Source organism: Ambystoma mexicanum, chromosome 2q (genome assembly GCF_040938575.1).
Source record: "Ambystoma mexicanum isolate Mex_15411 chromosome 2q, UKY_AmexF1_1, whole genome shotgun sequence".
NCBI classification, from domain to species: domain Eukaryota; kingdom Metazoa; phylum Chordata; class Amphibia; order Caudata; family Ambystomatidae; genus Ambystoma; species Ambystoma mexicanum.
This window is the reverse complement of record NC_090924.1, coordinates 1,306,386,347-1,306,674,704: the sequence shown is the minus strand read 5'-3', so window position 1 is coordinate 1,306,674,704 and position 288,358 is coordinate 1,306,386,347. Positions and strand designations below refer to the sequence as shown.

Sequence of the window (288,358 nt, the reverse complement as noted above, 5' to 3'; positions counted from 1 at the left end):
GAACCACTAGTGGAATATCACACTAGGAGAATTTAGAAGGAGGGGCCTCGCCTTCTGAGAAGCCTCCAACCTCTCAAGGTTTTCTCTGGAGGGCCCTGTGGGCTTACTTTCCAGTAACCCACCTTCCCATTGTATCCTTGGAAACCCTCCCACTGCAAACAGGCCTTTCTCCTCAGGCCTAGGTATGATGGGTTCATTTGTAAGGAAGTCATGGTATCAGACACTGAAGACAGACACAAGTGATCACAGTCCAAGGGTGTTTATTGAACTTCAAATGGGTTGGTTGAATGCCTATCTAAACCTAAATCTAAGGATGGGAGCAAGCTATGACCATCAAATAATAATAAAGCAGTCCTAGTCTAGTCTGTTAAAATAAAAGGACCTATACTAATAAACCTATTGCCAATCCTCACTTCTAAATACACAAGGGTGTGGGACAATGGTGTATGTAAAATGAAAAGTGTTCAAGAAATAATATGTCAGGACGGTTGAGCAGTTGGCTCCCCTTCCCCATGTTTTCAGCACGTCGCAAGGCAGCACGTTCGAGCCTTGCACACACTCGGCCACGAGGATACAGTTCAAAGGACAGACATCAGGGCCTTCTGCCAAAGCATCTTTTCCAATAACAGTCTCTTACTGCAGAGGGTCTGTCGGAATTAGTGAAGTGACAGTGCCGTACTGGCAACCTATAATGTGCATATCGTGTGAACAAATGATGATGTTGTGAGGGAAAGTCCTGTTCATTTATGGACCATCACACCTTACATTAGGAGGTGGACACCGGATGTTGTCATACCGAGGTTCTTGACATGGAAGGTGTACGTCACGTGATTCGGCATCAGGAGCTGGACATGAAGAAAATACTCCGGCGGGATACAGAGATGTCTATTGTTTTATACATGGGGCAGAGTAGTTCAAGCCGAAGTTACCTGTTTTAGAGATGGTCTGACTGGGAGGATAATAAAGGTCAGGTGAGTTGTAGGCGGGCTGGGTTGGCTCCAGTGGTTGGACATCTTAGTCTGGTTTTATTTCACTTCGATAAAGGTATAACCAACAAAAAGGGTTTTTGGGCTGTCACATCAATTGCTGGGGCAAGGGCAGATGGAGTTCAACTATCAAGGGAAGAGAAACACAGTGGATTGGTCCAAAATGTCCTCATCCCTCGGCCAACATTGCCAATCTTTGCACCAGAATCCACATGGTGTATTGTTGTTTTGCCTAAGTAAATGACAAAGTGGTTATTTACTACACCGAAATTATATTGCAGAGCAAACAAAAATGGTATATTTCCTTTATGGGGTAAGGGGAATCGGGATGGATAATTAACAATAGAAGAGTGGGTGGGTAGGAAGAGTATGGCGGGGAAGGGGAATACCCCCTTTACACATTTTTCTTTAAAAACAGTGAGTTCATTTCATAGATGTTAATTACCACTTTGTAATTTACTTCAGCGGAATCACATAGAACCCTCCACAAACCTATTACCTACCCCCACAATGGACCTCATCATGCATTCGTCCCACTTCCACTGAAATGTCTGGACACAGGTATTTTCTGAGGCCACGGTCAATCTCCAACGAGTATATGACAGGTGATCCCACGAGTATTAAGCTGCTGCAAAAGCTAGTCCTTATTGATTAAAAATGTAAACTGTTGCCTTAAACCAAATGATTTTGACAAAGACAGGAATACAGCATCAAAGTAACATGACTGTCCGCTAGACACAATACAACTTCTGTTGACCAGTATATTGTTGTTCCAACCTGATAATATTTTGCTAAATGATAAGCGCTAAAGTTTAGATACGGTTTGGAGGTTTGCAGATGGTTAGGTTAAGTAACAATGTCATTACTCTGTTTATTATTGTTTTTGAAGCAACGCATGGATGGACTCGAACTTAGTGCACACTCTTGTGTAATTATTTATGTTTACAAATACAAGAAAGATTCTAGAACTGACAGCTGAATGAGATGACTGCCTCAGGGCTCTGCTCTTGCCCTGAGATCATGTCTTATTGTGAAGATGACTGACTCAATTTCCATTGAAATGCCCGCCCCCCCTCCACCAGAAGATTCAGGCAGGGGGGTGATTCCGATGAGCTTCATGAAAGTGACCTTCAACCTTCCAAAAGAGTCAAAGAAGATAGATTGATTGCTTGCAAGGCTGAAAGTCAATCTGATGAAAACTACCTGACTCAAATAATGGATAGCGTGGTCCTGTCTTTTGGAAAAATCAAGCAGACAGTTCTAGAAATGAAAAATGACCAGGCTTTGGTTATAAAGCAAACTGAGAACCTGGTGTCCAGAGTCTATGATTCTAAAGACCACCTGCATGCTTTGGAAAACATGATTTCACATCTATCTTCACAACTGAATGAAGCCCATAGAAAGATCTCTGAACAGGAAAATTATTTAAGGTGCTCCAATTTAAGAATAAGTGGTTTTCCAGAGGGAGTTGAGAATGGCTGCCCTAGTGAATTCCTACAAGAAAACTTTGCCAAAGCTATTCAAGCTCCCTCTGGAGACCTATTGGAGATTGAGAGAGCACGCCAATCTTAGACCCCTAAACCAACCCGTGGCCAACCTCCTAGAGACTTTCTGGTTAAACTGCTAAGCTTTCCAGTAAAAGAGATGCTCTTGAAGAAAGCTAGAGTGAGGGGATCTAACATGGAGTGAAAAGCACAGAATTATGCTTCTTAATGATTTGAATAAAGATGTAGCAGCCCAGAGGAAACTCTTTATGGAAGCAAAACAACTCATGCGAGAAAAACATCTTTCTTACTACATGGTTTATCCTGATATTCTCAAAATTAATGTGGATGGTGTTACCCATACCTTTCCACATCACAAGGCGTTTATTTTATAAATACCTTTCACCAAGGGTGAGAAGTGAGACTGACTCATAGAAAGCATAGACATTGATGCCTAATCTATCTTGTTTGATTTAGTCTAATTTCAATATGCTTTATTTAACTAGTTTGAAACACATTTTTCTTCTTTAATATTGTTTAAAATGCACTTTATTAGGTTTGGCATATTCGTTGGGAAATGACAGTTTCTTTTTTTTTTTAAAGTCCTATAGCGTGAGTTTTCAACTTCTTCAGGTACTTTGCTCTAATTGTTTGTTTCCGTCTGCTATACCCGGATATAATTTCATGTCCTTCATTGCTTCGCCTAAAAGCTTTGAAGACGTGCACGGCTCAGCTCTGGAACATGGCTCACTTTACAATCCTGTGATGTGCAATTGAGCCTGTCACAATCACTGAGGCGGGCTGTGGGCGGAACCCGATCGTACAGATGCATATGTGCTGGTGTGCATGGTGATGGGAGTGTTGACATGCGTATCTCTTCTGGAAGGTGAAAACTGTGCTGCAGATTTTGAAAGGGACATGTGGGAATCTATTGGTAAACCGTCTCTAAACTACTTAGCATAAGGTTTGAAAATATAATATGATTGACTCTCAATGGTGAATGTTGAGATCTTGACAATGGACTTTAAGAATTTAGTGTTGTCCTCTTTATGGACTACATGATTTAGTTAACCTGCTTGTTGCTGTGTAGATGACCGACTTGGTTTTATTAGATCGCAGGAGTTTTTTTAGACGATTTATTGATGTAAACTGTCCTATTCTATCCTGATATGTAAGTAGGGAAGAATGGAAATATGATGTTCCTAGGATATTGGAATTAGATAAGTAAACTTGGACTCTACATGGTTGTGCCACCTCAGTGTTATTTGAGTGGATTGCTATGCACTTTGAGTTTGTTGGCTATATGAACTGTCAATGCTAACATAACACAATGGGTGGTAGATGCATGTTTGAACGTGTTGGTAATCCACTTCACCTGGTATAATGCTAATTTGGGCAAGTATGACTATTAGAAATATATAGTGCCCAGTTGAAATGTTGATACTATATTGGATTACAATCAGGTTTATTTATTTATTTAGGTGAGTTACCAAGTAGATGGCTCAACCTTGATTTGTTTGCACATGGAGAGGTATATATTTAGGACAGGGGTATTTTTGTGAGCATTAGTTTGGAGATGAATTAATTTATGGTCTTTATTAACTGATACTAATTGCCTCTCATAGTTAATAAATATACATGAGTACTTTGGTATGTTTCTGTAGACTTAACATGTGCTAAAACACTGGAAGTTACTATGCACACCTGACTGCCAATGTCTTGTTAAAGATTTAATGAATGTAAGGGGTATAGCTTGGGTCAGATGATTATTAAGTCTAATTTATCAATGCAAGCTTTTTGTCTACACTATTTTGAGGTGGCTATGACAATAGATAATGATTTTTTTGACGAAATGTCTGAATTCTTTTATGTACCCATACATATTTAACTGCTGACGAGAAAATCTTACACTCCACATCAGCTGTTCTATTTTTACTTATACCTCCCTGATCTTCATTTGGAAATGTTGTTATATAGAATTGGGAAGCTGTTGCTTCTCTATTAGCTATTCTTTCATCATGTTCTGGTCTCAAATTGTTTTTCTTTTGGATATTTTTGCATTTAGTTCACTATTTACATATTTGTTTCTATTTTTTCTTCTTTTTTTGAACATTTGGATCTTTAGTTTCTCACTTAGTTCTGATATTTTAAAATCTCTGTATAATACAGAACCATCTGAGGCTATGTCTACGTATTTCTGTAATGTAACCAATTGCAAAGTGTAGGTTGTTGATATCCTAAATGGCTGAATCACTATTTGTATTAAGTTGGAATGTGAAGGGGGTGAACAACCTAATTAAGAGAAGGACGGTGCCAACATTTTTAGGCCATAAAGAAACAGACATTGTCATACTCCAGGAAACACATTTGGAACGTGAAAAAATAGAGTATATTTTAAATAATTTATATGTAGAAGAATATTCCATTTATTACACTAGTAATTCTAGATGGTTGGCTATTTATTTTTAAAAAATGTGATTCTCTGTAGAAAAAGTGATTATTGATACTGAAGGGAGATTTGTAGCAATAAGATTGCAAGTGGAGAATAAGCTTCTAATAATTTTGAATGTATATGAGGGGGGCGCTACAGAGCCTGACCAAGATGGCCGCAGACCTGTGAGCTCCTGAACACCCACATAGATCCAGAAGGAAATCCGGCAGATTCCCCCGATGGAATAACTTCATGTGGAGCGGAAACGGGAGAGGAGAAGGTGCCGCGTTGACAGGGAGCAATCCCGGCAAAAATCGGAGCTGCTAAACCCCGGAACTGTGCCTGCTTACAAGCCGGCATTGGACTGAGAAACAATGTGGGAGAAGGGAGGAGGAGCTCTTGCACACGACTGCAACCCCCACTTCTGAGCATGGAGACCAGCGGCCAGTGAATCAGTAACTGCCCCAGAATATCAGCCCCTGACGGAGGTTAGACTAAGCTGAGTGATAACCGACACCCAGCTTGGGCGGGAAACGTGGCAGAGGCTCGTGAGGTGACCACGTTAATGCTGACTGCAGAAGAGAGCCCAGTCAGAAGATTGAGATGGCAAGCAGTTCTATCCAACCTCCAAGTGGAGGAACTAAAACCCCTGGTGCCTGCTCACATCCCCGAAACCAACAGCGGTGGACACTGCAGACCAGAGACACAGCGTGCCCACGTGGGTGGGAACAGGACGTACTTCTAGAGAGCTGGTAGGAGAATCGGACCGCAGCTCTGCGAGAAGGATGGATGCGGTGCCGCGCACAGCTCGAGAGGGGAAACGTGAAGGACTGAGAGCCCCAGACCGGTGAAAGATGCTGGAGTAATACAACAGGAAACTGGCAGGCCTTCTAATTGGAGTGCGCCATAGAGCGACGTGGTCGCCTGGAACTAATAGGGGGCGAGGGAGACAGCGCGAGACCCTGGGCAGCAACGGCAATACCTGCCAAACCACAGACCTCATAAGACCTGGTCTGGTAGGTGAGACGCCCGTGGACCATGGCCCATTGACGGCACACCCCGGCAGACGCTGGCATCTGCCGAGTGTAATAAAGATTCTTGTCACTGTGGGGAGCAGACCGAGGGTGGTTTTGCTGATACCTCAGACTGGTGGTGTAGAGACTCGAAGAAGACTTGGTTGCCCATAGAAACAGGAGGTCAGTGTTGTATTGGCAAATGCACACTATAAGATCTGTGGGCCCACTTCCTGATACGAAACCCGGACGGGAAGCCTGCTCCGGCTGAGTGGAGCCGGATCAGTTGATATTCAGCCATGTGGTGGAACTATCTTAGGCCCCTCGCAGCACTGCATCAAGACACAGAGATTACACGCCGTGATCTGGGGACAGGGGGTTCAGCACTGCCCAAACACGAAGGGTGAAGGGTGAATAACCAACACAACACCAACATTCTACTGTGCCCATACCCACAACCATTGTGACTGGCCCGCTAGCCCCCCTTCTACCATGTTTATAACCATAGAGTTGTTGAAACCTGCCGCATCGGGCCCCTCGTTAGGGGCAAAGCTTGCCAGACCTTATTGCCTGCTCTGATGTAGGGAAAATACATAAGCCAATTGACAAGGTAACCAATAGCGCATTGACCTACACTCTCACTGACAGCACAGATCATCATTGACTTGGTCGCTCCTAACACGGCGCTGCCTACTATCTCAGCTGTGCAGACCCCAGATCGGAGTAGAGGGGTACTCACACGATAAGAACCGGACGCAAGCACAGTCCTTTACCCACTCAGCGAACCAGCGATGTCCGAGTCAGGGAAGGGAAACAAACACCAGGCAAAAATGCATTTTGTCTCGCCGGCGCTGGCTAAGGCCAACCAAACAATGGAGACCATATCGGGCACGCACCCCCAGACTTCATCTCAAGACCCACCAGGCGCATTCCAGGACATCAAAGAGATGTTTTCACAGCTGCAATCCAGTATTCAGTCCCTGGATGGATTTGCTCACATGCAATGTAGACCACATGCAGGTACGCCTAGACAAACATGGAGAGCGGTTGGATGAGGTGGAAAGGACAGTCTCTGAGTTGGAAGATGTGTCCAACACAACCACCAGGGACATGTCTGGAGTGCGAAGGGCCCTGAAAGAACTCCAGGGTAAGCAAGATGATTTGGAAATCACAATCAAGGAGGAAAAACCTCAGAATTATTGGGCTTCCGGAAGCCAACTATCGGAAGAATATGGAGACCCTCGTGGAAGAAATACTGCAGGAAGCTCTGGGTCCGGAAGGGTTCTCGGAGCTGTGCATAGTTGAAAGAGCACATTGAATACTGAGCGGGAGGGGGGCCATCCCAGGAGCACCACCTTGTCCAGTCATAGCCCCACTGCTGAACTATCGGGACCGGGACGTGACTCTCTGTAAGGCTTGAGAGAAGGGGATAGTCCATTATAAGGACAGCACGGTCAAGCTATTTCCTGACTTCTCAGATAAAGTGCAAGCATCGAGGAAGACGTTTCTGGAAGTAAAAAAACTGCACCGGGACCGAGGGATGAAATATGCGATGATGTTTCCGGCGAAACTGTGCATTGAACATGATGGATGGGTGCTTTTCTTCAACACCCCAGAGGAAGCCACAGCATTCCTGGAGGTGCAACAAAGGAACCTGCGAGCGAGGGGAACAATGACTGATGTAGCATTACAAGAGTATATCCTTTTGTTGTGACAAAGCGTTGGTGTTGGCGGCGATAAGCCTTTGAATGTTTGAGGGGGGATCACTATATCGATGTGGGTGTGTCAGGACATCAGGCTCGCAGCAGCCCCTAGGGTGGAAACTCTGGAGGGCGCATGTTTAGGAACAAGACCCAGTTGATCAGTTGGGGTATTTTACGGGAGGGGAAGGGGGGAGTTCAGGTTCTGGGGGTGGGAAGGTTGGAGGGGGAGTGGGCAGATGGGGGAGGGGGACCACATTTCACTGACGAGTTTGGATTGTCGGTGGGGAGGGAGGAACACATGGTACACCCGACACAAGGATCATGTTCCTCCAGGCAATTGACCGAATCGAGCCACAACAGTACACTATAAGTTATAACTCAGGTAAGTAATGGGCGGGCCATGGTGGGAATGAAAGATGGCAGTGGTGTCCAGGAGGGTGCCAAAGTCAGATGATGAAAGAGTGACCCCTTCTCCTAGTCAGATAACATGGCTATGCTTAATCTTTGTACCTGGAACATTAGGTGGTTGAAAGATCCCATCAAATGTCGAAAAATCCTGCTGTACATGCAGAGACATCGGGTAGGAATTGTATTTCTACAGGAAACACACTAAACTCCAGACACAGAATCCAAGTTTGGGAAAACCTGGGGATGTTACAGGTATTACTTGTCATACTGTACATACGCAAGGGGGGTGGGCACTTTAATACACAGCAATGTGGCATTCCATCAGACCAAAGGGGTGAGGGATGGGGAAGGCAGGCACCTCATTAGTCAAGGCACCATCCAGGGGGCACTCTACATGTTAGTCAACTACTATGGTCCGAATAAGGACAATGTAGGAACGCTGGAATGGGTGGATCGACAGCTTGGGATGTTGCCTCCCGGGGAGATCATCTGGGGCGGTGACTTCAATGCGGTGATGCAGCCAACATTGGAACGAATGGTGGGAGGTCAGAGCTCTGGGAATAGGGGAACCAACAGGTTGCAGGGCATGACTCTTACATGGGATATTGCAGATATATGGAGCATGAGCAACCAGAAGGTGAAGCAGTACACCCGTCACTCGAGTCCTCATAACTCAGCATCAAGATTATAGTTCTTTCTGATATCACACTCATTAATGGAACGGGTGGTGGATGTGGGGATACGTGCCTGGTACACTTTCTGATCATGCCCCTGTGATATTAGAACTGAGATTGACGGGAAAGGTGAAGGAGAGACCTCCCTGGCAGTTTAGGAGCGAAGAATTTACTGGCATAGTCTTTCGTGAGAGCATAACGTCAGCCAAAGACATCTTCTTCTAAGAGAATGTGGGATCGGTCCAGTCGGCCGGGACATTATGGGAAAGTTTTAAATGTGTACTGAGGGGTGAATGCATTTCCAAAGAAACAGGGATCCTTAGACAGATCAGGCGGGAATTAGGGTTTAAGGAAAATAGTATACAGGTGCTGCAAGAGGTATCCCTGAACCCCTTGAATCGTGAACAAGCCGAAATCCTGGCACAACTACAAGAATTTCGGGAATTAGCTCTCTGGGAGGCGATGTACATCAGTGGCCAGACTATCATGCGCCAATATGGGGAAGGGCATAAACCGGGCCGGACACTGGCCAGGGCAACGAAAATGGATGGGTTGGGAGGCAGGATTCAAGCTATTGCAGACGAGCAGGGGAAGGACTGATTTGAAGATGCAGAAATACTACAGCAATTCTTCAAGTTCTACAGTCATTTATATTCATCTCTGATACACGCCTCCCGGGCAGATATTGAAGAGTACCTAGCCTCCCTCTGATGCTGTCGGAAATACTGAACGCTATTATATCTGCTGAATGTGAAGTAACCGGGGCCCGATGGGTTCACAGCAGAGTTTTATAAATACTGTACAGAAAAATGGAGCGCCCAACTACTGGAAATGCACCAACAGATTTTGGAGAAGGGGCCCCTACCAGACACGTTGAGGGAAGCAGTGTGGTAGTGGTTCTGCTCAAACCAGACAAACCCAGCAATGATTGCTCATCGTACCGCCCAATATCATTGATTAACATAGATAATAAAATCTTAGCTAAAATCCTGGCATCACGACTATTGCCACTGATGCCGATGATGGCCCGGGCAGTTCAGTCGGGGTTCATCCCGGGGCGATCCACCTCGTATGGTCGCCGGAGGATGTTCGGAATGATTGCGGCTGTTTCACCCGATGACTCGATAGTGGCCGGCCTGTCGGGTGCCACTAAGGCATTTGATTCGGTCGAATGGCCATTTCTGATTGCTACATCACGACGGATGGGGCTGGGAGGACACTGCATTGCTATGGTCAAACTGTTATACACACAACCGGTAGCCAGAGTAAGGGCGAATGGCCTGACAACGCCATTGATTGCCTTGGAGAGAGGGACGTGTCAGGGGTGCCCACTCTCATCACTGCTTTTTGCCTTAGCGATTGAACCATTTGCAGAGCGGATCAGGGAACTGCATATACACCGGGGGGTAAGGTTACACACACACACAGAACAGTGATTTCATTATATGCGGACGATATGGTGCTGTTTGAGTGAATCTAGATCCAATAATGCAGGATGTTCAACGCTTTGAGACATATCGGGACTAAGGGGGAACGCCCCCAAGTCGGTACTCTTCCCACGGACGGAAAAGGAGAACAATACCATGACGGCTGGGGATTCTAGTGGCCCATGACTCAGACGCGCTACTTGGGGGCATGTGTGGACAAAGGTGAAAACCTGGTGTACCACAGCAATTACGTGAGAGTCCTAGACCAGGCTCAAGAGGCAATGCTGCGATGGAAGATTCTCCCTCTTAATTTATATGGCAGGGTGTCCCTTGTTAAAATTACACTGTTCCCTAGATTCCTCTATGTATTCCTGAATATCCCAATTAGTATACCGAGGGAGTACTTCCATAAGGTGAAGTCATCAATCTTGCAGTTGCTATGGGCGGGGAAACCTGCTAGAGTGTCGTGGGACAAGCTGGCCGCACCTATTAATGAGGGGGGACTTTCAGACATATTATAATGTGGCACAAGCTTGGGGCTATGGGGAATAGGAGGCATGTGGAAGTGGAGAGGACGGTGGCGGCACTGAATCTCCCAAGATCAGTTATTCACACTGCTCTTGGCAGAGTGCATTTATCACAGAACTTAGTAGAGGTGACCTGCAAAGCATCGACATGTATTGAGCGTAAAAAGAAAGGAGAGGTCCTATAATCGCCCATGCTTCCCGTTATGTATATACCAGGGATCCCAATCACTGCAGGATCAGGATTCGTAGCTCTGATGAAATGGCTAGGATTTTCCAACTGGGATATACTAAAGAGAACCCCAAATGCACCAGGAAACTGATTAGCCTACTGCTTATATTAGCCAAATGGTGGGTGGCAATGCAATGGGGGGGAAAGCAGAGCACTTTGCTCTCGCAATGGAAATCGGATGTAATGTATTGCATCGACAGGGAAAACGGTTGGGGGTCTCTGAACCGAGGTCGTGCCAATGTTAGCAATATTTGGGACGCTTACACAAACTTTTTGATCCAACAATTGGCTGATGCAGAGGAGCCATTAACAACACCGGAAGCTGAGAGCTAAATGAAGTCAGCAATGCTTAAAATAAGATAAAGAATGGACCTGGGAGAGGAGAGGGGAAACACTCTGCTATTGCCCTCTGGGAGTTCACGGCTGGCATGACCCATTGCACAAGGTATCTGTAAATCAAGACACATGTATAATGACATGGAACGAATAGTGTTGTGGTGTACTGAGATTGTGTGGAGGGCATAGGGGACTCTAAGTACGCAGTGTTGATTGTTTGTTTTTGTTGATAAATGCCAATAAAGAAAGTTTAAAAAAAGAAATTGAAATTTATATGCCCCCAATATTTTTATTTTCACTGTTTCAGTTGAACTTAATCAACCTTTCAACATTTATGTTTTACAGATATGAAACAGCAAAATCATACACGAATAAAAAATTCTTTCCATTAACTTAACTCCAAAACATTCATTAAAACACAACTAATTTTACAACATATTTTTTTTTACAATTCATTACACTTAATCCCAATACAATTGTTTTGCTAAAACTATAATATAAAAAGAAAAAACAAACAAAAATCCTTACAAGACATATTGCTCTTATAGCAAATTAGCATTGTAAATATCAACTTCTTCATTGCACAATACCCTTCTTGCACCTAACAGCAGTCCTTTAATAGCATAGGATATTCAAATGGCACTCAATGTCTAAAAGGCCATGGTGATAAATGTTAACTGCTAAGTTGCATGCAAGTATCATTTGGAGGTGCCTTTATTTGAAGGTTCTCTAAAAAATTGATGGTTGCAAGCTGAAGCACTAATTGCCCTAACTGATAGCCCAACAGGCACTATATTGCAAGTTACCCAAAAACCTGCAATGTTTGTCATAATGTATTTGTCTTAGATGACACAGTGCCAGACATTGAGTGATCAAATGTTCTAGAGTTTCTGGCATATTAACATCATTGCAAAACCAATACACATTTGCATGAGCTTCCAACATGTGACGTTTCACCAAAATCTCCTTTACAGGCCACAAATTAAAACATAGAAGTAAGATTGATTGTCTATAATGTGGTGATGGTACTCTGATTAGATAAGGTGGCAACGTACACATTCTTTTGGGTGAAACCTGCTAGCATCGCCATCCTTATAAGTTTCACAACCGACACATGTATGAATCCAGTCCATATTATATAGCTTTCTTTTTGCTTTCTCTGGATTCAAAACCAATAGCTCAATGCTAATATCATTATTTGTTAGGATTTTACACACATGATGCACCCATTTAACCATAAAAGAATGTTTTGTTGTAAACATATAGGTGGTCAACACTCTCAACACGATGTTCACATTGGTGGACATTAAGCATTTTCTGAACAATGAACAACATCTCCAATTGTATAAAGCACGCAAAGAGACCAACCCAAATTCATACCTTATCCATGTATGTGGAACACGGTTTATAGTGAAAAGACCGAAAAAAAAAATATCGAAAAAAAGGTCGAACCAAAAAATCTCGAAAAACAAAAAAAAATCTAATTTTTTTCAATACGTTTTTTTCAAAATGGGGGGTTCCCCCCCAAACCCCCTTTTTTCATTTTTTTATTTTACCCCTTTTTTTTACTTACCTGACCCCAAAAATACATATGAATAAATAAATAAAAAATGCAAATTTTTTTTTCGATATTTTTTTTCCGAGATTTTTGTCATTCGATATTTTTTTTCGCCCTTTTGACTGACCACCGTGGAACACAGTTCGGCAGATGTAAGATCCGAAAGTGACCTCCCATTTGTCAAGCTGAGAATCAGCTATAATTGAAAAGGCTTCTATACCATACAAAATGGCTGGTACTGCCTTCTGTTTCCAGTATGCCCATGCTGGTTTAAGAGAGAACTTCCCATATCTGTGCATTATAATATGTGATTGACATATGGCAGTGGTGATTATTTTCCTTTCAATACAATTGATATGACTCTTTGAGTTTGGTAGGCCATCAAAACATGTGCCCAAGTAAGTGCATGTAGTAACTATTTGTAATTGCACTTTATTTACCGACCATATGTAGTGCCTCCGAGCTACTTTTGATGGAGAATATAAAACCACCTGTGTTTTGTCATGATTTATTTTACGCTCATTTAATTGAATGTATTCTTGAAAAGCTATTAATAGTTTTTGGAGGCCCATTTGCATTTTTGAAATTAAAATGAGTACATCTGATTAAAGCAAGTGTTTTATAGATACATTGTCCATTTTGGGGTAGTCTGATTGAATCTCAGAAAAAACATTTTGAAGATCTTGAATGTAGTAATTAAACACAGAAGAAGCCAATGAGCAACCCTGTTTGAGTCCACGAGCTGTGTGGATCGGTGCAGACAGAATACCATGCAATGAGAGTCTAACACAGATAGATGTATTTGTGTGTAGCGCTCGAATAATCTCAAAGATGGTGTGTGGGCAGTTGTCTCTAACTAATTTCTCAAATAGCTTGACTCGTGATACGGAATCAAAGGCGGAGTGCAAATCCACGAAAGCAAAAAATATTGGTTGTTTTGTGGAATGACACTGAGCCTTGATTGCATTTATGCACATCAGATTGACATGCGTACCCATGCCTCGCACAAAACCAGTCTGGTTAGGATCACGTAAGTTGTTAGCAAGTGTCCAGTCATTAAAGTCTTTAAGTAGCAATTTAGTAAATATTTTCCCAGGCGCAGCTAACAGCGCAATTGGCCTGTAATTCTGTGGAGACATGCAATGTCGCTTTTTAAATACTGGTATAATCAGGGAGGTCTTCCAAGTCTTTGGCACTTGTGGTGTTTTGATTGTGGCTTGAAAGATGTATAGAATCAGCGCCCATTCAACTGGATTATCCTTGAACATAGAACCAGCAGCTCTGGATGAACTGGCATGTATAATTAATTCTTCAATGTCTGACACCAAAAAATTCAATTGCCATTCTGAATTATTAGGGGGAGGGGGGTGCATGATGATAAGCTAAAATTTGGATCGTTATAAAGAGAAGTATAGGGGGTAATTCATAGAATTTGGCGCACAAGTGGTGCACGCGGCTGGCGCACAGAGTGCATGTGCGGCAGTTTGCGCCAGCCGCGTGTGCCAAAACCCATTTAGGCGCACATTGTATTCATGGATTTATACATCAATAAGCAGCCATGGCGCAGAGTGGCGCAGCGACCCTGCATCAGCTCCAGTTACGCCCCTAACACCTCCCCGTGCGCCAAAAACATTGCCCAAATTCAGTACATGGCGCAAAGGCCAGTGGACCAGCATACAGCCCCCCAACCACGAAAATGTGTGTAAAACTCCCTGCGCACCCCCTGTAATACATGTACCCCACTCGCGCCAGGCCTATCGCGTGTAAAACTTCACACGCACCCCCGGAATACACATACCCCGTTAGCGCTAGCGAAAACACATGGAAAATGTCTCCCTTGTGGAGTGGGCTGCCTGCAGAGCATGCCCTGGATGGATGGGCTGCCTGCGGGCTATGGACTGGGGTGATGGGCTGCCTGCGCGTATTCCAGGGGTGCGTGTGAAGTTTTACACATGATAGGCCTGGCGCGAGCGTGGTACGTGTATTCCGGGGGTGCGTGTAAAGTTTTACATGCGATAGGCCTGGTGCAAGCCGGGTAAGTGTATTCCGGGGGGTGCGCGTAGGTTTCCATCGCTCTGTACGTGCTTTTCGTGGAAAGCGGTGCGTGTGTTTTCCAGACGTTGGGGTTCACACGCGATTACTTCACAGCAGCTACAGTGCGTACTTCTTCTTTTGGCGTGGGTGTTGGCTATGCATTCTTCTCTTACACACAAGGCAGAAGGTGAGTCGCACACGCTATTTTTCCTACTGCGGTGTCCCGGTTAGTCACATACCCCTTTCTTTCGGGCATACTAGCCTGCGTGTTGATCACGTATGCATTTTTTGTGTTCCTGGCTGCCACAGCGTACTGCGTGTGATTTCTTACACGCACGTGGGCTACAGGGGTTGTGTATCTCTTTTTCTTGCTTTTTTGGGATGCTTGAGCATTGGGTGACACGTCATTTCTCCTAGGGGGCCACAGAATGGGACATTCATCGTAGCTGTATATACGTGTTTGTTGTTTGCCCGCACTTTTGTAATGAGCAGGGACGCTACCGCCTGCCTTCGTGTGGTGGACGTGTTTAGGCCTGTGTGTGCCTTTGGTCGTGCAATGGTTTCCCCTATTCGATTCCATGAATACGTGTAGTTGGGCGTTCCGTGTATTTCCCAGCAGTACTTCCCCAGTTACGCCTTCTTTTTCATGCGTTGTTCCCCAGTCCACGTGTTACGCCCCCTTTTTGGTCTGTGCACTGACTTTGTGCGCTTTTGCTGTGTGTGTCATGCATGGCGTTCTGGATGTTGCAATGACGTGTGCGTCCGTGTGTGCCACGCAAGGAATGGCGCACATCCCGGGCTAAACACGCGCAGGGCCTTCCATGTATCGCATGTGCATTTTCACGCTTGCGCCACGATTTTCGACGCACATTTGTTCCATGAATCGGTCACATAATGTTCAATCCACTTAGCTTCATTGATCATATTCAGTTGTGCATCTACTTGCTTATCAGAGGTTTGACCATTTAGAAGCTTCCACATCTCGGCTGAGTTTTTATTTGCCATCGCCAGTTCCATGCGCTCCCCATCACGTTGTAGCATTAAATATTTGTGTGATTTAAGCCAGCTCTTGTATACACTCTCAGCATTCTTCAATGCATGTTGGCAAAACGGGAAGCCCATGACTATGAGGTGTCTTCTCTGTCTCCGGTATGCTGCTCGTCTAATTACAATCTCAGAGTCAAATGTGTGCTTGTGTTTTGGATGACCATTCTTCATTATAGTTAGGGTGTTGGAGTAGAAGGCTAACAACTCTACATAAGGAACAGGACCAGGTGAAGTTGTATTTCTTTCCAGATTTTGCATAAATGATGTGAGTTTGGGGGCAGTCCATCTTTACCTATTATTTGCCGTGTTCATTACTAAACCTGTGGTGGTTATACAATCCCTGGAAGGAAATCAATCACTTGTCATGGTCAAAGACAAAAGTTTATGATCACTATATGGTAAATTGATAACCTCCAGATGCTGCAGTTGTTGGAATAGTGATTGATCGACATAAATGTAGTCAATTGTACTTTCCAAGTTACTTACGAAACCACGTTGTTTTTGCAGGAATGTCACCCTAGATGGCCCAGTTTACCATAATATATTGTCCTTCTTCTATGAAGGAGGACCAGATCTGTACTTGGTGGTGGTGGCATTTGGTGTTCCAGCAATCAAGATATTGTCCCCTAAAATGATGCTATATGTAATATCGTTAGCGATGTATATAAGCTGTAACATGCGTCTTAGCCCTGCATAAAAGGCCTCATCATTTAAGGATGCTGGGTTCCGATACAAACTTATTAAGGCAAATTTTTGTTTGCCACTTGAAATTTTTACTAATAAGATGTGATCACTTTCAGCACCCCACACCTCAATGGATAACCCCGATTTTAAGTTTACCGCCACCAACAGTCCAGACGCAGGTCTTCCTCCAGTTGGCCGAGCAGGTAGTAGCACTACATCATATCTGTCCCATAAGGGTGGACGTGTTAACCATGTTTCCTATAGGGCAATAATTTGAAACACATGTGGAAAGGATAGGATGGCAGCTTTTAAATGAGAATTGCCCCTTGAATTCCAGCAAGCAATGAATAATTCTTTAGGTGGGGACATCAATAATGGTTACTTGTATGTAGCCATTTGAGCATTCATGTTTCTAATTTCACTTCCCTCTGTACGTTGGTAGATGTTTGTTTTAGGTGGGTTTGTAAGAGAGTTATCATTGGCCCTTGCTCGATATGCCCCCAATATAGCTCAACAGGAATGTTTTGAAAAACTGAATGAAGTCCTAAAAAAAATGGGTAGTGGGCCAATATTAATAGGAGAGGACTTCAAATCTATTTTAGTCAAAACATTAGACAAGTCAGAAATATCGCTAGAGAAGAGAGGGCCAGAAAGGGGCTGATGAAGTTAATGCAGTTGTGGGACCTTCATGATATCTGGCGTACACTAAATCCAGGGAAAAGGCAATATAGTTTCTGTTCAATACCACACAGAACATTTTCGAGGATCGATTTCTTTTTAGTAAGTAGGGACCTAGTAAGTGATGTGAATGCGTCAGAAATAGGCGGTATTGTGTTTTATGATCATGCATATGTGGACATGAAGTTAGACCACTCACAGGGATGTGGGAAGACTGATTGCCAATGGAGAGTTAATACCCGATTACTGTTGGATCAGGATTTTATTAAACAAATTGGAGCAGAAATGTCCTTATTCCTTGAAGAGAATACTGAGTCGGTTGACAGACTGTCCATTGTTTGAGATGCGTTGAAAGCGCCTTCGTACGTGGCAAAATAATCAGATATGCTTCATACAAAAAGAAAGTGAGTGAAGCCGAGTACAGACAGTTGTAATTTGATTATAAACAATGCACAGAGGAACACGCAGCCAACCCTTCTGTTAATTCCTTTTTGGCTATGATGAATGAGAAATGTTCATTAGATAAAATGATGCAATTTAAAGCAGAAAGAGATGTATTTTATACAATACAAGCTTTCTGGGAATGTGGCGAAAGGTCTGGGACATTACCAGCTGACAGACTGCAGGGAAGGGAAAGAGGGAAAAAAAAGTACTTTTTATTTCAGAGGACAATAGTACCCTTTGGAGAAAGTTTTATGCATCTTTATATTGTGAAGAAGGACCTGTAGATAATCTTGAAGTAGTTCATTTTCTAGAATGTATTGGTATTCCTGAATCAAATGATAGCGATAGACTTCGACTGGAGGAAGACATTTCAGTACAGGAAGATTCGATGGGGCTGATGTCCCCTGGCAAATCCCCTGGGCCGGATGATTACGGATTGAATTCTTGCATTTAGTGCTTACTTGGGCCATTTATGGTTGACCTATTTAGGGAGATTATTAATTTCTGAGCAGTTGGCAAATTCTATGAAAACTACAGTGATCACTGTGATCCCTAAACCTGGGAAAGATAATTTGTGTTGTGGAAATTATATATATGTTAAATCTGTAGATTCGCTGTTTTAACAGACTTAATCAATGAGAGGTTGTCCCTCCACAACCATATGCCTACAATTGGAACTATGTTTACCCTTGTAGGTGTATGCTGGGGCGAATCATTCACCCCTGGACTTAAAAGAGGCATCACCACACCCCACGAATTTGTGGCTTGACATAGATTGCAACTGGGCTAAGGAATGAGGTTTTCAGCAAAGGGTAAATTTGTGCACTATAAAACACAGACAGCACAATGAGAATGTTTTCTTTTTCGTCCCTCCTCTCTCCCCGTTTCCTCCCTTGCACAGGTACAGTGGCCATCTGTAGTCAAGCCTCTTCTCTCTTTCCTTTTTGCTCGGTGTCCAATAGATGGCACACTGTGATAAGCCACTGAAACCGTTAGGCCTGGTTGTTTCCTCACAAGTACCACCACCCACAGGACGATAAGTTGATTAGTTCCATTTGAATAAGAGATACCTCAGAATTGTTATATTTGAGCTGTTTTTCATACCTCAGATATGAAAAAGTTTGAAATAGTGTTTTTAAATCTAATGTGGGGTTGCTAACCAGGGAAAAATAAAACAGACATCATTCACCTGTATGGCCTCGTATGCTCACCCTTGGGGTCATTTCTCAATGCACATAGGAGTGCATATATTTTAGAATACTTGTTTTTTGATAAACCACCTAGTAGCCTGTATAGATTAGGTCAAGCCTCTTTCATCTGTCCCCTAACCCTAGATAAGAGGCATATCAGCGTGATCTAGGACGATACACAACAGGAGGGACTGGATAGAATAATTGGAGGACAAGTTGTTGGATTGCACAAAAGGCACCATTAAAATATGTGACTGAATATAACCACAGATCCTTTCGTTATTTGTGTGAAAAACGTTAGGGTATATTGCCAGGTCCTTTACTCACTAGTAGTCCCCAAGTGTGTTTATTATGAAAATTATAGACCCATATCTCTGCTAAGTGCTGATGTGAAACTTCTTGCAAAGATTTTTGCAGTGCGCAGTAACCCATTTTTGCCAAAAGTGATCCATCAAAATCAGACATGTTTTTATCTTTGGTAGAAATAGCTTTGATAATTTAAGAGAACTCTTGGATGTGGTACATTTGAAGCGTGGGTCTCTGGAACCTTACGCAGCTTTTAGAATTGATATGGAAAAGGCATTTGCTAGAGTAAGTTGGTCTTTTCTTCGACAAGTATTGATTAAAGCTAATTGTGGATCACGAGTATTAAAGCTTTTTAATGCATTATATAGGGCGGCTGAGGCAAAGGTTTTGGTGAATGGTTGCTTATCTGAGGGTTTTCCAATTTATCGTGGAACTCGGCAGGGTTGTCCCCTAAAGCCTCTTTTCTTTGCTCTTTTCATTGAACCTCTGGCCATCTCTATAAGAGGAAATTATGGTATTAAAGGTATCTCGTTGGGTGACTGCATCTCAAAGGCCTTACTGTATGCAGATAACCTTCGAGTCATGCTTCCTGTCCCTGATGCATGTAATATACAGTGGGTAGACTCTCTCTTTTTTGTTACTGGGGGGGCAGTGTGTGGAGGGAGCATAAGGAACACAAAAAAATGGGAAACACGTTTTGAGGTCCAGAAAAGATTAACTTATCCTGTTTGTTTAACCACTCTAGGAATTGTTTTAGATGGCCACAGCCGCCATTACATATCATGAACATGTCATCAATATAAGGGTACCAACATGTCATATGTATGTTGAATGGATTGTTGTTGTTAAAGACGGTTCTTTGCTCAAGGTGGTCCATGTAAAGATTGGCTAGATCTGGGGCAAAAGTGGCGCCCATACTTGTGCCATGGCATTGTTTATAATACCTGCCCTCGATCATGAAGACATTTTACATGGCCCATTTCCAGCAAAAAGAACACAAACATACCGACATAATGTGGTTTATCATCCAAACAGTCAAATGTCAAACACCTGGTGGGGACAGAGATCTATTACTTAGGTAGTTAGAACAAAAATGCATATTCAGATTCTGTTAATAAGGGCCTCAATATGGCAATTGAATGAAATTTGCTCATACACTAAAGAGAATACATGTACACTGCACCTCAATTTTTTTGAGAGAATTGAGAGAATGCACAACCGCCTGTACCATTGATGAAAGCAAGTATAGCTGGTTCTGCAGCTTACTTCTAAATTACCTCCACACTTTTTTGACATCCTTCTGTTACTCACTATCAATAATATGATAAATTCATGTATGATGGTTTGGAAATCAGTGCTTGCGATCATCCCAGTCATATTTCCTTAGGCTCGTTCAGCCCCTTAGACTAGACTCTGCCTTTTCCCCAGAAGCTCCCTTGCTTTTATATCTGATGTCTGTGTTACGCCTACACAGAAATAATATATGCCACCAGGAGTGAGATATGTATTACAGGGTAAATAGAGTTTATGCCCTTTGTATGCTAAACATGCAGATCTATAGTCAGGTATAGCCATGATGACTGTAGTATTCACAACCCCGATACAAGATGGTGGTGCGACAATGTGTCACACACACGCATGCGTCATCAGATATAGCAGGTCGGAATTGAGTTCCGGTTTTTAATCGTGAGTGATCGCGATTCTACAAGCGAGGAACACGCCTAAAAGGTAAGCGACCAGTTAGGACAACTTTGGCGCATTTCTCCTCCTCCTGTCACATAGTTTGTGCTCACAAGGATTACTTTTCTGCTTGGATGGCCCCAAGAATAGGTGAGCGAGCAAAAATAACACATATTGGGCCTCATTACAACCTTGGTGCTAAGTGCACCAACTTTACCACCATGGTGTAAACTCCGTTTACACCATGGTGGATGGCGGATTTACCGCCCCATTCCAAGGTGAGTGGGGCGGTAAATCCCCATTTCCCATTTTCCCTTCCCCATTCCCATTTTTGCCCCATAGGGCATAATGGGAGTGGGGAAGGCGCTAATTACGCCGCCGTAAATTACGGCGGCGTAATTAGCACCATGGCAAGTTAGCGCCATGGATTTTAACGCCTGCTAAAAGCAGGCGTTAAAATCAGAATCAGGCGTTAAGGGTTAACGGTGGCGTTAACCCTTAACGCCTGAGTTGTAATGAGGCCCATTGTATCTATCACTTATCCGTTGGGCGAGTAGCCATTACCCACTAGTAACGGCAAAGGCGGTTCTTCTCCACAAGAGTCTGGCACCAAGAAAAGATGCATTACTCTCTCGCCCAGGGAACCACTAGACTGCTAAAAGCAGGTGTTCCTGTGTTGCATATCAACATTATATATAGCAGCTACAATTATTGCCACTTTACCATATGAGTCAAATACTATAAAAATACTCTGCAGTTATGGAATTAGATTGTTCTATGGAATAAACATGTACATTCTGTAAACCATCAACTTCAAGGTGACAATCTTCTCTGTATATTCCCTAACAGGTTGGTTACTCCACCTACACTAGAGGAATCGGTTTCCTCCGGTCTATGGCGGCTGATAATGATGCTGCAACTTTAAGAACAAAGATCTGAAAAATGGAAGGGATCCCCTCCATTAACAAAGGTAATCATCAATAAATTGCAATGGTACATAATTTAATCACTAGCAGATGAGGACAACATTGTTGCCCGTTTTATGTTTCAGCAACCTTCCACACAACATTTAGAAGTGTACCGATGTGTTCACCAATAATCAGCCCTACACACGCAGAAAAGATGTTAGGTTGGTAACCATCTTTTGGTTTACAAGTTCAATAGATATGAGACACTTTAGTGGTCAGCTTTTTAAATCTTTTCTTATTCATATTTTGTCCGCAGTACTCGTCAGGAGATGATCCTCACAATGAGAAAATGTGTTTCAGTATACCAACTCATATCAGTGTGTCCTGCTGACGGCCTGGAGGGTCTAACCACCTAAAGAGCTGAGGCTAGACATAGTTCTCCCTGACTAGCAGGATGTGTTGACACCCAAAGTGAATTGCAATTCTATATTTATAATGAATCACCATTCACACTGTTACTAATACCACTATCGATGTGCCTTGCACCATTTGTTGCTGTATACGCATTTTAGCTTAGCTCTTTTGTTTGATTTATGGCCAACGCATATTTTGATATGTTCGAGGAGACTGTGGTATATTCTGATATTAATCCTTACAAGGATAAAATATCTAGATGGCTGAGATACATTGACGACATGTCTGTGGTGTGGCACGGAAGTATGGAAGAGGCGAATACCTTTTTGATTTGGCTGAATAGATAGCCAAAACAGGTATTTAAAATTCACTGCCTCTATGAGTACAATTGAGGTGAATTATCTAGATCTTACAATTTACCAAGAAAATCTTCACCTCTGGGTTAAACCTTATGTAAAGAGAACCGATAAAAATGCCCTGCTGCATTACAGGAGTCAGCATACAAGATAAACTGCCCTTCAGACAATTCTGCGTTTAAAACGTAACAGCAGTACCAGACAAGACTACGAGGAAGGAGCTAATGTCCTTATGAAGAAATTGACAAACAGGGGCTAACCCGCTAAAGTTGTGAGACAATCGGCCAAGCGGGCATTCAATAATAACAGAGAAGCGCTGTTTGAAAAGAAGCATAGTGGGAGCAATAATAACAATCATGACACTTCATTAGTGTTTGTGAACACCTTTAGTAACTTGTCTTACAAAGTGAAAAACATTGTTACAAAGAAAAGATCATAAGTACCCCTGCTCCTTTGGTAGCCTTTAAAAAGAGCACCAATATCCGCAACATTGTCATGAAGAATGACATTCAAAACATAAGCAAACAGAAAGCCCCCCCAGAGTACGCTGCCCCCAGAGTACGCTGCCCCCAGAGTACGCTGTGGGATTTGCCACAAGTAGTTGGACATTTCCTGTGCGGCACAATTGTGATGTGTCCCCAGACCAAGAAGATGACATCAGTTAATTTAGGATTACGTCAAGAGTGGAATTTGAGAGAACACACGAATTGCAACACGGACAATGTGATCTATATGATTAGGTGTCCTTGTTTGTGCCTCTATATTGGGAAGACCAACTGAAAGCGCAAGACTCAGATGATTGAACACAAGAGGTGTTTGAAAAATAAGATCGAAAAAGCACCTCTAGTAAAACATTTTGGTGAGTTGGGCCATTCGTACATGGATTTTGAGTGGCGCATGTTGAAAAAACAAAGGGGCAATTCTCAAGAGGATATAAATAGAAAACTCATTAATTTGGCACAGAAACTCATTTTTCTTACCAGAAGCCACCTAGTGGGGCTCAATGAAAATATCGAGTGGCACAATATTAAGTAATGCCCATTTTTCGATCATCCAGAGTACTGCATTTCCTTTTGAGACCATTTTTTCTAGTTAACATAGCATTGTGTAAAACATGTTGCATTTACGATCATTGTGTGACTGGATTAATGGGCAACATGTGGGTCCTTGGAGTTCATCCCCAGTGTGATACTGTACATTTCTAATAAATCCATAGGTGAGGATTTATATGTACGTCATGATGTTGGTTTTGAATGTAAAGGAAGAAATAATGTACCAGATGGTACTAATTGTACACAGGATGTGATATGATGTCTAATTGGCTATACTAATTGTACTGTGAATGTACCTAGCGATTTTGGGATATGGCAATAACAGGCGAGGCTATGTGTTTGCATCCGCATTATACTTAACAGGCTGTCTACAAAATGAACATGTGATGCTAAATAATCAATATGACATCCTGTTCTGAAATGTACTGAATTGTATATATGTATTGGTACTAATGTGTCACCTGGAGACTGGTATACCATTTTTACCATGATTGTTTCATGCGTTCTGACAAGGGTTGAAACAACTATATGTGGTTATTTTGTTAGCTTCATATACTATCCTGGTAGTGTTATCATGTACAAATAACACTTGTTCAATATAACAAAGAATTACATCAGATACATTTCCAGCTGGAGGGAAGGCTGCCTACACACATTGGATGCTAGCCTAGTTTGCAGGAAACAAATGGAGATGCAGTTCATTAGGTGGACTGTCAGGCTCTTTTTTGGCGTTATTACAGAGCGCCTGAATGTGACGTTACACGTCATCATGTTGCGTGATGGCATCATCTACGCTACGCTCTGACATCACCAACGCTACGACATCACCAACACGAAGCTGCGAGGGTATATATACTGGAATACCCGGCCCCACTAAGGTGAGATGGTGGTGGCGAGGAGTACCAGATTTCGAATTTGAGGTGAGACGCTAGTACTGATGGAGAGGGGACTCATATAGCCTCTTTCAGTTTTAAGTTAAGGGAATGTAGGCTGGACTCTCACCTATTGGGCCTCATCACGACTTGGGCGGTTAGCGCCGGCGCTATCTGCCCTACCGCCGAACTCCCCGGCGCTAATAGTGCCGGATCACGAGTTTGGCGGTAATGTTAATCCCCATTCCCCATTGAGCCCATTCGCGAATGCCCCATTCCCCATTGGGCTTAATGGGGAAATTTCGCGCTAATACCGCCGGCCGATTTCCCGCCGGCGGTATGAGCCCAAATTTTCGGTGGATTTTCCCACAGCTCAGAGCTGGGGCAAAATCTGCCAAAGTCCTGATTTGACGGACCCTTAAATCCGGTGGTAATAGCGCTACCGCCAGATTTAAGGGTTACCGCAAAAGTCGTTATGAGGCCCATTGTCTGGTGATTGCATTTTAGATCTGAATAAGATGTTGTGAAAATAGCTTCCACCCTCTGGTTAAGAAGACTAATGAATGAAGGAATTAATTTGTCCTGTTGAGGCTCGGGTGGTCTTAAGGATCTACTGTTTGAATAGAAGAAAGTGAATATCTATTTCCATAGAGAGTGAATAGGGAATGCCTCTTGTCTCTATGAAGGTACTGATTAGATCATTTGGTTTATCCTTAGGCCATTGGTGCAGGGGTGCAGTACCAGCAAGCCCCATAAGCTTTTCCTACATCCTTTGAGTTCTGTGAAAGGTAAGGAAATGGGTTTAATCCCACACTTTCAGGGGTAACCATTATAACATCAAGGAGGTGTATAACATCAATGTGTATACGTTGGGAGTTACCAATCGCAAGTGCGTGACTAAGCAACAATTGGAGTTGCTTCTATGGTCTGATGACATTATCCAGCAGACCTGTTCCGGTATATTATTAAATAACATACTTGTGGTGCAAAGGACTCAGGCTATGTCAGTAATTAGACCGCATGAGCCCAGAAATGTATATATGTTTTTAATTGTGTACCCATTTCTACAGGGATTCTGTGGAATAACATGAGAGATAACTAGGGGGAATTTTGCTTTGCCACCTTCAAGCAACACACTATCTACACATTTTCGCCCCTAAAAAATGTCCCATTAATTACAGCTATAAAGGACAGAAACTTATAAAAGTCAGGCTTATACAAACATAGTGCAACACTAGGGGGGTTCAAACCATCACTGTGTAGGATCAAGTAATGAATACTTGATTTGTTTTTCACCTTATGTTTGTAGATTGTTGTATTGAACTACAATCATTTGTGTTTCATGTTTTTAATGTTTTTGATATGAACCAGCAGATGGCTGTACATGCGTTTTGATGAAATAATTATAAAATTAATGTGTTTTAATAAGGAACATCTTTTTTTTTTACCATATTGTTATCTCCCTATATTTGTTCATGAGGGTGAGAACAAGAGTCCTTGTGTGTTAGTAAGGGTATACACGTTTTTATGTATTTACAGTGACCTTCGTTTTGTTTGATAATATGGTTTTTTTTTGTTTATAAAATGTTTTGGAGATGTTCTGACCAGTTATTTGACATACGTATTTGGTTTACCCACCTATGCGTGTAAGGGTGGGGTAGCCTGTGTTTAACCCCCTTTTTGTTTTGTTCATTTCTGTCCCTGTTTTGTTTTGTTTTTGTCCTTTAGGGAGAAAGTCCGAGAGGTGTTAGGATTTCTTTGTGAACAGTGCGTTTCTGTCCCTGAACCATTGTTTAAGGAGTTAGTATCAACTCTGCGGGTGGTCAGCCATGCGTCCAATTACAAAATTAATAATTCCAAGACGTTGATTTTTCCTATATCGCCTGAATGTCATAGATACCTCCTGGGTGTTAAATAGGATGCGTGGGCAGATAATGGATTTAAATACTTAAGTATACAAATCTCTAGAGAAGTAAATACACTGTTGACTTGTAATATCCGTGCTAAACTTGCAGAAATAACCATATTGTGTCGAAAATGGAGTAGACTGAACCTGACGTTGTGGGACAAAATCAATGTTATTAAGATGACTCTACTTCCAAAGCTACTTTATGTTTTCAGCATGTTCCCACTCCCGTTAACTAGAAGCTAAATAAACGACATTAACAACGTTTTTCAAGACTTCTACGGGAAGAGGGGGGGCAGATCTAGGATCCCTACAGATATACTAATGAAACCTGCATGCTTAGGAGGATTTGGTTTAACAAATATCCCTTTATATCAAAGAGCCTTTTCCCTATTCACATTGCATTTCTGGTTGAGGGGTGATGCGGCAACTTGTCCGACTTGGGTTGGATTAGAGACATCTTCTGTTAGTCCAGTTCCCCTAGATGGTCTCCTAAGTATGGATAAGAACCGAAATATTGATAACCCTGACCCCCTTTGGTTCGGCATGTCCTGAAAGATTGGAAGAAAAGCTGTGAGACCTTAAGGATAAAATACCTTCTGAGGTTGGAGTCATCTATCTGGGGGAACTCAGCAATTCAAATTAATAATCGCTCCTTATCGTTACCTTCTTGGCAGTCTTTGAGTATCTGTAAAATTGGGCACATTTTCGATGCGACATCCATGCTTAATTTTGAGTTCCTGAGATTTAAATATAAACTGAAATTGTCAGAAGTAAGCCGTTATCGTGTACTTTGTGGGATTTTTGAATTATTATTTGCACCATTGAATGCTACTGTACACAGTGCTCCCCCCCATATTGCACTTGTCTAAACTGGAACCTCTTTCAGCCTCCACCTTGTATAAGCTTCTTATACCAAAGGAAGTTAATGTGGCACCCGAACGTGGAAGGGGAGTATGGAGTTTGGACATAGGTTTTGATCTTTCGAATAGTGAATGGATCCAGATCTGTGCAGGACCATGTAGATATAAAATTGATTTAGACTTGAGATTTACTCAACAGAGGGTGATACATTGTATTTATTGGTCCACTTCAAAGATGAAACATTGCAAACTTACCCAAGACGATACTGTTGGAATTGTAAATTGGATGTTGGAACAGGTTCACACATGTTTTGGTCATGTTCAAAAGTTGCAGGTTTCTGGGAAGCAGTCATTCAGTGGATAGACCTAGTGCTGGATTTATCGCTCCCTCGTACTCCATTAATAGGTGTGCTTGATTGGTTTCCTTTAGCTCTCCGGGTGTCTGCCGTTTTTCTCCTCTGGACATATAGCGCATTGATGGTTGCTAAGAAGCATATTTTAAAATGTTGGAAGAATCATGCAGGACCATCTGTTGATGACTGGCTAGATGACCTTTCTATCCTTTCAAGCAAGGAGAAAGTAACGTATCAGAGATTGAGTAAAATCGAAAAATATGGTGCCATATGGGGTGTTTTCAATGATTTGTATTCGTAAAACACTTTTTTTTCTCTTTTTCTCTTTTTCTTTGTCTTATCTTTTCTTTTTTCCCTTTCATTTCTTCCTTCTCCCTCTTTTCCCTCCTACTGTTTCACTCTTATCATTGATTGTTTTGTTGCCTTCCTCTTCCATTCTAGTAGACTATAGTACACTTCCACAAGATAGGTTTTAAATGACGAGAGAGGGAGGAGGAAATGTATAAAAAGTTACAAATTGAATAATAAAAAGGGGTATACATTTGGGGGCTTTTACGGGGGGGAGAGAGGGAGAAAGACAAAACACATTTAAGAATGTATTTACTGATATTGTTTTAACGCCACTAATGTATTCTGTCTGTATTGTTAAATATTTACCCAAAAAATCAACACAAACAGAAGAAAATGTAAACAAATATGAAATAAGAAAGATAAATGGGTATTAAAATAAATTCTATAGTGTCAACTTATTTGTTGTACGTTACAGAAGCAAGCCCTGTCACCACAATGTGAGTGAGACCATTTATAAGTGCAGCACTGTGAACTGAATCGCCCTTTTGTCCTCATCATCACAGCCTAGGCGGGGCCACAAACAGGTGACCGTGCATCAGATGTTAAAGAGATGAGCCTTGAGGACAGATCTAATGTGACAATGGTCTTCCGAGCCTAATACAGGTGTGAAGTTTATTTAATTGCTTGGGGCCCCCAACAGGCAAGCAACTGGGACACTTATCTAGATGCATCATTAATGTCTACCAGAATGGCACTATCATGGCCCAGGGCTCTCAGTCAAACTTCCTTCTTTACGGGCGTCTTCCTGCTCTCATTAACTTCCTCCCTTCCCCTGCCACTCCTCTTTCTGCCACCTCCCAGGCTTCTTTGCCCCCATTGATGGTTGTACCTCATCCCTGTACCCCGTATTGGAAGACCTTCAAAGGTGGCAACCTGCTTCACCCATCCACCCTCAATTCTTGCTCTGCTGTCAAACACTCCTCTGACATCCGTCACCTCCTTGAAGACTTTGACCTGGGTGTCCTCGCTCACACAGGGCCATGGTTCAACGCCAGCTGTCACTGCTTTTGACATTCTCCTTCCTGAGGGCTACAAGATCCTATACAAGCCCAAGTCAAACCGGTCTGGAAGCGGGGTGGCTGTTGTCTTCCCTGAATGGGTCCCTACCACTCAATCCTACTCCTCCTTTGAATGTCTTGTTTGTAACCTTTGTGTCTCTCCTTCCCTCTCGGTACCATCTACAGGACCTCTGGACGAATTCCCTCTTCCTCTTAGAATGGGCTGACCTTGTCTTTTCTCTGACCTCTATCTCCAGGATTCTCCTCTTTGGAGACTTCAACATACACATAGATTCCTCAGATTCATCGACACTACACTTCTGCAACCTCAGCGACTTTCTCTCACCATTCTTCCCTCTGGTCCAACCAACTCAGCCGGGCACACCTTGGATGCGCTCATCACAGCGGATATCTCCTTCTTGAAACCTCTCACTACCCCTTTCTCCTGGTCTGACCATGCTATCCTCTCCTCCCATTTGGAGCCCTGGGCTCCCCGGCTAAGGTTCTGCCTTTCCTGCCAGTCTCCTCTGTCATTTGACTGATGAAGCAAGTGTCAGTAGAGGTTTTGCCGCCTCCTTCATTCCTCCCACTACTTCTGCTATTCACTCCCACATTGACTCTTCCCTTGCTAAAGTTCACCTCTCCATCTCCAAAACTCTTGATATCCTTGCCCCTGCCATGAGATTCCACATGAAGCCTGCCTCCAAGTGTAATAGCTGGAAGGACTCTGACCTCACTTCGCTTAAACACAAGTGCAAATTCACTGAATGCAAGTGGTTGCCTTCTAACACATCCTGTGACAAACTGGCCTGTGGCATGCTCCAAAGGCAATACAGAATCTACATCTGCTCCAAGAAACGAGCCCATATCCAAACCTGCATCTCTAGGGCCACAAGCACTGCTTAACTCTTCAAAATCTGCAAGGGACCTGCCAATTCTGCCTGTCTCCACTTCTCTGCTTCCTTCCCAGACCCTCTGTACGGCTTTGGCCACCCATTTCACTACCAAAACTCAGGACATCCTGTCCTTCCTCCTCCTCCCCTCTACCTCCTCCCCCTGTACCCATTCCTCTGATTGCCCCCCTCTCTGCTTCCCCCCTACTCTCGTCCTCATCCATAGCACTGGATGAGGTCACCAAGACAGTTTGCTCTAAGAAAGTCTCCCCCGAACAGGTGCTCCCTTGTTCCTCTAGAACTATCAAGGACAATAGTGCCTTGCTCCATCCTTGGCTGAGTTCTGCAATCATTCTTTTGCCAACGGCTCCTTCCCATTACCCCTCAAGCACTCTCTTGTGCACCCCCTCCTAAAAAAGCCACCAGCAGACATTTCCTGCCCGGCTAACTACCACCCTATCTCCACTAACCCCTTCTTGGGCAAACTCTTCGACAAGTTGGACATCTCCCAACTAATCCATCACACTGAATCTGTTGGTTATCTCCACGACCACCAATCTGGCTTCAGAGCAGCCAGAGACATGGAAACTGCTCTCCTGAACACCTGTGATGACTTGCTCTCAAACCTCGACTGTAGCTCTCCTTCCGTTCTCATCCTGTTCTATCTGTCCTCTGCCTTTGACACAATCACTTCACTCTCATAAATCGGCTTTGTGATACTCTGGGCAACACAGACCAGGCAATGCATTAGTTGACCTCTTTCCACTTGAACCGGCTCTCCCAAATACAACTCGGCCCGTTCCTCTCCTCTCTCTCATGCTCTACTTGCAGCGTCCCCTCAGGGCTCTTTCTTCTCACCGTGATGTTATGCTGACAACACACAGCTCTCCTTTAAGCTTTCCCACCTCTTCCTCCTCTCTCATTGCCAACTGTCTGACTGTTATTTAGGCTTGGTGTGCTGCTAATGATCTCTGCCTTAATGTGAGTAAGATTGAGATCCATCTCATTGGGACTCATTCCCCCTCCTTCCCTCTGGCCGCCCTGCTTGAACCCCCCTCTCCTCAACCATGTGTGAGGCAAAGAACCTATGTGTCATCTTCGACTCCTCTCTCCTTCTCACCTCATATCACTGACCTGACCTTGCCAAGATATCTCCTTTTCAGCTTAACCTCCTCAGAGACATTCTCCCTTTCCTCACCTTGCCCCAGAAACTCAATGCCTCCAGAGCGCTGGTTCTCTCCAGGTTGGACTACCAACAGCCTCTTCCTTAATCTTCCCCTCTCCTCACCCGCCCTCTTCAACTAATCCAGAATAGGACTGCAAGACTTATCCTTGGCCCAAGTCCAGGGACCTCATCTCTCCAGCCCTAAAATCTACCCACTGGCTGCCTGTGGTTGCAAGGATACAACTCAAGACCCTCTGCATCGTCCACAAGGCTTTCTGGGGCCTGGGATCTAAGTACATCCAACTCTCTCTCCCTAAACACCTCCCTGCTAGAGTCCTTCAGACTTCTAGTTCTAACTCTCTGCAGGTCAGATGTTTCTCCAAGCAGAGAGTGGGGGGTAGATCTCTTTCTTTGGAGGAGCCTCCCTCTGGAACGGCATCCCTGCCCCTCCCGGTCTTGAGCCAGATCCCCTTAAGTTCTGAAAGCTCAATACAGTCCTTTTCTCCTCCTCTTTCCTTCTCCCCCTCCCCTGCTAGTTTCCACCAGCCTCTATGTGTGGTTGCCTGTATCCCTTAAAAGACTACTGGGGCCAGGCTCTCTTCCGACCAGCCTTCCCATTCTTCTCCTACCAGCACTTGCCCTGGGGCACCCTTCCCTGACTACTCTAGTGAGTCTGTCCACCCCCCTCCTTTGCACTAGCTGACCCCGTTCTCTTCTTCCCCAAGCACTTGCCCTCCTGGGCCTCCCTTAACACTTTCCCAGCCACGCCACCCCCTCTCCCCTACACTTCTCCTTCTTCCTGCACTTCCTGATACTGCATTTGCACGATCTGAATGTCACAAGACTTAGTAGGACCGTTAATCTTATTTTCTCCTCTGCCCCCCCACCCCTCTTGTCTTGTGGCACCTGGAAACGCTTTCTGATGTATAGGCTACATACAAATGTTAGATGAATAAATAAATAAATGCCACCCCAAATAGACCATCTGGCAAGGGTGATGGCGAGATGGCCAATATCTGAGGGGACACTGCAGACAGTACCTGTGGATTATAGGCGCAAGCTTGGCAGGGGTGTCCCCCTCCCTATGCATTGGGGGATTAGACGCATAGGTTTAAAAAGAATCATGTGTCTAAACTCAAGCCGATGGAGAGGTCTGCGACCAGGTCATATATGGAGGAATTTGGAAAGCCCGAGTACTGATCGACCAGCCACGTGTTGTGTGACTTGGAACTACTGAATAGAGTTTAGGGGGAAGACGGCATAAGGGACGCTACCGTAATGGAGTTGTGAGTTGACAGTGGCCCGCACAACCATTGATCTCTCCTCCATGGAGATGAGAAGGAAGATACGTGTTGATGCACAACATATATGGTCCACATTTTGGCAACAGGAATATAGACTGGACTGCCCATTCCAAAAACATGTTTTATGCTATGCAATTTCTCCTTCAACAAAGATTTCATTTTTTTTTTTTTTTTACCAGTGCTGGTCGATAATGAAAGCTGTACAATTTCATAACAGGTTCCGGGTGAAAGCGAAAAGTCATTCATTCACATGAATACCGCAGATGAGTGATGTGGTTTCTCTCTGGTGTACTTGCCGTGTTTGATTTATGGTTTCCTTTGTTTGCACAGCATTAATGTAATTAATATTAATGTCACAGAGGTTTTGAACACATCAAATCCATTATTCTGGTCAAGTCACACATGGCAGTGTCGCGGAAATGAAATAAATGACCATATATTTTGGAATCTGAACACATTGTGCAAACCCCCAGGGAGTGGCCAGGAAAAGGAAAACATGTAGCCCATTGAAATGCCAAAGAAAAGGTCATTTTTGAAAAATAGGTTCTGCATAAATACATTTTAGTCATATTTAGGAGAAAGAAACCTGGGTATTTAGAAAATTAATCTTTACAAATCTTGAATATCACAAAAGGTATACCGTCTTGTACTAGGATTGCTACAGTGCATTACCACTGGATCTTTATCTCACTGTGCTATATAAAACAATACAATAAAAAAGTAAAATGACTAGTACCTCTGAGCAAAAATGAATATGAGTTCCTCTAAAGTAGCAAGGCTTAGAATCGTCTGCAACCTAGCACTCCCAGATGTTTAGGACTACAACTCCCATGATTCCTCACCATTGACTGTGCTGGCCAGAACTGATGAGAGCCAAACGTTGCAGGCCCACAGGGTCATGCATTGAGCCTTTTCCTTGTATCAGCTGTGGGGAAGAGTAGGATAATTGATTTCAGTGCTCGCAATGGACACTTGCACCAATGGATGGGACCATATATCCCTTTTTTATTAACAAGGGTTTGGCAATCCAGTTATCCAGTTGGGTTGGACTATGACTCCCATGATCTCTCATCATTGATTATGCTGGCTCAGACTGCTGGGGATTGTTGTCCAAATGAAAGTGACATTTGGAAAGTGTTCTTTTGCCATCACCTGCAATAGCAATTTCTAAGACATGCCAAGGCCCTGACATCTCATCAAACAGTCAGGCTGGAAAGAGCAGCTCAGTTCCATCGAGAACTTAGAAAGTGTGCAAGCAGTTGACAGCCTCTAACTACAGCAGAACACAAAGATAAAGATGCACCACTGAAAACCAGACTAGTCAGGGACAATCCCAGCCACCAAAATTGGTTTGACCAGGACCTGACCACATTAAAAAAGCAAAAACGAAAACGACAATATATATGGTTCACACATGAAACCAAGAGATATAAATAAGCCTGTAAACAGGTGGATAAAATTTACAAAAACAAAGTGATTGATTGCAAAAACAATTTTACGATCATGAAATATCCAAAGTGGCCAACAGCACTAGGAACGTCTTTGAAACATTCAGGCCTCTTGAGAAACCCAATGCCCTCCAAATACCATCCCTAGCTACCAACCTTGATACCATCACAGTACAGGCAGCCTTTGGGGATAAAATCATCAAATCAAGAGAGAAGATAGAGTTAAAGATGCAGGCCAGAGACATCACACCTCAATGGCCCCCACATATATATCTCAAGATGCCTAAACACTCTTTGTTTTCCTTCTCTAAATTAACATCGGCGAAATGGAAGACATCCTCTCTTCAATGAAGCCTACAGCAAGCTCAGAAAATACAATTGTGCCCAAAATCATCTTGGAACAGGGGGGTTTGCTCTTCGCCCCTTTACTCACGAGGTTTGTTAATGCCTCCTTCCGCGAAGGACTATAAAAACTGCCACCCCGCTACCCAATAACCTTAGACCCATCACCAATTGCAATTTTGTGCTCAAGGTCTCGGATAAGGCTGCCTATAAGCAGTTCCAAATCTTTGTTGAAGCCAATAGTATTCTACACCCCCAGACAATCTGGCTTTAGACCAAACGTTAGCACAGAGACTGCACTAGTGGATATTTAAGCACATATGCTTCAAATGTTAGAAGATGGCAGAATAGGCATCTTGGCCTTGCTGGACTTATCTGCGGCCTTCGATTTGGTGGACCATAGCACCCTGAAACAGACACTACGCCACCTAGGGCAATGCTTGGACTTTGCAGTTGACTAGTTTCTCTCTTTTATCAGACCGGGTCTCTCGCATTAAGTGGGGAAGGGCAAACTCACCCACCAATCTGTCTGGTGTGGAGTACCGCAGCGGGCTAGCCTTTCATCTATTTAGTTCAATCTGTACTTTCGGCCTCTTTGTACCCTTTTTAACAACCTGGGGGCATTTTTTTACTAACTACACAGACGATACTCAGCTGGTCCTAGAGGTTACGGGAGACTACCTGGCCAACTGGCTACAATCTATCACCAAATCGATGACTGGATGTCATCCAACTGGCTCTGCCTAAATTGTAACAAGACCAAATTACTGATCTTTTGTTCAAAGGCAGCACAGGCCAATTTAAGCTCAGCCTACTCCAGCTTTCAAATTGGTGCAAGTAGCATCCCTGTCCTTAGCAAGGTGAATAACTTGGGCATCTGTTTAGAGGCATCCCTAAATTCTGATGCTCATGTCAACCTTTTGACAAAAAAACTGTTACCACTCGCATACCTTCTAAAAAACATATGCCCATTTATCTCCACAAACAACTCTGCAACCATTGCCTGAGACACGATTCTCACAAGACTGGACTGCTGTAATGCCTTTCTGAAAGGCGCCTCATACAAAAATCTCAGGAAATGTCAAGTGCTGCAAAACAGCACCGTGTGCATGTTTAATTACCATACCAAGCGGAGCACATTTCAACTCACAGAAGGGAGCTACATTGGCTACCCATCCAGGACCGCATTAATTTTAAATTGGGTACCATTATTCACAAATATGTGTACCGAGAATCCCCCTCCTATCTGAAAATTCCGGTCCCACTGTAACTACCTGGCCAGAGTACTACGTTCCTCTAACAAAAATACAGTTTGCTTGTCCCAGGTTCATCGGGGAGATGGGCCTGAGCAGGTAATTCCACGTCAAAGCGGCTACATTTTGGAATTCACTCCCTGCAACCATGATCCTAGATCTCAATCCCCAGCCTTTCAGAAAATTCCTAAAAACCTTATTTAAGTAAGCCCCCTTCTACTGCCCAGTGATCCTGTCCTGTTTCTTTTCATTCATCCTTGTGTGTCTGTGTCGCGCCCCGATGCCTGCGAGCTTTCGGCGCGTAAGAAATACATAATTAAAATAACCAAGAAGCCTGGCTAGACATAGGGGAAATATGATTTTGAATGACAATCTAAAATCCAGAACACATTAACCAAATTTTCCAGACATTTGAATTTTAAGAAGACTTCAGAGAAGTCCCAAATTGAAATAAGAAGAGGGTGGACCGAGTATGTCAATAAGGACACTAAAAATGACAACTAGATCTTTAATATTAGAAGGGATGTCGGAGCGAACCATGGATAGGCAGAAATCAAGGCTCTGTTGCATGAGGAAAAGTTCAGAAGAGGGGTGGCCATGCTGCAGATCAATGGCGACAAAAAAATCTCATGCTCTGGAGGCCGGCTGGAAATAACATCCAAATCCCCAGGAAGAAAAAAAAGCTTGGGGGAACGATAGTGATGCTGCTTTCTAATGATTTTGCAGCCAAACGGGGGTGTAATGAGAGAAGGCAAAATTGCGTTCACACCAACCCAGAGAGGCAAGATGGCGATCACTGCAGAAAGCGGACCGGGCTATGAGCCGATTGCAACAGGGCTGAGGACGATGCTGCAGAACAGAACCAACAGACCAGAATTGGTCAAGTGCGTATATGTCAAGAAAGATGGAATATTTACCGTGAGTACCTGAAATCAATCTGTTTCCATTCCTACATCTCCCTCATGTAAAGCATCTTCCGTCAACTGCTCTAGAAACCATCTGCCTACTACCAACATTGAACCACATCAGCTCGGTTTATACTATTTTTATAGAATATTAGCGCACCTACTCAGTTTAATATTGTAGTACAAATCACCCAAATTATTTTCCCAAAATCAGTGATAATATTCAGAATTCCTTTCACTGAAAATGTGCAATATACAGGTAATACAATGTATGTCTCATATTTGTCACATCTGTTAACTCAACAGGCTGATGACCAGTGGTTGTGGAGCCCTAGGCCAGGGCATATTACATGTCACAAATCTAAGAGTGGGAAGGAAAGGGGACATGGGATGGGGAAAACTATTGAGTCTGCCAAAACGAATTGCCACCACAGTAGTAAGGGAAGGGTTAGCCATAATCACCTACGCAAGTTAACATTGGGTGTCTAGATTAGAGGGTAGGTAAATGCAAGACATCGAAAAAGAAAATCACAAACAGGTATGTCTTGCCACAGCTAGCAGTGAAACCATGGAGGCACCATATGGGTCTCATTAACTGGCAGTGTTGATGAGAGCAAGTTCTCATAGTATACCTACTACTGGTAGGGAGCCTATGTGAATAGAAGAACACAATCAAGCTACTTCCTTGGGAGAGGTCACTGATTTAACAATCCAAATTTGCATGACTGTGCATGGTAATGGGTTTAAGGTCATTAAGAGGAGAGCAGTCAATCACAAGGTAGCAAAACCTATGCAACAAATATGTATATTGCATAATAGCAGAAGGTACATTATGTATTCGCTAAACAAGCACTGTTTAGCAGTTCAAATCATTTATAGACATGAACTCGTATCACCCAACTAGAAGAACATGCAAGTTGAATGGCCCATTGTCATGCAAGAATTGTACATAATTGTAACATTTTACATTGACAACTGAGGTCCAGTGCTTGCAAGGTACACAACCTGCAGCAGAGATCAATAAAATGCTTTTGAGCTCTACCAACTGGCATGGTATGCCATCACTGATAATGTTAAATCACCTTCAAATCCAATTACACAGGGCTGTAAACAGTGTACAGGGAATTGGTGTAAGCCCAAACGACCCATTTAATACAGGAACAAAATGCACGACTGTACCCCTGAATGACGTACATACATACAAAACTTACAGTAATTGTATTTATTGCTGGTGGTTGTATCTGCTTAGATTCACATGCTGCGCATATAGTCCGACAGCTAGTGGTAATCGCAGCATATTGCATCTTTTTTTCAAAGATCGAAAAGGGACATCGACCTGGGCGTGTCTGTAACACTATCCCTACTGCGACGTTTAGTGTACCCATGATCCCTCATGCGATGAGGTTTCTCCCACCTCTCCCCAGGTTGTTTTTGTTTAGCCATGAAGGAGCCTGAAGAGAATGCATGAGTACAGAAGAAAAGAAGGTGTAAAATGTCTATGTTCCTTCAACTCCAAGACGGAGAAAAGGCTGGGCACATGTGAATCCAAGCAGATAATAGCATCAGAAATGCAATTATATTAAGTAATGCATGTCTTCTGATGCTAGTGAATCTACTTAGATTCTTACCCCTTCAATGAAAGCCTTGATTACCAAGACTTTCCACCAGGAAATCTTGCTTTGAGAGGTGGTGACAGACAGCTGAAAGTCTCTGCTGAGCACGTCAGCAAGAAGATTGTGCTCCCCTGGAAAATGTTGTGACAGGAAACAAGTTGTGTCAAGAGGCAGAGGAATGCGTCACTCATGGCGCCGGCCCCTCCGCCACCTCAATATCATAGGAACGAAACAAGTGCATCTTGGCATCTGTCCCCTCTCTGCCGCCATATCGCACGTTTGAGATACGCTATTCCCTAAGGCAACCCTACCGACCTTACCCTGGATCAATTGAAGAAGAGATGAATATGCAAGTTCAAGAAGAAATTACCAGGCTTCAACTAAAAATGACATGAGCAAGTGACGTCACGACCAAAATAGACATGTAGACGCACTAGACACAAAGCAGATATGCACTCACCATGAAGATACACATACATTAGGTCAAATTTGCATTTAGACATGAAGAGTGTACCTGCACCAATAAACACTAGAAAACATATAACCAATATAGACTCTGAAACGCAAGGCAAAAGAAACAGACACAAAGATTGCTTAACGTAGATGAAGGATAGCTCGGGGGCAAAGTGTTTGTCTTGGAAGCAATACATTTCCTAATCCTGCTTGTTGGTATTAAGCTTGTTATAAAAGAGCAATTATAAAAGAACACTTATAAATAAAATGCAACAGTAACAAGTGGCCATTTTGGATATAATGGACTGTGTAGCCATGTTAAAGTGAATGGGAAGCATCGAAGAAATCTTGCAGCGACAGGAAGACTGAATTAGCTGAAAATACAAATCCAAGTAGGCCTGACAATAGCTACGCAGCTCGTATCAAGGTTGCTGTGGAAAAGGGAGGTTCGGAACAGCACCAAGAACAGAAGATAATGGTGCCCAAGCACATCACACATTTCTTTTAGATTAAGTTAAGAAACAAACAGCCCTTGAGAGTCAGGTGCTCATTAATTAAGACTTAATATTGGAGAAAACAAAGCTCGAACAAGTCTCCAGTGGCCAGGAAGGGTAAAGACACCATTCTTAATATGGGCTAAAACATAGTAAAAGTTGAGCAGAATAATTCAAAACATGTTCTCCTCACACGTGACTCATTGTTGGAGAAGAATAGCTATTCATTAACTCAAGGTATGGATGGGCCTGTACCTTCACTCCCCTCAAGTTCTCAGAACAAAGACACCAGACAAAGCCGAGTTCAAAGCTAAAAGTCTTGACTTGCGGCCTAGGAAATCAGAGATTGTATCCCAATTGGTAAAAGCAGCACCTGGAGGCCGTTCCCACTACCATTATTGTTGCTCATATGCTGATTACCTGCCAAATAGTCAAGGTTGGTAAAGCCAATGCATGTCAACAAAGAGGTGTACCCCTGTAACCTCTGGGAGAGGGAACAATTAGTTTTGTAGATAGGTTCTATTGTTTAGACTATCCAAAGTATATGTTGTCGGGTCTCCACAGTTTGAGATCCACGAGTTTGGGTCTATGAATACCCACCCGCAGTTTCAGGGAGCATTCCAACAGTTTCATCAAAAAGATGTTGAGAATGAAAGATAAGTCAATATATTTGTTTTACTTCACAAAAAAAGACAATTATCAGCTTAAAGAATAACAGCATATGGGAAAAACATGAAAATACATATTAAAATTCATTACTTATCATACTGACACAAAAACAGCAATCATGAATGGTTGACAATTGGTTTATGTCAAAATATTAGGGTGTACAGTGTGAAGTGTAGACTGTGACAAATACATAAGCTTCATACTGTAGTTAATAAGCAATACAAATTGAAAATAAAGAGAAATTCATAGAGCACTTTTTTGAACCCAGAAGCGTATTGTTTACTTCTTGTGTGATTCTTCTTCCACAGACGTGTGCTAGTGGTCGATATGCCAATTATGGACCAAGCCTGTGTTGACACTGGGGAGATTGGGGTGAGAACTGGATTTGGTAAGGAGATTTTGTTTCAGGGTCTTATGATTAAATATACCTTAGCCTTGGCCTACGTGGAAAGAATTAATTTGGCAAAATTTCAAGTTGGGGGACCTATCCATATGAGGTTGTTCCCTGTGGTCTTCACGTTTCAGCGGACACAAGCTATTCAGATGCCACCTTCATGAGGGCTACATGTCGGGGACCCTGTGGGAAAAGAGCAAATGTAGGGTGTGAGTTTCAGGGCATGCTTGTAAATAGTATGCACAAAAACTAGTTTGGTGATTCTCGAGGCGCCGGTCGTAAACTTACTTACCAGGGCTTGAATCCAAATTCTCAAGTCTGAATATCCATGAGAAGCAACACAGTCAGCTGCAGTGGTAACAATGTAGAATTGTTTAAATAGAACTGCCTGTTAATAACAGAAGAGTGGCCTGGTGATGCAGTTTCTCTGGGCGTCTGGGAGGACAGGTGGTACCTGAGTGTTGTCCTGTGGGTAGGTGTGTAAGCGTAAGTAGAGGGGTCAAAGTGGAGTAAAGCAATTTGCAAGAACATATTTTAGCATGACATATTGGCATAACAGCAAAGTTCTGTATACACCATCAGAAGTGTGAATAATGTCTGGGTCCTAAATCCCCATTACCTGCAAGTCTTCACTATGGGCATAACGTTCCTCCAATGTGCCTTTCTAGGGGCAGTTCCTGATGTTGTGAATCCGCTCTTCCCTTTCTCCTGCAAGTAAAAGCGAAACGGAGGGCCATGGTTAATGGAGTGCAATGCCTGCTGTATTCCTTAGGGCATGGCACTACTGTACTGAAAGGGGCCAGGCCGTATCGAGATACAAATGTGTCCTGACTGTTTTCAAGTACCTATGGGCTGACTGATAATATCTTCTCAGGTAATGAACACAGACCTAGCCTGTGTTTATTCCGAAGTCGCCGACAACGTTGTGTCCTTGCACCCAGTGGATTCATGTCTCCTAGTCAAGATAGATAAGGGCTGGAAATGCGGCTCAGGCATTTTAACAGTATTTGTATTTATTTATTTATAGTGCGCACATAACCCGGGGGTAGCAAGGCGCAGAGACAACAAGAGGATTGCGAAGCTTGTTACATACAGAAGGATGAAGTCCAGCTAAAGTTACATACTCGAGCATCAAAGACAATGAAAGCTGGTGAGGCATAAGTTACAAAAAATATACGGATACAAGATGTAGGTTATATCATGAGTTGTACCTATACAGATCAGTGGAGCACCAATGTGTATAGGTTTACAGTCATAGTAGTGTGGCGCAGCAGGCAGGTGTTATAACTCATGGTCCGTGAGCCACTGAATGGTCTTCGATCTGAATTGGCGGTAAGGGAGGTCTTCCCTGCAAGTAGGTGGTAGGGAGTTCCAGGATTGCGCTGCAGAGGCGGGGGCGTTAGGGGTACCCTAAGTGTGTCTCAAGAGTCCTCCCAGAGTGGGGTGGCACTTACCTGGTTGAGCCTGTGTCGTGGTTGTCCACTTCAGCCGGCATTCCATCTGTGCTGGAAAGGAGACGCACACACTGGTGGTTTGTTTATATACGGTTGCCGTGGTAATCACGCATGCGGCATTGTGCTGCTGCTTGTACATGACACTGTGAAACATTAGATCAAGATGTTGTACTTGTATTGTTTGTATGGGTAAGCAGAGGTACACAGAGAGGAAGACAAGGTACACATACTTAGTGTCATCAGGCTGCAGGGGTAATTGTCTGGTGGGGCTGGCCTTTTTCGTGTTTTAAAGGACCCACTTGTGTTGGTAAGGTCACTGACATTGAGTTACATTCCCACATGTGGTCATAATGATGCCTGGTATGGGCTAAGAGCTGTGAATAGTGCTGCCTGGTATGGGTCTGGGTGTGCCTAAATACGGACAGTGGAATTGGTGTGCCAATGAATGGGCTCCTTGGTTATGTAACTATAGGTGCTGATAGTGTAGATGTTGACACTGTAAGATACTGAGTCCCAAAGTTGGAGGCGTACAGTGGACACGTTTGCAGATGTAGTCGGACCATAGATTTACAAGTGGCTATGATTGCTGGTTCACATTGTTGGGCCAAAGCACTTAGCTGTATATGTTGGTAAAGGTAGGTAGATATGCACAAAAGGTGTGTTCAGAATGTGACTGGTTGAAAATTGAGCCCGTGATAATATGTGTCTAAACGGTGTATCCACCTAGATTCCTTTTGTAGAAGGCTTTGTTGGATATCCAGTCCTCCTTTCATTTTTTCTACTACCCACCACAGAATGTCATTTGGTGTGTGGTGGGCTGCCAAGTAGTGGTTCACTTAGGGTGCTGTCAGGTTTTTGCACCTGATTTTGGACCGGTGGTCAGATATTCTTGTGTACACCGTCCATGTAGTCTGTCCAATATATCGTAAGCCAAATGGGCATTGTATGCAGTAGATGTTAATGTGAGGATAAATCTCTAATACGATTATTTGAATATTAACGTTTAGGAGCACGGACTAATAATAATCAAGCCCACACAGTTGCAACCTGGACACAAGCGAAATGAAAATCACTGACCTGTTCTTCAGAAGGTTATGAAGAGATGAAAGCTCACCTGAGTCCCTCTCAATATGCCTATAACAACATGCACAGAGAGAAAGCCCCAGGGAAACCCTTGTGGGGAAGAAAACCCTGTGTAGCTAGAGAGCGCTGTTACTGTTGTCCAGATGAAAGCTGGAGTGAAGATTTAGAGTGGCAGGATGGAGGGAGCGCTGACTCTGGAAATGGCAGGAGGCTGCAGAAGAGACAGGACAGTTAGAACAACAATTAAGCATATGAGAAGGAGCCCGTGAGATCCGAAGGCATACCTCTTAAAGGGTCTTGAATACTGAAGGGAGAAATAGAAGAACTGTTCCGTTTGCCAAGAGAAGGGTCTTCAATGAGAGAAAAAGAATGAACAGTAAGTATTAAGCAGAAGGCATGGAGAATGAACGGAAAAAAGGTGTTTTTCTAAAAACGTACAGTCTTTTCTGGGCAGCAATGGAAAGCGTTGGGTAGAACTTGCGATGCAAACTGGGAACTGTAGTTCCGTGATAGACAGATCGTTCTCAGCGGCTGTAAGAGCAAGAAGTTACTTTCTAATTCGAAAGGCGTTAGAAGAACAACAACAAGGAAAAAGGAGAAACCTACATGAGGGCAGAAATATCGAACTCCTGAACTGATTGGATTGAAGGATGGCTCCGCGGGGAATCCGAGAGCAAGCAAGAGAACAATAAGGCGGTAACAACGAAGGTAAGATGAAGGATGTTAGTAATTAGCAAAAATAGGAAATACTAAGTTCGAACTTACGGAGCGTGGCTGCTATAAACAGTAGCAACGCGCAGCGATGTTGTAGACAGGTCCTGAAGTACTTCTTCCTGGAAGGAAGGAGGGGTGTCTACTGCAGAATCATCCTGGATCACTAGAACGGTGCCCTGCACTCTAGGCGCCATCTTGAGTGAGGATAAGGAAATAGGAGAGCGCTGCCGCCATCGTTGCCATAGAGACCAGTGCCGCAGTCCATAGCCGCGACCGCTCGTAACAGTAGATGACACTATTGCTTTTGCAATTTGTGAGGTCTCTGAAATCCATTCTCTCCTCCCTATTTGGAAGGATTTCGATTTCGTTGTGAATTGACAAGTGACACACCTCCCGCAGAGGTAGTGTCCATGTAGAGGATGTAAATTCCATGTGCTGCTGCTGGATGTATCCGGTTGGTAAAGTGAATGTACTAGGTGTTCCCTTAAGTTTTTTACTCGTTTATATGCAAACCTTGGGATAGGTTCTGCAGAAAAATTCAGTTGTACAAGGTACCAGTATTTTCGTATAATTTTCTTTATTTGAGAGGTGTGGGTTCCATAGGTGACTACATATGTCATACGGTTTTCATTGGTCGCCGATTGTTCTGAGTTACGTTGGAGCAGAGTGTCCCTATTCGAATGTCTTGCTCGTTTTTTGGCATGGTCAAGTTGTTTCCTCGGGTACCCACGTGTTCTTAGTCGCACGGATAAGGCATCTGCATGTTTCCGGAATTCATCGATGGAGGTGCAATTTCTTTGTATGCAGAGAAACTGTCCATACGGAAGGTTATCCTTGGTGTGTGTGTGTGTGTGGGGTGGTTACTAACATAATCTAACAGAGAGTTTTGATTCAGGGTTTTGCGGTGGAGGTCTCATTCTAATTTTCTGTCTTTTTGTTGGATGATGAGATCCAGGAATTTTATTTCAGAGTTGCTATGTTCGATAGTGAATTGTATATCTTCATTGCAAAAGTTGAGCCAGATGCAAAATTAATCCAATTGTTCCATGGGGCCTGTCCATATGAAAATGACATTGTCAATGTATCTGTGCCAATGGCTCACTTGTTCGTTCCACCTGTTGAGGTGAGAAAACAAAACGTATTTTTCGTATTTAGCCATGTAGGGTCTGGAAAGGGTAGGGGCAAAGGCTGCACCCATAGCAGTGCTCTTCGTCTCTAAGTATGTTTGATTGTTGAATACAAAGAAGTTCTTAAATAGTGCAATGGTCATGAGTTGCACAATGACGTTTGTGGGGACCCGGTGTTGTGTTGGGCCGTTTGTCAGCCATTCCCGTACGCACTCAATGGCGGCTTCCTGAGGTATGCTAGTATATAAGGACTTAATGTCCATAGTCACCAATACCTGTTCTGCTGGATTGAATTCCAGCCCATCGAAGATCGTAATTGTGTGTGTCGTGTCCCGTAAATAGGTGGTGGTTTTAGTGCTGATACGTTGAAGAAAAATGTCCACAAATGTATAAAGTGGTTCATGGATGGCGCCGCAGCCCGCCATGATAGGTCTTCCTGGTGGATTGTGGGGTGCTTGTGGATCTTGGGTAGCGCGTAAAAGCACACAGTTCTTCCATTCTCGTTGTAGTGCATAGTTGACTGTCTCTGAGATTTCCTGGCAGAGGTCTTTAGTCGGGTCTTTGCGTAGGATAGTGTAACTTTTTCTGTCATCTAGCAGTGTTAGTGCAATATCTTTGCATTGTGAGGCTGACATAATCAGTAACCCAAGATGCAAGGATAACAAACTTTATAAAGTATGCAAGCAAAGAATTCTGCTGCCCGAGAGCGCAGTGCTAAAAATTACATGGGCAGCACATTAAGAAGGCACCAAGCGTCATAAGTGACATCATACATAGGTAACACATCAGCATAGTTGGTTGGCTGGAGACATACACTACACCCAGTTTGATATACGATGTCTGGGCTCAATTTGGTTGTTGCTCCCCAGTCAATCATGGTGCACATGGTCAGCTGGGCTCATCTCCAAGGTGAAGGTCAGGGAAAAGAGGCACTACAATGCTAACTATTTAAGCTAAACAGGAACCAACAAATCACGGATAATGGTGGACACCTAATCACTGCATGAATGGGAGTACTTAAGAAAGAGTGAATAATATACTGGCATGCCGACCTATACATTCAGGGCTCCTTGGGTAGTGCAGTTCCCGCTCCCAGGTGCCCACCCCAGGGGTTTGATCTACAGTCTGCCTTCCCTGGTGCCTGATACGAACAGACATGTGTTGCTTTTGGAGGAATATACTACAGCAGAGGATTTGATCTATGGTGGGTGTTCTGGAATGGTCAGTGCGAGGGGGTCAGATGTGTCCCTGGCCACCGCCTGGCCTGGCGGGGTGGGATGGGGGTTGCGAGGGCACGGGCAGTGTAGTGGAGATGAATGGGCACTTGGGCTGAGGTCTGTCTCGGTCTCACTCTCTCCGCAGAGCACATTCTTTTTGGCAAAGATACTAAAGATTTGCAACATAGAATGTCTGGACTTCCGTGAGAACAGGGCTCACACAGAGCTGGCAGGGGTAGCTGTGATTTGGGCTCTCTGTACGGGGTGCTGGGGATGAGAGGGCTACGAGTTTACAGAGGGATGATTTTTGGGCCTAGTAAAAAAATGGCATCTGGCATAATACAAAATGGTGTGCCGTTGTCGGAACATACACTATGTTATTCATGCAATTCATGTTATTCATGCAATTGTTTATGTTATCTTGTGCAGATGAGTGGTGTGGGGCTGGGGGCGTCTCCCTCCTTGGCCCACATGTAGTTTATCTACCCAGATTGTGACGAGCAGGGATTAGGACAAGCTCCTTACCAACATTCCCCCCTTTTGTTACGCCTACCCCAGTATGTCTGCATTCCTCAGCCCTTTTCACTGCTTCGTCCCATGCGGGGCTACCTTTTAAAAGGCATTCATGATTCACACACAGTCCTTAAACTCTCCCCACGCCATGTGTATTCTTCAGGGGTACAGGTCATGTATATACATGCCCCATCTCCTGCTAGATCCACCCATACCTCCTTATACATTTTCGAAATCCTGTGTTTGTGCAATTGTAGTGGGATAGTAGTTGTCTACCTTATCCCATGTGGTAAATTGCCACCATGCAGTATTTTAGCTCGTCACTCTCTTCTGTTTGTATCTACACTTCCTTAGTCTCATTATTTCTACTACCAACAGTCACCACCATCATTGCACTACTAGGAACCGCCTTTGCTTAGCATCAGAGCCCTAACTGTGTGGAATGTTTCAACCCACTAGTTCAGGCTCTGCAACATCCATGTGCATTGCTTGCATCAGGAACTTCAGAATGGCCGCTGGAAAGCATGCTGTTCGCTAAAAATCACCCAAAAGTGCGCAGTAAAAATCTGAAAAATAGGCCACCATCCACTTTTGCCTATCTCAGTGTTAACACGGGAGACCACTGCCAAAACCCATCATTTGGCTGCCCACAGAGCAAGGCTGTTTGCAAAAGAAACACAGAGCTGTGTGAAAATCTGTTATTTCTTTGGTTGTCAAATTTGTAAAAATCATGGCTAACAAAAAACCCAAAAGACCCAACCTCCTTGTTGGGTGTTAAACATCATTCTACTTCAAAAATACACATACATACAATGTCCACAGAAGTACACTTATCAGAAGAAAATACACATTGAAGATTGCTTGCTTGGAGAAATATGTCAAAAATGGGTGCAATACCGTTACACACCTCTGTCAGAAGCTGCCGATTTCTATAACCTGCCATGTGTAAAGTTGGACATTGGACTCAAAGTATGCCAAAGAAAGACTTGCTATCAGAAGCCTAAGAGGTGGAGACAATTCAAAACTATATTTTAAAAGGGCTTTAATTAAGAAATTGGTTGATGTATTTGTTAAAAAGGTGATTTATATTTTAGGACAAGACAATTTCAGACATTGGGCCTCATTACAGGGATGGTGGTAAGGGATTACCGGCACCGGTAAGGGCACTGCTGCCGGTAATCACTTACTGCCCTAGTACGAGGTCCCTCAGTGGGTCCCGTCCTTAACGTGTGGTCAGACCACACGTTAAGGACGGGACCCGCTGAGGGACTTCAGAGCAAATAACGGTACCGCTAATTGCGGGAGCTTCGGGGGCTCAAATGGGAATGGGGAAAGGCCATGGTGAATCGGGAATTACTGCCCCCGCCAACCTTGGAATGGGGCGGTAAATCCGCCATTCACCATGCCGAACTCCAGCGGCAACCGGTTACCGCCATCTGTGTAATGAGGACCATTGTGTTTAAAAGTTAAAGTTTCCCACACTGAGCTTCAAAGACATTCCACACCCTTTTACCCAACAAAGGAATCTTCCCCCTGCTCTCTGCTAAGAAACTGGCAGGCTGGTGTGAATGGAACTGGGAGGGGCACTCTGGCATGTTGCTCTGAGTGTAGACAAAGGACTCCTTTGAGCTGAATGAAAATGCTAATTCGGGTGTGACTGACATCAACTGCCCTGGCAGGAAGAAGACCATGTGACTCTCTGACTCAGCCAAGCTTGGAGGCAGGCTTGACTGGCAATGTGTATTGGAAACGAAAGTAACTGTATGTTTTGGGAAAAGACTTATAAAATATTATGCCGAACTGACAAAAATATGAAACTTAGAGATTATTAAAATGAAAAATTCACTCACAGTTTAAAACTAAATTGGAATATGTCCGACATTCAGAGACTGAATCACGAAATTTTTAATATTGTAGCTATTGCGATTATGCTAGGAACATGAAAAATTACAGGTATATGCCCAGAGGGTATGTGCATGTATGTATAAAAAATTGTACAGATCCGAAAATGTGTAACCAACCAAAAGTGCGAAAAATTGTCATTTATGAACCAAAACTTGTAGGAAGATAACATTTGGACAGAAACGTACCTTAGTCAATCTGTCATGTAATTATGTATTATTAACAAGTTGTGCAGATTGGAAATATGTTTTTTGGGAAAAATAGATTTTCTGGGTAAAAGGGAAGGTTCTTCCCTAGATTGTAAATGGCAGCATCACTCTGACAGACACCTCATGACACACTGTTCCTTTCTCAAATCAGGGGACAGGGAATTCTCTGACCTATCAGATCCTTAGAGGGTTGGGCATAGACAATCAGCCTCCCCACCCACTTTGGAAAATGGATAAATAGGGACTGCCGAGGACAGGCAAGACACACACATTCACTCATCAACTGATCCACTAGCGAAGCACCCTGCAAGAAGAACCCATCTCTAGAACCAGACTCCAGAATCCTGAAGCAGAGGTCTAACTCCAAAAAGCTGAACCCTTTTGAGCAGGCCTTTAAAATCTAGCAACCTGATTTTAACCCGTAAACGTCCAAGGGGCACCACAAAATCCAACAGCCTGGCTGAGCTGTTTTGCTGTTCTAGCTAAGAACCCTGTGTTAGAACCAAGATACAGACCCATAGAGCAGAGCTTAACCCAGAACCAACCTGTCAGATCCAGTCCAAGAGACTGTGCAGACCAGAGTTCCTTGCTGAGAGCAGAGCCCATGTGCCCTGATCCTGTCCAGTGGCGAGTGAAGTCCAAACCCTTGACCAGATCTTTGACGAGCCCATTCCATTCCCAAGCCATAGTTGTAAGTATTTAGCATAGAACTGTCCATAAGCATCTCTTAGTATCAAGTAATCCCATCCAACTCATTCCAATATATCCATAACTGCATTATAGAATCTTATGTCCATCCTGAATCCTTCTCATTATATAGTCTGTGATAATTGTAGTGATAATCATCTGTGCGCTGATATTTTTCTGAAGAAAGTCAAGTGTCCTGGCACACAAAAATCAGAGGGGAAGGTGCCCTGTTCTGGTGGTTGTCCCGTTGGGTATCTTGCACTTTCATAGCCCCTTAGTATAAGTCCATCTTGGTTCCTAATCTTTAAAGCGCATGTCAAATTTAAATGTCATTTTGAAGCTAACATCCTCAGCTTTCAAACGAACCCAAAATGACATTCCAATTCCTTATAGTTTTTCTGTGATTGCGTTTCTCACACGCAGAAAAGTTGCTGCGAATTTGCATTTGGCTCAATTTCACCACATGTAAAAACAACTATTTCTTGATTTCAACTTCTGAATTTCGTTTTCCATCTGCTAACCATTCTACAATCATTGCTAGTGTTGACCTGAACCAATCCAAAGCCACTCTCACTAATTCTGAATTCAATTTTGCAAATCAAAGTAATTTTGAGCATTTTTCCCATTCAATTCAAACCACATTTAAAAGCAATTGACCCGTTTTAAAATCATACCTGTTCTCTCTAATCTTCCTGGAGGAATCGGGATTGAAACTGCAATTGTTAATTGTTATTCCTGAAACCTGTGTGCCCTCATTCCATCTCTTCATCTTGCATATTGGGGGGAGTGAGTAGTAACAGGGGAAAGAGTGATCATATTGTCTTTTGATTGAAGTCATATCAAGTTTTATTTCTGTGTTGCATTCTTTCCTGTCGTTGCATTTCCTTGAACCCATACAAGTTATTCTCTGCTACATTATTCTTCCTATTCCTACTCCTAATAGATTAAAGAGATTGTTGATATTGTAATCTTACCCATTGCTGATCATTGTTCATATTCATAAGTGTGATATTCAGATATTATTCATATTTATAAAAGTGTGATATATATATTGTTCAATTCTTCACATAAATATTTTAATTTGCAAAACAAACCTACTTCTTGGCTCAGTGAGGCCAGGGGGATTCAAAGAAAGGGGCGTTATATAAGGGTACATCATCCAGAATTAAAAGAACTTTTGACATAAAAATATATAAATAAGGGTTTCCATTGGGGATCCCATGCTAGGTATTGACTTAGTTGGAGTGCTGGATTGAAATCACTTACAGATTGGGGGCTCGTCCGGGATTTCTGGATTATTGTATACCACTTATGCAGCTTAATACAGTGTGCTAACTGACAGGATACATAAATGCTGTTGAGCTACCGGACTGTGTTACACTGTAAAAGCACAGCTCAAAAGGGAACGCTCTAAGGAAACAGTCTGTTTTGCAAAGATAAAATAAACATCTGTAAGGCAGGAAGGAAATTAATATTTCCAAAATGGCGACATTGGTAGACATCAAGATGACTAGAGAACACCTTTTGCATAAGTTATCTGTGAGAGGTAAATGGACTGAGCAGGACCAGAATGTGTGGTTGCAGGCAATCACACAACAGATCACTGAAACAGGGTTAGATACCTGGAAAGACCAGGGTCCCTTACATGTGGCCCTGAGTGAGCTATATATTGCCTCTAAGGCCAAGGATGAGCAAAATAAGATTGCCAAGATAGCGGTGTATCTATATCTATCTATGGGAGCCATACAGGATAGATATGCTGAAGGCCAAGATCTGGCAAGTAGGCAGCGGATGGCATTAGTAAAGGCCCAATCTGATCTGGACTCTTCTGAGCAGAGGCTGCAGAGGAGCCAGGAGTCAGAAAATGAAAGCAGGCAGTATATAGTTAAAATAAAAGAGGACATGGGTATCCTACAGCAGGAAAAGGCAGCCCAGGAAACCAGAATTCTGGCCTTGCAGAAGGAGTACCAAGAAAGTTTGGACTCCCTACTAAAGCCAGAAAAAGCTGGAGCAACAGATAGATTTCAACAGGGAATGCCAGAAGCAGGTAGCCACCCTGCAAAGCCAATTAGATAGAGAAAAAGAGGAGAGCAATAAATTGATTTCGAAAGACCTGGATACCCAGGCAGAGTTTGATGAAGAGCGCCAGAAAGCTGGTGCCTTTCAAAGGCAGAGGGACGACCTGGCGGCGCAAAGGCAGGCTCTTGCTCAAGAAAGGGACACCTTAGGCCACGAAGTCTGTCACTTAAAAGAGAAACTGGAAGAAAATCACCTGGCCCTCCAGGGACTGGGTGACCTCCAAAAAGAGCATGATAGATTGTTAGAGCACACCAGGAGGGTGGAAGATGCTCTGGCAAGGAAGGAGCAGGCCAGTATGGACAGGACTCAGGAGGTAACCCTCCTGCAGCAAAGATTGGCCCAGTATTCAAAGACAAACCAGGAAGCACAGAGAGAAAATGAGGCTCTCTGTGAGAAAAATGTTAGGCTTCACAGGCAGGTAGCCATGCAGAGACTGATAGAGACTAGTAAGGCCTTGATTGAGGAACAGAAAGCTCAGGTTCTTGCATGGCAACAGGGAGCAGGGGCTGATAGAGATGAGGTTCGCTGGGAAAGGAAAACACCTGAGCATAACCCCAGGAACCCAAGGACCAGAGGCCTTCATGTACTCTGCCCCTCCATGTCCACTGGCGCACATGAGCCCAGGGACACGGGGATGGCAGATTACTATGCAGTCAGAAGTATGGGGCTCATAGACCAGCACCTCCCAGGAATGGATGGGCGGGCATCTGGGCATGGGTACACAAGCACTGTGAAGTTTAGGGGGGAACCCCATGAGAGTAGGCCCACTAAGGGCATCTTGAAAACCTCTGCCCAGCTAGGACAGTGGGGGGGTACCCATCAAATCCTGGGAGCAAGGAGGAATCAGAAGACTCCTCTGAGCGCCCCAGGACACAGGAGACTAGGTCCCCGCATTCTGCTAGCCATTCCCAGGCTCACAGAATCCGGGAAAACCTGGTAGACCAGATGGGCACCTCTGGGAGCAGTGCCTCCGAGTCAGAGGACGATTTGACCAGGCTTACCCGAACCAAGAAGGCAAAAAGGGCCTTGCTTAAGGATCCCTTAAAACAGATCAAGGCAATAAGGAGCGTCATCTCGTCTTATCATAGGAACGCTAAGTATTCTGTTTGGGAACACTTAGAGCTCTTTGAGCAGATGATGGAAACTTTCCATCTGAGAGACAGCAGTAGCTGCATTCAGTATGTGAAATGGACCTTTTCCCCAGAATACTCCAGTTTCTTTACGTGGCTGGAGGACCAAAATCATTCAAGATGGTCCACCTATAGGGCCTCATCACGAGTAGGGCTGTATTCCCGGCTGTAATACCGCCGACTGTAATAGCCCTAGCACCGACTGGTCTGGCGGTATTACCACCGGATCACGGGTTAGGCCTTAATGGTAAATCCCCATTCCTGAATGGGTCCATTGGATCCAATGAAAAATTTTCGGTGCTAATACTGTGGGCTAATACAGCCGGCTGTAATACAGCCAAAAACAGGGATTTTCACCTCCAGAAAAAAGCTGGAGGTAAAACAGCCAGTTTAGCGCCCAACTCGTGATTGGGCCAGTCCTTAAATGCAGCGGTAATACCGTTACCACCGCATTTAAGGGCTACAGCCCAACTCGTGATGAGGCCCATAGGGCAGCCATCTTGAAGCATTTTTCTGTTCACAGAAATCCCCAAGAGGGTCGCAAGGCAGCCTACAACTTGCAATGTGGGGAGGATCAGGCCCCACAAGAATTTGTGCAGGAGTCAAAGCGTGCCTTTGTGCAGACTACCAGAAGGGTGCGCACGGACAGCAAAGAATTTGTTCAAACTTATTTCCATGCTCTACCAAAATACATCATGACCCAGCTAGTGAGAGATTTTCATGAGAAAAGATCACTAGACTGGGTCATTGAACAGGCCCGGATCTATGAGGTGCAACAGCCCATAGAAAAGAAGAATGCTCAGAAAAGCCCCAAACCAACCAAGACGCCTGCTGCTGCTAAGGTGGCAGAGGTAAAGGTTGCCCCCATTTTGGATTTGGAGATGGGAGGGCCTAAAAACCCGCCTGCACAGCAGAATAATACCAAGCCCAGAAGGCCCTCGGGCCAGTCACAGACAGGGAGTCAAGGAGGTAGTCCCAAATGGGATCCCTCACTCCCCTGACTATATTAGTCCCCGCTACAAGGGGAACAGACCCATCCTGGGTTATGTGTGGACTCCTCCAGCCCAAGGGGGGGGGATCCAACCAAGCACCTAACCCAGGGAACTTCGCTCTTCACTTCCCCCAGGAGGGCAGAAATTCCCCAAATCCTGGGCAGAACTTTTTTTTCCCCAGGTATCCACAACATTTTTAACCCCAGGAAAATCCATCCTTCTTTCCCCACTTTTCCTGAGCCCCGACAACCTAATCAGGGAGAGGGGAGGCCAAGGGTGGAGGGGTACCCAAATCTTCCCAACCCGGGGTATTACCAGAGAAGGGATTGCTACCCTTCCCGGGATCAGCCCAGGGGAAAAATGAGAACCCTGTATCAGCCTGAGCGGGTGTCACAGTTAGAGCGCCAGGTCCAAAATATGGTACAGGATCTGGGTCGCATGCTGAGGGCTCAACAGAACCCTCAGATGGGCATGCCGGCACAGAATGCCTCCAACTCTGGACCTGGTGCTCCAGAACAATGAAATGACGGGAGCAGCACCCCGACAACCCACCGGTTCCCAGGGAGGAGGCACAAGGGGAAGGGGGTATAAAGCCTTGGAGGAAGGCTCCTTGCCCACTTGTAAAAAGTCCCTGGAAACCCAGGAACCGGAACCAAAATCTCCTGCCCCTGAAGGTCTGCCACCCAAGGAGCAGAGGGGGGGTAGGAGAAACAAATGACCCAAACAGACCCATTTTGAGGAGGAGGTACCGATCTTCCAATTTGAAGGAGAGGGGTCCTCAGAGGATCCTGGGAAAAGGATCTTCTCCTTCAGAAATGGGGGAACTCCTCCCAAAGAAAAATGGGTTCCAAAGGATTCAAATCCAGACTGGGTAGATGTGGGGACTGAGCTAGCGCTGCCCATCATCCAAACCCATAACCAACAGCATGAAAAACCCCTGGTTCAAACCCATCCTGGTGACTGCCTCCAAAAAAGGGGGGGGGCCCAGAACCGGAACCAGGGGAACCCAAAACTTCTCCCAACTCTAGTTGCCATCTTTTCTTTTCAGACTCCCCACAGAATTCTGCCCAAATCTCTTCTCTCTCAATGTCCAAAACTAGAAAATTAGCCCACCAGTTGTCCAAAAATGTGCATTATCTGTGCCCCCTTGCGGAGAAGGAGGGAAGCTACTATGCCCCGGTACAAATACAGGGGCAGGGCACAATTTTGGCACTGGTGGACACTGGATCCCAAGCTACCCTTCTGTCCAAAAAGGCCTTTGATAAACTAAATTCAGGAAGGGGGGAGAATTATCAAATTCCTCTCACCCTCCTTCCTGGACAACTTCAGAACTTTGACGGGAAGGAAATTCCTGTCGAGGGGACTGCAGATTTGGACATTAAAAGTGGGCGACACAAGGTGAAGCACCCGGTCATAGTTGTGAATCCAGAGGGCCCCCTTGTTTACTAGGGAATGACCTCCTGCGAAGGTTGTCACCCCTAATAGATTGCGTAAACAAGGTCCTCTGGACCAAGACTAGCCGACCCATAAAATTGAAACATGATGTCAACCATGTTAGTTTAAACGGCACCTGCCACATGGTTGAACAAAAATCTGACCAAGTAGAATTTCACTTCCAGAACAACCAAATTCCAGACGTGACAGTAATAGCAGTAGGACAACAGACTGGTGATGGGGAGGTTGGATCTATTTCTGAAAATCAACCTTCCTTCCAGTTTAAGGTGGCATTCCACACTGGAAGGAAACACTCTGGAGTTCTTTAACAATTCACAATCAGACATTCCCACTCCGATAGTCCAGAAAGATGAGAAATCAGCTCAGAGCCTGGCTGATATTCAGCAAATTGGAGAGCAGTTGTTCATCCCTGTTCAGTTAAATGATGGGAAGGACTCTGTTCTCGCCCGAGTGTGTGTGAACAAACGTAAGAGCTTCATCAGCGAAGCCATGTTCTGCCAACTCCCAAAAGATCCGGCCATGCCCACATTTAGACTCATAGACAAATGGGAAATGGATCTGGAAGCACCCCATTCCAAACATCTCCTGCCAAGCAGGTGTATGCTCAAAATCTCCATAGGTAACAAGAGCATAGTCCATAATTGTTGGGTCGTGCGAGACGTCACTGCCGCCTTTTACTTAGGCAGTGACATTCTCAATCACTTTGCCATTAGTTTGGACCTAATGAACTTAAAAGCTTGGTCCTGATTAGCGGATAATCCCATGGGCTTTGATGATCCTGAGAAAGCATTTAGGTCAGCTCAATTGCTGACTTATGCAGTTGAAATTCAGATCAAAGAGGAAGTCACCATCCCAGAAAGGACCCGACAATTCTCCCTGGAAGTGAAAGTTAAAGGATGACAGAAATTGAAAAACCCTGATGCCTATATTCATCTGAATGCTTCTCTCCAACAGCAAGGGTTGGGGGTAAACCCAGCACCACTAGTCAATATAGAACATGACACCATTCCAATAGAGGTGGATAACAGTGACTTAAAGAGTATCACTCTCGCCGCAGGCACCATTATTGGAATGGCAGTTGATGACCAACATTTTTCCATTGATTTAGGCAATTAACTGTTAGGACCAATCCCCAAGGACTGTTTTGACAGTGACAGTGATGACAACACAACACCAGACACGATCTTTACCCGGCATGGGGCGAACTTCCTGGTGTACACTTCCTGCCCCTGTGGCAAGGAAGAGGTGACCTGTGACTTCGGGACGGATGAGGTGATTTTCCAGGTCCGTCAGGACTGCCTTCCCCACCTGAAGCCACCAGTCCAAATCAGCACTCTGACCAGGGACTTCTCCACCCAGCTGGAGGAGGCCGCTGAGATAGCAAAACTAGCAGTCTTTCTAGGCTTCAGGCAGATCGTTGAAGAGAGAGTCAACCTAGCTGATGCCTGTGAGACTCTGGAGCAGAAGCAAAAGTTGAAACAAGTTTCCTTGGATTTTCAAGATCTCTTTGCGGTGGACTCATGACTGTGGTTGCACCGTCATCCACACAAAAATTCCCACGGACCCTGGCATGACTCCAGTGTTTGTGAAGCAATATCGCTTGCCTCTCGCATCAATGGAGTCCCTTACTGAAATAATTAAGAACCTTGAGTCCCGTGGGATAATCCGTCTAGTCCACAGCACCTTCAATAATCCGATGCTGGGGATATTGAAGCCAAACGGCCAGTGGAGACTCTGCGCCGACCTTAGGGAGCTCAACAAACGGGTCCATACTTCCCGATGGCCTCTTCCCTACATTGACCAAGAGCTGGCCCAGATCCAGGGGTCACAGGTATTCACTGCAATAGACCTGACCAATGGATACTGGACTGTACCTGTCAGTAGGGAGGATCAATACAAGCTTGTGTACCTTTACCTTTGGGGCAAAGCAGTACACATGGACCCGGACTTTCTTCGAATACCTCAACTCCGGCAATTAATTCAACATTTTTCTACATAAGGCCATGCCCGACCTGGGTGAAAGGGGTAACCTGGCCTATGTAGATGATGTACTCATTAAAAGCTCAACTGTCAGAAAACACATAGCAGAGATCCGTTATGTTCTGACGCAGTTGAGAGCTGCCGGAGCATAACCTTCTGTTCAAAAAGCACAGTGGTGTAGAACCCGTGTACATTTCTTGGGGAATGAGATTACTCCTCAGAGTCTCGGTCCCCAGGAAAAGAAAGTGGAAGCACTCCAGAAATTGACAGACCCCACAACTCTGCGGGAACTAAGGAGCCTCCTTGCACTGACTAACTACAGCAAAAGGTTCATTGAGGGCTACGCAGAGATCACCAGACCCCTGATTCATCTTTTGAAGGGGGGGGGTCAAGAGGGAATGGGGTCCAGAACAAACCGAGGCGGTAAGACAACTCAAAAGAAGCCTCTCACAAGCTCCTTGCCTAGCTTACACTGTCAGAAACAAGGAGTTCTTCTTGGAGACAGGGTTCTCTAATACATGCTTGACTGCAGTATTATACCAAAAGCATGACAAGGTCAATAAAGTAATCTCCTATGCGAGTAAAACTTTATCCTCTGTGGAGGGGAAAAATTCAACGATTGTGAGAAGGCACTCATGGCAACGGTGTGGGGATTGAAGAATTACTGCCCGTTTATCCAGGGGGAACATATCATAGTGGAGACTCCACACCAGCCTCTGCAATATCTCCAAAGTGACAGAATCTGGGCTGGAAATGTGAGTAATTCCCAAATTGCTTCCTGGATTCTGTCAATGCAAGGCTTTCCTGTGAAGGTCAGATATGGCCGAAACAAGAAGAGTCCCCCCGCGCAAGGTCTGGCTGACTTGCATGATTGTGCCAGAGAAAACTGTCTCGAGGACAAAAGTCTAAAAATCAAGGACAACAGGGAGGCATACCTCAATTCCCAGCATAAAGTCTTTGAAGAAGACAAGTGTGAGGGAATGCCCACTGTCTATGTGGATGGATGCTCTTACCATGTTGACAACAACGGGGAAAAAGAACTTGTGGCCGGCATAGGGAATGCATGGGTGAATGAGACCCCAGAACCCTCCGCTGGGTACAAGATTGGTCCCCGAAGTAGTCAAGTGGCAGAGTTGATGGCTGTGCATCAAGCCATCCTCACTGCTGTCCAACATCAACTCTACGAACTGGTCATAATCACTGATTCGGATTATAAACGGAACTGGTTCGTGGAGCACCTGGTTAACTGGAAAACCAGAGGCATGTTATGTGCTAATAACAAACCCTTGAAACATGGGAAGTTAATCTAAAATATTGATGATCTGGTCACCTCGAATGGGATGACCATCTACTGGAAAAAGATCAAGGGTCATTCCAAAGTAGAGGGACCAAACAAAACTGGAAATGACCTAGCTGATCAGCTGGCCAAAACCAGGGCCATCGAAGGGGACCTAATAGAGATCGAGTCCCTGTTGGGGGAAATCCAGGTCACTGCTATCACTATGTCCCAGACAAATGCTCACAATGATCTCTGAACTGCACAATGGAGTAAGGAGACCCCATATGCTGATTTGATTACGGCTCAGAAGGGGGATACAATAATTGGTAAGTTTTATCAACACATTGAGGACTCGGAGAACTTTTCCCTGACGAATACCGATTACCTTGGGAAAGAGGACCTCAGAGTGTTGATGAAATGTCCAAAAATGTTCCGAATCCAAGACGGTTTGTTGGTAAGGAGATCCCAAGCTGGCCATGATCAGTGGGTGGTTCCTACCTCATTCCGAAGCCTGATGTTAAGTCACGCCCATGATGCGGCCACAGCCAGTCATAGGGGGTTTCATACAACACTTGATATCTTAAGAGAGGTTGCATACTGGCCACACATGGGGCAGGACCTCGACCAATGCTTGAAGGGGTGTCTTGGGTGGGCACAATTTCAGCCAACATCCCTCACACACCGTGCGCCTCTCCAAAACAGGGGGATGACACTGCCATGGTCAGATTTGAAAGTCGATTTCATTGGGCCCGTGATTCGCTCCTCTATGGGGAACAAGTACATGTTGACTGTGACATGCTCGTTTACTAAATGGGTGGAATGCCTCCCGGCCCCAAATTGCAAGGCAGAAACAGCAGCTGCCCTGATGATCAACCACATATTTTCGCGTTTTGGACTACCCCAAAGGATCGAGTCAGACAGAGGTAGCCATTTCACCAGCGAAGTAATGACAAAGATGTGGGAGATACTTGGGGTTAAAAGGAAGCTACATATTGCTTACCGGCAGCCTCTAGTGGTGCAGTAGAGAGATATAATAGAACAATTGTGAGCATATTAAAAAGGTTTGTGGCAGATTCTGGGCCAAGTTAGGATAGTCGATTACCTCTTATCCTAATGGTCATCAGATCTACCCCTTCATCTGCAACTAAAATGTCACTGTTTGAGCTGATGACTGGACGTAGGATGGTACTGCCCCAGCATCTGCTCTACAGGACCCAAGAGCAGACATTGATCAATGCCTCCACAACTCATGTGTATGTTGAAAATCTAAGAAAACACCTTCAACATGCTTTTGCCTATGCTCAGCGAAATCTAGAAAGATCAGCCGACAGCATGAAGACCCACTATGACTTGAAGACAACCAGAAAAGAGTACAATGTAGGAGACCGGGTCTACTTATACAATTTCCAAAGGAACCAGGCCAAACAGCGCACATTTTTGTCTACCTGGAGGGGTCCTTTTGAAATTGCAGACAAAATCTCACCAGTCGCCTACAAAATCTGCATCCCCAAAGGCAGTTTGGCGGGGGGGGGGAGATAAGTGGGTCCATATTAATCAACTGAAGTGCTGCCATCCTAGGCACACTCTGAAGCAACTGGAGGAGTCTCCTGGAACCCCAGAGGGGGCCACTCCAGATCCATAAAATTCCAACTCTACAATATTCCATATATGGCATATAAAATAAAATAATAAAAATGTGTCCTGATTATCAAATGTATGTGTCCGCCCCACTACATTAATAGTGGTGGGGAAAGGTCTACGAATATGTTTTTGCTTTGTCATCCTAGGATTGATAAACCCAGGAGACGGAAACCAAGGAGGACTACCCGGAGTATCGCTCAATACGCACATCAGGACTGGCGAGGAGAACCGATTGATCCACCTTTGACGGAGGAAAAGACGATGAACTTTGCCATTTGTGGAATCAGAAGAGATGAAACTGACATCCCAGTCTTGCAAATTCCCATTGATGGACGATCAATGACAAATCGCAAGGGGGGGGGCTTGTGGGATGTTTCAACCCACTTGTCCAGGCCCTGCAACATTCCTGTGCATTGCTTGCATCAGGAACATCAGAATGGCCTCCGGAAAGCATGCTGCTTGCTAATAATCACCCAAAAGTGCGCAGTAAAAATCTGAAAAAAAGGCCACCATCCACTTTTGTCTATCTTAGTGTTAACACAGGAGACCACTGCCAAAACCCATCATTTGGCTCCCCACAGAGCAATGCTGATTGCAAAAGAAACACAGAGCTGTGTGAAAATTCGTTTTTATTTTGGTTGTCAAATTTGCAAATATCATGGCTAACAAACCACCCAAAAGACCCAACCTCCTTGTTGGGTATTAAAAATCATTCTACTTCAAGAATCCACATAAATACAATGTCCACAGAAGTACACTTATCAGAAGAAAATCCACATTGAAGATTGCTTGCTTGGAGAAATATGTCAAAAATGGGTGCAATACCGTTACTCACCTCTGTCAGAAGCTGGCGATTTCTAAAACCTGTCATGTGTAAAGTTGGACATTGAACACAAAGTATGCCAAAGAAAGACTTGCTATCAGAAGCCTAAGAGGTAGAGACAATTCAAAACTATATTTTAAAAGGGCTTGAATTAAGAAATTGGTTGATGTATTTGTTAAAAAGGTAATTTATATTTTAGGACCAGACAATTTCAGACATTGGGTCTCATTACACGGAATGCGGTAAGGGTATACCGTTACCGGTAAGGTTACCGGTAAACCCTTATCGCCTTACTACGAGGTCCCTTCGCGGGACCCGATCTCAACGGCTGGTTTTACCCGCTGTTAAGGAACGGGCCCGCAAAGGGACCTTGGAGGCAATTACGGTACTGCAATTTGTGGTACCGTAATTGCCGCCTTCCCCATTCCCATTGAGCCCTTTGGGGGCTCAAATGGGAATCGGGAAGTGCCATGGTGAATGGGGAATTACTGTCCCCACACACCTTGGAATAGGCCGGTAATTCCGCCATTCACCATGGCAGACCCGGTACGGTACCGGCGGCAACCATGGCGCTAATAGCGCCATGGTTACCACCTACCATGTAATGAGGCCCATTGTGTTTAAAAGTTAAAGTTTCCCACACTGAGCTTCAAAGACATTCCACACCCTTTTACCCAACAAAGGAATCTTCCCCCTGCTCTCTGCTAAGAAACTGGCAGGCTGGTGTGAAAGGAACTGGGAGGGGCACTCTGGCATGTTGCTCTGAGTGTAGACAAAGGACTCCTTTGAGCGGAATGAAAATGCTAATTCAGGTGTGACTGACATCAACTGCTCTGGCAGGAATAAGACCATGCGACTCTCTGACTCAGCCAAGCTTGGAGGCGGGCCAGACTGGAAATGTGGATTGGAAACTAAAACAACTGTATGTTTTGGGAAAAGACTTATAACATATTGTGCCGAACTGACAAAAATATGAAACTTAGAGATTATTAAAAAGAAAAATTCACTCACAGTTTAAAACTAAATTGGAATCTGTGCGACATTCAGAGACTGAATCAAGAAATGTTTAATATTGTAACTATTGTGATTATGCTAGGAACATGAAAAAATTGCAGTTATGTGCATGCATGTATAAAAAATTGTACAGATCCGAAAATGTGTAACCAACCAAAAGCGTGAAAAATTGTCATTTATGAATCAAAACTCGTAGGAAGATAAGATTTGGACAGAAGCGTACCCTAGTCAATCTGTCATGTAATTATGTATTATTAACAAGTTGTGCATATTGGAAATATGTTTTTTGGAAAAAAATAGATTTTCTGGGTAAAGCAAAGGGGAGGTTGTTCCCTAGATTGTAAATGGCACCATCACTCTGACACATCATGACACCTCATGACACACTGTTCCTTTCTGAAATCAGGGGACAGGGAATTCTCTGACCTATCAGATCCTTAGAGGGTTGGGCATAGACAATCAGCCTCTCCACCCACTTTGGAAAATGGATAAAAAGGGACTGCTGAGGACAGGCAGGACACACACATTCACTCATCAACTGATCCACTGGCGAAGCACCCTGCAGGAAGAACCCATCTCTAGAACCAGACTCCAGAATCCTGAAGTAGAGGCCTAACCCCAAAAAGCTGAACCCTTTTCAGCAGGCCTTTAAAATCTAGCAACCTGATTTTAATATTGTAACTGATATTGTAACTCCAAGGGGCACCACAAAATCCAACAGCCTGGCTGAGCTGTTTTAGTTAAGAACCCTGTGCTAGAACCAAGATCCAGACCCATAGAGCAGAGCTGTACCCAGAACCAACCTGTCAGATCCAGTCCAAGAGGCCATGCAGACCAGAGTGCCTTGCTGAGAGCAGAGTCCAGGTGCCCTGATCCTGTCCGGTGGCGAGTGAAGTCCAAACCCTTGACCAGATCTTTGACGGGCCCATTCCATTCCCAAGCTACAGTTGTAAGTATTCAGCATAGAACTGTCCATAGGCATCTCTTAGTATCAGGTAATCCCATCCAACTCGTTCCAATATATCCATAACTGCATTATAGAATCTTGTGTCCATCCTGGATCCTTCTCATTATATAGTCTGTGATAATTGTAGTGATAATCATCTGTGCGCTGATATTTTTCTGAAGAAAGTCAAGCGTCCAGGCACACAAAAATCCGAGCGTAAGGCGCCCTGTTCTGGTGGTTGTCCCGTTGGGTATCTTGCACTTTCAGAGCCCCTTAGTAAAAGCCCATCTTGATTCCTAATCTTTAAAGCGCATCTTTCATTTTGAAATTTTGACTCTTGAGAAAAATTGACCTTCACTAAAACCTCTAACTTTTGAACCGTACGTCCTAGAAACGAAATCGTAATCGCGTTTCTCACACGTGGAAATGTTGCTGCAAATTTGCATTTGGCTCAATTTCACCACATGTAAAAACTAAGCTATTTATTGATTTCAACTCCTGAATTTCGTTTTCCATCTGCTAACCATTCTACAATCATTGCTAGTGTTGACCTGAACCAATCCAAAGCCACTCTCACTAATTCTGAATTCAATTTAGCGAATTAAAGTAATTGTTTGCATTTTTCCCATTCAATTCAAACCACATTTAAAAGCAATTGACCTGTTTAAAATCATCCCTGTTCTCTCTAAACTTGCTGGGTGAATCGGGATTGAAACTGCAATTGTTTATTGTTATTTCTGAAACCTAGGTGCCCTCATTCCATCTCTTCATCTTGCATTTTGGGGGGGAGTGAGTAGGAACAGGGGAAAGAGTGATCATATTGTCTTTTGATTGAAGTCATATCAAGTTTTATTTCTGTGTTGCATTCTTTCCTGTCATTGCATTTCCTTGAACCCATACAAGTTTTCTCTCCTACATTATTCATCCTATTACTACTCCTAATAGATTAAAGAGATTGTTGATATTGTAATCTTACCCATTGCTGATCATTGTTGATATTCATAAGTGTGATATTCAGATATTAATATTTATGTATTGAATTAGATATATTTTTAGCTGAAAGGCTTTATATATCACAAAACATACAACATAAATAGGTAATCATACAAAAAACTAAAATTACATGGTTCTAAAATTCAGCAAGCAAATACACATTAAAATACATCATTCAATACATTTTAAAATCGCCACAATCTTTACATAAACTATAACAAAATAGTAAATTAAATTAATATCATTGCCATAATTCAGTAATATGCGTCATGTCAATAGCATTGATAAAAGATTTAAAAGATTTAGTTCTTATCACAATCAAGCTTTCACATTTCATAATTAGTTGGTAAAGTGACTCATAAACATCATTGCCACTTAAACGACATTTCCACATTTCGTGTGGGATACCGACAATATCTCCTTTGGTTGCCAATGCTTCCGTCATATTAAATTTCATTAGAAGATATGTACGAAAAGTGCTAGTGCTAGGGTATGCTACAATATATTTTGGGGGCGTTGTTCTAGATAAGTACTCTTCGAGATATGGAACGCTATTTGACTTTGAGGCAATATTGATTACGTTTTGCTCGTTCCAGCAATCGAACACTTTCTTTTTTATATCTCTTTTTTGTGTGATCGTCAACATACCTGGAGTACACCCAGGCAACCATTTTCTATAAGATCTTTGTAATATGCCAAGGGTACCAACGAGCATAATGCCTTCTAAACGGAGATACGCTTGCACATACGGTACAATAATTGTGTCATTTGCTAGAGTAACCACCTTTTCATAGCTCAATACACATTGGCATGTATTGGCACACCAGATACCTTTAATAGCAAACTCCAAATATAGGTATTCAACACTGAGATTGCATGGTAACTGAAATAACTTACTCAAAAGTTTTGACTCAAGTACTTAACAAAGGAGTGACCCTGTATCTCAGCAGCATACAGAATCATTGACCGTATTTTGGCCAAATATATATTAACAACAGAGATGGCACAGTAGCCCCCATTTCGACCAATAAATATACTTAGTGCATTCGTTGAGGCTATACACCGATTCTGCAGTGCGGACCAATGGGATTCCCATGTCAACTTCTCATCAACAATAATGCCAAGGTATTTGTATGATATTACTTGCTCCAGATTTTTTTGATCTAAGTGCCACAAATATCTCTTTGGTCTACGTTTTTTTGAGAAGACCATCATTTTGCTTTTATCTATATTAATGGTCAGACCATTGGTGGCAGAATAAGCCACCAAAGAATCAAGCATATGCTGAAGGCCAGCTGGAGTATAATCCGGTAACAACAGATCGTCCGCATAGGCAAGCCATCCAACAGTTACACCGTTTACTTTCAAGGGATTGGCATTAGTTAGATTAAAAGCATTCATCATATCGGACAAATAGAGATTGAAGAGGATTGCCGCTATCATGCACCCTTGCTTCAACCCACAATGAGTTGCCATATTTTGCGATAACCTTCCTGCAGCATTGAGCCTTATTCTTACCAAAGTGTCGGTATGAGGTAACATCCGCATCCGCAATAAACCTTGTGGAATTCCCCATGAGTTGAATTTGTGCCACAATTTATTGCATAGAATAGTATCGAATGCGACGGAGAAATCAATATAGGCACAATATACATCTAAGTGCCGTTTAGTCCAAGCATGCTCAATTGCGGATGTTAATATTAGTAAATATGGCTTGTTTGCCATGAGGTGGGAATCACACCTGACCTACCAACTTGTTTAAATAACAACAATAATACTGCACCCATAAAATAGGTTGTTTTTTATTACTATATTACAGACACCGTCAGGGCCTGCCGCCCGAGAGTTTTTCAATTTGTCTATAATCTGAATAATATCAAATACAGATACATTGCAATCCCAAGTGGCTTCCGGCAATGAAAGGATGTTATTGGATAGTTCAATTTTGCCCAGAGTGTCTTTAATATAAAGGGCCCATGTATCCTCTGAAACACAATTAATTGACAAATCTCGCTTTTTATGTTTTCGAAGGAGGTGCCAGATGTCTTGGTTATTTTTAGACATAGCCGATGTTGCGATTTTTTTCCATAAGTGTATTTCAGTTTCCCTTTTATGTATCCTGATCCACTTTTTATATTCTAGTTTGAGTGTTTTAATGTGAAATGCAACTGCTTGATAGATAGTGCTGGGGCACATGGCATCACTGTCATTCGATTTGCATTGCGAAGCTGCTTTTTAGCTGCAGTGATTATTTGATCATTGCCCGCCCTATGAGGTCTCATCAAATTTGTCCATTCACCGACAGATTTATAGTGCCTACGTTTACATATATGGTCACAAATATTCTGTATTAGCAGACTGAATTGGGACAGAATAGTTCTTGCAGACATAAGACCTGAGGCACCTTCCTCAATAAACGCATGTAATAGATCAGAAAAAACCTTAGTTACATTCTCTAGATTACAATTATTCCACACAATTCGGTTTTTTCCTTCATTCACATGAATCATCCCATTATCATCATAATCAATTCCACCATCACATTTGCCTGGGAATGAGAATAAGAGACATAGTGGGAAGTGATCACTTTCTTCACGTTCCAAAATACCCATATCTTTAATTGAATGGAAGCCCACATTGTTAGTAAAGATGTAATCTAGGATAGCAGCTGATCTTCCTTCAACCCTGGTATATTTCATCATGGCATCACCTGGAGTGAGACCATTTATTTTTACTAAACAATGACTATTTGTGAGAGTAGCCCATTTACGGCCTTGCCTATTGGATTCCTGGATGGTAGTTGATCTTATCAGCCCATCGTTGTTTTCAGGATTATTACTAAGGGTACCAATGTTTGCATTCAGGTCACCTAGTAGCCAGATTGATGTCACCTAGTAGCCAGATTGAATGGCGATGACTATTATTCTCAAGTGCAGCGTCTACAGTATGCACATTTTTTAGTAGTGTTTACCATATTGGGTGGATCATAGACATTAATAACTATGATGACTTCTAATAGCCAAGTTAGTTTAGCAACTAACACATGTTGGGTAGACAAGGGGAGCTTTACAATCTTCCATGGATATTGTACCGATATCAAAAGACCTCCTGTAGGGCGGCCATGAGGGCCTTTGGTGTCTACTTGATGAACAGTACTTCGGTCATCGAGTTGGATCTCACTTAGCAACCAAGTTTCTTGAAGTGTGACCACTTTAAAGATCGACAGATATTCAATAAGGCTGCCTGCCTCAAGTAAATGTAAATGGCGTCTCGTATTCCATGAGTACAACAAATGTAGAGAATGCAGTCAAATACGGGACTCTGCAAAATGAAATTTAAAAGACAGTGGTAACCATTGCCAATATCCTTCTGGGATGCTATTAGTGCCACCGTTAACCACTTTTTTTTACAGTGGAATTAATTATAGGTGGAACGGATGGACATGTCTGATCGGTTGCTAGTCCAGTTCCACATTGTACCATTGGCTCTTGTTCCTGATTTAAATGAAGAGGGGCGCATGGGGAAGTAGAAATAGGTTTTTGCTGTGCTAGATTAATTCGGGATTTCATAGCAGGTATCATTACTTTATTAACAGCATAACCCATACTAAGCAGATCAACCTCATAACATAATAGATAATTCAGAGTACCTTCTGCTTCAAAACATATGTTAGATATATATTTGTTAATTATCTCTAACTGATCAACGATACGAATATCATTGGAGGTAATTACCCGCAATGGCACAATGGATTTAAAAATACTCAAGATCGCTGAACGATTCAGCGGAAGTGGAGATTTGTCCATATGCACCTGGGTAATTTGTAGGGCGGGCAACATTCCAATAGTAGATTTTTCCTTCAAACAACTGCTGGATGTCGCATTGCCAGAATTTTTCAATACCCATGCATCTGGCAATGTCATTTGCAGGGATGCTGCGGCGACACCATTGTTTTGGGCATGCGCTGCCACACACAGCTGCTTCATTGCTGATGTATTATTCTTAGCTATGTGTGCCTCAGATTCATCAAGCACACATATTAAATCATTTGTAGTATCAGTATTAGTAGTATTACAAGGCCGTGCTTTTACCTTTATTTTGGCCCCCACTTGTTCTCGGATGTTTCCGTCATCATTAATTGTGGCTAATGGCGCCGTAATTGCACCAATATTACTGTTTCTAACAACGTTTAAATTAACATGTGGAGACTTTTTCTTTTTCACATTTCTCTTGCTATACATAATGGCTTGATGAACACTTGGGGGTTTTCTTTTAACAGAGATGTGCTTCTTCCCCAAGTTCATATCAAAACTTTTTTTCTCTTTGTTTGCTTTTACTGAGTTAGTTGCCTGTGACGGCGCACCACACTTGCTTACGCATTCTTTGCAACATGGCTCTTTTAATCTAGAATGGATTAACAAGGATTGCACATCAATTTTGGTTTCTAGATGAGAACACTTCTTTAGCAACATTGAGAGTAGGTTTTCAAGGGCATTAAACATTTCATCCGAATTCATACTGGTATCTGCATCAATTTCATTGGCACCCTCTCCATCAACAGTAATCACTTTTCTTGGTGGACATACCGTCTTTGCAGGCTTTCCATTAGAGGTAAAGCTAAATACTGGTGGTATACTGGAATTATACTCAGATGATTGCTTTAGAAGCGGTTCTTTACCATTAGACACAGGAACCAAAGCCATCTTAGAGGGAGGGGTAAAAAAACATAGGAGTAGCAACTGCTTCGACTAGGGACAATTCAGGGTCAATTCCCATATACTCGATGTCTATATCGTCAAGCTCGGAGTTCAATATATCAATAGCACTTCTTGTTTGACTATTAGGATCCCTATGCACAATAGCAGCAGTCCGTCTATTGTCACATAATTCACTTTTGCCATTTGGGGGACACAATTCAACATCAACAATCAGTGTTTGCATAGCAATGGGCAAAAAACATTCGCTTTAGGGTCAAGAGAACTCAAAATAGAGACAATATCAACATTAGATTCCTTTTGAATTGCATTAATATCATCCTGCAGTACTTCTGTGGGACCACATAGAAAATCACATAACAATTTTGTACTGACGCATCCCAACTCATTAGCCGTCTCAGAGGCCAAATCAGCAGATGCTAAGTTGAGGGAGACAATCTCAACATCAACTGCATCTGCATCAACTGCATCTACTTTGGCACATTGCATTTTTCCAAAATAATCATGGATTGAATTTCCTTGAATTATACCTTTTTTTGGGCACGTGATGATTTTGGCAACACAAATGCGACGATTGCGCAGATTTTTGTGCATCGCTAGTCCCTTTTCATAGTCATCCATGCTGACGACTCAGTCAAAATTAAGCGCTGATGGTCGCAGGAAAGAATACAGTGAAAGCACAAAGGAACGCGGCTTAGTGAGAGTAATTGGTAGTGAAGAAATCTAGATCACTACAAGAAGCACAAATATGAGTAAGTATGAGTCAGTTGATAAGAGGGGATACTAGACCCCAAACCCACAATCAATGCACAACGCACATAGCGCCTAAAAAACCTGAGCAAGATAAAATAGAAAAGTCAAGTGTACAGGGAGCAATAGTATAACTGTGCTCATAAAACTTGTAAGAACAATATCACAACAACAATGAGCTTACCTCGTTTCTGATACCATAGATTAAACCAGGAAGCACTTGCCGTATTACCTTTACTGTTCCACTGTGAGAGCAACAATAACACATCTACACATACTCACACACAGAGTGTAGATAAAAAGAGCCGCTCGTAGACCTGCATGCACTCTGCAACAAAGCTAGCAAAAGGCAGAGAGACGGGTGTATATGGAGCACTGAGGGGCGCTGATCATGAGTGGGCAAATAAAACAAACAGAAAAGCTCTTATACGCTGTACGCTTGCTCGCTTGCCGAGCAGCAGAACAGCAAAACAGCCACTTGCAGAGCCACTTCAGGAGCGCGCGCGCGCAAGAGTGCGCAGGTGGCTCAATATAATGACGATGTGGGCGTGGCCTGCAAAAATATATAAAAAAATGAATATTAGGACTTTATAATTATACTGGAGCACGTATAATTATATTAGGAAGTCAGTAGTAGTCCATAAGTAAATTGTGTCCATATATATTCCGTGAAGTACCGGCAAACTGTGTCCAAGGGACGTAAGAGAGGGAGTTCCCCAGCAAAACAGCCACTTGCAGAGCCACTTCATATTTATAAAAGTGTGATATATATATTGTTCAATTCTTCAAATAAATCTTTTAATTTGCAAAACAAACCTACTTCTTGGCTCAGTTAGGCCGGGGGGATTCAAAGAGAGGGGCATTATATAAGGGTACATCATCCAGAATGAAAAGAACTTTTGTACATAAAAATATATAAATAAGGGATTCCATTGGGCATCCCATACTAGGCATTGACTTAGTTGGAGTGCTGGATTGAAATCACTTACAACTGGCACACACAGAAGATGATCAAGATAAACACGATGACAGGTATCAGCATCTTCATGATTTTTTGAAGTCATGAGGGTACCCAGTTGAATGCCATACTGAACCAGACACTTTCTTGCACTCCTCCTTCTTTTCTCATTTTTACACCAAGTTCATGCACTGCTGCGATCTCGTGTGATAGTGTCTTGTTTTCAGCATCTGAGGGTACAAATGTGCAACAAGAACTTCCGATCTTTTTGCAAACACTGCCCTCCATAGCAGTGAGGAGGTCTAACACATCTATTCTGCATCTTCATCAGTCGAAGTGCTCGTAGTTCCACTTTGATGACATCAAAACCTTCCTCTGTCATTTGGGAGCTGGAGGAGCTCCCATCTGACGATTTGCAACCATTTGGCATCTGCTCTGGCTTGGATGCAGGGCACCAGTAATGCAAAATAATGTCTCTGCAGAGTTGAAAAGTTTGTATTCATCAGGAATCTGCGAGAGGAGGTCAGATGATTCTAGCGACAGGTAGTTCGAGGAGCGCCTTCGCCGGAAAAGGCGATTGTGTCACTCATTCTCTGATAGTATGCAGAAGTTGGGGGAGAGGCAGCGGGTGGCTGTTCTGTCGGTCGAGGTGCCACTTGTCCATCAGGAAGTACTTCTCCCCCCTTTAGGTACTCCTCAGGTACCACCAGCAGTGCAGAATGTAGTGTGGCAAGCGCACAGTGGCCCCTCCAGGATGATTGGAGGTGCAAGTATGCCTTTTTGCCACAAACCCAGTAGTAATCCATTAGCGCACAAGTGCCTTTTTTGAAGATCTGGGATGATGATGGTCCTGTTTATTAAAACCCATGCACACTTACCCCTCACCATAGAAACAAAGTAGTTAATTTTCTTCTTCTTGCACCTTAAATGGTTTTTCAAGCGCTGTGACCCACGTTAGCTTTGTGATTTTGTCTGTCCATATTTGTGCGCAGGTCTTTTCTACCAAGTTCAGCTTTTCATCTGATATGCCACGCAGCCCTTCAGCTTTGCACATACATGTTGAGCCCTGCCATTTCTTTTCAGCAAAGCTGGTACCTTCTATAGTCAGGAATGGTTATTTGAAACAATTAATGCCTTTGCATCCCTTTTTGCATTTCCTCTCGTCTGGCCGGAGGATCTTCATTCTCACTATGTGTGCCTGAAAGGTGCTCTTTATCCGACATAGTGTGAGGTGGTTGAGACATTGAGATTCCTCTAAGAGAACTTCTTGGGGTACTAAAACCTTGGGCGCCCCAGAGGCATGCAGTATTAAGGCACACACGTAGCAGCTCCCATTGGTCATTTCGCCTTCCTCTGGCACTCATATTCGAATACCTTGGACTGCCCAGCATGGCGAAGTTCCTCTACTTTATCTAGCCTCAAACCATGGTAAGCATCATACATGTATTGACATGTCTGCCATTTCTCTCTTCTATTACGCAGAAGGGATTGTCGTTTCCCGGTCGAATTTGTACACAATATGTAATTGCTACATAATGTTCTTTGTACATTTGTGGGTAATAGGTGAACCATTAGGCAACTGCACAACATGGACTGGGGACATGCAATCTCAGTGGTGGCCGGCGTCATGTTGCTTACTATACATTGGGGAAACATTAATATTTAAATTCACATAAGTGTTCACATTTGTCTGATGGTATACCATAGTGAGGGAGGCGGGACTTAGTATTATATTGGGTACTGGGGTGAGTAACACATAAAATAGTTCATCAAGTGGTGAGGTAGATACTATGTTAGGTTGTGAGGTAGTTTGTTGTAGTGTAAACATGGTGGTCACTTTTGTTACTTTCTTTTATAGGGTTGTCAAATTGAAGGATGTATTGCTGCTTCTCCTCCATCTTACCCCCTCGCCCCCTTCTTTTATATGGGCCTCCCAGATAAAAGATGCTCCCCAGTAAATCCCTAAAATAAGCATTGTTACTGTGAAAAATATAGAAGCAAAGTGCAGCCCACAGTCATAACTGTAGGCTCGAGTTGCACTTAACATATTCCTAATGCTATCTAACTGTACATCAACATTAAGTAGCGTCAACTCCAGCATCGTTGCACCTCTAGAAAAGGATAAAATGGGGCGGGCATTAATAAGGTTTTGGACGGGACGAGATAGAGAGAAAGAGAGAGAGCACTTTATCATTTGCAAATCACTTTACATTTTGCGCTGCAAATCACTCCTATTATCTACATGTTGTCCTGACATAACTTATTCCCAGTAACCCTTTTAAGGTACCGCAGCATTTGCTTGATTATTGTCCAGTTTTTCAGGTGCTACACTATTGTGTGCTTTTCAGACGTCTGAAAGATGGATCCAGTACCGCAGCCCCTTCACCTTTACAGGAAGGGGGCTGCAGTAGATCACATCATATGGCCCATGGAATCTCAGAGAGTTTGATTTTCTCACAAAACTGCACACATACACTAATTCTCCTGGCATTAAGGGTTGTGCTGGGTTGTCTGGCGCTGCAGTTGTTGTGTCCGTTTCACTGTCTATAGTGAATGGTGGTGCAATTTGTTTAGCAATGCATCTCACCGCTTGTGTGAGCTGCGTGATACTTGTTAAATTCTTCTCCTAGTACAGTTGCTCTTCTGTGTGCTTCAGACACCCTTCACATTGGTGACAATGGCGTTTGCATACATTGACCAGTTACTATTTCATGGGGGGACAGATAGTGGTCCTTGCTAGGCTGAGTGCGCAGCTGGAAGAGCGCTAAAGGCACACCGTACACCCAGTTCTTTTTTAGAGAGTAACACCATTTTGTTAACCTGCTCTTAAGGAGGCTGTTAATTTTCTCAACAATCCCATGTGCTTGTGTGTGGTAAATTGAACGCATTTTGTGTTTTATTCCCACTAGTGCATTCACTTTTTTTAATAGATAGTATAATGTCACAAATCCCCCATCGGGGGAATATTTCTCCGATGAGGAATTTGGCTACACACATTGTTTCTGGGTGGGCACAGGGCCCTGCTTCCACCTATCGCAAAAAGGGACACACCACCACAATCAAATATCTTGCCCTGTTGCAGCTCTCCCCCATGTCAGCATGATCAATGTGCAGCTCATTGAAGGGGTCTACAAGGTGGGGTAGAGTATCCCTCAATGTTCTCAAGGTCCTCCCCGAGTTAAACACTAGGCACTTGGTGCACTTGACCACCATTTTGTTGAGATATTGCTGGAGATTTGGGATACACCAATCTTCCTGCAGATCGGCTGCTATGTGCTTTTTTTGACGTATGGTGCTGGGAAATGCAATTGCTCAAATACCACATACAATAGCTCTATGGACATAACAACTTTCCCTGTTGTGTCCTGTCTCCATAGCAAATCTCTGGGTGACTGTGTGCACCCTTGTTTGGTCTATAACTCTTGCTCTTTTAGCGGGGCTTTCCTTTGTAACTCTATTATCTGTGCAATAGGTAATGCATAGTAACCCTCCGCTTTTGGCTCTTCTGTTTTGGGTACTGAGCTGCATACTGCACTCATTGGTTTTGGGAGATATGCTGCTTCTTTTGCTGCTGTCTGCGGCTGCATTTCCCAAAGATATTTTGGCCACATTCTGTGTGTGCTTGGCACTTCACTATGGCTACTACAGATGGTTCTGCAAGCACTTCTATTAATTTATTCAGTAACTCTGCATGTTGCACTGGGGATCCATCCACTTTCCTGAACCCCCTTCTTCTCCATCTGGACAGCCCAGCATGTACTGTGGTGGTTTCATATGCTGAGTCAGAATATATTGTCACAGCACATCCTTTTGCTGCATGGAAGGCCTCAATTAATGGTACCAACTCTGCTGCCTGGGCAGAGTAGTGCATGGGCAGGCATTTCTTAACCAGTATCTCATATTCCCCATACTCCATTCTCACTACTGCTGCCCCTTCATGTTTTTCACCTGTTTCTTGGCTAATGGATGCTGATCCATCAATGAAGAACACTTCTCCTTCCTGTAGTGCATTTTTCTTTGCTTTAGCAATGTCATCTCCTTCTCCTTCGTATGTGGCACAATCATGCTCTTGCATATATTGAACTGTGCAGGGGTCTGTAAGGAATTTGGCTGGGTTTACATTCTCACTCATAATCAGGTGCAGCTAGAACTGGGGCCATATAGATCAATTCTTTTGAGTTGTTGAATGCGGTTTGCATTTCTGCCGTCCAAATTATGTGTGTCCTGTCTTTGTGTGCTTCTTTTAGACCTTGCATCAGGGGCCTTGTGTAGGCTGCGTAATCTAATATCCATGATCTGTAAGGAACGTTGCTGGGTTTACCGATTTACAACTTACCACATGAATATTGGGTCTTGAAAGGATGATCTCGTAGGATGATGCCCTTTGTGTTTCTAGGATGGATTTTGATCTTTCAAGTATTGCAAACAGGGAGTGTTCCACATACAGGGTGACAGAGCAACCCATGACAATTGTTGAGCTTTGTTCGATGGCAAAGGTGGCAGCTGCAAGACCTTGTTCACAAGCGAAGTGACCCTGCATTACTGAATCAAGTATGCCACTGTAATATGCCAGAAGTTTGTGACCCATGCAGCTATTTTGTGTCAGTACCGCTATCATTAGGGTCCCATTGGAGTGCAAGAAAAGATAACATTCTCACTCGTAATCAGGTGTGGCTAGAACTGGGGCCATGCAGATCAATTCTTTCAAGTTGTTGAATGCGGTTTACATTTCTGCCGTCCAAATTATGTGTCCTGTCTTTCTGCTCTTCTTTTAGACCTTGCATCAGGGGCCTTCTGTAGGCTAGGCTGCGTAATCCAATATCCTTGTCCTACAGTAATTGCATATTCCGAGAACTGTTGCATGTCTTTTGCTGTATGTGCTATGGCTGAGGCACGCAATGTTGCCGCCCGATCAGGTATTATTCTCTTGCCGTCTTTTGAAATCAATTGGCCCCAGTACAGGACCTCAGTCAAACAGTATTGCAATTTTTTCTTGTCTACCTTGTACCCCTTTTGTATGAATAACTGGAGGAAGACAATAGAATCTCTCCGACAACTGTCTTCGCTGTCACTACAGACTAGGAGATAGTCTATGTATTGAATGATGGTGCTCGTGACTTGAATATTGCAGAGATCTTCATGCAATATCCTGTATGCTGGGCTCTCGCAGTACCCCAGGGGCAGTCAACAGTGTTAATACCTCTACCCACCGAATGTGAATGCTGAGAGATACTATGAGCCTGGTCATGGGGCACTGATAAGGTGGTGTTCTTCAAATCGACCACAGTAAAGTGAGTGGCCTGTTTTGGAATGCTACACAAAATGCAGGGTTCGGGACAGAGGGAACTCCTTTGGGACAATATCGTTCAGTGGGCGGAGGACCTGTATCATACGCCACAACCTCCCTGTCGCTTTCTTAATGGGGTGCACAGCCGTGTTGCATGGGGAACGTTAGGGGACAAGTATCCCGGGCTTTAAGGGTGCACTTAATGTCTCTTGGATCCCTTCCTCCGCTTCTCTGGACAGGGGGTATTGTTTCACTCTGGGTAATATCGCTCCTGGCATTAGAGTTATTTTTACAGAGGTCACTTCTCGCAATAAGCCCACATCATGGGGGGTTAGTGTCCCACAGATGGGGGTGCACTTGATGTATATCTGTGTCATAAAAAGAAAGTGGTCTGCTGACAACAGCAATGAGGGGGCTTGGCACTTCTCTGTACTGTACCATGACATCCCAGGGAATAATTATTTCTAAAACAATGTTCCCATCATTGTTGTCATCATTCAACAATTCTTCATCAGTTAGTTCTCGCAATGGTATATTTTGGTCAATGCACAGCACTGTGTGCAATTCACATCAATGCATGTCCATCCCCATTGCCACTATTCTCTTTGCAGACACTTGTACTCCCTCTAAATCTAAGGACAGAATTGTACCAGCAACCACCTCGGGGCAGCTACAGGGTGGAACACAAAATCAGAGGCCCTTCTCCACTCCTTCCTTGTGAGCTCGGGCACTGCTCTGGCCAATACTCTGATCCCGTACACAAACATGTTGGGATTTATTGGTACAGAGCTCTGATTCTCTCTAGGCTGGACTACTGCAACAGCCTCTTTCTAAATCAGCCTGCCTCTACGCCCTCTGCAACTCATCCAAAGCTTGTCCTTGGCCTAAGCCCATGGATCGCATCTCTCCAGGACTGAAATCTCTGCACTGGCTCCCAGTGGCAGCGAGGGCTAAGTTCAAAACCCTCTGCATTGTCCACAAGGCCTTCTGGACCCTCGGATCTCAATACCTTCAACTCACTCTTCCTACTCGAGCTCTTTGCTCATCCGCCTCAAACTCCCTCAGAGTCAGTCACTTCTCCAAGCAGCGAGTTGTGGTAGATCTCTTTCTTCTGCTGGGGCCTCCTTCTGGAACAGCCTCTCTGTAACTTAATTCAGTGGCCATGGTATGCATCAACAGCATTGCTCTGAGGGAGCACATGCCTGTGGTGGAGTAAATTGACTGGGGAGCTTTCATGCACTGTTCCCCCCCCCCCCATCTTTACATTTAAATCTTCTGCATAAGGCACTGTGACCACATACCCAGAGAACCCTTGCGTATGAAGAGTTTGGCCAGATAACGGAAAATCACCTTAACATATGTATGATTTCTCTGCCCCCCCCACACTCCCCGAGTCCACCATAAAGATTAACTGTTTGTTCCCTATCTCTGACCCCACCTGTGGTTCCTACTCTGGACGCAAGGTAGTGGATAGGACTGGACACGCAAGTGCTCTCTGTGGGCTGTCCTAATCGGGGTGAGTGTCTATCCTCAGGCAAGAGAAAATATGCCCACACGACCAGCATTGCCCTTGGTTCCCTTGTCTGAGCCCTTGTCCTCCATATCCCCCACCCCTCTGTCCACGGAACCCACCTCATCCTCTTGCAGGTCATCCTTGCCACTGGGGTCCCATGTATTGTTGCCTGTTGTCCGTCCATACTGCGGCCATCCTTGCATGTGTGGCTACCAAAACACTCCCCTCCTCTCCCAGCTGCTCTGAGGGCAGTGCTGCTGTTACTGCCGCGACCTTCACCAACTTTGTCTGTACTAGTTTCTCTTCTTCAGCTAATCTCTGAATTGTTTCTTTTTACCTTTCTTTGATCCTTCTACAGTGGTGCTCTGAACCTCGGGCCAACCCTTGGCTTCTATCCCGCTATCTTGTCAAGGGCCTTCTGCCCTTAATTTGGGAGGCCTTGCTTAATGATGAAATAAAATAGGGAGTTAGACTGGTCCTACGCGGTGCCCGTCTCCGCACGCATTATCTCTTGGACCGGGAGAATGAACTGCGCAGCATCTTCCTCATCCCCCACGGTGCATTGCATTATGGAATGTAAGTCGGGGGTATCAGCAGTGCATCCCACACTTGCGCACAGACATTATTAAATGACACCCCATCATGAGTATTGTTTCTTATAGTCACACCAGGAACCCTGCTTTCATCCACACCGAGTCTGATTGCTCTCCTACTGGAGACACCAAGAGGCTTTTAATGTCTCCTATAGCAAGGGGCACACCTGTAGTGTTTCTCTCAAAGGCATAGATCCATTTTCCTGTGCTCGCCGTAAGTGGGGGGGACTTGAGGAGGTTGTTTTTGTCCATTTGTGCCCAAGGGACAAAGTGGGGTCCTCCCGTTCCCTTACGGATGAGAGGCATCTGTAGTTTTGATTTCACTTTCCCACCCTTCTCTACTGTTCCTTTCTTTTTTGCTAGAGCCATTCGTCCCATTCTGTTCCGGCACCTCCCCTCCCATGTCTCTCCCACTATAGGGGTGGCCCACTGCACCTGCTGGATCCCTCCTGCGGCACCCTCTTGCGATTTGTCAAAGTCACTCCAATACTCCTTGTCCCTCACCGAGACCACAATGCTGTACCCCAGACTATCAGTTTCCCCTTCCCGTTCCACTCGTATCGGTGCACTGTCAATTGTAAAGAGAAAGTCTTCCGGTTTCCATTCATCTTCCGGTATGGGAGGGGTGCCCCGTGGAGGTTGGGGCCCTCCCGCTGAACCTCGGTACCCTAACATATAGCTTGTAGTGTAGCCAATTCTGTGCGGGTGGAGGTTAACGCTACCTCAAGACCTTCGGTACTTACTCCAGGGTGGGCAGGGGTGGTTGTCAATGGGTCGTATGGTGGGGCTGGGGATGTACTTGGTGTAGTTGGCGCGCTTCCCCCTCATGAACAAGTTACTTACCCACTGGTAACGTTCCTTCGATTGGATGTTTCTCCAATGTAGTCCACATCTTTGACATGCAATGTCCACAGCTGTGTAGTTCGAAAACATTTTCAGCAGAAGGCTTCCTGCGTCAATGGCGTCGGGTCGGTGTCCCTCGAAGGCATCCGACGAGGACGACGTCGCCGGATGTTATAAATAGGACACAAAGCACCCGCAGCCTCAGTTTAGGTTTGTTCCCTCATAACGTGTGGCACCAATCCAATGCCTGCTTGACTGCACATAGCCTTGCAGAAACGTAAGCTGCAATCGCATAGGAAATTCTCCAGAGGGGCAAGCTGTGAGGGCGATGTGGAATACGTTGGAGGAACATCCAATCGAAAGAACGTTACCAGTTGGTAAGTAACTTGTTCTTCGAATGGATTGTGCCCTCCAACGTATTCCACATCTTTGACAGACTCCCAAAGCAGTACCAGAAAATGGAGGAGGGAAAAGAATTTAGAGTATCAAATCAGATAGCTAAATAAAGAACCGCCTTACCAAAGGCCATATCTTGACCATGGCTCGTATCATGGGAATAACATTTAACAAAGGTTTGGATAGAAGCCCATGTGGCTGCATCACAAATATTCCTAAAAGGAACTCCCCATTGTAGGGCTATGGAAGTTGCCACGCCCCTAGTGGAATGAGCTTGCAGCCCTTCAGGAGGGTCCTTACCCGCCAATCGCTAACATTCAGTAATGGTGAAGATAATCCACCTGGACAAGGTATGTTTGGTAACAGCCTGGCCCAATCAGTGTCCAGCGTATCCCACAAAGAGTTGATCGTCCACTCTGACCCTGGACATCCTAGAAATATAAAAGCTTAGAGCTCTCCTAGGATCCAACCTATGGTGTTGCTCCTCTTCCTTACCAGAGGAGGATAGAAAGAAGGAAGAACCACTTTCTGGCTCAAATGAAATTCAGATATTACCTTAGGTAGAAAGGAAGGATGTACCCTTAGTACAACCCTGTCCTTGTGGAACACAAGAACGGGCAGCTTAGAGGTATGTGCCTGCAATTCACTCAGTCTGTGAGCGGAAGTAACCGCAACCAACAACACTGTCTTGAAGGACAATAATCTCAAAGGACAAGCGTGCAAAGGTTCAAACGAGCACCCATTAGAAATTTCAAAACCAAATTCAAATACCAAACCGGCATCTGGAAAGGGAACGGTGGGAACACATTAGTCAGTCCTTTAAGAAATTGAGAAATCAAAGGAATCGTAAAGTAAGAGCATTCTTCAGACGAGCGCTTAAATATAGACAGTGCCGCCAGGTAACCATTAATGGTACCTACTTGAAGGCCCCTCTGGCCCAAAGAAAGTAAGAAAGACAAAACCATAGGAATGGAACACAGACAAGGATCAACATTTTCTCCTCTGCACCAGTCTCAAGACGTACGCCAACAGCAACAGTACAGGAATTTTATTGCTGGCCTGCTGGCCGAAAGAAACACCTCCATCACATCATCCAGGAGGTCCCAATCCGTATATCTCAACCTTTCAGATACCAAGCGTGAAGGTTGAGAGTTCTGCCCTCTGGATGGAGAACCTGACCAGCCTCTTGCGAGAGCAGATCCTCTCGGTAGGGACGACGGCATGGAGGGCAGATGGACATTTCTAGAAGGTCCGGGTACAACGCTCTCCTGGCCCAATCCGGAGCAATGAGGATCATGTGGGAACTGAACCTCTGTAACACTTGAGGAATGACAGGGACTGGAGGAAACGCGTACAGCAGTGGGAATGACCAATCCACTACGAATGCGTCTCCTAAGGATCCTCTCGGAGGAAATTCCCTTGAGCAGAATCTCTCGCACTTCACGTTGGCACTGGTGGCGAAGAGATCCACTTGTGGGGTTCCCCAAAGGGCTAAGATCTCCAGAAGGACTTCCTGAGTCAACTCCCACTCGTGAGGGATCGTGCTCTGCCTGCTCACAGCGTCTGCCGCCACATTTTCATCTCTGGCCAGATGAACTGCCGAGATCGAAATTCCCTGCTGGATGGCCCAGAACCAGAGCTGCATTGCCTCTTTGCACAACGGGATTGACCCTACCCCTCCTTTTTTGCTGAGGTAATGCATGGCCACTGTGTTGTCCGTAATGATCAGGACACTCTTCCCCCACATAGGTGGCACAAAAGCCTTCAGGGCTAGCCTGATGGCCCTCAGCTCTAACAGCCTGATGTGGTGTTGGGACTCCGACAGAGACCAACGACCGCTGGCAGTGAAGTCGTTGGCATGAGCGCCCCATCCTGTGAGGGAAGCATTCGTCACTACAGTCACCTCCGGCCACGGTTGCCAAAATGGCTCCCCCTTCATCAGGTTCCCTTCGTTGGCCCACCACAGAAGATCCTGGGAGACCGAGATTGGAATCTGAATGGGATCCGATGTCTTGCCTGAGAACTGCAACCACTGCATCTTGAGGTCCCATTGCAGGGATCTCATCCTCAGCCTGGCCTCTGGCACCAGAAAAATGCAGGATGCCGAGCAGCCTTAAGAATTTGAAAGCCTGGAGACTCTGGGCATGTTGAAACTTGTCCACCATCTGCACAATGTGACTCACCTTGGGAGGCCAGTACTTCCCCCAAGGACGTGTCCAATATAGCCCTGATGTACTGGAGCTGTTGAGAAGGTGTCAGATGTCTTGAAATTGAGGGAGAATCCTAGTCTGTGGAAGGAGCGACAGGTGAGACCGAGGTGATCCAATGCTTGCTCGGGAGAATGCGCACGGATCAGCCAGTCGTCCAGGTAGGGGTAGACGTGAATCCCCCCTCGACTGAGACACGCTGCCACCACATTAGCTTGGCGAAGATTATCGGGCAGAGGTCAATCCGAAGGGCAGGACCCGAAACTGAAAGTGGGAGTCGCCAGCCACAAACCTCAGCTACTTTCTGTGCATGGGATGAATCAGCACATGAAAGTAAGCATCCTGTAGGTCCAGAGACACCAACCAATCCTGAAGTTGAAGGGCCTGGAGGACTTGAGAAAGAGTGACCATCTTGAACTTGTCCTTCCTGAGAAGTTTGTTCCACCAACACAAGTCCAGGATGGGTCTCAATCCCACGTCTTTCTTTGGGATAACAAAATAAGGGGAATACCATCCCTTGTTCCTCTCCGCTACAGGCACCAGTTCTATAGCACCTTTCTCTAGCAGGGTCAATATTTCCTGCACAAGGAGCGGATCCAGAAGCTTCAGAGAGATTCCCCGGTGGATTGTCATGAGGCCGCTTTAGGAAGACAGTAGCCATGGGCGATAGTATCCAAAACCCACGCATCCTAAGTAATGGCTCGCCACTCTTCGAGATGCTGAGACAGCCTGCCCCCAACCAGCGAACCATGGGACATGGCCTCATGACTGTTTGAGCACTGCGGCAGCGCCTGAAGGCAAAGAGGCAGCTGCCTGAGAAGCTTTGGCACCTCTATTTCCCAGACCACCATGGGTACTTTTTCACTGACTCCTTTGACTGATGGCTCCTATCGTTCTACCAAAGGAGGAGTAGTAACGAAAAGAACCTCCCCTCCACTGCTTTCCCCTAGGACAAAAAGGCACAGGTTGACGCACAGCTGCGGTTAAAGATTTTGCCGCCGCTTTTGAGGTCTGCAGCCTCTCAAGGCTCTCGTCAGCCTTGCTGCCAAACAAATGCGCGCCATCAAAGGGCATGTTCAAAAGACAGGCTTGCACATCTGGGGCAAAACCCGACTTCTGCAACCACGCAAATCTGCGTATAACAGTGCTCGCAGCCATGGACCGGCTAACACGGTCGGCCGTGTCCAAACCGCATCCTTGCCATCTTGCACGAGAGCAAGGAACCCATCCCTTTCTTCCCCTTCGGGAATATGCTCAGCCGCGAGGAAACAGTTCCACAGAGTGTGTGAAAACCTTGCTAAGGCACAAGTGGAGTTGGCTGATTTCAACGCCATACTCCACACAGAAAATACCTTACAAGCCCAACCGTTGAAGCGTTTGGATCCTTTGGATCCTCCCCTAAGGAGTTACTACTCCTATCAAACCTGTCCGAGAAAATCTTTTCCATACATTCCTCAAATCTTGTCATAGTCCAGGATCCTGTAGTTGAGGTTTCAGGGAGTGGGAAAACCAACTCTTCTTGAACAGGGCCTTTCTGACCCTGTGAGGAATGTGACAGTGGGAAGAGGCCTGGACACAACCCCGAGGTAAAACAGAAAGTGCATGGGGACCAGAAGCATGGGAATATGGCTGTGGAAGTGTCTTAGGCAAAGTTTCCCTTAATTTAGGGTGAGTTTTACCTAAGGACGTGTCTTTGACGTGTCCAAAACAGGTCTTGAATATTTAGGAGGTGCACCATGTATAGTCACAGGAGGTAGAGGCACAGAGGGCCGCAAATTGGACGGTTCAACAGGTTCCGACAAAGATCTCCACGGGCTTGCAGGTGCAGCCCACTTCTTCAACGGTACCATCAAGGCATGCCCGGGGGTTGTGTGCTTAGACTTGGTGGTGTCAGCGTGTTTGCCCCTGTCGCCATTCAAAGGTCTCCCCTTAGCAGTGTGTTATGCATGCCTAGTGTGGCTGGAGACGGCAGACTCTGCAAAAAATGTCTTCAGCCTCCGAACTGGAGCTGTGGCTGCTGGAGGGGTTCTCAACCGATGCAACAGGTGGGGAATGGGATTTGGCATGCATGGCGTAGGCCGCCCACCTTTTCATACGCCTTAAGTGTCTTAGGCTTTGCAACACCACTCATCAATGTCACGAGGTAAGCAGTTCTTACACTCTAGGATTTTCCCCTCAAAGGAAACATCCCATCACAGAAAGGGCAACATTCAAATGGAGTTCTCTCCGTTATTGAATACAATAATAGCAGCCAGACAAGAGAAAGAAGAGGGAAAAGCAGGAAAAGGCATTCTCTAAAGAAGTAATGTTGAGAAGAAAGGCACCCACTCTCCCTACTGTCAAAGGCCGAAGCCTGAGGGTGAAGGCTGCCGCCAGCTGTCAAGAATTCAGTTGCAGAAATCTTCAGATGGGAAACAGGGAACAGACGTCAAGTCAAATCGTCGAAAGGGTGCATCAAATACATGATGATATATTGCAATACATCTCATTATCACAGGTTCTGCATTAATACTACCAACCAGTATGGCAGAACAAAAAACAATCTGGGGGGAATGCGTGCGGTATCATGGGTACACTACACATCCCAGTAGGGATAGTGTTACAGAAACACACAGGTAGACGTCCCTTTTGGAGCTTGGAGAAAAAGAAAAAAAAAAAAGCAGATATAGATCATCTATTACACTATACGTAGGCGGGCAAGTACTCCAATTTGCTTCAAGACCCAGCTTACCAGCCATACCCACACAAACACACTAGTTATAATGGATGTAAGCATGATCCCATAGCATTGAAGCCATATGCCCATTTACTACATAGAAACATTTGAACAGAATGTATTTAATTCTAGGACAACTAAAGCAGTCGATTACCTCAGTTCGTAATGATCAGTTTCACTTTTATCCCATGCACACCTCAAAACCTTCAACCACAGTTGCAAAATGTATAATCGATATGCTTGCTTGGGGTGGGTGGAAGTGGTTGATTTAGCATAAAAGACAAAAATTATCTTGGGTTAGATCACACTATAGGTTTTAAGGGTACACAGTGATTATAACGAAATCAAAATAACAAATGAAATTATAACAATTATAATAAAAAAATACACGATTTAAAAAATAAAATATATGAGGATGGGAAACGGGATAATAGGTTTGGGGACGGGGTAGGGTTTAAAACAAAAAGGAATGGTAGCTTGGAGGGGACCACACAAACTTTTTAAAAAAAAGAAAAAAAAATATATAGTTTTCATATTTTTCTTGTTATAATTTCAGTTATTTATTCATTAGTTATATAGACATGGAACAACAGGATAATCGACTTGCAATATGAAGCTAAGGATCGCTTTAAAATTCTGAGAGAGTTAGAAATTCTACAAGCAGATACTCCTGTGAAAGATGCTATTTGGGGCACATCAATCCAGGATGCCATATTAGGTAAACTGGACCATATTAAGAAAGACATGAAAACCAAAAAGACTAATCTAAACACCGTAGGTGATTTGGAGTTACCTGAGACCATCTTATCACCAGTTTAACTTTTTTCCTGTGTCAGAAGTTGAACTAGCTACCATTATTTATCACCTCAAACCTATTAGATGCAAGGGTGATCCATGTTCAGCAATGATTATAAAATCCTGTGCATCCATTTTAGTTCGTGCCCTATGGAAATTTGCTAATACTTCTTTTATTGAAACTCATGTTCCGTTGGGGATTAACAATGCATGCATCACCCCCCTACCAAAGAAACCAGGATTGTGTCCCCAAAAAGCTAACAACTATTGGCCTATTACCAATACACCATTTCTTTAAAAAAAAAATTAGATTGCATGGCCTTTCTCCAGATATCCGCTCATCTGAACAAATATATAATTTTAAATAAGCAGCAATCCAGTTTTAGGCAAGGGCATGGGACCTTAACAGCGCTTTTGGATCTCAATTCTAGTTACTTGACTCTATGGACAAAGGCCAAACCTCTCTACTCATGGTGCTGGACTTATCTGTGGCTTTTCACCTGGTTGATCACTCTTTTCAGATAGTGTTGCACCGTGGATCACATCTTTTCTGAGCAATAGACAGTGTAGAGTGAGCACTCAATGTGTCATCCACTTACTGGAACACATTGAGGATGAGCACATTATAAATAAGGTATATGACCTGATACAGACCTCAATGCTGCTGAATGGACTAGCACTTAATAATGAAAAGACCAAAATTATGGTAGTAGGTACTCCGAACAAAATAAAGAAGTTAGGACCAGTTTATAAAGGCTTCTCTATCGCAGGTTGCAATTTTAGGACTAAAAAGAAAGTTCAAACATTAGGCATAGTACTTGACCAGAACACGAACACGAAGGCTCAGGTTAGTAGTCTGCTCTCATCAGCCTAGTACATAAAGCTGCTAGCCCACCTCCGGCCATTCTTTTCTGAGGACTCTCAGATAACTGTAAGGGCTAATGTGGGGTCTAAAATTGACTATTTTAGCAGTCTCCTGGTTGGCATTATGAAATCTGAATGTAACCGTCTGCAGGTGATTCAGAATAGCACAGTCAGAGTTAAGGGCCTTAAATGTAAAGACTGAAGCAAGACATGATCTACAATAGTTGCCTGCGGAGTCTAGGATACAGTACCGTTTGCTTTTAGTTACTCACAAATGTTGTGCTGGAGCTATGCCGTTCTACCCGAGTGAGCTGCCGTCTTGAGAAATCCAATGTTAGGTCTCTCAGATCTAATAATACCCATCAATTGAAGTTGCCGACTTGAAATTCCAGAAAAGACATGAAATGTGCATTTGCCAAGGCTGCACCCAGGGCCTGGACCGCCCTTCCACTTGACTTGAGAGAAATACAATTAACTACAGTTTTTAGAAAAAAGTTAAAAACATTGTTCTTCTCCTAAGGACGTACTGCTATTTACTGACTTTGTTGGTGATGGTACGGTGGTCTTCTGCGCTACATTACAATATAGTATTTTATAGGTTTGTCTCTTTTATGTGCGTCTCAAAAATGTCATTGTACCGAGCGTTCAGGCATGTGGCTTTAAGCAAACTGTGATCAATCATAAAAACATTTCCTATGCACCTTACCTTACCTTCGCACTTTTACACATGCAAAATCAACAAGCAGGCCACGGCCATCTTGTGCTAATGTTATCTGTGGGTTGATCGCCCTACGTTCAAGTGCCCCTGTGGCACTAAATCATATCACCTGCCTCTGAAGCGGACATCACTAGACACATACGTCCCATTTCACAACACGAATGCACGTCTCGTGTCAACGTACTCTGTGCACCAGCTAATGACGTGTCTCCATGGAAATGGCAGGACGCCTCTTTCCACAATAAGTAAATAAGTATAAACAAACCGTTTCTCACCAGACATCAGGGTTGCTTTTTCAATTGTTTCACTGTTTTTTTTTTGTATAGCATGTGACTCTGACTCATTTCTGCAGTGTTTTCAGCTATCTTCGTTGCACGGAGCGCCTGCAAAAAGATACTTATATCAGCATTACTATTGATTTCAATTTTGTTGCATAATGGCAACAATACAACACTACCAGTACGAGCCAGAGTATTCCGAGGAGGAATTACTTGGTAGAGAAAGATGCAGAAACAATGGGGCATCAGACGACAGTTGGGAAGAGGAATCAATGGATCCTGAGCCAGAGCCTAGACGCATGGAAGACGTTTCCACCTGGTGTACCTGCAATCAGTGCAAGGTCATGCCAACCAAGGAGGAAAACTGCTGCTGCCGAGAAAACTCTGGATGCTTGGCCTACATATCCACCGCTATGCATTACCGAGCTGCATGGCTTCAGGGCAGTCTGCCTCACAAGGTCTGTGTTGACGATTATGAAGGTGCTAATGTACAAACTTCGCCCAACAGTTCGCCCTCACAATCCAAGTAAGTGTACTCTAGATGTGATTTTGACCACTGATGCTTCTAACATTTCGTGTTTGTGTCTTATATTGTTGAAACTTTGATCTATCACTGCCAAATGAATGTAGCCTGCCAATAGAATACATTTCTCACGCTTTGGGGAAATCAGAGTGTTTATGTTATGTGTCTTTCACCTTCAACTAAGAATCAATATTTCTCTGTGCCCCAAACGTTATGGATTGCATGGGTGTTCACTTTTGTAATGTGCCTACACTACAAAGCCCAGGTTGATTGATCCATGAAGTAAATTGTACGGGCAACTATGCCTTAGGATACAGGGTGCATTTTCTATTACGATACAGGGTTCTATCAGGTTCATTTAGATACACTATGTGTGTTTCTCTTCCACAGGTGGTACAGGCTGGTTGCCTACTGTTCATTTACATGGTGGCTTTATGAGAGGCTTGGATTCCGCGTTCGACGAGTAATACCCGCCTGTGTTGTTGGAGACATTTGCGCCAAATTCTCCAGTGACAGCGGACAGTACAGGGGATTTTCCCACACTGTGCTGCAACCCGAAGTATACAATTCGTAGTATATTTGTGCCATCAACATCAGCAATAAAATACAAAAGAGCTTTTATGAATAGTGGTTTCAATTTTTCAGTGAATCAAGGACAGGCTCAATTGTCTAGGAGGGAAATTAAAGAATGGTTGGTGCCTTTTTACAATCACCTCCTCTGCAACAACCCATCCCACATCCATTATAAACGGCCAAGCTGCCAAACACCATGTACACTTCAAAGGTATCTTCCACACAGGGGCCATTGTTCACATGGCCTCCCCAGACCCAGTGTCTCCAGGCTCCCCTCTAATTGTTTGTTAGTCAAGGTAAGGGCAGGTCACCTATTAACTTCACTATATTCATCTCTTCCTGATCTCAAATTTTCTATCTATTTCAAGCGAATGTACCTAGTAGTGTAATGTTCATTCATCTCAATGACTTCACCATTGTCTAATGCTTCAAGTGTTCTGATCTAGACATATAGCACATTCCAACAGTGTCCATTGTAATAGAATCACATCTTTCTCGCACCATGTCTATAAGCATGTTTCCTTTTGATGCATGAAAGTACATTCAACGGACGAGTAACACATTATGGATTTGCATCATATCAATCAATTCTGTATGAAAGTTATCCCAGCATATATTCGACTACGCTACACAGGTTTTGCTTCTTTGACCAAAACAAACATTGCATAGAAAGCTGTGATATAATTCCATCAATCTCATTCATACAGTTCAATTTTTTTGTAATTATTTATATTTTTGGTATACAGATCTTATGGATTTTTCAAGAATGTCTGCTTGTATGGTTTTGGATTGACGTTCTAGGAGCCAAGTCAAAAGTCAGGGCACAATCCTACATTAATAAGAGGGGTTTCGATAATGTGGTTTTGTAGTGGACGAGACTGAAAGTAGAGCCCAGGCTGTCTTGGGAGACTTTGTGGGCCAATTGATTCTGCATCTGTAGCCTGCACTTTACCGCAGATGTGTACGACCAATCGGAGTAAACAAAAAAATGTCCACCCAGAATGTTTAGTAAATTGCTTCCAAATGCATTTCCAACTCTATTGATGCACACGCTGCCTCAGGTGAGTCCCAGATGATGAATTAGCTGTAGGCGGTGAGGAACTGAAAAGGTAACTTCGTGAACGGATTGGTGCTTTTGGTGTAAATGTGTCTTACTAAAGTTTGCATATTTACCAGATTGAATTACAATTACGAGAATGTATTATGCTTGGAATTTCAAATAATATGAAATCGTTTATGTATCCTGCCGGTTGTTTAAACTAGGTGTCATTTATGGGTTTCTCTGCATCCCATTGTCTCTGTTCCATCCGTACTAAAAAAAGTATTGTGTTACAGGGGGATGCTGGCACTGCGACTACAATTACATCGTCCTTTGGAGATGGTCCAGAGTATGAGGTATGCGTACTTACAGTTAGTTCCCTTGAATGAAAGAAAGTAAATCCTACATAGGATACTATTAGACAGTGACATTCATATAAACGTGCAGTGTTTCAAATTTTTATGATTTCAGTTCTAACATCACACTTCCTCCCGAATGCAGAATACACTGCAAAATGTTTGAGGGCATCATTACAATCAGTATGTTTTTCACAGCAATCTCTGATCAAGCACACGTGTCATCAATCAGGTGAAATTTGAAATGTATATTTTGACTAAATGACATACACTGTTTACGAGGGTATGTGTGTAAGCGCTGTGTACAATGAAAGATTTTAATTTCCAATACAATTGACTGTTTTTTTAATGAATATTCTATTCAAGGAATGTACACAAGGTGTGGAATTAGGGTATATATATTGATTCCCTCAAAAATAAAGGGTTGACTTGCAAAAGCATCGACCACAAACAGTCGAATGCCAAAGTATTGACAACCTATATTTTACATGTAAAAGTACAATTCCATCTAAACCAGTCCATTGATAATATTCATGGACTGGTTTCAATGGAAATGCACTTTTACATGTAAAAAGTAGCATTTCCATGCATTTTTCCTAACTTTAAAATGTTACATGGCGCTGTCCAGTGCTGAAATTTCAGCACTGGCTGGCCCCTTTTAACATTTTATTTATTTTTTTATATTGGGGGGGGGGGGGTTCAACCCCAGCCCCCACACCCTCCAACCCTAATTTAACTCTTAATCTAACCCAAGCCCCAACCCTAACCCTAATGTAACCCTTAAACTAACCCAAGCCGCATCCCTAACCCTAATGTAACCCTTAAACTAACACTAGCCCCACCCCTAACCCTAATGTAACCCTTAAACACTAGCCCCACCCCTAACCCTAATGTAACCCTTAAACTAACCCAAGCCCTAACCCTAATTTAACCCTTAAACTAATCCTAGCCCCAACCATAATACTTACCCATAAACATGTAGATGGAACCATCACATTTTTTTCAATGGAATAGTATTTCCATGAAAAAAAATTCAATATTTTGGGTTTAGATGGAATGACCGGATACCGGAATTAGAAGTGGAGGCAAATGGATCAGAGGTGGTGGATCAGCGTGCTGGTGCGGTCATTACAGAGAAGACCGCGGTTTCACAGAAAATCAAGAAATCAAGGGTATCTAACAAACAATTTCATTTGCTAGAAGTGTTTTTGGCTGGTAATTTCTTCATAACATGTTTTTGTATTTATAGGGCTATCTGCTGTATGTGTGCTATGCAATGAACATGATTTCGCAACACATCTCCTGGAGGCCCAGACGTATAAAGACACAGAAAACAAATGAAACCAAAGATGTTGCTTGCCAAACAGATTTCCCCATGGAGCAACTACTATTTGAGGCGCAGGGTGGTCCATTAAATAAGCAGACTCGTGATGCTTATGCCCAATGGCCTGAAACTGAATTGAATGTGACCAGCAAAGGCAGCAAAGTGTTCTTGGACCATTGCTACAATGCGAGAACTTTACAAGATGAACTGCATATAATGTAGATACATTGAATTCCTCGCAGACCACACGACACAATCTACACCCTCAAAAAAGGGTCCACCCAATAAACATTCTAATTTGACGGTTTCACCAATTTGTGTGCAAATAAGCCGAACTAACAGAGATTGAAGCGTCAACGCAATTGACCGATGAACTTGCCAAAGATCTCGACTTCAGTGTGACCACTTTGGGCGATTTGTCCACCATAGTTGAATCACAAACCACATTCATGCAGGACGATTGTCTAATAAAGGAGCTAAAATACATTGTATTCAACAGCTGCCTTGTAGACATACTGATGCTGAAATGTGTCCATACAGTGAAGGGTAAAATATGCAGGCAGCCATTGGTGCATGTGTCTCATGTAGAACAAGGCACTAACCTGAAAATCCAAGCCAGCCGTGTCAGCCTCCATCATATATTTTCATGCACCGCCGAACCTATGCTGGGCAAAGTGGCAGCTGAAAATCCACTATGTTCAGCTGCTTTACTTTTGAGTGGCTCGACTTTCAGTAAGATGTCCAGTTTCTGTCAATTAGCGGGAGTTCCATTCCTTGCTAACACCCAGTACTACAAATATCAAAGGGAATTCTTAGTCCCCAGTATTTGTCAAGCCTGGAAAATTGAACAGATGTCAATTGAAAGCACATTCTCTGGTAAACGGTTCTGGCTAGCTGGCGACAGACAGTGTGACAGCATCAGATTTTCAGCAAAGTACTGCACATACCACTTTCAAGACATGGAAACAAAAAAAAAAGTTTGAGTTTGGATATCGTGCGGATGTCCCAATGTAACTCCTCAGTGGCCATGGAGAAACATGGTTTCATAAAATCCCTCCAACATCTTCAATCGAAGGGAACGCAAATAGACCTCATAGCCACTGACAGACATCTTTCAATAGCCAAGGCAATGCGAAAGCAGTTTCCAAACATTTGTAATTAATTTGATGTATGGCATGTTGCCAAATCAGTGAATTAAAAAAAATAAAAACATCACAGCTGCTGATTAAAAAAATATTTTCCAGAGGTCTCAGTCTTTCAGCAACCATCTTTGGCTGAGCTCCAAAACTTGTGATGGTCTGTGGAAATTCTACTTGAAAAATGGCACTCATTGATGCACCACAGTTCCAACGTGGACTCATGGACAGAAAACCAACATTTTCATGAATGTGCACACAAACCGTTATCAGAGGAGCAGGAGCACAGGAAGAAGTGGTTGGTGCCATGTTCACCTACACACAAATCTCGAGACGATTGTGTATGAAAAAACTCTTTCAAGAGACCTAAAGGGATTCACATAATTCTGTCACACCAGCGATTTGGAGGTGTTCCACAATATGTGCCTAAAGTACAGGCCCAAAAGGTTGCATTTGGGCATAGACAGTATGCAAGCACGAACATTACTAGCTGTATTAGTGCACAATGAGAACCTAGGTAGAGAACAATCGAGAACTGCCAGAAACTTTGGGATGCTTCGTTACACCTTGGCCTTTGCAAAACGAAGCACAAAAAAGAAAAGGGGTGGCAAAGCCAATATACCAGGAAATGGAATTCGATTTTGTGAAAGTTCTCACTTTGACTGTGTTGGCCATAAATACTCATGGAATGGATCCCGATTTACTTCTTGGACACATACAATGCCACAAAACATTGCAGATGAGCCTTGTCCAGCTAAAGCTGAACCTGTTGCACTGTTGACTTCCAGGGATAAATGATCTGCAGTATTCTTAATGTGCTCACTATAACTTTTGGGATATGTTCCCCAATATTTCTACATTGTACACCAACAATGGAATGCTATTAAACTCGAATTCCAATGCTATAAAAAGTATTAAGAAGTGTTTACTTATGCAGATTTAATCCGGTTTATGATTCATTGCCATCTTTTGCCTTTCCCTAATTTAGATTACTGGTCCTTGAACGATAACATACATGCCTGTGGTTCCTAGGTGCCTGTTAATCCCTCTGCTAGACCCAAACCACATCCACACATGCAGTGCATGGCTCTGGCATTGATGACCTAAATTGTCTTTTCAAATGTGTCCTCTTTGTCAACTCCCCCCCCCCACTCTTTTCCCCTTTCCCCCCCTGAACTGGTCTTGCGCAATCATCTGCCCTGCTTGTATCCTCAGGATATAGGTAGACGTGTGTTGCTTTTTGGGAGAATATATATGGTGGAGTATAAAGGGTCTAAGATAGCTCAGCGGGTTGAGCGCCCACTGCTGCGATCTGTGTGTGGTTCGAATCCCAGCAAATCCAACTCACCATTCCATCCTCCCGAGATCGATACATGTATGTAAATATGTTCTATGCAAAGGGCTTTGGTGAAAGCTCTATATAAATAACATTATCATTACTGATGTTAGTCAATACTCATTCCCATCATACACATACAGAGCAGGAGTCCATGTAAAACCCAGTATTGAGCAGATAACCCTGTGCTCCTTTAGATACAGAGAGAGCTAGGTAGATACGGGTAGCAGAGGCACTGTTCCCACTGAGCCTCTCCACCACTGCAGAACATCCAGTTATATCATGCAGAACCTGTTTGATGTTCATTTTGCTTACAACATTGAGAAGCACATGACAGATGTCCCTTCAGGGATGAGTGAATCAGACAGCAAGTGTCTGTATACCGAAATCTAGCATACGCCGCTATTCGGTTTACACACTTACTGCAGTCACCTCGGAACGTGCAAGACGCCCTGAAAAATCTATTGCTTAAGTTCTCGTACTTCATGGCGCCAGAGTCACATGTGCTCTGTCAACAATCGTAGTATTACTCTGACTCCTCATCTACTGTATCAGCTGCCAGATTACTAATGTCAGCCCCCGCTAAGGAGCTGGACCCACTTGTTCATAATGTGTTCTCAATCATCACATGCCCACTGCTCTTTAGCCTGTTGACTGCGATATCACAAGCCTCCATTCCTGCATTAAGCAACATACGTTACACTCCTCGCCTCTCGTGCTAATACTATAACTCTAGTCTCCTACTAGAATGCATGTGCAATTCAGCATTTCCCACTGGCTCCAGGTGCTATAGCATGCTGTACCTAAAGACCAGAGAGGCTAAACCATATAGTACTGTATCACATTGTATTGCATCTGATTTATCTTGCTAGGCTGACCTATATAGCATTTTACCACATTACATTGCATCTGATTTATCTTGCTAGGCTGATTTATATAGCATAGTACCACATTGCATCTGATTTATCTTGCTAGGCTGACCTATATAGCATTTTACCACATTGCATTGCATCTGATTTATCTTGCTAGGCTGACCTATATAGCATTGTACCACATTGCGTTGCATCGGATTTATCTTGCTAGGCCGACCTATATAGCATTGTACCACATTGCGTTGCATCGGATTTACCTGGCTTGGCTGACCTATACAGCATTGTACCACATTGCACTGCATCTGATTTATTGCATTAGGCGGAACCATTTGGCACTGTGTTGTACTTTACCTGATACACTTTGCATGAGCAATACAAATAGCACTGTGCTAGAGCACGCTGTATTCATTGCATGTGATCATCAAGTGTCACTGAAACTCCTACATTACATGTGCCTGCCAGACGCCTTCCCAAGGTCTGCCCACCACCCGTCTACAAATGGGCCCTTGTTAGTTTAACACCCACTCATATGTGGCTCGACTAATAGACCTGCCTACCGTGCCATCTAATTTGGACCCTAGACCACAACACAATACCATCCACCAGACCCCCACCCCTGCGACCCCACAAGATGCACGCCTTAGGAGATATTCTAGCCCTCCTCATACTATCAATAGTCCTAGCTTGCAAACTCAGGATATTACCGGCCACTACCATTGCCAGTACTACATACCAACTCTTGGCCCACATCCCCACCATGACACAGATACAAACCCAATCGCTGACTAATCACAATGATCAGGTCGAACACCAGCAATCCCGCACATTTGATTTCCAAACTTGCAACACTACCTTTAGAAATGCAAGACTTCGAGCTAGACTAGCTAAATTATATGAACCGTTGCTAGAACTCTGACCATATCAAACCGCAGCAAGACCGAGTCTAGCAGCTATCTCAACAAGAGTGCAGAAAGACCCCACAGCCTACACCCCCCTCCCCCCGAGGGTACATAAGGCACTCGCACATACTAATGCCACGACCCAAGGAACTCTATGTAACACCTACATTCATTATCCCCCCCCCCCCCTGAATGGTGCTCTAATCAATGCTACATCCATGGTTGCACCCTCATCCAGACCGACAACCTTGATTTCCTGGCTATTACAGAATCCTGGATTCATGCTGCTGCAGGACCTGCCATCATTTTATCCATTCCCAATGGATATACCATCTTAAGATCCAATAGAAGTGAAGCCCGTGGAGGAGGCATAGCCCTGGTTGTTAAATCCAATTTATCAATCAGGTTGGCTCCAACCAATGATATTAAATCTTGTGAAAGCCTTACAGCCAAGTAACTTATAAATAATTCAGACCCCAACTATCCACCTGATTTACAGACCTCCAGGTCCTATTGGAACTTTTGAGGAAGATATATCCACTATTCTGTCTCACAACCTGAAAAACGTGTCGCAGGTCATCTTCTTAGGGGACCTCAGCCTGGGATTTAACGACCCTAATGAGCCACACGCAACCAGCGTGGTTAACCACCTTACTGAACTAGGCCTTTCCCAAAGAGTGCTCCACCCTACCCATAACAAAGGAAGAATACTCGACTGGGTGGCAGACCACAAGTGCAATGCCTCGATCCTATCGATCTCCCCTCAAATCTGGACAGACCACTACCTCATAACATTTGCACTAGAAACTAACAGACCCACTCCTACTATCACCCAGCTGGCACTACCCATTCCGACAAGGAACAAGAAAAACACCCCGAACAATCTACGTCCATTGATCCTCCCTACACTTAATTCACTGCCAGACAACTTGGACCCTGACGTTCTAGTTAATGAGTACAACAAAATTAGGTCCACCACACTTGACTCAATCGCACCACTTAAAATAAGACAAAGCAAACCCAAAGCCCCCATTAACTCCAGGTACACATCGCACCTGAAAACATTTTTTTTTTTTAGTACAAAGAGACTGAGGTCGCATGGAAACTACAACCCTCTGATAAAAATAAAAGCATTCTCAGGGATATATCTATCCTCTACAAAAAGGAAATACTCCTGGCAAAACAGGAAACTTACAACACTAGAATAGCCCAAGCCAATTCCAGTATGAAGGAACTCTTTATCATCTTAAAAGAAATAGAATCTCCCATGCCAGTGTTAGACAACTGTGTCAAAGATAAACTATGGTGCACCAACATTCAGCAAGCCCTGGCCAATAAAGTCACAACTCTCCAATCCAAAATTGCCAAGAAAAAAGCATCACTCAGTCTAGATACCACACCTACAAACACATACTACATCTCCAAAAAACACCATTGACACCTCTCGCTTTAAGTTCTCCAGTGTCCATTAATGAGAAAAAACATTTTTTACTGTCAATCAAACCATTAAACTGTCAAGGAGACCAATACCCAGCCCAACTGATAAAGGACACAGCCAGAGATCAGGCTCCCTTCTTTTTGAAACTTAACGCTTCATTCGCCACAGGATCTATACCATGTAATCTAAAAGAATCCTGGGTACTCCCCCTGCTCAAAAAAACAGACATTAGACCCAGCCATACCTACCAATTACCGCCCAATTACCACAGTGCCATTTCTCCTAAAAATCATAGATAAAATGGCGTATTCACAAATACAAAAACACCTAGAAACCAACCACCTGCTAGGAGCACGTCAGTCTGGTTTCCGACCCCAGCACAGGACCGAAACAGCCTTAATAGTTCTAAAGGCACAGATTGATGAGCTCAGGGATAAAGGGAAACCAGCCGTACTCCTCCTTTTGGACCCATCAGCTGCATTCGACCTTGTTGACCACAAGGTCCCATGTAGGCATCTGGACATGGCTGCGCACTTCTCTGAAGAAGCCACAGCATGGATGCAATCCTTTAACAGGACCATGAGAGTCTTTTCCACCAAAGCAGCGGCAGACTCTATCCCCATTGCATGCACGATGCCCCAGGGATCTTGTGTTGTGTTTCTCCCACCCTTTACAACATCTTCGCGATGATCTGGACCTTCTTGGTATCACCTACACTAATTATGCAGATGATACTCAGATTCTCCTACCACTTACTGGTGATTATGACAAGGATTTGGCCTTGGTGAACAGGGTGCATCTCATCATCCAGGCATGGATGGCCACACACGGACTATGCCTGAATGATAAGACTGGAATTATTATCCTGGGTACATCCCGACCCCTCAAAATATTGGGCCCCAATTATTCTTCCTTTAACATTGACAATAATTGAATCACAATCGCTCATGAGGTAAAAACTCTGGGCTTTTACCTGGATTCTACCCTCTCTTTTAACAAGCAGGTCAACGCGATGGCTTCCGCCACTGCGTATACCTGCAAATTGATAAGAGCAGGCAAACCCTTCCTATCGAACAACAGCTGCATTACACTTGCTAGAGCACTCGTTTTATCGAAGTTGGACTATTGCAACTCTCTCTACATTGGGGCAAATAAGGAAACTATCAAAAGAATCCAGATCCTGCAGCATAATGCTCTTAGAGCAGCAATAGGTATACCCAGGAGAGCCCACATTACTGAATTTAGAAAAGCCAATAACTGGCTCTCGACCCACAAGAAAATCCACCTAAAAGTGGCTTCACTCGTATATATAAATGTCTAAACAATGCTGCACCATGTTATCTATCCAAGAGATTCACTAGAATAAGTCCACCAAGATCCACCAGATCCTTCAATTCCAACGGCATTTCAATACCCAGATTTACTGTCCCGAGTCGGAGGTTGCTTACTTGGAATGAGATCTAAACAAGTCCATAATAGGAGGGATCAACGTCAAGTTATTTTTCAGTAACGCAGAAGAAAGACCACTTTCTGCATGATAGAGCGGAAGCTCATCACTCCGACATGGATGCACTATTAACTTATAGGGAGGCATCACATTTAGATAGCAGTTGTTCTTTGATGCTGGTATAGAAGAGAGACTACCCTATTTGATCTCTATGCACAGCAGAAGATAGTCTTTCTTGGACTGGACAAGCAGACTTAAATGCCATATCGCTCTGTAATGTTACTTTGTCAGTCAAGGTTTCATAGGTCTGGACAAATGTAACCTAAAGGCATGTGCGATTCTGTCAAACCCAAATGTCCCCAAATTTGAGAGGAAACTGTTGAAAAATAAAATTAAAAATATCTCCATCCTAGCTGTAATGGCTTAACAGAAAAACTGTAGTAATCTAGTAAAATGACATTTTATCAAGATGGATCTTTCATGAGTTAGAATATTCAGGGAGCATAACCGCATGCACCGGGGACCAGTTACATCTTTTTCCACTTTATCATGGAATATATATATATCAGGAAACAAATTGCCTGACAACGATGGGCATGCTTTTATCAACGGTGCACATTTTATATATCTTCAGAAAATGTGGCTAGCTGAACCAGTATTCAAACCAGGTCATCTGGCCCTTTTCCCAACCTGCTGCCAAAGTCACAAAGGGGCAGCCATCAGGAAGTCTACTAGTTGGTGTTGGAAATTCCATGGAGGTGAACTGTGAAGTTATGGAAGTAAAGTCGGAGTACTTCCTAGGGATAACTTAGGCAGTGAGAGGGGTGGGTGAGGCTTACGTTGTTCATACTCAATATTCACCTTAGGCAAATGAGTAAAGCATTTACGCTATTAGCAGAAGCAGTATGTTTTTAGCCTATTTGGAAAAGTGAAATCTGGTTTAATTTTGCTCATTGGCGATTTCAACTGTCAATTCCAGCCTAACCAACATATCTCAAGTGAATTTTCCTTTGAAGACGACGTATATGGAATTCCTGATTGAACTACCAAAGAGAGGGCTCTTTCATACCAGTTTGCTAGGCAATTGGAGAAAGCGGCATAAACTTGCGGCTTGCAATGGGCACATTTTAGAGGACTGCCGCTACGTCCTTAGTTTAGAACAAATACCAGGAAAAGCAATATTGATTATCTTTTTATCTATCTTGAATCCAGAAATTCTGTGCACGCTTTCAGAGTAGTCCAGCACATAGAGCGACAATGACTCCTTAATCAAAGTTCTTGATTTAGATAGCATCTTTATGGATATTAGTAAAATCTCTACCTGTACCACTGATCAACCGCATCCGTAATCATGGACATAGTGGTGAAATGGGCAGCATTTAGTAATTTCCTGCATCGCCAAGTTATTTTGCGACCCACTAGCTGATCATGCCGTCTAACCCCCCTCTTGTTCTAGGACAAATTAGTTACCATCACTCAACCCTTCTTATTTAGAACACCAGGAAGGAAGCCAAAAAGAAATGGCCCTTTTGGTACGACAAGGAATGTAGTATCGCATTTGGCTGAACTAAAATCAAGCAACCCAAGGGACGCTAATTCTGTTATAAAAAGGGGCAGGCACAAAGCACTATTGTGGATTTTAAAAACAGTGCAATATTCTCTCAATTGACTTGTTCCAAAATGACCCTAAATCTGGGCGCTTTTTGTAGTTCGATCAAAGCCATCAATATAGTCCCCAAAAACAGGCAAGGAGCTGTGATAGATTACAACTAAATCACAAATGCCTTTTTAACAAATTGGTAATATCACCCGATACCTTTTTTAGACTCTTTGGGCAAGCTGTACGCAATATTCGTTTTGGGAAGACTCTAAAATGGGTGGAGTAGCCAACTACTGTCTCATGCCCTGGTGGGTATTAGAAAAAATATTTACAATACATAAATCTGGGTCTGGCATTCATTGACCTTCAAACGGCCTTCGATTTGGTACTGCTTATTAGTTTACACATTCCAGCTGACTGTGACAATAACTATGCCCCTTTTGAGATTAATATTGGGGGTCAGGCAGGCATGCCTTCTAGAGCCCCTGCTTTTTCTACTATAGATTAATGAGCTTGTGAATTTGAAGCAGATACCCCGAAAGCAGGGGAATCACAATTCAGGGACACATTTGTCTGCAAACGATGCAGTATTGCCATCAAAAACACTGAGTGGTTAACAGTTGCAAGTAGATACTTTCTGCTAAATGTTGTGCCATGGGCTTAATGGTCAACAAAGGCAAAATATATACAAGTGGTATAAGCATTCATGATTTTTAAAGATTCAATTATCTATGCACTCAATTCTATTAACAATTGCCTTGGTCTCTGCAGATAGGTAACATCGATCGCTCGGGCCAGAAGAGAAGTATTGGTCAACTTTGCTGCTTATTTTGGTAGAAAGACCCCATCTCATGTGATTGAGGTCTATAAAGCACAGGCAGTCCCAGCAGTGATCTAAGAGGCAGAAATATGGGGTTACTGCAGCCCGGTTACATCTCTTGGTACTACCGCTTAGTGCAGTCTGATCCTGTGAGACTTGAATTTGGAATAACAGGCATTGCATCCAAAGTCAGGCTGAGAGTTTCTGTACTGGATACAGCTGTGGATTACAATCCAACTATCCACCTGCTTGTAGTACTAGGTGACATTTTGGAGGGCCTATGATGCCATGAAAAATCCATTGTTTGAACATGTTAAAGAATTATGCACATGCCTTGGTCACTTACGTTTATGGGATAACCCTTGTAAATATTAGGGAAAACACAAATCAGTTGTGACATCTGCATTGAATGACAGGGCAATCAAAGAATACATTGCTATTTTTTAGAACAAAATTTAGCAATGCAGCAGTTGCTGTTAAAATACGCTCCAGGGGCCCAAACAAATACTGATTTCCTTGAAGAAAATATAAAAATGTTACCAAACGGCATTCTCCCACTTTTTAAATTTACCAACCAGCAGAGCCAGAGAAGGCTCCCAACAAATGTTCATTATGCGCCCAGCGGGATATAGATATGTCACTTCTATTTTTCTACCCTTTATACAAGCAACTGGGAAGGCGGTGGTTAATAATGGAAAAGCAAATCAGAGAAATAGCAGAGGCAATACTTTTTCTAAAGCTCAGCGAGTCGCGAGACACCTACTATTCTATTGACTTTTCAAATGAAGGTGCGACTAGTAAGAAAGAAATGTGTCCACGGATATATAGTGTATAGAAAAGACAATTGTATTAATAGATTTTTGTATTGATTTTAATATATAGAGTATTGTTAAGTTTGCTTCCTCATCCTAACTGCAATTACTTCCCTTTAAATAGTTGGTAAATGCTAAGAATGTTGTTTAAGAGGGTTACCATTCTACCAGTTTACCGGATGGCTGTGAGAATTGTGATGGACTTTTATATTGTACGGTTTTATGGTGTTCTAGAAATAACAGTCGATTGATGGGTTCCTGTTATTTTACATACAAGGGCACAAGCTGAACAAGGAATGGGTGACCGTTTGCACTGCAGCAGGATTTAAAAAATGTGCCAGGTTTTTCACATTCTTACAAGGTTATGTACACTCACTCGGGCGCACTGAACTCAAGCGCGCTGCCAAAAACCTTACTAGGTAACATTTAGGTCAGAATATTAACGACCTCCTTCTGCTACACCTTCACTAGGAAATCTTCGTGTGGAGGTGGGAGGGTGAGGGGGGAGGAGGTCTTTCCTCCTGATGTTGTAGGTTTCTAACTAGCCCATGTCTATTTGATGCAAAAGTTCATATGCTACTATATCTCAAAAACACAAAGGGCCTGATTCATGGAACGTTTTCCTATGGGATTGCGCCATTATAAAACACTTCCATGAATAAGGCCAAAGTCTTGAAAAGGTTTCCTAAGCGTCTTTTGACAGCTTTTAACGGGACAACGTTTCCAAACCAAAGCTTAAAGGCCTCATCTGGCTAAGGGTCAATTTTGGTGTTTGCAATATTAAGGAAGTTCAGTTTGAAACCAATGTAAAGCTACGATCAAGGAATTAATATTACTGTTTCAAATAGCACTTTCTTTGCCAATAGTAGTTTGAAGGCCAACATCCCTTCAGGAACAAAATAATTATAAGCATGAATACCTTCATGCAAATGACCCCCCTGCCCCCAAAGGAAATACACTTATAAAAAGAATGTTTGTAAAGCATTTTGAAGACCATATTCCAATTTGGCTGAGCTATATACCATTTACTATTGTACCAAGTCAAGTTTCTCATTATGACATGAAGGGAACATTAAGCCTCAATTCTACTTCTTCATTTTAGTTCCAAACAAAAGGAACACATTTTCAGTAAGGTGTAATGTTTGGTGGGCCCTTAAATCGTTTAATGAATGAGCAATCCCAAACAAATGCCTAAAAGGGAGATTCAGTTGCATGGTCCCAAGGAGGACAAGGTGTACCGATTTTATGTGATAGCCCTGGGCACCGCTTCTGCAAAGACACAGTAGGGTATAATCTTTATTACGACTTAAACCTCTCTTAAATGGGCAAGTGCACCTATGTGGGACTAGCCATGCCCAAAAAGATCATACTACTATCAAACAGTAATCACCATGTTCAGCTTACTTCATCATTGTTCATAGCATGGCTGAACCACTGCACACTGGACTACATTCCCCTTTCATAGAAATCAGATTGTCAGTTAACATTAACAAGCACAACATAGTAAACCCATGTTAGAATTAAGACTGGCATCCAGTGGAAATATGAAATACATTAAACGTTCTCTCTATAACAAACAGAAAGGCTCCTGGTTTCAAAAGTTCATAGTATCCAAAAAAGCTGTCCCATTAATACAAAAGAAGCAGAAACCTCTGTTCAGCCAGCACTTCGAGCACAGAAGTACACATGGCAAAACCATGTGGCAATCAGAGTACAGTGACAAACACCGGCTATTTTACATTCCTGGTCAAGTAGGGATTTGATGGACCATAATCTTGGGATGTAGCGAGTGCCTTAAACTGGATATGAGGCCACACCCCATTCACTGACGCCTCAAACTGCCTTTGACCCATGGCAGACAGCTTGATCTAACCCCTCCCTACTTATTGACCCCGCCACCACATTCACACCGGATTCGAACTTTGCCGTTTGAAACTTTTATCTCAATTTCAGAGCCAGGAGCCCAGGCTTCTTTCTAGCTTAACTTCTCACCCTCCATCTAATACCAGTTAAGTTACTAACCCCACTACCTATTTGGCTTAATACATGTGCAATTTGGTGCTACACGAACATATGGAATAAAAAGGACTAAAGCTCTTTCTGTATAACATAGAATTTCTACCCACGTTCCGCTGAATAGAATTTGCTTCATGCACTATTGTGCATAGGCAAGTTACTAAGTGATGTTCTATGGCTGGAAATTCCATGTCCGCGTCCTACCTACAATGGGAACCCATTTAACACCTTAAATGATCCCACACATTCTTGTAAGTACTTCAAATAAAGTAACATTGATGGGATACAGCATTAGGAGACCAAACACTTTGTAATTAGATGTTGGAGGAAACAAAATACAGTAGAAGTATTGACATGTGAGTGAATGGAAACTATAGGATCATTTGGTCAGAAATGTAGATTAAAAAAAAAAAAACATTGAATTTAATGAACAGTATGGTTTACAATACAGGTCAGTGGAATCCATTAGGGCTTCCGTTCCTTTGAAAAGAGATTTGCAACTCACCAGAAGGTGTTTTATAGAGCCATAAGAATTGTGTCAAGGAGTTGCTGCACCCCGCCCACCCATCTCATTTGCTACACAACATAGACTTCATAGTCAAAGGAAGCGTCAAAAAAGTGTTAAACTCCATCAAAACAGTCATCTTCCCACATGTTGTATAACATTGTCTCACAATTCCTTTTTTAATCAAAGTGAAGCACAACAAAGTGAACATGAGAGCAATATTTCAAAGAACTCTACGAGTTATAAAAGAACACATCAGATTCATTTGTTGCATAAATGGCAAATGCTGCCCTTTTTCATTTCACAGCAACTTGGCACATTGTCATCACTATACAACTATCTGCACTTGGTGCAACTTTTTTAAAATCAAAAACATTTCTTCTGCATTATTTGGTATATGTACAACCTATTTAATGTACTGCAACCATCGTAACTCACAGTAGAAGAGCCTGCAACCAGTGTTTCCTTACGACAGGCTGCAATTTTCACATTTTGAAAACCCATTCAACTTCTCATTACATATCAATTGCTAATGTCCTACATTTCTGGCTTTTATAATCAAAAATACATTCAAGGATGCCAATGTTTTAACCATTCCTGCATCTTCCATAATTATCAAGCTTCCATTTTAGATTGGGATAGACTAAGTGAGAACAGATGAAAGTTCCTTAGAAGGATCACAGTGCCCATGCTCTTAAACAGCATGACTGCAAGTGGGGACAAGATGTGTGAAAACTGATTAAGCGCTATGGCGCCTAAATGTTTATATGAGTGAAACCAGCAGATGACCTCGTGGCTCTAGCTCAAAACACAATAGTTTTCTTCTCTAGTTATGCTGGATATGCCTTAACCATAAGCCCACATCTTCCATATCTGCTAAGAATTTCAAACAAGTCAGATCCATTCTCCATGTCTGAAGGCAGGATTTTCTTCAATAGGTCTTCTGCAATAGTCATATCACAAACAGTGTAACATTTTGACATTTCTCTCGTTTCATAGTCTTCTAAAGACACACTGGCAGGAAACGTTTGAAACCTAACATTCAAATTCATAATTCGTAAGAAACCATTTAAAATAGGGAGCTTTAAAGAAAAAGGTTGAATACATTTCCCAGCAATGAGAGTTATTTTTTTTTAAAAGAGAGAAGAGTACAGATAAGGGGTACATAAATGTTTCACAAATAATTCTCAACAGTTGCACAATTACACTACTACACATGGATGTGTATATTCACACATGAATAACAACCAACACTATTGTTCTTATACCCACTTGCTATCACTTTTATTTACTGCAGCAACGGTGGAAAAAACCCAGCGAATTTCAGAATGTACCCATTTGAAGAAACAAGTCCCTGTAGATTGAAAAAGCAGAAATTTGCATGTAATACTGTTTAATTAAAAAAATAGAATGCTATGCATTGAAGTGCCTACGCCTTTTCAGTAACACGTGAGCACAGCGTGACATTATTTTCAACTTATCTGTTAAATATATTTTCACCTACATGTCCCAAGTTTCTGTGGGGTGTGACCACAAATATATAAAGAGGATATGATATTAAAATAGAAATACATCAATAAGTTATACATTAACACAGACGTGAATTCCACAAACTATTGTACCATTTGGGAAGCTATGGCTGTTCAACAAAAGGTTAAAAAGATTATTTCAAAAATGAAATGGATTTTAAAAATCCACAATTAGACATTTTTCTCGCGTCACTTCGCAAGTCAGAAAAATGGGCAATGTCAGGGAGCCACTTCAGAGCCGAGCTCCTTTCTAGTATTCTCAAAGATTGATCTGTTTTAGACATTACTTGTGGACACAAAAAAATTAAATACTAGAAATGTAGGGTTTGTCTCGACATACCCATTACATAAAAGATGTCTAACTTTCAATGGATCACTTTATTGGTTTAAAAAATTGCATAGTTATAGGTTTAGGTTATGTCACATGTGTTCCCCATAATAATACAATGGAAGACAACCAAATATTACTATCATGGGTATATAACTATTAATAAAGAAACTCTGAATCTTCTTTCATTTGTCTCGAAAAAGTCCTTGGAAATGTTAGGGAAAATGTAAAGCTATTGATTTGGTTCTCTCACTATTCGTCCTTCATCTCATTGTATTGGAAGAACACACAACAGAATTTCACAGTAGTTTTAATAGAAAACCAAATGTTAATTAAGGTCTTTAATTAAGCTACCCCTTTCACTTGCTCCTAAAAGAGATATACTTAATACATTGATTACATGTATGGGAATAGGAAATCATGCCAGAGGCTAAGTGTACTACCATATGCTTGGCTCAAGATCAATTTAAGTAAAAGGGCACGGCCCAAAAATGATCCAACCAAACAGATTAGAAACCAGGTTCCTTCCTCTCATTTTATTGCTTATGGAGAACTCAATGAAGGACAAACAGTCCTAGGTAAGTGCTGTAGATTAAAACACAATCACATTCCTGGCAAGGTTTTTCAAACAATGTGCCATCCAGCAGAATATGCGGTGTTTTTCATATGAATAGAGAAAAGAACTGCTTTTGGGGTTCGAACAATATGAGGTGGCTAGGTCTACCCTTAGAATCTTGTGGAGCATAAGATTGTATACCATATTCATTTGAGTGTCTTAAACCTTGTAGGTGGCAAAAACAAAACCATAATCCGCTTGAAGCAGAACACAACTTAATAAAACAAAGTATTTATAATAAGAAAAGATTTAACTTTGGCCTTGAAATATAAAATGTTCATCAGCAGTAACTGAGGAGATATGATTTTACAGCAGTTGCAGCATTTTTTAATCCCTGTGTGTCCTTAAAATTCATGTTTGGCACACCGAGCTCCAAAACAAGTAGTCAATCTGTTCGGGGGCTAGTAACTGACGTGATTAGGTCCATTTGTGGCATTTCCAGTCCAACAGGAACTCCGAGATCGCAGCCTTGGTTACGTTTTAAACTTCTTTTGAAAGTAATTTTAATTATATTTTAGGCTTCCATCACATTATTCAGTGTATAGAACACACAAGAAGACCTGCAATGGAGAAACAAATATTGTATTGGTTTTGAAACAGATTTCACTTCCTCTTTAAATAAACATAATGAATATTTTTTTTTAATTGCGTACAAATAGAGAATCGACACGTGCTCTAGTAAGAATACAATTGACTCCTACAAAAACGACAAATTCATTCTAAAAGTAATATAACTGCCAAATGAAGGTTTCCCAAAAATGACCCCAGTAGCCTTTTATCAAAGATGATATGCAAATTCCCACGGGAGACCTACTTTTTAGCTGCAAAGATTGAGAATAATGAAGCAATAGAAAGATACATTTCGTTTAAAAATGAACGTGTCATGAAAAAATATTTTTACTTCTCCAGAATAAGAAAGTGTGACAAACAGAGGAAAATGGGGCATTAGAAGAGGTATTTCCATAATGTGAATATGCATGTGCACAGCCAGTGAACCAGCCTGGACTCTGGGGTAAATTCTTTGATAACGGGGTGCATAAAGGCAGAACTATGCTGTGTGCGCCTTTGTTTTTCATGGAGATTGGTAGAAAATGGGTAGCAAACAATGCACTCCTAATTTAAGTTGTTTGTTAAAGGGGGTCAGCCTGCATTTTACCAGCTCGAATACCGTGTGGTCCTTCAAACTTTCGAGAACACTATTGTTACCATTAAGCAGGAGGGCTGTTTTAACACGTGCAAACACCCCTCCTCCTCCACCACCACCACGCCACACATTCGCCCAAACGAGAGCCTCTTCACGCTGTAAATACACATGCAAGTGTGTTTGTTTCCCTTACATATATGAAAACGCTGTCCTCGCGGCCATTCACCTTCTGATACAATCACGTGATGATTCATTGAATAGTACACTACAAATGTCAGCGCCATCTTGGAATTGATATAATTGTAGTCTAATCACTGCTAGAATAGATTCAACGTGGTAAAGACACAATACGTCTTAGATATTTCTAGACAAATAGACATAGAATTCCTATTTTAAAAAGGGATCGGTCTCACAAGGACTTGATCCATTGGCCCGCATTTTTACAATATATTTTAAATCCAACGAATCTATTTTACACTAGTGTGTATAATTTCTTTATCATGTGTCTACATGAGAGGATACATTATCAAACTCATGTGACTAGTACCCTTTGGACAAGCGTTTTGCAAGAGTTAGTTAACAGCAGCAACTGCATCAATACCCCTCTCCTTAAGTATGCAGAATACCAGTATAATCATCACGTGTTGCAATAATTCAGAAACTTACAAAAACCTGGGGCAATATTAAGGTAGTCCATAAAAGCAATATATATATATCAGTAAAGTGCAGATGATAAAGTGCAAGTGCTATAAATTCCATATACTACTAAACAATCCGCAGCATATGGTCGCTGTCAGTATCCAACTTTCACCACTATAGTTACTGTTTTTTAAACTGAATTTCAGAGTTATATCTACGGCAATACATAGAGTACCATACTCTTCTATTTGTATTACCATACCTCTGCATCCATTTATGCACCAAGATGCATTACCTAAAAATACTCGTGTTCCAATGTTATGAACTTTGATTTGAAAAACCAGAAAGCATTCAAAACATCAAGAAAAAAAAAAGTCACTACCTAAACATTTGCAACACAAAAGGGAACTGCAGTCCTCTGCAAGTACATTACCTGAGTCCACTCAAATCCAGCGCAGAGTCTATGGGGCAACTAGCCAAATGCACACAGGAAATTAGCATTAGAACTGAACAGAACACCAAACAAACTCAAGAATAGAAGAAACCATTTGGAAGAGGAAAAGGATTTCCCTGCATCTAAAGGTTCCCCCCACCCTACCACACTATTTTCTGAATAGTACTAGCGGATCTGTTTGTTATATCTGGTCCCAGTCAAGACATGAATGCATTGATATATAATATTCCATCTGCCCAAACACCCGGAGAGACAGAGGTGGCTTCACTGTTGGATACAGAGGGAGACCTGGACCTACCGGTGAAAGGGTATGCTGGTGTAGGTCATAGGCCCAAGGAGTAGTGAAGAAATGTGTGGAAATTAGTTAAAGGAGGAAGAGTAACAAAGGATAAAAAAGGAGGCCATTTTGCTCACCATGCCGATCTTGAGAGACAAGGTACACCTCCCACAAAAACCTCTTCCCATCTGGGAAACCGAAAGTGAACTTCAGGATCTTCAGGTAGGAATACATTCGTGAATTAATAAATGCCATACTACCTAATCCCTCAAAATGATTCAGGGTTAACAAGCCAGAATTACAGCAAAGAGAAACCCCTCTAGCATGCAGAAGATTAAACAAGTAAGGTTGGACCCGGATTAGAAGACATCACAACTGGTAACCACAACCCAACTTCGTAAACATTCAGATCAAACGATCTACCTGCTACCATGACAACTAACTGCTTAATATGTTTTTATTTAAAGTGTATTTGTGGTACGCATAACACCTTGAACACCTCCAGAACTATCAAGGACGACATTGTGTCTCTTGCTCAAGCCGTGGCCACTTTCTGCAATCACTTTCTTTGCCACTGGATCCTGCCCCTCTCTCTTCAAGCACTCCCTTATGCACCCTCTCTCAAAACGCCTTCTGCCGACCCTTCCTGTTCCAGCTAACTACCGCTCTCTCTCCAGGAGCACCTTCCTGGGCAAACTCTTGGAGAAGTTGGTCATCTCCCAGATTATCCACCACACTGAATCTGTTCGATGTCTCTGTGACCACCAGTCTGGCTTCAGAGCTGCCAAGCGCACAAACTGCTTTCCAGAGCACCTGTGAAGACTTGCTCTCTAATTTCGACTGGCTCACCTTTCGTTCTCATTCTTCTTGACCTTTCCTCTGCCTTCGATACAATAAATTATGCCACCCTGATAAATCGGCTCAGATACCCTTGGCATCATAGACCTGACTCTGGATTGGTTGACCGCCTTCCTCTCTGACCCACCCTACCAGGTTCAACTGGGCCCTTTTTGCTCCACAATCTCAGTCTCCACCTATTGTGTCCCTCAGGGCTCCATCCTCTCGCCTTGGCGTTTCAACATCTACCTGGCCCCTCTAACCCACTTGATCTTCACCTGCTCTCCTAACTTCCAGTGTTATGCGGATGACACGCAGCTCTCCTTCAAGCTTCCCTCCTCTGCAACATCCTCTCCCTCATTCCTGACTGCCTGTCTGCTATCCAGGCATGGTGCACTGCAAACAATCTCTGCATTAATTCCAGTAAGACAGAGATCCTTCTCATTGGGATGCCTGCTCCCTCTTTCCCTCCTACACTCTGGCTGCCCTCCATGGGCCCCCTCCCTTCACCCTCCTGGGAGGCAAAAAACCTTGGTGCCATCTTAGACTCCTCTCTCTCTCTCTCTCTCTCTCTCTCTCTCTCTCTCTCTCCCCCCTCACATCACGGACCTTGCCAAAAAGGCCCACTTTCAGCTGCACCTCAGAGGCAGTCTCCCTTTTCTCACCTTCTCCCAGAAACTCACAGGCCGATTCATGGAATAATTAGCGCGGCGCAAGTGGGCAAAAACGTGCGAATCGCAGTGGAATAGCGAAAATCGCAGTGCAAGTGCGAAAATCGCGCGAAAACCAGCGCACGTCGATTCATGGAAGTCCGTGCGCGAGAAAACCAGCGGATGTGCGATACAAAGTGCGCCGCGCACGTTGGCGCACAGGCCATCTAACAGTGTGTGCCAGGTCACAGCGAAAAATCGCACAGGCCACAGCGAAATTCGCACATAGCGCGGCGCACCCAACAAAAGTAGGCGGAACACGGGCGTAACACTCGGAATGGGGAACAACTTGCAAAAACGTGGGCGTCACGGGGGGAGTACAGGGCACAAGTGCGCGGAACGCCCACACGCTCGCCTACAACACGTATTCATGGAATAGAATAGGGCAAAAAAGCGCACGCTCAAACCAGCGCACAGGCACAAACACGACCGCCACAAGAAAGCATGCGGTAGCGTCTCTGCGGCTGTAAGAAATGTGCGCCAAAAGGTGCGCCAACAAATAGCACCCATATACTGCCATGATGAATGTCCTATACTGTGGCCCTCCAGGACAAATGACGTGCAAAGGGGTACCCACAAACACGGACACGCTGACAAAAAATACGTGTGCGTGTATACCGGGGTGCGCGGGAAGTCTCACACGCGATTTGGCCGGGTACGTGGATTTCAGGGGTGCGCGGGAAGGTCCACACGCGATTACAGTAGGGTACGTGTATTCCAGGGGTGCGCGGGAAGTTCCACACGCCATTCCATCAGGGTACGTGTATTTAAGGGGCGCGCGGGAAGTCCCACACGCGATTACAGTAGGGTACGTGTATTTCAGGGGTGCGCGGGAAGTTCCACACGCGAATAGCCTGGGCGCGTGTATTTCAGGGGTGCGCGGTAATTTCCACACGCGAATAGCCTGGGCGCGTGTGTTTCAGGGGTGCGCGGGAAGTTCCACACGCGATTACAGCAGGGTACGTGTATTTCAGGGGTGCGCGGGAATTTCCACACGCGAATAGCCTGGGCGCGTGTATTTCAGGGGTGCGCGGGAAGTCCCACACGCGATTACAGCAGGGTACGTGTATTTCATGGGTGCGCGGGAATTTCCACACGCGAATAGCCTGGGCGCGTGTATTTCAGGGGTGCGCGGGAATTATCACACGCGATTTGGCTTGGTACGTGTATTACAGGGGTGCGTGGGAAGTAACACACGCGATTAGGCTGGGTGGGTCCTCACAGGTGTTCCCTGTACACCCTCGACGGCCCCTGCAGGCAGCCCACAAAACAGGGGACTACCCTGCACACCTGCTCATGTCTCCCACCACCCCCACCCCACCACCCCCACCCCCCAGTCACCAGGGGCAGCCTCCACCAGGCCTCCACTCATGTCTCCCACCACCCCCACCATCCAGGGGCACCCTCCACCAGGCACCCATTCATGTCTCCCACCACCCCCACCCCCCCAGTCACCAGGGGCAGCCTCCACCAGGCCCCCACTCATGTCTCCCACCACCCCCCACCATCCAGGGGCACCCTCCACCAGGCCCCCACTCATGTCCCCTATCACCCCCACCCCCCGCCACCAGGGGCACCCTCCACCAGGCCCCCACTCATGTCCCCTATCACCCCCACCCCCCAGCAGTGCAGGGGCACCCTCCACCAGGCCCCCACTCATGTCCCCTATCACCCCCACCATCCAGGGGCACCCTCCACCAGGCCCCCACTCATGTCTCCCACCACCCCCACCCCCCACCATCCAGGGGCACCCTCCACCAGGCCCCCACTCATGTCCCCTATCACCCCCACCCCCCGCCACCAGGGGCACCCTCCACCAGGCCCCCACTCATGTCCCCTATCACCCCCACCCCCCGCCACCAGTGGCACCCTCCACCAGGCCCCCACTCATTTCTCCCACCACCCCCACCCCCCACCATCCAGGGGCACCCTCCACCAGGCCCCCACTCATGTCTCCCCACCACCCCCACCCCCCACCATCAAGGGGCAGCCTCCACCAGGCCCCCACTCATGTCCCCTATCACCCCCACCCCCCCGCCACCAGGGGCACCCTCCACCAGGCCCCCACTCATGTCTCCCCACCACCCCCACCCCCCACCATCCAGGGGCACCCTCCACCAGGCCCCCACTCATGTCTCCCCACCACCCCCACCCCTCCACCAGGCCCCCACTCATGTCTCCCCACCACCCCCACCCCTCCACCAGGCCCCCACTCATGTCTCCCACCACCCCCACCCCCCCACCCCCCACCCCCCACCATCCAGGGGCAGCCTCCACCAGGCCCCCACTCATGTCTCCCACCACCCCCACCAGTCACCAGGGGCAGCCTCCACCAGGCCCCCACTCATGTCCCCTATCACCCCCACCCCCCCGCCACCAGGGACACCCTCCACCAGGCCCCCACTCATGTCTCCCCCCACCCCCCACCATCCAGGGGCAGCCTCCACCAGGCCCCCACCCATGTCCCCCACCACCCCCACCCCCCAGCAGTGCAGGGGCACCCTCCACCAGGCCCCCACCCATGTCACCCACCACCCCCACCCCCCAGCAGTGCAGGGGCACCCTCCACCAGGCACCCACACATGTCCCTCTGCCCCCAGGTCCTGACAATACTCAATCATGGCAGTAATGAGCAGCATACCCAGCACAAACACCCAGGCAAGGATTGCATCCACCCACATAGTGAATGCAATTACATGATACAACCCCAATGGCAAGTATGTAAATGAACACATGTCCGTCACACACACAAAAATGGGTGCAAGTGAATGTCAAAACCCATATCATGACATGTATGAAACCAATGAGAAAATACCACAAGTGAAAGTAAAAAAAAACATGTATTAAAGATGAAAAATAAGTAAACAAATCAAACACACAACAATGGGGATAACAAAATAAAAGGTCCATGTCCGAGAACAAATGTAAAAAATATAAAAAAATAGGAATCCAAAAACAAATGTAGTCCAAAGCAATATCATGTGGAAGGAAAAATAATGAAAAACCATTTCCTCATGGTGAACACAATAATTAATAAAAGAAATGTTCATTCAAAAAGCAAACTATATACACGAAAATTCCAGGGTCCATGAGCCCAACACCATAAATGAAACCTACTACTACCTAATGAAAAAAATATATACAAAAAAGTGGCCATTGTCCGAGCGGTCCAAAAAAATAAAAATTAATAAAGGAAAGCTAACACTAACTAAATAACTATATAGAAAGGCAGCGGGCAAGTCCTGCGGCTCACTCGGTGATGTTGCTGGCCAGGGCATCATCGAACTCCATGTCGATGTCCTGGAGGCGGGACTCTGTCCTGGCCCCGAGGTCTCGCAGGGATAACCCCATGTCCAGCTCAAACTCCCTGCGAGCTTCCTCGAGGCACTCAGCCCGCCTCAACGCCCGACGCATGGAGAACTCCGCCCTGACCATGGTGAGCCGCTCCTCTTCCGCCCGCTGCCGCTCCGCACCTATCCGCTGGACCAACTGCTCCCACACGGAAGACACCACCATCCCAGGGTTGCCCTGCCCTCCGGCCGATGCCTGCCCCTCTGATCTTGATGGCCCCGAGCCATGAAGCCTCCCACGTCGAGCCCGCTGCTGCCTCCGACGCCACTGCCTCTGCCAGCACGACGGCATCCAGGCTGATGGAAACCACCGACGCCGTCGTCGTGCACGTGCCCTGCCCAATGATGCTGTCACATCTTCCATCTGCTGGGGTCCAGTTGCTGTGTTGTCCACCCCTGCTGGACCTCCGACTCCCGACTGTGGCAGGGATGGGATCCCCACTGAGCTGGCTGCATTGGTCAGGGTAGGTCCACAGGGGGACCTGGTGGCATCTGGGCTGGAAGACGGCAAGGAGAACGACTGGTGAATAGCCTGCACAGAGGAGGAAAGGGCCGCCAGATTGGCCAACACATGCAGGAAACCCCCGAACATGGCCGATCCCAATTTGGCCACGTCGGCACGGTGCACTTCGTGATGACGTGCGTGCTCCTCCCGGGAAGCACGCACGGCATCACGAATCACAGCCGGGCGCATCGCGACCCCAATCAGGACCTTCTCCACACGGCCAGGGGTCCCCTCGTCCGCAGATGGAGGGGAGTCAGGTGACTTGGACATCCCCTCTACCTGCGGACGGGCCTGGGACGGGGCATCCCTGCTGGTGCATGGTGGTGCACTCACAGGGTCAGGGACAGCGACATGCACAGGCCCCTCCACGGTGACCTGTGCTGCCTCCTGCCCCTGGCCTGCACCACTTGCACCAGCAGGGATGCCCCCACCAGGCCCCATGTGCGCCCCAGTGGCGGCCTCCTCCTCCTCTGTGCAAACCACCAACCTGGATGGCTCCTCACCGTCTCCCACCGTAGCAGGCCCCTGTGGGGGCTCACTCACCCCTTCCGCTGCAGCCGTGGGGGCATCCCCGCTGCCTTGCTCCACAGCGCCGTCTCCGCCCTCTTCTTCACTAGCCACTGCGTAGAGGGAGACAAAGAACACAAGCATCAGGGTACTGTACATTGGTCCCCTAGACAGGAAGCAATAGCAGATGAGCACCACTGTCAAAGTACACTTCCATCATGTCCCTCCACAACACATGGGTCAGTCCAGGCAAAACACACACAGTCACAGGCATGGTGCATGCCATGGACATTTCCATGCATGTCCAATGGACTCTTGAAACATTCAATGATATGTAACTCACATGCATCATGGGTCATGCCTATCACATGCACACACTTCACCTCAGTCACATCCATCTGGCCCCATACACCCCAAACACAGCAGATACAAGGGTAATTTGGCTGCTTCAGTGAATCTGTGCATTGTCACACACATGTGTCATGCATCCATGGCATGCACAAGTCACAGACACGCAGGTCAGGCACACAGACATGGCTAACATATATGTACCTGGCATCAGCACCCATCCCTCACCCCCACCCATGTCCAGGTACAGAGACTGGCATGCTCTCGTGGTCATAATCTGCATAGGGCTCCCCATGTGGCATTTAAACACATGCTACAACCATGTGGCTCACACATCACTGGTCGCACATGCATTACCATGATGTCCCTTCACACATACATGCATACATGGCCTATGGCACACATACAGGCAAGTATCATAGAACCAGCACACCGTAACATGCCCTGTCTCACACAGTAATGCTCGGACACTTACCGCTCAACTCCAGACGGGTCTCCCTCTCAAGGATCTGGGCGTGGAGCGCTGGGCGTACGCGTTCCAGGACCCTCAACTGGATGGAACTCATGCGGCCCCGGCCCCCCTCCACGAGGCGCCGGGCCTTCACAAGGGTCCTGGACCTCAAGTCCTCCCAGCGCTTCTTGATCTTCTGGACGTTGCGGGTTGCCACCCCCTCCGCGTTGATGGCAACCACACAGTCGGCCCAGATCCTCTCCCGTCCTTCCTTGCTGGCGCGAGACAATCCAAAGAGGGCATCATACTGCCCCAGGACATGCTCCACCAGGACACCAACTTCGGTGGCAGTGAAGCTGGTGCCCCTCTGCCCCTCTGGCCTGGGGTTGCCACTGGTGCCAGATGTGGAAGTGCCCGACATGGCAACCCCAGAGGCAGGTGTGGGTGGGCAACTGGGTCCTGGGGCTGGGCTGTGGAGCGATGTAATCCCAGTCGGGAGTCTTCAGTTCCAGCAGGGGTGGACACAGCAACTGGACCCCTGCAGATGGCTGATGTGCAGGCACCAAATGGCAGGGCACGGTGGCAGCAGGCAGCAGCAGATGGCACGTGGGAGGCTGCTCGGGGCACTGGGGGGCAGTAACTCGGCCTTCTGGGCAGGAGCGTGGTCTTCGTGTGTTTTCGCGTGGCCAGCTTGATACGGAGTGATTTGGCACGTGAAAATCCTGCACGTCAGCGTGAAATCCGAGGAAAGGCCCTTAGCGCGTAAGCGCGTCAGCACGAATACGCGATTCTATTGGACCAGAGTCCCTCAGCGCGTAAGCGCGTCTGTGACGTGACCCGCACGGGTGTTCCCCACTCAGCACGTGATGACGGAGCACACGTGGAAATACTGCACGTCAGCGTGTAATTGGACAAAAGTGCGCGTACACGCGATTGGCCTATGTACGTGTATTTCATGGGTGCGCGGGCACTTCCACACGCAAGTACGTCAGCGCACCTGTATCCCGTGGTGCGTGGGAATTTCCACACGCTATTGGACTGGGAACTGGATTCCAGGGGTGCGCAGGTCACACGCTCGCCTAGAACACGCGCAAAGCAAAAATTTGCGCACTTCAACAACAACAAGCTCAGACGCCAGGATGAACATACCGTTCCTAGCAGCAGTGGCAGTGGGCTACCAAAGGAGGAGGAGGATAGTCAGGGCCAGAATATTCACACCCAGAACCAGCCTTTTCGGGATGCCCGATGACCAGGTGTATGGGAGGTACAGGTTTCCACCACACATAATACTGGACCTGGTGAGTGAGTGGGAGGATGACCTCACATCACCCACCCTGTGCTCCCAAGCACTCAGCCCCCTGGAGAAGGTCCTCAATGTACTGCACTTCTTAGCCACTGGATCATTTCAGCGGACAAGTGCCATAGTGGGTGGGGTGTCACAGGCCACCCAGTCACGCTGCCTACACCAGGTCTTGAACATCATCACTGCACGCCCATCAGTCCGCAGGCACATATACCTGCCCAGAACACCTGCAGAAAGGCATGCTGCCGCCCTGGATTTTTACGGTGTGGCACGATTCCCCAAAGTGCTAGGTGCCATCGACTGCACCCATGTGGCTCTATGTCCCCCCCAGGGCATCTGAGCACATCTATAGGAACCGCAAGCACTGGCATTCCATCAACGTGCAGGTAGCATGTAATGCCAAGGGAATCATCACCTCAGTATATGCCAACTATCCCGGGTCCACCCACGACAGCTACCGAATGTCCACCCTAAGCCGGGACCTAGAAGCTGGGCGGCATGGCGATACATGGCTGCTTGGTGAGTATGTATGCCACTGCACATGCATGCATGTTGGATACTGAGCAAGGTCACAACCCCACCAATGATACCAATCACCACCTCCACAGGGGACAGTGCCTACCCTCTCAGCCCCCACATGATGACGCCAATTCGGAACCCCACCACGCCAACCGAGGTAAGATATAACACAGCCCACATTACGACCCGGGGCATAGTGGAGCGCACATTCGGAGTGCTAAAGTCACGCTTTCGCTCCCTTGACCGTTCTGGCGGCCAGCTGTTATACGCTCCCCCAGTAGTGTGCAGGATCATAGTGGCAGCATGTGTCCTGCACAACGTTGCAACACACCGGGGCCTGGCCGTGGACATGGTGGTGGCCCCACATCCCCAACCACATGCACAGCCGCTGCGCATGGGAGGGGAAAGGGCACGGGGGGAGGCAGCCCGTACACAGCTAGTGGCTAATTACTTCACATAGAAATCACACCCCTGTGGAGTGCACACTGCCCTGGCACATTCCATCTGACAATCAATGATGACTCAACCTGACACTGAATGTCTGGAGAATGAACCGTGAATACCATATCAGCCTGAGATTGTTCACCTGGAAGTGTCACAATGTGTGCATCCCTACCCACACAGACACCACCAATGCAGTTTTGTGGAGTTACACATTCAAGCAGCTAAAAAGAATACCCACTTGCAAAATGCAACAAGAGGACAGTGCCATGTCAGCCAACCCAACCCCAGCACCGCCACACGACACACCGTGCCATGTCATGCTATTTGCAGGTAAACAAAGTAATCCCCACAACATGACACTAGTGTCACTATGTACAGTGTCCCTATTAGAAACCTACAACACCTGAAATGCTCACAGCAATGCCGGACCAACAACATACTTGAGCACGTACTACCATTAACATGACATCACAAATGTTACATATTAGTAGTCTCACCACCTGGAAATGCCTGCACTCCCACCACTACCAACTGTGCAGTGTTGGCGCCATGTAGAGTTGTAGGTGCACTGCTGCCAACATGGACCCCATCTCCAGACTAGAGGTCCTTGTGTAGACATGAGGAAGGGACCTGCAAATTGGGAGGTAGGCACAGAAGATGAGTTACACATCAATGCAACATGCAGTGTACAACACAACAGCAATATGCACTAGGAATGTATACACAGTATTGACTACAGACTGCCCACACAGCTCATGGGAGTCCAACGTCACTGTGTAATTCACTGTCACTTGGGCACACCCTTTGCAAGCCCATGGAAACGGGAAGCAGGAGGGGTGTGTGACTCAAACCCAAGCATCTGAACCAAATACATTACAAGCCTGCATGTGCCCAGCCACAATGCAGCGTATGCCCACAGGAACCACGGAAGCCAACAAATCGTCCCAAAAAAATAGGGAATAAAATAAATAAAAATAAAAATAAGAAACAATCAAAAATGGCCATTGAAGGGCCCGGGGGGGTTGGGGAGGCCACCCAGGAGGTCCGAGGACAGGATGCACACCAGAACCCACCTGCGTGGATCCTGGGAAAATAAAACACCTCCATGGGCTCATGGCCCACACGGCTACCCTATTGTGGGAGTATCACTGCTGTCGCTATTATCACCCTGTGCAGCTGCATCCGGAGGTGGTTGCACTATGGGAGGCAGCCCACGCAAGGCCCTAGTCTGCTCCTCCATGGCTGCAAGCATGCGGGTGTGGTAGGTCTGGTTCTGGAGGATGAGTGTGCGGAGGTCCCCATGCAACAACTCACGGGATGCCCGGACCTCCGCCCTCGTTGCCTGCATCTCAGCTGAGAGCGTATGGGTGAGACGCTCCAGCTGCTGTTCTGTCCTGTCCTTTGGTGTGTTGAAGCCTCAAGCTCAACAAGAGTCGTCCTGAGGTGAAGGAGCTCCTGCCTCAGGGATTCCCTGTGGCCCTGGGACTCAATGGAGATGGCCTCCTGCAGAGTCGCCAGTGCCGCCTGCCTGTCCCCGTTGGACCCCAACATGTCCTCCCTGTGTGACTGGCAGATGGAGTCGGTTGCCTGCTCTAGTCGCTCCATCAGCCTTTCTGGGGGGACAATGGAAGTGGCCACCCTATCCATGGCCTGAGCCATCATCTCGGATGATGCAGCCTGTTGGGTTGCCATACCGTAAATGGATTGCTCCCATGTGGTATTGCCAGGTGGCGTACGGCCACCACGTCGGCGGGCACCACACCTGTCTGGGGCAAGGCGAACTGCGCCTTGCTGTGCCGGCACTGCCTGAGGCTGCAGGACTGCATTCCCCCTCTGATCTGCTGGCCCAGGAACAGGATCAGATGTCGCGGAGTGTGACCCTGCATCCGTAACCACCAAAGGCGTAGCTGCCAACACTGACATCCCCATGGAGGGTTCTGACCCTGGTGCAGGTGGGTGAGACAGAACAGAATCCCTCCCTGGAACACTCACCTGCGACGGCACGTAGGTCTCATCCGAATCAACACCTGAGTACAGCTCGGGGGAGGTGCAGCCAGAGACACCCCTTGAGAGCACGACCTGCAGCACTTGTGGGTTCTCCCCCACCACCACACCACGTCCCTCACTGGTGGTTGGTCGGCCCTCGGACCCCTCCTGGGTCTGCACCATCTCCACAACCCCAGCAGTATCAGGTGCGTCTTCCCCTGCAAAGACATGAAAACAAAGAAATGGAAACAGGCATTAGCACCATGGCACACAATGAGGGCTGAGAAGCAAGAGAACCAGTACTTGATTGACACATGTCCCACATGACTAAAACCCTCCCATGCATGCACCCTCACTGCGTATGAAGTGCAGGCAAATGGCACACACTGATGACACCAAGATGGAAGATGAACACATTTTCTGCATGCTGCCTGGCAGTGGCATCACACATTGGCCTGTGATTGCCAGGTGAAACACACATGCCATCACACAGATGGCATGTACCATTGCTATTGAGTGAAGATGGAGAGGAGGGCAGCACCTATTCATTCAGTCCAGTTCCCGCATGTAATTGCTTTTCTAATTCTAACAGGTCAGATTTTTCACCTGGAGCTGCCAGTCTGAAATGGTCCAATTGCACAGGGACATGTGTGTACAAATGATATCCAGGTAACAAAGTCACTCCACTTTACCATAGCCATGTCAGACATGTGACTAGTGGACAGCGACATGGCTAGTAAAAGTGGGGGAATGCAAACAATCTGACTGAATGAACAGTGAAAAATAAGCAACAATGTTGTGGCAAGGTGACACTTCAAGGGCAACTGGCGTGCAGTTGGGCTAGATGTCTACTGTTGGCAGAAGGGATACTGCTATGGCCAAATGCAGCTGCGCAGGAAGTTTTGCATGAAGCACATGGCTGACCCATACGACTCAGGCGCACACACTCTCACCTGGCACACAAACAGAATCCCTCACACACACACCATGCACATGGATATGACACACATGCATGTGCACTCACCGGACAATGCCTCGTAATCAGCCAGATGTCCCACGCCTTGGATCTGTTCCTCCGTGACGTAGGTCCCAGCGACTGACTCATGTGGAGTGAGTTCCATGTCTACTACTGGAGACCCACCTCCAGTCACTAGAGTTGCGGCATGACTTGAGGCCAGCTTACTCTTTCCCTGCGCTTTAGGTCATTCCAGCGCTTATAGCAATCATTGGCTGTGCGCCTCACGATTCCAAGGGCACTTACGATGTCCGCAACGGTCTGCCAGTGTGCCTGGCGTTGTGCAGGTGTGGTCTTGGATCCTGCAACAATGACCATCTCGTTGTCATGTCCGGACACATACTCGACAAGTGGATTCAGTTCGTCATCCGTGAAGCTGGGCTTCCTGGACGGGCCGGACTGTGTAGCCGTGTCTGGGGCATCAGCCTGTGCCGGACGAGCACTCTTCCTCTTCCGCTTGGAAGGTGGTGGTGATCCTGAGTGTCCTGCGCCGCTCTGGACACTAGGGGCAGGAGCCCTGGTGGACTCTGTATCAGGAGTGTAGGATTGCACACTCAGCATGGGAGTTGGTGCAGGCATTGGCTCTAGTGTGATGGTGTCAGGGGGAATGTCAGCAGCATGGACTAGGACCGACACTGTCCTGGCTGGGTGTGTGAGGGCTGGGGTGGATGGAGCCGCAGCTGCCCCTGCAGCCTCTCCGCCCTGCCTCCTTGGTGCAGCAGATGACCTTGCTGCCCCAGATCCACGTGGCATGATGGCATCAACGTGCACCAGCGCACGTGTCGTAGCCCTGCTGACCTGGAAGTCAGCCATGGAGTCAGCCAGGTCTGGTGCCACAATGGGCTGGTCCAACAAGGGCTGAGCATGGATGGTGTCAACCACATCAGCCTCAACGGGAGGGGGGGGGGGGGGGATTATGGGTGCCCGTGACTGGTCCTCCACACATGGGGGGACAGGCTCACCCTGCAAGTTACGACCACGTCCCCTACCGGATCCACCACGGCCACCACTTGTGGCTCTTCCACCTTTGCCACCCTTACGGAATCCTCGCCTCCCAGCCATGGCACTGATGTTAATGTGCGTATGGGAGTGGATGTAGACTATTGTCCTGGGCAATTGGGGGTCAAAGGGGTTGGGTACCAGATGGTAATTGTACCCTAGTGCTCTAGCAAGGCTGAATGTAACCCCTGGGGAAAGATGACGGGTCACGCAACGCACAGGAGGCCCAAAAAAAGGGAGATGACGTGCACGCAACCCCTCCTAGACCACGTGTGCAGAAAGAAAAACCTGCACTACGCTGTGGCACCAAGTAACACAAGAATGAACGTATGCGTGTCATACGCAGCCTAGAATGACCTCTGAAGGGGTAGGCTACACATGGGGCAAGCACAGATGTTAGATACGTGCGTGACTCACCGTCTGCCAGGTAAAAGAGCGTGAAAAATGAGCGCGTTTGGTTGGCAACACCCCCGCCAAAAGAAGATATGTACGCTGTCTGAGGAGACAGGACAACAGTAGAAGGGAACACTGTTTGAGGGAACAGGCCCAGGTAAACCAGTACAAGAGAAAAAATAGAAAAAGCTGTCAGAGGTAACAGGGAGTACGAACTTGAAACGCCGTGAAGTAAATCGCGTGTGAAACGACAAGAAGTACAGAATTCACCCACTCGCTCTCCACGAAAAGCAGTACAAGGAATTGGTGTTCTACACGTACCTTATATGCAGGCCCACACGTACAGCGTCACTTACGCAGTGTGTACGTGCTAGGCCCATTCCCACCAATTACACGCTTTGTCACTTCTGCGTGTAGGTCCATTTGCACCAATTACACGCTTTGACACTTCTGCGTGTAGGTCCATTTGCACCAATTACACGCTTTGACACTTCTGCGTGTAGGGCTATTTCCACCAATAACACGCTTTGACACTCGGACGTGTCACGCAACTTTTTCCTACGCGTGCACGTGACTTCATAGACGTGCATATGCGTTTACGCGCTAAGGGCCTTTCATCGATTTACACGCAGACGTGTGGGATTTTCATGTGCAAAATCACTCACTACGTATCAAGCTGTCCAGGCGTTCACACACGAAAGACCACGCTCCTGCCCAGGAGGCCAAATTACTGCCCCCCAGAGCCCTGAGCACGCTCCCACCTGCCATCTGCTGCTGCCTGACTGCCTGCTGCCCACGTGCCCTGCCATTTGCTGCCTGCACATCAGCCAGGGGTGCTGTTGCTGTGACCACCCCTGCTGGAACCAAAGGCTCCCGACTGCTTTTCCGTCGCCCCACAGCCCAGCCCCAGGACCCAGTTGCCCCCCCACTCCTGCCTCTGGGGTTGCCATGTCGGGCACTACCACATCTGGCACCAGTGGCAACCCCCGGCCAAGGAGGCAGAGGGGCACCAGCTTCTGTGCCAGGGAAGTTGGTATCCTGGTGGAGGGTGCCCCTGGTGGCGGGGGTGATAGGGGACATGAGTGGGGGCCTGGTGGAGGCTGCCCCTGCACTGCTGGGGGGTGGGGGTGATAGGGGACATGAGTGGGGGCCTGGTGGAGGGTGCCCCTGGTGGCGGGGGGGTGGGGGTGATAGGGGACATGAGTGGGGGCCTGGTGGAGGGTGCCCCTGCACTGCTGTGGGGTGGGGGTGGTGGGAGACATGGATGGGGGCCTGGTGGAGGGTGCCCCTGGTGGCGGGGGGGTGGGGGTGATAGGGGACATGAGTGGGGGCCTGGTAGAGGGTGCCCCTGCACTGCTGGGGGTGATAGGGGACATGAGTGGGGGCCTGGTGGAGGCTGCCCCTGCACTGCTGGGGGGTGGGGGTGATAGGGGACATGAGTGGGGGCCTGGTGGAGGGTGCCCCTGGATGGTGGGGGTGGTGGGAGACATGGATGGGGGCCTGGTGGAGGGTGCCCCTGCACTGCTGGGGGGTGGGGGTGGTGGGAGACATGGATGGGGGCCTGGTGGAGGGTGCCCCTGGTGGTGGGGGTGATAGGGGACATGAGTGGGGGCCTGGTGGAGGGTGCCCCTGCACTGCTGTGGGGTAGGGGTGATAGGGGACATGGGTGGGGGCCTGGTGGAGGGTGCCCCTGGATGGTGGGAGACATGGATGGGGGCCTGGTGGAGGGTGCCCCTGCACTGCTGGGGGGTGGGGGTGGTGGGAGACATGGATGGGGGCCTGGTGGAGGGTGCCCCTGGTGACTGGGGGGGTGGGGGTGGTGGGAGACATGGATGGGGGCCTGGTGGAGGGTGCCCCTGGTGGCGGGGTGGTGGGGGTGATAGGGGACATGAGTGGGGGCCTGGTGGAGGGTGCCCCTGCACTGCTGGGGGGTGGGGGTGATAGGGGACATGGGTGGGGGCCTGGTGGAGGGTGCCCCTGGATGGTGGGGGTGGTGGGAGACATGGATGGGGGCCTGGTGGAGGGTGCCCCTGGTGACTGGGGGGGTGGGGGTGGTGGGAGACATGAGTGGGGGCCTGGTGGAGGGTGCCCCTGGTGGCGGGGGGGTGGGGGTGGTGGGAGACATGGATGGGGGCCTGGTGGAGGGTCCCCCTGGTGGCGGGGGGGTGGGGGTGATAGGGGACATGAGTGGGGGCCTGGTGGAGGGTGCCCCTGCACTGCTGGGGGGTGGGGGTGGTGGGAGACATGGATGGGGGCCTGGTGGAGGGTGCCCCCTGGTGGCAGGGGGGGTGGGGGTGATAGGGGACATGAGTGGGGGCCTGGTGGAGGCTGCCCCTGCACTGCTGGGGGGTGGGGGTGATAGGGGACATGAGTGGGGGCCTGGTGGAGGGTGCCCCTGGTGGCGGGGGGGTGGGGGTGATAGGGGACATGAGTGGGGGCCTGGTGGAGGGTGCCCCTGCACTGCTGTGGGGTGGGGGTGGTGGGAGACATGGATGGGGGCCTGGTGGAGGGTGCCCCTGGTGGCGGGGGGGTGGGGGTGATAGGGGACATGAGTGGGGGCCTGGTGGAGGGTGCCCCTGCACTGCTGGGGGGTGGGGGTGATAGGAGACATGGATGGGGGCCTGGTGGAGGGTGCCCCCTGGTGGCGGGGGGGTGGGGGTGGTGGGAGACATGGATGGGGGCCTGGTGGAGGGTGCCCCTGCACTGCTGGGGGGTGGGGGTGGTGGGAGACATGGATGGGGGCCTGGTGGAGGGTGCCCCTGCACTGCTGGGGGGTGGGGGTGATAGGGGACATGAGTGGGGGCCTGGTGGAGGGTGCCCCTGCACTGCTGGGGGGTGGGGGTGCAGGGGGACATGAGCAGGTGTGCAGGGTAGTCCCCTGTTTTGTGGGCTGCCTGCAGGGGCCGTGGAGGGTGTACAGGGAACACCTGTGAGGACCCACCCAGCCTAATTGCGTGTGATAATTCCCGCACAGCCTTGTAATACACGTACCTGGCCAAATCGCATGTGAGAATTCCTGCGCACCCCTGTAATACACGTACCCAGCCAAATCGCGTGTGATAATTCCCACGTACCCCTGTAATACACGTACCCTGGCCAATCGCGTGTAGAACTTCCCACGCACCCCTGTAATACAAGTACCCAGCCAAATCGCGTGTGATAATTCCCACATACCCCTGTAATACACGTACCCTGGCCAATCGCGTGTAGAACTTCCCACGCACCCCTGTAATACACGTACCAGGCCAAATCGCGTGTGATAATTCCCGCGCACCCCTGTAATACACGTACCCAGCCGAATCGCGTGTAGAACTTCCCGTGTACCCCTGTAATACGCGTACCCAGCCAAATCGCGTGTGATAATTCCTGCGTACCCCTGTGATACACGTGCCCTGGCTAATCGCGTGTAAAACTTCACGCGTACCCCTGTAATACACGTACCCTGGCTAATCGCGTCCCTGTCCCTGTCTGCCTCTGGACTGGCTGCCTGGTTCCTTCAGATTCTTACAGGGCACTAGGGCCCACTAGTCTACCCCTGCAATTGGTCTCCCCTGAAATGCCCGCCACCCCCTGCTCATACTGCAGTGGCCCTCTGAGCCACACCCACCGCACTAGCCTGGCTGGGCCTGCACCCAATAAGCCCTCCAGCCCCTTAGCTCATGGACTTTCCTTCCCGTGCTCGGTCGGCTTTCCCCTGGCTCTGTCCAACTGGCTTCACCTGGCACTCGCTTTTTCTCACGGGCCCTTCCGCTCAGACCGGCACTCCTGCCCAACTCCGCCTCTCTCCCTGCACTTGCACAATCCAAATGTCAAAAGGCCTATTAGGAATGTTTGTTTTTGTGCTCCCTGCCCCCAGTTCCCCTGGTCTGTTGCACCTCGAAACGCATTTTGTATAGGTGCATCATAAATATCCAATAAATAATAAAATACCCTAATAAAATAAGTGCAATCCCCTTACAAGTGCAAGTCAAATCAAGACCTTAAGATGTTTATATGGCCACTTTACCCTGGATCCTTGTGTGCCTAGGTTTAATATCCCCAACTGAGATGTATATGAACAGATGCGACTTGGGATCAGAAGGGAACAAAACAAGTTAATTCATATTTTCTCACAGTTCGTCTGTTTCTTTGCTAGACTGGAAAACGATTACCCCTGTAATTGGTCCGCCTAAGAAGCGGCAGTCTTATAATATTTTTCTGAATATAGCTATATGAGCTGAGAAAGACCACTTTTTTGGATAGGGGCTTGTGGGATGTGGTCAAAGACAGATAGAAAAGGGGGGAGGGGTTCCCAAGCTACCTAATGGTGTCACACTGCTAGGCTGGTTAATATGAACTGAAATGGGGCAAAAGTGAATCACAGTCTTGTGTCAAACAAATATCACAAGATATGCACCAAGCTAGTATTGCAATAGAACAATTATTTGGTTTTATTTTTCTAATACATGTTAAATAATTGGAGCTTAATAAGTCCAAAATGTTAAAAACAGAACAAAACAGAAATCACAATCCTATAAGGCAAAAATCATGTGCAAACAATCACATAGATCTGTTGGCTTAATTCAAGTTATACATCAAAACTATTGTATTTTCAAAGGTGATGTTAGTAGTGACAAGAGTGACTTTGACAGGATGATTCTGTTTCCAGCCTTAAAAGAATAGTCTTCAGAGATATAACAGGTGACTGATGTCCATTAGATGAATATAGGACCAGATAAGGCTTTCGTCAGGATATGGAGAACCGACAGCTGAGGCCCAGGTGTCGTATTCTTCTTAGTGAGTATAGGATGTCTAGGGATGTATCTCTAAGGACAAACAAAAATATATGTTAAAAACTAGCTGTGTTATGAATGGCAAAAGTAACACATGCCATAACAGTTCATGTGAAAAAACAGCCATTGTATTTCATATATAGTGTGCAACCTGGGTATATTCATGGTTAATCATGTATATATCTGTTATTTAAATCGCCATTGTAGTTGGGCTGTTGGAAGTATATTATTTATCTAATTGCATTTGTGTGTGGAAACAAATAGTTAGTGATTCCATCACACAAAGAATGGAGATTAATATAATTGCCCCATTCTATGCAATACAAAAATAATGTGGTTCCTTACGGTTGAACTTCACCGGAATGTTCTTTTTAAAATCACACAATCTGTGTCAATATTTCGTAGGCGTCTCACGGACCGAAGGTGCCGATGGTAGCCATTCCTGGCTGTATAAAAGACACAAGAAGTGCAGGCAACCGCACATTAGTGCGTGATCAGAAGTGTGTATGTTATTCTGTTCGATCTTGCATATATATGTTGCTTCATACCTTGGCTAGATCATCGCGTGGATATAAATGTAAACAGCGCAGAGAGGTTCAGAATAAGCGTTCCGTGATGCTGCTATTATGCGTACCAAATGTAACGCGTGCAGTCCTGCCGTTCTGAAAAGACACGAACGGATGCAAAAGCTATTACATAGAAAATGCTAGTATTGGTGGCCGTTGAAGAATCTAATCTATTCGTGGGTAAGGGAGAACTTACTTGTGGGTTCAAGCCCTCGGTACCTCTACTGCGGTGGCATCGCCATTACCGAGTTCGTCCAATAGGTCATGTGATGTGTCACATGGTTAAGTGTAGACGTGAGCAAATTGTAAAGGAAAACGGCCATCTTTAAGTGTCTAAAGGATGCCCTGCATCCATTGCATAATGGCATTGACCAAAAACAGTACGGATCTAGTAAGGGGAAGAAAAGTGTCTAAAATGACGCCTTTATTGATTTAAAAGGTACAGTGACCGAAGAAACGGTACAATGTGGAAGGTTTATAGACACTTTGCCAAGTGTACACAGGTCCATAGGCAGAGTATGATACTTTAGCAAAGCTAGCTCGATGTCTTGCTCGTGCTTCATATTGGCCATTTTGGAGTGTCTAATGCGAGCCATGTATGCGGTGGCGTGGTGATAATTAACAAGGCTTGAAAACGCTGATGAGGCCGTATGTATGAAAAAAAGAGAGGGGTGTGGCATATGTCTAAAACTTGTCTGGGGCAACAAACTTGATAAGAGATATTCATAGGGTAGCCGGGCCATTTAGGGGGGCTTCAGAGACTGCGATCCACTTGGTGATCTCTTTGAGCTAAATGAGATGGAAGACTTTACTTATTACATGTAGGTGGACCAAATTGGTGGATAGAAGCGGAAACCATGTGTTACACTTGTGCTAACATAAGCTTCTCTTGGACAAGGCCAATTGTGTGAGAAGAGGCCATGTGTAATTATGGCATAGGAAACGATTACTGCTGAGGCAATATATATCAGGGAACAGGTTCCATTTGATATAAAGATTTAGACCACCCTTCACGGTATCTTGCTTGTAGATCAATTTATGCTCCAATTTCCGCAGATTCAAGTCCCTATCACCTCCTCGGGGATGAGCGTCAAGAGTTTGCAGCACAAACCATGTCATATCATTGTGAGAGTGTTTCATCTTGTTGAAATGATCTACTAATGGTTTGTCTTTAATATTATTCTTGATGCACGAACGGTGTTCTCCTATTCGGGTCCTAACAGTACGTTTTGTTTTGCCAATGTACATCAATTTGCATGGGCAAATGATGCAATCAATGGCCCATTTGGTTGTACAATTAGAGAATGATTTTAAAGTCCAAGTCCCGGTTTTTAGCTCGATACTTTTAACATTTTTTGTAAAATTACACATTAGGCAATTTCCACATTTGAAGTGGCCTACCACCGGAGGTAAACTCCATAGTGTTGTTTGTGTAGGTGTTTTAGTAGGCTGTCTGGGATAGGTGTGTACTAGTATGTCACCAAGATTTTGTAACCGTTTAAAAGCAAAACGGGGGGGGGGTGGAGCAGAAAAGGACTCTGTATTTATCATTTTCCAATTTTTTAGGATGGATCTTCTCGGAGCGTTGCTAACAGGAGTAAAGGTTGTCACACACGTGATTTTATCCAGTTTGGTTCGATCTTGTTTGGAGAGGCAATCAGCTCTTGGAATATTTTTTGCCCTCTTAAAAGATCTCCTAATAGTGTGTGGAGGATATCCTCTGGCTGTTAGATTGTCTTTTAGTATTTGACTATGGACTTGAAAATCTTGTTTTTCGGAGCAGTTCCGCATGATCCTCAGGAACTGCCCAAAGGGAAGGTTTTCTTTCAGAGATTGAGGGTGGAAACTCCCAAAATGAAGCAACGTATTCTTCTGAGTAGTCAATAAGTTCTCCCTCACCCACAAATAGATTAGATTCTTCCACGGCAACAAAAACTAGCATTCCTTATTCAATAGCCTTTGCATCCTCTCGTGTCTTTCAGAACGGCATTACTGCACGCGTTAGATTTGGCACGCATATGACCTATTGGACGAACTCGCTAATGGCGATGCCACCGCAGTAGAGGTATCGAGGGCTTGAACCCACAAATAGATTAGATTCTTCAACGGCCACCAATACTAGCATTTTCTATGTAATAGCTTTTGCATCCGTTCTTGTCTTTTCAGAACGGCAGGACTGCACGCGTTACATTTGGTACGCATAATAGCAGCATCACGGAACGCTTATTCTGAACCTCTCTGCGCTGTTTACATTTATATCCACGCGATGATCTATCCAAGGTATGAAGCAACATATATATGCATTCATGCAAGATGGAACAGAATAACATACACACTTCTGATCACGCACTAATGTGCGGTTGTCTGCACTTCTTGTGTCTTTTATACAACCAGGAATGGCTACCCTCGGCACCTTCGGTCCGTGAGACGCCTACGAAATATTGACACAGATTGTGTGATTTAAAAAGAACATTCCGGTGAAGTTCAACCGTAAGGAACCACATTATTTTTGTATTGCACATAATGGGGCAATTATATTAAGCTCCATTCTTTGTCTGATGGAATCACTATGTGTTTCCACACGCAAATGAAATTAGATAAATAATATACTTCCAACAGCCCAACTACAATGGCGATTTAAATGACAGATATATACATGATTAACCATGAATATACCCAGGTTGCACACTATATATGAAATACAATGGCTGTTTTTTCACATGAACTGTTATGGCATGTGTTACTTTTGCCATTCATAACACAGCTAGTTTTTAACATATATTTTTGTTTGTCCTTAGAGATACATCCCTAGACATCCTATACTCACTAAGAAGAATACGAAACCTGGGCCTCCGCTGTCGTTTCTCCGTGTCCTGACGAAAGCCTTATCTGGTCCTATATTCATCTAATGGACATCAGTCACCTGTTATATCTCTGAAGACTGTATTCTTTTAAGGCTGGAAACAGAATCATCCTGTCGATGAAATCACTCTTGTCACTACTAACATCACCTTTGAAAATACAATAGGTTTGATGTATAACTTACTTGAATTAAGCCAACAGATCTATGTGATTGTTTGCACATGACTTTTGCCTTATAGGATTGTGATTTCTCTTTGTTTTGTTCTATTTTTAACATTTTGGACCTATTAAGCTCCAATTTTTTAACATGTATTAGAAAAATAAAACCAAATAATTGTTCTATTGCAATACTAGCTTGGTGCATATCTTGTGATATTTGTTTGACACAAGACTGATTCACTTTTGCCCCATTTCAGTTCATATTAACCAGCCTAGCAGTGTGACACCATTAGGTAGCTTGTTTTGGGAACCCCCCCCCTTTTCTATCTTATTATATTTTTCTACACATAGAAACCCCGAAAGGCGGCATATAATTTGAAACGCACCGAGGACCAATCACCCGGAGAATTTGCTCAGCACCTTAAATGCACATTTGCCAACATTTCTTAATTTGTTGTTACCAACAGTCAGGACTTTTAAATTAACCTTTTTCACGCCCTTTTGAAATGGGTCACCAATTGAATCATAGGTCATTAGAGTGGATTACTACCCACACTACCAAAGTATGAAGTACGGCATGCTACAGTTCCTGCGCAAGCAAAAAGAGCAAACAGGCTGTTAGGGTAGCTCAGGTGAAAACACTTCAACTAGACTAGGAGAAGGAGGGGCCAAATAACTACTTACTCTGCTGCAGCCAAAGAAGACCTGCCGTTCAGACTCCGTCTACCAGGTGGCCTCTACGACAAAGGGCGAATACAAACGCAGAATTGCACCATTCAGCACACCCCCTAACCCGCAATCGACATGATGAATCGACCCAATGCCAGAGTCCCACCAGGGTAATCCAAACCAGAATTACCCCCTTTAGAGGAGCCCATTATTTCCTGCTTCAAGCATTCACTAAAATAATTCTCCCGCTTCCTTTGTTCCAGGAAAATAGAACCAAGTATCAGAGAAAGTGAAGATTAGGAGTGTACCAAATTCTGCTTTGACTGGGTATTCGACTGAATTACAGCCAAAAAAATGGCTAGTCGGCTCCGACTGAATTATCTTCTTGCTATACAGCTCTAGCCACAGTCGTCACATTTTAATGGAATGTAACAGGTAGGCAAAAACAGATCTCAGATTTGTTGTTGAAAGAATGGAATTAAATGTTGTCTGGCAGTATTGCTGATTAAATATGAGTAAGGTGCATAGTTTCTTTATTGGAGAGGAGTGGGGAAGATTAGTGGTAAATGAGTATGGTTTGTCCCAATGGGAAACGCCTGCAGAGAAATTAGAATTCATAACATGTAGTGTAAACCGCCAAGACTGAGGTAACTTACAATTTTCTGAAATGTAGTAACTGCAGAGATTCAGAAAAAAACACTATTGCCAAACTTAATCAGGATTTAAGAGGAAACACAATCGTTTTGTTAATAAGGAGACATTTTTACATAAAATTCTGGAGGAAAAAAACCCCCATAAAAGCGGTTGGCATGTTAAAGGAATGAACTAACAGATTTTACAGATACTATGTACGCAATAAGCACACACAGAAACGTAGCAGTGCTTGCTAGCAGGCCTGCCAAAACAACAAACCCCCTGGCAAGCTAGTCACTGCTCCTGCTGTATCAAGGTGCAGTGCTTTTTAGCAGACCTGCCGAGCAACCCCAATCCCCCTTTGCTAACAGACCTGTGATAGACCCATGGTTCCTCACTGTGTCAGGGATCCATGCTGAGAGCCAAGTGCTGGGAAGACAAGTAGATGGTGGGATGTCAGTGTATTCTGTTCGGTGCGAGTTGGTCTTTAGTTTCCCCACGGCCCCAATACACACCACCTTCACGGTTCAGCCATAGGAACAAATCAGGATATGGACACAGCAGGGGCGATAAACTAAATAGAAGTAGGTGGGCAGATATTTCATCTGAAATCAACCATTTATTATACCTACCCATCTATAATTGCATGTATCCCTGCTTGCTTATATGCAACAAGCAAACAGTTACAGAGCAACGATATATTGCAGCATGCATACTGAAGTGCAATAATGTCCACATTTACTCTTTATGCATGCTTTTCCCACACACTACATATTCTATTTGCATGTTCTCATCCCACAGGCAACTCGTGCAAAGTCAGACACACATGCTTAACAAGCTTGCATGCTACATGTGCAGGCACATCAATTCACCACAACTCCAGGTGTGTCACCAATGATCTTTGTCCGAATGCCAGCAAGACGGAGATCCTCCTCATCGGCACACCTTCACCATCCTTTCCCCTCAACTCTCTGGCCAGCCTCTCTTAGCCCTCCTCCTACCCCCACCTGCGAGGCTAAGAACCTCGGGGTCATCTTTGACTCCTCCCTTTCCTTCTCCGCCCACATCTCTCAGGTCTCTAAAAAGTCAAATTTCCGACTGCACCTCCTCAGAGGTACTCTGCCTTTCCTCTCATCAGAAGCTCATGCTATCCCAAGCTCTGGTTCTCTCTAGCTTGGACTATTGTAACAGCCTCTTCCTAAATCTACCTGCCTCTACTCTCCGCCCTCTGCAACTAATCCAGAACAGGACTGCAAGAATTGTCCTTGGCCTCAAGCCATGGGATCGCATCTCTCTACTGGCTCCCAGTAGATGCAAGGATTAAATTCAAAAACCTCTGCATTGTCCACAAACCTTTCTGGGGCCTGGGTCCAAAATACCTTCAGTTATCCCTCGGCAAATACCTCCCCTCTCGAGCTCTTCGCTCCTCTACCTCCAACTCCCTCAGGGTCAGTCGTTTTTCTAAGAAACTAGCTGGGGGTAGATCTCAGTTTCGGCTGGGGCCTCCCTCTGGAACAGCCTCCCTGCCACTCTAAAACTTGAGGAGAACCATCTCCAGTTCCGGAAGCCCCTCAAGACCTTCCTCTTTTCTTCTGTCTTCGCTCCCCCTATCCCATGCTGATCTGTTCTCTTGGCACCATGCACCTGGCCACCCTCTGTCATTTGGGCCCAGGTACCTGTTCATCATGCCACCCTCCCGCACTTGGGTCTGTATCTGTACCCATACACCCCCCCCCCCTTTTTCTTCCTGCACTTATCAGACCTACCCTGTCTGCTGCCTTAAACCTAGCCCTTGCAAATTGCTGGCTGCATTACCACGGTTTGTTGCCTTTATTATTGTTATTTATCTGTTTCTCCTCTGCTTCGCACTTTCCTCCTCTCCCGCTTCCATGCACTTTTCCCCTCCCCCTTCTCCCATGCACTTGCGCGTTCTCAATGTCACTAGGCCTAGTAAGATCCCCGTTTTGTTCTCCTGTTCCCCTCCCTTGCCGTGTGGCGCTCTGAAACACTTGTGTACGAGCGCAATAGAAATAAAATATCAATCAAGGGTATTAGAAGTGATATCACATATGTAATGACATCACAGGAAGTGATGCCATATGCCCTTTTGACATCACAAGAAGTGACATTGCAAAAGTAAAATCCTACAATAAGTGTACAATTAAAACAATAAATAACACTAAGCGGAGCAAAAGCTATTTTAGTATTCAAATCATGTCATATGGTGCTATCCCAATATGCAATGGGTGCAGATATACCAGGGGCACTCCCAGCATAACCATCATAACTCAGAAGCACAGTTTTCATATACTAAAACAGCATATGGTCGGTTCTATGTCATTTCATCACCCTATTTATTTTTTGTGCATTTTTTACTGCTGATTTTTTGCAGCAAAAACTCATCGAATTTTGTTTTTGTTGGGTGGTAACTCACAAACCCCTCTTCCCACATATTTACAATCTAGTTCCCACACACCGCTACACCTTAAATTCCCTTACCCCCCCCCCCATTTTTTTCATTTATTTGGGCAACAAAAAAATAAATAGGCGATGAAGGGACATCGTACCATATGGACAGTCACTGGCATATTCTATCTGGTAAAGCCTCACATGCCAGGTATAGCCATGAAATGTTAAATATTGCCTCTCATCACCGACACTGCTGTAAAATGCTAAGTGCAACCTCACATCCTATAGTGCCATCTTACTCAAGGTTAAGCCTCAGACGCCATGTTTAGTCAGGGTTTCTCTGTTATCAACACAAATATTTGAGTGGTAAATAGGATTAATGTAGAGTAAAACATGGGTTCTAGGTAATGAACACTCCTTTGCTAAGCTCTATGTAAAGTTCTCTTGGAATTGATCTGTTGTTGCAAGGACACAGGTTGGAAGAGGCAAACCCAATACCTCTTAATGGGGAAATTTAAGAGAAAATGTCCTGTTACCTTGCAGGATAAGTAATCGGATCTTTATTTGTGGAAGGATCTCAAGCGTTTCTGCTGTGGTTGTTACATGAAAGTTTTTATTTGCATTGTCATAAGGTTTAGACACATTGTATGGTGGGTTAAGGTCAGCCGACACGTGTTTCTACCCCGGAGGGTCTTTATCAAGGCAATTGGTAAGGTCCATATGGCAAAATCCAGTCTGTTTGTAGAGCCAGTGGCTAATATTCGTCCTTTATTTGGTCATTGCATTTTGTTCTTTATTTTCTTTTGATGGGCGAGTCCTCCAATCAACTCCCTCTTCGGTTCAGCCTATACCAAGATATTCTGGCCATAACCAAATTTAGTTCGCCCAAATTTACCAATTTCAAATTTATGCTAACAAATTTACCATGTAGCATAGTCATATGGAAATTGTTGCCTCACAAGCCCAAGTGCGGACTGAATTACCCAAGTAATGTCTTCTTCTCCTAACGAAAGACTGGAAATTCTATACCCATTCAATTTTTAAAAATAAATATTTTAAACTTAATTGAACCGCCCAGTTAGAAAAGTTGGGGAAAAATTAGGCCAAGTGAGGTGAAGTGATATGTGCTCAGGATTACACAAGTGGAGAAGCCAGGACTTGTGCCCGTTTCACTGAATCGAAGTTAGCCAGTACACCACATCGTCGACCATTTCAAGTTTAATTTTTTTTTTTTTCAAAACAACTTTTTATTAAATATTTTCGTGAAGGCATACAAAAATAACATGAGTAGGCACAGAATTACAGAGAATCAAACATCACATGAGTGAATATTCTAAGTGCTTGCCATCACAGGGAGTCAGTTATGGTCTCTCTAGGGGACTTTCCCCGCCCCAGAAGGTCTCCCTTGCCGCTGGTGTGCAAAGTGTCCAGAGGAACAGTTATTCTTTACCTTTGGCGGGCCTATTTGAGCCATCGAGTCACAGAGGAGGGCAGCGAGTGAGACCTGGGTATTTCTCTGCATGAAGGGCCCCCAAATGTTATGTAATCTCCCCCAACCGTATGACCATGAATTTTTCCGACACCACCATGTCCCAGCATTTTGACCACCAAATTCGTAAAGACGGGCCTTCTGGATGTTTCCATTTGCGGGCAATTGAGATCTTAGCCGCTGTGAGTAGGAGTGCGATTAATTTGGCTATCCGACCGGTTAATGCTACTGCCCCTTCCCTGGTGTCCCCTACCAGTACCACGCCTGGATCCCAAGGGACTTCCAACCCCGTGATCAGTTTAATTTGTTCCAGTACTGCACGCCAGAATGTTATAGCTTTAAGGCAGGTCCATAGCAAGTGAAACAGGGTTCCCTTGTCCATGCAGCCTCTCCAACAGCCTGAGGGAATAGTATGGTTACTCGCAGTTCGAGTCACATCGTACCTGTAGCATACCTTATATCCCGCCCCCACACCCTTTCCCTATTTGTAATACATTTGGTGGTGCTGCTATGTAGTCTTTCCCATATTTTGCTCCAATCTCCAATTTCTATTGTACGCCCCAGGTCCTTTAGCAAGACCCATGCAAAAAAAGGGGCTAGACATGTGATGTCATCAGTGATATTTGTGATGTCATCTTTGATGTGCTGGCGCGAGTTATGGTTACTTAGCTTACCGTAACTTGCGAATTTCGGGGTTTTTTCGATTTTACTTGTAACCAGAACGTCCCTTTAACAACTTTTCTTTCAGTGAATTTCATGGGGTTTTTACCAGTGCATGCTATTTCCCTACAACTTACTATCATACTTCCCAAATATAACAATATTTGTGTCCAATTTACAAAGTGTCACCTTAAAACTATGCCATTTCCCACCTTCTAGAATCACACTATATGCACTTTTTGCAACTATTTCAACTAGTTTTGCATCCGTAGACATCTACGAACATCTGACTTCATTGCGGACCTTCCGGACAGTGCCACATGATCATACGCTGGCGCGTGGCATGTTGACGTGTCCAAGAACCCATCCGCACTTCATGATAAGATCTGTGCTTCATGGACAGTTCGAACTGCATTTTCTACTGATCTAGAACATCAAAATATCCCTTGCACAGCGCCAACACCTATTCCTACTCCTTAGCCATTACCAATCTAGTACACAGTACATACCTTTAGCAATACTGCTATTTATCTTAAAATGGCATCAGCTATTACCATTCCTCCTCCCCAAGAGCCACCACCACTGCTGTAATCAAGGAGCATAGGAAACACTGCCCCATACCTTAGAAATAACACATGCGCAAGGTTTTTCCCCTGTCCACCTGCCCCTCCATATAAGTGTTTGGTGCCTCTTCCCTCATTTCCCTCCCTACCTTTCGTTCTTAGCTCTCCTGCCAAAAAAGAAAATGCATACCAAAAAAAACAAAAAACGTATAGGACTCATCTACTTTACATTTCTCAGTAAAGGACATAGACGCAATACGATTTTCCAACATTTCTATTTGCATTTTATGTTATGCTAATGGGAATATTGTGGCATTCATCCCCCGTTCCAGGGACTGTAATGGTGATACCAGCCCAGCAGCCCAAGTTATCAGCCCAAGTTATCAGCCCAAGCAAAGTGAGGTGGATAACGAGGTCTCTGGACCATTATCCCCCATTCCAGCCCCAGTAATGAGGGATGAAGGCCATTAGCACCCTCGGTTCCCAAAGCAGGAACCAGGGGTGCCAAAAAAGAATTTTCCTTCCTACACCGGGACGCCATGGCCACCATGGAAACAGAAGGTGAGGTTTCATAATAGGCCCCTCTTCGTTTTCCATGGCAGCCTGCAGAGAATTTGAGTCAATAATTGAAAAAGAAGGCCTCCCTAGGGGACAATTCCTGTGGTACGGCAAAGTCAGGAAACGGGCCAGAGTAAGATGGAAAGAGTGGCCGCAAGAACCAGAGCGGAACCCGCTGCTGACTCTACTGTATAACTTGAGGGACGGATGGAAACCAATATCCAGGCTCTACGCGCACTTGGCGGATAGGCCCAACCCAAAAAGTGCCACGCTGAAGCAGAGGTTGGAGGCAGACTTGGGGAACAATATAACTGAAAAGGAATGGGAGAGGATCCTTGCATACCCCCGAGAAGTGTCCAGAAATGCCCGACAGACTAATCCAACTTCAAATCCTACACAGAACATAAAGGACACCGGACAAGATAGCGAAATTCAACAAAAACACCCCCTCCCCCACCTCTATGCCCCTAGTGCAATATAGAAGGAGCCGACATGCTGCACATGTTCTGGGGGTGCCCGAAAATACAGTCTTTCTGGTCCAGAATAGAACAAACCTGCAGAAGAGCAGAGATAGAGAGGTACGACTGGTCCCTGAAGGAGTGCCTCCTGGGCGCCTACCCAAGGATAAGCAAGGTGAGACATAGTGAAACTCATGGACATGGCATGCATGCTAGCCAAAAGAGCCATAGCTATGGCATTGAAATCCATGAGGGGCCCACAGTTCGATAAATGGCATAAGGATGTGGAGCACTGGACAGAGGCGGAGACCAGGATCTGGGGGGAGGGGATGGCCAAAGCGGGGGGGGGGGGGTGATGCTAGCACGACATAAGAGGACTGGATAGCCCTGGTCTGGGACATATTTCACCCAACGGATGACAAGCCCCCCCATGAACATCTCCTAGCATTCTGGTAGAGCACTAGCTCTCAACAAAACCTGCACCCTGACGGCCGAGCAACCACATCTAGCAGTGCTGACTAACATATCATCCAGAAGTCCGGTGCCAAATCGCTAGCAGGCAGGGCCGGTACCCCGACACGAGTGCCCAGCTAGTGAAGGCAAGTTATCGTTTCTCTCGCCCCCCCCCCTCTTCTTTGTTTATTCAAGTCATTGTTAACCCAATTTATGTAAAATTGATAAAGATTGATACACGATTACAAATGGATAATGTACATTATAGATGCCAATAAAAACAGTTTTAAATAAATGTATGCACATACAAGTCATAACCTAGCCCCCACTTGACAAAATCCATATAGACTTTATGAAAACATTTATAGCTAGATCTAAAATCTTTTCCAAACTTGTGTAGATTCGTCAAATGGCACCTCATTTATAAGCCTTTATATTATTTTGGGACACCCCCCTCTTATTTCGCCCCCTCTTGACAGAATCCCACCTAACTTTGCAGACTCATTCAGTCCAGACTATAAGTGCACATTTTCAAGCAGTTTAATTAAGTGACGCCAAAGTTATAAGCCATCCAAGAACTGCTTTTCACCAACCCTGTAATGCAGAGGTGTCCGCGAAGCTCACAGGACTGTTCGCGAACATCTGAACTGTTTGTGGCACAAAAGAACACCTTTTTTTTTGCCTCTTTCAGCCATATCCCATCCCATCCCCTCCTCATCATCACCCCTCACCTCCCAAGAGATCATTGATAAATTAAGTGCAAGGTTGTGATTTTGTTATGTTTTTACTGCGATGTCCGCGGCCACTTAGAATCCAGATGAACCATAACTACATGGCCGCTACTGCAGGCCATGGTTAAGTTGCTAAACCCATAGGAAGAGCACTTTTTGGGCGGCTTATAACTTTGCTCCCCTGGACGAATCCACACCAAACTTGCAAAAAAAAAGTATATGGCCCACTCTGAATTTTATTGCAAAGTTTGGTGAGGTTTGGTCCATGGGGCGGGAGGGCAAAGTTATAAGGGGGGGGGGCCCAAAATTTCTTTTTTCCCCATAGACTGAATGGGGAAAAAAATAAGTAAATAAAACTTTGCTCACACCGACAGCCCAAACCGCTGGACGGATTTTCACCAAATTCACGGCAGGAGCAGCGGCTTGGTCCCGAACGCATGCTTTTGTAAATTTGGTGAAAATCTGTCCAGTAGGTTTTTTTTTTTTTTAAAACAACCGAAAAGTAGGTCACAAACAAATGTGTCATATCTATGTCCGCTCCGGGGGGGGACACTTCCCTGTTCGCTCCGCAGACAGGACACCGATTAACCAATCTGCTTGTGTCCTGTCCGAGGACATGCGACGTGTTCACTGATTGGACGGTGAAGAGCGTCAGATTTTTGGAAACGCCCACCATCTTGGATTCACAGACTTGCACATTGCACTTGTCAAATAATCTCTTGGCAGGATGGGATGGGATATGGCCGCAAGAAGCAAAACAAAAAAAAGTTTTTTTTGTTGCGAAAGTCTGCGAACAGTTCGGATGTTCGCAAACAGTCCTGAAAAGTTCAGACACCTCAGCATTACAGGATTGGTGAAATGCAGTTCTTGGATGGCTTATAACTTTGGCGCCACTTAATGGAACTTCATGAAACTGAAACTTTGCATGTATATCCCTGAGCTGATTCCGAGTGTGTATGCAAAGTTTGGTGGGCTTCTGTCAAGAGGGAGCCAAATTAGAGGGAGGAGGGGGTCCCAAAATATTGTAAAGACTTGTAAATGAGGTGCCATTTGACGAATCTACACTTCATTTGGCAAACTGATAATAGATCAAGATAAACATGTTTCTTCGACGTTTGGTGGGATTTTGTGAAGAGGAGGGTCCCAAAATATTGTAAAGGCTTATAAATGTGGTGCCATTTGACAAACCTACACAAAGGTTTGCAAAAAGATTATAGCTATAGATGTTTTGATAAAGTCTGAATGGATTTTGTCAGGTGGGGGCCGACGATTGTATGTGCATACATTTGACACTTTTGAGAAAATAAAACATGGGTGGATTTCCAGCAAACTTGAGTAAGGAGCATTGGCAAGGACCTACAAGCATGGTTTTACAAATGTGCCAGTGTTTTATTATTTGATTATGCAGTGTCATAATGTAGCTAAAAAAAAATAAAAAAAAATAATGAATAGCGGTATACCTTTAGTGACTGAGGGGTAGCCTGTGGCCATGGCCAGTGGCCAGATTGTCTGGGTCATTGAATAAGGTCATGATCCGGACAATATGGCTACTGGCCATGACCACAAGGGACTGGCTTTGTGGTAAAGTTATTCGAAATTAGGATAGATCTGAAAGGGAAGAAAAATGTGCTCGTGGTAATATGGTCATAGGGTTCTCTTTTTGCCTTGTGCAGGCTGCCACAGAAAGCAAAGAGGGGCCCTGTTTGGAACCCTCACCTTCCCTTTCTATGGTGGCCATCTTGGAAAATTACTTTTCCTTTCTACACCGGGATGCGTAGGAAGGAACACTTTTTTAGCACCCTGGGTTCCCGCTTTGGGAACCTAGGTTGCTAATGGCCTTCATCTCACATTTCAGGGGCTGGAATGGGGGGATATTGGTCCAGAGACCTCGTTATCCACCCTTGCTTTGCTTGGGCTGATAACTTGGGCTGCTGGTCCGGTATCCACCATTCCAGTCCCTGGAACGGAGGATGAACACCACAATATTCCCATTAGCATAACACAAAATGCAAATGGAAATGTTGGAAAATCTTATCGAGTCTATGTACTTAACTGAGAAATATAAAGTAGATGGAGTCGATACATTTTTTTAGTTCTATTTTTTAACTGTGAAAGGTGGTTCCTAAAGGAATATGTCTTGTTTTTGGATGTATTTTTTTGGGCAGGAGATCTGAGAACGAATGGTGGGGAGGGAAATGAAGGAAGAGGAACCAAACACCAATATGGAGGGGTAGGTGGACAAGGGAAACTGTTGCACGTGTGTTATTTCTAAGGTAGGGGGCAGTGTTTCTCATGCTCCTTGATTACAGCAGTGGTGGTGGCTCTTGGGGAGGAGGGATGGCATTAGCTGATGCCATTTTCAGATAAATGGCAGTTTTGCTAAAAGTATGTACTGTGTACATAGATTGTTAATGGATAACGAGTAGGAATAGGTGTTGGAGCCGTGCAAGGGAAATTTTTAAGTTGAAAGTTCCTAGATCACTAGAAAATGCACTTCTGAACTGTCCCCGAAGCAGAGATCTTATCGTGAAGTACTGACGGGTTCTGGGACAGGTCATCATGCCGCGCGCCAGCGTATGGTCATGTGGCCCTGTTCAGAAGGTCTGCTATGAAGTCAGATGTTTGTAGACGGCTACAGATGCAAAACTAGTTGAATTAGTTGCAAAAAGTGTATGAAGTGTTAAAAATTATTCCAGAAGGTGGGAAATGGCAGAGTTTTAAGGTGACACTTTGTAAATGGGACACAAATATTGCTATATAGGGGTAAGTATGATATTAGTAAGTTGTAGGAAAATAGCATGCACTGGTAAAAAAAACTGCAATTCACTGAAAAAACCTTGTTAAAGGGGTGTTACGATTATGGTGGCCTAATAAAAACCTATGCAATTCAATGAAAAAAAACTGTTAAAAGGGACGTTCTGGTTTCAAACAAAATCGAAAACCCCCCAGAAATTCGTCAGTTATGGTAAGCTAAACAACCATAACTCGCACCACCACCACTGTGCACTGCTAAGACTAACACTCAGGACATCAAAGATGACATCACAAATGTCATTGATGACATCACACATCATGGCTACTTGTTTTTGTTTGACATATATAGGCCAGGTGGTTTTGTTCACTGGCAGTCAGAATAATAAAATTGAAAAAGGTGCTATATATGTAGACATTAACCTTGTCATATGTTCTTTAAGTACTTTCCTTAGGGTTTGGTCTCAGCTCATGGTGTACATACATGGGGAAAGAGCAGGCCTCAAAAACACCCAATTCATTTGTATACGATAGACTTTAATGTCATTAACATTTTCTGATGATGCAGTTTCTTTCTTCCTTACTTTAGTTTCCCTGTATGTGCCTCCGATTTGTATGCATTGTGGTTCTTCATATGTATTGTTTGTACCAGCACAAGTTATGTTATTTTGCATTTATATAGCGACTTATGTACCATTGGTATGATCTCAAGGCGCAGGTAGGTTGAACGCCCTCGGGAACTGAAGTTCAAGTCGGGAGAGAGAGGGGGTGGGAGGAGGGGGAGATAGCGACATAAGGTGCGTGTGCACCGGATGTGTGCAGCAGGTGAGGCATTCGTGTGATAGCTGCTTCTTAGCGGTAGGTGTGGTGGTTGGGAGATCAAGTGTATGTGATCGTTCTGGCAGGTTGTTATCCAGACCGATTGTGGCTGCGTTAGACCTGAGGAGAACGCCTAGGCTGGAGGGTGCGTAACCAGCTGTGTTTAGTTAGGATGATGGGCAGTATGAGGCAAGTGATGGTATGAGAACAGCTATACCAAATGGTGTCATAGTATCGCTGTGTTCTAGTTGAGTGGTGGTGTAAAGAAGAGAGTAAGCGTGGAGATGTGATAAGGTGGTTATCCTTAGGTGCTTGAGATCGAGCACTCCATTAGATTCATGCGCTCCAACCGTTCCGTGCACTCAAATCATTTTTGTAAGTATTCCTTCCGTGCCCTCTATCTGTTCCGTGCATTCCATCCGTTGCATGTTATGTTACTTTACATTTATATAGCGTCTTGTATACCGTTGGTATGATCTCAAGGCGCTGGTAGGATGAACGCCCTCGGTAACTGTAGTTCAACCGACCCATGCATTCCAACCGACCCGTGCATTCCAATACGTACCTCCGCCCTGCACATTCTTCCTCGGCCCCACACTCTTCCTCTCGTGTCATGCATTTGCTTCATCTATTCCAATCGTTCAGTTCATTCCATGCACTCTGTCATTCAATCTATCCGTTCCCTTCACTCTACCTGTTCCGTGCACTCGATCCGTATCATGTGCTCAATTCTTTCCATCTTCTCGATCAGCTTATTCCTCTTGTCTACTTCGTTCGTCTCGTCTCGTCTAATTCATTGCTTTCATCTATTTTGTTAATTTCATCCACATCATTGCTTTCATTCAGTTTATTCCTTTCATCCAATTCACTCTATTTAATTTATCTTTTTTAGTTTATATTTAGCGGTTATTGGTTTTAGATTTCTCGCTCGGATCATGATGCTGGATTGTCATTTATGAGGAGTGATAGCCACTAGGAAGGCAGTTTGATAAGTAAAGGTCTTTTAGACGTGCTTTATGCATTGGCTCAAAGGGAGAGCCCATGAGCCTAGTTAAAACCACATTTAGATCCCATCCAGAAGCGGCGGTGAGAAATGGGAGGATAAAACCTGCTTTATGCATTGGCTCAAAGGGAGATCCCACGAGCCTGGTTAAAACCACATTTAGATCTATCCAGGAGCTGGGCGAGAAATGGGAGGATAAATCCTCTTAAGCCCCTTCAATAAAGGCCTTAATCACTGGTATCTTCCACCACAACACCTTTTGTTGTGATGTGGTGTAGGCTGAAAGAGCAGCCAGATGAACCTTCAGGGAACTGAACACCAACCATGTGTCCAACAAATGGGTTAGGTACAGCACAATGTGTGTGGGTGAGCAATCGATGGATTGATGCCCTTGGTATTACACCAGATAACAAAACGTTTCCATTTGCTGGCATAGCAATAACGGGTCTTTGTTTTCTAGCTTCCCGGAGTATGTCCATGCATCTCTGAGGAAGCTGTAGGTGTCCAAATTCTATGACCTCAGGAGCCAGGCTGCTAAGTTCAGAGTTTGTGGGCATGGGTGTAGGGTCTCCCCCCCTGTCCTGAGGCAACATGTTGTACAGGCAGGGTAGTTTTACTGGTGGGGAGAGGGACATTTCCATTAGATGACCGAACCAGGTTTGGCGGGCCCACATGGGAACCACCAGCATCATGGTAACTGGTTCTTGGTGCATCTTGTTGATAAGGAGTCGGGGACGGGGGGGGGGCAGCGTAGACAAATTTCCCTGCCCATGTTATCCAGAGACCGTTCCCCGTTGAGCGGTTCTGGGAGTACCTGGAGGCATGGTCTTGGCATTGGGTGTTCTCCTGAGTCACGAACAGGTCGATCTCTGGGAAGCTCCATTCTGCGAAGATGTTGGACATGATGTCTTCGTGCAGACGCCATTCATATTCTATGGGCAGAGGGAAATCTCTGCCGAGCACGTCTGCCAGAAGATTGAGTTCCCCTGGAATTCCTCTGTTGGGAGAGCAGAAACATCTTGTGTTTGAGAGCCCACATCCAAATATTTTGGGACAGCTTGGATAGCCCTGGAGAGCGAGTGTCCCCGTTTGTTCAGGGGATACATGGCTGTAGTGCTGTCTGTTAGAATCAGCACCGTCTTCTCTTGTAGTTGCATCAGAAAAGCATTTAATGCCTTGAACACCGCTAATAGCTCCAGTAAGTTTATATGGTTGGACGCTACTTGTGGGGATCACACTCGATGCGCCGTCTGCTGAAGCAGGTGGGGGGGGGGGGGCTGGGGAGGTCCCCCACCCCGTGAGAGAGGAGTCTGTCTTGAGAGTGGCTTCCACTGCAGGGGTGGTGAAGGTTTTCCCCCTTCTGAAGGTTTTCCCTTGATCACCACTGCAGAGAGAGAACAAGGGCTGGAGAGACAACTACCAGATCTTCCCATTGTCCGCTGGCCTGACACCACTGGCTGTTGAGCCACTCTTGCATGGGACGCATGCGCAGCCGCGCGTGGGGAACCAAGTATATGCACAACGCCATCATTCTTAGCAAATGCATGGCTTTGCGCACCGTCACCTCCCGACTGGCTACATATTGAGGGATCTGAAAAAGCATGTTCTGATCCCTCTCATTGGAGGGGAAGACGAAGCCGTCTTTCGTCCAGATTAGAGCCCCCAGAAATTGATATTTGACTGGGGACTAAAACTGGATTTTTTCTCGTTGGAGAAACCCAGCCTGCACAGAAGGTCTACAGTCTTTTGGGTCTTCAAAAAACATGCGTCGTACGAGTCCCCTGTTATGAGCCAGTGATCGAGGTAAGGGTAAACTGGGATGGATAGTCTGCGCAGGTGTGCTGCTGCTACTGCCAGGACTTTGGTAAACACCCTTGGCGCTGAGGCGATGCCGAAGGGGAGCACTTTGAATTGGTAATGCCTGTCCTCTATCATGAACCTTAGATATTTCCTGTGCGCTGGCAACATTGAAATATGAAAGTATGCATCTTTCATGTCCAATGTTGCCATGTAGTCCCCCCTGTTTCAACAGCGGGATCACCTCCTGTAGCGTTACCATTTAAAATTTTTGAGGTTTTATGAACTTTTTCGCTGGGCGCAGGTCTGGAACAGGGCGCAGGGTGAGGTCCTTTTTGGGTACAAGTAAGTACACTGACAATGTCTTATGTAAGAGCTCTGCTATAGGGCGACCAGTTTTCTGGGCGGAAAAAACAATCTGAGGGACCTCGGCGCGCGAGGGATTTTGGGTACACTACACGTCACGATAGGGATAGTGTTACAGACACACCTCTGCCGTTATCCCCTTTCAGTCTCCGAAAGACAAGATCCAATACTCTGCAGTTACCACTGAATGTCGGACCATATGCACAACATGTGATTCTAAGCAGATTAACATGCATCAGACTAAACATTCCGCAAACCGCAGCCAGTGCACAGCTTGAAGAGGGAAGTTCCATCCTTTTCCTCAATCTGGCGCAGTGTAGGCCTAAAGAACTTCTGGAAGCTTCCAAGAAGTACACTCAATGATTTCTGCCATTGAGGGGCGATAAAAGATGCCGAAAAACAGGTCCCTGTTAATCGGAACAATAAGCAATGGAGCACACAGACTCGACTGATCGAAAAGAACAAGCTACTTACCAACTGTAACGTTCTTTTGACTGGATGTTCCTCCCACGTATTTCACATCCCCGACAAATCCACCCCCAGCCCGCCAGCCATGCACCTTCCTCTCAAATAGAGGGTGCCACGCGTTCACGTCCCTTCGAGCCGCCGCCCCCCGAAGACCCGCGCACCGGCACTGACACCATCACAGGCACACAGTCTCGCTCAGCTCCGCCTTGAGTCGCTGTGCTTGTCCAGTACAAGATGATTAGTACCTTTGAAGGAGAGCAGGCTGCAACTACAAGGGAAGTTTTACTGCGGGGTAGGATGGGAGGACTGATAAGGAATACCTGGGAGGAACATCCAGTCGAAAGAACGTTACAGTTGGTAAGCAACTTGTTCTTTGAATGGATTGTGTCCTCCCACGTATTCCATCTTTGATAGACTCCCAAAGCAGTAATGGGTACAGGAGGCGGGAGTAAAATGTAGTGACATTCTAAGAATGCACAGAGTGCAACAAAGCTTTCCCAAATTCAGTCTCCTGGCTAGTGGAGGAATCTAGATTGTAGAATTTGGTGAAAGTATATACGGATGACCATGTGGCAGCCGTACAGATGTCTTTAATTGGAACTCCTCTTTGGAGAGCGGACGGGGCTGCAATACCCATGGTTGAATGAGCCTTGAGGAGGATCTTTTCCTGCTATTTTATAGCACCCTATGATAGTTAGTGTTATCCATCTTGAGATGGTCTGTTTCGTGATAGGTAAACCTAGTTTATGTCCTGCATACCCCACAAACAATTGATCTGCTTGTCTAATCCTTGCAAGTCTGTTAATGTAAAAACTGAAGGCACGCCTTGGATTCAGCCTGTGCAATCTCTCTTCCTCTATCCCTGGGTGAGGAGGACGGTAAAACGAAGGCAAGGTTATCTTTTGTGTGATATGAAATTCTGAGAACCTTTGGGAGGAAGTTCAGCTTCAATTCAACTACTTTATCTTTGTGAAAGATGGTATGTGGAGGTTTGCAAGATAAAAGCTTGTAGTTCGCTCACTCTTCTGGCAGAAGTTAAAGCCACTAGGAAGACTGTTTTTATTGTTATTGTGATTTTGCATTTATATAGCGCCTTATATACCATTGGTATGGTATGAAGGCGCTGGTAGGTTGAACGCCCTTGGGAACCGAAGTTCAGGTCAGTATAGAGAGTAGAGGGAGTCCAAAAGTGCGTGTGCGCACTAGGTATGTGTGCAGCTGGTGCGGAAATCGAGTGGTAGCTGCTTCTTAGTTGTACGTGTGGTGGTTGAGAGGTCAGGAGTATGTGTTTGCTCTGGTCGGTTTTACCCAGAACGAGTGTGGCTGCGTTAGGCCTGAGGAGAACGCTTGGCTGGGGGGTGTGAATCCAGCAATGATTACTTAGAGTGATGTGGAGTAAGAGGGAGATGTGGATATGAGAACAGTTATACCGAATGGTGTCATAGTATCTCTGTGTTCTAGATGAGTGGTGGTGTAAGAGGGAGAGTAAGTGTGGGGTGTGGTATGATGTATGTTTTCAAGTGTTTCCTTCATTCCAAAGCATATTAAGCATCGTCTGTTGTACAAATTCGTCCGTTCCTCATATTCGTCCGCTCCACACATTCGTTCAGTCATTATCATCGTCTAGTTCACACCCTCGTACACTTCTAAACGCTGCTGGGAACAGTTCTGAATTCAACTTTCACAGAGAGGCTATTGGGTGCAACTTTCAAGTGTAACTGGGTACACTTCTAAAATGCTATTGGGTACACTTCTAAATTAAGGTGGGAACCGTTTTACAATCAGCTATCAGATAGGCTATTGGGTGCAGCTTCTAAATGCAATTGGGTATATTTCTAAAATGCTGTTGGATACACTTCTAATTGCAAGAGGGTACAATTCTAATTCAACTTTCTCTGAGGAGGTGCGGGGTACAGTTCTAGTTGCGAGTGGGAACAGTTCTTTATTCAACTTTCACAGAGAGGCTATTGGGTGCAAACTTTCAGGTGCAACTGGGTACACTTCTAAATGCAAGTGGGAACAGTTCTAAATTTCAGCTTTCACAGAGAGGCTATTGGGTGCAGCTTCTGAATGCAATTGGGTACACTTCTAAATGCCGTTGGGTACATTTCTACATGTAAGAGAGAACAGTTCTAAATCAACTTTCTCACAGAGGCTAACCGGCGCAACTTCCAACTCTAATTGGATACACTTCCAGGAGCAGGTGGGAGCAGTTCTAATGCGGGTGGTAACGGATTTAAATTCAACTTTCGCAGAAAGGCTATTGGGCGCAGCTTCTAAATGCAATTGGGTACAATTCTAATGCAGGTGAGGACAATTCTAAATTCGACTTTCTCAGAGAGGCTATTGGGTGCAGCTTCTAAATGCCTTTGGGTACACTTCTAGATGGAGGTGGGAGCAGTTCTAATGCGGGTGGTGACAGATCTAAATTCAACTTTCACAGAGAGGCTATCGGGCGCAGCCTCTGAATGCAACCGAGTACACTTCTAAATGCAGGTGGGAACAATTTTAAATTCAACTTTCACAGAGAGGCTAATTGGGGACAGCTTCTAAATGCAAATTCTAGTGTATCTTTCTCAGAGGGCTATCCGGCATACATCTAAATGCTAACATTCACAATTCCATCTAAGAGTGGACATGCTAACATTCACAATTCCATCTAGGAACATGCTAACATTCACAATTCCATCTAAGAACATGCTAACATTCACAGTTCCATCAAGGAGTGGACATGCTAACATTCACAATTCCATCTAAGAGTGGACATGCTAACATTCACAATTCCATCTAAGAGTGGACATGCTAACATTCATAATTCCATCTAAGAGTGGACATGCTAACACTCACAATTCCATCTAAGAGTGGACATGCTAACATTCATAATTCCATCTAAGAGTGGACATGCTAACACTCACAATTCCATCTAAGAGTGGACATGCTAACACTCACAATTCCATCTAAGAGTGGACATGCTAACACTCACAATTCCATCTAAGAGTGGACATGCTAACACTCACAATTCCATCTAAGAGTGGACATGCTAACACTCACAATTCCATCAAGGAGTGGACATGCTAACATTCACAATTCCATCTAAGAGTGGAACATGCTAACATTCACAATTCCATCTAAGAGTGGAACATGCTAACATTCACAATTCCATCTAAGAGTGGACATGCTAACATTCATAATTCCATCTAAGAGTGGACATGCTAACATTCATAATTCCATCTAAGAGTGGACATGCTAACATTCATAATTCCATCCAAGAGTGGACATGCTAGTATTATGGCACTCTATGTTATTGGTAGGTAAGATAGAGTGGCAGGGGTTTTCTGGAGTAGAGTGATTGCTCTACTCCCCACCCATGCCACACTCACGGTTTTTGTTGGTGTTTGTTGGCTTCCTTGGCGTCCCCTGCGGACACCTGCTGACACATCCTGGAGCCGCCTCTGTAGGAGCCGCCCTTTGCCTTGGGGCCCTTCGCCAGAGGGGCTGCCGGGCAGAGGGCTGCCCTGGGAAGGTCGGGGATAAAGGGGAGGTGGACGAATCAGGGGAGGACAAAGGGGGCGGGACTGAGGGAGGAAAGCTGCCGTGCAGAAGGGGAGCAGCAAGGGCCTCCTGGCCCCAAAATGGTGGCATGGGGGGGGCAGGGGCACAGAAATTCCTTTGTGGGGGGCATCTGGGGTCGGCTTGCCCTGCGCAGCACTCACCTGCTTCCCGATGGTAAAGGAAGCAGGGAAGCTGCCGCGGGTCGCTAGACCCGAGCCCACGGGCCCAGTTAGCCAATGGGGAACGGGGGGCGGGATGGGAGGCGGGAGCAGGGATCCAGGAAGGAGCGTGGAGAGGGGACGCAAAGAGGGTACAGGGGCCTGGGGGCACAGAAATTCCTTTGTGGGGGGCATCTGGGGTCGGCTTGCCCTGCGCAGCACTCACCTGCTTCCCGATGGTAAAGGAAGCAGGGAGGCTGCCGCGGGTCGCTAGACCCGAGCCCAGTTAGCCAATGGGGAACGGGGGGCGGGATGGGAGGCGGGAGCAGGGATCCAGGAAGGAGCGGGGAAAGGGGACGCAAAGAGGGAACAGGGGCCTGGGGGCACAGAAATTCCTTTGTGGGGGGCATCTGGGGTTGGCTTGCCCTGCGCAGCACTCACCTGCTTCCCGATGGTAAAGGAAGCAGGGAGGCTGCCGCGGGTCGCTAGACCCGAGCCCACGGGCCCAGTTAGCCAATGGGGAACGGGGGGCGGGATGGGAGGCGGGAGCAGGGATCCAGGAAGGAGCGGGGAGAGGGGACGCAAAGAGGGTACAGGGGCCTGGGGGCACAGAAATTCCTTTGTGGGGGGCATCTGGGGTCGGCTTGCCCTGCGCAGCACTCACCTGCTTCCCGATGGTAAAGGAAGCAGGGAGGCTGCCGCGGGTCGCTAGACCCGAGCCCAGTTAGCCAATGGGGAACGGGGGGCGGGATGGGAGGCGGGAGCAGGGATCCAGGAAGGAGCGGGGAAAGGGGACGCAAAGAGGGAACAGGGGCCTGGGGGCACAGAAATTCCTTTGTGGGGGGCATCTGGGGTCGGCTTTTAGAGTGAGAAACCTTAATGGACAGGAATGAAGAGGTTCAAATGAAGTACCCTTTAGAAATGTTAAGCCTAGATTTAAATCCCACAGGGGAACCTGAAAAGGAGTTGGGGGAAAGACATTAGTGAACCCTTTCAGAAACTGAATGACTAGAGGTAACTTGAAATATGAGGGTTCTTCAGCCGTGTTTAAAGATTGATAACATGGCGAGGTAACCCTTGATTGTGCCAACTTGAAGTCCTGAATTTGCAAAATATAGCAGAAAAGATAACATCATCCGTGTACTACATGAGAAAGGGTCAATATCCTTATCTCTACACCAACTGCAGAATTTGTTCCAACGTCAGCGGTATAAAGATTTAGTTGCTGGCCTTCTGGCCAAAAGCAACACCTCCATTATGTCATCCGGGAGGACCTAATCTTTGTATCTCAACCTTTCAGAAACCAAGCGTGAAGGTTGAGAGTCCCGATATCCGGATGGAGAACCTGACCTTCCTCTTGCGAGAGAAGATCTTCTCTTTGTGGAAGACGAATCGGAGGACAGATGAACATGTCTAGAAGATCCGGGTACCACGTTCTCCTGGCCCAATCCAGGGCAATTAGAATCATGGGTTTCCGGAATCTCCTGAGCCTCCTTAATACGGGAGGAATGACGGGGACTGGAGGAAACTCGTACAGAAGTAGCAACTCCCAGTCCACCACAAACGCATCTCCTAGAGCTCCTCTCAGGGGAAATTCTCTTGAGCAGGATTGTTCGCATTTCCTGTTGACACTCATTGCGAACAGATCTACTTGAAGGGTTCCCCAAAGGGTGAAGGTCTCTTGAAGGACTTCTTGAGCTAGTTCCCACTCGTGGGAGACGCGTCAGCCACCGTGTTCTTCTCTCCGGTTAGGTGAACTGCTGATAGAGAGATTCCTTCTTGAATTGCCCAGAACCAGAGCTGCATTGCCTCTCTGCACAGTTGAGGTAGTGCATGGCTACTGTCAGAATTTTTTTTACCTGTACTGATGGCAGAAAGCTTTCAGTGCTAGTCTGATTGCTCTGAGCTCTAATAGTTTGATGTGTAGTCTGGACTCTGATAGAGACCAACGACCGCTGATGGTTAAGCCGTGAGTGAGGCGTCCGTGACTACGGTCATCTCCGGCCATGATTGCCAAAACGGTTATCCTTTCAAGATATTCTCCCGACAGGCCGACCATTGAATGTCTCGTGCTACTCTGTTCGGGATTTGTAGGAGATATGACATCCTTCCTGAGAATTGAGATCACTGAGTCCTGAGAGCCCACTGGAGAGATAATCTCAGGCAAGCCTCCGGCACTAGAAAAATGCAGGATGCCATGAGGTCGCGCAACCTCAAAAGTCGAAGGCTGGTAGACGCTGGGCATTTTGAAATCTGGTCACCATCCGTAGAATATCTTGAGCCCTCACCTCTGGTGGCGAGGCTTTTCCCCAGGGATGTGTCCAGGACTGCTCCAATGAATCTAAGTCATCTGCAAGTGCTGTAAGTCTTGAATTGTTAGCTAGTTATTACATGTTTAACATCACTCAAAACTCTGATACAGTAGCATTCATTATTATACTACCTAAAATTACAATATTATAAATAGTGTACTTCTAGGGTGCATTCTGCAGTCATTGCCTATGTTTATATATGATTAGGTTTCTGTATTAACACTTCATTACAATGATATTAGGGGAGTACATTCTTTAATAGATTAATTCATGATTGGGATACCTATCACCTCTGACATCTTGTTACCAAAAATATAAACACAACTCCTTGTAGGGACTTTTCATCAAAATGTATTTCACATGTGATGTCATCTTTGATTTCCTGGGTGTAAGCGCGAGTTATGGCTTACCTTAACTGGTGAATTACTGGGGTTTTTCGATTGTACTTGAAACCACAACGTCCCTTTAACAAAGTGTTTTCATTGAATATATATATATACACATACACATATACATACATACATACATACATTTCTTTCAAGGCCTTTTGAGAGTTTCTACGCACAAATAAAATCAGAGTAATACTTTTAAACCAACACAATCCTATCACTATACATATATACAAGACCATTGGGGTCTAAGGGTTAATGCACGAAATGGGTCCACAACCTAAAAGGGAAAGGTCCCTTTTGCATCAAACACAATCCTAAATGAGAGGCAGTCCAATACATAAGAAGAGTGGGACCGAATGCTCAAATGTACTTGCAATGCTGGTGCACACGGTAATGCAGATGGGCAAAACGGGGTCTCTTCAAGGGTCTGTAGCAGCTCAGGAAGGTGGGTAAGGTGATGAAGAATAAGTTCCCACTATTCGTGGAGGGTCTCCCCAACAGGGAAGAGTTCGGGAATAGTTTGCTAGTCCGCACTAGGAGTGGAAAGGAGAGGGTCCTCAGGGGACACTTGTGCGTAAAAATGGATGGAGGCGCTAGGGGCCACTGGTTAGGGTTGCAATTACTCAACGACCCCCGGCGCAATCCGGACCAAACTTTGGGAGTCGAGTCCACTTCGGTTGCAGGTTCAAGTGTGGCAATTTGGCGGCTCTACGGCTTTCAGCGACAAAGATACAGCGTTGATTCCCAAACGGGACAGTGGCGATTTCTCCACTCCTGGTGGATGGATCAGGCCAGTTTCACTGCAGCAGGCTTCAGGTGCAAGAGGGGCAAAAAAGCAGTGCACCTGCAAAGATCATCATAACCATGGTAACCGTGTATGCTCTGGTTCAGGCGCACTCACTTTACTCCAGACCTGGAAACGCCAAGTGTACGAAATTCAGTCTGAGTGCCGTGAACACAGAACTAGCGACGTACCAAGTTTCAAGGGCCTCCTGGAAACGGTGGTGGTATCAGGGCAAAGGTCCTGCATAAGCTGGTCAGCCCACTGGTTGGCGCAGGGACACTTCTGAGAAGGCTTACTTGCAGAGTTTGATGAAGGTGCCGAGAGTAGTTGGTCCCACTACTCCAATGGGTCAAAGCGTCATCGCACACCTAAAACGACCAGATGCAGAGGGGGTCCCACAGGACGACAGCAGGCTCAGGGTGCCAAACCTTCCAGCAGGTCACCAGCGGTTCCTCGACTCGGCTTCTTAGTTTCAGGATACTTGGATCCTATCCTTTCAGTGAGAACTCCAGAGATCGACATGGTATAGGTGTTTGGAGCCCTCCTCATAGCATGGCTATTTTGGAGCCAGGCCACCTGTTTGTGGCAAATGCGGTAACCATGGTTTACCTGGCAGGAAAGGGTTAAAAATAGACAAAATAAGCTGCCACCAGCCCTGTCCAAGGCACATCTCCTAAAAATAATTAAAAAAAAAATTAAAAAAATCCTTCGAGTGTATCTAGGGCTTTGGGAAATGACTATTAGACCCAAGGGCACTTTACTGTAAGGTACATTGTACACTTATTACATGTTGCAGAAGAGTTGCAACATGGACAAGGAATAAAGGGAAACAAAGTGCCACAGTTTTAAGGGCATATCAGTTTCCCCATAACAAGCAAGCAAAAAGCCCGGGGGAGTGCAGCAGAAGGCTGTGCTCCTCTGGTAAAGTCAGACTATGGTATTTAAACAATGCAAAAAGTTGTGAGGTACACAACTGGAGGGAAAATTACACATTAATTGGAAACCTGTCTTAACAGTTGGGTAGAGGGGTTTTGGTAATTGGACACTGCCCAGGTTACAAAGTTGGAGCTGAAACAAAAGTGAGAAAGCGTTGCCTTGAAGAAACCTCAATCTAGTAGATCAAATGCCTTATGGGCATCTAGAGAGATAACTGCCAATTTCTCCCCCTTCCTGGTTGCCAATTCTATCAGGTCAATTTTGCACCTAATATTATCATGGGTGCTTCTGCCAGGGATGAAACCTGTCTGATCTGGGTCTATTACTTTTGTGAGTACTCCGCCCAGCCGAACAGCAAGAAATTGGGGATGAGGATGGTTAATGATTCTGCCATCGACGATGCAACAGTTTTAGTGGTACGAAATGAGTTAAATAGGGCTGTGAGTATGTCTTGTAAAATTTTGTTTGTGAGCCCGTCGGGGCCGGGGCCGGGGCCAAATTCTTCGAGTTTCTTCCATTGATATCGGCCTCTTTAAAGGGGTTAGAAGGTCCCGAGCGGGAAAAGGGGGTGGGGGAGGGGAGGTCACAGAGACTCAAGTACTCCACACGATAGGGGGGCCCCCCACCATGATTTGCCTGTGGTGTTCAGCCATCAGTTCCCTTTTCTCTGGCTCCGTAAAGCACCTGCTACCATCCACCCCCTTATGCTTTAAGATGTTATTTCTATTGTGGACCTTTTTTAAATTTGTATGCCAAAAAGCAGTTTGCTTTGTTCCCATTAATATAGTATAACTGCTTTGTATATGCCAGGGCTTTCACGGATGTGTCTGCCCAGTGCATTCCAAGAGCCATCTTAGCTTTTTTTGAGGTCCCTCTCCCCTTCCTTGTTTGTCTCTTTTTGTACTTTCTCTCCAGGTGCACTACTTCTGCTTCAAGTTTGGAACTTGAGTCAGGAGAGCATCCTCTGTTCTGCTACAGCACTAATCAGAGCCCCCCGCCCTACCACTGGCTTCATGGCATCCCAGATCATGGCCATAGGGGATTCCTTAATTGTATTCTGGTTCAAAAATAGTGGACAAGGGTCTCGCCCACCTCTCTTTTAATGACAGTGTCCAGAAGGGTGGAGTCCTGTAATTTCCAAGACCTTTGAGGAGGGGCAGGGCAGTCCTGTATCCGCAGATCAGCTGTGACAGGAGCATGATCGATAGAAAACTCATATGATTTGTACCCTCTACAGGCAGGGGAAGAGAACCCCTGGCATGAGAACCAGATCTATCCTGCAGAAGCCTCTGTGAGCATTAGAGTAAAAGGTGAAATCATTGGACCCATGTTAGCTAGTCACCAGATGTCAACTGTCTGTTTCGCTAAGGAAGTTGGCAAGCCCCAGTGTCCGAGAAATGTTTGCTCACGTAGGTGGGAGGTGGGTGGGGGGGGGGGGCCTGGGTCTACGTTAAGTCCCCCCCAATCAAGAGTTAATCCTCCGGGAATGCTAGGATTGTTGGAATAAAGGTTGCGCAGACATTTGTTCCTGTTCGTTATTCGGGGAGTAGATGGCTGCTATGGTGAGTGGGTGTTCCAGAAATAGGCCCTTAACCAGTAGATATCTACCCTTGGGATCCCCTTTTATTGTAATTTGGGTTAGAGGCACGTTTTCACTAGGCAAGATACCGCCGAAACCCCAACCCACCCCCGAGGTGGCAAAGGATGATTTCTTAAACCTGTGGAATCTAATTCTATGTTCATCAGGTTGGAGTAGGTGGGTCTCCTGTAGACATACAATGTCACCAGCTAGTTGTTTTAAACTACGCTCTATGGACATTCTTTTACCAGGGAAGTGGAGTCCCTGAACATTCCAGATTAGCATTCTTATTTCACATTCACTGCTATACCCCCCCACCCCCCATCATCGCTTCTGGGGTGGTTGCTTCTACTTACAGTCCCATAAATACCATCCCGCGCAACTATGGTGCGTTTGCTCTGACCATGTGTGATTGGTTGAGAGTTGAATATGGTCCGGATGCAGTGCCACCCATTCACCCTCGTCCAGGTGCTTGTGGTTGGTTTTCCTACTGGGTCTTGGGAGGTCGATTCCTTGTCTGAACCCTCGCTCCCATCCCCAGAAATGTCTTGGAAGAGCAGAATAGTTGCCCCTTTAAATTGAAAAGGTCTAATGTTTCTGGCTTTCCGCATAATTTCCTCCTTCAGCTTGAAGAAATTGATTCTTGCTGGGACGTCCGGGGGTGCAGAGAAGGACTGCCAGGCTCTTGTGTGGGGAACTATTTCTAGCGGGGACTCACCAGGTAGCGTGATAAATCTTAACAGGTCCTTGATATAGTTTTCCAAGTCTGCATCCGAAACAGTGGCAGGAATCCCCCGCAAAGGTATATTGTTCTGCATTGAGCGATTCTCATCATCCTCTTGCTTCAACTCCAGTACTTCACATTTGGCCTCGAGGGCAGCAATTCTAACCCCAATTTCTTCAGCCTCAAACGATTGTTCACTGATGTCGGCTGTTCTGTTTTCCATTGAAGCCACCCGTTTATCCAGAGTGGATATTTTGTTCTTGGCTTCCTCAGTTCCTTTGTGAAATTCCCTCGTCATGGCCGCCCGCAGTTCCTGCATATCTGATTTGGCGAACGTATGAGTGAGAGGGACACCCTCCATAGCTCCAGATGGCTCCACTGGTTATGATTCTGCTGGGTCCCCCTTCTTCGCTTTCTCAGAAGGCGGTCGATTCAGTAGTGCAGGAATGGCCAGCTGCTTGGTGTTCTTCCCCCTTTCGCCATCTTTCACCCAATTTATCAGAAAGACCTGGGGGCTCCTGAAGGGCACACTGTGTATGGTGGTGTTGGGGGGGTTAGGGGGTCAATGGAGATCTCCAATCCTAGATGGGATTGATAGAACCAGTGTTCCCCCACCGTAGATATGTTTCGCGGTGCCCCTCAGCATTTGATCACTGTAGTTGGGGCAAGAAGGATTTAGGAGTCGTGTAAGATCCAGGCCCTGGTGCAGGTTTTAGTGATGTGCGCCAGGTTCTTGACCGGCAGGGAAGGATTCGACCGTGGAATTGGTACACCCAGACTTCTTCCGCCATGCTTAAGCTAGGACCTCTGCAATGTGACCCCACCGCGATGCCTCAGAGGGTCTGTCTGCTCTTAGTCCCGTAAATTAACTACTGCACCAGGTGTTTAGTTCCCCCCCCCCACCCCGGGAGTAGTGTGGCCAGGTGAAAGTAGGAATAATGAGGAACTAGTTGGTGTTTCAGTCCGGAGGTGCAGAGGCATTTGGCCAGCTGCCAGGGACCCTATACATTATGAGGCAGTTCAGGGGGCTGAGCTATTTGGGAGCGGATCCGGAGATTTATTACAGCTAGATAGGATTCCCTCACCCCCCAGCGGGCTTTAAGCGAAGCAAGGGTGAAGTTGGTAAGCCGCGTACCTGTTTGTTGGAGAAGTCTGTTCCCAGATGAATCAGAAGTGGCTTTTCGGGGTGTAGGAGCTAGAGGACCCCTGCAGAACTGTAGCGCTATTCTGGTGCGGGATGCACCAGGTACCCAGCCAAGTTGCCACTCCTCCTTCACTCCGGCTCCTCCATGCAGCGGACTGGCCATATCCACCTCCTCACAATGCAAATGCTCTGCGGGATCAACGCAGCTGCACTTCGGGTCCGTTAATCATATGGGTACTGCGCTACGGATCCTCTGTCTGCGAGGCATAAGCATAATGTCCTTTTGCTTTGCTTTACTTGCTGCTGTGCATTTGATGTGTGGAGCGCTCGTTTCACTCACAGGCTCAGCTAATCCCCCGCTCGCACTCTCTGGAGCTCCGGGAAGGAGCCGCCGCCATCTTCCTTCCCTTGAGGTAGCCCACAGGAGAGCTTCGATGAAAGTGAGGGGGGAGGATGTGCGGGCCTCGAGCTTTCGGAGATCGGCTCCCTGTCCCTTCCTAGTTCCAAATGTTTTTGGTGCAGCTACATGCGGCAACTCATTTTATATCACCGTCAGTGGCTAAGGTGAAGCGGGAGCTTCTACAGCGCCATGCCACCGGCTTCGGCGCCAAGCCACACCTCATGTTTAATTTTACAGCAACATACTAGGATTTTTTTGTGTGCATTTTTTGTTTAATAAAGTGGATATGTAAAAAACCAAAATGAATCTGAAAATATAAATGAAACAGGTTACCCTTTGGGTAAAGCAGGTATGATTTATTGTGACAGGGTGAAGGAGAAACACAAGACCAAGCTGCCATCACTGAGCAACCCCCCCCCCAATCACTTTCTACATACAGCATAACAAAAACAAAAAAATGTAATCTTATATAATGTACATAAGTATACAGAAATAGTGTCACACAAGAAATCACACCAGGGTTCGAGATTGAGGGGAGCTGGGAGCTATTAACCTCCAATTTGTAGCCGCTTAGAGCCGGTCTAGCTTGACACCAACATCCACCAGGAGCTATGGTTAGGGGGAATTCTCAGAAATGTGCCAATTCCCTCTACCATAGAGACCCCCAGCAACTTTGCTGGATTCTGCAGACTTGATTTATTTAACCTGGAGAGAGCGAGACCTTTTTCCCCACTCATGTGTTTTACTGTGATCTGTACACTCTTTTTTGTTGTGGAGTCTGACAAACTCCATAGGCATCATCTTTTACATTGTGTCATACAGCACCTTCAGTGCAGTGACAGGGAAGTCTTCCAGTTTTCCCAAAGGTTTAAATACCTTCTCTGGAATAAACTACTGTTTCCCAGAGCAGTAAAGTGAAATTGACCTTACTTACATTTGTAACTTTCTAGACCCAGCACACACTATCTTACAATAGGGTGCTTGAGGGGTTACTTAGTATCCCCTTTGTCTAGCTTCTCATGTAACATGTTCATGTTACCCTTTCCTCACTGAATGGCTGGTGGCAGGGGTTTATTTTACTACCATTATGGGATTTTACCGCGGGCTACGTTTGCAGCTACGGTAAAGCACCCATGGGTGCCATATTTTTGTCAAAATGGCCCAGGTCGTCTTATTATGCCATTTTTTTTAGTGGAAAGGTCCTTCTTGAGATTTACTCTGCGTGCCAAACCAGGTTTGGTCCCTTTGTTCATTTTGCCTTTGGCGGTATTCACGAGTGAAGCCTGCCTCAGGCTCCAGGGTGTCTGGCGGGAGCAGGAAGCAAGGGAGGTGCCCGAAACTCCCTGTGCTTAGTCTCCTAGGAGACAGGAATGCACTCTGAGGTGATTGGCGACCACTGGACGAAGGAATCTGAAGAAGAACTTGAAGAAGACATCTGCTGCAACTCCTGGACCTTTGGTTTGCCCGATGAAGCTCTGCTGCTGTGCTGAAACTCGGAATTCGTATAGAAGCACCCGCAAGGACGACTTCTCCGGTTGAGTTGGTGGGACCAATCAATGCCAAAGTAAGCCACCTGTACATCCTCTCAAAGCTGGTTGAGTATCCACTGCAGTCGCTGCTGGAACCGGATAGCCAGGGAGAGGAACACCAGTTTGTGTGTTGCTTTTAAGCTGGCCAAGAGCTAGAGCTCCAGGAAGATCATCCGGACTCCCAGGAAGAAGGACTGACCGAGCCTGTGCCCCCTCAACAAAGTGCAGGACCCCAGACACAAGGAAAGTCCATCTCAACAGCCAGGAACCGCAGTGTTGCAATTGCGGTAGACGCAAGGAGCTGAAACACTGAACAGCCACTTGTTTGAAGTTTTCCGGTTGCAAGCAGTGACCGTCCCATTGCAGCGCAGGAGTCCCCAGAAGTACTCCCTCTTGTCCCCACAACTGCGGCCCATGAACAGCGAGATCTGAACTGCAAAGGAACAGAAGTCATCTGCTGCACTTTTTCTTCAACCTAAAGGTACTGTAAAGTCTAAGAGAACTTACCTCTTGTTGTGTAGCCTCTTCTCCTCGTTGGAGACTTGCTTGGTTGCATGTGTATAGTTGCTGTCAGCTTCTTTACTTCACAATCCTAATCAGCCTGCGACCCTACTTTGATTTTCTGCTATTCGACCGAGACGTTTTAAACATTGGAAAAGACTTTCTACTTACTTTTGCTAACTTAACATTGGCTGGCCTAGGCTCCCTGAATTTCTCTTCTGCTTATGTGTTTTGCCTTCCTTCCTTCTTTTGCCTTCTTTTCTTTAACACTACTTCTAAGAATATTCTAAATGCAACAGTGATATATTGATGTCAACAGCACCCTACCTATTGAAGCCACCCGAGGGTGTAGGTAGTGCCTGTGCGTCATCCCAAATGGGTATAAGAGCGTGTATTTGAGTAGATGTGTGTGGTGTTTTATATTGCTCCCTTCTGAAGAATGCCTATTCTAACTTACTGATAAATTAATAATTGTTTTATCAGGAAACCTTGTGTGTAAGTGTTTATTTAAATCCTTTTCACTGTGAATCGCTGTGTAACACCTCTACAGCTCACATTGACCCCTCTTGAGATGACCCTGGCTGCTCCACACATTACCAACCTGTGCAATGCAGATTGGGTTTCTATTGCCAGGAGGTCAGGGTTATTGTAGCGCAACCAAAAGGGTACTGCATACAATCTTGCCTAACAAGCTACTTTTGGATCTCCTGGCCCAGTGATGCTGAACAAAACAAATCTGTGAATTTAAATCTTGTCTTTAGGACAAACACATTAGGAAACATCTATACATTTAAAAGCATAAGGTGGACAAAATGATAGGCTTGCTTCTTATGTGAAAGGCGGAACGCTATGTACCAAATCCTTGTTCCCCAGTAGAAGCTCATGGTCACTGGTTAATGCTAGATACCCAGGAGCTGCTTGCTGTTAGCTCCTGTCTAGCCATTCCTTATTTCAAACCCTGTTAACTGCAAACAGATGGTACGCACATGTGCAAAAACACATGCACAGGAATACAGCTACCCACGCAAAAATAAAAATCTGAAGATGAAAATTCTGAAGATGACGTGTGCAGTGAGACTGTGGAACATGTTTACTTTCTTTATGCAAATGGACAAAGTTTCTTCCGGAATTACTTGTGGTGGAGATTGGCACTGTATAAGCATTCATATTAAAAAAAAATAATAAAATAAATAAATAAATAATTTGACTAAAAACAAAGTGCCGAAACTAAAATTATTTCAGGCCAACAGAGTGGTCACTGTACAATAAAAAACCCTGCCATCCAAGTTTGAGGGCAATCAAGCCTGGTGGTCGCAGTGGCAAGAGTAACAAGGGTTTTGCCAGTGGAAGCACCTGGTATCCACAGCTGCCTGCAAACAAAATCCTTGTGCACATACCCAACATATAACCATGCCATTCACCTTCACACAGTTCCACCTTACATTGCCACCCGTAGATGACCGTTTGATCTTTATATGCGTTTGCATGATCATTGCAGAGTTCCACTGTGAGTTTTAGCCTTCACACAATATTATACACTATGCATGTGACTGCAAGCTTGTACAGTTGCATTTCACAAGGAGGCCACCACACAATATTACTTGGGATCATGACCAGTGCACAAATGAAAGTTACATGTTCTAATCATCTTCTTAAGAATGCTCAAAAGTGAGCAGAGAGACAAGGGGCATACTACATTTTAAAACATTAATTACATTTTTTAAAGCATGACCTAGCTGGAGAGCAGCGGAGCGCTGTACAGGTTGTAGGTATCTAGGGTTTGGGTTGGCATCTTAACAGTAGCACAGTACTGTGAGTTGTGGTCTGTGAATCCTTTGGGTTTAGTCCTTGGTCAGGTATTGAAGTCATGTTGAGACATTTGTGAAACTAGAGAATTTGTTTGGATCCGATACCGGGAACAAGAGGGTGGGTGTGTGACAACAGAACGATCGTTTGTGGGTCTTCTCTTTGAGGATGAGTTGCGATTCGAGCCAGTTGGTTGATTTGCTTTGTGAGGTGCGCATGCCACCAGATATGTGGAGTTTAGCTACCAGGTACGCTGATGTGCTACTTGCAAATGCTTCATAGATCGTACATGCAGTCTTGAACAGTATCCTGGCCTGAAAAGAAAGCCAATGTAGTTCACGTAGGATGAGGTGGATTTGGTCAAATAGTCGTGCAATGTAATAAGACGTGTTGCAGTGTGGTGGACTGCTATTATGGGAGCCAAGTGAGCAACTGGGAGACCCATCAGGGCTGCATTTCCCTCATCGATGTGCAGGACCACATGCACTTGCAGTACAATCTGGCAGTCCCGAGTCAGAATGAAGAGGTTGATTTTGCGAAGGAGATTTGAAATCAGGCCTATTGGGCTTTCTTGGCCATCAGTTTCCGATAAGACAGGCTGCTGTCAATGGTGAAGCGGAGGACCAGATTAGAACAAATCCAGTCTTGGGCGTTTTAAATTTGAGGTACGAATTCGACATCCAAGACTGGATGATGGCTAGGTAATCACTGATGCAATTGATGTCCTGTTGGCTTTTTACTCATGTACAACAGAGGATAATCCACATATTGGTGGATGGCTATATCAGAATATCTGAGCAGTGTGTCCAGAGGCTCCATGAAAAGGTTCAATGGATTGCTTAATGTATGGAGCCTTGTTGGACTTCACAGAAGACTGGGAGTTGATTAGAACACGTGTTCATCTGGATGACCTGGTGTCTGCCCGAGAGGAAGGAGGTAAACCAATTGAAGACATTACTAGAGAATCCCATCCGGTCGGCAAGGAGGGTGCGTTGGTCGACTGTCGATTGCAGTCAAAAGGTCATGGAGTACAAGGAGGCATGAGTCGCCCTTAGCTATGATTTGGGGGGCATCAGCAACGACCTGGATTGTGGCAGACTCCATGCTACACTTGGGGCATACCCCCAACTGCTAAGTCATTTAGGAGGTGTAGTTGGATTCTGGCGAGTATTTTGTAGCAACTACTTTTACCAAAACGTTGCCTATAAATGGGAGGTATATAATGGGTCAGCACGTCTGGGTATAGAAATGTATTTTCTCCAAATAAGGCCATTTGAGACCAGTCTTGAGGGTGTCCAGGAATTACCATTCTGTGAGAGAGGCATTAATGATGCTGATCAGCGAATTGCGTGCAGGCCCATCAGTTTAATTAATGGAGACAGGATGATATTGTCAGAGTAGGAAGTAGGTTTGAGGAAGGAGAGTGTGCTAATGTTCAGGTAGAGCGGCGGGAGGCTAATGCTTTGGGAGATTGATTCAATGATTTGTCGGATTTGGTCCTTTAATAAAAGGTTGTTGATGCTGTAGCATTTTTCCAGAGCTGCTGGCCCTTCAGGGGAGGGGGAAGTGTTTGGTACCAAGCTTTACTAAATCAAAGAGGGCTTTGCTCCTATTAGAGGCTGTTGCAATGGAGTAGTAAGCAGCTTTGACTCAGTAATCAATCCTACGATTGACGCTGAAAGATTTGTTAGCTATCCAGGGTTACTGTTTTCACACCACCGTTTCACTTGTGCTTTGAGAGTTTGTTGAAGGCGAGCCGTCTTGTATACCAAATGGAGGATTGTTTGGTCGTGTGCACCAGTTTCATAGTAGAGTTGTTGAAAATTCTGAGGATGCAGTCATTCCCAGGGGTGGGAAAGTTGGATGTTTGACAAGAGGGTATTCCATTTAAAAGCCATAAAGCCATGAGTGATAACTACACTTATGTGAATCCTAAAGTCCATAATTAACAGATGTTTAAAGCAATACACAAAAATAAAATGCTTGTATAGCAGTTATAAAATAGGCACCAAGCCTGATAACTTCAGCCTCAGTCTACGAGTGATGCTTGCTAGCCTAGTTTCACAACATCCTTACTAAATAGTCCACCAAAGAATGAAACATCAAGATTAGTTCCAGGCCTTCCACAAAGAATACTTTCAATAGTGAACAAGCCAATATTTAGGACATGGGGCTCAGATGTGAATCTTGCAATAAAGAAATAATAGATTACCAGTGTATGTTAGGGAGAATTCTCCGTTTAGGCTGAATTTCCTAACCTAGTGAGTCCCCCAGCAGCTTTGCTGGATTTTTGGGGTTTATTTTTTTTCTCCTGCCAAGAGTGAGACTCTTTTAACTCTTTTGTAATTCACCTACCATTGGGGATCAGATCTTTGTAGACAATGCGTGGCAGAATGAGAGTCTGAATGGTAGGACTGGGAATCCTATTAAAGAAAACCTGGGGCCTTCGGATCGTTCTTCTATACTGGTACATGCAGATACACGTCCCTCAGATCAATAGGTGTGAGCCAGTCCCCTGCGTGGATCAGAAGTATGATCAACTGTAAAGTGATTTTTTAACCTGTAGCAGCACACAAACCTTTGAGCTGTTTCAGGCGTGCCACTGATCTGAAGTCCCCAAATGTCTTCTGGAACAGATAGACTAATGAATACACCTTTTGCCCCTGCTCTTGTGGTGACATGGCATAACTGCATTCTTTCCGTGTAGCTCTGTTACACCCTTCCAGGACTGCTTGATGCTAGAGTTCATTCCAGGGAAGTGATTTAGGGAATTTGACCCGATAGGCTGGACTTCTTCACTTCTGCTATCTAACTTACTCAAATCAACAATGCATAGTTGACCATTTTACTTCCAGGTGCTCGAAACCTATGCAGATGCTTCAGACTGGGGTAGTCCATTAGTCAGGACTTCTGATGGTGTTAAGATGCCGAGGGGGCTACGATGTTGCGAGGAAAGGGCGAGTTGACAGGGATTAGGGTCCTGTACAGATTTCCCCCCCGCCCCAAACTACGGCCCTTTGTTATATGTAGCAAATGTCATTTGTGTATATGGGGCTTTTGGCGGCGCTCGTCACTGGTCCTCCTTGCCTGCTGGTAGAATATTGGTTCATGTGAATGAACGATAGCTTCGATAATGTTGGTTAAGTTTGTAGTGTGTGTTGGTTGAGGAGTGTGTTGGTTACAAAAGTGTCTGTTCGACCAGAGTTGTGATTGCCTGAAGATGGACCGGTGAGTGTCTCCCCTATGAGTCACCCGAGTAACAAACTTGGAACATGAAGAAATAAGACGCTGGAATGCACCTGCAAACTCTGAATTAACATGTGTCAAGGGAAGCTTTCTCGGAGTGCAATATAATACCCAGACTTCGAAAGGGCCTTTGGCCCTTTTCACTCGGAGAAGTGGTTAACCTCCTGAGAAACATCTTATGAGGAGTTGGACAAAGAGGGTTGATGTCGTCAGAGCCCTGTGCATACTTCAGGAGTTTGAACACCTTGAAACGCAAGAACGTGAACAGTAGCAGGAGCGCCTTCCAAGATGCACCCATCTTTCAGGGTCACATACAAGCTGCCACTGCGCTACCAATGATCTTGCTGCTGTGGCAGAGGTACACAAGGCATCAAACGACTCACCATACAACAGACCGGAGCTCCATGTTGGATAGCAACCCTGATGCGTTGTCCTGATTGTGCAGCAATTTAAAACCCTTGTGGAAGTCTGGCAAGTGTCTGAGCGATGTAAGCCACATAAGTCCCAGTTCTGATCAAGACATTTGCTATTGAAAAGGAGCGCTTCAAAGCCACTGCACATTTGTTTACATATAGGGTCCACAGTGGTGGCTTCGTTAGACAGGACCGAAGTATGGACCGATGGGGTACAAGCCTGGGAATTCCCCTATGGTACTAGAGGAAATTCTGCCTCAAACCCCAACAGAGGAAATCTTAAACTGGGGTGCTCCAGGCCCATCAATCTCTTTCCACTGCTTGAGGAGTGATTGCACTGCTTTGTGAATGGGAAGGCTTTCTGGATGTCCAGTAACGGAATCCCAAAAGGATGATTCTGAGTCTGCCAGGGCTGCGTGAGGCAGCCAGACATAATCCTGTATGTGCTGTAGGGCCTCTGTTAACTGCTCTTCCTGGTAAATTATAGCCGCCTTTTGAGAGGGCTGAGCTGGTTGAGGGTAACCTGGCTCATCTGTAAGAGGCGGGAGGATGGTTTGTTCTCTTGGTGCTTTCGCTATGATGCGCTGACATGCTTTAGCTATGGCTCTTCCATAGTAATGTAGGTAGGTTGCCGCACTGGATGTTCTAGCGATTGGGCAGGGGGACAAAGGTTCAAGCTGAGGGCGATGCCTACACATGATGCTGCTTTACTGTGCATTCTTTGCTGAATAGGCTCCCTTACGCTGGTAACCAGATCAAAGTTGATTTATTAATAACAGATTGCTCATCAAACTCGCCCCTAATCTCGCTGGATATTGCCACAGCACGAGCACACTAAAGTATTCCCTGCACCCAGGCTCTCCTTTGGAACGCGGGTATAGAAGAGTGTTTGTGGTGGTGAAGGTGGAGTCCACACCCATTGCTAATTGATAGTTGAGAACAGGGAACAGCACCTAAAGTGCCTCTGTGTTAAGGCGCCAATCACTACTGACCCATCGGCTTCACTGTGTTACACTTGAGCACAGCAAGTGTACCCAACCCGGGTCCCCGTCTGCCTTCTAGGACCTGCTCCATATGAGAACCCCAACCTCCCTTTCCTCCCGCCCCACCGCCCCCCTACCCCCACCGCCATGCCTTTGCAGCCTGCATGGCAGTGCCACTATCATACATAACTGTGGGGAGCCCAGCAGTAATGTCAGAGAAGCAGTAAGGTTTCCACAATGATAATACTTGAACTGCATATACCCGTCTTACTAAGCATGAATGGCTGTAGTCCTGTTCCTCAGGAAGAGAGAAAAGAACATGCTGCTGTTAAGGAAGGAGCAGCTTTTCTTGACAAGAAACCAGTAAAAGCAAAGATAATCTTTACTTCAAGTCTCCCAGTGTGTTTTGAGAAGGGTAGTTTGGAAACTCTGCCAGGAGAGGCCTCATGTGTATAAAGACTGACGAGGAAGAAAGACGAAGGGGAGTAATGAAAAAGAAAAATATTCAAACATTACAAGAAGATATCACACAGCCATTCAATTGGAAACAAGAAATAAACATCCATTTGCATGGGACAAAGTCCAAGGCTGATTGAGCGATAGATTGAGTCTATGCAAATGTACCACATGTGGGGGGGGTAAAAGGAAGACACCACGGCCAGGTTGTCCAGCTGCTCCCATAGAAACATGCAAATAGCACATGCACACAGAAAATTCCAGCTCCAGTAGCCCGAAATGACTTGCACATGAGTTTACCGACTTCGGAGAACTTGGTGTCAGCAGCTTCCTTTACTAGTACCGTTACAGTCACAAAGCCAGTAATCACCTGAGGTCACCAGTGGCCCTTCAAACTGCTGCTTGCCAGGGGCAAACCCCCACACCCCAAAAGCCTGAACGTTTGGAGTGGGTGACCATCAAATTCTGTGCCAGCATCTGGAGTGCAGCTCACTTCTCTGCCGAAGCCATTGCGTGGACCACCTCCCTACGAGAGTCTTCAGACAATGCCTCTGCCCCCCCCAAACACCCCCATCCTTGCAGCATTTTCCATAGTTTGGAGTCTCCCCCACCCTATATAATATTTTCACGAAACCGCTATTTGACCTCCTCAATGACTTGGGCATTTCCTACACAAATGACGCTGATGACATATCTTCATCCCACTAACAGGAAACTATGTTATTGACAAACACGCTGCATTCCGTTTACTAAACTATCCAAGCCTGGATGGTTTCCCCATCTCCCCTGTCTCAAGAACGATAAGACAGAAATCCTTCTAGTTGGATAGCAACCCCTACTTAGTAAGCTAGGCCATGGCATTCTCTATGGCTACTGACCATCACTAGCCATGCCTGCTTCCACAAGGCAGGGTGCTCACTGCACTGCTCAGCAGACACGCAGTAGAAGGTAATCCCTGTGGCTTTTTGTGGGGCCCATCGTCACCCCTGTGCAAGTGGCGCCGAAGCACCTTTACCATGTACTCAAATATGCCGAACTGAAAAAAAAAATTGGTTTGTTTTACTAAACAAACATGTGCACCACGCTTTTTGGGTGCAGGGTAACCTGAGCTTTAATTGTGTATGCATTTTGCCCTCCTCTCCATCATGGCCGCCTGCTCCTTGAGGCACTGGAGTGCTTGGGTCCTGGAAGGTACTCACTTATGATTGGGCTTTTGTTGCAGATCAGAGGTAGCTGGTAGGCGAATGCCAGCCCACCTTCCAAGGCCCCACTCCTAAGGCTCCGGTCTGTTCCTGTCTGGGCCTGGACAGCCACAGCCCCGGGTCCCTAACAATGATCCATCCATAGACAAACAGCTACCTTTTGCCACGGCTACTGCTCCAAAGACTTGCCCGTCTCTGACCGGCATGAAAGGGAGTCCATCAATAGCTCTCCTGAAGTCCCTACTGTTGTACCCATCTTGCCTTATTTAACTAAATTCCTCTTGCATTTCATACTCATTTTGTTAGTACCCGTGTTCCATCTGCCTTGCTCAGTTGCTGCCCCTTCTAAAATAATGGAATTAGGCTTTATTAGCCGAAACTCAAATGTAGCTGTGTTCACTACTTACACGGTTTTTCTGCTTTAGCCCATAATCAAAATTTGTTGTGTGCACTTGCTGCACTGTGTCTTTCTGCTTTAGCTAGAAGAAAAAAAAAAAACTTGGCTGTGTACTTACTACTACTAATTCTTTACATTGTTTTTTGCTGGGTGCACAACTGCTACTTTACTACCTTTTCACAAACTGTGTTGCATTTACTGTTTAGTACATCATGCACGTCCTACTTTGTCCCGAGTGCCTCCCCCTCGTACCCGTTGTCCCACGCCTTGCATTTCCCTCTGTAATCCCCAACCCCTACCTCCATGTGCCTCAGTGCATCAGCCTGTTAAGTGTCCTTACCACTGCAGCTAGCTATGTTGCTATCTATCTCTCCTATCTTCCAACTACTTCTCTATTGCATATCCCTTTAGCATCACTAAACCTACGTGGAAGAAAGTTACGGACATACTGGGCTCCAACCCAGGCCGCCTTATTGCAGACATCTATGTCAAGGTGTCCGCCAGAGAGACCCTCACAGACATCCTCTGTCGTAACCTACCCCGGCCCATGGACCCGGGAACATGGTCGCCCTTCTCCTATTGCCTCTTCTCCCATTAATGGCGGCACCCGCTAGGAGGTCCTCCTTGACCGCTTCACCGGTTTATAGTGATAATCTCGAGAGTAAAAATGTTGAGTCATTTTTGCGAAAAAATAATGTCGAAAAAAAAAGCGAATTTCTTTTTAACTACGTTTTATTCAAAATGGGGGGGGGATCCCCCCCCCCCCACCTCCCCCTTTTTTAAAAAATCTTTTTTTTACTCACAAAACCCCAAATAAAATATAAAAAAATAAAAAAAATTGATTTTTTTATTTTTCGACATGGTCATTCGAAATTATGACCGACCACCCGCTTCACCATTTCCAGGGTCATCATTAATGTCTATCAGAACGGCACCATCATGGTACAGGGTCCTCAACCCAACCTTCTCTTTGATAGGCTCCTACCCCGCCTCTCCAACCTTACCTTTCCTCCTGGACAGGCTCCCTTGCCTCACTGTCCCGGCTTCCTTGTTGGCCTTCGCTCCTCCACCATCGTTCACTACCCCTCTGGCTCTCTTGCCACCCTTGGGGAGGACCACAGTCCCCTTCACCCCCCGCGGAAGACCTACAAGGATGGCAAGCTGCTCCATATTGCCACGCTTAACACTGGCTTTGCTGTCAAACAATCGCCTGACATCTGCAACCGCCTTGAACGCTTGGATCTGGATCTACTTGCCAGACATGGTTCAAGGACAGCTCTGTCACGAGCTTTGACACACTCCTCCCTGTAGGATACAAGATCCTCTCTGCGCCCAGGTCCAAGGCGGGGGGGCGGGGGTAGGGGTGGGGGCTAGGGTATGGAGTGGCATTGCTCTTCCCAGAATGGATACCTGCGTCCATCATCCCCACTCATCCTTAGAGTGCCTAGTCTGCAGACTCACACCCTCCTAAACCTTCTCTCCTTATGGCCACCAGGACAATCCACACTCTTCCTCTCTGGATGTGCTGACCTGGCCCCTCTACTCTCCTCCGCCCCTCAACTCCTCCTGCTGCTGCAGGGTGACCTCAACATCCATCTGGACTCTCCTGGCTCCTCAGGACCTTTCCACGACCTATGCGATTCTCCCTCCCTATTTTACCCTCCGATTCCACACACATAGCGGGCCACGCTTTGGTTACTCATCTCCACAGACATCCCTCTCCATCATCTCACTACCACTCTTGGACGGAGCACCGTTCGCTCTTCACACTTAAAGCTCTGCTCTCCCCTTCCATGGCTACCTTTTCCTCCGCCTACTCTCCCGCCTCCTACGGCCGGTTTCCGCCCTGACAGCCCTCGCTTACTTCAATCTCTCCAACACCATTGATAGTTTTGCCTCCGTCTTGAGGGCCTGACTGAAGAATTCCAAAAAGTGCAACTCTTGGTACGACTCTGATCTGGCTGCCCTTAAACGCAAGTGAAGAGCAGCTAAACGGAAATGGAATGCATCAGGTGGACCCTCTGACAAACTGGCCTGCTGCCTCCTGCAAAGGCAATATCGACTCTGTATCCACACTAAGAAAAAAGAAAAAGTCTTTATTCAAGTCCACATCTACGTGGCTTGAAACAATATGGTCAGACTCTTCAAAAGCTGTAAGGAACTGGCCAATCCTGCAGCAGCCTCTGTCACATCCACTCAGGACCTTTGCTCGGCCCTGGCTGCAAACTTCACTGCAAAAAACCAAGACCTTCTTTCCTCTCACTTCCACACCACATCATGCACCAACCATCTGACTCCTTTTGCCCCCCCACTACTTCTCTCACTCCTGTTACACCTGATTAGGTCACCAGACAAGTCCAGTCTATGAAGGTTTCATCCAAACAGGTGGACCCCCAGGCCCTCCAAAACCATTCAGGAAATGACTAGCTTCAGCCTTGGCTGATGCATTCTCTTTTGCCACTGGAGATTTCCAAACCTCTCTTAAGCACTCCCTTGTGCACCCTCTGCTTAAAAACCCCGCCCTATAAGAGTCTAGCCAAACTAACACTTTACATCCAAGCTGGGAAAACCAGTTACCGGAACCTGTGAAACCCGAATGGGCAAATGCCCTATGTAAAGAACATGGAATAAAAGAGGCACGTCTGCCAGACTTCTGGGAGTCCAACAGCCACATACTTGTTGTCCAGAGACTTTGTTGAGAGGAACATATAGAAGATCTTTCTTTCGAATATCGACATCTGCAGGAAAGACATGGACTGTTAAAGACTTGTGATAAGAGGAAACTAAGAGGATCTGTTCTCTTCCACATCTGCAAGAAAGATGGGGGAACTTTTGCACGTTATAAAGAACTTCAAATCTTCGATATCCAAGTGTTGGCTAGGCAGATGTCTGACCCAGAGGCTGTGTCCTGGTCTCCCTCGTTTTTGTTTGTTTTCTAAAGTGGTAGGGTCAATTGGTTGGTTAGAGACCAGTTAGATTTTCTTTTAATACTCCAACTTTGACCATGTCATTCAGTCGTCCTACTCCTTCTGGCATGCCACACTAGCCACTGCTCATATCTTCTCTGCTATACTGTACTCAGCATTTGCACATCTATAAGGGGCAAGAGTTGACGAGCATCATTACAAACCTCAGTAAAAGGCAAGTGTGTGTGTTATTTGTGGCATGTCCTGCTCAGTTTACAGTTGTGCCATATGGTCATGCCATCCATAACGCGCCTTCTCAATATACCAGATGCTGTGGGCACACAAGCTGCACTCCGACCTTGGACTTAATTTACTGGTGTCACCTCGCTCCCCTCTTTACATCTTCCGCCCTAGGGGGCCAGTAGTGACATGACTAGGGTACCACTCTTGGGCTTCAATTTCAAAGATGTATTTGTTTTGGTTACGCATCTACTTTTAGTTTAAAGAGGATCACCACTCTTTGGATGAGGGCAGTAGTGCTCTAAATCTTTGCCTAGCCTGTTTGTTTCGCAAAACCTTGCACCCTGTTTGCATGACTGTCCTGCAAAGGGCCCATCCCCACCTGCCCTCCCTGAATCTAACATTCCAATTCCACCGCCCGCGAGCCCCGCATCCAGATACAATTAGCATGTGTTATCTGCGCAGCGTGGGTGCCTCTGACACTGGCTTCTCTCTTGGGGGATGGGAAAGGATTTGCCTTGGGACTGAGCTAAATGGAGCCACAGCTCCACATCCGCTGCCTTCATGCTGCTCCTCTTATTGGGCCTTAATGTCCAATATGGCTGCACTCTTACCACATGAACCCGCTGACCTTGCTCTTACCATAAAGCATTTCTGACTCCATGTTATCCAGCATGGGGTCTTGCATGGATTCACATGCTCATGAATAGTCCCTGTTGTCAGGCAGGGAATCCTCAGTAAATTTAAAGCAGTTTAGCTTTTATCTAAAAACTGCTTGCTTGTTTTATAGCCCATTAGTCTCACTTTTGGGGTCTTACTCCCACCTCCTAGCTCCACCCCTGGAAGCCATCTTCAGATTTGTATTGCATGTTTATTGTGTTGGGAGTCCTTGTTTTTGACTCCTCGAAATTCATGAGCTTTTAGCAATTTAAGGGCTCGTCCAGCACAATGACCATGCTCGGGGTTTCCTTTCCACCTGGACCTGTCAGCAGCTCCAACAGCGGTTCCGTGAACAGTGGCTCCAGTTGATGCCTATTTCCCAAAGGCTTCCTGCCTAGCCCCAGCAAGGATGCACTTCTCTGAACTCTGACACCGCTGGTAAGTCTCCAGCAATCTACACCAGTTCTGAAGAAGGAATTGAACTCTTATCAGGAAGGGGGCCAAAGGGAACCTGACACCAGTCTGCCTATGCCCCATCAGGTGTCGGTTCCCGCGACAAGGGACATGTCATTGAACATCTTGAACACCTTACACACACAGGTGGCTGAAATCCAAACTGCACACTGCTCACATCCCATGTTCTGGGAATCACACCATGGAGACATCCAGGCACTGACTTCTCTGGGAAGTCCAGCGTAGTGCCATCTCAGAAAGCACTATTCCTGGGTGCCCGCCTCAACACGATCTGGTCTCGCAATTTCCTTAAGAGAGGGTGAAGGCCGTCCTGGGAAAGGTCTGGCGGCTGTCGACCACCTCCGTTACTGTCCAGTTCATCAAGTCCCTGTCATGGTTTGCGTCATTTCTTTGTGATCGTTCTCAATCTCTCTCGCACCTTTCTGCACTGCCCCACTGCCGTTTCCCCTATGTTGTTCCATGTTTATGTGCAAACTTCTCTTCTCCCATGGCATCTCTTGTTACATATACGCTGTCTATACTCTGCAGTCTGGTTTAGGGCGGGTCTTGAAGCCGTGGGGGCAATGGATGTGTAACAACCGGCTTAAACTTAACGAGGGAAAGACAGAGTTACTGGTGGTGGGCACCGCTACTGCTCACTCATCGCCTCATTCCCCCCCCCCCCCCCTTGGCCCTTGGATGTTAAAATCATGTTACTTTCGATGGCTGCCCAGATTAGTGCGGTGTCAGACGGGGCTTCATGAACTTTAGATTCTTTGTAGGGGTTATTCTTTTCTTTCTGCACATCTTTGCACCTGATGGCGTCTGCCCTGGTTTGGTCTTCTTCAGATTACTGTAACTCCTCGTTTCTTTACCAGCCAGCATATCGGATCTGATGGTTGCAGATTCAGAAGTCTGCGACTTGCACGGCCACTGCTACTATCCGATCTGTTCCCATGTCTCAGATCTTGCGCAGCATTCATTGCCTCCCAGTTGCAAAGCACATTCAATTCAAAGCACTTTTAGTGCATCGGGCACTGCATGGGATTGGAGCACTGTATTTGCAGGCTAAAGTTCATTTTTTATGTTTTCTGAGAAACCAGAAGGGACCTTGCCCACTATTCCCCGGGAATTTGTCATCTAGGTGGCCAGGACACGGCCCTCGCTTTTGGATCCAGTTCCTGGGGGTGGACCAGTGCTCGAGGATCACCTGGGTGAGGGGTCTTGTGGGAGTGGACACCGGATGGTGAGATGTGGTATCCCCTTCACCGTAACACCTTTACCCCATCCCATGAGGTAGGATATTAAGGAGATCTTCTCCCCTATTTCCCCCATCCCCTTTTTGCAACACGATCACTTTCTCATGGACAGCACGCTATGAGAGAAAACAGACTAACACCCGAGCAGTATAGCTGACGTATCCTAATACAATGGTCAGGCAATTACTGACCTTCACACACACCTGATTTCCATTAAGCTTCCCCACAGGGATAAAAGGGTGAGCACGAGATCACACTGAGCGAGGCAGCGCACATGAGGAAACGGCAGCTGAACGAGAGGAAAGATGGCAAAACGGAAGGGGGGATCCCCAAGGAGGCAAGTTCTCTTGACCTTTCCGAGAACCTCGCATGGAAAGCGCAAGACCAGGAAACCAGGTGGAAGATTCCTGCATTCTGTCGGAGATGCCCGGGGCGCTAGCCGGTTGAGGCTTCAGGGTTCTGTAACCTGGTCGCCTTGCCCAACATAGATACAAATAGTTTGTACTGCTCTTGCTCAGATTCACACGGCGCCAGTCCTCTCGGGTTGCTCAGGTTCCCAAACTTCGTAGGCTTCCCCAGACTTGCTTCACTGTATCTGTACCGCTCAGTGGTAGTCTCTCCACAGGAGTGTTCGCTTCCTTAGTGCCGCCTCTCGGCAGCTCAGGTACTTCAGGCATATGGAGATCTGGGATCTGGTCTCGGTTGGTTGCTGGGCCCCAGGCCTACCACAGCTTTCTAAAGAGTTTGAAGAAATGTAACTATTCAGTGAATTCAAAATAGTATCAAAAATAAAGGGGTGTGTTACTGTTCTTTGACTTTAGAGTTCAGGCAAAATCCAGCATCATCTGGAGGCAAAGAGATGGACGAAACTTCACCGTTTGGTGGAGTTAAAAGCAACAGCCTTTCCAATTCTCATGCATCAGACAATGTATTCCGGACTGGGAGTTCCTGATCGGAATGTGAGTCCTTGTCCCCAAGAGGGGAGTATAAAGACAAATAATCCAGATTTGTCACAATAGCCACACATTTAGGGGGAGAGTTTATAGGCAAACAAATTTCAAGAGTTAGGTTAACCAAACATTTTCTGAAGAATTTAGTGTGTGGGATAAACGTATTGCGTTTATACAGTATGGGGTATTTTGACCCACTCAGCTATGCTGCACTACATCACCTTGCTCAAAGAAACAGCATAAAATGGCCGCGCTGACCCCTGTGCGCTCCAAGATCTCGAAACTGCGTTTGGTCACAACCAGAAAATGACTGCACTACCCTACCAAACCCATTTCAGGTGAGGTAAAACAGAGTACTCATTGCAGGAATGTGCCAGTGTGCTCTGCAACATTTTACAGGAGCAAAGGAGAGAGGCATCATTACTTTGCTGTAAACCCAAAATGCCTCCTTCAAATGTCATCTTTCAACCTTCAAAGTGCTGTTTTGCACTAAATTCATCAATTCCTCCTCAACTACTATGATCAGGAAGGCCCTGCAATGCCCAGGATCAGTCTTCGAGTCTCAGAGGAACCGGGCCTCATTGAATGACAGCTCCTATCTAAAGTATCTTTGGAAAAGCAACCCACGGGAAACGTGGCTATTTTTTTGCAATAAGTATCAAGTATTAGCTGTCCAGAGAAAGACTACACAGATGCATGATACATGTATCCGTGCTGCAAACAACTCCAGCACTCAAGGAAAGAAATAGAGCTGTCCAAAGTGTATTTTCTGCAGAGGAAAACTGAATTTAAAGAAATAAGTTAAATGTGCTTTTGCCTGAATGAAGAGCAAAATTGCATATTTTAAATTATATTATTGTGTAAAGGCTTGATTATTTAAGAAATGTAAAGATTTGCTACTGTTAAAAATTCACCTATAAACTGTTTTAATTCCATAGGTTTAAAGTAAAGATTTAAAAAAGGAAATCAAAAGCTAAAACCCAGGCTGAGTTGGCAAACTATATTTTTAAAAAATCTGCTCTGCAAGTTGCTAGCCCCGAGAAAGGGCGACACCTCAAACTGCTGGCACAGGAAAGGCTAATTGCTAGCATTGGAGGCTTTAAATACCCAAGACAATGGGACTTCCCAGTCAGCATCAGACATTCGTCTTTGCCCAAGGCTAAGACAATAACAGGCTAAGACTTTCACCTTTCGGCAGGAAACTTCAGTCAAGGGAGAGGCCCCACATTCTGCTTCAAAGGGATTGACATTTGCTTACACTTGAAAAAGAAAAAGAAAAAAAAAAACGGATCAAGTGACTTTTGGTTTTAAAATGCCTTTTTTGCAACTGAACAAGACATTTAACTTTGCCACAAGAACGAGGAAAAAAAAAATCTGAAAGTTGGTAGTTTTAAATCTAATTTTATGCTATTCATTTGAAGACTTGGTAGGACTCAGTACTGCATAAGGAACAAAAGTTGTAACGATTGCGCGGGAAGTATTAATGTTGCAAACATAACATTGTGTACACATAACCCAGGGCTAATTGCACACCTATGTACAAAACTGGGAAATGTTAGGCCAAATCTTTCATGGTTAAAATTGCCAAAATGTAGCAGCAGGTCAAAACCAGGTCCCAGACTTGGGGTTTGGATTGAAATGTGACCCACAAAATATGTAACCTGCGCACCTGATTTTCTTAGCGGTCAACTACATGAATATGCATTTGTGGGAAAATTTGATTTTGGTTCCAGTAGCTAGGGGCGTTTCTAGACATTGTAAAAGTAACACCATAAACATGACATCATTTTCGGTGATCCAATCAGCGAAAAGCAAGGCGGAAACTGCTCCTGCCCAATCCTAGCATTAGGGGTGTGGACCGTAAGCCTGCCATATACTTTAGTGATGTCATTTGGCATGATAAATGAGGGAACCTGACAGCACACAGATGGACTGATTCCTGACTTCTTCCCGATTTTCTGCATGGCGATTTCTTCATCTTTGATCCAGATTCTCAATGCAAAACCAAGGCCTATGCATTGCCGACTTCATTTTCAGGTAGTTCAAATTCTAAACAAATCCCAAAAACCCAAGGGAAGCATTCTGACCCAGTCAGGCTTGCTACTACTAAATGCATGCCTGCAAACTCGCCATCCCACTGATCTCCAGTAAACCAGAAGAGCTAGTCCAGTGACCAGAACAGTCCAGATGATCCTGTCCCGCCCAAGTTGCCCAGCTGTCCTTGGTTAGACCAGATCCGTGAAATGACCAGAACCCTTGACGGTCCAAAACCTTAAATTAAAGTGCACTGTAAGTATTAATAGGAAGCACAGAAAATCATAGCATACCTTGCCTTGTTGTGTTCCATCCCAATCTCTAAACCATCCTATCCTTACCTTAAGAACTTGTAATATATTGTTACAACCATTCTTGAAACCTTGTCTTTGATTCTTTGCGCTAGTGCAAAACTTCTTTAAATAATTTTGTATTGTGAAATCATAAACCCTTAATCCTCTTTCGGGAAACCGGACTGGGTCTGCCAGGGCGGGCACGGAGGTGTTGTGGTTGGTTCCGTGGATCAACTCTAGAGCTTACTATGTTTCAATCTGGTAACCTAGCCTGAATGCCCTAGTGTAGAGCATAACTATCCTTGTAAAAATTGATTTCCGTTTTCTTTTTTGTGCCTTTATTTTTCAAAAATGCCTCTCATTGAACATTGCATAACTCACTCAATTTAATAGCATTTCAACTCTGGATTATACCTCAAGACCCATCGCTCCTCCCGTAAAAACAGTTTGGTTAATTTTAGGCGGGAACACGTGTGATTTGTGTACTAAATTATTTTCAACCTTCCATTCGGATTCAAAGTGTTTACTTTTGCTCAAACTATAGCTCATGATTGTTAGAATCTTGTTAATGTTGCTCCCATAGAAATTTGTATTGATTTAAGAACTTTTGTACACATTGATTGTTTTACACAGTCATTTTCGAATGCAATTTTAAAAGTGTAAGATTTCCAACCCGTTTTTTCTCTTGTTTGGGGAGGGAAGGTTGTAGTCAAATTGTTAACTTTTCTTTATTCCCGAATACCTGCTGCTTCCTTACATATGTTTAGAATTGCTGATTTGTGGGTTGAGGAATGTTGCAGGGGGAAATCCTAACATAAGTGCCAGCTTTCTAAACAAGCCAAAAGTGTTAAAGAGTGAATTTAAGTACATTACATACCTTTTATTGTCACCACATTGGTGATTGCTGCTCCCTATTGAAAGTATGTTTGATTTGAATTTTAAATAACTAAATATTACCTTTACAAACCAGCCCAATTCCTGGTCCACATTGTGACCTGGGGTATTTGAGAAGGGGTGTCATATGAGTGTTATATCACTCAGAATATTGAACCTATAGACATAATAAAAATAAGTACTTCATTTGTGCGATGCATTCTAGGCTGAAACCATGGTGCATCGCCTGATTGAAATACTTAACAGGCTTAACTGACCAGCGACAAAAAACGTTTTCAGCTGATCCTTCCCCATATACATATATAAAAAAGAAAACAAAAAAGCAGCGGTTGACCAAAGAGGGCTGAATTGAGGAAATGTACACAAACGTCTTTAACAGTCCTGTACCAGCACTGATCATCTAGGAGGTAGCAAACAAGGGACGCTTTTGAAATATCTGAATTCTGACTAATGATACCATTTTTCCAGACCCAATGTTTGCCCATGAAGCACCATGACCTTGTTGACGTTTGATGACAAAATAATGGGCAGTCAACAAAAAATAAAATGGAGAAAAAAAAAAAACGCAGTAAAAAGGATAGTTGATGGAAAGCCTTATATTGGGATATTGAATTTTGAAATGTACTATATTAACCGTGCATTAATAAACAAGATCAAAATGATTCTGCTCATTAAACATTGATTTGGGGAGAGTCAAAATGTTTTCCCACAATTAAACTCTACATCAACGCTGCCTATCTTTTTTTTTTTTAAATCAGTAGACTATGCTTGGACTTACCTCTTTACGACTGCGGCAAGCAGAAAAAATGCACTACAGAACAGTAACCCCTTCAGCCACAGGTGTTTTCGGAGAGGTTTTTTCTCTTGGGTTGGTGAGGGGCTAGAAGGGAGAAGTTCAGAGCCTGTCCTACCACTGAGGTGGATGGCAGCAGTTCAGAGGGCTCCAGCCTTGCCTCCTTTGTCAGATACTTGCCAGTGTGCCAATTTCAGGCCTCCATCAGGAGCAGATGGAAAAGAATGACTTCAACCAGAAGAGAGATCAGAAACACCAGTCCACTACGAGTATCAGCTGCAGAAAAAGAGGCAATAATGCTGTCGCCGGAATTCAGCAATACTGACACTATGCGACATGAGCAATTGCAACCATATGTGGCAGTACAGAGGACCGCACAGAGCCGCCGAACGCAGTAGGCAAGCCCACCTAAGCCATCAGGGAAGACGGACACAGCCTGCACTGATAGGCTTACCTGGAGACCCCCACGAAGCCCAGTCATGGGACATGGACATCCTACACTGCCATCATTGATACGTGGCAAGCCTGTGGCTAAGAAGTGGGCTGGCCACGTCACGCTACTTATGTTTTTTCATGTTACGCACACGCCTTGGGTTGGAAAGACCAGGCAAGAGTGACCAGGGAAAGAAATCCAATCCTGGATAGGGGTGGGGAATATAAACTGGGACAGGAAACAGACGTGCAGGTTTTCCAGTTGAGGTCAAAGGTGCAGGTGAATGACCAAGAGACCAACTTAAGGAAGGAGCGTGGGTTGTGGATGCGAATTGTAGAGCAGGAGAGGCACTGGCTCAAAAGTAAAAGTGGTACTGCGGTGCGTGTGTGGCAAATGGGTATATAGGTAAATGTAAGAGGTGGTTGTGGAGCGGATGTTACTGGATGACAGGCCAGCGTTTTGAGTAGGTTGGTGGAGTAGTGTGGAGGAGTAACATCTAAGGGCAGAGGTGAGACAGGAGTGAAGTTCAAAAGGGCCAGAAAGATCAGTGGGAGGGGCTAGGCCGAGTGGAGGAATAGTAAAGAGCATAAAATGGACACGTAAGTGTGGAAGAAAGGTGCCTGAAGCAACCAGGGCATTCCTAAGGGACTATTACAACTCCCCATTGGAAAACTCCTCATTGGATGGTGTAGGCAAAGCTTGGCTGTCCAGGTGAGAGTCTAGAGAGAGAAGGTATTCAGCCTTTAGGTCATCACCTCCAGCGGAAAACTAAATTAGACAGGGGGAATCTTCTGTAGATTCTAACCAGAGGTCAGGGATACCTGGGTTAGGGTCGACGTTTTTAAATTAAAAACATAAAAACCTGAGAAAGATGCACCCATGTGTGTTGGAGATTTGGCATACATGTGAATGACAAGGACACATCTAGTGGATGAAAATAGACCAAGCCTTGCACAGCTTAATCAGCAGAACACATGGGAGTATTTCAGAGGCAAAATAGAGATGAATCTCAAATGGACACTTAAGCCGAAAAGTGGTGTGTCAATATGACGTTCTCAAGAAAAGTAATTCAGATCTGTACCAGACAATACAAGCTTTTCTGCACTGCGCTAGGTACTGATCAACAAAGCAAAGGAGGGGGAAGCCAAAGCAATTCTTTTTTGCAGGCCGAGTCAAGTTCCAGGATGCCATTTGTCCAGTTAAAACGTGCATTTGAAATAAGAGCATGGGTGCGGTCATTTCTTACTTTGATACAATTTTAGGTGTTAACCACTGCAGCATAATCCTGAAAGATGGTCTAAGTGCGTGCACTATTACACTCACAGCAGACCATGGCAAATGAGGTTCAAAGACGTGCAAAATCCATTTTATGGTTCCAACACATACATTGACCGAATAATGATCAAGCTTATTAAGGGAGCATATGCTTCTTGTTGAGAAGTACAGCTACTGTCCAATTTAATCCAAATACTATACCTACTCCTCAAAAAGATGATGATGCTGTTTATATCAATATGTACAACAACAAAAGAATGAAGTTAGTAGAGTGACAGATTCAAATATACACAAGATAAAAAACAGAACATTTTGGAGATCAGCTAAAATGGGTGTACACTAAATGAAATATATTTTTTTAATTTTAAAAAGCAAACTTTTTCCTATAGTGTGATCCCCTATAAAAAAGGAACATTGAAAAAAGATAAAAGCAAAATCTTTTACAACACTGTCAGCTCAAATTCTTGAGATTAAGGTTGTTGATTGAAGAAAGATCTGGAGCCCAAACCTTGTTAAAACACTTACACTAAACTTCCAGGATACTGCATGTAGCTATACGTTTCTGAAATACAAGGAGAAACGGGAACAATCCTTATAATACAAGTAAAATAACGTGATACATTTAGAACTTGGAGGCAAGTTCCAACTCTGTTTGGAGAGATTTGTTAGAGGGGAATGAGGAATATAAATGAATAGTAGCAGCTTCATTTCTTCTATAATCGTTACATTCTATCACACAAATCAGGACAATCTTAGTGTTCTTACAAGATGCCCTCATTTGACAGATTATGGCAGCTATATAGGAAGAGTGCCTAGGACCTGTCACTAATCATAGATCTGGACAACCAGTGCATGATTGTTACAGAGGATTATTTGGCAGTACAACGTGGAACCCATTTAACGCAGGACTAAGGAGGGAAGAAGCATACTGAGAATTCACTAACAGATATTTTAAGCTTGGATTCCGAAGAATCAGGACAGAACAGGTCATGGGCTGAATATAGACATTCGGAGTTCCAATAAATATTTTTGCTATCGGCCATAGAGCATACATGACACCCCAAGAAGATAGTCAAGTTTAAAAATGCTGGCCCACAGACGTGTCCAAAATGTGGAGAGGTAAATGCAGAGATGTACAGATGTTCTAGGCATGCCCCGCAATACAGAAATTGTGGGAAGAGGTGGCCCGCTTTATATAAAAAAAATGTTTTAAAAAAAGTTCATTTGGATGTGAACTCCCTGTGGGCATGCATGTTTGGGGAGGTTCCCCAGGCCGAGTAAACTTAAGCATGTGAGCTAATTTGGCATATATACTGGCTAAACGCAGCATAAAAATGAACAGGGCTATCTTTGTCTAAACGACAAAAAAGAACTGAGCTGCTTATCCTTGGCACACACGCTAAACTGAAAAAACTAAGCACTGCCTTCAAATCATTTACTATAGATAGCAACTCCATTACCGTCTCAAACACTAAAACTCTGGCCATTTACCTTGAGGCCACCTTATCCTCCTCCAAACAAACTAATACGGTAGCAACATCATCCACATATACTTGTAAACTAATCACCGCCTGCAGGCCGTTCATTTCCACACCTAATTGCATCACATTTTCTAGAACTCTAGTTCTGTCCAAAATTGATTATTGTAACGCCCTCTAATTAGGTACTAGCCACAAAAACATTAACAAGTTACAAGTAATTAAGAATAATGCCATCAGGGCAGCCCTCAACATCCCCAAGAAGTCGCATATTTCTGAGACTAGTCGCAACCTGCACTGGCTCCCCGGTAGAGCATAGAATATCCCTCAAAACTCTTGCCCTAACACACAAAACCAGGGCCAACCTTGCTCCAGCCTACCTTACTAACCAACTCACTTCACATACGTCCTCAAGACCACTTGGAGTGGCTCAAGCAAACACAATGTCCATACCGAGATTCAAACTCCATAACTCGGGAGGTGCTAGCTTCCCTGTACGGGCATCAAAGCTATGGAACACACTCCCTGCTTCCCTTAGATCAGAACCCTTCTTCCACTTATTCAAGCGCAACACTAAGCGCTGGCTTCAGGATCTGGATACAATGACAGTTTAATTTCCTGATCTTAGGCTTGCGTCTGCCCTACTGTATTTATTGTAAATACAGTATTATTCAACTGCATCTTCCTTTATTTACTGTATGTAACATGTATGTATCTTCCTTATCTACTGTATGTAACTAACGTTCTGCAACCTTTTTTTTAAATTGATGCGCCCGTATGCCCATGGGCCTGGCTGCACTTTATAAATAAAATAAATACAAATACAAAATACAAAGGAAAGCAAGTAGGAGGCCAAGGGCAGATGCTTGGTGGTATGGCCTTCTGAATGCCGAAACCACAGTGTGGGACGAGGCAACACAGAGGTGGGGAGGAGGAAGCGTACACGTTGATGGCCTGGAAACAAGTAGTAGCAACATTGTCCGGTTCAGACCTAGCAAGCCTGGAGGAAGGGGGGGGCCCTCCTTGTAGGGGAGAAAGAGGAATGCCCGCAGAGATGGAATAAGGAAGGTTGCAATGTTTGGAAGGCTCGGGGGGGGTAGGAATACAACATAGAACTGTATGAGAGAATTGACATGCATATTGTTATACTGTATGGCGTACGTGTTTAAACAAAATAGATTGTGCTATCGGTTTTGGCCAAAAAAAAAAAAAAATCTGTACTGATGCTGGAGATCCTCATTCAAGCTGCAGTGAACAGTTCCAACATATGGAACTATGGAAAAATCAAAGCTGAAGATTAGCTTTGACTTCGAATATGATTATTTTGATAAGTTAACTTTTATTTGGTAAAGGATTGGCCAAAGTAACTTCAGTGCGGTTTTGTTGGGCAGGCAAAAGGAGTTACGCATCTATAAATGTTGTTGGCATTGTTCGTACCTGAATACTTTTAAATAGGTCTACCTTTCAAAATCAAAACCGCCTGAACATAAGTATCATTTAATATAAAAAGCATGTTTTCAAATATTTGTACGTTACCCATACAAATCGGGAAATGTCCCTTTACGAGCACACGCACTGCCAGACTACCACTAACCAATCAGCCTTCTTTAACTGGTGTTGCAAGCTCACAGCCTTCACTTCAGTCTTGAAGCAGATCAATAACACATGACCCCAAAGCTGTAGGAAAGAAGATGGGCATATGTGAATTTATAAAAGACTAATACTGGAGAACTAAAAACATACATGTCTGTTACACTGTTCTCTAGCAGCTGTTATTACTTAACTAGTACCAAATGTATCGACCTCTGAGGGATTAATGGCAGAGTCGTACATGCCGGAATTTGAACCCGAGAGATGCTGGATGGCCTCAAATCATAGGTAAGCAGATAACCGGATCAAGCACTATTGGAAGTACTAGAAGCACACATGATAAAGACATTAGATTCCTCAACTACAAATTTGAAATCAGTTTATTCCAAAATATTTGTTCAATGCTCCTTTCTGCAAAAGTCAAGGCTGGACTGCCCCTTTTGGGGCGCTTTAGTCACCCAGAGTCGGACAGGTATGCCCAGACATGGGCCCCGTGTCTGCTGGCCCTAGAGACCTAAGCTACTCTCACAGATTATGCCCAATAATAAAGCATGTCTAGGGATGCTTGTGGTCGCGCGCTGAAGGCATGTGACTGACCTAGCAGTACGGACTGGAATGTCCATTTGGGGTTGGACCAAGCCTGATTGGTCTGGTCTCGAGGGTTGCCCAGAGGTTAAGATTCATTCTGAACCTTCTAGCCATCACCTCAGTTTTCTTTTCTACATTTTTTTTTTTTTTTTTTTAAAACAGGACGTATCAAGGATATACCATTTGAAACTAGATACATGGAATTTGATCCACCGCTTAGTTGTTGCAGGTGCTCCTTCTGCACCCCTTTTCTCCATGTGAAATGCCAGGTGGTCTTTCATGAAATTCAAAGTAAAGCCTACTGCCACTATCTCAAGGTCCCATTTCCCCGAATATTATAGACGGTCACTCTGGTAAGAAATCCTGCATCCCGCACCACCCCTCCTCCCTGCCCCCTCCCCCCCCCCGCCCCCCCCCCCCAAGACTGCGATGCTGTGGATGAGAGGCAAGCACACAAAGTCAGGCTTGTTTCAACATTTGGGGAGGCCCTCTGTTATCTGCATGTTTATTTGAAGTAAAATGAAGACCGACTCTGTGGCTGCTGTATCACGACATCAATGAGGCCTGTTAATACAACGGATACGTGGACGACGCAGACCTGCCGCATACTCTCTGTAGGGGCATCTGGATGGTAAAGTCCCTATCGCTCCATTTCGATTTTAAATGCCACCAGGGTTTTAACTGTACTTCAGCAAAATGGAAAATGTGGGATCTTTGACCAAGTTTGAAAAACCAGATGGTTTTAGCGATAGCTGCCTTCAAAACACATTTCAGAAGCCTACGCCCAGAGAGTTTAATGTGGCATGTATTTGTAAAAATGTTTGATCTTAAATAAAATATAGATTTGGCAGGTTTAGGGACTCTCTTTGAAAAGAGAATTGCAAGTTGAACAAGCCATTATCATTATCAATAACCTAGAAATGTGTTTGGCTTTCAGACCTGGCTTGGGGAATTCAGGTGGAGAGCAGGCGGGGCATTTGTTTTGATGGTTTTTGTCGTCTTGCAATTTATATTAATGCGTTCATATACAGCACTTCATGCCAGACTCCTCCAGCTTTTACACGCTGTAATAACAGGCACATTACCCACCAATTTTGTCTGACTGGTACTAGAAGTATTGAACTTGGAAGGGTGAAAGGCCAAGTTAACGGCCACAGCAGTGCAGACCGCCCTAATGTTGGGACTACTACATTTTTGTGGAGCGCAGTAGTTTTATAAATAATCTAATGTATTACTATTAAAACAAAGACAGCAAAATCGAAAGCATAGCTGCTGCTCCAGCAGACACAAATACATTGCGCTAAAGCACCAGGACACAAGTCCATAAATGTATTGATCGTCAGAAAGTGTGAACTTCATTTAGCATTTACAAGAGCACATTTACACAAATGATCCATTTTAACTACCACAAACATTCACAAGGAAGATATCGATCTTTGGAGCAAAAAGGATATAAAAATGGTTGGTTTAGAAACAAGCCCCTATAGGTTATTGCCTTGACCCGAGGTACATGCTATATGATGTTATGGGGTGTTCTATAAAGCGCAGCGGTCCCCCGAAGGCATCACAGCGCTATAGAATGGATGACTCGGGATAAAGGCAGCATTGACCTAAACCAATCTTAGGCTTGCACTAGGCACAGCTGGTAGGTACAGTGCTAACCAACATCCTGTTGTCATGTTCAGTCAGATATCCATGCTGTAGACAGCACATAAAAACATCCCACAACAAAGATTATTTGACAGTTATGTTTTAACTATCCACAGCAGTCTACAAACATCCCAAGAAACATTTTGGAGCCATACTCATTTTACTACCCAGACCATAAAGTGCATTATAACCTTTTTTTGCATTACATCACATAGAAGCTCCTAAACACCTACCGTATGAACACCCTTGGGCTAAGGCTTTCTAGCAAGAAAGCGCGTACTACTATTGTTGTAGACAAAGTGTAAATGGCTCTAGTGGTGCGTGGGCCTGAGAGTCGTGTAGTGATCAGGTATTATAACCTTTTTTTGCATTACATCACATAGAAGCTCCTAAACACCTACCGTATGAACACCCTTGGGCTAAGGCTTTCTAGCAAGAAAGCTCGTACTACTATTGTTGTATACAAAGTGTAAATGGCTCTAGTGATGCGTGGGCCTTAGAGTCGTGTAGTGATCAGGTAAGCTCTTGGAACAAATATTTAACGTGGCATTAAATGCAGAGCAGAACAATTGAGTTATATGGAATCTCCATGTCCCGAATCAATCTTTACATTTCTTGTAGTAAATTACCTATACAAACCAGAGGGTCTTAATCCGAAGGGTGCTCAGGACAAGATCTGTTCACTTCAAACCATTCGTCTATGCACCTGGTAAGGATCATAGATACAACAGCTTAGGTTGAAAGGCAAAACTCATGCTTCAAATTAAAACGTACAGAACAATGGTACTATTTTCAGCATCTTTCCATTAGAAACAAAGGAAGAGCAGTTTAAAAGAGGAAACAAAATCAATAATAAACTATGAACGTGAGACAGTCTAGTTACAGGCAAAACTGCTTGAAACGTACCAATATAGATTTTGCAAAGGTGCAACAAACAAAAGACTTACAATCGGTAATACACTCTGTTGGGAACGAGCTTCGCGCCCACAGATTGCTCAGCTCTTGTCCTGCTAATGTACCCCTGGTTAGCAAATGATGTGCACTGTAATGACTCAAGCAGTGCCAAACCATACCCCCTTTGCTATAGGCACAGGGGATATCAGAATCTTCAGTACTACGAACATAGGATCTCGTGCACAGTAAGGAAACCGTGCCCAAGTGCGACTCTACCCAGAGGCTCAACCCCCCATGCACACTACCAATGCAGTACCTTGGTAGTACAAGACAGGTGAATGTCACAATAGAGTAAAATGGGGGATGTGGGGCCCCTATATGAATGTGCACGTTGATTAGCGGTACAAGAGTCACTAGAATTTTGGAAGCAGGTGCTCAGACTGAAAAGGAAAGTGTGTCTGATGGAGTGGCCTGAGCTAGTTTGTGGCCCTTCCTATCCTGGGCCTTTCAAAGACAGACAAAAAGGAAGCATCTTTGATCCCAGATAGAGTTTTTCCAAGACATCATTTGAACATACTTTCTGGGCCTGGTTTAAAAGCAAACCTAGTGCAAGCTATATGTGTTTAGAATTAAAATTGTAACCCAACAGAATAGGCCTGTTTTCCTGAGATTTTGCAATTTGAGCTCTCTGGAAGATTAAGAAATCTCAAATTGAAATGCAGCATTACAAATCCTTTCATTGGTGTCTGCAATAGTAAATACAGTAATTGAAAATATATTACTTAATGAACCCATGCAACTGCAGTGTTAAGAGGGTAAAGAAGATTCCTTGAAAATAGGGAGTGTTAAGCTCCTCTGACGTGGCGTACAGAAATCCTGAGACACCGAAGCATTTACAATTATTGGCAACTAATCCAACATCATAAAATGTTCAAACAGCGTCTATGGCCAAGCCAAGAACCAATAGTCATTGATCGCATCCAATATTTTACATTTAAAATCAGCCCAAGAACTTTGAGATCCAGATGTTAAAGCAAGTATATTTCTCTGATGCAAACAGATATTCATGTTTCAGAGAAAACTAAATGTTTTTTTTTCCAAAGTTGATTCTAAGAACGGCTTCACCTTTTGATTTCAGTGGGGGTAAGGTGGAGGGTTAAGGTATACATTCTGTACTGTAGATGGATAGTTTCACAAAAATGAAATCTGTCAAGGTATGTGTCCACATGGAGGAAAGTATCAGAGCACATAATCTAGAATGACAAAGTTACTCACCGTAGTGACTACCTTACTCCTTGTCCATAGTCCCCTTTCCTCCATACTTGTGGGACATCCCGTCCATTGGGACGGGACTTGAGCACTTTTAAAGCATTACAAAATGTACTTTGTCCTTTTCTTTTTATGCGGGGCCACTGCACATGACCCTAGCCCTGCCTTCCTGAGCTCCACAGCCGCGCATCACCCTTCAGTCCTTTTCCATCGCCAGGTCCAGAACCATTTAGCAATAATAAAGGATACTTATTAGCGGGGACGGTGGGCAGGCGTATGGAGGAAAGGGGACTATGGACTAGGAGTAAGGTAGTCACTACGGTGAGTAACTGTCATACTCCTACATCCCGTCCCCTTTCCTCCATACTTGTGGGAGATTCCCAAGCACAGACCATAGGAAATATGGGTGGATGGAAATTCTCTTATTGGAAAAGAATTCTTAAGAACTGCCTAGCCAAACTGGGCATCAGTCCGGGAGCTCAGGTCAAGACAATAAGGTCTGCAAAAGTCGAAGGGGAAGCCCATGTAGCAGCCTTGGCTATGAACTCCCAAGGGATGTATTTTTGGAAGGCAACAGGAGCCGCTTTGCCACGCACCAGATGTACAGGTATGTCCTTTGGGGGCTGAAAACCTTGAATTTTGTAGGCCTCAAATACATGAAGCTATCCCACAAGAGATGGATGCTTTTGAGGCTGGTTTCCCTTTTGGGTCACCAAACGCAACAAAGAGTAGGAGAACTTTTAAGTTCCCTTGTTCTGACGAGGTAAAACTTCAGAGCATGTCTGACATCTAGATTCTGCAAAACCCTCTCAGCATCGTTGGAGTAAAGAGCTTGTCAAAATGGCTGCTTCAGGCCACCAGGGGGCACATGGATGGAGGACGAGAGATGAAGGTCCTCCGTGATCCTGCTCCCCCCACCCCCAATTCAGCAAATGTGCCCCATTTGCCCATAGCATGATGGAACTATGACATCAGACGCAGAGCTGAACTCTCAGCACATTGTGGATCACCAGTGGCGAGTACAGAAGGTCCTATGCACCATAGAAACATAAGGTGTTACACGGCCCCTCACAGGGCCCACCGAACCGTAGGATACTTGACAGTTGCAAAAAGTTGTAAAAGTGTTTGAAATGTTGCAGTTTGGCGATTAACAAATAAGGGTATACGGGGGGGGGGGCATCTGACAATGTGGCGTAAGGCGCAGGGGGTCGGGATCAAGGACCTCAATGGTGGCTCAGACTCACCTAGTGACTTTAAAGGCATGGTCTAGTAAAATTTTTTATTGTCCCTACGGGTCGGCCATGTTTTTAAGCCTAAGTGGCTTGATTTTAGAAAACTTTCCTATGGACCTTACCCGAGTTTTCGTCCATTAAACGCACGCGAAAACAAGCACCAGGGAGACGCCATTTTCTGATAATCCTATCTTTTCCCCGATCGCCCTGGCTGACCTGCTTTTGCGGCACTAAATCAATTCCCCCACCCCTGAGCCGGTCATCAGCAGACTCGTACCGCCCATTTCCCACCACCAAAGCACGTCTCGTGTCAACATTCGCTGCGCTTCAGCTAATGACGTGTCGCCATGGAAATGGCAGGACGCCTCTCTCCTCAATAAGTATAAACAGACCGTTTCACAACACACAGCAGCCGATTTTCGATTCCATTCCTCTGTCTGTTACTTTGAGTATTCTGTGACTTGTTTCAGTGCTCTGGTCAGCTAACTTCGCCGCTTGTAGCCCGTGTGAACAGATACCAGTACCACCGCTATAAATTATTTTAGTTTGTTTAACACACAATGGATACAATAATGCCCTACATGTACGAGCCCGGGTATACCGAGGAGGAACTACTGGAAAGGGAAGCACGCGAAAACGATGGGGATTCGGACGGCAGGATGAATCAACAGATGAAGAGCCTGGGCCTAGTCGAATGGACGGCGTCTCCACCTGGTGCACATGCAATCGGTGCAAGCGAATGCCAACTGAGGACGAGAACTGCTGCTGCCGAGAAAACTCGGGATGCCTGGCCTACATTTCGGAAGGCGAGCCATGACCGCAATGCATCACCGAGCTGCCAGACTTCAGGGCAGCCTGCCTCACACGGGCCGTGTTGAGAATAATGATGGTGCTTATGCACGAACTTCGAGCAACTGTTCGTCCTCGTAATCCGAGTAACGAGTAAGTATACTATGCTTGTCATGCCACTCCCATTTCATGGTCTTCTACTATATCCAAAATTACATCTACATATCATTGCAACGCATGTAAGTCGTTGAATAGTGTGCATTGTCTAGATAGCATTTGTCCGTGTAAAATGCCATTAGTTACAAGAATTGTCATTGACAACAAACGTTATTAAACTTATCTTGGTAATTTAAAAACAGTTTGTTTCATTCCTTTTCACAGGTGGTACAGGCTGGTGGCCCATCGTTCCTTTACATGGTGGCTTCACGGGAAGCTTGGACACCACGTTCGAAGAGTGATACCCGCCTGTGCCGTTCGAGAAACGTTCCCGAGTGACAGCGGTCAGTACAGGGGATTTTCTCTCGCTGTGCTGCAACCTGACCTGTATAATCTTTAAAGTCTTGTATTTTTGTGTCATGAAAATAAGATACAAAATAAAACACCACATATATTTTAACGGTTGTCTCGATTTTTTAAATGAATCAAGTGCGTCTCCATTCAAGGATAGACGTCAGACATCTGTGCTCCGAATGGGTGAAGGTCTGGTTGCTGTGAAGCAGGGTGGTCACTATCTAAGCTAACATAACATTCTCGATAATGCATGCACTAAAACACACTTGTTCAAAGTCTTTCAGTAGGTTATGTCTCTATAAAAGTCACACATATATCTATACTAACATTTACCATTGGATTATACAGTCTTGACCACTATAATACACCGGTTGAAGTGTGGGTCTGTGCTCACAAGAATCTCCGGTATGTGGCATTTGTTATTGATAAGCAACGATATACTATCATTGATATAAAAGGCGATATACTGTATATTGATATAAAGGCGGTTCGCGCCGGTGGATGCGCGCTGGCATAGGGGGCGGACAGGGGCGCGAAAGGCCAAGGTGCCAAACTACATGTACACTTCAAAAGGTGTCCCATGCCAAGGGGCCATTGTTCACATGGTCTCCTCAGACCCCGTGTCTCCAGGCAGGCCTCCCCTTCAAGCAGGCCGCCCTGCCAATACCACGACATACATACGTCATTCATTCACAAACACACCCCAGTTTCTAATACTTTAAAACCACTCGATATGTCTCATGAGAACAACTTTGTGCTTTGCAAGTCAACTCCTGAACGTGCTACCTGGGAACCACCGAGATCTATGCTAATCTGCTCATCGTCGTGCTATCCGTGAACTTCTGTGACCGCTTCGAGCATACCCATCAGTTCGCTACCTGTGGCCGTCCACCTATTCTCCCGCAACATACTGCTCTGCTTCCTGAATCCAACTGTTTGTTGGTCAAGGTAAGGCCATGTATCCTGGTCATATTTCGCAGATTTTTAAAATTTCTATCTATTTTCGAGTAGAGTACACAATAGTGCTATGTTCATTGGTCTCATTGGTATTAACTTGAGTTTCCATTGCTATGCTATCAATAGATCTATTTATTTTCATCTGTGTCTATTGTCATTGAATTGCATCCTTCGGGGGTCCAGTCTATAATGTAAGCATGTTTCCTTCTCGTGCAAGACAGAACATCCAAGGGACGAGTCACATGTTCAGATTTCAGTCACATCAATTATACATTTCTGCAACTTATGCAAATACTAAGCAGCACATAATGAACTGGTATAGTTCCTGCGACCAAAACAAACCTTGCATTGATCATTGTATGATTCATTTACTTTTGTATCAAATCTTTACTCTTGAAGATTGTATAATGTCGATATTTACTTTTCAGATTTATCAACAATGCCTGCCTGTTCGATTAGCGGTTGCCCTTCGAAGACCCATGCAAAATCTGAAGGAACTACAATGCATGTATTCCCGAAAACTGTTGATCGAATAAGAGAATGGGTCAGATATTGCGGATATCCACTGGATGAGCTGGAAAGTAGAGTCCAACAAGTCTTAGAGGACAAGAGGGGTGATCGATACCGCATCTGCAGCCGGCAGTTTTCCTTGGACATGTACACAACTTCTTGGGTAACAAAGAAGAATAAATGGCGAACGACACGGAAATTGCACGGAAACGCTATTCCCACTCTATTCGTCCACATTCTGCCACCGGTGAGTCAAGTGTCCGGATTTAGCTTTCGGCCTTGCGGTAGTGTGTAGCCGAATGGATTAATTGATATTGTAGGTGTTATATCAATATCAAAATTATTACAAGGGATAGGAGTGTATAGTTTTTTGAATAATGACATTTATCAATATATTCTTTTTCGATTTCATAACCCACAAATGCAATGTATATATATATGGGGACAGGGAACTGTGCTGTATTGAGCATTTTTCAAGTATTCTGTCGGCTTACATGGCTATTTTTAATATTAGCATTTCATTATCAATCATTAATTGACCTTTACAACTTCTTGACTATCCCTTGAATCTGAAGCAAGAACATTCTACATCCTTGACGTGGTCGCAGTTATCAACCACTTCTAGCGCGTATAAGGTAATCTTACTAGGCTAATCCGCTACATACTTGTTTTATGCATGTCAAGTAATAGTTTTATTCTATCGTGTAATTATTTTACCGAATGTTTGGTTACTGCTTTCCAATTGATATACACCTTAGTTATCGTCCACTGGTGTTTGTTTTCAGTTCTAATTAGTGTTATCCATACTAATACAAGTACTTTCTTTCAGGGAGATGCTGAAGCGTCCGCCACATCTACAACATTTCTAGATCTTTTTCAACATCAGGAGGTATGGATACTGACGGCTCAATCGAGCATCATCATCAGAGCTGGAATTCTTGTCGTTTGATTGTTCTATACAATGTTTCATTCGTGGTTAGCCGTTGATATGTACCTGTGCTGTCGACCCCAGGTGTGTGTTATGTTTTCACAATTGTAATCCTCACTAATGCAAGTACTATGTTTCAGGCAGTTGATGGAGCGTCAACCCCTGCACTTGATGCAGAGCCTGACATTCAAGTATACAAATCGGCGCAACAGCTTTCGGAAGTGCGCACTACATTTGCAACATCCATAGATATTCTTCAGCAGCACGAGGTATGGATAATGACAGCTCCATCATGCGTGATCATATAACGTGATTCCATTTGCTATACTTTCTTCCCTATTAACGCAAGTACTGTGTTTCAGGGAGACGACGGAGCTTCCACCACAATCACAACATCTCATTTAGATGATGCAGATGTAAAGGAATCGTTGAAATAAGTCGATGAAATGTGATCATATTTGGATTTTCCTTGATTCTTTTGGACAATGCATCTTTCGCGGTTATCTCTTTATATGTACCTGTGCCGTCGACCCCAAGTGTGTGTTGTGTTTCCAATATTGAAAAGCATACTAATGCAAGTACTGTGTTTCAGGGAGATGCGGATGCCTCCTCTCCAATACAACCATTCATGGCAGTCCATGCAGAGCCAGAGGTATGGATACTGACAGTTCCATCGAAATAGATCATCACTGGTCGAATACTTGTCGTTTGATTGATGCACACAATGTTTAAATCGTATTTGGCTATTGAGATGTACCTGTGTGTTCGTCCTCACGTGTGTTTTATGCTAACAATATTTTGATACATAGTAATGAAAGTACTACGTTTCAGGGAGACGATGGAGCCTCATTCCGTGCTGTCTATGCGGATACAGAAAATAGTCGTTGCAGCGCAAGAGGAAGGGAGGACATGCGGAAATGAATCGGAGCTACAGCGTGCAGATGTTGAAGGTCGAGTCAAAAAAGTTGCAAAGAAAAAAAAAAAGGTTATAAACAGTTCATAACTTTAAAAAAATGTTTGTGCTGGGGACTATTTTATGTTTTTTTCCAGTCAATTCTACTACACTCCATCTTTTGTTTAAACTGATAATCCCTTTTCCAATCTCTCCTCCAGTTACCCGTGGGCGTCAGAACTATACACACACAGACAGTGAAGCGAATGAGAGATGTGGCTTGCCAGACCGTGTACACTATGGAGGAACTAAATCGAGGCGAGGCGTGTTCAGGCTCGAGATACTCATGTCCAATGGCCAGAACATGAATTGTGTTTGGAGACTACAGCAAAGTTGCATTGGACCATAGCTACAGTGCGACCGCACCACCACAAGAGGTTATTGAATGTATTGAAGATAGCTCTGAAGTAGTTGCAGATCAATTTACACAACCTACACCCGCCAAAATTTTGACACCAAAAAACCTGTCGACATTGTTGTGTTCTCCCATCAATGTTGAAGTAATAGATGTTGAAATGACAGAATGAACCAGCCGCAGCTTCCATAGACGCATCAGAACTTGATATCAGCGATATTACTTTCCAATGTGTTGAAATCTCCACAACGTCAAAGGCCGAAACAACGTTGACGCCGGATGACAGTCTAATGAAAGAGAGCAAATACATTGTATTCGACAGTTGTTTGATGGAAATTATAAGTATGCTGAAATGTGTGAATTCCATTGTGGGAAAACATTGATTAATGTGACTCGTCAAATAAAAGGCAGTAACGTCAAAATAAATGCCGCCTGTAGATTAAATCATAGGTTCTCATGGTCTGCACAACCGATGCTGGGGAAACTGCCAGCAGCCAATCTACTGTGTGCAGCTGCATCACTTTTTAGTGTCTCCAGTTTTAGAAAGTTAGAGGCTTTCTTTCAGTTTGTGGGGCTCCATTTCATTTCTAAAGCGCTGTACTACACATACCAACGGGATTACTGTTTCCGGCCATTAGTGATGCTTGGAAAATTGAACAATTGTCTCTAGCAAGTACATTCAAAGGCAAACGATTCAGGCTAGCCGGCGATGGACAGTGCGACAGCCCTGGATTTTCTGCGAAGTACTGCACCTACCACTTTCAGGACATGGATAGTAAGAAAATTGTGAGTTTGGTGGTCGTGCAGGTAACACAATGTACATCCTCAGTGGCCATGGAGAAACTAGGTTTTATAAAATCAGTGGAATATCTACAATCGAGGGGAATGCACATCGACCTCATAGCCACGGATAGACACGTTTCAATTGCCAAGACAATGAGAGAGCAGTTCCCACATATTAAACATCAATTTGACGTATGGCATCTTGCTAAATCAATCAATAAGAAAATCTCGGCTGCAGGGAAAAAAAAAAAAAAAAAAAGGTTTTGAAAGTATTTTGCAGTGGTCACATTCTATCACCAACCATCTTTGGTGGAGCTCAAAACCTTGAGGGGTCAGTGGAAATACTACTTGAAAAATGGCGGTCACTGATGCACCACTGTACCAACGTTCACCGCTGGACAGCAAATGAACATTTCCACCAATGTGAACATGGCCCTTTGTCCCCAGAGGAGGCACGGAAGAAGAAGTGGTTGATTCCATCTTCACCGACACACAAAGCCATTGAGAAGATTGTTTGACAAAACTCCATCAAGAGATTTGAGAGGACTGACAGAATTCTGGCACACAGGAGATTTGGAGGTGTTCCACAATATGTGCCTAAAGTACAGGCCAAAGCGCTTGCATTTTAGCTTTCAGGGCATGAAACATCGCACTCTACTAGCGGTCTTGGCCCATAACAGCAATGTCGGACGTGAACAATCTAGGACTAGGGGTAAAGTAAGGATGCCTCGCTACACTAAGGTGTTTTCAAAACGAAGTAAGCAATGGGTGATCATACCAGTCTATGATGAAATGCAGTTCGACTTTGTGAAAGGCCTTATTGTTGCTGTGTTAGAGAAGCACAGATATGGAATTTTGGACGTTTCTGTGCAGAGCAGTGATCCATTGCCACCGAACATTGCGACTGTGCCATGCCCACCCGAAGCACAGCTGATTGTGAAGTACAAATCCTGGTTTAAATAATTGCAATAAGATTGTCTTTGTAAATAAATGTTATTGTACAGTGTACCTGTAAACCTAACCCCTACCTTCACCATCATGGGTGGCGAACAAGCTGGGTCTCATCTTTGAATTCCCTCTATTCACCTCACATGTGTATGTATATATTTTTCTCATGTCTCATCTCATGTAAATGCTGCGCACTGTTAACGGAGGGGAGGCTTGCGTATTGCAAATAATAAAACAATAAATCTCACTTTTAACTCAACTCCTGTGGTACTTTAATTTTTGGCGGAAGGTCAGGGAAAGTATAAATGTCTCAATTTGGGCCGCAAAGCTCGCAGACAACGGGGACAAAATTGGGGCACTTAGAACGCGCCAGCCAAGCGGGCCGTGGCATTTGGGAGAGTAGCCAGTTCGCATTTGCACATTGAGGCGCACTACATAGACGGGTTCTAAACTTCAAGTTCTCACAGATGCCTATACTACGTGATGTTGCAAATAAAGAATGCGAAGGACAGCGCCCAGATGAGGCCCACAAGTCGCACTGGAAGTATAAGGGTCTATTGTTTTTTAACCTTGAGACAGCGGCCATGCCGAAAGAACTACATTTGAAGGGAGTGCGCAATAACGTAAGACGATAAGGCAGAAAATTCAGAAACTAGACCGAGTTTCAGGTCAGTATACGAAAAATCATTGTCAAGAGCACGGTCCGTTTTACAGACTGCATTACGAAGAGACACAATGAAAATTTCAAATATAATGTAAGTAAATCTTTACACGCTTTTATACCGGAATGAAGATTTAATGAATGGATGCATGAATAAATGAATGAATGAAGAGCTAGGGAAAGCAAGTAAAACTGTTCGTAGTGGGCACATGGGCATGCAGGTCCACTGGTCTCACCGATCTCGGTCCTTGGCCCAGCCACTTTTGCCTGCACTACGGGACTGTCTGTATCCTTCAGCCCCTTCTCCCGGCATTTACCTTGCACTTGCCACCAGCTGGCCCTATTTAATTTGTATTCAACTAACCATGTACAGCCCTTCCCCATGCGCGATCAGAAAGACACCTGGCCTAGTAGGATCGTTGTCTGTCTGCCCTTGTTCCCCACCTGCCTCGTCACGCCTAGAAACACTTGAGTATAGGCGTGTTACAAATGCCATATCATATCATTCCTCACGCATGTAGACTGTCGTTTATCATTGTGTGTTGGCCTCGATTTATCTCGTTACTTTTCGCATTGATTTTAGAGACGAACATACTCCATTGAACTATCCTTGCAAGCAAATAGTTTCTGATCGGCCGTAATAAATAAAATGAGTAATATTAATGAAGTTCGGCTAGCGAGACTAATAATCATTTTTTTGTTTTCATAACAGGTATTTGATCCCTTTCTGCCACTGCCATCTGTTTGAGACACCGGCGGATGGATTCTTCAGCAGACACCTGCAGCTTCGTGTGAACAACTGGAGCACGATCACCATATTATGGGACGATCGCCAAGGGCCCACATGCCCTTACGCTGCACTAGTGGCTAGAAGCAACATATCAACCTGCCTAGTTGATGGAACAGCCTTGCGGTTCACCGTGCTTCCAAAGTGATTCTTTTTACGAAAATGAACACCCTGTGTACCATAAAGGAACAGTGGTGACTCAAGATGAAACGGAACAGTTATTGCGGATACAGATAAAAGAAAATAAATGGCTTCCGGAGTTCATATGTCAATTGCTGAATATTCTCTAAACAGTTAATGTCAAATAAATGTACTTTACCAAATGTACCGTGTTGCTGTTTCATTTTAAAGTACAGTTTCATATTCCGAATTGTGGCGTGCTGTGTTGTGAGTTGATCTGTGTTGGTTTCCGGGTTCTGTGTGGAGTCGCGCAGAAGACGACTGGGCGCGTTTGCCTACGCAGCACAGTAACGTCACGGGGAGAGGCAGGGAATATGAATGTTTTCATAATGTCGGGCTCAGGGGCGGGGGAATTGATTTAGTGCCGCAAAAGCAGGTCAGCCAGGGCGATCGGGGAAAAGATAGGATTATCAGAAAATGGCGGCTCCCTGGTGCTTGTTTTTGCGTGCGTTTAATGGACGAAAACGCGGGTAAGGTCCATAGGAAAGTTTTCTAAAATCGAGCCACTTAGGCTTAAAAAAAACATGGCCGACCCGTAGGGACAATAAAAAATTTTACTAGACCATGCCTTTAGCTGGGCGAGACCGGGCACCACGGATGGAGGGAAATATGGAAGGGGGGGAGGGGAAAGAGGGTGGAATGGAGGGAAAGGTTCTAGGAAAACCTTCACAAGTGAGCAGGCTCAGAAAATGGCTTTCACCACATTTAACAAAGCTAGACTCGAGGGACCCATCTGGCACACAGGGGTAGGCGATGAACATGAGCAGTACACATGGTGACGATAATGGAAGCTCGCAAAGGCGGCAAACTCCGAATATGCACATTGAATGTCAAAGGTCCCAATTCTCCCACGAAAAGATGCCTAGTTGCCAGAGAGTTTAAAAGATCGGGAATTGACATCCTATTCCTACAAGAAACCAGATACAAGAGGGGCGAAGGAGCGTAGAATACCAAGTGGTCTCATAGGTGGGTACATATTGGAGCTCTAGGATACTCGAGAAGTCAGGAGGTGGGCATCTTGATACGTAAAGGGATACACATGGAGGCCATAAACACAAGGTCAGACACTGAGGGAAGGACATTACTAACAGCAGGCCAAATTCAAAACGCGCAGCGCCCTCTACTGAAAAAATTTCCGAGGCTTGCAAGCTGGAGACGAATTATCAAAGATAAGGAATACGTCTGAGGAACATCCCATCGAAAGAACGTTACAAGGTAAGAAGTAACTTGTTCTTCAAAGGGATTGTGTCCTCCTACGTATAGCAGTGGCATGCACTTGGAGGTAGGAGTAAGAATGGCATGCATCCCTTAGGGATGAACCGAATGTAATACTGGTCTTGACTAGTGGAGGAATCCAGGTTGTAAAATTTTGTGAATGTATGTGCAGACGACCATGTGGCAGCCGCACATATGTCTGACCTGTACCCCTCTTTGGAGGGCCGAAGAGGCTGCGATACCCCTGGTGGAATGAGCCCTAAGATTTTGGGGTGGCTCTTTCCCTGCCAGTTTGTAACATTCCAGAAAGGCCAAGATAATCCACCTGGAAATGGTTTGTTTTGTTATGGGTAATCCCAACTTGTGACCTGATTATCCTACAAACAGTTGGTCTGCTTGCCTGATCCTAGCCATTCTGCTGATGTAAAAGCTTAGAGCTCGCCTTGGGTCCAGCCTATGTAGTCTTTCTTCCTCTTTCCCCAGATGGGGAGGAGGGTAGAACGAAGGTAAGGTAATTTTCTGAGTAATATGAAATTCAGAAACCACCTTTGGGAGGAAATTAGGCTTCACCTGTAGGACAACTTTGTCCTTGTGGAAAATTGTATGTGGGGGTTTACAGGAGAGCTTGTAGCTCGCTCACCCTCCTAGCAGATGTTCGTGCTACCAAAAGGACAGTTTTAAGCGTGAGAAATCTCAGTGAACAAGAGTGAAGTGGTTCGAATGGAGTGCCCATTAGGAAGTTTAAAACTAAATTTAAGTCCCATAAGGGAACTTGGAATGGTTTGAGGATAAACATTAGTCAATCCCTTGAGAAATTGTATCACTAGAGGTAGTTTGAAATACGATGGTTCCTCCGCAGTGCGCTTGAAGATTGAAAGCGCTGCGAGATAGCCTTTTACAGTGCCAACTTGAAGGCCTGAGTTTGCCAAGTAGAGTAGAAACGATAACACTGTTGGTGTACCACATGAAAAAGGGTTGATATTCCCTTCTCTACACCAGCTGCAAAATTTGTTCCAACGGCAGCGGTATAAAGACTTTGTTGCTGGCCTTCTGGCCGAAAGCAACACCTCCATGACATCATCAGGGAGGTCCCAATCCTTGTACCAGAAGCCAAGCGTGAAGGTTGAGGGTTCTGATGTCTGGATGGAGAACCTGACCTCCCTTCTGCGAGAGGAGATTCTCTTTGAGTGGAAGACGGATTGGAGGGCAGATGGACATATCTAGAAGGTCCGGGTACCACATTCTCCTGGCCCAGTCCCGGGCAATTAGGATCATGTTTTCCGGAATCTTCTCAACCTCCTGATCATTTGAAGAATAACAGGGACTGGTGGAAACGCGTAGAGGAGTGGAAACTCCCAGTCCACTACGAACACGTCTCCTAGAGCTCCTCTCGGGGGAAAATTCCCTTGAACAGAACAGATCGCACTTCCTGGTGGTGCTTGTGGCGAACAGATCCACCTGAGGGGTTCCCCAAAGGGCGAAGATCTCTTGAAGGACTTCCTGAGCTAGCTCCCACTCGTGGGAGACTGCTCTGCCTGCTCAGAGCGTCCGCTGTCAAGTTCTTCTCTCCGGCTAGGTGGACTGCCGATAGAGATTCCTTCCCGAATTGCCAAAAACCAGAGCTGCATTGCCTCTGCACAGTGGCAGTGATCCTACGCCTCCTCTTTTGTTGAGGTAGTGCATGGCCACCGTGTTGTCCGTCATTATCAGGACATTTTTCCCCTGTACTGATGGCAGGAAAGCTTTCAGCGCTAGTCTGGTCGCTCTCAGTTCCAATAGGTTGATGGGTAGTCTGGACTCCGATGGAGACCAACCACCGCTGATGGTCAAGTCGTTGGCATGGGCTCCCCAACCCGTGAGTGAGGCATCTGTGACTACCGTTATCTCCGGCCATGGTTGCCAAAACAGTTCTCCTTTCAAGATGTTCTCTGGATAGGCCCACCATTGAAGGTCGCGGGCTACCTTGTCTGGAATCTGGAGGAGATCTGTCATTCTCCCTGAGAATTGCGACCACTGAGTTCTCAGTGCCCACTGAAGAGATCTCATTCTCAGGCGAGCCTCTGGCACAAGGAAGATCCAGGATGCCATGAGGCCTAGCAACCTCAAAAAGTCAAAGGCTGGGAGACGTTGGGCATTTTGAAACTTGTTGACCATCTGCAGAATATCTTGAGCCCTCACCTCTGGTGGCGAGGCTTTTCCCAGGTCCAAGACCGCTCCAATGAACTGGAGTCTCTGATGGTATCATCTGTGACTTCTTTAAATTGAGTGAGAAGCCCAGTTTGTGAAGGAAGTGGCAGACATAATCTAGCTGGATCTGAGCTTGTTCCGAAGATACAGCCCTGATCAGCCAATCGTCCAGGTAGGGGTAGACGTGGATCCTTTCCCTCCTTAGACTCGCAGCCACTACCGACATTAGATTGGTGAAGACCCTCGGGCGGAGGTCAGCTCAAATGGCAGAACTAGAAATTGATAATGAGAGTCACCAATTGCAAACCTCAGGTATTTCCTGTGTTTGAGATGGATTGGCACATGGAAAGCATCCTGAAAGTCCTGGGATACCAGCCAGTCCTGGAGCTGGAGGGCCTGAAGTATCTGAGAGAGAGTTACCATCTTGAACTTGTCCTCCCTCAATTCTCGTAAGTCCAGGATGGTCTCAGTCCTCCGTCCTTCTTTGGTATGAGAAAGTAGGGGGGAGTACCAGCCCTTTTTCCTGTCCGCTACAGGTACCGGTTCTTTGGCACCTTTCTCTAGCATGTCTAATTTATCTGCAAGAGGAGCGGATCTGGAACTTAGAGAGCTGTGCCCCGGTGGATGACTGAGGGATGTGTGGAAAGGTGTCCGGTCAATTGGTCGACAACAAACTGGTCGACTGCAATTTGGTCAATTTTTTTTATATATATATATATATATATATATATATATATATATATATATATATATATATATATATATATATATATATATATATATATATATATATATATATATATATAATGTGTTTTGTGGGTTTTCATGTGGGGGAAAAAAAAAAGAAAGAAAAAAAAGAGGGTTGGGGGAACCCCCCCCCCAAAAAAAACAAAAAAGGGGTAAAAAAAAAAAAAAACGACCATTTGGCATTCGACCAAATGTTGTCGACCAATTGTCCTGTCGACCAAATGTTTGACCATTTGACTGGTAACCGTGTGGAAAGGGTAGGCAGTAACCCTGGGCAATTGTCTCCAATGCCCAAGCATCTGACGTTATAGCCTGCCATTCAGTCAGATGGTGAGTTAACCTGCCCCCTACAGGTGTTGTGTGGAAAGACCTCAGAGTGGTTTGGGGGCGGCTGATGCAGATGCCGAGGGTAAAGAGGCACCTGCTGCTGCTGCGGCTTTAGTACTTTTGACCCGTCCACCTCGGGTGGATCTCCTTTGGCCTCTTTGAGCCGGCTGTCCTCTGCCTTTCACGAATGCGGAATAATAGCGAAAGGACTTTCTTCCAGAGGGGCGAAAAGGAGTTCTGTGGATTGCAGCGCCGAACGATTTTGCCGCTGCTTTAGATGTCTGCAGATTTTCCAGACTGTCATCAGCCTTTTTTCCGAATAATGAAGAGCCGTCAAAGGGCATATTCAAAAGTCTGGCCTGTACATCTGGAGCAAAGCCAGACTTTCGCAACCACGCATGCCTGTGGATTGTTGTACTTTCCCGCCATGGCCCTGCTGATACGGTCAGCGGAATCAATGCCAGTTTGAAGTGATTCGCACATGGCATCCTTGCCATCTTTAATAATGTTAATGAAGGCTTCCTTTCCCTCTCCTTTGGGTATGCAGTCAGCCGCTGATGAAGCAAACTCCGACAGTGTGTGACTGAACCTGGCGAGTGTACAGGTGGCGTTGATGGACTTCAATGCCATACTACAAGCAGAGAAGACTTTCTTTGCCATAGAATCGTACCTCTTGTCATCTCTATCCTGTGGGACAGTAGGGTAAGCGGTCCTGCTGCTTGATGAAGTTGCCGCTTGGACCACCAGGCTCTCTGGAGTCGGGTGTTTTGATAAGTATTCAGGGTCAGCTGCAGCTACCCTATACTTAGCCGTCAATCTTTTATTGACGGCAGGGATAACTTCAGGAGTTTCCCCAATTAGATGAAATCTTTCTTTGTAAGGCTGCATGGAAGGGGACCACAGGATCATCCTGTTGAAAAACAGGCGAAGGCGCAGACCAACCCATAAATTCAATAATCCTTGCCATCAGGGTTCTATAGGGTGTTTCGGCATGTTCCCCTGGGTCTGGCTTAAAAAATTCCACTTCTGGGGAAGTGTTCAGCCCACTTGCCTCATGTTATGACTCCTGTAGGTCTTTCAACCTTCTTTCCTCAGAGGTGAAATCCTCTGAAACAGGTAGTGTGGTCCTCTCAGAATCTTCACCCTCTTCATAAATTGAAGGTAGTCCAGGGTACTCTGACATCTGAAATGGTGTAAAACCCATCTCTAAGGCAGAAGGAGCCAAACTCGTCATTATTGGGAGAGAAAACGTTGATGTCGTTGAAACCGATGTGACAGGCTTCGAAGGCGCCGAGAAAACTGGAAGAGGCATCAAAGAACTCGAGATGATTGGGATCCTACTCGAGGGTGTCGACGACGGTCTCGGCGTCATGCCGGAGTCTCTTGGAATCACCGATGGCTGTGGAGTAGCCGTGGTCTTCTCTTTCATCGGCGTCGAGTCGATCGACCGATGCGTCGAAGAACCCTTCGACAACGGCGTCGATCCATAAGTCGAAGGAATCTGCGAAGACTGTCTTCTTACCCGATGGCTCGTGTCGCTCTCGGTTGGAATTCGCCGGGTGCAGCGACTCGCAGCGTTTTGATTTTTTGGGTTTTTCACCCGGGGTATCACCCTCAGCTATCTTCGAGGGGGTCGAGGCCGCTTTCTCGAAGACGCTTAACATTTTCTTTCTGAATTCCTCCCACTCAGCCTGAGAGCTGTGTTTTGTGGGACAGGATACCCTTTCTGGGGAAACAGAAGACGAGGAAGGAGATCTTCGACATCTCTTCTTTGAGTGTCTTGATCTCGACGAATGGTGGGAGCTACTTCGAGATCTAGAATGCGAATGTTTGATGAGGAGACGAATGCCTCGACTCAGCTGAAGAAACTCGAGGAGGTTTTGCCTTCGCCGTCATGGACATGCAGTCCTCACACTCCGAACAATGGTGCTCGGCTCCCAAGCACCACAAGTGAATCCGTTAGACATTTTTTTACCGCAGTCTCGACATTTTTTAAAGCCGGATCGCGGCGTCGTCGGTTCTGATGAAGATGCCATCGAGAACGAGTTGGTATATTTGAGTAGATATAGAAGGTTTATTCTGTCAGAACTGAGCAACGATGTTCCGAGACCCCACGAAGCGCGGAAAAACGGAACTGAGCAACGGATGCCGCGCGTGGCTATTTATGGGCATGGTGACGTCTGCGCCGATACGGTGGCCGTCGAGGGACATCGACGCGCAGCGCCCTCTACTGAAAAAATTTCCGAGGCCAGCAAGCTGGAGACGAATCAAAGATAAGAAATACGTCGGAGGACACAATCCCTTAGAATTAAAATTACTAGGGTACTCAAAGAGCAAGTCCAATTTCCCCCACCCCCCCGATGAAAGTGATAGAAAAGACCGTATACTATGGAAGCAGCTCCTGGATGGGACGGCTTAACGCCATCAAAAGGGTGATTCTACCAAAGTCTTATACCTGTTCCACATGCTCCAAATACAGAAAACTAATCACGCTTCCTATGTCAGGGCAAGAAACCAAATGTCTCCAATGCACTACTGCATCTCAACAAAGATAGTGGCGGGGTGGGGCTCCCAGACATACGTTTGTACTACAAAGACACCCAATTGAGAATTTTGATCCCACACCTTAGACATAGGAAATATTTATAATGGGTAGGTCTTGACATTTACCACATATGTCCTGAAACAGTAGGGGAATGGCTATGGGTACCTAGACCAAAGCTACTTAGGAGGAGACTAGAAAACCCCATTCTGAGAACCCTGTGGAGCATATGGCGACAACGAGTGGGGCTAGAGGGTGTCACGACTTGGCCATCCCCCTGGGGACACCTGTGGGTACCAGGAATTAGAGACGCCATCCCAGATCCAGAGGTTTTTTTCAGGCCTGGTTTGAGGCAGCACTTAAGAGGGCAGGTCAGTTGTGGAGAGGGGGCTCCTTTCTAACAATACAAGAACTCGAAGAAACACTAGGCCTAGGACCATTTCCAGTTTCCCTCTACCTACAGTTAAACAGGGTCATGACCAGAGATCTTGAAAGAAACTACATAGATCTCACTGCCTTCAAGAAGGTTCTGGACACTAGTAAAGGAACCAGCAGATTGATAGGTGCACTATATAGAGCCCTGACAGAAAGAAATCCCCATCCACCAAAACAAAGAGAAAGATGAGAAGTCGACCCAGGCAGAGAATTGTCTTCTCACACTTGGCTTCAGATATGCAGGCGAACCTCCCAAACATCCATTGCTTCCAATACAAACTCCATGGCATTAAACTCCTCTGCAGGTGGCAATATGACCTGGTTAGGCTTGCACAAATTTACCGGGGGGAGGAAGAGTCCCCTTTGTTGGCACGAATGTGGGTTGGAAGCGGATTATTGGCACAAGTGGTGGGGTTGCACAGTGGTTCAAGCATATTGGGACAAGGTCCTAAATTGGATCAAAGACCTAGACAGAGTAACAAGCGAGAAAGTACTGATGCTAATATTGTTTGGCCTGGAGGAACAGGATGACAAACTAATAAAACTAACTAAGATGGTGCATGGTCTGGTCCTTGCTGCCAGAGCATGCCTTGCAACATTCTAGAAAATAACTCCTCCCAAGAAACACTGAATCGACCAATGTGGCACGAAACTTTATCGAATGGACAGTCCAACCGCAGCCATCCATGGAGATCATAACTCCGTCGAACTGGCATGGGCTGACTTCTGTGCAAAATACGATTACTGAAACAATTTGTGCTGACCCACTCAAATGAAGGGAGACCTTACTGAACCTGAAACAGTCCTTTAAAACAAACCTCTTGCCACATGAACTGCGATGCTTGAGAGTAATGTAGAGATCCCAATTAAAAGGTCAATAACAATTAATGAGGTAAACTGACAAGTCTGTGGTGGAACGGGGCAGGGACAGAGACAATGGGAAAAGAGATGGAACATGTAGAAATGCACGCACAGTCGGTTTACTGTTGTGAAATGTTTATAATCTTGCTGACCCAAGTGATTCTTCACCTGTTGCTCGAGTAAAACGCGATTTCACAAATTCAATTAAAAAATAAAAGCTGCTTCCGACCGTGTGGGTTGAAATGCCATTTTGTCACTGCCTGAAGTGATCTGCATCACAGGTTTTAGTGAGGTCATTGTCTCTATAGGGATAGTTTTAGCCCTTTCACAGGGAACCTCAGCAAAGCCAATGCTAGCAGACCTGGAGCACCTTTTAGTTTCTGCAGAAGAATTAGCCCTCAATGAGGGAACCTCAACAGGGCCTGTGCTTTAAGACTTGTGGCCTTCCCCCGCCCCTTTCTTTGCACCCTCAGCAGGACTGGTGAGACCACAAGATTGTGTGATAAAGCTTTGAGTGTAACCATCTTGAGCTTGTCCTTCCTGAGGAGCTTGTTCAAACCACGCAAGTCCATGATGGGTCTCAATCCCCTGTCTTTTTTCGGGATCAAAAAATATGGGGAATACCATCCCTTGTTCCTCTCCGCTACAGGCACCAGTTCTATAGTGCCTTTCTCCAGCAGGGATTTGATTTCCTGCGCAAGGAGCGGATCCAGACTCTTTAAAGAGAGATTCCCTGGTGGATTGTCGTGAGGCCTCTGCCGGAAAGGAAGACAGTAGCCGTGGGCTATGATCTCCAGAACCCACACATCTGAAGCAATGGTACGCCATTCTACAAGATGCTGCACAAACCTTCCCCCAACCGGCGAACCATGGAACATGGCCTCATGACTGAGCTGAAGCGTCTGCGGCAGTGCCTGAGGGCAAAGAGGCAACTGCTCGAGCGGCCTTGGCACCTAGAGTACCCCGTTTTCCACCTCCGGTACTCCTACCAAGGTCTGGGGTTGGGTCTGCTCCTTAGATGGCAGCATAAGTATTTATAGACCTCACCGGAATTCCCTTCCGGTGGGCCAGAAATCCTATATACTCAGATCAGTTAAGATTTAATAATCAGAAGCTAAAGGCAGCTCCTGGTTATCCAGCATTAACAATGACCAGGATTTAACACTGCGGATCCAGGAGCAAGAACTAAGCAGTCCTCAAATCTAGCTTCCACATAAAAGATGTAAACCTTTCACTTTGTCCATTATTTACGACCGCTAATCATTTACATGTTGTATGGATGAGTGTAAATGTTATAGATCGTCCCAAACAGATTTAAATTCACGTGTGTGTTTGGCATCAGTTGGCCTGGGAGCCAAAAGTAGCTCCTGGTAGCTGCGTCAGGCTAACTAGGCTCCATTACAAAAGCAGGAGCTACACAGCTCCCAGCACCCCTCAATTTCGAAGCTGGATACTGCACAGAAAGATTATCATATATGAACCTTACTAGGATTAGTTTCTGGACAGGTCAGGTATCTGCTTTGTTAGTATACAGGACACAGCAGCATGTGTTGACCTCAATGGGATCCCTTAATGGAGTGGCGAGGGATCATATAACAGCATAGAGATGCATGTACCTCACTGGGAGCGGTTAGGGACCTTCTTTACGTTATTATAGTGCACAACAACAAACATGTATGAACATCAGAGTAATTCCTTTCTGGAACAGTCTGGGATCTTTGATCATGTCTAGGGCACAGCTGCTGTATCATCTTGAATTCATCTGCACAGGGCATCGCTGCTCAAGTATGGGTGCAGCAGGGGAGACAGAATCATGTTTGGGAATGAAGGGAAACAATGTCACTAGCATGCATGGATAATATTGACATTAGTTAAAGCTTTCCAGTGTCCTTGTTTAGCATTACAAGCTTCAATGGACTTCACTAGATTTCTTTGCTCAAACTGCCATGTTTCAGCCTTGATGCAGCTTGAGTGTTGTAACAAGTATTCCTAATCAATAGAGCAGTCATAGAAGCCTCAAAGCTTACCAGTTTGTGCCTGCTCACCAATAGGAGAAGTCAAATAGGCCCGGTAAATCAACTTCTAACCACTGTCACTACTGGACGGCCACCGTATTGGTTACAGGGGAGCAGAAACATGGGTATGTGCTACATAGGAGACATCAACTTGAGCCATAATCGCATGACAATTAACACTACACAATAAGGGGATAGGCCCAAGACATGTTTTGGGGACTATGGAGTGTGATGTAGTGTGGCAAAACCGAAATATAAAAGTGTCTTAAAATAAGATTAGCACAATAATTATTTACCAAGTTGGGGAGTATTCTTCCATGCATGTATTCACAACTTTCCACCAAATGCCCTTGTGATGGGATGTTAACCTTAAAGCAATTTTTGGAAAGGCAACAATCTATTAGGTAGTGGACTATATCTAGAATGTAGAGGAGCAGGTAGATGCATTTTCCCCCAACTCCCGCCCCCTCACCGCCGTCATATTGAAACAGTAGAAGAGCCCTATATGGGACTCCATGTGATGTCCCTATACCATATCGAGTGTACGAAAAATGAAATGCACTCAGATAACCATAAGTAATGTATCCTCGCACAGAGTGGAAGGATATTGTGTGAAAGGATGTCACCACTAATGAGAAGGAATTTTACACAATTAACCAAAACATTGTTTATAGTAACTAATAACAAAGCCCCTATGAGAAATACACATTTATAGGAGGTCTAATGTATTGAGATGTAAATTGGTCTATTTATCCTGAGGGAAGAGGCCCTCCTACAGCTCGTTTCGTATGTGGCCCTGTTCGGTCAACTGCAAAGGTGGAGGAATTATAGAGATATTAAGATGCAAAGCAATTGAGTATCATATCACACAGAGTTGTAGAGTTTACAAATAAACAAGATAACTCAGGGGATACAGCCCACATAATATCTTGTGCTTACAAACAGGTCACACCACTCGCTAAGTGTAAGAAAGGAGTTATACTACTCCGTCGCTGATTGCTCTAGATCAGATATAACACGAAAACAGTTGTAGCTGTGAAACGTGGAGCGTCTCATTTTACCTTGCAGAAATTGATGGTTATTTTCTGGAAAACTATCAAATTCATTATACAAAATAAGCAGAACATAGAAAAGGAAATGGGCAAACTGTACGGATCTGTTAATCCACATCAGATATTGAATTCTAAGATTGTATGCAGCCATCATTTCACTTAAGTCCATTATAGGATATGTAGTCCTGACTCGAAAGTGATTGCTACTGGGAGATCTGGATTTTTAGCCAGACTTCAGCACTTGACCAAAGAATTCATGCAATCCCCCACACCCCCTGCGCCTGCAATTGCAGATGTTTGTAGCATAACTGTACAGTGTGCAGTTTAGAATTGCACCAATAGACAAGCACACTGAACTATATTATATATCTATATCCCAACTAGAGTACAATTTCAGAATTTTAATATGTAGTAAGGTTCATTAAAAATACTGCTTACAAAATGTACATAAAGGAAAAAAAAAGCACATGGAGGTCAGAGGCATGTAATAGACATTATGAATGAAAACAAAGAGACAAGTCTGTACATGAAGATTTGCACCATGTCCTCCCCAAGAACTTCCTCCAGTATCAATTTTTGGCAAAATGCTCTTCGAAAGCAGGTGGAGAGTAATTTTGGAGTACAAATTTAAATGATCACTTTATTCTAGTGAAGGTTAGAAGGCTACTCACAAAGTAACCTGCATTGTATAAATAATGTATTAAGTTAATAAAAATATAAAATATTACCTGGGAAATAATTTCCAATTTGCAACACTTACCCTTTGTGATATATACAAAGGCAAGGCAGTCGTGCTATTGTATCTCCCTGCTGAAGCTCTTCGAGGCATATTGCACACTCGCCAGCATCTTTAGTGAGCACATCCTCTGCAAGAACAAGGACAATATAAGTGATGAGAGGCGAGAAACTATATTTGTGATATTACAAAGACGTTTCGCACCACTGATGGACACATTTATAAACATCAACCAATTGTTAAACAGAACACGTGGGTACACATACATATTAACACACCCCACGACAAAGGCATGGTCAGTAAACTAGAATACCCCAGTTTGAGAAAGATAGCACTCGGACTTTAAACTTCTCTAAAAGTGACAGCTACGAATAGGTCGTGCAGAGAGCCACACCTCCAACTCTCCACCACTCCAGTCACCACACACTACCTAAAAAATTGAATCAAGAATCCACACTATTTATCATGGTCGTTTATCATTTTAAATCTTAATTCACTTCGACAATGTTCAGTGCTTAGAGTAATGACACTGTTCCTGAACAATATGCCTAGACTTGGCTGTGGTCACCCCACCATTAATAATCATACATTACCACTGCTTTTACTTTTTTTTTTAATACATTTAAAAAAAAAAAAAAAAAACAATTCCATAAGAACTTCACATGAAATATACACCACGTATACTGCCTCTCCTAAAATATTTCCTTTGGCTTTCACAACATCCGCCTCAAATGCCTTTTGGAGAAACCCTTCCCAGGTCTAATCTTGCAAACCGTCCCTATAATACCTATACCCTTTTGTTTACACTGCCTTTAAGGGCCCTATAGCAGAACAGTCGTACTGGCCACATGAGTCAATTGGTAAACCCCCCCAAACGTTCCAGTTCCACTTGATCAGGAGCGCTTTTATTCACACTGGCCATTGCCAATAGAGAGAAGTGGTACTATGACACCAATAGACACTGACGGGCCTCATCAGGGGTTGGATGGAACAGCGGAAATGCAGCAGTAACTCCATTACCACTCCACCAAATCCATAGTTTGGGTAGAACGTAGCAGTTTTAACTCCAGCACTGTTACCACCTGCAGTAATGGCGCCATTATAGCCCCATAAAGTCCTATCGACTCTTCAAACAATGTGAGTAACATCCTTACCTCTACTCAGGATTCAGCGCCAATTGCGCCAGACAGAGTAGTGGTAAAGCATTTGCATGGTTGGTATTATGGCAGAATTACCGCTGGGATACCACCAAGGCTGTGATGTGACCCTGTATAAGCTAGAAAGAATGAGACATTAATGCACCAACTACACACAGGCAAAGGCCCAGCCCAGGATAGGATAGGATAGGATAGGTTTTCTGGCGTTCCAGTAGGACTCCTGTTACTTCCCCTCGTAGAGAAACATCTTCACTTACATCAACATCTTTCATTACTTGGGGCAGATTTCCTATAGGTCACCCCCATCGTTAACATTGGATGTGGGTCTGATCATGTTGATAAAGCTCCAGTCCAAGATCCTAACAGGAGTGTCTCCCATCTGGCTAGCAGGTTCACAAACTCCTACTTGTGTACTTGTTGGCACCCCGGACCGTTGATACTTTGTCGCGCCTGTGCCTGTACCTATGAGGTGCAACGGGTCAGACGAAAAAGAATTGGCGTCGTCATACGGCAGTCTCGCCACCACATTCACATTACTAAACACCTTTAAGATAGTCACAAACTGCAGAACAAAAAACACTTCTGTAAATATAAATTATTCAAAAATAGTGTCTTGCACAGTACATTGCAACTATTTGATGCATTAGCTTTGCATAAAGAACAATGGTTGAAAATAATGTTGCAAGAAATGGATTAACAAAATCAATGTTGCACACAATACTCTCCAATCCCAAATTGCAAAGGGATATGGCATACAATGGGATGTCCCTACTTTGGTCAATATGTAAAACATTTTGTTTTACAATTACGTTTGACACAACAGTGTCCTTATTACGCCAACACATGTTTCAACGCAGAGGAGCTGCTTCAAGATTGACAGATTATTCATTAAACCACGTTGGATGCCATTAGGAATTCCCAGTCATTAATGCAGAGTTTGTGGCTAATGTTGGAGCCCTCCCGAGTCTTCCACAGGGCATCATTTGCAATTATTCAAATTATAAATGAGGGATCAGAAGAACAGTCTCTGATTTTCCATTTTTGACTGAAGTTTTTTCAACAGAAAAGTATAATTTCCCAACTCTCCCTAATCCGAGGGTGTTCTTGCCCAACAAGCTCACGTCCGTGCTCACCAGTCATTGGTTTAAGTTTTACATTGGGTACAGTCGACTGTTCAAAAGCTCGTCTATTCTGACCCTGCCACCATTATAATAGCTGATGTTTAGTAGAATGCCTCCCTTCTCATGTTTTGGGGTTTCCCCCAAGTTTAGTTCAGTAGGGGATTCATAAACGTTCTTTGGCCACCACTCTGATCTGATTATTCACTTCCAATACTGGGTTCTCCCAGGACTGACTGTGCTCCTTCAATTGTTACCTTCCGTTTCTTCTTTTCGGTGTAGAATGCTTCATCCAAATGTTGCCGACCTTTTGTTGTTTTTTCATCCTCCTCAACACAAGTTAAAGTCCATATATTCTTTCGCACTTTCTATTACGAGTTTCTTTATTTTAATGATTTCCTTTTACTGGGACGAGTATGAATGTTGAAGTTATACTCGCTCTTTCAATTTCAACACTTCTGGGCGACTGGGACGAGTACGCCAGGAATGATTCCCTCCCTCCTTTAGTATTTTCAATATTTCCTTGCGACTGAGATGAGTAAGAGTATTCCAGTACTTATTCTCTTGGTTCCCCATCCGAGTCTCCAGTTCCCACCCCCCCCCCCATTACCTGTATTGTGTAGGTGTAACGTCACCAGGTCCCTCTGTTCAGGATAGTTTCCCGCCCTGTTAAAAGCATCATCAACAACTGCTTCGTCTTGAGAGTTTCCTTCTGCCTCAATTCTTCCACCATGGTTATGGTGTTTATGGGCCCTTGTCTGCGATCACATCACCACACCCCTGTGGATTTGGGTTGTCTGTCCATCCTCTTTTCCACTCAGCGTTCTCCATCTCGTTCTCCCAAATCAGTGCATCGTTGACCTGCTTTGTTTCTGCACAATGCATCTTCACATTTCAACAGCCCGCTAGGCTTCTCGCATTCCCCTTTCGAAAGCCACGCTTTCTGGATTCGCTCACCCGGACAACCAGCTGATTCAAAACTCCTTGTCTTTCTCGCTTCCCAGGACACAGCCTTCCAGTTTTATGATGTAGTCATGGGGCTTCCCTGGTATGTTGCACAAGTTCTTCAACGCTTTTAGATTCATGCAATATGGTTCAAATGCTCTTTGGTCCAGTTCCTTTAAAGCTTTCTCACAAACTGATGTACTTGGTTGACAATAACAAATGTTAATGTTTTCTTCAGGTCTTTCTTGATGACATTTTATTGAAGACAGTGTAGTGATCTTTGACCGAGGGATTTCCTTACTGGAACAGGAGCCTTGTCCCCAAAGTGGGAGCCTCTCCCGGTGAGGTCCCACATGCCTCTACCCCTAGGGAGGGGATTGTGTAGTGGGCGCACCTCCCTAGCCTCACAAGGAAAGGCCCCCTCTTGGGGAGACATGACAGAATCCAGCAATTCGTCAGAGTCCACAGGAAAATAAATCTCTGTGGTGGTTTCCCCAGGCATCCAGATATACAGTGTCTGTACACATACACCCACTTGAACCAGTTCCTTACTGCTGCACCAGGTTCTCTAGTTGCCGTCACCTAACAACGGTTTTTCTACAGACCATTTTTTTGTTGGGTCAGAAAGCTTTTCATGCAATATCAGTTTAAAACTTTGACATGCATGACATCCGATTACGTGCTACAGTAGGAGCACATCTTGAAAGGTCAATACTGCTGCCATGTACGCTGTTCAAAGCTTGCAAGGGAGTTGCTGTGAACTGTATTCACAACCCATTATGATTGGGGAAATGATAGCAAGTTGTTTCTCTGCCATCTGGACCTATGGAATCGGCTTTACTGTGTTAAGCATACTTCCATCTGCCCATAGTTTGCTAACTAGGCACACTGGCATCAGACGCCTCCATGTTATCTAGGTCTGCATATGGAATATGGCCTTACCGTGCTGTCAGGCATATCTGCTATAGCGCGCCCAATAGAATCTGGGCACAGTATTAACTGACATATGCGAAGTGGGCCCATCGAATTTGGCTTTCCAGGGGCAACAGACAAAACTAGAACCCGTTCTTAATGTTACAACTTAATCTACGGAAACTGGCCTTAAATTGTTCACTGGGCAATCTTGAATGTGTTCTAACTTTGCATGATTGAACTTGTCATTGTTGTGTCAACTGGACATGCAGGAATCAGTCTCAGCTCTTTTGACTGGGCATAATTTAATGGGTTTTGGCCTACAATCCTCTCCCGGCTCCCCCATCATCCCTAGTCAATAATGGTGGTGGGGAAGGGCGATGGAAATTGTAGTCCAAAAAATATGGCATCTCACAGATTGCGTACCATCGGCATAACTGAATCTCCGGCCCTGGTGCGCTAACTCACCAAAATAGAATGTAGAACTGCAAAGCCAATTGGGCAGAAGGGAATCTGGCATTGCAGTCATAATTATGTATATCACATATAGAAGTGAACTGTACATAATCACTGGTGTGGTGAGAATCTGGGATTTTGATGGCAACATCTGCTATTGGTGGAAGTAACTGGGCTTGTGATAAAACCTGGCAAAGGATTCAATACTTGAGCTTATGGTAACAGCCGAGTATCATATGCCCAAAAATGGCCATACGCATTTGAGGCAAAACACAGGTTCCACCTGTTGGCCTGTGGATTTAAAAAAAAAAAAATTATATATATATATATATATATGTATAACTAACTATGGGAAATAGCTATGGAAAAATGGACAGCACGTATCAGAGAAAATATGCACAAAACAAAAATGCAGTGTTGAAGTACCCTACTACAACACAAACGTATCTACCTGGATGCATATCCAGCACAGCACTTGGGCTAAAATTAACAATTACCTCCTCTACAACCTAGCGCTATGTATAGCTCATTACATAGCACCTACCGTTACATCAGGAAGTGGTTTATGGAGCTAGCTGGAGGGTAGATGGTTTATTGTTGTATGTTCTGGCTAAGGTGTATAATAAACATTGTTTTAAGTGATGGATGTTACTATGCAAAATGTACAACTAAAAGAAGTAAAAAGAAATATAACTTAAGTCCCTCACAGTCGCCTACCCAGGTTTGCTTTCCTTAAAACAGGTCAGCTATACCAAGCCCTTACAAAAGGTATTTATGACAGCAAAGACTTGGGCATATCAGTCGACTTACAAAGGTCTTCCACTAGTGCTAGATTCCCAAATTCTATGGGTATTCAGTCAAATCTTCAAATTCCCCTATGCAAATGTATTTGTAGCACTGGCAGAAGAACATGCAGTGGAATCTCACTAGCCTGGTTACATCCACTGCACAAATAGGAGGTGGTCCACCTACAGATTAAAAAGTCCAGTTGGTACCTGAATAGTGATGGTGTGCCTCCGTCATCTAGATATCCCAAACAGGCTAAATCCATCTTGATCTTCAAAATCGCTTTGCTTACTGCGCCTCGCATTGTATATAGCTGCAGCACACAATTCTGATAAGTAGATTTGATCTGTGCCCAGGTATTGTTCCAGAGGTCTTGAAATCCAATCTTAACCAGCATTTGCCTTACATGTGAAAGCTATGGTTCAGAGCTACTGCTTTCTTGGGTCCACAGGTCTAGCATTGTTCCTTTGTAGCTATGCAGAGAAGGGTTTGACCACAACGTTGGCCAATACAGCAGTGGTTTCATACGCATCAGATTATCAATATGAAACCATGCAAATTCACAAACTGCATAGACGGCGCAGAACTTGGCAGTCCCAAAAGCTGCTCCAGAAAAGTAATTTCACTCATACCAGTTCACAAAGAGCAGTTTTTGCTTTAAAATTTTATCGATCTTCAAGGTGGGCTCGATTGAATGATTGGCGTTTTCCATCAAAGCTTCAAAATGGCATAGAATAGTTATTGCATAAAAGGCATGTTATACAGTCAGAAATATAGCCTAGTTTTAATGGCTTTGCGGAAGGCCAGATGGGAATCAATCATCCTGAGGTGCGTAGGAAGAGCATTCCAGTATGAGACGGCCATAATGGGGAAGCTAGCGCCACCTGCCCGCACTCTCCGTGTCTTGGGAGTGGATATCAGGTTGGTGTAAGCCATTCTCCTAGAGCTAGATGAGGAGAGCTTCTCGATTCTTAGGGCCAAGTAAGTGGGTGCTAGATCATGGAGGCATTTGTGCACAAGCGAGTTTTGAAAACAATCCTCTTTGGATGGGGTCAAATTGCTCTTTACTATTTGCATGCCCCACTTCCCCCACTGGATGTACTTCTCCCAGAGTCCCCAGGTCCCGAATTATCCCTTGAAATCGTTGTCAGGGATCCCCCAAGGCCACCTCTACTGCAGTTGACCATTGACTTGGTCTGAATGTTAAAAAGGTATTCATATAGCGCATGGCCACCAACAAGTTGGTCTCCAGGCGCTCTGTAATCAAAAAGGTGGGGGCGTGGGTTAATGGGTGAAGAGGGCATAGGAAAATGAGGTGGTGTACTGTTGGCAGCTTCTCACCATGCGCCGAGCTTGGGTGTGCATGTAGGATTGAAGCAGGTCCTCTTGTGCTGTTTTGATCTATGTGTTGATTGTTTGTTGTTGCGGTGTAGTGAAGTGTGTGCAGTTTTCTGAGAGAGGTGGTTGTGTTAGAGGATTCAATTCAACACTACAGCTAAGTCAATGCCTAGTCTGGGATACTGAATGGAAACCCTTATTAATATATCTTTATGTCCAGTTCATGCGTTCTGGATGACTACCCCTATATAACACCCCTCTCTTGGAATCCCCCTGACCAATATATATTATATATAGGCGTTGACTTAGCTGTAGTGTTGAATTGAATCCTCTAACAAATTGGGGGCTCGTGCCGGACGTTTGGGTTAGATCTATCACTTGTGCAGATTAATACAGCGTGCCAGCTGACCAGATACACATATCCGGTCGGATCACACGCTGTGTTACGCTGTAAAGCACTCCTCTAAGGAAAATGTCTGTTTTGCAAAAATAAAATACAAACTTCTGTAAGTCAGGACATAGACCAATCTCTAGAATGACGACCTTAGTAGACATGAAAATAGCCAGAGAGCACTTCTTACTTAAGTTATTTGTGAGAGGTGAGTGGACTCACCAGGACTGCATGGTCTGGTTGCAGGCCATCACGCAACAGGTCACTGAAACAGGGTCAGATATATGGGGAGATCAGGGTCCCCTACATGTGGCCCTTAGTGAACTATACATGGCTCCTAAAGCTAAGGATGAACAAGACAAGATGGTTAGGATAGCGGCATACCTGTACCTATATATGGGAGGCATGCAGGATAAATGTACTGAAAGCCAAGATTTGGCGAATAAGCGACAGATGGCGTTAGAGAAGGTCCAATCTGACCTGGTCTCTTCTGAGCAGAGGCTGCAGGGGAGCCAGGAGTCAGAAAATGAGAGTAGACAGCACATCATTAAAATAAAGAGGGATATGGACATCCTGCAACAGGAAAAGGCTGACCAGGATACCAGATTTCTGGCCTTGCAGAAGGAGTACCAAGAAGGTTTGGACTCCCTACTGCAGAGCCAGAAAAAGCTGGAGCAACAATTAGACTTTAACAGGGCATGCACGGAGCAGGTAGCCACCCTGCAAAGTCATCTAGATAGAGTGAAGGCAGAGAGCAACAAGCTGATTTTGAAAGACCTGGATACCCAGGCAGAGTTTGATGAAGAACGCCAGAAAGCTGGTGCCTTTCAAAGGCAGAGGGACAACCTGGCGGCACAAATGCAGGCTCTTAGTCAGGAAAGAGACGCCTTAGGTCGGGAAGTCTGCCATTTAAAAAGAAAAACAGAAGAAAATCACCTGGCCCTCCAGGGGCTGGGTGATCTCCAAAAAGAAAACCAGAACTTGTTAGAACACACCAGGAATGTGGAGGATGCTCTGGCAAGAAAGGAGCAGGCCAATAGGGACACAGCTCAGGAGGTAACCCTCCTGCAGCAAAGACTGGCCCAGGGCTCCAGGACCAATCAGGAAACGCAGAGAGAGAATGAGGCTCTCTGCCAGCACAATGATAGGCTCCAACAACAGGTAGCGATACAGGAGAGACTGATAGAGTCTGGTAAGGCCTTAACTGAGGAACTGAAGGCGCAGGCTCTTGCATTGCAACAGGGAGCAGGGGCGGATAGAGATGAGGTTCGCTGGGAAAGAGAAACTCCTGAGCATAACCCCAGGAGCCCTAGTACCAGAGGCCTTTATCTCTCTCAGTCCCTGGACTCTGCCACCCCCATGTCCCCTGGCGCACATGAGCACAGGGCCACAGGGATGGCAGATTACTATCCAGCCAGAAGCATGGGGCTCATAGGCCAGTACCACCCAGGAATGGAGGGGCGGGCATCCGGGTATGGGCACCCAAGCACAGTGCAATTTGATGGAGAACCCCAGGAGAGTAGGCCCATTAAGGGCATCCTGAAAACCTCTGCCCAGTTAGGTCAGTGGGGGGGGGGGGTTACCCATCAAATCCTGGCAGCAAGGAGGGATCTGAAGACTCCTCTGAGCGGTACAGGACACAGGAGACCAGGTCCCCACATTCTGCCAGCCATTCCCAGGCTCGCAGAACCCGGGAAAACCTGGAAGAACAGACGGGAACCTCTGGGAGCAGTGCCTCTGAGTCAGAAGATGAATGGACCAGGGTTACCCGAACCAAAAAGGCCAATAAGGCAAAAACGGCCTTGCTTAAGGACCCATTGAAACATATTAAGGATATCAGGAGTGTCATCACGCCTTATCATAAGAACGCCAAGTACTCTGTTTGGGAACACTTATAGCTCTATGAGCAAATTATGGAGACTTTCCATTTGAAGGACAGCCAAAGCTGTATTCAATATGTAAAGTGGACCTTCTCCCCGGAATACTCCAGTTTCTTTGCGGGGCTGGAGGACCAAAATCATTTAAGATGGTCCGCCTATAAGGCGGCCATCTTGAAACATTTTTCTACTCATAGAAATCCCCAAGAGGCTCGCAAGGCAGCCTACAATTTACAATGTGGGGAGGATCAGGCCCCACAAGAATTTGTGCAGGAGTTAAAGCGTGCTTTTGCACAGACCACAAGAAGGGTGCGCACGGATAGCAGAGAATTTATTAATACGTTTTTCCATGCCTTGCCCAAATACATAATGACCCAGCTTGTGAGGGATTTTCACGAGAAAAGATCTTTAGACTGGGTCATTGAACAGGCGACCTGGATCTATGAGGTGCAGAAGCCAATAGAAAATAAAAATAATGCGCCCAAAAACCCCAAAGCCAACAACACCCCTGCTGCTGCCAAGGTGGCAGAGGTAAAGGTCACCCCCATTTTAGAGTTGGAGATGGGGGGGGCCTAAAAACCTACCTGCACCTAATAATGCTAGGCCCAGAAGGTCCTCGGGCCAGTCACAAACAGGGAGTCAAGGAGGTAGTCCCACAAATGGGGTCCCTCGCTCTCCTGACTATGTAAGTCCCCGTTACAAGGGAAGTCGACCCATCCTGGGTTATGTGTGGACTCCTCCAGCCCAAGGGGGGGGGGGATCCAGCCAAGCACCTAACCCAGGGAACTTCCCTCCTTACTTCCCACCGGAGGGCAGAAATTCTCCAAATCCTGGGCAGAACTTTTTCCCCAGGTATCCACCCAACTTCCAGCCCCAAAATCCTCCACCCTTCTTTCCCCAATTCCCTGAGCCCAGACAACCGAATCCGGGAGAGGGGAGGCCAAGGGTGGAGGGGTATCCAAATCTTCCCAACCAGGGGTACTACCAAAGAAGGGATAGCTACCCTTCCCGGGATCAGCCCAGGGGAGAAAACAGGGCCCCGTATCAGCCTGAGTGGGTTTCCCAGTTAGAGCGCCAGGTTCAAAACATGGCGCGGGATCTGGGTCACATACTGAGGGCTCAGCAGAACACTCAGATCGGCATGCCGGCGCAGAACGCACCCAACTCTGGACCTGGTGCTCCAGAACAATGACGGGGCAGCACCCCGATAACTCACTGGTTCCCAGGGAGGAGGCACAAGGGGAAGGGGGGTGTAAAGCCTTGGAGCAAGCTTTGAGGAGGAGGTACAGATCTTCCAATTTGAGGGAGAGGGATCCTCAGAGGATCCTGGGAAAAGGATCTTCTCCTCCCAAAGAAAAATGGGCCCCTAGGGATGCAAATCCAGACTGGGGAGATATGGAGACTGAGCTACCGCCGCCCATCATCTCATCCCAGAACCCACAATACCAAAACCCCCTGGTTCAAACCCGTCCTGATGACTGCCTCCAAAAAGGGGGGGGGCGGCACAGAACCAGAGCCAGGGGAACCCACAATGGCTCTGATCTCCAGTTGCCAACTTTTTCTTTCAGATTCCCAAAGCTCTCCACAGAAGCCTGCCCAAATCTCTTCGCTAGCAATGTCCAAAACCAGAAAATTAGCCCACCAGTTGTCCAAAAATGTGCATTATCTGTGCCCCCTTGAGGAGAAGGAGGGAAGATACTATGCCCCGGTACAGGTACAGGGGCAGGGTACAATTTTGGCACTGGCGGACACTGGATCTCAAGCTACCCTTCTGTCCAGAAGGGCCTTTGACGAACTGAATGCAGGAAGGGGAGAGAATTACCAAATTCCTCTCACCTCTCTTCCTGGACAACTGCAGAACTTTGACGGGAAGGAAATTCCCGTTGAGGGGACTGCAGACTTGGACATTAAGATCGGGCGACACAAGGTGAAACATCCGGTCATAGTAGTGACTCCAGAGGGCATAACACCCCTCTCTTGGAATCCCTGACCCCACTGAGCCAAGAAGTAGTTCTGTTTTGCAAGTTTAAAGGTTTATTTGATAATTTAAACAATAGATATATATATCACGCTTTATAATAAATTAATATCACACTGAATCTGAGCAGTAATCAATAATGGATAGTCTGGCACTAGCACACTTGTGAATAGGAACAGAAGAATAAGGTGGTAGAGAATGCTTTATATAAGTTCAGATGGATGTAATGTTGAATGAAATGCAATACAGAAAATACTCAATATGATTTCACCAAAACAATGTAATCACTTTCTCTGGCAATCCACTCCCCCCCTTTATGCAATGCAAGGAAATGGAAGGAAAGCACACAGTTCTCAGAAATGCAATCAAATGTAATTCAGTTCACCCCAGCAAGCTTAGACTACAGAAGTTGGAAACACAGGCCCAAAATGCTTTTATATGTGCTGGCAATGAATTGAAAAATATGCTAAAATGCTTTTAATTCCCTCTAGAGGTTCAGGGTGAGTGGTATCTAGTTAATTAGTCCAGGCTCACTCTAGCAATGATTCAGGGATGGTTCTTAAGAGGCAAACGAATTTTTTAGCAAGGAAAGCAATGAAGCTGCGGTTTTCACACGTGGAGAAATTTGCAAATCGCGGCAAAATTTGCGAGTGCGTTGTTCGCGATCGCGGCAAAAGTGTATGGAATAGGAATGCGGTTCTAGGTTCGTTGAAAAGCCAAGATTCTAAGCTTTCAGAGGAAAGTTAAACCAAGTTCCTAGCACAAACGGTTACGGAGTTATGAACGATTTTGTGAAGGTTGTTTTTCGGATTTGAAATTTTAAAGTTCAAAGTGACAAGTGACAGCTAGCAACTAGAAATGACAGGTGACAGCTTTGCAAATGACAGGTGACAGTTAGGAGGCAGTTCTACTTAGATTAAAATAGATTGAGTTATATAATTTTAACTAAGAGATTGGTTCTGCACAGTTCTGCTAGGTACTCACACTATATTCTTGAATTAGAATGGGCCTCGCCACGGATCTGGTCAGGTTTTCTTCACTTGCCACGGACGGTCTCTGCGCACAGCGGTCTGGGTCAGCTCTGCTCTCTCTGGTCTAGCCTCTCTGGATTCTGGAGATTGATGGATTTGAAGTCTGGATGTTGTATGGTCCGGCAGCATGCTCCGCAGCAAATGGAATTGAATGTCCCAATCTGTCCTGACTGTCTGCTTTTATGTGTTTTGAAAATGGGTGGAAAGGCTAGCTTCCTAGGCCCCACCCCTCTCCACTTGTCATTGCCCACTTCCTCCTCTTCCCCTTGATTGGGGGAATGAAATGAAGTATCATCATGATGAGGTCTGTTTATGGTACAGAGAAGCCACCCCTGTCAAATTACACACAATCTATATTTTGACCCAAAAGACATATTTGCACAGGTACACATTTGTTTAAAATTACATGCACCCATCACATATCACAGGAGGTATACCCTGTCCAAATCTGCTCTTCCTGGGAGCTTGCATTCAGAAATGGCAACATATTTCACTTTTTGGTCAGGTGACCAATATCAGATTCTTACTCAAATTTACCCAAATGTGTGCAAGGCATGCAGGCATTAATTGATGAAGTATCAGACTTTTCACATGCAGACATTTTAAGTAATACCCTCTTAACTGCTAGTTTGCCCCCAGATCATGCCACCGGTTCTAAAGACCTCTTAAAATGTGGGCAGAAAAATCACAAGAATTATGGTATCATTTAAATAATTATGACAAGTCCGTACTATGAGTTATTCATCTTTTTCTAAAACCATATTCTGGCTACAGGGGTGTGGTTTCCCCCCAGCACAAGGTTGAATTTCTGGTTTTTCCAGTTCTGCCAAGCCAGCTTGCTCTCACAGGCAGTGCTCCTCCCCTTTCCTTCCAGGAGGAAGCCACTTTTTATGGCCCCCATAATAAAACATTTGCCTGAGTCAGGACAGGGCTTTGTTCAATTTCCTGCAAAGCCCAGGTAATTCAATCAGGGAAGTGTCATATCCCTTTTGGTGGGAGCAGCAAAAGGGCAGCTAGGCCTGGGAACACAGCTGTTGTGCAAGTCTTATCTCCTGTCGGGGGTAGCTGGTGGGCAGAATTCAGTTCCTTAAGCCAGGCCCCAGCTAATGTCACTTTTAGTTACCCAGTTTTCTGCATTCAAATAAAATGAACCATTTTTACATATGCAGCTAGAATGCTGATTCTAAGTTTAAAACTATGACATTTAAACAATTGCAACCTATGTGACACTCAAAAGTAGGTCACTCATTTCTTTTAAACATTTAGATTTTTAGTGTCTCAGTCCAAATTTACTTAAACTGCTGAAATCCACAGCTCAGCCAGTCTTGTTTTAAACCTTCAAGTCACTTCAGAATATAACTTTACATTGGATCCACCTCTCAGTAAGTCTTTCTTTGGCATGCTTTGGGTTCATTTATTCAGTTTTACACCAAAAAAAAAAAATCTGGTGTTGTTTTAAAACGCCGGCTTTCTGATAGTGGTGAGTACTGGTAATGCACCCATTTTTGGGATTTAAGAAAATGAATTCCCCAAAATTCTAGGTTGCTTTTGGCAATCAGCATTGCCATTGTCAATGGTTTCAGACTACTGTGTGGGTAGTCCAATGGTGGTTTTAGGCAGTGCCCTTCTGTGCCCATAACATCGGCAAAAATGAGTGGCAGCCTATTCTTCGTGCATTTCCCTGTGCATTTTCTGGGAAGCTCTGGCCATCATGATGTTTTCCATGTCAGTACTGCACAGTTTTGAGGTAGGGCTCGGATGCATGGGTAAAAACATCCCACAGTTGTGTGCGAATTAAGTATGCAGAAATGTGAGGTTTTGGTTAGTGGGTTGTATGTCTCAATCCCTGTAGTTTAGTTTATGTATCAGATTGTCATATGAGTCAGTATATTCTTTCTCTTGGTTTACCGATTATCAAGTTTCTGTGGTGATACCATGGCTGGTTCCAGCAGATTGAATTGGCCAAGTACCCCAGGTTCAGTGCGCATTGTCCCCTAATACGATAGTGGGTTATATTATCCTCAAACAGCTCCTTACTACCCATTTACTGTCGGTGGTCCATAGGGTGGTATAATCCACTCTTCCCTTTCCAGATTGTCTAGCTTCAGTGTCTTGGGTTGAGGCTGGCCTCCATCTAAGTTTTGACCTTAGTACACCCAGAAGCAAGCCTAATACCTGCTTAGATAGCTCCTTCCCATCTATTAATGTTGGTGGCCCATTGCTGCCTGTGCCTTCGAGGGATGCCAGGTGACATTGCTGGGTCATACCTTGCACTCCCTTCCAATTGTTAATACTGTAACAAGCTTAAGTCTTCATGTAACTGTTGCGCCCGGCTACCCATGGGTTTGGCGCGCATTAACAAATAAACAAATTGATCTGGAGTGTTCCTTGGTATGACTGGTGTGGTTTGTTTTTATTGAGAAGTGGATATGTTATAGATCTGCAGATCCTTATTTATAGGGGTTAATGATTTAGGAGTCATGGTAGGTTCTTAGTCTGCATCAGCTTTCTTTCTGGTTAAGGGGTGAAGAGCCATGATTTGAGGAGTTTCCTGAATTGTAGGTGATCTCTTGTGCTCTGCATGTTCTTTAGTACTTCGTTCAACGTTTTTGGGGCAAGATGAGAAAAAGGATCCTCAAAGTTCTCTTGTTGTAGGATTTGGGTTCAAAACTGATGTCGCTGCTGGATCTGTGTGACCTTGCAGTGTGATGTACATTTCGTTTTCTTCTGAGGAACTCTGGACCTTAGTCGTGGATTGCTCTGTGGGTTATGCACATTATTTGATCCGCTGTTTGATGGGTAGCCAGTGTAGCATTTTCAGTGCTGGTCTGATGTGTTCTCTTATAGGTAGTTTAAGGAGCAGTCTGGCTGCCGCATTTTGTATGCGTTGGCTTAAGAGTTCAGGCAATCCTAGATATAGGCTGTTGGTGTAGTGTAGTCTAGACATGATGTTGGCGATGATGGCAGTTTTGTTGGTGAATGAGAGGAATGTTAGGATCTTCACCAATCTTAGGAGAAAAAGATTTCTTAATTAGGGTGTTTAGTTGTGGCTCGAGTGAGTTTGTTGTCCATCAGGACTCGTAGGATTTTTTTTTTTTTTTACAGTCAATGATGGGGCTGGGGTTTCGCCAGGTTCGGTTGACCATGGGATGTAGAGCTCGTCTGTTATTTGTGATGATCATTATTTCTGTTTCACCGGGGTAGAGTTTAAGGTAATTTAAGTTCCTCCAGTTGTATATTTCATGAAGGCAGTTCTCTAGAGTTATGTTGTCTTCTTGCGAGTCTTCTATTTTGTAGATGTGTGTCGTCAGCATAATTATAACAAGTCAGGCAATGTCTCAATTATTTTAATTAGCTGTGACAGGTAGATGTTGAATAGTAGTGGCGAGAAGGATGATCCTTGTGGGACTCTGCATGATGATTCGCGTGGACTTGATTTGTAAAGTTTCATCCATATTTTTCTGGTCTGTTAGGAACGATCTAACCCAAAGTAAGGCGTGGTCAGTGATTCCGAATTCTTCCAGTCTCAGGAGGATGTCATGGTTAACTGTTGAATGCTGCAGAGGGGTTTAAAAGTATCTGAACGGTGCTGTTTGAGTCTGCATTAGCCTTTAGATCATCCAGAATAGGTAGTGTTTTTCTATGAAATCTTGGGTTGTTCTGTATGTGTGTTTCTAGGAGTTTGGCTGGGTGGGGGGGGGGGTGGATGTTGGAGATGGGTCTGTAGTTGGAGGTTCTCCAAGTTTCCTGTTGTATCCTTGAGGAGTGGTTTGATGCATGCTGATTTGAAAGCTTGAGGCACTCTTCCTGTTGGGATTGATTGGTTGAGGATGTTCCCCTAGTATTCCATTGGTGTTCTTTGTGCGAGGATTGATCTGTAAGTGTTAGGGGGGCAGGTATCCGCAGGAGAGCTAGATTTGTTGCTTTGATTTACGAGTTTGATTAAAGTCTCCACTGATACGTGCAGGAAGTTTCAGAGTTTGTTCTGGTGTTCCTTGCATCGGTCAGTGTATTCAGTGTAGTGGTTGCATGGTCTGTTTTGAATTGTCTGTTGGATGGTTGTGATTTTATTTTTGAAGTGGTCTGCGAGGTCACTGCATAATTTCTTCAATGGTACTGGAGTGTTAATTTCGTTTATGATTTTAAACATTTCTTTTTGGATGTTCGGTGCTTTGAGGATTTTGTGGTCGTATTTCCTTTTTGTATGAACGGCTATGTTGATGAAGTTTTAACTTCTTTCTGCAGTCTTATTGATCTTCCATTCTAATTCTAGTATGTTTTTCCTTTTCATGATGCCTAGTAGTGGAGTGAACCATTTTGCTGTTGCTCTTTTGTGGGATGATTGAACAGTTTTTCTTTTGCGATCTCGTCGATTGATGTGGTGATCCAGTTGTGAAGTATATCCATGTTAGTGGATATGTCAGCTTCACCCATGGTCGTCATTTGTAGTTTGGTGATCTCCAGTCGTTCCATTAAGTTGGAGTTTATGGTTCTCCAGTTTTTCATGATCGGTAGTTTCCTGGTTATTGGGGAGGGCCGTGTGATTACGAAGGGGGGATGATTGAAGTGGTCGCTTCAGAGGATCTGGATTGGTGGTGACGTGGTAATTAATTTTATGTTGGCGAAGATTATGTCTAGTGTATGTCCAGCTGTGTGGGAGTGGGAAGCTCTTTTGACCAGCTGATGTAGTTGCATTGTTAGTTGGCTGGTAAGATTTTTGTGAGGTTGTGTTTTCTTCATCAAACCAGATGTTCAAGTCTCCCAAGATAATCAGTTTGTTGCGCTCGATAGCTAGGTTAGTGATTGCTTCTATGAAGTGGTTTATGAAGGCTGCATCGTACGTTGGTGGTCTGCATCCCAGTATGAATTTCAGGTTTGTTATGGGATTTGTTGATAGACGCATGTTGAGGGATTCACATTTGTTGATGTTAGTGTGTCTTCCGCTTTAATTTCTAGGTGTTGCTTGTGGATGATTGCTAGTCCACCACCTCTTTGTTTTCCTGTTTACTTGAATGTATTGGGCAGGTAGTTAGAGGGTGGTCTTGTATTTGTCATCTAGCCAAGTTTGTTACGAAAAGGATGTTGATGCCTCAGTCACGCAAGTCATAGATTTCAGTGGCATGTTTGGACATTGATCTTGAGTTGATTGGTAATTGGGTCGCTGACTTCTATTGTTTCTTCATCTCTTGTCATTTGGTGTGGGTATCTATAGTGCCCATCTGTTCTTGTGATGTAGGGAGTAAAGGGGGTGGCATCATCCCATCTCTTCTCCCCTCTTGTTTCGTTTTTCTGTTTTTTTGTTGTTAATCCATCTGGAAAAGTTAGTGTTGTTGGAGTATCTAGGTTCTTTGGTTGGTGCGAGGTACGGTGTAAGGTACAAGATTTTTCTCTTGCAAGGTTTGTTCTGTCGATAGTATTGTTTTGCGGGGTGTGTTCTGTATTGGAGTCTTCTGCTGGGGCCAGTTGAGCTTGTGTATCTGTTTTATTTGTCCAGTGTACCTTTTCCCTTTGTCTGCTTCCAATTTTGTGTCGGGTCATTTTGGTTTTAGGTGGGCGGAGTATTATAGGGGCAGTTTCTTGTGTTAATTTTAATCTTTAATTGTTCCGTCTGCTAGTTTCCGAGGGTGTGTCTTTGTTCAGTCAGTAGGGTCTAGGGTCAATGGGACTGTTCTGTCACTTGTTTCCAATCCTCTTAAGTTTGTCTGTCTGGGGGTTTGTCTTTATTCAGTCAGCTGGGTATGGTGTTCCTCTTACAACTGGAGGGCTGTCCTGGGGGTATTGCACACAACAGATGGGCGTATGGATTGGGCTAAGGGTGCCAGACTTACATCCATCCTTCTCCCATCTGCTGGGTAATGAACCTGGAGCTGGGGACCTGGAAGGGCCACACCACTGGGGTGGATTGCATCTTTGGCCACACCTGTGCGGTAGCTATGGTGCTTACCTTAACACCTTTAGATAACAAGTAATACGAGATTTCATTGGCGTTTTAATGGGTGTTGAAACCCATTAAAGACGTGTAAAGAAGGTAAATCCTCATTATGTAGTGTGCAACTTGCAAAATGTTTGCTCGTAAATGCAAGAGGGTAAACTTATTGGCAATTGTATGCATGCTTAAGATTGGTAAAGGTGGCTATTCGCTCGCAGAAGTGTTTTTTTATGCAAGGATGAGATTTCTGTATAATGTCAGTGGAATTTTAGTTCTGCACATTTGTATGCTCCGCGACGTAGACATCACATGAACCAACCAGATAAAGCAGTTTATTTGTATGTGAGCTTGTGTGTTGGATGAATAAGTTGTACGTGTATGTGCAAGTCCATTGTTGATCAGAAAGCATCAAAATTATTGGAATTTATAAAGCACTTTGGGGAAAGTGCTGTTCCTGTATCACAAACGGGCACATAATGCAAAACTGATGAAGCTTGGCAACTACCCAATTTCCCTTTTTTGAAAAGGTGGAGTGATAGCGGTTTTTAGCAAAGTTCAGAAAATCGAAGAGAATATGGGGTGGAAGAGAATTTCAAAATTTTGAGGCAGGAAGGAAACAGGAATGAAACTGGAATGAGCGCTTGCATGGAGGTTTAGGGACTGAAAGTAGGTGAAGGTTCTGAGCGGAGGTGTCGCGTAAGGGGAGACAAGAGCAGAGGTAGGAAAAGGCCATGCCATGGTAACATTTAAAGATGATGCAAAGGACATTAAATATGAACCGAGTCAAAAAGAGAGGAGTGAACTAGAGAGAAGGGATAGAGATCAAGGAACAGGAGGCATAGGGAAAAGAGGCTGGACAGCAGCGTTTAAGACTGAAGGAGGCAGAAAGACATGGAGAGCTGAACAGTAGTCAAGAAGATGGAAGTGATGAGACGTTTAGTATCCTGGAATGAAAGAAATGGGCATGTCTGGGAGCATGGAGATGATACAACGAACAGAAGAGCAAGATTTGGACGTTAACTGAGGGGGAATGGGGTTGGTACGGGAGGAGATGATCAATGAGCTGTATAGATTGTCAAGAAAGAATATGTTGTAATCTACTTTTCTCTGGTGTGTCGATCAAAAATAAACATGTTTAAAAAAAGAAATGGGCATGTGACGAATATTATAAAAGGTGGTGACATGTACAGGCGATCGAAGAGCTATTGAAAGAAGAGAAGATTAACAAAGCAGTGCACGTGCTGGAGAGAAAGGAAGGAGAAAGAGTACTGAGGAGGTGGAGGAGGTTAATAGTAGGATGGGGTGGTGGGGAGAAAAATTAGGTTTTTAGAAGGGCTTAGATGTAGAAAGTGACAAGCCATCCAATATTGAACAGCAGCAATACCGGCAGAAAAAGAAAATGATTTGGGATTGTCGGCGCAGAAGTGCCAGGAAAGGTTAAAGGATTCAACAAGGGAGGTCAAAGGAATGGTATAGATCAAGGCAGGTAAAGGGCCAAGAACCTAGCTTTGTGGGATGCTGTAATAAGTGAACGAGGAAGAGGTGTACCAGTCCAGGACATCGAGTAAGTTTGCTTGAAAAGTTAGGATTGAAACCATTCAGACTGGAACGGAGAAGCCAAGAGAGGAGAGAGCCGAAAGGAGCCTACGGTGATAACAGTATTGCATGCTGCCGAAAGAGGACTTCTGCTGAGAGAGATACAGGGAGCAGAGCAGTTCAGCAGAATGCAAAGCGCAAATTCAGGATTGAACCACTAAGAGCAAACTTGAGAGTAGACAATCCAACTGTTCGCGTGTAGACGTACAGACTTGAGATTAGTGCGCAGCGGCTGCATAGACATGCAGTGTTACTTAGCGCGACAGTGATCTTTGAAGTGACTTACAAGCAACTTGAGGCTCATCAGCGGCAGTGTGATGCAGAGGTGTCTGACTGGGCATTGTGGAAGCAGTTTTGCAAAACCGGTAATAGGCATTTTAGGCAATGCTAGCACAGTGTGGTGTATTTTTCTGCAGCAAATCATTTTGCATGTGGTTGCGCAGATCCCTTGGAAAGAGGGGAGGAGAAAATAAGGGCTAAGAAACTTGTTGTCATGAGGAGGTATTTTGGGCAGGAACTGGGTGGTAATGGCCAGAGGTATTAGCATAGCCATGGGCAGACAATGGGTCGGCAAATAACCAAACACCTACAAGCTTTGCATCCCCCTCCGGCTATGCTATTTCTCCCCATACGTACTCCAATGTAATAGTCTCATAGGAGGCACTAAATTACTGACGTGCCAGAACAGCGCTGCAGCGTTCCTGGGCAGCCATTTCAAGATGTTGTGGTTTGCTTTCTGTTATATGTATTACTTTTACATTCCTTGTAGCTCCTATTAGGGTGTCTAGGCAGGCAAGCTTCCCGTCGATTCAAATGTTCTTGTAAGGAATCTTGGAACTCGCGCTCCTTACCCTTAAAAGTGTTTATATGTTTTACTTGCATTTAGTTTAATGGTTAGTCCGGACGTTGGTCCTGCTGTGTGACTAGCATTGAAACCCTTTGCAAGTTTTCATCCTCTCTCAATGAGAGGGGCGAGTGAAAGGTTAAGTGGTCAGCGATCTCAGATCTACAGCTCCTTATGTTCAGCCTCTGTCCAAGCCTGCCTGGTTACACAGAACTAGGTCAGTTGCACCCTACCAAGCTTAGTTATTCATACCCATTCCTTCACATTTAGCAGGTGGTCCTAGTAACACGGAAGAAATGAAACTGAAAAATATACCCCCATACCCCAGGGGCAGTCAACAACAAATCGCACCAGAGGTGCTAAGTATCCTCCGGGGGCACCCTCGACTAGCGCGAGGGTTATGGGCCAAGGAATTCACTTCCTTTAACTGTAGCCCGATATTTCTGCCCTTTTTAAATGAGCTTACTGATATAGGATATGAACCTAAGTTTACGACAGCAGGAACAAACTAGATTCTATGCATGCTTGCAGAGGCCAAAGCAAACCATGTGGATACACAGCAAGAACCCTACACACCCACCTGTATCCCAAATGAGGTCCGATGCAGCATAAGGAAGTGATATTTCATTCTTCGGATGTAGAATGAAAGCTGGTTCTTTGGTTTTTCTAGCATACACACTTTCAGCTCTGATGACGACCATGTTACATGGAGGAGAAACACGGTTTCTATATAGCGCGTTATACGCGATTCTAAACGTTTTAATAACAGTGGTTAGAAGTACTCAATATATCAACTTCGGAAGGATGAAGGGCTGAATCGGCCCGAGCTGGGATTCCAAACTTTTTTTTGTGTTCTTTGCATTTTCTTCTCTACCCGTGAAATGAAGAGCACATGAATGCTTGCATCTACCAATGCGCATGACAAATCAACCTCAATGTATAGCAAAACAAGTATGCTTCACCTATTCATAAAGATGTAGTAGTCAGTCATCCCCACGTGGGTTGAAGCTGTGCAATGGTATGCGGGTTATGGACAGATCACACCAACAGTTACTAAACCCAATGACCTACCTATGCAGCTATGGATCCCACGACAGTGAAACTTCAAAAGAATGCAGTGTGGATTCCGGTTATGTTGCCAAGTAGACTGCTGACATTTGATACTTTATCATAAAGACCTTTATTGAAAGGTACAGTTGCATACATAAGACGACCCCCAGCAGGAGCCTTACAACCGTCCTCCTTCAGTCAACCTTCTCATCTCCCTCAGCACCCTAGAACTCTCACCATGCAATACAGTTCTACTGTAACTACGCGTGACAGAAGGCGATATGATGCATATACTAAACACTTTCAAGGCTGACAGGCATGACATAAATATCAAGCGCAGGCTGTAAGTGTGTAATGTAATGATGAATGCCTATCCTAACACCGCCTCTCCTAAAACATGAACAGGTAACTGCCCAATAGATTGAAACTCGTAAAGAAACATACAGATAAACATGCAACCAAAATTAACTTGATCAGAAATAAATACAATTGGCTGTGAGACGCTGTGAGAGATTGATGAGCGGCAGGTGAAAACCTTCACCTCATCCCGTGATCCTCCTCTCACCTCGGTTGACTGAAAAGAGACACCCTTTCCTTATTCCAAATACCTCCTCCCTTGACGAATACCGACGAACCCAAATCTTTCATGACTTGTTTGGGTTCAGAAAACAAAGAAGCTCCCTTGCAAACTTTGGTGGGAAACTTGACTTTAATCCAGTCACCCTCTTCAATTTTGAGTTCCCTACAACAATTTTTCTGATCATACCTCTCCTTGGATTTAACCCCAGAATCAAGAATCTTCCTTTTCACACTCTCTAGATCCACACCAACCATTTTGGATTTACCCACCCACCCTGGACACGTGTATTTGGCTTCCTTCCTCTCAACATCTCAAATGGACTCACACCTACGACACTGGGGAGTTAACCTTTACTGGAAAGTTTGTTCCATTACCGTCCTTACCCAATCCCCTCCAGTAGCTACCGCAATTCTGATAGCTTCCATTAGATTCCTGTTAAACCGTTCTACACACCCATTACTCTGGGGATGATATAAGAATGTATTCACTTGTTCTATTCCATGTCTATCCAAAAGTTCTCTGAATTCTCTAGAAACAAGTTGAGATCCATTGTCGGAAAAGCACTTCCTTGGAAACCCTTCTCTCCAGAACAGCTGTTCCATAACTTTCATTATGCTACTGCTGGAAATGTCCTTAAGTACACAAACCGCTGGCCATTTCGACAAATCCATAACCACCAACAGGTAGCTATTGTCATGATCTCTGCTTCCAAAAGGTCAGGGTTTTCCCAACTCCCTTGGAAGCAGATCCATAACCCAGGTTCCGAGTGCCAACCAGTCCCAATTGGGACCTTTTGGACCCAGTCCTGGCGCCAGTGGCACCAGGCTCATAAATATGCCCAGTCCCAGCGCTGGAAGCGCCGGGCTCATAATGCTTGGGTGGACTTACCTTCAGCAGACCATGCTGCTTACTTGCCTGCCAGTTGAGCCTCTGATCCTCTTCTGTTTGGAACTACTTTTCCTGTTGGGTGGGGCTGGAGCCACTCCCTAGATTCAGAACACTGGAACTCTTCTGGAAGGCAGGAACTCTTTTCTTACCAGGAACTCTTTTCTTACTTAGGCGTGGCTGTGGAAGGAGACACCTAAGCACTACAGGAGGCTATTTAAACCACACCCGGTGGATGAATCTTGCTTTGCGTTATTCTGCAACCTCTGCAGCAGAACACTCATCGTGTCTTCTGCATCCCGTCCTGGGCCTAAGGAAAAAGGCTTACCATCCTGAATCCAGTCTTCAGCAACACCTATAAAGACAAGAAAGAACAGGTTAGCATTCCGGCATCTGAAAGGCAAAGGCTTACCATCCTGAATCCAGTCTTCAGCAACACCTATAATGACAAGAAAGAACAGGTTAGCATTCCGGCATCTGAAAGGCAAAGGCTTACCTACTCTTCGCACGCTCCGGAGGTCTTCGGCGCTGCATCCCGCATCTGAAAGACAAAACAAGGTGCGTTTAAAGACATTGGGGAACTTTAATACTCACGTGCCATTACTCCTTTCCACATCTAATCCAGTGGGTATTCCGGCACCCTGCAGCCGCTCCGAACTCGTACCTGCAAAATAAAAAGACAGTTAGAGCGCATAGTGAAGCAGGCAACAAGCGCTTACTTACGTGCTTCCAGGCGCTTCTATTCATCACACGGGCTCCATCTTCAACTCACTTCAGCCCGTCATCCGCCATCGCCGGAACCCTGCAAAACAAGAGACATCATTACTAAAGACTTTAAAGACATTTGAATGACTCGAAACTTACCGTTCGTGCAGTAAACGACGGACAGCAGTCCTCTGAAGTCAAGAGGCCTGCGCTACCTATCCAGTGAAGAAACTGGTTACAGCACCCTGCCCCGAGGCAGATGGAGAGCTCGGCATTCACTTACCTAAGGTGAGAGCGTTAACCTTTGGGGGTCTACAGGAGAGGAGAAGAGGAAAGAGATAGGGACACCCCAATAACCCCAGTTCATTAACCCCATATTTTCTATCTGCAGACATCTTACTCTACACGTCAGGCATACAGTGCACAGAGGTCCAGCCCAAAGAGCCAACCGGGTGCTACACATCACCTTTGAAGATACGGTAGTCGCCCAGTCAAGACCGGCGCCTCTGCGAGAATCAGGTGAGCGTTACAGCTATCCCTTCCACCACCAATGTTAAATGGACCTAGGAGGTCCAATGCAATATTTTGGTACCGCACCCCTCTTCAGACGAATCATATGAACAAACCCTTTCAAACACCCCAATTTTCCAGATGAATTTGCATGCACCTCTGTAGCATTTCCACCCATCACAGACAGTACCTGCTCAGGAGGACTTGGCTCAAGCCTTATTTTCAATTCGGCCTGATCACTCTATGATAGCAATTCCCCCCCCTTTATTGGTAACATACAATCCCTGTGGACTTTCTATCCTTAAATTGTAATTCAGCATCAAAGCATCCTATAATGTCTATGGGCACATCACCGTATGTATTTGCTCTGACAGTGTTCTCCCACAAAGTACAACAATTGAACTTTCCACACCTGCACACTTATTAATGTGTAATCGGCTCCACTATCCATAAGCATACATATGGGTACTCCTTAAATTACAACAACAGCATAAGGCTTCTGCTTCTTCACCCTGCCATCAATAGCATTCACTGTAAACACAACCCCTCTACCATCCTCACAGTAGGATTCATCTTCATAGCTCACACTCATTTCATGCACTTGGTTTGACCCAGAATTGAAGTTTCTACAACACCGGGCAATGTGCCCTCTTACACCACACTCATTACATATAATATGTATAGCAAAACATTCCTTATCAGGCGCTATGTGCGATAAACTTCCACATCTAAAACACCTCCTCCCTGGAAAACCCTTTGGAGTCCCAGAATCCTTAACCGTCTTAAAGGAATTGTATTTTCGCTGTGTTGCAACTAATCAACGATCCATGACCTTTCGGAGATAAGCCTGCTGTTCCAAGTTACCAAAATTGGACAATGAGGTTTATAATTAGCGTGTTATTCCAATATGTTCGGATTCCTTCTGGTGCATTAGAGATGTGGGGCTGGTTTAGAAAAAAATATTTATCCCTGGACCACTGGTACTGGTTAGTTGATCCGTCAAAGTTATACTGTTTTTTTCTTGATCGTTATCTAGAGTACTGTATTGTATTGTATTGTTGCTTTGTGGTACGCATTGTTGCTTTACTATCGTGTGCCTTTTTGGTCTGCTAGTTCTTGAAATTTCAAGTTCTCATAGGAGGGGTAACGGCACCCTAGTGGTGTTGGAAATAAAAATGAAGCTCAAGCCCATGCCATCTCCTGTATGCAAGCAATTCTCAAATCTAGAAGATAGCAATTCCCACTCCTTGTATCCAGAGTGCTCCCTATGAAGGTTCTTACCCGGGTAAGCCAAAGCCAATTTAGTTTATTGAAAAACAGAGCTGAAAAGCATTGGAAGGCTATAAAATAGCCAATCATCCAAATGTGACTACATATGTATTCCTTTATTTAATTTATTTGTAAGGAGCTGAAGCCGCAGGAATCAGGGCGCCGGTACATGAACACAGACGAAAGAAAGACAGGACGGCAAGAGGATTCATCACAGTAGCTTAGTTGAACAGAACAGTCTTCAATTTCCCACAGAACATATTGAATTCCTTCAAAAGTCTGAGATCTAAGTGAAGTGCATTTTTTGCAGCCACAACGGGGAAAGATCTAACTAACCTGGAACATCAATGAATGTGAAAAGACTGCTATTTGCGGGTCAAGCTTGGATCTGGAATGTGTAGTACACAATAGCAGCAGCTCGGTAATATTCCTGTTGGAACATCCAGTTAGTGTTCATCCAGGCTTCTATGCAACTGTAGATGCCCTGAAGTAGGGCTGCATCGTGATGCAAGTCTCCTGAGAGTTCAGTCTCCTGCAAGTTCAACCACCAACTGGGTGTGTTAGGGAGAATTCTCATAAATGTGCTAATTCACCTTAGAGACGCCTTAGAGACGCCCCAACAACTTTCCTGGATTTTGAGGACTTGATTTTTTTTTACCTGGAAAAAGGGAGCCTTCCTCCCCTCCCCCTCCCCCTCCCACTCTCATATTTTGATGAGAGTTTTTCACTGGTGTTCTTTGATTATGAAGATTCAGCTTAACTCCATAGGCATCATCTTTGCATGTGTGTTACACAGCACCCTCAGTGCAATGGCACAGGGATGTCTTAGACTTCTCAAAGTTTTAAAATATTGCAGATAGACTATCCAAAAAGTCACTTGTTACTGATGAATATCGATTGGGCAATAGAGGAAAAAAAGGCAAGTGCAACAGTACAAATACGATGTATACCACGGATTGGGGTTGGGTAAAGGTAGAAGACCTTCGCCATTTTGACTAGTCTAACAAATGGTACTCTGACATGAGTGCCAACGGGAGAGGCCACGAATGGTGCTGCTAGGTGTGCTCATTGATTCCTCATGCGTCAGGAACACCTAAGGTTTTAGCGCCCCAATAGTAGAAGCCCAATGTCTCCTTCATCTTCCACTATGTAGAATCAGGAGCACCTTCCAGGAACACAGTAAAGCTGCCTCCAGATGAGACGATATGCAAGAAGAAACCAGAAGGTGCAACATGCTTTAAGGAGCCGTTTCTCGCCATAAAAAGGAACAATGTTTGCAGAAAACAAATGGCAAGATGCAAACGTCATGTGCAAGGCTGAAGCATTGCGTGGCTTATGGGATGAAAGACTGAAATGGATGGATGACACATGTCCAGACATGGACTCCACACATGACAAAGCAGCCATAGGACACTGCACTTGAAAAGCTGGTAGAGATCCACCTCGCAGAAAAACTTGAATTGTGCTTCCATGGGGAAGAAGAGTACCCATGGGCTCAAACGCCCACTGCAACATAACCCTCGTCATTCCTGACATGCGAAAAGTAACTGCTGCCCTGATGAACCATTACTAGTGCGTGGCAAACAGGCATACTGGCACCTCCCGTAATCATGGAGGGGTTACTGTGCTCTGGCAATGCCGCAATCTGCACTGCTGGTGATACCGGAGAAGCATATCCTCGGGGAAGGAGTGCCCAACAGACAGCAACCAGCACCCCAACCAGCAAATGAAGAATCCCAACACCACCCCCCCCCCCCTCCCATCTACTACATACTATCAGAAGACAAGCTACAGGATCATGTGTCATGCAAAAAGAGCATCCAACTACCTCTCCAAGGACTCTTCCAACCTTATGGTACAGAACCCTGATGAATACAAAGTATTCAGCTCTGCAGACACATTTTTTGCATCACTGATTCCTAGCATCCAAGCACGAGCCAACATCGAATGGATGAAAATCGTCTGCTGGGAGCCAATTCAACTGGCAAAGGACACTGAGGAAGGGTTCGTCATCAAAGTAGAACTTGGAGCACAGACTAATGACAATGCAAAATACGTACATGCCTGACCTTTTCGAAGGCAGTGTTGACCAAAAAAAAAAATTGGGAGTGCATGTTGCACATTTGTTCCCTCTTCAGATGCTGATAACGGGACACTTACGTAATAGCAGTACACAATCTTGGAGCAAGAATGAGGAAGACAAGCCAAGTGACTGGTTCAGCAGGGCGTTCGACTGGGTAACATCATGGTTTGGGACTGCAATGAAACTACTGGTTCCCCATCGTCTTCCTTCTACTGATCTGTGTGCCAGTTAGGCGTTTGATGCTGTGCAAAAGAGATTCCTAGTAGTGTGATGATGGTGACTATTGGTAACAAAAGTAGTAATGGCACATGCCTCATGATACTAGGGAAGCCCAAGTACAAACTGGTGAGAATGATGGGCCCAAATACCACATGATGGCAGTATATAATACCCATTCTGATCTTGGTGCATTAAGCTTTGAAAAATCCCCAGAAACCAATATTTCGGTCTTCCCCATTAATGAGATTAGCCCATAAGTAGGTACATACCCATGACAATGTCCTATTGATTGGGATTGCAGCTTTTCAAAGATCTACCTTTCTCCACCAGTATGGAGTCTTCTAGCTAACACTTCAATGACAGTTTTGTTAATATGTTCCGCCAAAACTGGTCGTTATGGAGACTGCTAGACACGTAGTTGTAGTCAACAAGCAATTTGTGCAAAAAAAAATAAAATACTGAACGCTACCTACAAAAAAACCACTACCTACAAATGTTTTATTTCGACAGCTAGCTTTGCTACAGGGTTACTATTTTATACAACTATTAAAACATGATTTTAGTAAAAGGAACAGAAGTAAATGCCTCACTCTTCCTCTGAACCAATGAAATATGCATCAGTACAAAACTATGCATTTTTCAAGAACGGTGACCCAGGTACTAGCCACAAAGATATATTTCATAGAGTTATTTCGGAGAGTGACATGTTACACACATGGAGCAGCGGATACCCTACACTGCCTCTGGCATGAAGCAAGCACGTAAGTACACACGTATGCGCAGCACCATCTCTTATGCCAGTGTTCAAATCGCCCTACAGGAGTACACACAGCTATTTCACATAGGTTTTGCTTAATGCAGCGTGGAACGTAAGCAGCACAGGGTGCAGTTTGGAAAATGTAGGATGGGACATTAGGAGGTGGTGAGTGTTTCCATGCACAATAGTTTTGGCTCGGCCCTTGAGACACGAGGGGAAGGCACGTAGGGGGACAGAGTGAACCTTTCATACGGGATGGGGTGGCAGGAGGGGGAAGAGTTCAAAATGGTAAGGGCTAAGGGAGTGGGTACGGATCAGGGAGGCACCAAGGAGGAGACCCCATTTAAAAATAAATTTAAAAAAACGAACATGTGGCTTTAAATGTGTGCCTGACAGTAACATCACCTAGAGCAAAATAGTAAACTCCAGTAGGATTCAAACCCTCCTCCTGGGGCTGCACCACTAGAACAATTAGAAGCGTAATCATACACAATGGCAGATAGGGGATTTTTAAAGCTCAGTAGAAATGATTAGCGCAAGTGAGCAACACAAGTGAGGAAGCTTGAAAACGCTGGAGGCGTGTTCAGGTGGGATTTCCCGCTAAAAAAAAAGAAAATATTGGGTGAAATGGTGCATGCAGCTGCAAATATGTTAACAGACATTTGATAGGATTATACTCAATTTCTGTAGATGATTACATGAAATATTGCAACACTGAATGGCAGATAAATCATAGATAGTCCCATCAGAAAATGATGCTCGTCCCCCCCCCCCCCAACAGACTCTACATGCGTGCCCTCCACATCACTGAAGCACGTCCTGACCACACTGAGGAAAACGTCAATAGAAAGAAAAAAAAAAAAAAAACATCTTCGATTTTTTTCAAGCAAGGAATACTTGTTAAGCACTTTATTTTAGTAAGGATGAGACGGCAATCGCGCTGTACTACAAATACACTACACTCCCAGAGGAACAGCAGCGGGTAGTATAACAAAGTTCCAATGTGGAATCAACGCCGATGTTTTATAGGGTTATAAACGGCATTTTTGCGCATCGTCTTGATCACAGAATTGCCCCCCCCCCCCCCCCTCCTCTTTATGAAAGTGCCATAGTCTTACTGAGTGGCTGCACACAAAGATATATAGTCTAAACGTAAACCGGATGCCAAAAGGGAAAGGAGACCATTGCCCTGTGTGCATTTGGTTTAGAAACTGAGGGCACTGTGACAGAGCAGTGTTCTCTGCTCTACCATAGGAGAGCACATTGCTATAAAATGTGCACCGTTCACATGGAGGGCCTGGCCTGGTGAAGGAGCAGGGGCCTGATCCGGCTGGTGGGGACACCCCTGATCCATAGGAAAATGTAGATGTCGAGCAGTTCTATTTTTTATTGTTTTGCCGCGCGTCGACCATTAAATCACGGAAAGCTCTTTTTTGGTGGCAACAAGGACTGGGGATTAATATTTCGGGTGATAAGACCGACATCCCCGTTTCCAAAAGAGTACGTTCTGCTTTGCCTTCACTGGTGTGCCCTTCCTACTGAATATCTTCAGATTTCCATTGGGAGCTCATTTGTGTCTGCGTTACACCATCCGCATGCGTTGTAGAATTTACCCATGTTGACAAATCCTGAAATGACGATGTAAAAATCTACGAATAAGGGTGGGTGTACATTTGGTTAAAAAAAAAAACGAGAAAAAAAAGTAACCCAACCAACGATCCCAGAAAAGAAGGGTATGTTCCAAATAAGTAGAAAATAAATCAGTTAAAAAACTAAGGAACAGTGCAGGTATTGTATGGGAGAGCAGGAGCAAACCTGCATGACATCTGTTGTACTATCTCATCTACAGTTTTCCCTCCCATCACATATAGCCATAAAAAAAAAGTCCTCCCAGAAAAGAAGAGTAGCTTTATTGCAGCACAAACTTCCCCAACTTCAAAATATATGCTACAGCACGCAGCTCTAGAGAAGAAATGTGCTTTCACACGCAGTGGTGCAAGAGCTTGACTGTGCACAACATGCACATCACTGTGTGCACACACACAGATAAACATGCACTCAAACGCATACAGAAATCCCCTACATCAGGTAATGAGCAAAGGTTTGCCTTATTAGGATGGAAAATACAACCCACAAATGATAAACCTGCATTTTACTGATTTTATCAATATTGCGACAATTGTTATGATGCATAATACTGCAACAAGCTTCAGGCAAGCAGTAGTGCCATCACAGAGCAATTACATAGACGCAATCTGTTTAACAACATTGAAAATAAGCAAACATTACAAAAAATGTTCTTACCATTATAAGTTATCCTTGGCTTTGTCAAACACATCACAAGATGCAAATCCATTTCATCTGTAGATACAAACTTGGAGCAAACAGGGCACTTGAAACCTTCAAAATGAAAGTGATCAAAAAGATGGTGTTGAAATCTGGTAACTAAAACTTATTAGCCAACCATCCTAGGTGTACACAAACAGGTGAGGTGCGATAATTTTGCATGAATTAACTGTCAATTACTCCTGGAAAAAGCAGTATGCAAGTGCCACCTGGCAACTTCTCCATTAATCTGTGCCCTTGAGCTCAGTGAATTTTGCTTGCATTATAAATGATTCTAATCTTGTACAGCCCTGATAGGACTTCAGAGAGCGGCACAGGGGTCGTAAGAGCTGGTGGTGCGTTGGGGGTAGAGATTTTCAATAGTAGGATTATGTGACCAGGGGCATTTGCCATTCCACATAAAATCATAAAATGTGCTGTTCTTACTTAGATCAAAACACGTAGGTTTACATTCATGGACTACTGCAAAATGATTGTGATCCAAAATGTGCACTTTCAAATGCAATATTTTGGCACACTCGCCCAGGTACAGTCTACATCTCATGAATATGACAACAGCTGGGTCCAATGGCTGTAACATGTATTTATTTGCCATGTACAGGAGTAGTTCGTTGTCGGCTGAGGTATTTTAGGCGATTAGACATTCTGCCCAGTAATTACCATACAAGAACCCTCCTTCCTCACATTCAAAGTAAAATAAAAGAATGGCTGAGCAACAAACCTTCACCATAGGCCATCACAACCACCTTTTTACTCGTACTACCCATGTCTACTTTAATTGCACTGACCTATTTGTAACCAGGGTCCCATCTGTAATTATTCTTGCACACTGCCGTCTATTGTAAATGTATGCAACCCCAAGTATTTCAAGCGCCAGCTACCTCAGGGTTTGGTGCGCGATACAAATACAAAACGGCTGAATGTTGTGCTTTACCATCATTTGAAAAGGTTATCTGACCTGCTGAAGGCAACAATGTGGAAAATAAAACTTTAGGGAATATTGATGTACTAGCATCACAACCTTTAGAAACTCTAACAGAACCAATTCACAGTATGCAACAAAAACAGGGAAGCAACCGAAATAGGAGCAAAAATCTAAGAACGCCAAAATGCCTCAAAAGGTGCCAAACTAACAAAAACAATTCTTTAAAACCAGTTACAAAAAAAAATAAAAAGAAAAAAAAATACTCAACTAAATCAACTGTCTGCTTTTTTTCCCCAATCCTTGCAACCTTACATATGCTCTGCTGGATGAACTTATTGCAGTAGCATCGGATAACCACAATGGTGAAACTATAACGGGATCACAACAATGCTTGCAAGAGCATAAATTCACAAATATAGACTATAGACAAGCCAAAATTTGCGAGGTGGTAGACAACTATATGGCATTCCAAAAGATACAACCCCTTTATGCAGTTGTGAGCCCTATGGAACGACGACAAACTATGATTCATAATAGAAAAGAGCAGCATCAAGGACCAAAAGAGTTGCATAAAAATCCAGGTTAACCTCCCTGCCCGTAGACTAGATAAATCATCATAAGACTGAAATGCTGACTGATCCAATTATCAAATCATTGATTAGTAATCAAAATAATGTTGTGGGACAGGAAGAAAGCGATTGAGGCCTTTAGGGCCTCATATTTAACTTCTTCCGTAACACATCAGAAGGATGGCAATGAGACCCAACAAAATGCATAAATACGCCTCACTTAACTAAAAATAAAGTTCATTTGACGAATACAAAATTCGCTAATCACAATGCAGTTATGAAGACCCATGAAAACGCTTCAAACAAAATTGACACCCAATCTAATAAGCAGAAAAACCAAAATACTAAAAATCAAAAGATTAATATTGCTTTGATGCTGTGCAGCACCATATCCAAAGTAGGATCTAAACAGATGAGTATTTTTGGAAATTATATCTGACACATCACTCCTAGAAGATATTAGCTCAGACAATAGAGCGAGTCAAGCTTGTGGATGAACCCAACCAAGCAGTGGCTAGAATATGGACCCGACGAGATTAGTTCCAAATTCTATATGGCTAGCCAAGGCAGACATTCAAAATACAATGTGAAATTATGAGCGATGTCCAAATAGCAAATATAGACAATGATTGCGAGTGAGCTGTAGAGCGGATAGATATACAACTCAATCAATATTTTAACAATGCTCTCTCTAAACAACTTCTCAATAAGGATGAAACAACATGTCCATGTTGTCAGACCATGGCAGAACTAGAAGCAAACTCACAACATCTGACACCAGCCAGTTGGAATACCGGAGGATATACACATTTGTTAGGAAATCTAGAAAACCAACTAAGCGCTTTTGATTACCTTGCCAGTAATTACTTTGTGCAAATAATCTCATTTAAAACTGAAATTGTACATTTAGTGCTATAAATATAGAACTTTTACAAAAAATTATCTAGTTGGTGAAAATGTAAGGATACCCAGCAATTGTATTGTTCAACGTGTGCCCTTGTTTGCCCCTCGTTTTCTGTCGAGGGGCCAGTTCTCATTTACCTGATCTGGTAGCACAGACCTAACAAGAAGCACCTGAAAGTCAATGATATAACTGACTTAACTGTGTATTACTCAAATTTCCACGAGAAAAATACAGTGCACCGCTACAATTTACTACCTCTGAAAAAGGGATCTAGGGTCATTGGACACAGACAGATTCAAAATTTTCCCCCATCCGGCATTGGATAATGGCCCCTCCAAACAGAGCTGCAGCCACTAGATCACTTACACCATTTAAGAAGTTTTAGGTGTCAAACCCGGGGACAAAGCGCTCATCTCTAATCTATACCGGTTCTTGAATGATAACACTCCCGAGGGAAACATAGGATACATACAAGGCATCAAAACCAAGAGGGGGGGGTAAACATAAAAGAGGAAAGGCTAACAGGAAGAAGTCTGTTACACAATTATGACACAAAGGCATTACACCCCAGAAAGGTTACATAAAATGAGTGTTGCGGTTTCAGATATGTGTTGGGACTGTGGTGACAAGGGGGACTGGATACAAGCATGGTGGGACTGCCTGAAGTTGAACTATTGGGGGCCATTAACAATATATCACTCAAATATTGGGATTTCAGGCACAAAGGGACCTAAAAGACTGCCTACTGGGTATTGCAGCGAAGGAACAAACTATGGCTCAGGCATGTGCAAAAAGTAGATCATTTTACAGTTGGAAGTCCTGCTTATGATAAGCCAACACTGGAAAGCAAAGGAACCACCCCATACTCATGATTGGTTTGGAAAAATCAGTAACTTTGTGGCACTGGAGTGGGTCACCCATGCCATCCAAGGAGTCCGGCCCAACTTTACAAATGATTGGGAGGTGGTTTTACAGTTCCTGCAAGACCACCAACGTACCCTTATGCCCACACAAGCTACAAGCATCAACTAAAATCATGAGGAATTTTGGGTGGGTTCATTGTTGTATACATTTCAGAAAAACGTACATGCTTCTAAAAAAAAAATACTAATTGGGAATTTGACTTACATTTTTATTCCCTTAAAGGGGGAAGTTCGCTCAAAATGTTATTGTCCCAAACGTTCGGGCATATATTTTTAGGTTTACTGTACTCAATCTTACATTTTTTTTCCTCACTTTTACACATGCGAAAACAATGGCTTGTGTGTAGCCATCTAGTGCTAATCTTATCAGTTTATGCATCGCACCAAGTTCAAGTGTCCTTGCGGCAAGAATACAGATCGCCCCTCCCCTCATAATGACATCACTAGAGGACCATGCCCCTTTTCACAACAGCAATGCACGTCTCGTGTCAACGTTCTCTGCACAAGCTATTGACGTATCTCCATTGAAATGCCAGGACGCCTCTTTCCTCAACAAGTATAAAAAGACACTTTCTGAGCAGACAACATTACAGTTGCTTTTTCAATCATCTCATTGTATTTCGATCGCCTGTGACTATGTTCTGCTCTGTTAGCAATCTTCCTAGAACGACACCCCGCAAACAGGTACTTACACTAGCAGAACTGATTTAACTCGGTACTGGCATTTTATTTAAATATTTGTCATATAATGTATTTATGTCTTCAAACAATTTCGAAATGTCATAGTTTGTGCCAATTGTGCATTTATTTGCTCTATGGGTAGTTGTAACATTGCAATGTATTTTCTTCTTCTTTACCAGTAGTTACTACATACAAAACACATTTCTGACTGTGGATTTTGTACTTATTCAATTTTCAGGAACTATGGCAACAATACAGCCCAACCAGTACGAGCCAGAATATTCCCAAGAGGAACTAAATGAAAGTGAAAGAAGCGGTAACAAACGATAGTTGGGAAGATCAATCACTGGAGCCTAAGCCTAGTTACATGGAATACGTTGCCACCTGGTGTACCTGCAGTCATTGCAAGGTCATGCCAACCGAGGTGGAGAATTGCTGCTGCCAAGTAAACTCGGGAGGGCTTGGCCTACATAGCCGAAGAAGCCACAACACTGCTATGCATTACCGAGTTGCATGACTTCAGGGCAGCCTGCCTCACAAGGTTTGCGTTGAGGATTAGGATGGTGCTTATGCGCAAACTTTGCTCAACAATTCGCCCTCGCAATCCAAGTAACGCGTAAATGTGTACTCTAGATTTGATGTCTTTTGGCCCACTGAGACTACTCACATTTCGTGTTCTTCTCCTCCATGGTTGCAACTTTGATTGATCACTGACAAATTAATTATAACAAGGGGGTGGAGGGGCCTGGGAGTCTCTACCAGCACAAACACAGTCCATTGACCTGTTCTTGGGTGGATGGCCCCTGGGAGAGTCTCAACCAAGTCTTTAGGTCACTGTCCCTTTCGCAGAGGAGATATATCCCTGCATATCAGTCTTTGTCCTGCCCAGGCAATTCTTCTCTGAACAAGAGTACCAACAGCAACCCCAGACAAGTGTTTCGGCTTAGTCGGGCCTCAGTGAGGTGGAGCTGTGCCCCTCTAAGAACAGTGAGCAAGGGGTCCACGTCAGGATTCCCCTGGTAACTTAGGGTGAGACCCAAAGTTACTTAATATGCAAAACAAAGGGGGTGGGTGGGGCTGGGAGTCTCTCTACCAGCACAAACTCAGCCCATTCATCTGTTCTTCGTTGGATGAGAACATCCACAAGGAATACCGTCAGCGAGCTACCTGTTCCCAGAATACCTGTGCCACAGCTACTTGTTCCCTGGCTTACAATCAGATCATTTATTCGTTGTGAAAGGGTAGGACACCTATTTGGTTCTGTGTGTTCATAGATTGCTGCTCTGAAAGTTTCTATTGATTTCCACCTAATGTACACAGTAATCCAATTCTCATGTATCTCAAAGACCTCTCCATTATCTTATGATGTATTTTTATCTCGGGGAAATAGCACACTGCATCACTGTGCATTGTAAGAAAAAGGAATGTTTTGTGGTCCATGTTTGAAAGCATGTTTTCACTTGGTGCTTGCAAGTTCATTCTACGGACCTCCTCACCTAGTGAAAGTCTGTGCCCCCATGTTGACAACAATCATCCCGAGTTTTGTTAATGCTTCGTTCAACTCCAACACGGTTCCTGCCAACATCAAAAAAGCATGGGTGACACCCCCCCCCCCTTTGAAAAAGCCAACACTAGACCCCCACAATCCCTACTAATTACTGACTGATAACAAAGGTCCTGTTCTTGCTAAAAATAGACAAAATAGCATATACCCAAATCCAAACCCCACCTACAACAACTGGGTGCCCGACATTCGGGATTTTTACCCCAACCACAGTGCTGAAACTGCTATTCTTGATTTGAAAAACCAAATGGATTCCTCTAGGGAAGCAGGAAAACATTGCCTTCTAATGCGGCTAGATCTCTCTGCTGCATTCAATTTAGTAGACCACAACAAATTATGTGCCACTCTAACCAACAACTTCAACTTCTCAAAGGATGCTACTCTATGGGTAAAGACCTTTTTAGCCGGCAGGACATCTGAGTGTCGATTGGCAAAGAGGAGGCCAACCCCATATCAGTCTCAGAGGCTTTACCCAAGGATCCTGCCTATCACCCACCCTCTATAATGCCTATATGAAGCTATTATCCGCAGCATTGGATGCCATGGGTGTCATCTATACCAATTTCGCAGAGGACACCCAGATCCTTATTCCCCTGTCAGGCAACTACGAGCAGAACACCCTGCTCATCAATCAAATCTACGCATGAATTCAAAACTGGATGGCCCACAACAGCCTGACTTAATGATGACTAGAGTGTGTTTGTAATGACATGCAGCATTTTACAGAAATCGTATTTAAATGTCTTTTGCTATGGGTTAAGTTACCCGACCTGCAGGCCTACTCGCCCTTCATAAAATCTATTCGACTATCCAAGTGGGCAAAAGACTTTCTAAGCCATGGATGAGAGTCTGTAAAATGTTAAAGTTAACTGCATAAATACAGAAAAATAAATAGATATGATAAAAAAGGCACCGAAAACAGTTTGCAGTATATATTGGCCCCTGCAGGAAACGGCTGTCCAATTATAATTATCAAGCAAAGCAAATTCTAGCAGCCAATTACAGTAGTACTGTAGATGTACCAAATGGATGGAACTATTGAACATTACTTTGCGTAAACATCTAGCTAGCTGTGTGTATTCATTATGAAAGAGGAAAGAAAGTAAGACTTCACAGAGTGGATGGCGTAGCAAGTCGAGAACTGGGCAACTAGGTGCAGTATTGTAGTTTGTGATTATGTAGCTTTAAGGGCATCTTGTATAAAGCAACAGGGTGATAAATAGAATGTGAGGAAGTATGGGATCTGGACATGGGTTGAGCACCAATCGCACAGATGAACGCAACCAACAAGTTACAGAAATAGGTTTGCCATCAAAAGTATTTGACGTGTGATCATGTACATTTTCAAAAGTGTTTACTCAGTACGATGCGTCTTCATCAACAAAATTAAATATAGGCGACACTGAGATTTAGAGACAGACCTAAACTATAATGAAAAGCATGCAGATGATGCAGCTTTTTACAGTGTCAGTACTGTAATTATGCAATATGTAACAACTTAGATTTTTACGAATGAATTGCTTGACTGTCTTTTACAATATAAAGTGAACACATACTGGTCTTGGACAGGACATACTTAATAAAAGGATCACTAAGAGTATCCCAATTTACAATTTGAAAAAGAAAAATGCAATTCTTGCCTGACATTCCCACACAGGCCTCTATTACTGCCACACTTTCTCGCCATTAGTACTTGAAGTGAACAGAGTAAAGGGAGTGAAGAGAGCACTAAGGGCACGAGAGGAATGCAGGGCTAGCTGTGCTTTGAACAAATAGCTAGCTTTGCTACACAAGTGTCAATCTGATTAGCAAGCCTACAGAGTTGCATAGCAAATTGCTACGCGACACTGCTTATTGTATGCCTTGTGAATTATATTAAGAGACGTGCAGCATTTGCCAGAAGTGTAAGTAGCAAAAAAATGAGTCAAGCGTGGAAGAGGGACATAGTAATAATGGGTGGATGGTATATAGCACACTAGGAGTAGGGGGTATACTTTATGCCATGAAATGATGCTGGACGAGGGAGATGTGGGGTTTCAATCAACTTTTCTTACAGAGATGATATATCCCCGGAGGTAACTGCAACACAGAATTTTATGGATTGTTCTTACGTTCCAGTCGCGAAACATTTTACATAGAGGTTTGTAACGGTCATTGGTTTCCTGAACCACTTGACTGAAGCAGCGTCTTGTCCAGTTGGTTTTGTTTTTTGTGGCATTCCTTCGGAAAATCGAAACCTACCCATCTCTGGCTTCAATCACTGAAAACAGGCTGCTATTGTTATTTGGCCTCGAGCGAAGGTCAGCAACTGTTCGAAGAACATTATGTGTCGAATACCCACAAAAAATGATAACATTTACTATATTGAAAGTGGACATACGAAAATGTAGTTCCCATTGCTGCAATCTGTTGTTCGGGGCAGTTACTCAGCGTGACAACGATAAAATTTAACTTCCTGAAATGATGTAAACTCAACTATACATATTTGTGCGATTAAAAATGGCATGTATGCTGTATGCATAATGACTAATTCAGCAATGTGTGATTTTACCAAAAGAATGACACAGTACGTTGCGTTATATAATATTTATACCACCCACTATAAAAAAAAAACGCAAGCGCAAAACTCAGGGTTTATCTGTGTAGTAATGATTGTTATTTGTACATCGAGGTATGATTTTTTTGGGACATATTGCTTACTGTCCATGCACACTGATATTTTCTGTGCAGTGTTATGGGTTGTTAGATGGACCATATTGTGATGATTATTCTGCAAAGATAACCAGTTACTTCACTGGTTCGAAGGAATTGGAGAGTTCCAGAACAATATTGACTCTGAGGTTCCTGGCAAGGAGCCGTAAGTATATAGTTCGTAGGAGTTCAAAATGTCTGACTTTCACTCTTGTCCAATCCTTGCAGCTTGACCCTGGAGAAGATTGCCTCGTGTGGCTGTAAAGTTCAGGTAAGAGTCTGTATTATCCAACACGGTCCGGTAAATGACACCTGTATGTAATCTGTTGCTTTCTCCCTTATTACAGGTGCAGAGTGAGAAATTATGGCGTTTTCAGGAATACCACCTCCGGCGGTAAAATCAGGTTGAAAGAGTTATTATGGTGAAAGAGATTCCCTTGGTTTGTTCTTTCGGCTCACCTGGCTGTCCTTTTGTTCCCATTAGGTGCCGGAGTTCGGCGAAGAAAGGATGAAGACAGGTGGATCGTCGAGGTGCTGCAAGACTAGTGAGTATAGCATGGCGCTGCAACAGGCGATGGGACGCGCATCGAATAACGTCTTTCTTCCTATGCGAAGGCACGATGGATCCAGAATCAGGTGAAGAAATAAGTATTGTTCTAACCTGTGGTCGAAGTGTACAAAAAGAAGTAGTGGAACTATGTTCCCTACTGGTGTGCACTGCTCCCCACAAACCCCATCGCCATGCCCCCTCCCATGCACAATACAAAGCCCAAAACACATGTGCCTGCTGTTTAAGGGAACGTCCAGTGCAGTGCACTGAAAGTGCAAGTTTCAACTTTTACTTTAAAACGAAACCATTCGGGAACGGTTTCTTTTTACAATAAAGTATAGGACTGGTAAAATGTAATTAAAAGAAGTAGCGGAGCACCGCTCCCGACCGCTCCCACCCACTTCGACCACTGGTTCTAACCTTTTTCCTTCTTTCTCCCTTTTTTCTAGGAGCTCCAGACTCGAGGCGGGCGTGGCAGAAGACTGGATGCTGGGTTGCAGGCACGGTGAGCGTTACGCTGCAGGATGCAGATTAACGAAGCGTGAGCTGCTCTTCGGGCGTGGTTTAAATAGCCTTCAAAGTAGTCCCAGGTAAGAAGTTCCCAAGAGCACACCCTTGTAAGAAAATAGTCCCTGAAATAAAGTAGTCCCCCTTCAGACTTCACATTGGCACGAATGCTGAGCAGCATGGTCTGCATGAGGTAAGTGAAAGCAAATGAGCCTGGCGCCTATGGCGCCAGGACTGTACCCAGATAGCCCCTAGCCGGGGCTGCTGGGTTTTTCCCAAGTATCTGGATGCCTGGTCCCGGGACAGATGGACCTGGTCCGGATGCCGGGGGTTGGAATCATGACAGCACTCTTTTCCCCCCCCCCCCCCCCCCCCAAGGCCCATCCCAAGGTCGTCGTCCTTCCTCTTGGCCCTGGTTTGTCTGGGAAGTCCCGAAGGAATTTTTTCACCAGTCAGGGTGCATGAACGTGGTCACTAGGTTCCCAGAATCTTTCTTGTGGTCCGTAACCTTTCCAGTCAATTAAATAAAAAAAGTTTGAGTTAACTATCTTAGAGTCCAGGATATTTTTAACTTCAAATTCGGGTTCCCCATCAATTAGGATAGGATCAGGTGGATTGGTTAATCTTGTCCCGGGTTGGACTGGTTTCAGGAGTGAAACATGAAAGACGGGGTGAATTTGCATGTTAGAAGGTAGTTCCAATTTAACAGCCACCACGTTGATGATGGCCTTAATGGTGTAAGGTCCCAAATATCTAGGGTTAAAGGTCCGAGTTCCTTTCAGGGGTATGTGTTTAGTAGCCAGCCAGACTTGATCCCCAATCTGGTATTGTGGAGCATCACTCCTATGTTGGTCAGCATCTCTTTTGTATTTCTCTTTCGCCCTTTTTAAATGCTCTGTTGCTTCCTTGAAGGCTTGTGTAATAGTAGAGTGCAAATGATTCACCGCGGGCATTTCTAGGTGTTGGGGCAAATCGAGTTCAGAGGTTCGAGGGTGATGCCCATACATGGTAAAAAAGAGGCTTTGTCCAGTTCCTGAGTGTATAGAATTGTCGTATGCGTATTCAGAAATCCACAAAATATCCTTCCAATTCCCTTCGGTTTGGTGTAGCATGCAACGTAGGTATTGTTCAAGAGTCTGGTTAGTCCTCTGTTTGACCATCGGTCTGGGGATGGTGACTGGTAGATAACCTCACGTCGATTTGAGCCAGTTGGCAGCATTTTTTCCAAAATTGTGAGATGAATTGACTACCTCGGTCTGAGACCAATACGGAAGGGAATCCATGTAGTCGAATAATATTTTCAAGAAATTCCTTGGCTAAAATTGCAGCGGACGGTAATCCCTTTAAATGAATAAAGTGGGTCATCTTGGAAAAAGGATCTACAACTAGAATGGTGTTAAATGTACTACATGGAGGCAGATCAGTAATGAAGTCAAGAGACAAAGTGTGCCATGGCGTAGGTGGAACATCCAAAGGTTGTAAAAGACCAGCTGGTTTCTTCTTCTGGCTTTTCTTTTAGGCACAGATTCCACAAGATAGCAAAAATAATTTAAAGTCTTTTCGCCAGGTGGGCCACCAAAATTGCCTCTCAATTTTAGCTTCAGTTTTTGCGACCCCTGGATGTCCTTCAATCAGCGCATCATGATAGTTGGCGATGACTAATTCCTGTAGCTCCTTGTGTGGTATGAATAGACGACCTTGATAGTACGGTAGTTCATTGATAACTGAATAATCTTGGCCTTTCTTTACCCAGTCCTGTAGGGCTGCTGGATTAAAACATTGCTTGATTTTTGAATGAATGTCTTATGCCAAGGATTCTTTCTTCTGAAATTATAGGTACAGGTTCGAGTATGCTTCTCCCATTCCTATTCGGGATAGGGCATCGGCCTTGCCATTTTTACAACCTGGTCGGTAAGTGATCACAAAAATCGAATTCTGCAAAGAATAATGCCCATCTAAGTTGACGTGATGATTGGGCCTTGGCTGTCTTCAAATATTGCAAATTCCTGTGATCGGCGATTACAGTGATGGTATGCCTGGCGCCGAGAAGATAATGCCGCCAAGCCTTGAAAGCAGATTTGATGGCCAATAACTCTTTATTGGTAACCGCATAGTTTAATTCGGGTGCCGAGAATTTTCTTGGCCAGAACGCTACTGGATGAAGTTGGCCGGTTTCTGGATCCTTCTGAGACAGGACAGTTCCCATGGCTAAACTGGATGCATCCGTTTCAACTACTTATGGAAGCTCGGGGCGAGGATGCTTTAAAAACAGGTGCAGATGTGAATTTCAGTTTGGCTTTTTCAGCTTCGTCAGTCCACAAGAAGCGCTTGTTCTTTTTCAAAAGTGCTGTGATGGGATGTACAATATGAGAGAATTTAGGGATAAATCTCCGGTAGAAATTAGTGAAGCCAAGCATGCTTTGACTTTAACTGAACTGGGTGATGGCCATTTGAGAATGGCATCCACTTTGAGAGTCCATCCAAACTCCTTTTGGGGTCAGGATAAAGTCTAGAAATTCAACTACTGTGGAATGAAATACACATTTTTCCAACCTTGCATACAACTTATGTTGGCGTAATTTTTCAAGGACTGCTCGAACGTGCTTAACATGGTCTGATCTTAAGGAGTACACTAGAATGTCGGCTATGTAAACACAGATGTCAATGAGTTCGCGAAAAACATCATTCATAAAATACTGGAATGCTGTCGGTGCATTGCACAACCCGAAAGGCATCACCTGATATTCGAATAATCAGTACTTGGTGCGAAAGGCAGCCTTCCATTCATCGCCTTTTTTCACGCGTACCGGATGACATGCCCCTCTGAGATCTAACTTAGTATAGATACAAGCATCCTTAACTTGGTCCAGTAATTCGGGGATCAGAGGCAAAGGGTATCGTTTTTTTACCGTAATTTGGTTTAATGCGTGGTAATCTATACATGTTCTAAGGTCACCTTCCTTTTTAGGAACGAAAAACAGAGCTGAGGATGCAGGAGATTTGGATGGGCGAATGAAGCCATTAGCAAGGTATTGATCCAGGTATTGTCGTAGGTGAAGGTTTTCAGGCTCCGTAAGGGCATAGATCCTGCTGCATGGGGGTTGTGCACCGGGTACAAGATCGATCTGACAATCGTAAGATATGTGAGGTGGTAAAGTGTTTGCCTGTTCTTTCTGAAAAACATCCAGATATTCCTGAGATAACGGAACAGGTGGGTTAATGACTGTGGCCAGGCCCTTGTTCAAGGTTTTTTTTGGTTAAGAGGTGTGTGTACAATCTGGGAAGGTCATTCTCTTCTCTCGCCATTCTATACAAGGATTATGTGTTTCCAACCATGGCATTCCCAGAATTATTTGGAATTGTGGAGCCTTGATTAAATCAAACAATGCTTTCTCAATGCCCACCTTGACCCAACAGTGTCATCTCTGTAGTGGAATGAGTTACTGGCCCAGAGGCAATTTCAGTTCCATCAACGGTAGTGATAACATCTGTAGTGGTTCTTTTGCAAAGAGATAGGTTCATCCTTGAAGCCAGTTCTTGATCCATATAGTTTCCTATGGCCCTGCTATCTATGTACGCTCTTACTGCATGCATACGTGATGGCTGCTAGGATCAATGAGGACCATTGGCACGATTAGGTGCGAGGTCTGAATGTCCTTCTTTAAGCTCGGCAAGAGAACCTCTACGCTTGTCAGGCGTGGTCGTTTCCCGGATCAGACTGACTCTTGTCTGCAGCTCCTACCACCTTTTTGGGTGGTTTTACCAGGCAATCCCATAGAAAATGTCCCGAGGTTCCACAGTACAGACACAAGTGCAACTGTTGTCTCTTTTCTCTTTCCTTCTGAGTTAAAGGTCCCCTAACCTCCCCGATCTGCACAGGTTCCGGTGCATCCGTTCCTTTGGGGGTAACATTGGGTTTAACCAACACTCAATTCTCGAACTTAGCTCAATCTGCCTTTCTATTCTGAAGTCGGTGATCCATCTGGACCACTAAGTCTATATATTCAGCACAATCCTGAGGTGGGTTCACAACTTGAGCCAAAAGATCTCGAGTTCTCCTCGCAGTCCACGATGGAATAATGTAATGCTTTTCCTCGGGCCATCCTGTTTCCACCATCAACCTATTGAAGGTAGCGATATAGGTTAGTAGATCCTAGTTACCCTGTCGCAGGGACAAATGTTAGTTATCCAGGGCCTGTCCCTGTGAATGTCGGGCGAATAGTCTTTCCATGCTCAATTGAACCCTGAAAGTCACGAAGACGACGGTCGTCCTCGTTGACGAGAGGAATCGACCAATCGACTGCGCTACCACTGAGATACGATAGTACGAAGGCTACTTTGGCTAGATCATTTGAAAGGCTCCAGGTCTGCATAATAAGTGCAGGCAGCTTTTGATTCATAAACACGGCGAACATTTTGGGGTCCCCAGCAAAGCATTCGGGCGGAGCTAAAGGAATAGTTCCTGGTAGGATTACTTGCACAAGGTTGCTTGATGAAACAGGAGTTGGGTTTCCCACTAGTCCAGGCAGGGGTGTTTGTCCAGCCTGGCTTTGCAGCAATTGCCTAGCAAGGTCATCAGTTCGCTCCTTTGACAAAATCAGTTCTCTCCTGAGCGCATTAATTTCTTGGCAGCCAGAATGTACTTCAGCCCTTAGTACCCCTAGTAATTGGGCCAGTTTGATGTCTCCATAACGCCCGGGTGGGATTTTGTGGGTAGTCTTCGCGTGGTTACGCTCACCTGGCTCCCACAGGGGCGATCGGAACTGGACAGCTGCGGTTTCCACCCACGTGACGTGTAGTGCAGAGATGACAGACTGGACCACCTTATCTCGTCTGCTTGACCCGAAGAAGTATTCTCCTGAAAGTGGAGAAGGGGAATTAGCCACCCATGTATTTGAGTGATAACCCCCTCCCCCCCCACTGTTCTCCCCGCTAATCACTTCTGATGTCTCTTTATATTCTCACCTTAGGTTTGTAAAGGATGAGCTCTCCATCCTGCGTAGAATGCAGGGGCGTGTAGATAACCAGTTACTTCACTGGTCCGAAGGAATTGGAGAGTTCCAGAACAATATGGACTCGGAGGTTCCTGGCAAGGAGCCGTAAGTATATAGTTCGTAGGAGTTCAAAATGTCTGACTTTCATTCTTGTCCGATTCCTTGCAGCTTGCAGCTTGACCCTGGAGAGGATTGCCTTGTGCGGCTGGTAAAGTTCAGGTAAGTCTCTGTATTATCCAACACTGTCCGGTAAATGACACCTGTATGTAATCTGTTGCTTTCTCCCTTATTATAGGTGCAGAGTGAGAAATTATGGCATTTTGAGGAATACCACCTCCGGCTGTAAAATCAGGCAAGTCTATTATGGTGAAAGAGATTCCCTTGGTTTGTTCTTTCGGCTCACCTGGCTGTCCTTTTGTTCCCCTTAGGTGCCGGAGTTCAGCGAAGATGAATGGGGGCTGCGCCGGCCCGTGGAGATGAAGAATGCCTCCGGCGGTAAAATCAGGTAAGTCTATTGTGGTGACTAATATTGCCTTATTATTCTCTCGGCTCACCTTGCTGTTCTTTATTCCCCTTAGGTGCTGGAGTTTGGCAAAGAAAGGATGAAGACAGAGGTGGATCGTGGAGGTGCTGCGAAGACTGGCGAGTATAGCGCGGTGCTGCAGCAGGCGATGCAACGGGCATCAAATAACGTCTTTCTTCCTATTCGAAGGCGCGATGGATCCAGAATCAGGTGAGGAAGTAAGTATTGTTCTTGTTCTAACCTTTTTCGTTCTTTCTCCCTTTTTTCTAGGAGCTCCAGACTCGAGGCAGGCTTGGCAGAAGACTGAATGCTGGGTTGCAGGCACGGTGAGCATTACGCTGAAGAAGAACGCGAAGTGTGAGCTGCTCTTCGGGCGTGGTTTAAATAGCCTTCAAAGTAGTCCCAGGTAAGAAGTTCCAAAGACCACACCCGAGTAAGAAAATAGTCCCTGAAATAAAGAAGTCCCCCTTCAGACTTCACATTGGCTTGAATGCTGAGCAGCATGGTCTGCATGAGGTAAGTGAAAGCAAATGAGCCTGGCGCCTATGGCACCAGGACTATACCCAGATAGCCCCTAGCCGGGGCTGCTGCTGGGACCCCCCACCCCCTTCCCCCTCTGCGCAATGTACCCATGGTATTGAGTCGTCACCAGAGGGAGAAGTAATGCACGAACACGCGGGTACTGGGCACCTTATGAGGGAGCTCCAACAAGTATGAATGAAATAAGAGTGTACAGAGGGGGGTGGGGGGCAGGAAAAAGCTTTTTTTCAGAACCTCCCTGCTTCAAAACATTGCGGAAATCTCAAAATGCCTGTAGCACATTTTTGGTATGTGGCAAGTTAATACACAGCCAGCAACAGATGCCAAAGTTCCTTCAGCAAATACCAATCAGGAAGGTAACTTGGCGTCATGTCAACAGTCTGGACCAAAGTCTACTAAAATCTAAATCGGGTCAGTCGAGTTCAAGGAAACGGAGCACAAACAAACTTTTGACAATAGTTGGAGAATTGAACGCATTTGAAAGCATTTATTTTGCTAACATGCTCAGACATACTGTAAAGAGGTTGCATGAACTGTACATGAGAATGTAGCGTGGGATATTACACAATCTCAGGGAGGACTATTTTAAAAAACATACACTGAACAGAGTCGCGAAAGTCATGACACTCTGGACATTGCATAACAAGTATTACATACGGGAGAGTCCTTGGAAGGTTGTGTACGCTGACTATGTTAAGGGTGTTCTCGGAGCTGGTCTGGCAGATGTTCTGCGCAGGTGGAAAGCCAGTAGAGAAAGTGATAAAAAAAAAAAAAGCAATTGAATCGATCATACCAATACACCTAACACAGATACAAACACTTTAAAGAAAAAAAAGAGACATTCTGTATCAAGTCTACCGAGGAATACTAATATAAACCCGATGCGTGTTACATGCATTTATAGGTTCATCAAGAACCATTTGCGTTTCTTCCATTGTGAAATAAGGTGCAGGAGAATGCAATTTCTGTGCAAACAAAATAGGAAGAAAAAAAGCTGCGCTTATTGGAACCGTTTGTGCCTAGTTGATAAAAACCGATAGCAAAAGTGCTTTCAATGCCACTGTGATAGGAAAATGCGAGGAGGCGAGTAAATATAAGAAAGCTGAAGGACATAGGGAAAAGCCAACATTTCAAAAGCTGGGCCAAACTTCGCTAGCGTGCTTATTTACACAAAGGAGATAAAAGGGCAAAGTGCATAGGTATCTGAACGGATTCGCATAGCAGTGATGGTCAGCAGTGACATGGCACACCCCATAAAACAGGGCCACAGGGAGCGTCTTGACTAAATGGCGTGAGAAGATTCCGAACCTCTCACTGGATCCCCCACCTGAGCTATTCCTCCATGCTGGTATTTTGATGTGAATAGGTTGGCTGCACACACCATTTCCACATTTCCTCTGGCATAATTCTGCCAGCTTAGCCACGTTTAAATTGCATAGAGTAGGTCTGACAATTTCAGGGTTACCTCACTATGCCATGCCAGGCATGGATAAACATTTCAAGATGGGCTTAAGCCATGTCTTTTTGTCTCCAGGTGCTAGGCATAGAGTACATAAGTAAATGCATTGTTCTTTGCACATTGGTCGTTTTTCAAGATTGCATCCCATCCTCGCGGGCTGCACCTTAGGCGGTCTAGACAATCCCTTAACATGTAAGAGGGGGTGCCTGCGAGACCTGGACATCCCGAGCAAGACAAAGCTTCCTCTTATACCGTTGGGATCTGGTAGTCAATCCCTAACCCCCCATAGCTCTATCGCAGAGTACAACACAAGGACATCTATAAATCCACCTTAACTGACAGGCGATTTAGGGGGAGGATGTCAGGCAGAGTTACGTTTTTGATTGATAATTCCACCCCGGTTTGTAAGACACTAGTTCTCCAGCGCTGGCAACATCCACATACATTGAATGAATATTCCTGTTATCAGGCTGGGAATCCTTGGTAGTCATTTAACAGTTAAAACTAAAGCACTGCTTCCAATTGCATAGTCTAACAACCTCACTGTAGGCCTCTTAGCCAATGAGGTGGTCACGCCCCAAGCTATACCACGCAGGAGGCTGTCTTCACACTTAATAAGCATAATACAATCTGTGCATGCGCATCAAACATTGGCTGGTCGAATTCCTGGCCCACTGACCCCTGGAAGTTGAATTCTTACTACATATCCTCCTTCTGGCCCTCTCACTCAATTTCTGGCAGCCCAAAATCGGTAGTTCCCACCAACTGCCCCCAAATAGTCGCTGGCATGACCGTCCCCCTTACATCCCTCCATCACACCCAAATTACTATGCCGTTACTTCTACCAAACGCCCCATGCCTAAACCGTCCAGGTAACCAATTGGCCACTTTTAATGGGGGCATTTGTCCTGACCAACTCTCCCCTGTACATGCTTACCTGGCTTCGCTAGCCTTCCCTGAAAGACATTGCAGCAGCAATTAGAAAGGGTACTCCGTACGCCATACTTCCAAAGGTGCCGCTAGACTGTCTTTTCGGTGGCTGCAGATCTCCCCTTTCTAATTTGGAGGAGTCGGAATTCATCCAAGGTTAATCTGCACAACATGCTAGAGTATTGTTCAGCGTCCGTAGAAGAGGCATACGGCTAGCATGCCAATCCAAAAGATAGGGAACTAGAGTTAGGGGAAGTAACTACTTTCTTCTCCAGCAATAGGTCTTTACATGTTTTGAGGAAAGTCAAAAGCAATATTTGAATATACGTTTACAGCAAATGAAAGGAAGGTGGTGTGCAGAGGCTCACTTAAGAGATTCTGCCGGATTGCATGGCCAACTTTTGCTTCTCGTCATACTTCAATGTCCATTCAGTAGTACCTGGTGAAGGTATGTGGTATTGGCCATGTCACCCTGCTGCTACCTTAGCATGGTATTCTCATGTCACCCGTACAAGACTTTGCGCTTGTCGAATAGGTATAAACTCTCCCTCCCATATGTCAGTTGGCTTTCATGCGACATAAGGCGATTCCCATGAGCCACGATGCCGTTCATTCAATAACGGCTCATTAACTGCAAATGCCTGTATCTTGCCTCGACACATTGTATAGGTGGTTGCCACAAAAAAATTATAGTTTCCAGGCAGCATTTCATTTCAGTGCTTTACAGGGGCGGACTTTGCTGACCCATCATCCTCAACAGGGTCGTTTGTAGTACCTATAAATAAGGATTTCTCACACTTGATGGAAGGTAGACAAGAGACTCAAAACAATCCATCCTTAACAATGTTCTTCGAAAAAAAAAATTATACGGTGCGGAGTTGTAGAACAAATACATGTGTCACCAAATGTGCCATTGTGAGGCATGACTTCAGCCACAAAAGAATAGAACAAAAAAGAAAATGAAAAAGTCTGGTGTTGGAAGATTGGGAATTAAGTGCACTGATATGGGTGCACCACATGCAGAATCTTTTCCATTAAAGCACAAGTTCTTTTGTGGGAGAAGCTACAGCTGCATGGAGACTATCACAATAGTTGTAACGCAGATTAAGCGGCAATCCGAATTCTCCAACCACACCATTAGGTTCAGTGATGTGAACTGTGGTGATAAAGGCTCCTTGTTCAGGAGATATTAGGGTTACAGGGCTTTATGGCGTTCCCCAGACATTTTCAGATGGTGCGAGGACTGCATTTGCCTGGCTCACACCGGTGCAATCAGCATCACTTGGCAAGGCTGCAGTCAAGGCTCACCAGAACCCTCTGGATCAGGAATATAGAAGGAAATTGAAGCCTAAGGCTTCCGACCAGAAAATCAAAAAAGACTTCCCCCTGTGTGCCCAATTCTTCTGTATAGGCCAGACACTTCTAGTTCTGCCCTGCATCAGAGAGGTGCATGTGAAGAGTGCCCCTCTTCTGGGAGATTTGATTTTGCAGAGTATGGTTTAAATGCCACTTGTTGCAGATGGTGAAGATCATAATCAAGGAATGGTGAAGATTATACTCAAGGAATCTGCACCGGTTTTCGGACTATCCGTGGGAGATACTGCAAGATGAAACAGATGGTGTATACATCACTCCCATAGGCACTGGGCATTGGGGAATTTGAGAAATGAATGCGGAGAGCATCCCCTCGAAACTCATCGATTTCCTCAAAGTTAACATATGTAAGGAGGCCAGGAAATATGCCAGAACGAGAATGAACTTTACTCTCTCGAGATGGGTAGTGAAATGTACTCTCATAAATTGCAACCCCTGCAAGGTTCTCAGTTATGTGCCAACAGAAGGATGAGGTGTGGAGTGACCATATTGGAAGAATGAAAATACAGGAATTTGCTCAAAGGCCCCCGGGTGTATTGTGTTTTAGAACAAACTAGACCCTCAAAACGCAAATTAGTTATGCTTCGGATACATATTTTCAATTAGTCTCTTGTATTTTTAGAGTATCCTACAAGAGAACCACGGGACCAGTGAAGCTCTTGAAAAGTAGATGAGTGAGTGGGCAAATTAACTGCCACCAATCTCCCGCAAATACTCAAGGAAGGTCAGGAGATTCAGTGTGTTAGAATGAGGTTGGAGTTAAAGTATAAAAGACAGGGGGTCTAGAACAAATGTCTAGAATTATTTTTTTAAGATATGCTTAAAACAAGGTTTTTAAAAATATATATGTATCCAGATGACTTATTTCTCCAGTCCATTGGAAAGCACTCCCCCAGTCATTCAATGTTGATTCAGGAAAGTGTCAAAAGGTAGTATTTATTCAATAAAATCACGCAGCATGTGGCTTGCACAATATATAATTCAACCAGATCAAAACATTTATTACAACTTGTAGAAATATTGTATTTGAATTTAGAAACATTTATTTGCAGCTACAGAGAAACTGCGTCAACTCCGTTATCAGTGTTGGATTTTGTTTTGCATTTGCAGCCGTTAAGATGCTATCCGCTTAAGTTTTTTTTATAGTTTATAGTTAAAAACATTAAGCATTCAATTGTTTAAACACATCATAGGGTTGCTTATCTTATTGGGTTCTTCACTGAAATTAATTTGTGAATAACTTTGCCTTTCCTAAATGGTTTACAAGCTTCCAAAAACTATATATCAAAATAAAAAGATTGTAACATCTGCCAAGATCATCATCACCCGAAATGGCCATCTCGGCCCCAAATTATTTTAGCTACACAGCCATGTAAGGCATTCAGCAGTGGCCGGAGAACCTGCACATGCAGGCCCTATCCACAAGACACAGTTCTAAGGTATACAAGTGCAGCATTGGTACACCAACTCACCCGAGGTGAAGTAATAAGCCTAACACTGTCACCTGCAGTTGCATATCTACATTTTAAGTGTGAGCCCGTACGCCACCCACCACCCAAAAAGTTCAAAAAATACAAACAAAACCACCACACACACCAGCAGACGATGGCTTTAATGAAAGGTTCATGCAACAATGTTCCATCGTGGAAACACCCACCCCCTGAATGCGTCACTAGCCAGAGATCTGTCCCCCAATCAAGTGTTGATCAGCAGCCTCAAAAGCCTCTAAAGGGCATGAAGGTGGTCTTTGAATTTGCAGGGTATGTGGTGTGGCTGTGCACTGCAAATCCCACCACTACAGAGGTCAGCTTTTATTTCATAACCAAATTCATTATGGAATGTGTATAAATTGTGTTATATAGTGACGGTCTGTGTTAGTCTGCCTTATGCGAGTGTGTGATGTCATACGGAATGTTGTTGGGTGAATGGTTGGAATGCTGATCTGAGGATTCCATACTGAGGCCTGGGTGATGGGGCCAGTGCTGATTATACTCCATACTCCAGTTAGTTACATGGAAGTAAATACAGAAGTGTCTTGAATAAACCTAATATATAACATAAGTTAAGACTGCAAGTCACATTGCAACATTGGCGACGAGTTGGTCTTGAGAGAAGAATCTGCGCACAAAAGAAGGAGCTGAAGATGAGCGGGGGCTGCAGTAGACAGGAGGAAACAGCGGAGATCAGCACGGCCCCCACAATACAAGTAAGGGACCCATCACCCAGGGTTGAGGGGAAGAGCAAGAAAGCCCCTACTGAGGGACCATATGTCCTCAAGCAGAGGGGGGGAGCAAGATAATAGCCCAAGTCCTGAAGGGTGAGGAGCGACCCTATAAGAGCCAGGCCCTTGGAGGGAAGAAGCCCCACGCGGAAATAGTTAACCTCAAAGTTGTGGGACGGTAGAGTTTGGAGTTTGTAGGCGGTTAAGTGGAAGGGGGGAAGTAGAGGAGCATGTAGTTAAAATGGACTGTTCCGGCGTGCACTTTTGGTGCAATCAACTTGTTAATGCCATTATGCACCCGATTGTAGCAAACTTTGCTTTGGTTGTCTGTCCCGGTGGGCCACCCAATACCAGGAATGGGAAGAAGCAGTGGGAAGCCCACAATGCTGCCTGTTTTATTACAGGCAGAGTAAACAGGAGGTCCTGGGTGGGACAGGAAAGACCCTTTCACACAGGCTTGTTTTATGGACGCTTTGCTGCATATTGCGCCCTGCGCACATAGTTTAGAAGTTGGTCGCTGCGATCTATAACCCACCAGTCCCTCACCGTGTATGAGTGGCGGTTGGGAACGGAGAGCTCCGTTGGGTGCCGGCTTTCGTGCAGAAATGATGACGTCATTGAAGGCCCTGGGGTGATGGCGAACAAATGGAACGCGAGTGTAGCGTTCATATGAAGAACGGTTTAGACTTGAACGCTGAGGCTTGATGCGAGACGCAGCGCATACATATAAGTTTGTTAGCTGATGATACGCTGGGATGCGTGCGGGGTTTGAAAAGAGAACCCGCTCTGTCGGACGTAATCACATGACAGCGCTGCGTATCGTCCTTCAGAAGGCATCCGATACAAACAGCTGTCACGGCAAGACGCAACCTTTCAGGTTTAAAAGAGCAGCAACGTACAACGTACAATATTGAGCCGCAGCGAGAAGCCCATGGCAAGAATTGGGACTAATTGAGTGCGGTGCAACCACTGTGCACTGCAGTGACGCGGCGGCACAAAACTAAGAAGTGTGCAGCCGTCGCGCCATATATCTACGCAGCTTTGTTCTCAAGAGACAGGAATGTATGAATCTGGACTTTTGTGCCATAACAAGTAAGGCAGCATGCTGCACAGAGGAAGGAGTCATGGAAACTTTGGTCGGCAAAGGCATAGAAGACTTGGCGCTCATGGTCGTGGAGCATTGTTGTGAAAGTGCCTTGGAATGTTTCACTCAAGCACAGGAAATAAATAAAAAGGACATCACTAAGCTGCACGATGCTGGTGTAGTGAAGATAAAAAGTATCCTTTAAGAAGTTTAACATGTAAAATGTGAGTGTGCTAAATGCAATGCGAAGGATGTAACATCTTTGAGGATTTCCAGGTTAAGGGTGCGAATCATCCATGGACTTCTGGTAAAGCTTAATATGTTTATTATGTTAACATGCAGAACGGAGTATGCCATAAAGAAAAGGGTGAAGTGCCGAGTTTGTGTTGTATCAAATGGAGTTGCATGTGGAAGAGTGAGCTAGTATAATCTTTGAGGATTTTCAGAAGTTCAGTTGCCATTGCATATTGGGTCAAATCTTGACCATGGACTTTTAGTAGCATAGTATTTATCTTAAGGTCAGGAGATGACCATAGACTTCTAGGAAAAAATGTTGTTTAACTTAATAACACCACAGTTATAACATGGTGAATTGTAAAATGTCTTAGCCTGATTCAGTTAAAGTTGGGATTGAAATAGGTGCACTATAATGGGCAGGAAGATGGCATGGGTCAGGCAGAACTGCGGAAGTAGCATAGCGCTTCTGATGTGAGTGCCATTGTGTAAGGAATGAGAGGTAGCGACTCTGATGTGTATGTGTCTCCATCAATATTAGTAAGGGGTAGCGTCTGAGGTGGATGACGCTGTGGTAGTACTTCGAGGTAGCGCCTCTGATACGTGGGTCACGTTTGATGGGGGTAGAGCCTCTGATGAGTGTGGCTCAACGGATATTTTAGGGAGGTAGCGCCTCCAGTTAGAGTGACAATATGTTTTTTGTGAGGTAGCGTCTCTGAGGTGAGTGTCACTAGGGTATATTAAGCAGGTAGCGCCTCCGAGTTTATGCGAAGAATAGTATTAGAGAGGTAGCGCCTCTGATGTGCATGGACGTAAGAATGTATGATGGAGGTAGCGCCTCCGGTGGGTGTCTATTTGCGTTACCAAGAGGTAGTGCCTCTGATGTGGATGGACACAAGTGTAAATGAGGGATATAGCGCCTCAGGTTTGTGGAACATAGTGATGAGCGTGAGGTAGCGAGCGCCCCAGCCCGTGTAGAGTAGGACAGGTACCTCAGTGGATGAGTACCATGTCAGATTGTTTCCACAATTGTTTGAAGGAGGTAGCCCCTCTGTAGTGATAATTTCTTATGTGTAGTTGTGTCAAAGCCTGCGTTTCATCCAAATTTGTTGGGGTGTGGCATGTCAGTTCCTATCAATACTGCATTGGGTTGCCTTTGGTCATCCACCGGGTACGCAGATGGGTTTGAGATGTCTGGCCAGTGTCTCACCTTTTTCTGCAGTATTTGAATGTATTGGCTAAGTAGGTCATACCCAACAGGCTGAGTATTTTTGATGTTTGAATGGGTGAGTAGTGTTGTGCGTCTGTTTTCAGTTTGGTATTAGATGCGTGTTTGAGACGGTTAGACGGGTTTAGAAGAATATCCTGTTGTGACTGATGTGTATATGTGTGGGTCTGGTAAAGGAAGGAGATGTGTTACGTTGTGACCTCCTGTGTGTTGTGGCTTTGGAAAAGGAAGGAGATGTGTTATAGTGACTGTGTGTTAGTCTGCCTTATGTGAGTGTGTGATGTCATACGGAATGCTGATCTGAGGGTTCCATACTGAGGCAGGCAGTTAGAGCTCCCCTGCCTGGGTGATGGGGCCAGTGCTGATTATACTCCATACTCCTGTATTTACTTCCATGTAACTGAAGTGTCTTGAATAAACCTAATATATAACATACGTTAAGCCTGCAAGTCACTTCGCAACAAATTGTTCATGCATTTTATGGCTATCCGCAGGGGCAGGGCAGGCATTTATTTAGTATATATTTTTTTTTAAACCTCCCTTTCTATTACAGTGAATGTTGCCCCCTCTTACCAGTCGCTATATACACACACACACACACACACACACCACAAACACAGTGTCTTCAGCCAATTAGTGATATTTTGAGAACAACTTTTCATTTTATTATTATTTCAAGCGTAAGCATTTGTATGCTACTTTAGATCACACACAATATAAGCACTGAAGGAGAGATCTGAAATCTACTGACAGGGATACTCCCTTTTTCAATGTTCAATCTTCTACATCAGGAATCTGTAATTTGAGGGTCCAGATACTTTGACTACAACATGTATGATCACTCAGCTAGGACAATTATGACTGAGGCTGACAGGAGTTGTAGTCCAAAATATGTGGAGAGCCAAAGGATGCAGAACCCAAGCTTTACACTACCAATGCTGGGTTCATGAAACTCATGCGAATGTTGGTAAGGTTAAAGCGAGAATGCCACTTTACAGCGCACAGGGATCAAGCTACGGTAGCTTCACCAAACTCTTGTCCACATGCTTTATAGCTGCCTTGGGACAGAGTGAAGAGCATCTTAACAGGCTGCTGCTTGGGGGCACTGGAGTGTCAGACAATGGTCTTTACGTCCGTTTATTTTGTGGAAGCAATCAGCCTCCACCTACCAGGTGGCAAACGCATGTGAATCGCCCATGTATTTTACAGCATAAGTTCGATAACCGATGGATTGATTCAGTCAGGCTAATCCATTTGCAAAAGAATCAAAGCATACATTCATCTTAAGCAGTGGAATAGATTTTGGTTATGCCTGCAAGTATATGTTCTACATGGTAGCCAACTACTTTGCTATCTGGGGTGATCTTCCACCAGAACAGCTGACAATTGATCACCACACAAAAGTTTGGACCCCCTAAATAACCAATACTTGTTTACAAGTGTCTGGGCTAACCAAAGAAGTTAAGGGAAGAGTTGTTGGCAGAGGAACAAATTGATGTGATTGATCAACGCTGGCTTAGTATAATCACCACCGATTGACGGTCCCTTGCTTCTTTTTAGCACATTCCTGGTCTCGTCCCTGTACTTTGCCCATTTGCTTTGTTTTGTATTTGGCCAACCTCCTGTTCACAAGCAATAGCACAGCAGTTAATCAGTCTACCTCGGCCAGTGCCTCAAAGCACAGACAATCTGCATTAGGTTCTAAATACCTATTCAAAGCATTGACAGTTTATATTTTTTCTGCAAGGACAGAATACTAGATCTATTCTTAAATTCTGATGAGAAGTCCACCATGTCATTGGTGGGAGGAGGCTGGTTATCATCTGAATCTCATCACAAGCATGTTATCAGCAAGGCCTATCCATGTTTTGCAAATCCCTTATAGGCCGTTTAGTCCTAAATAAATCAAATGACAAATTTAAGACTCCCAAAATTCTAATCTCACTATACCTTCTCAACAAACAGAAGTAAACCATAAAGCAGTGGGTTTCACTTGTAAACCCCTATATAGTGAAAAGTACAGTAATTCAGGTACATAGTGTAGCATCCCTCGAAATGCAAAATGGTGCATGCATTTTTTTTTCTTTTTTAACGAGAGGCCATAACAGTTCAAATAAAAGCATTTTTGAAAAGTCACTAGCCAGAGGTTTGCACACAGGTCCCATCCATGGCTGTTCTGTTTTCCACATTATTATGTTCAAACCTCTACAACACTAATGCCACGTTCATGAAGGGCGTACTATCTTCCTTAACGCTCAACACATCACTATACCCTTAAGGTGCCTACTCAGCAGGACATTGGATAATGTGACACGTGTGGGATGGATTATAGTTCAATGGAAACGCAGTAATCAAACCTTGGAACATATATAGAAGACTGGCCATAGAAAACCACCCATTGGATCCTCAACAATTGAGCCTGCTGAAGTATTGGATCAAAAAAGGAACATTGGGGTTTTTCCGAGTATATCATGGTGCGGCAAAGAATGACCTGAACAGTTGTGAAAAAAAAGAGACCTGTTAAAAAAAGTTTTAAAATGACAACAAAAAAAAAAAAAACACAAATCCTAGGGAACATTTCCTGGACAAGACTGAAAATATGTAAGTGCTACATGCCAAAACACACAATTTAGATTCTCACTTTCCTTGAAACCTAGTGAATGTATGTATGTAATGAATGCATACTGCACTGCTAAACACTAAACCCTACTTCATGTACAGTGGCATAGTATGTGTACCATACAGAAAAAGATATGACACAATTAAAGTACAATTATTGGCACCTTCAACAAGGAGATAGGTGAGCTACTTCTTTAAGACAATAAGGCCCATTTCTCCAAGGAACAATGAGTTCAGCTGACAGGTCTCAGGAGAGAGTCAAGTTATTTGTGGTTCAAGTCAGGGAAAAGTGCAAATGTTAGACAAGGATAGAGGACCACCTAACAACTGTTAGGAATTTACATGGTTTAAAGATTTAGTCCAGAAAAATGATTTGAAGTTAGGTAAGCCATCAAAACGTGCACGCAAGTGACGGCAAACAGGTCACACTTTTAGTCAATACCTATAATGAAGACATCTGCAGAGCCTTAACTCTCAGCAATGATTTATTAATGAAAAATGCCAAACAGCTAAGCTTCAGGTCATCAAATAGCCCAAACAAGTAAAGTGAAGACTGTGTTGTAGCCTATGACAACACCAGGTGTTGCCCAATGGCAGCCCTATTTATTACTAGCCAAACAAACAATGGCATCGGACGATGTTGCTCACCTGGTAAAGTTTAATGGTGCATGTTTATCACTAAGATGATGTATATAGATGTTATGATTAAATACATGGGAAGATAGCTGCAACCTGTTCTACTGTGCATCAGTGTCGTTCACAATGGGTATGCAGGACCATGCAGAAGCGGGATGGAGGTATCCAGGCTAAGCGCTGGACTTCAGGGTCCACATGTCGATATATATATATTATATATACACACACACACACACACACACACACATATATATATATATATACATACACACACACACAGCTAAAAAGCTAAAAGGATAGTTTGGATGTTTAGGGAGCCAACGTGAAAGATCATGCAAGGGACAACACATTCATAGTTTGTGGTGCAAATAAGGTGGTGTGTAGTTAGAAGGTTCAATCAGGTACTGTGCCATGGTAGCTCAAGAGTGATGCCAGTGCCCAGGGGAAAAATACAAGTTGCAAGCTACTACCCAGACATAAAAAGGCACGAGCCACCTCAATGCTATACATACACATTGCACACCTTATTTTACTTGCCAATAGTCAAATATCACTAGACAATTCGCACCCTGTCCGGGACAGTGATTTAGGTAAATTTGCCAGTGGGTTTGGGAATGGTGGGAGTCAGTCGGGTACAGGTTCTTTAGCAGCTGGGTCATTTAGCCATTTTCTTGTTTTGAGGCAGGTTTCTATTAGTGTTATGTTCACATGATTGCATCACGTTAGGCAGGCGTGTATCCTTCCTGACCAGGAAAACAAACATTAATGCCCTCTTTCAGAGCCTCTTGTCGCAGGCCGATTCTGCAGATTACACAAAGGCTCCAACCTCATGCTTCTCTTCGACACATTCATGACACCTTTCCTGGAATCAGCAACACAGTAGTTACATGCTTCAATCCAGACTTCGAAACCATCTAAAAACACAGAAATTACCCAATAACAGTCAACGGACCTCAATGCTGCATGCATCACACAGGTGACCTCCAGGATGACAGCCGATTTAAGCTCACCCCACCCAAAAGGGAAATCAACAGCACTACACCATTTAAATTCCGCATCAATTCACCAAAAGGACCTAGCCCACTTCCTTCACCTACTATAAACAACTGTAAATCCGACTTCACTCTAGAACCACGAATTTAAAATCATCATTTGTGGCCGCTTCTCCCAACTACGCACCTTACAAAGCATCTAATCCTACCCGACATTCACACACAGAACCATGGCAGTCATCTTCTTGGTACTGTCAAGAGTATTACAGCTGCTACCTTGGTCTGCTGGACTATGTATTCAACAGATTGCAAAGACATTAGGCAGCCAAATAACTACTTAGGCTGAAAAGACTAACATCACCCGAGCACCTTGCATACTGTACTGGCTCCAAATCAATAAAAGAGGGTCAGTTTCAAAACCCTGAGCATCGCTCAGTGCTCCTACGTGCAATGGTCTGGAATCCTCCAGGAGGCAATTATTGCAATGCATACCACTACATGCGAAACCCATCCACCCCCGCCCAAGTTCACTACACGCTTTCAGTCCGTGGGCTCTGCCTTGGGAACAACGCTCCAAAAATTATAACAAGAAATCGGGCACTTCATCTCTGGCCTGCACCCATCAAAATAACAGGTTTCACATCTGCCTGAACTAATACCAACTAAAACCCTCCAGCTCCCCACCCCTGTCTTACAAAGCCATGCACAGCAGGGGTAAATGGGCTGGCAAGTGATAAGAAAATAAGAGGCTGCTAAGAAGCACTAGATAAAAATAATTTGCTTTTTAGATAATGTTGTACAGATATGCACAAGCAAAAAAGAATTTGCTAAAGGGACTAATATTTGTCAGGCTAATCGGACGGGATTTATTATAAGTGTTTATAGAGATATGTTAAGTTTCCCAGAAAATGGGTTTTTAGGGGTGGGGTGGCGAAGATTTACAGATATATCTGAAGTATTTTCCTTGTCAAAGGACCCGTCAGGTTTTTTTACGCTTTACACTTCAATTCCACATTAGAGTGTGAACTAGGCAATAGACTACGCCCACTTACGATGTGGATATCCCACTAAATTGTCACTTATGTAAATGTCAAGATGTCATTGTCAATGAAACTCTCAAACACTCGATATTGGACTGTGAGGCACTCAGTATAATTCGTCTGACGCCTTTGTTAAGAACAGGGGAGTTTGTCAGAGTGCCCGAAAGAACTGTTTTGGTGTAGACTGATGAACAAATACCTCTTTATTTGCACTTGTACGTTTTCTGAATGGTATAGAGCTCAATTTATACCATCTATTTTATGATTATGGAATCATTTGATTTTAATTATTTACTCTGCAAATTAAGATCCGCTTTTATTCTGATTTTGCAGGTGTATTTTTTGGAAGGTTTTATGTAAACCAAAACAAATAAAAAAAATAAGGCAAGTGTGGTAATTTGGAGGACAAAAAACGTGTGTAGCTAGTAAACATTGTGCTGCTTTAAGCCAACAAGCATTAGGGTGTGCAGCGTCCTGCTTGGCAATACCTTTGTGTCAGGTGGTCAATTCCCTTCATTAGAAGTTGGTTGGTGGCGCAGCACATGTTTGAATGGGGACAGCCATACAAAAGTGACCATTTGATATTGTACATCGTGTTGCTATTATTGGGCGGCCCAGTGCTATAACACTGGACTCCTGCAGCAGATGCCCACTCCCCTGGCACGGCCTGACCCACTCCTCCCCCATCTGTGTTATGACTGCTTGCAACATCAGAGCAGAAAAATGAGCCACTGAACTAGTTCTCACTGAGTCACACATGGATGGACTTTTTCAGATCCCCATCTGCCGAATACCTGCTTAGGATGGACAGACTAGGGTTTGTTTTACTCAAGAGTGCTATTAATGGTCAATACGGTTACATTAGCAGCACAATATTTCATATAACCTACGGGTCACATTTGAATCCAGAAAGAGGGCTCAGCCTTTTATTAAGTTGCATGGTAGCCTACAATGGTGAAGATTCAACACATACTTGTTTTAGTTATTAGTGTTTGCTATACAAGTCTTCGGCGTTATCATTCATAGTCAGATGATATACCCATTAGATGTCTTCACTCAGCTGTGACCGAGGTGGAAGCATTACGAGGTGGCTGGGGACAAGGGACAGAGTGCCCCATATTCACCCCAGCTCTGCCATTGTGACAGACTACCCCACTGCTTTGTATTTTACAAATACTGTAAAACAATGCTAAAAACATTGAATTTTGAAGCAAACCGCCTCAAAAGTCTTACTCGTGTTACTGCATTCTAAAAACAAGTGTTCCAGCTACCCTTTATCTGACTGTCTGAAAATAACATGTAGAGCAGCGCAACACACTCCTCGTCAGAGACTGTTCATGTGTCAAAGCGGGATTCTAAATGGCAATAGAATATTGCAGTTGTACTACCATATTATATATACATATTTCCGTCAGATGCATGAACTTGCCGTGTTACAAAGCCTTCTTTCAGATGGCTACGCCACCTGAAAGACCGACTTCAAAAGGCGTTTTTTTTTTTAAATCAGATTATATTATTGTCAGTGCATCCAAAAATACCAAGGCCATCAACACCAAGTTCATAAGAATTTTAAACCAAGCAAATGCGGGTTCAGAAAGGGGGGGGTGTCAGAGACTCGCAGGCATACCTTTGGAGACGAACACTATACAGATAAAGTATAAAAATACCTCCGAACAGGTGTGGCGAGAGGTGAGAAGGCAGTGATCCGATGAGCAGCCGGGGTCCTGCTTGGCTAGAGCCAGATCTCCCCCCTTCTTCGGGGGTGCTACTGCCAGAGTCCTGGGAGCTGTTGTATGTCCCACCGACCCCACCACCGCTGCTGCTGCTGTTGGGGATGTTGAATGAAGACTGGGCTCTGGGACCCACCGATGGCCCTCCGCTGAGCCCCCCTGTGCCCACTCCCAAGGACCTGATTCTTGTTCCATGGTGGGCGTGTTGCGGGGCAGAAATGGATTCGGCACCAGCTGCCCCTGACGTCCCCTGGTGGTGGGACACACCTGTTGCATACATTGGCCTTCCAGGCGCATTGTAGGATGCAGATGCCCCAGATATTCGCACGCTACTTGTGGGTCTGTGGGTACCATTGCCCGTTGTGGAGCTGCTGCTGGAGGGGATGTCGGAGCCCGAGTACGCCCTGGTGCGCCCATCTGAGGCAGGATGGCTGCTCTGTTTACCGCCCATGTCACTGTGCCTTACTTCCTGATTTCACACCGCGACCCTGCGGAGTCCTGCGTGCAGAGATCATGCAGTCTGTCTCCCCTCAAAAATCACACCACCGTCGAATCAAAAACTACTTTCTCCCGGGAAAACACGCGTTCCAAGGCACGTTAGCAATGTTCCATTATGCCACAAGGAAGCAGCATATTCAACAGCTGGTCTGTCCACCAAATAAAGGGGAAATGCACTTCCTTCGTGAACGGCATGTTCTCCTCCTTGCTGTACCCATTGCTGATCACCTGTCCAGCCTACAGCATGCCGTTCATTGAAAAAGCGCCATGACCGGCGTGCAGATGAAAGTTCAGCTCCTAGTCACGGGGGAAAGGGGTGGTTTCCTTTGCCATCAACTACGGTACGCGTGCAAAGCAGGAACAGCCAGCCTGCTGTCAAACCCAACGACAGGACACCCTCAGCCAATGGCCACGAAAGAAGCAAGTCTCGTTTTAGAAAATAAGCGATGCCCCCCAAAATGCACCTCCACAAAACACCGCATCGTTTCCTTGAAAAGAGAAATGCCACTAACAAAGACTGGTCAATCGAGCTTGGATTAAAACAAAGAGCTGCAAATATAGAGAGAAAAAAAATAATATCCGTCAATTAACAAAGGAAGAGAGAAGGTTTGGATGGAAGGTGAATGAACACCCGAGCACAATGCGTCTCCTTGGTTCCAGAATTACATCCAATGATAGCCCAGGTGTCCGATTATGGCGTATACATCCAGTGAGAATGGTGTTAAATGCACAATGGCTGCTTCCGGCGGTCTGTGAGGGAAATACAAAACAGACACGGAGCCAAAGGCATGAGGAGTGCGATCTTTTATCTCAGCAGAAAGCGGAAGTACACGCCGTGGGTAGTGTCTAGTTCCCATCCGAGAAACGGACCATGGCAACGCTCCGCCCCCTCTGCGTCACGTGGGAGGCACGTTCCGACGTGTCTGGTAAGTCACAAGCCTCACGTGGCGCACTTCATCGCCTCGTCATCTCGGCGAGAGCGGGAAGGCGAGGCGTCACGCGAGCGGAAAGGGCGGAACAGATTCGTGTCCTCGAGCGAGCAGGTTGGCTCTCGAGACGGATTCCAGGCCGAGAGCTGATACACACGGGCATTCCTCCATTACCAAGCGAATTTGCCTTAAAGCTATTGCACAGTTGGTTGTTATTTTAGTGGAGAGGTGCGATTCGGTCGCCCCAGGGAAGGGGGATCTCGGTGTATGAAAAGAATGGGCCGAGGCAGTTAAGCAGTTAAAGCTTTAGCTTTATTTTCATAGCAGGCCCGCAGGGAGCACACATCAATCTATGGCTCCGCCAACCGTCACTCGCGTCTCGCCTCGCGCCCACAATAGAATCTAAGGCAGACGTGATGCGGGACAGCGAGCGACGGCAAGCGCGAGCCCTGCATTAACCAACATCTCTACATATCTCCCCCCCTTAAAACAAGTAACATAATAACAAAACCATATGTGAAAAACCCCCTAAGTAATATTCCCAATAAAAAAAATCTTAAACAACAAGATCTAAAATATTTAGTTGCAATGCAACTAGAAAACAAATGTATATGAACAATGCTAAAATTCTATTATACTAATACATGGATTAAAGGAAATTCCAAGAATATCAAATACAAGATATAGTTCAACCAAGATATTCTCTCATCCAACTTGGTTTCCTAACCATTCTTCCTTTTGAAGTAACACTCTCACTTCCCTCACACATCGGCTCCAGATCATAACCAACTTTATCTTTCGACTCTTCATACATCCCACTCTGACCCCCGAGTTCTTCATTCATTCTGCACTGGCAATCTACGTCCTCATCCTCAGGTTGATCTATCTCATTAGCTTTTGCTAGTCTTCCCTTTGACCAAACTTCACCTCCTTCTAGAATAACAACACCATTCCTTACAGCAGAAATAATTTTAGGTCCTATAAATTTGCTTTCAGTACATTTTTCCACAACCCTAGGATTTTTAATGTATACCTCTTCACCTACATACCATTCACGCTCCTTTACTTTCTTCCTGTCATCAAAATGTTCTTTGTTCCTTCCTTGACCTTCCCTTATTAACTTCATAATCTCTTCTCTATCAATCACAACCGACCTTGCCAAACCAAGCCAACCTGGACACAACTTAGTCCCTGGTTCTCTCCCTTTGAGCGAAACAAAAGGTGCAACCCCAGTAATAGAGTGTGGAGTGGTTACATAGCTCCACGTCACATGTTTTAACACCTCTCTCCATGGTTGCCCCTTGTTCAAAGCTAATTGAATACCGGCCTTGAGGTACCTATTTACTCTCTCAACTAGTCCATTAGCTCTGGGATGGTATAACGCAGTTCTTGTGTGTGTTATACCATAACTAGATAGAAAACTCTTCATTTTCACTGAAACAAATTGCACACCATTGTCCGTTACCAGTTCAGACGGAACACCTTCTCTCATAAAGATATTTTCCAAAAATGTGATTAACTCATTTGCTGTCACATCTCTCACTGACTCCCACTCTATCCATTTAGAATGGAAATCTACCAATACTAGTAAATACTTATCACTCTCTCCCAAACCTGCAATTGGGCCCATAATATCAACAGCCAGTTTCACCCAAGGCTGACTAGGAACAGTATTAGGGATCATGGGAGTTTCACGAACCACTTTACTCTTATCACAGGATTGACACATTGCACAATGTTTTACTTTCATTTCTGCCATTTTGTCCAAACCTGGCCACCAATAGCTTTGCCTCAACTTCCTCTTCATAGCTCCCTCTCCCGGATGACCTTGGTGAGCCAAATCTATCAATAACTTCCTAATACCTTCTGGTGGTATACAATGTTTTCCCCTCCACAACTTTTCATCCATCCAATACAACTCATCTTTAATGTCCCACCAAATGTGGAAGTTTCTGTCTAGCCTTTTTTTTTCTGGCCATCCTTCCATAGTCCATGTCCTCACCCTTTCCAAGTTTTCATCTTTCTGCCCTTCTCGCAACCATACATCCCGCGTAACCGCCTGCTCAACCTCAGCTACAACTGCCTCATCCAATATCTCCTCTTTCATGCCCTTCTCAATCTCTCTTTCTTCTTTCCCTGGCAACCTAGACAAATAGTCCGCTACGACGTTCTTCTTTCCGGGCAAGAAACTCACCTCAAAATTAAACAATTGCAGTCCCAAACCCCATCTGTTAATCCTGGGCGAGCCCATTGCCCATCTTGCACTCTCAAAAAGCTGAACCATAGGCTTGTGGTCAGACCTCACTACAAACTTTCTACCCCACAAGAAAAATTTAAAATGGTGAACCGCCCAGAACATAGCCAGCGTTTCTCTTTCAATAACTGAATATTTCGTTTCAGCCCCTCTCAGTGGCCGTGAGGCAAATGCAATCACTCTCTCCACATTATCCTTGTTAAACTGTAAAAGGGTTGCCCCCAATCCTACACCACTAGCGTCCACAACCAACACACACTTATCATGGACTACAAACCTACCAATTGACGGTGCATTCACTATTGCCTCTTTAATATCTTTAAATGCCTTTTCACACTCTTTGCACCACAAAAATTTTGTCCCTTTGCCCAGGAGTAACCTCAATGGCGTAGATAAGCTTGCGAAGTTCTCCACGAATTTGTGATAATACTCAGCAAGACCAAGGAACGATCTCACTTGCTCCTTATTCTCGGGTCTAGGCGCATTCTTGATTGACTCTACCAAACTTTTTCTAGGTCTCACACCACCACTGTCTACTACATGTCCCAGGAACTCCACACTCCTCACTTTTATCTTACATTTACTCCTCTTTACTGTCAACCCTGCTTCATCCAGTCTCTCCAATACTCTCGCAAAAATCACATCATGTTCATCCTCCGAGCCAGCATAGACAAGAATGTCATCCTGAAAAACCACTACATTCTGTACACCCTCTAACACAGTTTCCATTACTCTCTGGAAAACAGCAGCTGCCGACGCCAGCCCAAAAGGCATTCTGCAATATTTAAATGTACCCAAGGGAGTCACAAATGCCGTTAAAATTTGACTTTCCTTCAATAATGGTACCTGATGATACGCTTGTGACAAATCTACCACAGAAAACACCGTTGCACCCTCAAGCGTGGACAGTTTTTCCCCAATATTTGGAAGAGGGTGTTTATCAACCAAAATGTTTCTATTTAGGTCCCTTAAGTCCACACATAACCTGATGTCACCATTGGACTTTGCTGCTACCACCACCGGTGAAAGCCACTCAGAGCTCTCCACTCTTTCAATGATACCACCTTGCAGCAGTTTTTGCAATTCTAGCTTCACCTTATCATACAAATTGTGTGGAATAGGTCTAACTTTGTGCACCTTGGGTACTGCACCTTTCTTTAGTACAATACTGTGCTCAAAGTCTTTCAATACCCCCAAATCCTCTGTAAACACCCTAGGATATTTTTTTTCCCAAACATCCTTCACTTCTGCCACTGTCACAGGACACTCTGCATTAGCTTGGATTCTTATACCCAACTTCCTTTGTTCTGCCCACCCTAACAAGGATGAACCTTCATGTGTAACATACACATCTGCATCGCAACTGCGCCCTTTGTATTTAATGGACGCACAAAACTTTCCAAGAACCTTGATCTTGATGTTTCCATAAGCATACGGCTCAATATCATGTTCGCTGAGCTGTTCCACTTTCCCTTGTACACATCCTTCATACGTCTTCCTCGATATGAGGGTCCACGGCGAACAACTGTCAACTTTCATTGTTACTACTCTGCCCTGGACCAAAAAAACATCTGTAGGACCTCTCCCCTCAGGGTATAATTCGGCAATTTCCAAAACGTGCCTTCCCTGAAGTGGTGCACTACGACTCTCCTCTTGTTCCGGAGTGCTCATCTCCACACTGTTGACTTGTCCTGACTCCTTGCAAACCCTTGCAAAATGACCTCTCTTTTTACACTTTAAACAGTTAATATTCTTGGCCGGACAGAAAACACTTGAGGCTATATGCCGATTGCTTCCACATTTAAAACATTTGATTTCCTTGAAAAATGTTGGTTTCCTTGGAGTAGGACTTCTAACTGCAGCAACTTCACTCCCGTACTTGTCCGCCTTCATATTTGACATATATTTGGTCGTTTGTTCCATACTTCGTGCCAACTCTACCGCCGCCTCTAGTGGAAGATCTCTGGATAGCAACCTCTCCTGTATCCTTTCACTATTAGTACAACGTACTAATTGATCCCTTATTAATGAGTCAGCAAGATTACCAAAATCACATGAATGACTGAGAGTTCTCAACGCAGCTATGAAATTCTCAACTGGTTCTTGCGGCTCCTGACCCCTTTTAAAGAACTTATGTCTCTCAAACGTAACATTTTTCCTGGGTTCAAAATGAGTTTCCAGTTTCTTTACTGCCGTGCCATAAGGGTCAGCCTCTCCTTGGCCCTCTTGAGCCGGTTCCGGTAACCCATCGTACACACTGCGCCCTTCCGCGCCCAAATTGTGTAGGAGGATGGCCTCCTTCCTTGCAGATGAAAATTTGTCTCCACCTATTGCGATGAGATAAGTATCAAATAGCCTTTTCCATCTGTCCCATCTTATATTGGCTGTGCCTGCTTCCGGAAGGAAAGGTGGGGGTGCTGCCATACTTGCCGCAGCCATAATGCCCCTGTTCTTTGAATTTAACTTGAATCAGAAACAGCGCCCCAATTTTAAAATGTACTCTTGTCAACAGTGGGCTTTTTACCCAAATGTAAAAATAGTGCTCTCCAGCGTTTAATTCCAGTCATCAGATCCTACAAGAGTATCCTTCCTCCAAATACTCAGATCTGTCACACTCAAACGCTCCTTGGAGCTAAAACACTGCCTTTGCCACAACAGCAAAAGATCACCACTCACTGTGCCCCAATTTGACAGGATTCCATCCAAAAAACGCTTGTTTTTTTTTTTTTTTTTTTTTTTTTTCTTGAGCGCTTACTAGCAGTAATACGGTAACTGAGATGTCCAGGGACAGCATTCAGAAAGGGCCGCACTTTGAGTGCCAAGATCCTCCCATTCGATATGTTCTGCTTCCAAACCCCTCCCTCCTGTCTTCCTCCTCACCTCTGCACGAAATGTCCTGAAGGGAGGGGCGTGACTGACACACAGCAGTGTGAGGAACACTGGCCCCGTCAACCCAGACGGACCTTTCCGCAATCCTTAACACTAGGAGGTATATTCACGACGCGGCCACAGAGCACTTCAAAGGAGCCAAAAAAAACAAGAGCGGTACCGCTTGCATCCATTCCCCCGCGGGCCTGCTCATCCCATCCTCGTCGCCATTTGAAAAGAATGGGCCGAGGCAGTTAAGCAGTTAAAGCTTTAGCTTTATTTTCATAGCAGGCCCGCAGGGAGCACACATCAATCTATGGCTCCGCCAACCGTCACTCGCGTCTCGCCTCGCGCCCACAATAGAATCTAAGGCAGACGTGATGCGGGACAGCGAGCGACGGCAAGCGCGAGCCCTGCATTAACCAACATCTCTACAGTGTATTTTAGGGATTTGTTATGTACATCAGTGGAGTCAGATTTGTTAAGTGGAGAATGGGAGGAGATGTGTTTTGTGCAGTGGGGCATACTTGTGCATTGCAGGGCCCTTCAGACCTTCTCATGTTTGCAGGAGCGCAGAAGGCGGGCGCCTGGCACAGCATATCGTGGTCCAGAGTAGATGAGAAAGTGCATACTTGAGCATTTATTCTGTGCAAAGGGACATATTTGGGTTTTACAGCTGGTGGACTACTTGTGCTCTTGTATAAAGACCCGTTTGTCCTTTGCACAGAGTGTATTTGACCCTTTGTAACGTGCATAAGAGAGGGCTATTAATTTTGCATTGGGAAACCTAGGTATTTGTCCTGTGCAGAATTCAAACATCGGTATTTATCATGTGCAGAGAATTGGTTAAATGTAGAATGTGTTGTCTTGCTCAGCAGGGTGTTTTTGACCCAGAGAGCAGGTGTACTTTACAAAGGTACAGAGTAGAGGATTTGCTTGATGCAGAGAATGGGATTGGATTTCTCTGCCCTAAACAGGTACTTGGAGATTTGTGCTGTGTAGCAGAAGGGTGGGATGTTATTGGTCCTGTCGGACCAATCACCCTTCAGTGATTGTTGTGCTCCGGTACCTCCTGGGCTTGTAAATGGACACTTTTTTGTTTAAAATAAGCTGCAAAGCCTGCCCTGGCACCCCGTCGTTACTTTCCTCCCTCTCCCACTTCCTGAGACTAAACCCCCCTGCCTGCCCTCCTACCTTCCCTGATTGGGCTATCCATCGTGTGTGCTACACTAGCAGGCGACACCATAGCCCGCTCTCCCTTCTTCACCTGCACCCCATCGGCGAGTGTTGTGCTCCGGTCCCTCCTTTGCCTGTAAATTGACCATATTTGTTTTAAAATTTAGCTGCAAGGCCCGTGCTTGCTCCAGTAGCTACTTTCCTCCCTCTCCCACTTCTTGAGACCAAAGCCGCCTCCCACCTTCCCTGATTGGGCACATTGGAGCCTTTATACCACCTTCCCAGGCTAGCCCTCTTCCCGGCAACCCCTGCGGCTAAAGACCCAGAGACAAATGGCGGCTCCTACAGAAGCAGATCCAGTTCGTGTCTGCCAGAGGCAAAGGGCAGCCCCTACAGAAGCGGTGTGTCTGCCAGAGGCAAAGGGCGGCTCCTACAAAAGCGGCTCCAGATCGTGTCTGCAAGTGTTAGCAGGGGAAGCCAGTGCCAGCCGTCAACCAACAGCAACTAGTAAGGCAAGTGTTGTGAAGGTGGGGGTAGAGCAGTTACTCTACCCGGGAAGCCCTACCACTTCACAAATTATCCAATCACTTTAAATGCTAGCCTACGTCACCCTTTATTGAGCTATTCAGACTGACCTGTGATAATACAGTATACTCTGCCAGTCTCAAACACTTAGAATTATTCCTGTTAGCCTGTCTCGCATCTAGATAGTGCACCTCACATCCTTAAGATATTTCTCGTTGTACTGTGCCAGTCTCTAACACTTAGAAATTATCGCTGTTAGCCTGTCTCACATCTAGATAGTGCGCCTTAGATACTACTGTGTTGTATTTTGCCTGTCTCAAATACTTAAAAATTGTTCCTGTTAGCCTGTTTTCGATAACTTGGGCATCACCGATCAGGCTCTGGCCTGGCTGACCTCTTTCCTCTCTGATCGACCCTCCCAGGTCCAACTTGGGTCCTTCCTATCATCTGTCTTCCTCTCCACGTGTGGTGTTCCCCATGGGTCTAACCTCTCGCCCTGGCTTTTCAACCAATACCTGGCAACTCTCAGCCGCTGTATTGCCATTTTCTGCTCAAACTTCCAGTGCTACACAGACACTCAACTCAATTTCAGGCTGCCCTCGGCCATCTCCTCCACCTCTCTCATCACTGATTGCCTAACTGCCATCCAAGATTGGTGTGCCGCCAACGATCTTTGTCTTAATGCCAGCAAGACAGAGATCCGCCTCATTGGCACACCATCACCTTCCTTTCCCCTCACTCTCTGGCCAGCCTCCCTTGGCCCTCCTCCTATCCCCACCTGCGAGGCCAAGAACCTTGGTGTCACCTTTGATTCCACACTCTCCTTCTCTGCCCACATCGCTGATGTATCAAAAAAGTCAAACCTCCTACTGCACCTCCTCAGTGGTAATCTTCCTTTCCTCTCATTCCCCCAGAAACTCACTGTCTCCCAAGCTCTGGTTCTCTCTAAGCTGGACTATTGCAACAGCCTCTTTCTTAATCTACCTGCCTCTACTCTCCGCCCTTTACAACTTATCCAGAACAGGACTGCGAGACTTGTCCTTGGCCTCAAGCCCTGGGATCGTATCTCTCCAGCTCTGAAATCTCTCCATTGGCTCCCTGTGGATGCAAGGATTAAATTCAAAACCCTCTGCATTGTCCACAAGGCTTTCTGGGGCCTAGGTCCAACATAACTTCAGCTATCCCTCCGCAAATACCTCCTATCTCGAGCACTCCGCTCCTCTCCCTCTAACTCCCTCAGGGTCAGTCGTTTCTCAAAGAAATGAGCTGAGGGTAGATCTCTGTCTTCGGCTGGGGCCTCCCTCTGGAACAGCCTCTCTGCCACTCTAAAACTTGCGGAGAACCATCTCCGGTTCCGGAAGCACCTCAAAACCTTCCTCTTTGCTTCTGCCTTCTCCTCCCCTCTCCCCTGTTGATTCTGCTCTCCCTCGGCACCATACACCTGGCCACTCTCTGTCCTCTAGGCCCAGGTACCTGGTCATCTTGCCACCCTCACGCACTGCCTCCGGGCCACCCACTGCACTGTGGTCTGTATCTGTACCCATACAGCCCTCCCCTTTTCTTCCTGCACTTTCAGACCTACACGGCCTGCTGCCATAAACCCAGCACTTGCTACTTGCTGGCTGCACTCCCATTGTTTGATGCCTTTTTATTTATTATTTTATTATTATTTTTTTTTTCCTTCACGCTCCGCACTCTCCTTTTGTTCCCCCTTCCTTGCACTTCTCCCCCTTCTCCCTCTAACCTGCACTTGCACGTTCTCAATGTCACTGGGCCTAGTAAGATCGTTGTTTTTTTCTCCCCTGTTCCCTTTCCCTGCCTGGTCGTGCTCTGAAACACTTGTGTATGAGCGCGATAGAAATAAAATATCAATCAATCAATCTAAATAGTCCTCCAAGATTCGGCTATCCTATATCCTGCCGCTCTCAATCACTGGGAAATCATTCTGCAAGCCTGTTTCACATCTAGATAGTGGTTCTTAGATCCTTTGATATTACTGTGTTGCGTTCTCCCAGTCCCTATCACAGAGAATTATTTGAGTTCAGCCTGCTCCATCTACTCTGTTTCTGATCCTGAAAACACCCCTCAGGTGGCACTGTGACTTACTTACCTATGCTACAGAATTAGAGTGCTTTCTCTCGTTCCCCCTACAACTACAGGTGCCGCCTGAGATAATACTGTAAATTACTTACTTAAGTTCTAGGCGCCGCTACTTCATCTAGACCTCCACCCTACCCCAAACTCCTTAGCCCTCTCCCACTGCCATGGTGTCCAGTTCCTAGTCATGGGTTGTACTTCCAAGACCCCTCATCTACCACTACTAGTTTGTCAATTCCTAGCTACCCAACACTGGATGGAGACCCCAGCCCACATGAATCCCCCTCTCCCACCAACCCCGATCCCCAGTTTCCCCTCCCCCTCTTCGCTCACCCTTCACCGCATCTGGTTCGTGCTCTGGCACCCACCTTTACTACCCCCCTTATCTCCCCCTGAGCACAACCCTAGACACCTCCCCTCGCATCTCATTACACCCCGACAGCACTCGCCCACTCTCCTACCACCGCTCCACATCCAACTCTAAAATCAGAGGTGCACTCTGGCGCACTAACCACCTCCCTCCTCAGAAGCCTATTCCCCACCCCCCTTTCACCCTAACTCACCATCTTCCACCCTCCCTCTAACTCCTATTGAGAACTCTGTGATACCCCCTCGCTATGATACCACACCCCCACTCGAACTCCCAAGCCAGGGGAGCCCTCTGGCGCTCCAAACAGCACGAATCAACATCTTCCTCCTCTCCTTCCTTGCACCTTCCAAGGAACATCCCTCCCTCCCTTCCACTCCCCCTTAACCCATCGGAGAACACACCAGCTTATTGCGCACTCCCTACCACCCAACAAGCCACCCACCTCATATCCCTTCCCCTCGCTGAAAACAGCATGTCTCCCCCTCGCTGAAAGCAGCATGTTTCGCCCTCTCAAGAACGGTAGCTTAATCCCCCTCCCCCTCTGACCCCCCTAACCTCTCTCACACCCCTATAGCAGCAAAACACACGAAATGCAGAAAACGAGACTGGTCCTCTCCCTCGACTCTCTACTCCTCATCTCTTCTACCTTAACCTATCCTCGCAATCTCTCCCACCCATACCCCCTCGCACTCCTCCCTGACCTCGCCCTGCTTCCATCCCCTCTCTCTTGGCTTCTCAACCTGCACACCAGAACCTTCCAGACTCACTCCAATTCCTAGCCCCCTAAACGCTCTCACACCCTCTGACCATCTCTACACTCGCCCGTCCCCCTCAACTCTACTCACACCCCTCACATATCCTCTTCCACCGCCTACTCTTCCCAGCCTCCACCGACATAACCCCATCTCTTGTCACTCAGAATCCACTAACACCCTGCCCCCTCCCTAACCCACCTCACCCTGTCTCAGCGACCCAGAATGTTCCACCCAATCTCCCAAGCTCCTCATGCTCGCACTCAGATGACCTACACCAAGACCACATCCCCTCACGAGTTCAAATGTATCCTCTTCAATGCTCTCTCTAGCAAGAAACAGACACAGCATCTTCGACCTCCTGTCCCCGGACAAGCCTAACCTCGTCTTTATCACCAAAACCTGGTTCTCCGACGACTTTGCACCTGTTGCACATGTAGCCTTCCCCCCCCCGGCTACTCGCTCATCCCCCTCAATAGACCCTCCAGAGGAGGCGGAGTGGCAGTTCTCTTCAATTCTCACTTCTCCGTCTCACTAGTCAGATCTCAGACATGCATTCCCTCGTGTGAAACCCTTCTAGTTGAACTCTCGCTACCTCCGTTTTTCTCCCACAACTTCCTACTCATCTGCAGACCCCCTGGTTACGACAGACATTTCACTAACAACCTCTGTGATTCTGTAGCCACCATCCAACTAAATCACCCCTCTCTCACACTCCTTGGAGACTTCCATATCTGGCTGGACATCCCCAACAACCCCATGACCCATTCATTGGTCTACAGTCTTGATGCGCTCAACCTCTCGCTTCATACGACTGGTAACCCACTCAAAGGGGCACACCCTTGACGCAATTTTCAGCTCCCATGACCTGATCTATATATGCCGCCCCAAACCACTCATCTGGACCGACCATTTTGTCATCCCCTTCTCCATCATCACCCCTGCCCCTCTCTCTACAGCCCTCAGGCCCTCAAATGCTAGAACAAAGTGAAGATCCTTCCTGACCTCGCTGAAGCCCTACTTCTTAGATCCCCTACAACGCCACCCCCCAGACAGAGCCTTAACCATCGACTCTTTCGACTCCTGGCACAATGACCCACTAATTCCTCTCACCCCCTCCCTCCCGCTTCCTCACGCAATGGACCATTCCCCAAATGGTTCACACCCCACCTGAGGAATTACAAAAAACAAAATAACTCTCTGGAACGCAAATGGTGAGCATCTAAAACCGATCTCAACAGATCCATGTTCGCCTTGCACCATCGTAACTACAAAGCTGAAATCCGAAAGGCCAAAAAAGCCTATTACAACAAAGGAATTCTCAAATGCGGCAACCACAGCAAAGAACTCCACAGAACCATATCAGAATTCGTCAAACCCACTTGCACCTCTACCCAATCCACCCCTTCTCAATCACTCGGCAACTCCCTCTCCCTACACTTCTACACCACCGCTCTTGACAAGACAACCTCCCTTAACAACAAACTGTCCCTCCTCTCCCCCTCCCACAAACGACCCTTCCAACAACTTCCCCTCACCCCATCGCCCCGACCCCCATTGTCCCCACCTTCGACTCCTTCAAACCCATCTTCAGAGAAGAGTTTCTTGACCTGCTGCCAGCAAACTGCCTGGGTCCCCCCTCGACCCCTGCCCCCGCTGCTGTCCTAAAATAAATATTCTCATCTATCTGTGCAGGAGAACATGCAAGAGCCATACTAAATGACTCCCTCACCTCTGTCATCTTCACCGATGCCTTCAAAATTGCACATATCAAGCCTCTTCTTAAAAGACAATCTTTCGACCCCCTTGAGCCCAAAAACTACAGACAAATCTCGAACACCATATTCCTTGCAAAACTCATCGACCGAACAGCATACTCCCAGCTCAACGACTGTACAATCCACCAACCCCCTTGACCCGCACAATCAGTCTTCAGACCATGACATGGAACTGAAACCACTCTGACCTCGATCTGGGATGAGCTTAAGGTCACTGCAGTCTCTGAAGGATACGCTGCACTAATTCTCCTCAATCTCTCTGCAGCCTTTGATACGGTTAACCACTCAATCCTCCTTGACCGCGTCCACTCCCTTGCAATCCATGGCACTGCCCTCAAGTGGATCGCCTCCTTCCTCAGCAACAGGAAACACATAACCCTCCTCTCTCCATTTGTCTCAGCTGTTTGCTCGCTTAACACTGGAGTACCGCAAAGCGCATGCCTATCTGCTCTCCTGTTCAACCTCTATATGACCACCCTCCCTGGAATCATCCGCATGCACAACATCTTGTGCTACAACTACGCTGACGATACCCACATCATCCTAAGAATCCCCAATTCGAGCACCAACCCCCAGCCCGACCGAAGCCTGTCTTCGAGATATCGACCGATGGATAACAATAAACCACCTCCTCTTAAACCCTACTAAAACCAAAATCATGATGTTTCCCTAGATAATGTCATCCTATATTCTAGAAAAGTTCTCAGGTATTAGGGGGAGGTCAGTCCGGGTTGTGGGGGATTAGGTGAGGTCTAATTGCTTATATGACTCAATGTTTGTCCTGATGGTGTTGATTTTGCTGATGAAGAATTCATTGATAACCTCACATTTCTCTTGTGAATCTGGTACCACTGGGTCTGGTGTGGGGTTACAGCATGGCTTGGCAGCTGCCAGGAGAGTATTACTCCTGTTAGGGGCTGTTTCAGTGGGGTTGATGTAATAGGAATCTTTGGCTGCAGGGTTCAGCGTTTGGACCTTAAGACCATGATGGCTACGAGGTATTCTTGTTTGTTTGTACTGCACCACTGTTTCTTTAATGACCTAATTGTGCCTTTGTTGCTGTGCAGTTGTTCGGTGCACCAGTGGGCAGAGGGTTTTGTCTTGGCCCGGCTTAGTTTTATTGGTGCGTAGGGCATAGGTGTGGGATAACTACTTTCAGATTTGGCGAAAGTAGTCTAAAAGGGAGGAAACCTTCTCCAAGGAAGGTGTCAGATTTCGAGTCAGTGGCACCTCTAGTATTCGTCTCTTCCTCCCCCTCCTCCTCACCAGCGTGGTCGCTGTGGTCTGGACTGATGGATCTCCGGGTCCAGTAGTCTTTTTCTTTCTTTGTAGGTCGACCGTGTCTCCCACGAGACGAAGCCACCGCGGAGGCCAGGTAAAGGCACCCCGCTGGGACCCCGGTCCCGGGAGGGACAACTAGGGGAAAAAGCCGCAAGCAGCAGAAAAAACCCCTGCTGAAGGCACCGGAGTCCAAATGGAAGCTGAGCTCCGTGGGAAGTAGCTCTAGAGGAAATGCAGGCTACAGGATGCAAAGCCGACCGGAACAGGTAAGAGGAAAGCAGAACAGGAAGGTGCCGAAAGGGCACGGCAGGGAGAAGGGAAGCAGAGCCAAGAGGAGCGAAAGCGGAGAAGAGAAAACCGGGCAGAACTGAGAGTAGGAGAGCGAAAGCAACAGCGGCAGCGAGGAGAACAGCTGACGGAAAGGTTGCAACGCGAGGCGCAGAAAGAAGGCGGGGCCTAAATAGGAAGCGTGAGATAAGAGAAAAGACTAGACCGTGCAAGGCGCACGGCTATGAAGGCTCGATATATGATAACCCCGGGTCCTTGGCCAAAGACGCCAGGAAGGAATGCGGCGCATGACAGTAGGTACGTTAGACAATCTATTTCTACAGTGTGTATTGGGAAGGATTTGAATGATTGTTATGGGAGCTTAGGGCATTTATCCTGGCCCTTATGTGCTGCTATGTGAGTTGAGAACGAGGGGATTGCTGTGTGATCTGGCCACTCTAGAGCGATGGGATCAGAACAGTTTAGGAGGGAGGCGGAATAGAGGATTAGGTATACTGTATTCCCGCTAACATGAGTGGGGAAGAAAATATGTTTAGGTAGGCCTACCGATGGAAACGAGGGCTTCACTCTTGGTTGGGTGGGTACTGGGGAGATTGGGGCCTCCGCAAAAGACGTTATTTTGTTCAATGTTGAGTCTGTCAAAATTAAGTCTGTAATCTCATCCCAGAAGGTACTGCACTTGTGATGTGGTGTGTAGATGGGGTGGAAGGTGGTTGAGTCTTTATGTGAAATGGGGAATGTGTACGTAATGCTTTCCATTGGGTTAAGGGATGGTCGGCTTTGAACCAAACATGGGCATCTCACCTTTGTATATGACTGCCACCTTCCTGTTTTCCCTGATTGGACTGCATGTTGAATGCTGTAACTGGGTGGTACAAGGACATTGAAGGTATGGGAGGAGGTTGGAGTAAGCCAGGTTTTGGTGATGAAGATTGTGGAGAGTTTGTGGTAGGTGATGAGGTATGAGATGTTGGGTGCATGTGCAGTGGTTGATTGGGCGTTGATCTGCATGATGGTGCATAAGCTTGGAAAATGTGAAGGCTTTGGGGTGACAAAGAGGTATTTTGATGAGATTAGCTGTGTTGGGTAACTGTTGGTGGCATTAGTGTTTGTAGACAGTATTCAACACTCAGACACTGAAATAGTGGGACCATCTCTAGATCTAGTTACTGCAATGGAGGGCATAGAAATGAAGATGTTTTCCTTCTTCACTTCGCCCCTTTGATATCTGCAAAGCCATTTTAGGCAAAGCATAAGACGTAAACGTGCTATATTGTTGTGTTGTTAAATGTTCCTTTGCCCTGGACTACAGACAGAAGAAACACTAGGGATCCTGGGCGACCCACTCTAATGGGGCACCAAAATTGATTGGTAATCAACAGAGTTCTTCCTTTACTACACTCACAGAACAGACTCAAGCAAACAGATTCCGTGGGTTGGCGGGCGGGGGGGCTTGAGAGCATGAGCCAAATGGCTGCAGGGTGATGAAGCTCAGGGGAAAGACAAGCGGACCGGCTGGCTTTTGAGCCACTTTAAATCCCTGACACGAGATGAAAGCCTTAGTCCCGGAATACTGAACTTGCCATGCAGCATGGGTCCTGGTGCTGGAGCGATCTAGCTCACAAATCTTGTGCACAAGAGGTGCAGGGTGCAGTGGCCTGCAACATTGCAGCTCTGCTCTCCTGTGGTAGGTGCTGGCCTGGTGCATCTAGCGCCGGAACCGCAGATGCATTCAAATGGGGTTGGTCCCGTTGCCTGGCTGCATCTATCGGGCTGCAGTGGAGATGCAGCGTCAAACATAATGATGGAAGACCTCACCTACGCACAGCCCTAATGTGCAATGCACCAGAGAGCGAGGGTCGCTGCGGTGGATTGGCCTCGCACAATATGGTCATGTAGTTCTCTTACTGGTGGCACTGAGACTACATGACAGGCTAAGACAAGCTGCCACGTGGACCTAAGCAGGGTCATCACTTGTACCATAGGGAGTAGAACGAAACTCTTGGACCAGCTCTATCCCCCGACATATTTGCGGTTGGAGACACCACTGGCGTGGCATTTCAGAGAGCCTACCCCCTCTACTTGGGTCAACCCTGTCAGAGATCTATTGTAGTGGAGACCGCAGATGTGCTGCCTGCTGTCCATCCCTACTCTTCATAGGACCAGGCAAATATGACAGGTGCGTCCGGTTAAGGCTTTTATCGGAGGGAGACATTGGACACATTGAAGGGGCGGGTTGGACAGCAATCATCGTGGGTGGCCAACACCGCCCATCGGTCACCAGCTCATTGCGGCTACATATTAGGCACTGTAAATGGAACTCAATTACTGATCGGGCACAAACGGACATCTTTAGAAAAGTGTGATATGTCCCGATCCGAAAATAACAACACGGTAAATTAAGGCTCAAAGAGCCGGAGTGGCAACTGCCTTCCCAAACCGTAGGGGAATACTGGTACACAGGGGACGGTTTGCTGGGGAAAAAAGTTTGTCAGCTTGCCAATCAAGGCAAGACAGAACAACTAATGGTAGTACTTGAGCGATGGTCCTGCTCACTTGGACACAGGGTAGGAAGCTGATCTGGTGCTCTGTTGAGAAGCCCGGACCCCACCAGTGGAGAGCCGGGGGGTAGGGGGAGGTGTCGTGTGGGATATCTAACCACAGGCGGTGATAGACATACTGCCTGACTGGAGGGCAGTCTAGCTAGTGTGAGTGGTTTGAGTCACCAACAGCCTGCCAGATGATGGGAGAAAAAGGGGGGAGGAGGGGGATGGGAAGTAGGGCAACCAGCACTGTTATAAAAAAGTACGAGAGGGGGATTAAATCTCGTGGTCTTGGACCTAGAGGACTAGGAATGACAAGTGTAAAAATAGAGGCATCGGGATTTTTTAATGATTTTATTCACCCTGGTGACTCAAAAGTTCCTTGCAGATGGATGGTTGCCCAAAGTGTAAATTGAGTGATACCAAATTTTTACTAAAAATGCACTGTCCCACTAACTAAGGGATGTGCTGGAAAAACCGATGCT

General features: G+C 45.1%; 1 protein-coding gene across 5 annotated transcripts; it reads right to left on the bottom strand.

The window, feature by feature from the left end:
* Nucleotides 1-104,790: 104,790 nt before the first annotated feature.
* ZNRF2 (zinc and ring finger 2) lies at nucleotides 104,791-271,928 on the bottom strand. Of its 5 annotated transcripts, none has more exons than XR_011303404.1 (6): nucleotides 270,452-271,911; nucleotides 239,555-239,650; nucleotides 208,859-208,964; nucleotides 185,592-185,668; nucleotides 182,729-182,811; nucleotides 105,194-105,445 (listed from the first exon to the last, which is right to left on the bottom strand). XR_011303404.1 is itself a non-coding variant. In XM_069648756.1 (5 exons), exons 1-4 carry the CDS (start codon nucleotides 270,963-270,965, stop codon nucleotides 185,611-185,613), a joined length of 774 nt encoding a protein of 257 aa, XP_069504857.1. In that variant the 5' UTR covers nucleotides 270,966-271,885; the 3' UTR covers nucleotides 104,791-105,445; nucleotides 185,592-185,610. The 5 variants fall into 5 exon arrangements, 3 of the variants coding, with proteins under 3 accessions (XP_069504857.1, XP_069504858.1, XP_069504859.1); XR_011303405.1 differs by having other exon boundaries at nucleotides 105,315-105,445; nucleotides 185,602-185,668; nucleotides 270,452-271,115; XM_069648756.1 differs by lacking the exon at nucleotides 182,729-182,811 and having other exon boundaries at nucleotides 104,791-105,445; nucleotides 270,452-271,885.
* Nucleotides 271,929-288,358: the final 16,430 nt, after the last annotated feature.

Coding starts and splice junctions, on each gene's coding strand:
- ZNRF2 (XM_069648756.1), bottom strand. CDS start 270,965: ATGGGCGGTAAACAGAGCAGCCATCCTGCCTCAGATGGGCGCACCAGG. Junction 239,651..270,451: donor CTCGCCACACCTGTTCGGAG/GTATTTTTATAC, acceptor TTCATTTTGAAG/GTTTCAAGTGCCCTGTTTGC. Junction 185,669..208,858: donor CTTTGTATATATCACAAAGG/GTAAGTGTTGCA, acceptor GATCCTTACCAG/GTGCATAGACGAATGGTTTG.